The 280,275-nt window shown below is 38.5% G+C and overlaps 2 long non-coding RNA genes across 2 annotated transcripts; one reads left to right on the top strand and one right to left on the bottom strand.

Moving 5' to 3' along the window:
• Positions 1–63,718: 63,718 nt before the first annotated feature.
• Positions 63,719–178,614, bottom strand: LOC146760145 (uncharacterized). The gene is made up of 3 exons (XR_014948148.1): positions 178,544–178,614; positions 100,109–100,187; positions 63,719–63,807 (listed from the first exon to the last, which is right to left on the bottom strand). It is a non-coding gene; the product is annotated as an uncharacterized LOC146760145 (long non-coding RNA).
• A 7,838-nt stretch (positions 178,615–186,452) lies between these two features.
• Positions 186,453–187,699, top strand: LOC107316320 (uncharacterized). The gene is made up of 3 exons (XR_001556288.3): positions 186,453–186,601; positions 186,859–186,907; positions 187,573–187,699. It is a non-coding gene; the product is annotated as an uncharacterized LOC107316320 (long non-coding RNA).
• Positions 187,700–280,275: the final 92,576 nt, after the last annotated feature.

The raw sequence follows: 280,275 nt of genomic DNA, 5'->3' as shown, positions 1-280,275 counted from the left end.
AAACAAATTGATGGAAACAAGGCGTATGGTACCCTTATGCGTCAACTTCCTGAAGATCCATATTGGTGACTATACAGTGTGTATATTAAAGAAACAGAACATAATGGGTTATAAAGGCAGGTAGTAAATTAGCTTTCTCACAAACGAGATCACACAGAAAGCTTAGCGTAGTCATATAATAAAGTCAGATCTGTGCTGCTCAGGACCGTCTAACAAAAAGGGAAATAAATAGTGATAGATAAGATTGATGGTTTCAGAGTAAAAGTTCACAACATCTTCTCAAGCCTCTATCACAGACTTGTGGTTAAGCTCATTTCTGTTCCTGTGATCCTAAATCATTATAAACTGTCGGCATTCAATGAGAAACTGCTGGTATCATGAAGGGATTTGTGCTATCTGATGGGAAAGAATCCATTGATTTTTCAACCTGCTACAACAGCTGTCTCAAAATTGAAGGAATTCCTTAATGCTAAAATGCCACAGATGACCAGTAATGATTCAATGAACCATACTTCACACATTCACTAACGGCCCAAAGCCTAAGATACTGAGGAACAAAACAAGTCAGTGATTTAATTGAGAGTAACGATTGCATTTTTAGTATGTTAAAGTACTTTGCTAGAGAAGAGAACAGACATAGAAGGATATGGCAGTATCATGGGATCCTTAATTTCACTAGCAAAATGAGACGTTTTTGAACACTAGGGGTCTTCACAACTAAAGAAACTGGATCAGAAGCTTTCAGAAGATGATCCCATTCACAGAGTTGCTGAAGCTAGAATGATGAATCTAGAGCTAAGGGAATAACTTGGTACTTGGTAGTACTGAAAGATCTTTATCCTTCTTATGAGCTTCGAGAAAAGCATGAAAACCCAGTATCTTCTCTAGGGGTTTATAAGAAAATAACCGGAGCCCATCAGAAACAATTCAAATCTCTTGGATTTACATGGTTTGACTGCCAAAAGCTTACAAATATTACTTGACACTGGCAAATCTAAAGATATCTTGGCCTCTTATTGCAGTATGATTTTTGCTTCACAGCCAGATGAAATTAAGAGCTAGAGGAAAGCAACAGACCAGAAAAGGAAAGCCTAATGTTCTGAAAATGACTGGTATAAAAGGACAAAACAGGCAGCTCAGACAAGGATGGGTAGTAATGCATTACACTACGGTATCTGCTACTTTTGTCAGCTCTCTACTTGCATGGTGACACCTGTCCTAGTACCACATTTGTAATTTTACTGCCATTCCAGGTGAAGGTGGAATGAAAGTACTCATACCCTTTTGGATATAGTGGCACTATGTTTTCCAGCCCTCCAGAGGGGGGTTGTTATTCGTTAATGATTAGATTAGAGGACTCTCTGTGCTGTTCCAAATACTGCATGTTAACACAGAATCATAGATCCTTGCTGATAACATTGTCTGTCCATCCAATAAAGGACAGAGATTCTCCTTAGCCCTCTTCTTGCTGTTAATATATTTGTAATAATATTCTGGTGCTGAGTAATGAGAATAGTCTCTTTAGTAAGTGCATCTACTTGGGTAACCTAATAGTATTTGGTTGCTTAAAAACCTTGCAAGTAAAATCATTATTGCTCACATAAATTATTACTCTGTCTTATGCATAACTGATGTTACCACTAAGTTACCCAGTGTCTCCTTTAAAACACGGGCTCTTTTATTATATAGTACTGATGTCTGATAAAGTAAACAGTGTCAGTGGGGGTTAAACGATGTGTGAGAAGGCCACACAACCTGACGCACACTAACAGCAAAGCAAAGGCAGCAATAGGAGAGACATACAAGATGGAGTGCTTCCTGAAAGCAATAAAATTATAAGACAATATGGTAGATCAATCATAATGCACACATAATTTGCTTAGTTTTCACAACAAAGCAAACTCAACCTTAAGAAAATATTTGGACTTCAAATACTTCACACACACACACAAAACAAACAAACAAACAAACAAACAAACAAAAAAAGCAACATGAAAGATGGCAGACATCAGCTAAAGGAACCAGCTCTTTTGTACTTAAGAAGTATATGAAAAATTTCGTTCTCTTATGCTGCTGGGAGCATTCAAAAATGTATTTATAACTCTTGGCATCCCTACCTCCTGCTGATGTAAATGGGTACAATTCCACTGCATCAATGAAAGTCTGCTCTTGCTTTGTACAGACACATTTTTGAATGCTACCAACAAGAAAATGATCTCAATTTGCTTTATTGTAGTGTTTGCTGGTCACAAATATTAGGAGGCAAACCAAGATGATAAACAAGCTCTGTATGTCTGGGTGAGCTTCTCCAGCTCTTCAAGCGTCTCCTCTTGACATATTACTTCTCTTCATACACTTGCCTCTGATCTGCCTTTCATACTGCCCTCAGTATCTGTTTCTATCCCATATATTAAGGCTTCACCTAAAGCCCACTGAAGTGAAATATAAAACCTCATTCCAGGCAACGTACTTTAGGTCAGGCCTGCAAGGACTAGTCACTGTGGATACTGAACAGGTTTGTGAGCTGCTGAGTGCCTTGAACTCTCAGTACCATCAACAAGCCTCACAGGACCAAGCACAAACCCAAGAAGTGGTACCAGAACTAACGGGAGTCCAAGATATCTGGCAAATTTTGGGTTTCAGAAGTTTTGGCACCCTTATCTTTCAGGCTGAGAAGATACTGCACTGAAATTTGGAGGCTCTAACAGAATATTTCACAGAAGCTTTTTAGGCTCATCTCAAATTTTAATTTGAGTTATCCTAATAGGATTTTTCTTCAACCCTCCTGGGGTCTGCTAAGCAAAAAGAGGAAAAAAAAGATAAAAAGTTCATTCAGGTTCGTGTTCTTTTGTGACTGCTCCTACTGTGCACAATAAACTGACATGCTGCTTTTAATTAGCATTTAGTTAAATGCTCTTTTTTTGTGTGTGCAGAAACTATGCAGCGACTCCAGTGAACACAGAGGTGCTAATCTAAGGGCAAGCATGAGTGTGGGAGGGAGTTTGGGTGGAATTACTTGAAAAGAAACCATATAGATTAGATTCTGAATTTAACAGAGCACCAGTTCTGAGACTGAATCTGATTTAAAACTATGCATGACAACAAGGAAACCTCAACAGAGAAGTAATTATTATTCATAATTCATCTTAGGTAACAAACTTCAAACCACTGTGCAATGGAACATAATGCGGTTCTACCTAGTAAAGGACAACCCAGATGTGAGCACAGTCAATTCTGAATAATGACAAATAATATCTTCCATGGTAAATGTGCTACATCTGCATAGATGACAGAGATTTCAACCAGACAATTTTTGTAGTTATTGTTCCTACCATTTCCACTTGCCCTCATTTCTGCCTGATTGAGATCCATCTGATTACAGTTGCTATGCTTTATTTCAACAAGAATACAGGTCCAAGCTTTGGAAAATCGGGCTGTGTGGTTTCAAAACAGCAACCTCCCACTATCTCTACTCCTTCCCCCATCACTACTCAGTGCCAGAAATCTTACTAAAACATCATCAATCTGATTCCAGACTGATGATGAGCCAATCATCAGTCTGGAATGACAAGAATTTTCTATTCTCTTTCCTGAGTGAGGGTTTTAACACAATATTGATGGCCATCCTCATTTGTCCCACTTGTTATGCCTGGTCAGTCTCCTTCAGATAGGAGACCAAAACCAACAGAGAGTTGAATTAATTAGAAAACACTGGAATATACCCTACACTCTTATTTTTATTATCACAGAATATTCAAACACGGAGAGTTTGTTATCTCTGAAAAAATGTTTAGGAAGTTTTTAAATACAGAAACAAAACATTTATGCTTTTCAACTCCAAATGGACACCAGGAAATTTCTACCATTATTTCATTATTAACTCTCCAGCAGAAACTCCAGTCATGGTCCAGAAGCCACAGCTATGTGCCCTTTGGCTTCACACACTCAAGTCAGAACAAGAAGGACCTGCTTTGAAAGCTTAACTGTCAAATTAGCTGCGATCTTGTATTGACCTACATTCAAGTTACTGCTGCAAGCCCAGAAGAGTAGCTTGATTCTGGTACATAGCCTGAGATGCTGTCTATGTATTTGGGCATCTCTTTGCTCAGTGAAGAAATAAAATTATAGAGACACAAAATGTCTCCCACTGGAACACAACACAGCTACAGAGAGGGAGCTGCTACCTACAGAGCTCTTGGGAGAAGAGAAAAAACTGTCTGGCAGTGGGGCTGTGTAGGTGCTGGTGAACCCTGCCTTGACACTTCCACACTGACATTGTTAACCTCCTCTCAAGGCACTGCACTGAGACCCTGGTAATACTGAATCTCTTAAGGATAGATTGTCTTATGTGAGGAAGTATGAACAATATTTTTTTCTTTTAACATGCCTTGTAAAATTTTGTCATTTTTGAGTACAGAAAGGTTGTTGGAATGTCACTTGGTATTACCAGGCTATCACAGGATATCACTTGGTTATCATTAGCTTATTCAAGCTATTTCATAAAGGAAACATTAATGCAAAATGGACAAGAAAAAGACCCACTGTTGCAGAACAGTAAAAATTACACTTTGTGTTACTAATCCTGTGAATGCTTGGCAGATAATAAACAGATGATATATTGATCTCTAAAATCACACGCATATTATGAGCATAATTCTCACTCTAATGCAGAGTTGTAGAATTTTACAGGCTCATCAGCTTGCAAGCTTTCACCTGGAACATAAAAACAATTGCTAAAAGCACAATAAATTCTACAGCTAGCCATCTGCTTACCCTCCTGACCTTTCAAATCTTATAAAAACCCAAGTTCATAATTTTTTAACTCCATGAGCACTTTTGGGTCCAGAAGATTACTTCATCTTTTCCATGCAATAAAAAAGATCCACTCTATTCAATAATAGTTTATTGCAATAGCCCCCTTCGCCATTTTTTTAGTTCTTTGAATGGGCTCCCAGTGCTATCACTAGACCTAATGGAACTGAGAAGAACTGCCATTTGTTTTGCCTTGTTGGAAACATTTATTATGACTCATGCCCCTGTACTGGGTCACCTACCAGTCCCTACTAGAAACTGAATCCAGCAACTGCTTTGGAAGGAGGTTAAGTAGCACCATTATCTGTTTCCTGCATTATTCTCTGTTATTGTAAATCTATTTTGTTTGGTTTGCTGAAGGTAACAAAGGTGAAGGTTTCAGATTTCTTTGCACTGAACTAATTTATATTCTCCTGAAATCAGTATTTCTTTTGCACCTAGACAATTAGGAATATAAAACTTATCTGTATGAAGTTTTAATGCAGTGAAGGATTATGTAGTACACCATGGCCAAAAACCCATTCATTATGTGTCACATTTCTGAAAAGCAGGTTAACAAGTTAATACAAACAAATAAGCTATGGCAGAAATATTTCCTTGACCTGATTTAATATGAGTGAGAAGAAAAAAAAATGTGTAATATATTTACAAAAGAAAATTTTGAAGGACTTGCAGATCTCAGAGGATGGAAGTGTATCTCAGAGACCACAACGGACAGAAAGACAATAGAAAACCAAGGAACATCTTAGAAACAAGCAGAGAGCAAAAGCCAACTCAAAGCAAGAGTGGCAGATCAATATTCACTGTATAAGATACATCAGAAGAAAGAACCCTGTCAGGGTAAAACAGATTAGCTGTATAATGATTCACCTGTGGGGAAAGTAATATTCCATACCATCTTCCTCCAAAATCTTTAGCAACCTCAGGTAAGGATTACTTTATCTTGCCTGACATTTACACAAAAACAAACACCAGCAGTCTCTCATAGTGCAGTGGTGAAAGCCTTGGTTGAGATACACTCAGTCAGAGGATGCAATTTTAATCTTTTCTCCAAAAGTGATCCCCTATGTTTGTTTTAGTTTCTTTTCCTGGTACTATGTGTAACAGCATTACGCATGGTGCTTATGGAGGTTAACAAATACAAGCAAGGTGAACACTTTTAATTTCTATTCACTTAAAATGGATTCTACAGTTTCCTCATCAACAAAAGATTTTACATTTATCCTCATCACCAAATAAGTACAAAAGTATGTAGTTCTGATTTGATTTTAAGGGCAATAAAAATGACTCTGATTCACCTTACATATTCTCTTCTGCCCCCAAATCACCTGGATTCTGACTATTTTCTCCAGATTCCCGATAAAATAAATCTATGCAGCACACCTATATAGTTGCTTACTTTAATAACTCTTGAACTTCATGGTCACTTTTTAAAAGGCACAGCTTTGAGAGGTGTGAAACTCCTGCAAATATCATGAGAACAGTAGATTATTGAAAAGAAATCCAAATTGCTGTCTCAGCTGAGGGAAAGATCTTTCCCCATTCTCAGAGATAACAACCAGCAAATCAGCACACATGTGCTCTGAACGAGCCGCAGCAATTTGTCCAGCTAAATAAACTGGGGATGCTAGGAGGAGATAGGCTTCCTGCAAGAAGGAGATTGTCAAGCAATAATGAGAGAACTGGAGGAAACTGGTTAAAATTGGCTGTGGGAAGCAATTAGGGGGACATAAAGCACTACTATGTAGGAAGAATGATTTTTAAAACCAGGTTCTGCTCACAAAATAATTTGTTTCTTAACTAAATAAATCAGTAAATATAGTACATTTGTTCATCTTTTTTGATTTGTGAGCTGTCTTTGAAAATAGTCTGAAATAAAAGGTGTGAGTTGTGTTTCAGAGAAACAATAAGAGAATATCTGTCTTCGTATCACACTAATGTGCAGGAAGGGTTGAGTAAGCATCTGCTCATGGGAGCCATGTAGTTAGCATCTGTATCAGGAGAAAGAGCTCTCATCGAATTATAATACTTGACATATTCAATGAATGTAGCCTGCTGTTCAGCCTGACAAGAAAAAGAAATTTTTTGCTAACATATCTGTCAGTTGCACTAGGTTGGCAGAGCACTAAATACAAACCATTCTGTGACTAGGTGTGCAAGCTGCCAGAAGCCCTGCCAACACTAGAGAGGATTGGCACTGGCAGCAGAGGGGAAGAGCACTGAAGAGAACGACTCTTAATACTTCAGAAGAAGAAAGAATGGGTTAAATTAACATCATTTCCTATTCTCGTTACAGTCAGCAAAACAAAAGATGAACCGATGCAATGTTGTTTCTTCTCATTACAGTCTCTGTCACAAAGCTGAGGTACCAGGCTGCAGCTTACAGCCATCTCGGCACAATGCGCTGTCAGTTCTTGTGGTCCTTTCATTTTTTATTATTGTAATTGGCAATTTCACTACTTCCTCACAGCAAACGCGGTTGAAAACGGTATTAGTTTACACATTTCACATGGCACCTGGCCAAGTCAGCAACAACAAGATTACAGAAATACTTGAGTATGTATTGGTCAGGCCAGGCACAAATATGTTATGCAGCAAACACACTGTGTTTGAGCTGCCCCACTCTTCCCTTGTTGCCCAAGAGCACAACTTTCCTGCAGCTGGAGATGCAATAAGTTAGCATCAGCTGCGATCAGGCCTCTTCAGGAACATCCGTGTTATAAAAATGCCACTTTACTAGAGTAAAATTGCAATGTAGAAGGAAGAAAGCCTGATCAAAGCCATCTCATAACCTGCAAATCAGAACACACAGCTTCGTGCAACCGCCAAGAGTTCTCCAACATGACTAAGTCATAGCAGAATAGCACAAAGTATGTATCATTTCTAACTGCTTCTCTCCATTAGCAAATTGCAAGCATCTACTTCAAGACAGATCCAAATCTGAGAGAAGCCCCCCAGAGCAGCACAGGAAACCTCCGAACAGATCATCATGGACCATGTATTACGGTCTTCTTTGTAATACAGTTGGAAAGCACAAGTAGTCCTGGAAATTAATAAGTATCTTAAATATCAGCAGTGGTTGCCATAGCAAGTGTAATAATCAGAAGTAGCAAGCAGGTCACTGTGCTCTTGATCTGATCATTACCGACAACAATTTCATCCAGTAATCTTGAAAGACATGGAAAATTGTGTCCTTAAAGAACTGTCGTTAAAAATTTAGCAAGGAGGTTTTTGAAACTGAGAAGAATGGATACTAATGGTGCAGTAATTAAGTAAATCAGACACAATGAGAGCTAAAGGGAAAATGACATGCTTAAATGGGTAGAAAAGGAAACAAGTTTCAAATTATGATCACCCACATTTTTAATTGTTCCGCTTTGCATTTATTCACCTGTGGGGAATGGATAGTGACGTGAAATGTATTTAATGGCATGATGAGAAACTGATCTACATCACTTCTTCCTTCACAGTAAATATGACTCCAAAATTATTTCAAGCACTTTTTTTTTTTTTTTTTTTTTTTTTTTTTTCAATAAAGAAGATTCTTTATTCAACATGCTAAACACAGAAAAACAGACTGCATATTCTATTATCTTTCTAGTGGGAAAAATCCTGAGCTGTGACCAAACTAAGTCTGCCTAACTGGGGTCATGATTTGGACAGTGATAGAATGGGCAGCTGAGTAGACAATTATCTCACTGACACAGCGGTAGTGGTTCATTAGCACCACAGCCTACAATGGGATGAGCTGTGTTTAGCAAGAGAATACATGTTCAGTGTTTGATGGGCTCCATTGTAACTACTGTCAGCATGCCTTACTCACTCACTCTTCCTCATAGGCAGAGTGCCTTTTGTTCCCAGAGACAAACTGTATCTTTACGGATATGTTAAGCAAAGGAAACATGCTCTCACAGAAAGCACGGATGCTACAACAACATGGCTCAAAATAGGATTTCAGTTGCCTCTTGTGTTCAATCCTTCGTGTTTAAGGTGTGTGTTCAGACATCAAGCAAACCTGAAAGAAACGTGCTCCACTTGTGCCTTCATTCATTTGGCGAGATGCTTTTCAGCCTTGATAGTTCAACTCCCACTTGAATCACTCCTGTTCCTCTGCATTGCTATCAGGTTTCTTCAGCAGAAAGGTATTTTAAACACAGAGAGACACAGAATCAAAACTGCTACTCAAAGAGAACATAGTTGATTAAATGTAATGAAAAAGTAGCCTGTCATGTTGAGAATAAATGCACTATTATAGCCTTATACTCAAATCAAAATAACAAGTGTCTTAACATACTTATGTGTTTACTCCATGATGGCTTAACTATATTTTCTACCTGCTTAGGTTTAGTCTTCAATAACTTACAAGTTACACACTGGAATTTTTCCTGTAATGCAGTCACTGTATATAGCAAAATCCTGAAGATAAAATTCAACTTCAGTCTGACTTAAAGAAATTCTGTCCTTAAGGGAGAGGGGAAAATGAGAAGAATGGAACAGAAGAAATCTGAATGATCTTTTTCATTTGATCTGATCTTTGTCATAATTGAGAAACTCAGAGAAAATCAATACAAGTTGTTACTATACCATAACATAGATTTAGAAGAAAAAAAGGGGAAAAAAAGCCAAGCAAAGCCACATATGTAATTTAATCTTCAATATACAAACTACTTAACAGTCTCCAAAGTCTACAGGGTAAAGTTAACTTCTTGTACAATGCCCTGTGTGATCTGTGTTTGTAATCCCTAAGCAAGGTTCAAAGCTGAAGGTTCGATTCTGTGCGATGCATGTGCCCTCCAGAAAGACCAACACATTGCAAAAATAATTCCAGTGAGACCTCTCCATGATTAAATACACCAGAAGATCTCCTTATCTCCTTCTTTCGTTCTGTAATTGTAAAAGAAGACCAAATCCACTAGGAGATGGGCTGAGTTTCTCATGATTCTATAGACAGTCTTTGAGGTATATGTCCAGTCATACTACATACACACCAAAACATCTTCCACACAAACACAGCTCAGGACATGTGAATGTCACCCAGAAAGTTGACGTGCTTGTGGAGGTTTCTGAATTTTCACTACTTTCAGTTTATGAAAGGATTAATAAAAAAGAGAGCAATGATAGGGTAGACTGCTAGAGCGATGAGTACAACAGAGATGAGTTAGTGTTTGTGGACCTAACAGTAGATGAGTACAGAATAGTAGGACAATACTAATAACGCTCATGGAATATCTCCACATCACTTATAATGGCATTTATCCCAAAGGGCAGCAGCAAACTTACTTCACATAAAGAGCCCATGATCAGCAATCTGTTTCACTGCACGAATTGATATCTCGCTTCTCCTTCTCTATTAACATTTCAAATGGTGCTTGCTCTCTAACACAAGAAATGTTAAAAACCAAAGGGAACTCTCAAATTTAAGGTCATGGCTAGGAAAAGATCAAGATGTGTTAATGACATAATTACGAGAGAAAATGGAGTACTACTGTCTCCTTGCCAAAACACTAAGCACTACTTGTGCATGTCTGTGCATACAGTAACTCAGCTCCCTGAAGAAAACAGTCTGATGTTCCTCTGGATGTATGAAATGTCAGTATAGAGACAAACATTCTCCTTTTCATTAATATATCTGTCCCGCATGGATTTTTCATGCACTCTCTTGGAAATTCAAATGCAAATAAGAAATAACAAATAAATACCTTAAGATACTTGGACTTTTTTGTTGTGTACTGTTCTTAACTTGGCTGGATGGTCACACTCAGAGTTGCAGCCAATGGCACAATGTCCACGCGGAGACCAGTGACCAGAGTGATGCTCCTAAGGGATCACTGTGGGGACTGGTGTTATTTAACACCTCTGTAGATGACTAGGAGAGCGGAGTCAAGTGCACCCTCATCAAGTTTGCATGTGACAACAATCTACGTGGTGCAGTTAACATGCTAGAGTAGGTAGCAGAGCTTCTTCACCGGAGTCATAGACCAGGAGCTCCAACTGATGCTCCATGGGCAGATACCACACTCCCACCACATCCCACCGCTTGCCTACGCTACCTTTGGTGAACATACATGGGACGCACCTGGAGGAAATTTTATGATGTTCCACTCTTGCCACCATTGTTTCCAATGCATCAAGACTGATATTCATCTCTGTATGCAGTTTCCTGGTAGCAATTCAGCAGTTTGTGTGGATGAGCAGATGGATATGCTCTTCATTTAGTGATTTGACACCTGTGCATGCCCATCCAAGGATGTGGCTCATCTTTCACATTACTGTGGACACTGCTGAAATGCACCACCTACTACATCACTGTACTCACATCCACTTTTTGCCTCCATAAATGTTCAGCAAGTGTCAATGAATGTCAATGTGTGCCATTTTTCCATGTGCAGGAACTCAGTTCCATATTTATGGTTCATACATGCTTCCATGATAGACACCATTTAGTCAGACTACACTGCCCATAGAATATGACTGCATCTGTCAGTCTGCATCAGAATGTGTTCACTTGTGATTTTATAAATATTTAATTCAAAGGTAATATCCTAAGGTTCCATTTAGTATCTACTCAAGTTAGTACTGTGTGAGTTTTTGCTTTGTGAAAGAGCTGTCAAAGAGAACAAGAGACTTCTAATTTGCTTCAAATCTTGGATCAGTCAGTCCTTATTCAAAGGCTGTGGAATAAAAAAAAATGTGCTCTTTGTAGATGATACAGTGACCAAGTTAGATTTTAAAACAAAACAAAACAAAACAAAAAAGCAGCAGAGAAAAGCAGTGTGAATTAGCAGCAGTCTCATCACTTCCTACAGCAAACGTTCTACAGAGCACTAGTTGAATATCTTAAGACAATGCACTAAAACTCACATTTGCTCATATAGTCAGATTTATTTAGTAATATTCTTACATATTACCCTTGAAGGCCTCTCACTGCTGTAATGGTTTGGGTTCTTCTGGCTTGCCTGAGGAACTCAGAGCAGTTCTTTTTCAGCGCATGCTGCGAGACACAGAAACTACACCCTTGATTTCTCTTTGTCTAGAGAAGCTCTTTCAGATTACACAGACCTGCCGAAGAAACTGTTTGATCACCAATTTGCATTTGCAGTCAGGTTAATTACCACCAAAATGCTCGGACCCTTTTTGTTGCTATAGGGAACAAGAACAAATATTCAATCTCTTCTTTTTAAAAATAAATACAGATCACATTGGAGTGTGTTGTATTACTTGGCCTCTAGTTCAGTGTTATTATTTCGGACTGGAAATCAGAACATCGAGGGAAAGAGATTAACTGAGGGTATATAATGTAGTTTGGAAGGACAAAACCACCTGTCCCATATCTGCAGACTCAAGTCACAGGACAGACATGCCTTATAATATTTGTGATGCTCAGACAGTAATTCTTTGGGGTACACGATCAAAAGTAACACTGCATCACAGCTTTAATAATGGATGTCTTAAGGCTTTCTACAGCCTGAAACAATGCCAACACTTTCCCAGAACAGTCCACTCTACAACTTCATTTTAGCTGGCAGAAAACATTGAGCACACCTCGATGGCTGTGTGACTAAGCTCCATGTTCACTGGGATGTTCTCCCTTTTCAGATTTCTTTTGGGCTGGATATTTCACTGTTAGTGGTTTGTCAAAATTCAGATCCTGCAGCTATAAGAAAGTCCCACAGGGAAACAAACATCTTCCCATGAGGTTTCTATGAGAAACTTTTTAAGAATAACCAAGACAAGAAGAGTTTGTCATCAACACCAAGCTGGAGACTGATCTCAAGAATTTAAGCTTGCAATTTCTGATTCAAGACATTGTTGTTAGAGGAATTATTTCATTTTCTCTCCTTTGACATTTGAATTTTACTATCCCAGTGCTACATGTGCCTTGGAAATGGATGGCAGTGATCCACTTACAACAAATTTTAAAGCCAAAGAAAACAAGGTGTTAGATCTTTACAAAACGATAATCTCTGGACTATAATGATGCACAGAGCTGCAGCACAATTTGATTAATGTTCAAAATCTTAATGGACTGTTCTAACAGGAATTAGACCGGTATTGCTCATCCTGCATATATCTGCAAGTGCTACAGCACTGGTTTCACTTCCCTGTTCTTTGGAAAACATTCCCTCCCTCCCGATGGAGACTACTTGGAACATTGGACATACTTCTGTCTTCATTTTTGCTCCCCAATTCCCACAGAAAGTCCTCAAGTAATTTATACACATATATATTTAGGTCCTCTGGGACAAAGGAGGGCAGGCAGCCTTTTCTGTCACCATCAAATTAAGATGTTAATTAGTTTTTATCACTTCTTACTATCAGGACACCAACAGGTTAATTAAGGGAAAAATCTCAAACAGAAAGGATGGTTTGTTCTGTGTGTCCTGTTTCCCAGATGTGCCCACTAATACTGCCAGCTTTTACAGAGAACGTGTCAAGACAGTGAGGATGGCCAGTAACTGGTTTTCACTGTGCTGAGAGCAGGGGAAAGAAATATTACGGGTAGAAAAGTCTCTCTTCAACGACAGATGACCCAATTTGTTCCCCCCCAGTAGCTGTAGTAATTTAGTACAGCTTTGCAAATCTGTGTCATTGCTGCTACGAATTGGTTACTTTAAATGGATCCTCACTTTTCTTCACATGAGGCATTGCAAATTGACTGAAAGTAATTCTAGGTCAGGTATGCCAATTTTTGGTTTAAAGTTACAATTATTTTTTCCAGCCTCTACCTATTTTCACATTGCCTTTGTTTGGTTTAAAGAGAGTCAACATATATGATAATTCATATGGGAAGGGGTGTGATACAGCATTCTGAGAGCAGATAAACAATCCAGGTCAGATTCCTATTAAATACTCTACAAATACTTTTACTGCAATTCTCTGGATCTCAGCTTCTGCATTTGTAGAACCTGGGTAGCCTTTCTACAGTCTGACTTTTCTATGAGCCACACTTTTTTCAGATGGAAAAACTGAATATTATTTCACTTTATTCAGCACTAAGAAACTGTAAACAACATCACTGCCCATTCTTGGCTAAGTGCCTAAATTAAACAGGTCTCTGAATATATCTATATGTAGTACAGAACTATTTAAAAGCAATATGCCGAGTGTGATGATGATAAGACCCTTTTTCATTTCATTGTTTTTAAGCTCCAGATATTCCCAGTGAATATTTTGCTTAGCATAAGGTGTTGCCAATACGAGCCCTTCTGTTTACAACAAATAACCATCTAGCTTCACAAAGAAACTACTATTTTCCTAAGAAAGATTGTGAACTCTTCCTTTAGATGCTAAAATTCTAGGGGAAGTACTTATGAAGGCAGTGCTTATTTCCACACACCGGTGAATAATAACAAGTGAACAACTGACACAGTACAGGTTTTTTGCTGGTGCTAATTTTGCAGGTGCCATCACTTTTGGAAAGGATCAATTATTATCTACACAGCTGCACATAGAATTATCTCATGTTTATTTTCCATCATCTGTGTAGCAGATATTATAAGGAAAATTGCCAAGCTTGTATCTTGCTGTATCAGAAAGGACAGTAAAAGTTAAGAATTACCAGAAGTAACCACAAAATGCTGGTTAAAGAGTAACTAGTGATACCTTCTGTGTTGATAGCAGAGAATGTGTTCTGAAGCTCCAGAAGAACTTCACTTTCCAAAAGTGGACCTTCAGTCACTGTTCATAAGCTTTGGATTTTCAGATGTCAGCTTGGTAAGCACTGAGGATGCTCATACAGCACATGAAGCATGCTGAAAATAGCCAAGTGCACATTGGAGATAGCCAAGATTTCTTCCTACAGTGCAGTCACGTTAGGGAATGAAATACTTATTTGCATTTTTACCCAATAAAATCCCATATAAATATAGGTGCTGATAATGTAACATTATTTATGGATAACAGCTGTCATATTTCCCAGCTGTTTCCTTGTTGCCTGCTGTAACATATGTTAATTTAAACTCTCACCAAATGTCATGGTTTGTTTGTAGCGCTCCAGCTGCAGTTTGGCACATTTTTTCTTTAGGTTTCCATTGGCGCTGGAAACGATTACATAGGCAGCCCATAACAACACAAACAAATCTTGTGTGGCTGCTGAGCTGTTCGTTTACTCGGATAAGTGAGAATTTGCTAGAAGAAACTAAAAATGGAGATGAACCATCTTATTTATCTTCATTTCCTGAGGTATTCTGGATGCTGTTAGTAAATAAACTGCAGGGGACACTGGAGTCAAAGGAATCTTTAAGGCAAAATGCACCATGCAGAACATTTATTATTTCCTCAACAATCATAAATTAAAATAAGTTAAACTCACATTACTACATAAATCATATTCCTAACAGAACTCGAGTGAGACTCTCACTTTGCAGTGGCTATGTCAAAAATATTAACTGACTTAAGGGAGCAGGATGGGGTCTTGTGTGACTTTACAAGCAGTGAAAGGTTTTCATGTAAAATGAAGATGAGAACGAAACAGCGAAAACTAAATATCACAGTCTGTGCTCAACTTTCTCTGCAGAGCAGGAATAAAAACCCAGACAAACAAATACATAGCCAGCAATGAATTGTCAAAATTAGAAAACTGAAGGTGAGAGGGGGAAGAAAGGAAGAAAGAGAGAGAGTAGGATTGACAGGAATAGTCAGACATGTTGACTTTTCTTCTCACGGGAAACTTAGGATCAGAATAAATCCTATCCACAGGCTGAAAACCAAGGCTGATGCCAATGGAAAGCTCGGATTTACTGTACAGAAGCCTGTGCCATTTCTGCTCTGCTTGCCGCCACTTCCACAGTGGGATATTCGCATTTCTTGGAGACAAGAAAATGGCAAAACCACCTTCTGCTTTCTCTTCCCCTGTGCTGCCATCCAATTTTAGAGGCAATATGTAAATTACACTAAAGGTCAGCCCTGGCAGACAGAACGACTTTTATTTGCTTCTCAGTGTAGGATAAGGATCAATACCAAGAAATGGAACTTACCCTCATGTAAGCGTACAAATGATAAGATTATGCCAGCAAGCACAATACAAATATTGATCAATTTAAATATGTGTGTAAATGGAAGAGAAGAAAACATCAGCTGTGGTGACAAACTGACAGAGATGCTGGCAGCTAATAAAATGAATATCAAGATAGAAAACCATTCTCTTCCTTACTATTCATTTCTCCTTAAGCTCACATTGCAGGACCTCCCTGCCTTTAAATCACATATCAAACTTCCTATGGAAAAATTTCTCCATAGAAGCAATGCAATAATTTAGCAAATAATGCTTTGGATGATTATGATGTAGCTGCTCTGTAGCACAGCAGAGAAACAGAAATCCCGTGTCAATCTTATGTCAGTTATGCAAGAATTGACAAATTTTCTTTAACAAACAAGAAAACTGAAGACAGTTATTGTCTATTGTTAGAAATTGTGTCCCAGCTGTCACAAGAATGTGCCAAGTTACCATTTTCCACAGCCTGGCATTATGTATTGTAGTCCATACCTTTAGAAAGGAGAAAGCTGCTGCAGGTAGAAAAAGGTTCATTTCTATGGGGACAGAAGTTGTCCATGTGACTTTGTGCCTCTGCTACGGTCTCACAGATCTGCCCACAGGACCAGCTTTGACAAATAGCCTGTGCTATGTTTGGGATCCAAAGCAAAGTGTCTCCACTCTCTAATTTCACACTATGACTTGTTAAAATATTCAGCTTATCTAGATTTTATTTTAGTTAAAACTTGATCTTTCCTCCTGTAAGGTTGTTTGCCCTGAATAATTCAACATTTATCAATAAACAGAAGGCCAGCATCTCTCCTGTCATACAAGAGCCTTTCTACAAATGATATTGGACTGCTTTGAAGCGAAAACTTTCCTTTGGCACAGCACACTGAGACAAGAGCACTTCCCAGCAGCACTCCTCTGCCAGAAGTCGCTGCCTTAGAGAAGACTTCCAGCTTGTTGATATTCTGCCAACTGATACATTCAGTTTCACCCAGTTGAATCAGCCTTGTTCAGTCAAGGACTGTTTAACAATTTCTGTGAAAAGCTCATCTTCACTACAACTTAAATGCAACAGCTTATCTCTGATAGTGACTATATCCCTAATATTGACTTAATGCCCAAGCACAATGATAAGAGAAATTGATATTATCGAACAGTTCCACAAAATGATGGTGCCAAAAGGAAAATAAAACAGCAACAGATCCAGGGAAAACCAAGCAGTTCCAAACTGTGGCACAGAACCAGTAAAGTACAACCAAATTTCTCTTCAAGGACGATACACAAATATCCTGGAAGTGTGAAGATCTTTTCTGATACCTTAGCCTTGGCTCTTACTGTACATGTAGCAATAAGAGCAGAATGAATACAGAAGACTTTGAGTTAAATACACTGTACAGAGCTTTACTGCAGTGAAAAAGAAGATAAATACTTGGTAGCTGTTGTGAGTTTATCTCCATCACACTTCCAAAAGCACAACCCTAGGAGGCTTGATTTTAAGATGCTGCCTACATAGAATCAACAGGTGATCCTTCATCACCTTTTCCTTAGGTGACTACAAGCTGCACTTGAAACATAGTCTAAAGCTATGAACTCTCTCCACCCATGCTCAAACTGTAACATCCAAATTTCCCATTAGTTAAAGCAACTATTCAAGAAGTATTTGAAGTTTCCTCTCTTCTAGGTGTCAGGGCTTCCAAGGCAAATACATAAAAGAGGGAGATACTACTTCCCATTACATTTACATTTGTTTCAGCTTCCACGTTGAGCTTCGTATTTGTGGTTTCTAGATTCAAGTCTGAATAAAAAATATTACTGGTACAAGGACAAATAGTTGGACCTGACTGGGGTTGATAAAGAATGGCAAAAGAGAGGTTAAGAAATGAGAAACCTTAAGTAAAATAAGTAGTATAATACTAATAGCATTCATCATGAATTAGTGGACCTGGAAATATGTGGTCTCCAAGATAGAAACTGTATTAATAAGACAACTTGCTACACAGCCTGCTCTATGAAGCTAACAAGTATCTGGCACAGAACATCAGAACACTTCTGCAGAAGGTGTAAATACACACTTGTGGGTCCAAACTGTAATACATTTATCTTTCAGCTTTTTTTTCACAGGAACACCTTCTCTATGAGTGAGAAATGCTGTCTTGTTCAGAAATTCCTTTACAACTTGCCATAAACATACCGAGTTTCAGAACCTGTGCTTCAGCCCTTGTCTTGACAATATCATTTAATAAACCTGACAGCACCCAGAAGGAACTTAGCACTTTCGTTACCCTGCCTAAATGATTTGAGTTGAAAGAACTTTTAATATTCATGACTCTTGTCTGGGGGTTGGGTTGGTAACAGTTAAACAAGAAATTGCTGACAAGACATCCTCATTAATTGACCTCTCAGGAATGCAAGAAATAATGATGCACAGATACAAGATAAATGTAAAAAAGCATGGTGGAGATGCTGTGTTTTTGAGGATCACAGCCATTTCTGTGCCATTCTGTGAGGAATGAACCTGAAGCAGCTGGGCAGGCAGAGCTGATCCTGATCCCACATCAGCTGCTTGCCCACAGCCAAATCCACCACCACAGCACAATGTTAGGCAACAGCAGGACTGCTGTCTGAAATTCAATTCTACATTAAACTATAACTCAAGATTACGTTTTCCTACTAAATAGAGGCCACAACCACGTGATGATTTCTTTACAGCTCTTAGGATAGTACAGCTACTTTTTTAAAGGAGATCAGCAACTTATGTTAGCCCTGAAGTCAGAAGGAGGAGGACAACTTCATCTGGCATCCAGCAAGTTGTCATATGTGGGAGTATCACAGAATCATACAATGGCTTGGGTTGGAAGGGTCTCATGTTCCAACCCTCTGCCACGGGCAGGGCCACCAAGCTCCAAATCGGGTACCAGACCAGGCTGCTCAGGGACCCATCCAGCCTGGTCTTGAGCACCTTCAGGGATGGAACATCCACAGCCTCTCAGGGCAGCTTGTGTCAGCACCTCGTCACTCTCTCTGTGAAAATCCTTCTCCTGACATCCTTCTCTTCTTGAGTTTAGAACCATCCCCCCTTGTCCTATCAGTGTCTTTCCAAGTAAGAAGTCAATTTCTCTCCTGTTTATAATCCCCTCTTTAACACTGAAAGTCTGCAATGAGGTCTCCTTGCAGCCTTCTCCAGGCTAAAGAAACCCAGCTCCCTCAGCCTGTCTTCATAGGGGAACTGCTCCAGCTCTCTGACTGCCAGAGTAGCAGGATAAGGCAGGTAAATTCAGTTTTGAGTTCTTTACTGGTGCCTATTGGGATACAGGTGGAAATCCTAATCCACTGGCTCGTAAGCAAACACAGAATGACTTAGATCTGAGAAATAATTAAAAGGATAACATCCTCAAATGGATAAGGAAAATAATGTAAAAGCTGTTCCAGAGGTGACTCAGTCTTTTACTCTTAAAGAGAAGGATGCCTCAAATGCTTAGGCAAATATCCCGGTGCTGGCAGTAAAATTAGCTGTGCTGCTAAGAACCCTGTGCACCACTCTGCTTTCAAGTTTTTCTAGAGAAAATGTCCTCCATTTGTTTTCCAACAGCACTCCAATTAAAAAGCATAGAATAAAGGGTTAAATGCTGAAGTAGTGATTCATATTCCTGTGTAATTAACTATGCTAAAGTCTTTGGTTATTTCTAAAACACCGTCCCCCTGGTTTAGCAGCACATTATGACTATTTATTCCAATAGTCTTTTGTGCTTTTTCGTTTAACACACTGTGTAAAACAGAGAGGGTTTGAGGATGAATTATGTAGCTCTCTGCAGAAAATGCTCTTTAAAATCTCCTTCTTGGGGACACTGAACACATTTATTATCCTGCAAAATTTCAGATCCAGCATCTGTTGTCCTATGTGCTTTACTGCCTAATGATGAGTGCGCCTGTGGGATTTGTTTACAGCGTGGCATTCTGGATTGCTGTTGTTGTTGCTGATTTCACTGTGAAAGAAAACAGGAGTTTGAAAAACATTATTAATATTTGAATGGAACAACTGATGAGTTTTTGACAACTTACTGATTAATTCAGGTGGTTTCCAAATTGCCCTCCTTAAAAGAATTGCAGTATTATAAAATGATTATGGAAGAGAGGAAAAAATGAACAAAAATATACTGTATATGTATGCACATGCACACACACACACATATATATATATATATATATATATGAATATATAAACTTATACATTTTGACTGCTTTGGTAAAGGAGCTCTGGCCCACTTCCTGAAGCATCTTATCTTGCTAGCTCTCATCTAGGGAAAGACAGGAATAAATCCACAGAAGAAATAAATAGAATTACTAGTAGCTGGAATTAATATGGTACGTACAAAGTGGATGAATGCGTTTTCCTTGTACATCTAGAAAGTATCAGTGATTCCTTTGAAAATGGACAGCTAGGCACCACAAAAACCACCTGTGCCAGCATTTAGTCATATCAAAATTGAGCTTATCGGCCCATGAATCCCTTCTAAGTCCCTTCAATACTCACACAGTTTAGCAGGACTTGAGTTCTTCTCAATGACTTTTCTGATAATCATAGCAAACTTAAGTTATTCTTGAAACTACTTCCTTACTATTACTACAAAATGGCTGATCATTTGCTCAATACTCAGACTACTAATTATCTTCAAAACAAGATCAGAAAGAACAAAACCACCAGAAGAAAGAAATCAGTGTGATGGCTGTCAGAGGTACAATACACACAACCAATAGCACCATCTGGATTACCAAGCATAAAAGGCACCTAGCATCTCATCCTTACAACTTGACACTGGCAGGATGTTTGCCCAAATGCACAGCAGTTGAGATAAATCTCCTGCAGTAACATCTGTGATGTTGTCTTTAGTGAAGGCTTCACTAAAGTTGTTGATCTGCTACAGAAGCTGTACCTGAAAGTTCTGTCATTTCTATTGGGCAATCAAGCTTGCTTATTTACTTTTAAATTAAGAACCAGCTTTGCTTTTCCCTATCCTGTCCCCTCCCTGCATGGCACAAGAGGCAAGTAGGAAAGTCGCAGCATGGTCCCAGCTCTTGTACCTCTTGTACAGGGTGCAAGCCAGCCAGCTGGCAAGAGGATGGCTGTGCAGCCCCACTGGCTTCGTCTTTCATCTATCACTGGTTCTGTGTTTGCCTGGTTTGTCTAAATCATACTGGACACCTTTCAGCAGTGGTTATGCGAAGACTACCACACTAACCCCATGAAGAATATGCTAAACATTCTGGATATGGAGCTAAACATCCACAGGGAGGAAAAACCTTCAAATCACTGCAAATGAAGCCAGATTGTTGAAGGCACCCAGGGCCCTAGCACACTCAGAGGCCTCCATGGTTAACCTCTGTTCCACAGCTGCAATGATTTCGAAGAAGATGACAAGATCCTGAAATCAAACTGCTTAAAAATCCACAAAGGGAAAAAAAAAAAAAAAAAAAAAAAAAAGTTTTAAGGAGTTCTGTGGGTTACAGTTGCCAGGGAAACCACTTTGCTGCAGCCATATGGCCAGAAAATCTATCATCTTTGTTCTCTGGAGAAAAAGAGGTATTTTGGTGCAAACAAAAACTATCTCACAAACATTAAAGAGTAAAATATTCACACAAACACACTTAATCACTAATGAGAGAAGAAAACTGACTTTCCAAGCTGAGCTGCAGAGGCCTAGAAATAACTAAAATATTCAGATAGTGGATGTGAAGTCTGCTTTTATGTCAATTCTCTGAAGAGAGAAATTTCCCTTGGTATCAGAATTGCTACCGCAGGTTTAAACTCTACAGACTGAATAGATGATTCCGGCACTGGGTTTAATTCTGGACTGAGGGTACCTGTGGGCTCTCTAGCACTTGATCACACTTCAATTTGACAACAGTGCCCCACATTTAATTTTCCCTGCACAATGATATGGAGGGATCCAGAATCCCTCACAGCTCTGCAGAAAGAGGTGATGAACCTGGTCAGTGTGGTTCTTTGCTAATGAATAGAAATACATATGTTACTTGACTGAAACTCTTTCATCTGAAAGGGCTTCCCAGTGGAACTATTTCCATCTCGGTCTATGATTAGATGTTTGGAAGAACTATTAACTTCTTAGTTCTAATAGCCAAGCAATTGATTGAAAAGTCTTTGAAAATAAATCTGCAAAGTGGTGATGATACAGATAACTTAATTTTGCTCTGACTAATCGCTCTAATTTTTCAGTAATAGATCATCTGTATGTTCAAAATACTTGCTTTCCTCTTACAGCAACACAGGCACATTAATGATAAGCCCAGTAGTTTCTGCACATTATAAACAATGGCTATTGAACTGCTGCAAATGTTGTCATATAGATACTGTCAAAAAATAAGCACAATTAAAATACATACCTAGTTATAGCTCACTGCTAGTCAGTGTCTACATTGACTTCAGCAATGTTCCCAATACACAAAGAAAAAGCCTAAGGTGTAAACTGTTAAAGAGAGTATGCCATGGTACTGGCTCTATCTGCATCTTTGTTTTCTAGGCAGCAGCAAATGAATCCCTAATGTCATCAGCACAGGGACTCTGGGTTAACTGTACCAGTGACGTCACAGTGTGGTCATCCCAGCTCCAACCAAGTTCTGTGTGTGCTACTGAGTCTTGGCTTTTAGAGAAAAGCAATAGAAGAAGGTATGTGGGTACCATGACATGTAGACAAGTCTCATGACATGAGACTTGTTCTATTGACATCAGTAAGTATTTGCAGGAATTGATGTCAGGGCTTGCAACAGAAAGCAAAGCACATTTCCTTTTCTCTCACACTCAGGCCGATATTTAATCTGAGGCAGGCACCAGCCAGCTAATCACAGCACAGGAGCCTCAAGCCACCCTGCTGTGAGGCTCCGTCAGTACACCTTAGGGGGGATTCTTGGAGCTGCAGACATCAATTCATGATGGACTGCTATGCTCTGCGTGCAGGAAAGTATTATTCTTCATCTACACATTCAGACAAAAAAAGAAGGTGGCTTGAAATCAGATCCCCTCAAAAGGCAAAGAGCTTATATTTAAATTGAGAAAAAACTTTAGAATTAATGTGAACGTTCTATCTGTCTTTGAATGACTTTCTTTTGTTCCAACACATCTTTTAAATGGTTACTGGAAAGCTTCCCTCTGGGATGGTTGCACAATAGCTTTTGTCCTAGGAGCACAGCAGCCCCCAGCACCGTGTGGCAGCTCCCAGTCAGCACCAGGGTGCAGAGGTCATGAGAGTCCTCTGGTAAGAGGAACCTGGGTTCCTGTGACTCCTACTTTCTTCTCAAGGGTCTGAACAACTGGAAAGACCATTCAGGATGGTGACATAAAGAATATTTTTGCTGGATCTGAAGATTTCAGCTGGGTAACTAAGAAAGTCTTAGAGTTTCTGGTTTTCAGTACCACATGAAAAAATGCTCTGGACACACTTAATCAAGAAGGTTCTTGGTTTTGCCAAGAACCAAAATGTGTAAGTGAGAGCAAGGACCAGCCAAACAGCAGAGGCAGAATCTTCCCCAAAATTAATTAATGTCCAGTCTCAAATGTTCCCATCAGTTCACCATTCAAGGCACCAGAGTTTCCAGAGAAAGCCTTCCTGCTCACCCAGCCCAGTCTGCTAACCATGGCTTACCATTCGGTAACCAAGGCTACCAGTTTGCTAAGAGTGTGGCTGAGGAGCTACAGCTAGGACAGCTTTTACTGCCAAGCAAGAGAGCGGATTAGCACATTGTTGAAATGGCACAGGTACTGAGTTTGTTTTTGTTTGTTCAGACCTTTTCTCAGGCCTATTGCCAGCCTACCGCTCATATCCGAGGAGTGACTTGGCAGCTGTTTTGTACCTCTGGACATTTATTCTGGCTAATTTAGCAACAGATTTTCTGCTGCCTGGTGCTTTTGCAATAAGGTCCCAGTTGAGGCTTCCAACTGAGAGCGGTTTGCCTAAGTTCCTGAAACTCAGCTTTGCCATCCCATCATCTCGTTCCTTTTGATGAACATGAAGAAGATTGCTCCTAGCGATACCTGAACCTAAAATGAACCGAAAACGTATTACAACTTTTCAGTTTGCCAGGCAGCAGAGGAGAAATTCACACCAATCCCATCTCTCAGAACAGCTGTTGCGACAAGGTGATATTGCTAAGGATTCTCAAAATAGAAGCCAAGGCAAACACTCTCCCTGCAAGGGCTCTGCTGTGTTTTGCAGTCTCCAGCTGGAATCTAATTGCAATTTAAACCAGCACAAAGAAAGCCCAGCATTTCCCACTTTCAAAGTTTTTAAGGAATTGGAGGAAATTAAATTGTAAATCAGAATAACCTAGTTTTTCATAGAATCAACATTAATTCTTTATCTGTTCAGCTGAAAATGGCAATATGCTTGCTAAAATAGTAAGCTACCAAGGAGAACAATACTGTACTTCATGTATTTCTCATGAAGGTCTATTACTCAGATAAGACAGTAGATACAAGGCATATGTGAACACTAACACACACTTTTCTACAGACCCACATTATTTAAAACCACTTCTCATTTAAACTTCTATCATTTTCCTTTCCTTCAGCCAGTTATCCCAAGCAATATTCTGATAACAGATATGACTGACACAATTGCATCCATTCTTGCTGTCTAGCAGCATTCCACCCCTGTGGGTTTGCAGGTTGCTATTAAAGGTATTGCACATATAGACTCATCTCTGCAAACAGTGTCAGCTTGTTTCCCACCTGTTTATCTATTTTTAAACTGCACTAACTTAAATCGCATCCTTCTGTACTAACAGGCGACATCGACATGTTTCACTGCAGCTCCGCTCACTGTTGAGAAAAGATGCCACTTTTCCTTCTTGATTATGTACTGGGGATTACCTTCTCAGCAAGACAGAACCAAAGCAATTCATTTTCCTGTCCCAGTCCCCACCACCGAACACAAAGTAAAAGCTACTGAATGCAGGAGAAGTCTTTGGGCTGGGTAGCTCTCAGTGCATCAGGTGGCATTCCCAATGACCCTCTTTCTTTTTCTTTTTTAATTCTTCCTTCAAATGGAATATCAAATGATGCACATTTCACCTCTAAAAAGGCACTAATGCAGTAACATTTTTTGTCCTGTTTGTTTCTTTCTTCAGATAAGCATATTTATCAGTACCTTCAAAGACACTCATCAAATAATCACGAATCCGTAACACATCAGTTACTGTAAAGTCTGTTACCCCTTTAACTTTCCCAACCCACCCAAGTCTATGACCCTAGAACACAAAAAGCCTATTCCTAATATAGATATCAAACATGGCTTCATTTTTAAGTGTGTTCTTCCTTCTTTCTTTCCTTTGCTTTTTAAACATCTCCTTATACACAGGATGTACGAAGTGATGACAAGTCTTCTGTTTCCTCTGAACTCAGGCACTTCTTCCTGGTGCACATGAGGGTAGGAGATCTGTCTAACATTCAGCCATAGCAGTAAGCCATTTGAATTGGCAAGTCTTAAAAACTATTGGACAGCAAAAGCCAACTTAACTTGCTTTAACAGGGAGAATGTGAAAGTTGGATTTGCAGAAAGGAAATGTCACCGCCGACCAGCAGTGGTGAGAGATTTAATTAATCTTGCTCACAGAGGTTGTCTTGGGACAGCTGGGGGAGCACACCGCAGGCTGCGCTAGCTTAAAAGATAATGGCTTTTTTAAGTGCATACACTCTGACAGCATTCTATATCATGACAATGTGGTGTTTGGTCTTGAATCATTTTAACTCTGACAGTCTAAGTTTGAGCAATGAGACTGTTAAGAGATCTGCCCCTCAAAATGAAGTATAAATTAGAAGAGAATGAGGGCCTCAGGTACGCATTTGCATCTCCTTTGTGTAGAATTATGGACGTGAGAAGCTGTTGAAATAGAAATGTCATTATAAGCTACCGGATTCGTAATTCCTTTGAGTTCATTTCAGGCATTTTCTTTTTGTATTTTATTAAAATGAACTTAACTGAAAGAATTCAGGGATTGCAACATGCATCATTAGTGAGCTACTTCATCTCTGCGCCATTCACTTAATCTGTGCTTCGCTGCTAAAATTATACTGGGACATACGTATCATTTGTAATTGATACTGAAACATGAGAAAAGACATTAGTTTAAAATCTGTTTGCATTCTTCCCTACATAAATTAACCATTATAATCAAACCTTAGAACTTATGATGTTTTTCTGAATGTTCTAGACACAACGATAAATTGAGACAAACAAAGGAAGGAGTGAGGCAGCTCTTCGGCTACAGACCAGAAAAAGACAACTTTGTTTTGCTGCAGCTTGAGGCATTCCAAACAAGTCAGTTTCACTTGACTTCACAATAAAAACAGAACGGGTATAGTATTTACAAGATAGAACAACCAACCAAAGAGCACATAGCTTCTGATCTTACTTACCATAGGAGAGGATTTACAAATAGATGATGTCATAAACCTGAGGATGTATAACATCATCCTGACCATGCAAATCTCTTCATTTTGGTTTATACTGAATTGATCAGGAATCGGGAGAGTTCTCAATAGCTCCCATACCAGTATCATGTACTTCACTATCACACACACTAAATTCACTTTCTCATTCCTCTGCCTTTTGCAGGCTGAAATACCTACTGCGTTTCACTATGAGTCAGGTTTTGAAAATAGGTACAAAAGTCTCTATTAAAAAAATAATAGTAATAATTAAAAATAAATGGTGGGGGGTGGGGGGGAGGGGGATGTCAGAATTCTGATAGATATATCCTGTGGAACAAGTTTATTTTGACAACATTTGCTGCAAGTAACCCAACGCAATCCAGCAACATTAAATATCTCTAACAAGTTGTTCACAGAAGGCTTATTTTGTCTGCATGCGCTGAATAAATGGAATATTTAAAGGTACCTTATCTACCTCTCTTACAGAGCCAATAGAAAAAACAACAGCAAAAATGAGTACATCTTCCTTTCATTAATGAAAAGACAATTCATTCTATGTGGGGTTGTTTTGGTGTGTGTGTTTTGTTGTTTGATTTCTTTGACCACCATATACATAAAGCATGAGTTTTGACCCCTTTTCTATTATTATCGCAGTGGTTAAACCCCTCAGTCACAGCATCAGCTTTCTGGGACAGGGAAGCCCTTACTTTATGTTTAAAGCATCACCTGTAGTTCTCCTGCCAAACAAGTAACACCAAAATGCAAAGAAGCAAGAGCAGCAAGTTGTGTTAAACATGAGCACTACACAGACATCTTAAATTCAGTAGAGGACCAGCCTAGTTCTGCGCTGTGACTTTCCATTTGGTTATGACACATTCTCCATTGCAGTAGATCACAACCTTTTGCTCTCTTCATGTTCTAGCGAGCGCTCAACTCATTTGTATTATTGGTTTAATATCATATCATGTCAATGCTAATAGCTTAATCAATCTGTACCTTTTCTTGTCTGGTCACACTAACTCACATTCAAATGAATTCTAGGAGTTTAATTAAAAGATCAGTTTTTAATGAAGGTTATTTTTAGCCTTCCATTTTTATACCTCCCGTAGAGTTCTTGAAACTGCCTGACCAAAAATACTACTGCAAATGGAAACCAGCAAAAACAATGATCACAGTGGAATTAGGAACACGACAAAAAGTATCTCATAAGCACTACACTATTTCCCAGTCAGCCAGGGCTGTTGACTCACTGTACGGATTCAAGAAGCAAACATAGTGGTAAGGCACTGTCATGACCCTGTATTTGTATCTGATCCTGAGGATCAGGTAGAATCCAGTGCAGGGTTAATTCCTCCTCACAGGACTGAAAAAGTGTGACAGACAGCTGCTGAGCCTTGGCTCCCCATCTCTGCCCTAAGCTTACAGAATCAAAATGCTCAGAGCAAGCACAGGTATGCTCAAGGCACATGAGAATCAGGCAGCAGCTGGCCAGAACCCAGCTTGTCACTCTGTGCCTCTTCTGGAGAGGAAGGTCTCTTATCTCTTTCTTCTTCACCTGTACTTTAAGATTATAGTTATTTCAAGCTAACTTGGAAACCACAGGAATGAAAAAAGCAACTAAACCATGCTGGAGCTTTCTGTGACAGGTACAGCCAAGATGACTGGTCATCTGAGCATTAATTACAGAAGAATATACAAAATAAAGCTGGTAAGGGCCTCTGAAGCCACATGGTCTGTTCCTCTGCCTCAAGGCAACAACACTTTGAGACAGACAGCTCCTGACAGGCATTTGTATAACAGATTTTAAGGGTTTCCTCAAAGTCTTCTGAACTGATATGTATTCAAATTACTATTCTCTAAGCTTTCAAATGAATAGCTTTCTGCAAATCTGTCTAATTTTGGAATATTAATGCTTTTCCCATACAGGCTGACAAGAAGACAGTGCGTTACCCAGGAGTGTTCCCTAAGCCCTTACATGTTCTGAAAATTGCCTCTTTTTCCTTTTCCCACTTTATGTAGTCTTATTTTACAAGAGGATCTTGTGGACATCAGAACAATCAGTACTCCTGTAAAAACATGGCTGTGCCATCACTCAGCTCATGTAGCTCCTCACCTCTGTCTTAGTTTCCATTGGGATGTACTTGTTTTCTTCAGAGCACCAGGTATGATGCTATGCTTTGGTTCAAGGAGAAAAACAACACTGATAACACACTGATGTTTATTGCTGCTGTCAAGCAGTATTGTACAGGGCCAAGGCCATTCACAGAGAATGCCTGAAGGAGCTGGGAAGGAACAGACTTAAACTGGCCAAAGGGATATTCCATACAATATGATTTCATGTAGAAGGAGTCTGTAGGGGGCGGGAGTTCATCTTATCATAGTTATTATCATTTTCCTTTTCTCTGTCTTAGTAAATTGTTTTATCTCAACTTCAAAATTGTTTTTCTTTTCTTTTAATCCTCTTCTTCAACCCTCTGGAAAGGGGGGAAATGAGTGAACAATTGTGTAGTGCAGAGCCACCTGCTGGGGTATCCCACATCCACCAAAGCAATGCATTTTCTGGCAATTTTTGGCATTGCATTTTGGCAATCAGAAATAATACGCAGTGAATTAAAAAATAAAGACAAAACAAAACAAAACAAAAACAAGCAAACAAAAAAAAAAAAACAACTGTTCAAACAAATATAACACCAGGAAACCCCAGTGCTTCTACACTCATGTACTCCTCAAGTGCACATGACAGGAAGGCTGGACGGCAGGCAAGAAAGAAAGTTTGCCCTTATTTCTGAAAGTAATGTCGCAGATCTCATTGCCAGTGCAAGCATTTAATTCACATTGCCTCTTTTCAGAGGTTGAAATAGAAGATGCTGCAGCTGAAGGCCATTTCCTAGTCAGTGTCAAACACAGCTTACTGTCTATGTGCGTGAGGATAACGAGGTTGGTTCCCATCACTTTGTGTTGCCCAGGATCTGTCATTTTAATGTGATGGAGCATGACACACATCAAGTGAAAAAGGTGCTTTGAAACGCTGAACTAGACATTCTGAGATGCCTGGAGTAAAAACGCACATCTGAGATCTTTAACAGTGGCATTAGGGTTCTGCTCTGGAAGCTGAAACCTTTGGAGCTCTTGGGAATGGTGTCTGAGCTCAGAACCTGCCCAAGGGAGGCAGAAGCACTGTGCCTGTTCAGACACAAGGTTTTTAATCTGTTCTCTCAAGATGCTGTAACTGATAGATCACAAACCATTTTATCCTGATGGACACACATCCTTATACCTGGAACTTTCCCAGAAGCATTGTCTGTGGCAAGATTTTATTATGATAATTGCAAAGTCACATTAGACTGTGTGGAGTCTGTGTAGCAATGTTAAATTAAATTTCTCGTTGGCTTCAAGGCTTGCTATCTGTAATTAGTGACTTCTGTTCTTTATTACACTGATCAGTAGTGCAGCGCTATTCATCACCGCAGTCTTAGTTAATTATCTTTGCTAATGATTTTCACTGTGAAAATAATCTACAGGTCCCATTTGTAACGATTGCTTTGTGTTAAGATTATTTGCTGGTAAGGCACCACAGCGAGCTGACAAGCTGTGGGTTGGGAGTTACTTATCCTGTAAGATGGTAGCTTTGTCGGTGCAGTCAGGAGTGAGAAAAAGCATTATAATTGTACAATTTGGCAGCGAGCTCACGACTGCTCTGCCAGAGGCACAAGAGGGTGGGAGTGCCCTGTGAGATCAGGATGAGGAGGGGAGCTGAGCTGGAAAGGCAGTAACAGCAAAAAGAAGCATTTCAGCACACTGGCAGTCTTAAGCAAACCACGCTAGAGACCACTGCTTGTCTAACCACAGCCAAAAGGGGCACTTAGAGCTAAACAGCCACAGCTGCCTGTGATGGAAAGGACGGCACACACTCTGAACTTGAAAGCAAAGAAACTCACTTAGTGTCAAGTGGATTTTGTCTCTCATGTGGGAGGTTTTGGCATGGATATTGTTTGGTGGAAATAGACACAGGAATAAGAGGAATAAAGGATAGGCTCACATTTCTGATGTGGATCAAGGTGACAGAGGGTGCATGGATAAAAGGAGAAGTTGTCTGTCAGAATCAAACAAGTTCTGTTTAATGATTGACTTTGATCACCTGAAACTCCTAATGGCTTTAAAAACCCAGGGATGAAATTTCTCCTGCAATGAAAATACCAGACTGTGAAATTAAACACCAGCAACCTGCTGCCTGCCTTCTGTGCTCAGTGTTTGCTCTGCACCTGGATACGAGCACATCCGCACAGTAATTTACAAGCCCTGCCCTCAAATAAACTAATGCAGTAAGGAAAGAGGTGAGAGGACTGCACAACTGATGTCATTTGTCTCAGAAAGACTTTACAGGAGATACAAAGTCAATATTATTACAGGGGCAATCAGAAGTCATACACCTTTTGCCAGAAAAACACTGAAGGAATCTGCTGGTGTGGGGAAAGAATAAAGCTTGGAGACAGATGCTTTTCAGAAGGAAGGTGTCTCTTGTGGCTTCACTTGGCAAATGCAAAACCAGCTGTGAAAACACACAGGTAAGAGCAAGAACAGGCTTGATGCTGGAGCAGAACAGCTGCAGCTCCACAGCCTCTGTCAGACATGGCTCCTGTCACAGAGCTCTGCTCAGGTAGCGCTGGCTGCAGGCAGCAGCGTGGGGCAGCACAGACTTGCTCAGCAGTGGCAAGGATCCTATGGACTGTAAAATTTGTATTTGGCAGAAATCCCCAGGGCAGGAGCTCTCAGCTTTAAGCAGAGAAAAAGCCATTTTCTTATGAAATGGAGCTGGGCAGGATGCAAAACACAAAAGCATGCTTTAGAGTTAGAAGCTCCCAGAGCAAGAAGCTCTTGCTAAACATCAACGTTAAAAACCTTTAAACCAACCTTTTAAAGTTAGGGCACCAGAACAAACCTTTCTTATCTCTGCTGAGCCTTAATGCATACATTCATTTGTTTTTGTCTCCCATTGAAGCTGCTTTCATTCACAACACGTCACAGGTAACATACCAACTACAGCAAATAAATCCCATCCGTTCTGAAGTGCCACAGCCTGAGTAGCCCTACACAATAAAAAGCACAGTGCACACAGGAAACAAGAAAGCTGCACTGTCGGTGAGCTTTTGCTAGAACAAATCATGGAATTCCTGCAATTCACTATTTTCTTTATCATAGAGAAAAGTATGGGAAAGCCTACCCAAGATCAGTGCTGTCACTGCACAGAGGGGCCCATGTACCTGCAGCAAACTCCTCAGGACAAGTGGTAGGGAACGTCCCTTTCATGCAGGAACTTCAGTAGGGAGATTGCTTGATCCACAGGTTACAGCCTGAAACAGGCAATGATTTCCTCATCCTAAATCTGCCCGAAACCCAAACCGTCAGTTTGGCTCAGGTAGTCAATTTTCTCCTTTGAAAAGTGCTCCAAAATAAATATGTTTATAGTTCTATATGTTTTCTCTGTACAATTCCTGGGAGTCAAGTGAAGTGTGATGTTGATTTCAATCTGCTTTGCATAAAATACACAAAACAGACCTTTGCATTTCCAACCCTGGAAATAGCACTGAGTGAAAACTGTTTTGCAGCAGAGGCTCAGGGACTACATCTCCCTGGTAACTGGTTTATTGTGTCTTTCTGATGGCAGCAAGCTGTCAAGCTTCATTCTCCCCTCTGTGCCAGAGAGGAGCTGCAGTGTTTCCTCTCCCTCTCTGAGAGCTCCGGGCTGTGCTACCCCAGCAGTGTCTGCTCTGGAGTCCCTCAGATGGATTAATTTCTGCTTTCTCATTAAGAAAGCTGTGCCACATCAACATCACCAGATTCACAGGAGATCCACTTCAACTCAGCTAGTCAGGACAGATAGCAGCTTCACACTTTCTTTTAATAATGCCAGACTTGCAGGAGGTATTAGTCCACATTAGTCCCCGGTGTGTAAAAGCAGCAACCATTTCTCAAGCTCTGTGCTTAAGTTACCTGCTTTTTTCCCCTTACCACAAGCACTCACAGAAGCTCCTGTACAGCTTCCATATATCCCACGTGTGCCAGTATCACCTTCCAGCACAACTCGTTTTTATGTCTCCATTGCCCAACTGTTTGCAACTAAGCATCGCCCTCTCTACCAGCCTCCTGTGAACTTGTGATTAAGTTAAAGGTAAACTTAGACTTCATGCTGCTGCAATAAGAGGCCTTTAAAATAATCCTAATGGACAAGAACAACAACTTCCTATGCGGTGTGTCTTAGATAATGCTTGTGAGGAGTTTTTAAATATATATAAATCAGGAATAAGAGGACCCGAGAGAAGAGCAGGTGTCTTGCAGAGAGGGAAAAAGAGCTATGTTAGACTGTAACTGTAGCTCCTCCAGTTCTGAATTTGGTTCTTGACTTAAGTATGAATGTTTTCCATGCATTTCATTTGTGGGGTGGCTTGATATGTAAGCCTTGCTTGTTCTCTGAGGAGAGAGGAGGGAGGAGATGACTGGTAGAAAACAGAAAATTTCTTGTCCTTCAGAGTTTGCTAGGAATAAGTTTAACACATGGTTCTGCAAGTCAAACGTTCTACAGAACACAATCAACTTGGTAGGAAAAAGCACTGAATAAGGAAACTAGGAGAGATACTCTTGCAGTACTCACTAATGTTGGCCAGCTGAGCCTTTCTAAAGGCCTTTCCCAAATACGTTAAGCTGCAACATTAAGGAGCGTGAAAGACAGACAGCTCAACAATGCACCTAATAATATTCAAGTAGCACAACAGTTACATTCTAATAGCTAGTCCTATATCTTTGATTCCACTGGATTATAGTTGTACCGACACATTGAGCAGAAGTCGAATGAATCTTAGTATAATTTCAAATGTTTCTCCACTCTGATTTCTCAAAATGAAGAATTGCCTCCTAGTTCAAGGGCCAGAAGTTCAGAAGGAAGAATTATAGATTTCACATGAAGTTTAAGCCTTTCTGAACACCCTTATCATTAACGATCCTTTTAATCTCATCTCTCATTGTCAAAAACCACGGAGCATAGTTAAGCTGCTCTATTTCCATTAAAAAAAAAACAGTGTAGCGCTTCCAACTAGTAATCAAGTTAGAATTCAATGGTTATGCTGCTTGAACCCTTTTTAATATGAGAAAGATTATGACAACTTTGTTAATTTCATCTGTTTTGTTACTTATTTTGGATTTAATCGATGAAGGATTTAACTACTCTCTACACTACATTACACAGAGCTCGCACATCTGCTAAAGAGCACAGGAGTTGCCAAAAGACATGAAGGGAAAATAGTGCTTAAAATGTTCCCGTTATTTACAGCTTACTTAGTTATCAATAAATGGCAGCTGTGTATAAATACATGAGATGTGAGCATTTCCAAAGACAACTGGTGGCTTCCATTACTGATAAGTGAAACGAAAGGGATTCTCTGTAAGATAGCCAAGATAAATTGGTCAAGAAAGTTATTAGCTTTCCCTCTCCTACTAAGTGATGGAAGGAGGCTGCCATTGACAATACAGCAGATGAAAACCTATGAAAGGTGACAAGGTGGAAAAAACAGCAAGCAGGCAGCAGACAATCTATTTACTGCAGGGGGTCTGGTGACTGTAGCAGTGTCACACATCAAATCACTGAATACAGTCAGCATCCACCTACCTGCAGGGAGATGATAACCTTCTTCCCCTCCACCCCCCTCCTTTCCTATCCTTGTCTCTTAAGGTGAATAATTTTGAGCTGGATCTTGCACATGAGATTAAAAAAAGACAACAGAATGCAGTTCGTAATTAAGCAGAACCAAGGCAATTAACTGATTTCTCTTTGGTCATTGCACTCCACTTTGAAGCTTCAAAGAGATTTAGCATGGCTCCAAGAAGGAAGGCTCACTCTCTGCCCACAGGAGCCTCAGAGCCCACAGAAGAGCTCATGGGTGGCTCTTGATGCAGGAGCCCACCTGTCTCTGCTTTCTCTTCTGAAAAACACAGGAAAGATATTGCTAGTAAAATGGAAACTGGGCAATGAGAAAAGATGGGAATAAAAAAATAAATATTAAGGGTATCTGCTATTAAGATGAACTCTGCCTGAGAAGTTTTAGGTGCTCTTAAACTTTTTGGCCAAGAAATATTGTATATTTACACAAATAAAAAAGAGGAGCATTTCAACTACCCAGCTTCAAAGGGGCAGGAACCTCACAGAAAGGAGCAAACAAGTCTCCTCCCACACTTAAAACTCTCACAAGCTGGAATTAGAGCAAACTTCTGTACATGAAAAAACCCACTCACAGTGCCAAGCTGGCTTCCAGCTCTGCTGCTGCAAGCCTGCACAGCTCTGCTGAAGTGAGAGCAGTGCTGACAGCTCCCACCAGCTGGAGAGCTGTCCCAGGCATTCTCACCATAGGAAGAACACGGCGTCCCACACTTTAAATAGTTTACTCTCTGCAGAATTTCATTGGACTCAAGCAGTTCCGCATCACATCTTGTCTCTCTGAAGCTGAGCTGGTGATGGCAATTATTTTCCCCATCTTCTTCTGATACCGTAAACTCCCAGTTACAGCCTCATTGCAAGATTGGCTGCTGAGCGAGGAAGGCTTTATTCAGACTACAAAAGCGTCCTTATTTGAGCAAGGATGTGGTGAGTTAAATCACCAAATCTAGAGCACATTGGTACAGTGAACATTTTAATAAAGCAATCAAGATTTTAGAATGAAAGCCTCATTCAGAGTTTCCTATTCAAGAGTAGGGTTGTTTTTTTTGTTTACTTCCCCCCCATCCTGCCATGACGAAGGGCTGACAAAGGACTGAGCTCCCATAATGGCCAAACACCTGTGATCAATGTCTGTGCAAAGGGGTCTGGGGGAGGGCAGTGCACAGAAGCTCATGGCACTGCCCAGCAGCTTTCTCAGGTGGCATAAACAGAACAGATTAGAGCTTGCTTTTGTTTTGTGCTGCCTGCTTGCTTCTCGAATGTTACCTTCAGCCTTTGAAAGGTTTAAGATAAGCATTTATGAGGAGTGTAATTCTTGTTACTGAAAGTGGTTTAATGTGCACAGGAAAAAAAAAATAGTCTTTGTAGTGATAAGGTAATAGCATATTTGAAGTTACATTACAAATTATTAGCAGCCCATTAGTTATTTTCTCTTCAGAAAACCTCCAGTGTGAAATCCTTAAGACATTAATCCTTATTATTGTTACATACATTACACACATACAAGGGCTCTGCTTTAGTCAACCTTATTGTTCTAATTCCTGCTATGCTTGTACCAGATCAGCTGAATTTTGTCCTGCCAGGTCACCTTCCTTTGCTCTGAATTAATATCTAACAGGAAGTAATGTAGACAAACAAGCACGTTGTCATCATATATTGGTATTTAATAGTATATGGACTGGTGCTAGCATTTCATATTCATCTACTGTCAATTGTAGCAGGGTTCTGAAAGAGGAGCAGTGTTTCCATATCCTAAAAACAACAACAGAGATCCTCAAAACTTGGAAAGGAAAACGTACATACTAATTGAGTTAAAAATTCATATCCCTTATATTAAGCAGAGGTAGTCATAGGCACGGCTGGACTATTTTACTCCTAACCTTAACTTTCGTAAGTCTTTATGCAAAGACAAATCAGAAGACTATTTGGGAAGTAAATAAGAAAACACTGAACATTCCCAGTGGGTGCTGTGTGTATCTAATCCTAAATTCTGCTGTTGCAACTAAGACAAATTACAGCAATTCTCAGCAACGTCACTAAACAAGAGCTCATACCATCTTCCCCACGCACAGATAGAAGAGGTGCTGGGCACACATCACCTACCTATGGTGATGCTCCAGTCTCACAAACTAATCTAAAAAACCATCATGCTTCCTATTGAAACTAAATACTACTTCACTCTGCTATTTGGGGTAGGCTGTTTTTGCTAGAAAATTAAGAGGTTAAATAGGCCTATAAGTAATCTGGCCAGAAAAAGCATTACTTTACTCAAAGCTTTTAATTTCAATAAATCTAAATGTGTTAACATACAGGAAAATATTTCCGTGTCACAACAATATGAAACGACCCCTGCAGTTCTCTGGTTTTAAAAGCACCCATACCAATAAACTTACTTTAAAGTTTAACAGAAGTCTGTCACATCGTTAGATGTGATCATTAGATGCAACAGTAATAGACCCAAATTAATGTAAAGCTTGCGATAGAACTACACAATCATTTCTACTACAGGCTTTGATGAAAAGGAAGAGATGCCTGTCAAGTACTCCTGTGTGGAAACAATTTCCTTCAATTTTTTTAGACTTATTCTTAGATAAACTGAAGTGATAAGTGACTGAGTAGAAGTATTTTCCTATACAATATTTTCCAAATGCACTTCACTGATGACACGCATTTGAGACATTTTTTTACTGTGTTTCTCTGAAGCTATTGATTATAATGGCATGAAACTTCACTTCAAGATCTGTAATTAAGATACGCAGAACATGATACACCGGATCTCTTGGTAGAGAGATGGACTGCTCTGACTGCTCTGCAAAAAGCAAAGGCAACCCAACATTTCTTTGTGACCCATTGCTGCTGATAGCTAAAGGAGTGGTAAACATAACAGGTGACTAATAGATTGTATAAATAGTCTGAGCTTGGCTTCAGGATAGCAAAGCTCTTTGAGTATACTGAAATGCATTAACTCACACAATTCAAATTACAATTAGAAAATGAAATCCTTTCTACAATACTTTTGCAATTTGATGGTTTTAGTAAGACTACATAAAATAGGAGAGAAAATGTGGAAGAGGAAGCCAAATAATTCCCCTCACACAATAAAATTGGAAGCAATAACGCAGTTTATGAGACATTTTCATAGTCTGGTTAGCAAGTTTCTCTGCTCTCCTAGAAGATTTGAGTCTCCTCAGTAGATAAATAAAAGGACAAATTCATTCAGCTGAATTCATCAGGCTAACACTGCCAGGAACATTAAATGAAGTCCTTTAATGAAGTCCTACAAAAGAATTCAGAAGAGCACCTCCAGTAAGAAAAACACAGATGTGTCTGGCTAACAAAGTATTTAGGTAATTCTAATATATTTACTTCAGTGCTCTCATATCAACATCTAAGAAATGGTATATAATGATCCAGGTTTTCAGAGATTAAAGAAAAGCAAATGCAAGAGTTACTAAATAAAAGGAGGACAACACGTTGCTATGAGTCACTTAGCAAAAGCTCTTTGGTATGATTCGAATGGATATCACACGCTTTACCTGCTTTGAGTGAAGAGCCACATTTCTGAGAACTTAGCAAGAAATCCAAAGGCTTTACCAGTGAAGATACCAATGCACTGCAGGTTGTTTGAGAACAAACTGCCCCCCCTCGGACTCATTGCTGGATACAGTGCAAATAGTTGTGGATATAATAAAAAATAACTTCACTCAAAGCACTAGTTCTGTTTTATTTTCCTTTCTTTTATAATGTCTAGAATAACACAGCGAGGATGTTTGAAAGAGCATATTGCTCCCATCTGTTTGTTCTTAAGCCAATCATCTCCTCCACTCCAGTCATTCTTCACACTTGAGGTTTTGGACCAGAGGAGAAGCAAGCTTCTCTGCCTCTTCAGAGTATTTTTCCTGTGCCCTTGAACATTTAAGAAGTCTTCAGATTAATTGGGGGTTAAGTGTCTAAGCATTCAGGGGATTTAGACAACCTTTTCAAAGCAGCTTACAACCAGCAACAGAAATAATCTATGTGCTAATTGAACACAACACAATGAGATTTTATCAGCATGCCATGCAAAAAGGCACGGACCTCTTGGGTATTTGTCTGAAATGACAGCATGAATTTGGTGCAGGTCACTTCACAGGGGCTTTGTCACTGTTTGCTGTTACCCAACTCTTCCAAGCCCGCTGTAACTTGGTGCACAGCGTGAGGCTGTCACTTCCCTGCACCTGCTCTTGGGCAGCAACAAGAATTCACCTCTAGTTCTTTCCTTCACTGAAGTTACACACTTGTATTTACAACAACATTTCCTCCACTCCCTTTGGAAGCACAGTATAAACCAAGATACATAAACATTAGGTTCACTTACACTAACGTTATTTATCACAGAATTTTTCTTCAAGTTACATAGGTGGCAAGAACTATGTCCAGCTCTTTTTACACCACCTTCCTTGCATGTGTTCTCCATCATAACAGACTTCTAACATCGAAAAATTCCCAGCAATGCTCTGTTTAGCAGTACCCCAATGCAGTACACTCCCACGCTTATTAGCAAGAGCTGTGGAGCCCACAGGGCTGAGCCAGCCAGAACTGTGCCCAGCAACAGCCTATATTGCTGTATGACAGCAGCAGCTAACAGGACATGCTCTATAGTGTGGTCTGCAAAACTCCACTCACTGATACTGAGCCTGCCAGGGTCACAGGAATGGGCAGGGTGCAGGTATAACTGTAATATGTACATGTTCACCTGTATATAGGTGACTATATAGGTATATAGGTAACTAAAGCAGAGCCCTTGTATGTGTGTAATGTATATAACATGTACAGTTACACCTGTATATAGGTGTAACTGCTACGCCACAACAGCCGCAGTGCAGATGGCTTCAGTGCAAATAGCTAACCATCTCTTCCAGTAACAAAGGTTGAATTTACTCCTCAGTCAACAAAGGTTGTGGATAATGATGCTGGGTTTTTTCATCAAGGTTACCTAAGTCACAGTTACCTCCTCAGCATCAATATCAGATCAATACAGTTTGCATATGAAAACAGGAAGTGGCTCAATTCACTCAAAGCTACCGAGAGCAAAAAGAGACATGCCTTTCCTGTGGGCTGAGAAGCAGCAACACTCTGACTCCATGATAAGCACTTTCTACCAGCTGTGCTCCTTCAGCACATCACAACGTAACACATTCTGAAGTAGGTGATGCTGAAAGACATTCTATTCAGAGACTGAAAATATCTTCATATCCAATAAGCTCAGCAAGATTATAAAAATGTGCCATGTTTTTTCATCAAATTAGAAACCATATTACATAGTCTTGAGAAATTTGACTCTTACTCTCATAGTAGACCAGCAGTTAAGCAACTGCAAGACTCTTGCCTTCAGCTGCACAGAATGGATAGTGCATCAGCTCCAGCCCCGAGAGCTGACACAGGCAGGGTGGGATTCCTGGGACCAAACACAGCTGATGGTGAAGTACAGCGGAACACACACGCTTCCCAAAGAAACTACTGAGTGTCCCCAAAAGCCAGTTAGCTGTACACAAGCAGGGTCAACACACTGCAGCCTGTCTCCTTCCAAACCTCTACACATTTCTGTATCATTGTGTAATTCATGTATTTTCACACACAGCTGCATCTTCTCTATAAAAATGCCTCACAGCCTACCTCTAACATGCTGCCATGTACGTTGATCTGGCGATGCTTCCTTGCTCACCTATTTCCTTTTGTCGACCATTGATTTCTTTAAATTGCTATGACAATAAACTCAGCAGCCTGTGAGAGATCCACCCACTGCATTGTTATCTGCACATTTTCTTCCAAGTATGTCTAACAGGGAGATGTGTTTATTACAGTCTTACTCGTTATTATATATTGTTGCCTGTGTGATTGTGCTGCTTCCCTCTGTTAAAAAATTTACGAACACAGCAGTAACATTAGCAACCCTTACCCTGCTAGATAAAGAGAAATTACAGTAAGAGATAACACATAGGAGGTGGTCTTTGCTACACAATGAAGAAGCTCATCTTATTCAGTAAACATAATTTAGGTAGATATTAGAAATATAATGCAGCTGTTGAGACAAAATGTATATATGGCACATAATTTATTCCCCCAGATTCCGTGTGCTTTGTCAGATATTTAACTTTAGGTTTCAAAATGTGTGACATTTATTTACCTCTGCACACTGGATCAGTGCCACTCCTAATGTGAAATTTTAACTTAGTGGAGTGATGGGGCTATCTCTCAATGAGACCTAGCAAATATTACTTCCCAACAAGCACAATTCTTACTAGTATGTAGAACACCTGTGTCAGAGTTCATCTTGCAGAACATGCTTGTAGCCCAAGATTCTTAAGAGTACAGAAATACTCAGCTTGCTTGCAAATAAGTTGGAAACATGATTCACACCCACTGAATTACTGCAATCTCTGCTTCGTTGATGTAAGAAAAATCTTTTAGCACTTTAAAGAGATTAAAAGATCATAATAAAGAACAGAAAACTCATTAGCATTTAGCAGTCCCTGTACCTGAAGGCTTTTGGAAAGACGAGGATAACCCAGCACCATTCTTTGATTGATAGAATGTATTCCTTTTGAACTCTTCATACTCCATTTTATACCTCAGACATTTTGCAGCCTGACACTTCCAAATTCATTCAAAGAAAGATTCTGATCTAGATTTTAAAAGACCCCAAGTCTTGTTGTTATGCATCTTTATCATTGTTCAGTTGCTTCTGATTTTTTCAGCACCTTTATGCCCTAAAACACATTTTAAATTTAATCATGTTCTTCACAAATAATTCAGAGATGCAAAATACCTATGACTGCAAGCTAAAAAGCCTCAGAGAATTAATGCAGATGTGCAGAATTAATTAATAAAATAAATGCTGCTGACCCTAGCATAGAAACTATAGCGATTAGGAGAGTTCAAAAGCTGCTGCCTCAAGTCAGTGGGAGTTTTGATACCCGCCTCCATGACAGCAGGGGTGAGCAGCTTTGAAAAATGGCTTCAAGTAATCCCTTATTGATAGTCAAATGTAAGAACCTAAGAGCCACATAAGCTAACACCAGCAGGATTCAGCTAGAGTTTTAAATACCTGGTACACACATAAAATCTGAACATGCCATTGTTTCATAGAGTTGTGTGAAGCTGATATTCTCAGTAAAGACTGATATGAAATAATGCAACACTTGATGCTCTATCACTTTTATACTTGTAGAAACATGTCTACTAATAGGACTGTCAATACTTGTGTTGCGATAACATATCAAGTACAACTTCCACAAGCATCATTAGAGACAAGCATTGTTGTACAATGAAAAACAATCCACATAGGAGAAGAAAAATCAGCACACTGCCGGATCCTACAAGTGCCTGTAGAGCATATTTGCAAGCTGGGAATGCAAGAGGCTCGATGGAAACTCTCTGGTTCATAGCGATATGACATCCAAGCACATCTGGAGAAGACCTGCTGAGGCTGAGCAGCTCTGTCACTGCCTCAGGTGGTTTCTCCTTATGAAGGCTATGGATGTGTCAAATTCAAACAGATGTATACACATATATGGGTAAATTAACTTCTCTGTTGAATTTAAAAAGTGGTGGACCTGGATTCTTCATCACATTAAACATTCGTATCAATTTCAACTTCTGAAGACTGCATTCTAAGCTTAAGTAGAAGTGATGAGCATCACACAGGAATTGAAATTTATATGACATATATAAAGCAGAAAATCTAGAGTAGCTGATATTAATAGTCCTCCTGGCCTTAAATTCAGTGATATTGCTAAACTCACATAATGAACACTCACGTAACATATACTCTATTATTAGGTTTGAGACTTCATTCTCAGATGCACTTGGAAAGCTTTCCTTAGTGCCCGTTAGTGGGCATGTCAGTCACCATCACGTTCATGAAAGGACTGCATACCAAGGTGACATTTTGCAACACCTTGGCACAGGGTCCTGTACTTGGTAAGCAGATGGAATTACTTTTAATTCTAAGTATAGAAGTCCCCATCAACTCTCATCTTCAGGATTTATTCCCAGAACAGTTTTGTACACCACTGGTTGTTTTCAACCTCTTCAAGAAGCTTTTATCATTGGGAATTGCTCTATGTCTTAGTACTGAACCAGTACCAGCCAGGAGACTGTCTTCAACAATATTTCCCTTCCCAGCAGTGCACCAAAGCAGCATTTGCAGAAGCAGAACAGGCTGAAGGAGTCCTTTATCTGTGGATTAAGTCAGCTCCAGCTCCAGCATTGCTTTTGTCCATAAATCTCTCCTGCAATTTATTCAGGAGCAATAGGACCCAAAACAGGGATTTCACCCTCACACTACCCGATCCCTCCAGAGGTTCCCTCAAAGCACAACAGTCCCATCTTCGTCCCTCCTCACATCTTGGTCAGCAGTTTACAAGTTCCAGTACCTTCATATTTTGATGATATTGCTGTTTCTGGTACATCAGTACTTCAAAAGCTGAAAAACCTTTGTTGTGGCACTCATCATTTGCACTCCCAGCAGCAGTGCACACTGCGCTTGTTTGGCCTGGCTCCACAATCAAGAACACTGCCCTTGAGTGTTTAGGAAGAGCCTAAGGCAGGATTATGGACTTCTTAGTACTGACAGGTTTGGTACAAGAGTTAGACTTTCCACATGTAGTTTGCTTCCCCTCCATAAGCAGCAGCTTCAATCACTTATTCTAGTGCTAAAGTCTAAAAATGATTTAATACTAGTTTACTGCAGCACCCACGTCTGACTTCACCATAGCAAGACTCCATGAGTTTGTTTTGAACACACACAAGATCACTGCAGAAATGCTATTTGTGGTTTTCACACTGGCACAGACTTCAGCTTAATGCAATCAGACAAGATGCTAGCACTTGGTCTATAATGCTCTAGCAGCGTGGCAGAGAGGAAATAAAAACTCTGCCATTCTTACTGATAACCAAACCCCCTAAGAAGAGTTAATGAAAAGATATCCAGCATATGGGGAAGAAGGGGATTTGCTCTCTAGAATGGGGAGGCACAGAAGATGAAAGCAATTATCTGTGAAAATACTAATTTATCCTGATAGCAGCTCTTAATAACAGCACAGTTTTAATCTTAATGTCACTTCTGCTGCATTACTTTCTCTTCATTGCATAAAAAGGTTAATCGTTAAAATTACACTTAGGAATAGAAAATAAAGGCAATATCTGGCTTCTGATACTGTTTAACCAGCAACATAATCTGGTACGGTTTCATTAAGCAAAAAAGAGGAGAATCCAGGGAGCAATGCACAGAGAAGACTGAACATGGAAGAAAAAAATTGCAGTAAGTGGGTCAAATCATGCAGTTAACAATGAAAAGTGAAAACACACATCACAATATGTCAAACACAGTACTAACTTCTGTGGTATTAAAGGAGGAGTTGTTTCATACCATTATTTCCTATTTCTTTTAGTGTAACACCAACATCAGTAAACTTTGCTTCTCTTGGTTTTATTAAAGCTCTCAAAGAAAATCTACGGGGAAAACAAGATATATGAAAAAAATCAAATAGTTGTATCAAGTCTGATTCTCTTTCTTTCGGCATTGGTGAAGAACATAAGATTCTCATTGAGTTCTCCTAATGCCAAGTGGTTTAAAGAAGGGAAAAAAATCAGCCCTTTCTGATTCACCCTGTGAAATAAATGGAGGTTTTATTTGATAGAACTTTATTCCTCGGTTCCCAACTTGACCATTATCTGCCTCCGCTTTCCTCCTCATTACTTTGCTGCTTCCATCCTGAGCTGCCTTCACTGTATTTTTTATTTTTTTTTTGTATCAGTTTTCTTTCAGATATGGTTCCTTCTATTTCAGTATTCCGGGATTAATTCCTGGTCCCATTTTACATGGCCGCAGGCTCCAAATTGAGATAGATGGCCCCCCTCACTACCCAGACAGGCTGCATGCTCCTACTCTCCCACCTGAGCTCTGTAGATTTTTCATAAAGACTGTTTTCTTCCTTCTGTGAGGATCCTTCAGCTCCTCTGTCCCCACCCTGTATTTATCACCTTTGTTTCAGAAAGCTCTCAAAGAAAAAACCACCCACAGCACTGTAAGCATTTCCGTTTTCTTCTTCTGCCTCCCACAGCCTCCTCTCACTTTAATCATTAATATAGTTTCAGACCACTTATCTTGATGACAAGCTTTAAGAAATTCATGCACGGTCAAAAAACACCACAGGAAGATATTCTTGTTTCTATAAATACTTGTTATCATTATTCATTCATATTCTCCAAATTCTTTCATCAAAACAAGCTTCTCCCTTTATCATCCGCCAACCTTAAGAAGCTAAGCCCCCTGGGAGCTCATCTATTCTGTGAACTGCTGTATGAGATGCTCCTTAGATTCTCTATTTCCACACATACACACACAAAAGGAAAAAAAAGTTGCTGCAGCTTTACTAGTGCAAAATCATGAACCCTTGTGAGCGTTGTCAGACAATGGAAGCGGAGAAATAATCAACTTCCTTGTTAAGATATTCAAGATGCAACATTTGGGCAGCTTTGTTTACAAGATTCTTTCTCTGCCTCTCAGCAAACTCATGTATCACACACATCTTAAGCGATGGCCCTTTTATTTGGCTAGCTATTATCTCCTCAACCCTTACTTTTGCCTCAAAAGAGGCTTCGTTAGAAGGTACACTTAAGTACACACTTGCAGAAAATGGATAGAACCAGCAAGCACACAAATACTATAAACATGCACTTAAGACATCTTTCTTTGCAAGCAGAAAATTAATCTGAATTTCAAGTGTAGAAGAGATAATTAGCTTAAGAAAACATATGCTTTCATTATTAAATTTAGCCACGGGACTTGCCAGCAGCATCACCTGAGTGATTTATATGCAGACAAGAGAATAAATAAACAAGAAAGAGAGACAGCACATATTAAGGATTCAAACTTAATAACCCACTTAACCCACTACTGGGTTCCACCAACAGAGCCCACCATAATACAAGCCCCTCAACCCTCCTGGTAGCTCTCCTTCTCCAGAGCCCACTCTGGCAGTAACGAGCAGTGAATTACCAAAACATTCATCCCATATGGGCCCTAAACCATCAACTTCAACTCTACATCTACTTGTAATAATTGGCCCTTCTTGAGATGGGATAAAGTCACAGACGTGAGAACTGAAGCAGCAGCATGAAGCAGTCTGAGAATTGCTGTGACATAAGAACTTTGTGAGACTCACAGGAAGCCCTGAGGTACAATGCTTAAATGTAATCAGTGTTGCACTCTTCTCAGTCCTCAGGGAGACTCCAGGGAGCACAGTTTTGGCAGAAAACCTACCCAGTTCCCTGTAAAAACAACAGCAACAACCCCCAGACAGACAAGAAATCCCACTCTTAGAACATAATACAGCACTTTCATGTCTTCTTCAGTATTATCCCACAAATACTGGAAACTACAAAGGGACTAATTCATTAAACAGCAGGGTTGAACTCAAACCCAAGATTTCATAAAATAATCGTGTAAAAATACCTTCAGAAGACAACAACAACAACACGTTACACAGAAAAAAGAATGAAGGAAAGCAACTTAACTGAGCTTTCGCTAGCTCCAGGTTCCTCTATGAAACTGGGGGAGAGCTCAGACATTTGCTGCTCAGGTGCAGTCTGAGCAGCCCCACAGCTGAAGGACCTGGGGAACGTTTTGTTCCCTGGCAGCAACTGTGGTCAAGTCTGATTGCACGAAGAGGCAGGACTCACTTGTTGCCTACAACTGGGGAATCAGCACAGGAATGGTTAAAGGGGTAACCTGCTCATATTTGGTTGGGAAGAGGATGGAGCAGTGAGGCGACAGTCCCATGATCAGATACAGCCTGTGGGTCATATTCTCCCCTCTCCCTGCTGATGATTAACTACATTCTAGCTATTAAATGTGCAAAAACATAAACAGCTATTAACACCAGGATGAGGGCAAGAGAGCTGGAAACGATCTTCATCGTCCTATTTCTCTCTCTGTAAAGGTCTGTAAACGTATCACAGCTGCTTCTCAGTTTTGTGCCTTTTGTTCTAGATTAGCACTGAGGGAAATGGGTGCCGTATATAAGCTTCTATTAGTTGCTCTCAGACTATGCACAGTGAGCAGCTGCCCTCAACAGTTGGTACCAGCAATTCACTTCTGACAGAGGTGTTTGTAACTACTTTCAAATGCTCTCAGGAAGGCAGCAACTGTTTGAAGGGTCTCACCAGGTACCTGAGGGTGATGATGACCACGTTCCACAGCTGAGATGTTGTGAGCCTTTGCAAATTAGAGTTCTTCACTAGCACTGCGTGACTAGTTACATTTGGGCCTTAGTTTAGAGGAGAGTAGGCATTCTGGAAGTGTTGGACTCTAATGAAGAGCACTAATTCAGCCTGGCAATATATCCCTGGGGTATAAAACATATTTGCATTTGTATTTTATGAATAGATAAATTAAGGTTCAGCTTGCACAGAGGGTAAGAATGGTAGAGACTGGAACAATAATACAGTACCAATACATTTCTTGTATGATTTGACTTCTTTTTACTTGACCAAATTGTATCTTTATAAAATATGACTGCATCTGCATGCTAAGATAGATAAGACATATCTTGAAGTCCTTCTTTTTTTTTTCCTCTTTGCTTTTCAAGTGTTGTTCATTTTTTCTTCCTTTGCTCTGCTTTTCTTTTTAGCTTTCAAAAGTAAAACAGGTGCTTTTTCCTACTGACCCTAAACTCATTGTCAGCTGCCCTGCTGAATGGAAAGCTATTTTTCCTCTGCATTTTGCTGGTTGTTTAAATGTCTGTCCAAAGGTTTATTGCAGAAATTAAGTCTTAAATGAGCTGAAAATGCTCAGCTCTCCCTAACCCGTGCCAGTTTCTGCTGACTAAGAGAACCCAGTATCTAGACCTGAGGATGTTTATTCAGCACCACAGATCTACACAAAAGCTCTTTATTCTTCTTAAGTTGACCAAGTACTGAAATAATGCTCAGTCTCAAATTAACAGACCTGCTCTGCAGACAAGGTTTTACTTTGCTTGCAGAAATGAACTGTTCTCTGCTTCCAAAGAACTAATTATAACAGCACCTGGCGGCATGGCTGCAGATAGGGGCCTGTCAGCATTTTCTCCAGACTCTCTTATGTAGAAGTTTATAGCTCGGCCATTTAAATTTGCTTCAGCCTAAAACTTAATATAAAATTTCTAGTGGCAGGCACTTCTACCAGATATGATTTGAGTGACCAGATTCGTTTATTCTAGACAACTTGTAACAAATTCAGTCTATGAAACAGTGCTACAAAAATACAGAAGTGGGCTGCAGCTGATTATTTTCTTCTTTGTATCTTTAACAAATAAGTACTGATCACAAATGTGTTTGAAAATAACTCATTTTCACACGTGCTTTTGCCTACATACACTTTTAAACCTTTACGAGTGGAAATGATTAGGAGGAACATCTTATTCATAATGATGTGAGTGCATTTAACAGTACACGTTTATAAATACATACATTAAATAAAATCACATACAAAAATCCAGCAAACAGACTCATTCTAAAACCCAGCTATACAATTATTTTGCTCGTACACAGCATGACAAACCACGCAGCAGATCTGGCATTTGGCTGCTGGGTCAGGCAAGTCCAAACAAATTTGTCAAACTGGAGATTGGAATTATAGCAGAATTACCTGCTATTTATTTTTCCAAGTCGTATACCTTACTACCTTTGTTTATGCAATTCCTGGTTGCCTTGAAAACACACAGTTAATATTTCATGTAATTCTACTTCAATGCACTGATTTAATTGCTTACCAGAGCTTTCCTAATGTCTCACTAGGAAAAGAAAAAGAAAAAAAGAAAAAAAAAAAAAAGAGGAGAAATAACACTTTAGAGATTAAAACTTAAGAATTTCCATGTACGTTGTTATGTTTCTCTGGCAATCACTATCAGTCTAACTCTAGCATCCAGCTATATGTAAACTGAAAATAACTCTCCATTACCAAACTATGAAAGAGAAATGCCAGAATTTGATAAGCTGATCTCTCTTAGACAAAAACATAGACTTAAATTTTTAGCCTTCCCCAGATGTATGCATTAGAATTAGCGGAGGCCCTTATGACATTTTTATGGCAGTCAGTCATTTCAGAAGGACTTGGGAGAAGTAAAGGGACAAATAGTGTCATTAGGTGACCACTAAATGCTGACCACTGCCCCCCACGGGTGTTGAGGTACTCCATGAGCTTGGCACTGTGCAATGAGAGCAGTGGCGAACATCCAAGTAATTGAATACATCTAAATTAACCTGATGATTTTCATTAAAGAGCATATGTTAATCTGACTGATGAAATAGGAAATACATACAGAAGAGGTTAGCTCTGAACATGAAAGCACCCAGAGCCTTATTGTTTCCTAAGAGCAGTTAAATGAATTAAGCACTTCTCTATGAAGTATATCAATGGAAGAGTTTATGTTAAGTTCTAGTGCTTCCAGATTATGAACAAAAAATATTCTGCATCGCCAGAAACATAAATACAATAGTCCGATATCCAAGTTACACTTGTTACTACAAGTTTTATGTGCTTCCCAAGTTTAGAAGCCTCTGAATATGGAAAAGGTGAGCAGTTCAGGAGGGGAGGAGAGCTCGCAATGCAGTTTGCAGAGCAGTGCTCCCAGTATTAGCTACAACTCCTCACCTGCTGTTCCCTGGCATGAGGATGAGCTGTGCCCAGTGTGCCAGCAGTGCTCCCAGCCTGGTACCACAGTGACTACAATGCAATGGCACCAGTGCAGTGACCTAGAGACCTTCTACCACGTTTCAGGTCAACCTGATTGACTTTGCCCAGGGCTAGCTGAGGAAGCTGATGTGACCTGTCTGCTATTGTCTAGAGACAGCCATAGGGACTGCAACTCTGGAAAGAGTGTGGTGAGGACCATACAGGATGAATACACACTTGACATTTACGACTGCCTAAGACTGATTCTAAGATGATATTACATTAGCTTTAATACCCTCTGCTATCCCGGTAACTAACTTAACTAACTCAGTATTCCCATTATGTGTTTTTTAATTATTAATTCATTAGGGCAGAGGTTAGAGCGCTGGAAGATGGAGTGAAGTCTTCAGCTAAATTGTGACAGGAGCATCACAAGAGCTGCAGCTGTGTGCATGATGAAATTCTTTTGCTTTTGCCCTGAGGCACAGTCAATTATTTCTCACTAGGAAGACTTTTCTGCAAACCCTGTGGATAAGATTTATTGGATTTGGACCAGTGGTTGCTAAGCCCTTGGTCAAGAATCCATCTATCGCACTGCTACAGCATGTATGCTCTACAGCCTGGCTCTCCTCTTTCTCATCCCCTCTCAGGTCTTGCTCCTTCCCACTGACAGCTCTTATCTCCCAGCTAAACTCTGTCCCCAGCATCTGTGCATTTATTCCTGTGTAATACAATGTATTCGTTTGAAATTATATTTCTAACAGTATTCTTCTCTCAAATTAATGAAGGACTCACATCCGTGTGCCAAGTGCACACTGCTGATTCCTCTCATGCACTACCATGACTGAATGAACCAGCTTGATCCAGGAAAGCCTTTGCATGGGTGCATGATGATAAGGATGAATGTTTATTTTTACAGCAAGTCATCTAGGTCTGAAATTAATATTCCTTAACCCTAAATAGAAATGATAGAAAATCCTGTTTCATAGGGTAATAAACATGAAAAAAAACACACTACTTGTGGAACAGAGTAAAAAGCACTGCCAGAAAGCTGACTGTGATGGAATCACAGGTGTTTCAGATTAGTTGCTATGGCTGATCCCTGGGAGAAGACTACAAGCGGTGTTTGCCAGGCTGTGAAAGACAGAACTGGTTTTCTTTTTGTTGTCTCAAAGCTTGCTTCATGAGGCCTTCCTGATGATGAGACTCTGACTGACAACTGAGAAGTATCCTGAAGGACGGATGGTGGGTGTCATTGTGCCATAGTGTTTCTGCTTACGACCGCAAAGATAAGCAGAAATGGGAAGAGCAGTCTTTCTCAGGGGTGCTGCTCGAAGGAGTGGACCACTGCAGAAGGCGATAACGCTTGTGTCCGGCAACGGAGACCCCCCTCTTCCTTCCTTGCTGGCCCATCTGTGGCCAGGAATGTCACAAAAGCTGGTTGTAAATCATCTTTCGAGAAGTGTTTGCCTGTTTGTTTGGAAGTTCGGTACTTCCCCAAGAAAATGCTGAGCTGTAAGAAAAAGGAGAAATTCCCACCGAAATGGGGGATAAAAGACCCTCGCTAAACTGGGGACTTTGGAGACAAACTCCCAAAGACACCTTTGACGGAGAATTCCCTGAGGGGAAAACTTTGTCGGAAGAACCCCCGGGACCGGCTTGCTGCGGAGCTCCCTGGCTGTCTCCCATCCCCCGCGGTGATCAGACGAGTTCCTGAGATCAACGGATTGTGTACCTCGCTGGACCCACGGTGGTGACTATATCTCTTTTGCTATCTGCAAAGACTCCTTGCTTATATTTCCTACTTTCCCTATCGCCTACCTTCCCTTCCCCATCTCCCTAAAAAAACACCTAGGTCTTTAATAAACTGGTTGGACCAACATTTGAACCGTTGCTTCTTAATCTCACGCCGGGTATACACATATCAAAGAACCTTGCCTCCCTCCTGTAAATTGGAGCGAGACACAGGCTCACTACATGTGATACGCCACTGTGATATGTGCTCCAGAGTTTTCCTTGCATTTAATTTTCCTTGCATCACAGCCTAGTCCTTCACTTCTAAAGAAGTGCCCATTCCTTTCTTTTGGCACTCAAAGGCCAGTGAGGGGACTCAGAAGTATCAGAAAGGAGCATGACATGTGTGCCCCAGTGGCACAGTGGTAGGAATGCCGCCTTGCAACACTGGGGCCCAGGTTTGAATCCCCCTGTGGCGCAAGTGGTAGAAGTGCCGCTCTGCTACACAGAGGCTCGAATCCCAGGGGTTGGACTCGATGATCTCTAAGGTCCCTTCCAACCCTCATGAGACTATGATTCTATGACTATGATTCTATGATGACAGCACAGACTCACTACCTTTGGGCTCTGTTCTTTGTCAATCACCTGTGCAACATTCAGACTTTCAGCATTTTAATTTTTAAATACCACTAATTATTAAATACCATGTAGTGCTTTATAAATCCTATTTACTAAATACTAAAGAACCTTGAAGAATAGCTGCTGCTCTCTGTTATTTTCCAGGAGTGTAGCAGTCGAGCCCCACTCCCATCCCAATCACTCCAGGCTCCCAGCTCCCAGCCTGCCTAATACAGGAGAGATGTTTTATGCAGCATGTCAGTGTGAATTTGGGCTGCTCAGAAAGCAGTCGGGCCCTCCAAGCACTAACACACAGTAATTAGTAACTAGATCGATCTCACATGTGAAATTATGTTCCCAAATAATGTCCTGACCCATTACATTCACTTCTTAATGAGCTATTAGAAAAGTATATGAAAACCTTCAGGTGCAAATTCCAAATGAAAGCATTTAATAGAAAAAGATATATACCCAGAAATTATCGTCTATTAATAATAAAGAGAATTAAGTAGTGGAAATTCTTTAAAATTTAAGCCTGAGAACAAAGTAAAGTGACTTTACATTTAGCAAACTGAGCCAGAAGTACACGCATTAATAACCTATCTGGGTGCTGGACAGGACAGGCAGAAATGCAGCACAAGAACAGGGCCATGGCTGGCCTCAGGGGGTGCATGGTATCAGGATGGAGTTGTGTGGGCAAGAGTCCTGCAGGAGCTGCTGCTGCCATCCTTGTATCCTCGTATCCCCTGCAGGGGGTTATCACTAAATTAAGGGGTTGCAGAGGAGATGCCAGGGAGCTGAATGGAGGCCGCTGTGAGTAGTGTGAGATCGTGTGTCACAGAATCACAGAATGGCAGGGATTGGAAAGGACCTTGAGAGATCATCAAGTCCAGTTCCCCTGCAGGAGCAGGAACACCTAGATTAGGTCACAATCTATGTAAGTATTGTGGGAAATGTGTCAAAAGGTGTTTTTATAAATACATAATACATGTCCGATGCTTCAAAAATAATGTCACCTATTTATTTCCATGGTAACTACAATAGGTACAATAGATAGGGGCACAATAACACTATCTGAATGAGAAAATTGTCTGCAAAACACCGCTCTTCAACATAATCACCACCATTAACTATGCATTTTTTTGCCAGAGATGAAAATAAGACAAGAGAGCAAATAAGACAAGGAAATAATTCATGGTCAAGTATACACAGGTCATAGAATCACAAGGTTGAAAAGACCTACAAGATCATCCAGTCCAACCATCCTCCTATCACCATTACTACCCATTAAGCTACAAACCGCATCTCCTAGCACCACCAGGGATTGTGACTCCACCACCTCCCTGGACAGGCCAGTGTCAGTACTAGCATGCAAACACATCTACATACACACATATGATATGAAAGTTAAACCACAAGTATTCTAGAACTAGTTTTCTCTCTTGTTGATGCATTTGTGTTTGTTGAGCATCAACACTATGTATTTTTAGGAAAACTGATACAATTTCTTATGTGGGAAGTTAAAAATAATAAACATCTTGTTTGCCCTGGTGGCGCAAGTGGTAGGAATGCCGCTCTGCTACACAGGAGGCTCGAATCCCGGGGGGTTGGACTCAATGATCTCTAACGTCCCTTCCAACCCGCACGAGACTATGATACTATGATACTATGATACTAATTGTTCTAGTTTCTAGGTTCTTTTACCAGTTTCTTACTTCTATTTCATCTGAAACACCATCTACAGTGATTGCAATTTTAGCAAAAAGCCTTTTCAGACTAAAAACCCACAAACATTTTAAAACACTCAACATCTCTTGAGGACATTACTCCCTGCCACCATGTAAGTGTGTTATGAAAACCTATTCTGAGGTTCATATAAACATCTACAGGTTTTGGGATGAGCTCACAGCAGTCCAGACAGATAGAAAAGGAAGAAAGCCCTGTTGCCTTTATTTGTAGGGAATGTTAAGCAGTAAAAAAACTGAGAACCAAAAATTGAGTACTCTAACTCCCTTTAAGACACTAGAGTAGATATCTTTCCCTACCACAGAGCAAGAGGAGCTAAAGCTCTGAGCTTCAGCTTCACAGTGATTCTTCCAAGAGTCACAAATTCCATGCTGGATAAAGGTTGCCTGAGATTTTAATTAACATAGTACATTTGCCTCCAACAAACGTGTTTACTATCTTGAGAGACTTTTGTTTCTTAGAGATACTATTTATTTCAGCGGCCTGTTACATCTTACACTACGGGTAATTCCTTTCTTTGAGCCTGTACTCTTCAATGAGCCACGTTGATCAAATTCATGAGAGGATCTTGAAACTAAGGCCAAGCCTTTTCAGCTGTATAAATTGTGTTTTTCTCCCTGTCAGAATTGCAAAACAGTGACTGTTCCAAAAAGAATGCTTGAAGCAAGGGCAAAAAAAGTTCAACTGTATCTATAATCTAATTTAAATGTTGTGATGAATACCCTTGTCTTTTCATAGCCAGCTGTGTGAAACTTGTCCGTGTTATACATTTTTAAAGCTATCGGTTGCATAGATCTTTTATCTCCAGGAGAATTAATCACATCCGTGAATGAATGCATATAGCTAGAGAAAAATCAGTCCTAACGAGCTTGGAGAACTGGACTTGTTAGGCTTTGTGGAAGAAAGCCAACCTGGCAAACAAATTCTGTCCTAAATAAAAATAATAATAAAGACCTTGTCGTGCCTGAGTATATAGGGAATTAATCAGAGGCAGAACTAAACGTAAAAGTCAATGGTAGGGAGAAGATTAGGTAACAAATTAGTGCAAAAATTGTGCTTTGAACCAATCTTGTAAGAAGCTGCATGCCATTAGGCAATTCCTATTGTCTTAGCAAGCATCAACATGAATAAAGCTGTTATTTAGTTTAAAATATAACTATTGGTTAGTGAAACCATTTGTTAATTTTGAACGGCTGCATTTTATTCTACCTGGAAGAGGAATGTAAGTGAAAAATAGTGCAAGAGAATTTCATGGAATGTTTGATAGGAAAGCTTTACTTCATTACATTTCTGCACCTCCAGTGTTAGGAATGTAGCCAATAGTGCCACTGAGTGCTTTTGGCCTGACCCCTGCTTCATTTGCTGAGCATCTCGTATGATATTACTGCAACTCTAAGATACTTAAGAAGCTGCCCCCACCAAAACATCAATTTCCAGAGACCACCTTAGGGGATAACCAGTCTCAGCATTTTTGGATTGCTTCATTCTACATAGAACACGCTACTGGGGCTCCTCATGCATCATTTAAACTCCCTTCAAACTGGCAACTCTCTGTCAACTTCTTTAATTCAGCCACATACACAGAAGTGCTAATTTTCTTCTAAATTTGCTTATAGAAACATAGATACTCTTCAAATTGCCAGCAACACTGGGAACAGGTGATTCTGGATGTTTTTTTCTATGCTATCAGCAGCAGCTTTGTCTGCTGCTTTAACAAAGGCTTTCCATCTGCACAGCAAGTTGTAGGATTTTTGCCCCCGTTACACTCAGAAAAAACACTTTTATCTCATCAGCAGTGCTATTAGAGTTGGTTCAGGCTTTTGCCTGAGCAAACTATTGAACTATCAGGCAGTCCCATTTTCCCCCTACAACAGGCGTTTTTAATCTTCTCACTGTTTTTCCCCTTTTTCAGTAAGCTTTTCATTGGGTACGCTACTGCATTTGGGATTTATGTCCATTTACTGCTCAACATCTCAGCTATTCCTTCTCCTAGGATAACATCAGAACACAGAAAGCATGCAGACTCTTTTAGATTCTAAATTTCTGTGTAGATTCAGCATCACAGAAGGCTAAACTTGATTCTTAGCATGTTGACCACTACTTTCCGTTTCCTTATAAAGCACAGAATACAGTCAGCACCTACTTGCTTGAAAGTGCTTTGTAGAGACACAAACTTCTTCCTACGCTTTGTGGGAAATGTTTAACTTCCAATTTCCCAAGGAAAGAAATGGATATGCATTAATCCTGGAAGACAGGGCATTTGCATGACTACTTATTGCCTTTGTGCTTTATTATAAACACCCTAAAAAGCATAAAATTCAGGTAACGAAGAGTTATAAATGTACTTGTTAAAAGTATGAACTTATTCTTTTGTATTCTTTTGTTCTCCTTATGTCTCCTGTGCTCTTGCTTTTTTTGCTCTCCTTACTACTCAAATGAAATAACAGCTACCTTAAAGATACTACAGCCTGACAAAAATATTTAACACCGATTAAATCCTTAAAATCACTGCTCCTCCTAATTGAACACTACGCTGAATTATGTCGGAACAAATTGGTGGCATCAGCTCACAAACCAGAAAATGCTTTCCTTCCCTGAGGATTGTAATTTTCATAAATGGGCACCTGTTGCTGAAAGACTTCTTTTTCTTTTCTTCTGAAAGTGACAGTGCATCAGGTTGTCTTGAGACTCTGTATTTAACCAGGGCTGAACAAAAAAGGAGAATGACAAGAAATGCTTTATAGTCCAACCTAGTCTAGGTATTTTTAATGCAAATGGAAGCCTTTCAGAGAAGTACTTTGTTAAATGTTTCTTTAAAGCCTTTCTTGGCGGAAGAGATGGGTCTTCACTGTTGATGTTTCATTCCTGTGGTTTTTGTTTGTCTGCTTTTATTTCTTGTTTTGTTTACTTTGGGTAACTTATCATAGGGCAGAGTGGTAAGAGTTGTGTTATTTACTGAAAGGCAAGTGCTGGTGAATTATGTGTGCAGTCACATCAAATACCTGTATTTCTGTGCTGATTCTTTGTCTTTAATAGTTGATGTGAGTACTCTTTAATTAGCAATGTGTAATTTCTCTTTGCAAAATAAACTTACTCAAATCTACAAGCTCTACAAGTAGCTCTTCCACCTGTCTACTAAGCTTTCACGACAAGCGAAATTATGAAATTTCATGACAAGTAAGTTTCTGATGCCAGAAACAGAAGGAGAAAGTGTCCTAAGTTCATGGGTTGTAATACATCAAGGCTTCATACTACAGATGGGGTTGATAGATGACTCTCTCAAGTCTCACTCAAAGATGCTCCCCTTGTAGATGTTCAAAAGAAAACTCTGGAAAGACCCCTTTTAATTTCAGAGGTTTTCAAGAGAAAGTAGTGCTCAAAAGAAAACGCTTGAGAACAAAAACTATTTCTTACATCTTGAGAGGACAGTAAATTGCCAGAGACCAAACTGTATAATGCAGTAAGATACTCTGACAAGAGCTTGAAGTACTCCAGATACTGTGGCATGTTTTCTATCATGAATTTAATGCCAATTGGATGAAACAGGAGAAGAGATTCTCACAGTTTGGACCAAAATGGAGGGCCAGAAGCACACAGAAGTGCTGGGAAGGAAAAGATGTCTTGCTTTCCAAACACAAAGAGTCAGGGCAATTCAGGTTGCATTTCTTCCCTTGGTAGGTTGATACCCTACTAGCCAAGGCCCTAGCAGTGCAGGATATTACATTTTTATCCTGAATAATTGTCTGACATTTTACACCACCCCCCACCTCCCCTTTTTTTTTTTTAAATCCCCATCCCAGAAGAAGTTTGTCCACCCAGGCATGTGTACTGATGGAAGGAGACCCTTGGTTCTACAGAGAATATGTAAGGACAGTGTCAGCTGTGTACTGGCAATGATTTCCCATTTGAGATTGTCATTACCCTGGCCACCTTAGAGTAGTTTACACCTGCTCTACTTACCAGGCAAGGGGAAGGCTTTCAAGGTTAAACTGCTTTAGACAACTTTCAAAACAACTAGGTTCTCCTTTACAATAATTTTAGTTACTAGCCAGTCAACTAATTCTCTTCCTCCTTAAAAACTAATGCATTGCTAACAGCAGATCTAGCTGTAGAAGATAGCTAGATTTGTGCCGTAACACAAATGAAGCTAAAGTAAACTTGCAGGAGATACAAAAGTGCTGATAGTAGATGAAGGAACAAAAAGTCACAATATTTACAAATATCTTCTCATTAAAAAACAACATATGTTTTTCTATCCTTTTAATAGCCATCTCAAATAACACTACTGAGTGTAGAATGAAAATGATTTTTATATACATATATGAAAGAAAAGCACACACCATATGGCTTTCTTTATGTTTAGAAGATGGAAGGACTGGGGGATTAAAACTGCACCCTTTGTAAGAATAGACAAAGTCCAAGACCATCTCTTGAGCCTGACTGTGTCCAAGCTCATGGGGCCAGATGACATACATCCCAGGGTCCTGAAGAAACTGGCTGAAGTAGTTGCTAAGATGCTCTCCATCATATTTCAAAAATCCTAGGTTTCAGGTGAAACCCTGCATGACTGGAAAAAAGGAAATATCACTCCCACATTCAAGAAAGGAAGAAAGGAGAGCCCAGGGAACTATGGGCTGGGAGAAGAACTCATTGATAGCAGCCCTTCTGAGTGGGATGTGAGCCAGCAGGGTGCACACTTTGACCCTTAAAGGCCAGCAGCACCCTGGGCTGCATCAGAAGAGCTGTAGCCAGCAGGGTTGTCTCGCTCCAATTTACAGGAGGGAGGCAAGGTTCTTTTGTGTATATACCCGGCGTGAGATTAAGAAGCAACGGTTCAAATGTTGGTCCAACCAGTTTATTAAAGACCTAGGTGTTTTTTTTAGGGAGATGGGGAAGGGAAGGTAGGCGATAGGGAAAGTAGGAAATGTAAGCAAGGAGTCTTTGCAGATAGCAAAAGAGACATAGTCACCACCGTGGATCCAGCGAGGTACACAGCAGTTAATCTCAGGAACTCGTCTGATCACCGCGGGAGATGGGAGACAGCCAGGGAGCTCCGCAGCAAGCCGGTCCCGGGGGTTCTTCCGACGAGGTTTTCCCCTCAGGGAATTCTCCGTCGAAGGTGTCTTTGGGAGTTTGTCTCCCAAGTCCCCAGTTTAGCGAGGGCCTTTTATCCCCCGTTTCGGTGGGAATTTTCCTCTTCGAAGTCTGAGAATTGCAGCTCAGCATTTTTGGGGGAAATACCAAACTTCCAAACAAACAGGCAAACACTTCTCGAAAGATGATTTACAACCAGCTTTTGTGACATTCCTGGCCACAGATAAGCCAGCAAGGAGGGGAGGGGGGCTCTGTTGCCAGACACAAGCATTATCGCCTTCTGCAGTGGTCAGCTCCTTCAAGCAGCACCCCTGAAGAAGACTGCTTGTCCTGCTTCTGCTTATCTTTGCAATCATAAGCAGAGGTACTGTGGCACAACAACACCCACCATTCACCCTCCTAGATAGTTAGCAGTCGCCAGTCAGAGTCTTATCATCAGAAAGGCCTCACGAAGCAAGCTTTGAGACAATAAAAGAAAACCAGTTCTGTCTTTCACAAGGGTGAAGGAGGTAATTACCCCCCTCTACTCAGGCTTTGTGAGATCCGATCTGGAGTACTATATCCAAGCCGGGGGCCCCAAGTACAAGGATGCAGAGCTGTTGGAGTGAGTCCAGAAGAGGGTCTTGAAGATGATCAAAAGGCTTGGAGCACCTTTCCTATACAGAATGGTTGAAGCAGTTGGGCTTGATGAGCTTGGAGAAGAGAAGGTTCTGAGAAGACCTCACAGCAGCCTCCCAGTATCTGAAGGGATCTACAAGCAGGAGGGGGACTGACTTGTTAAAGTCTGACAGTGACAGGACAAGGGGAAATAGCCTTAAACTAAAAGAAGGGAGATTTAAGTTCAACGTTAGGAAGAATTTTTTTTTACACAGAGGCAGTGAGGCACTGAAACAGGTTGCTAAAGAGGTTGTGGATATTGCATCTCTGGAGGCATTCAAGGCCAGGTTGGATGGCAGCCTGATCTAGTGACTGGCAGCTCTGCCCACAGCAAGGGTATTGGAACTACATAATCTTTCAGGATCCCTCCAACTTAAGCCATTTTATGATTTTATTATATAATACCATGAACTTAATTCCTTACAAAAACAAAACAAAACAAAAAACAAAAACAAAAAAAAAAAACAGTAAAAGAACTTCTTGTCAGAAGATTACATAAGAAGCTAAAGAGATTAAATTACAGCAAATAATTTATGATCATGATTAGTCACATACAGTATTATTTTAATATTAGAGATATTTATAAAATAACAGGAAGGCATTCCTGCCCTCCTCTTTGCTTTCTTTTCAATAAATAGGATAATAATGTAGGTTAAAAACTCAAGATGTTCAGACAGTTAGTTGAAAACAGTGGACAGTAAGTAGTCTGTAACAATATCCTAGAGATGCGGGGAATAAACATAAAGATGTCAATAAATATATGGGAACTCTTTAAATAGCATACTATTTTTTTCATTGCTTTTTACTTCTGAATTATTTTTAGTGGATTTCTTTTTTTAAAATCTCAAACCTATTTTCTGCCTGCTTTTTCTGAAATCAGAACAGTTATGAATATTTCCTGTTTGTTCCACAGGAGTCGACAGACACATCTGAATTGCTTCATGCAAATGAGCGTCTTAGAAGCACGTATCTTGCCCTGTGCTAAATTCTTATTAAGAAATTATACACAAGTACCATTTCTTGTTTTTGCTTCTCCCACATACCATGACAAATGTTTTTGATTATTGCTAGACTGGGCTTTGCTGCAACTGTTCAACAATTGCAGTATCAGTCATTTTACTATCAGCCTTTATACCTTATCAGTTAAAAACTATTTTGTCCCCATGGTGTAATTTCCTGGAGCTTCTTTGCTGGGGTTTTAAAGAACTAAATTAATGAGTTCTGCAAGTTGAAAGAAAATACTATCTCCGCAATTCCATTTATTTGATGAATTCAACTAAATACAATTCTGCAATTTGATTCGACTAAATGGTTTCTGACAAGATGCTGGAATTACAAGGAAAGAGGCACTTAACATGCTCTTCTACCTTCTATCCAGTGTTTGTAAGGTAATGGTACCCATTGGGTTTATTTTCTTATTCTATATTAATTTTAATAATTCCAACATGCCCACAAACATAACGTCATTCTCCCTGTAAGCTTTTCACTGCTACTAGGCCTTGGAAATGAAGTAGACCTCATACGTCCACCTCAAGAAAGGGTATTCAGATATCAAGTAGTGAAGTACTTATATGAAGAGTACATATGTTTTTCTTAGCCTTGTGGTTCTCCACATTAGTTCTTACCTAATAACATTAGGTCATTCGGTAACTCTGAGTACTCTGCCCACCTGACGCAAGATTATTCTGGCTAAGCCAACAACTGCGCATACAGCCCGAACACAGAGCACAGGGCAGACTTTCATCCTAATACCTGCAGGGAATGATACCAAAGCGTATGCCTAAACAAAGCCACTTGGCTTAACTGCACTACTAAGTGATGAATCTGTCAGTGTTGTACATTTTCCTGCCATTTCACATTTCGGAGATTTTTTTTTTTCCAGCAATGGAAGCCATCTTCCTGTAAAACTCTCCCTTTTTCCTTCCCACAGTTGGTGTGCAGTACATCATTCCTGAAGGACAGAGAATCTCTGGGAGAGCTACTGCTTTCCAGATGCGACCCTCAGAAGGAAGCTCATCTCTGATAAATCGTTCTTTTGTTCTTTTTTTCCATGATATGATATTCAGTTCTCATTGTGGGCCCGCAAGTTGAGCTAGCTCACCCCAGGCAGTTTTGGATACATTTATACAAATGATCAGAGCCATGAAGTCATTTAATTAAAAAGCTTTTGAGAATAATCCAGCATAATGAAAATGCTACTCTTCATATAATATGGAGATCGCTATGTGCTTAAGCAATTATTTTGCTTCAGACTTTGCAGGTGATTTTTAAGAAACTCTTGCTGGCACATTTCGATAAAGGTTTTATTTGGAGATTTCCAGAATATTTTTTTTTGCCTTCATGAATATTAGAGATGTCCCGCCTACTTTCACATGGATGAATCACAAGTAGGTGAAGGTAAAAGCCTGAAAAGAAGCACATTGCCATTTTATTTGGCACATGTGCAGAAAAATGTTGAAATAGATAATTGTGCAAAGTTAGTGTAAGACAAGGAACCTTTCTGTCTTGGAAGAGGCACTGTGACACCCATGAAAGAGCAAGTTGAGGGCTCCACATTTGCAACAAATGACACAGACCTGTTCAGAAGGTTCCTGACAGACCTTCCCATTCCCTGGTGCTTTCAGCTTGCAACCCATCATTATGCACTGATTCCTGTTTCCTTTTTTGCCATCCTCCAGTTCTTTCCTCAGCTGAAATTCACTCAACACCTTCCCATAGGTCACCCTTCATTTTTCATATGAGCACATAAAGCCTTCTCAGCTATGTAATTTAGTCCCTTCACAGTGACTTAGATCCGTGCAAAGACTGACTCAGTGCCATGCTTAGCATTCTCACTAGCACTGACATTGCTGTGCTGTCTTTCTACTATCCGAGGGAAAAAGAGAAAATGCCATGTACTCACTTGTGTACTGCATATCATGGACAGTGGAGCCAGAAATACCCAAAGTTTCAGATCAGATAGAAAAATAGAAGACACCCAATTTTCATCTTTCCATTGCTATCACTTGGCTTCATGCTTTGCCGCACAAACCCTTCAAGGTCTCAGTCTCTCACCTTCCTGATGCTATTCTTGCTCTTTCATCTTTCCCTGGAGAAAACAGCAAATCTCCAGAGTAAAATAAGATGTCTCCAAGACTTAATTCACTGTAGCATACATGTCAGATCTCTCCTTGAAGAGAACTACTAATGAACCGGTAAGATATTTCACCTTTTAAGTCCCACAGGGCTGCAAGTAACTAGATTTACCAGAAGTCATCAGTCCCTCTCATTAAGTCATAGCTATCACAAAAGAAACGTGCCACAGGCCAGTATCAGGAGACAAGAGCTGTGTTAGTACTCAATATAGCTAGGAATAAAAACAACAATTTACACAAAAAACCCCACATCTATAGTTTCTTATATATGAGGCCTTAGGGTACTTTGTCTTCTTTATGACAACTGAAACTATAATGCCAGGAAATTGCAGCCTCTTTGATTTTCACCACATGTACATTATACCACTGACATTAGGGGCTATGAATAAATAGTAAAGAATAAAGTTATGAATACACAATTTAAATTACATCAGCAGAATAGCATCTCACCAGTCGCCAGAATCTTCTAGGTGTTACTTAGTTTGATTTCTCCCACTGATTTTATCCAAAACATGAAGTATGGGATCTCCTACCATAAAATGGCAGCTATGTTTTTTTCATTCCATTCTACACTGTGTTTAAATCACTTGATTTAATAGTTGCTATACTAATATTTCTAATTTTCTGCAGCAAATTAGATTAGATTGAATTTGAAGCAAGTGTATTTACTTATTCTGCAATGAGACAGACCCTTAGTCATACAGAAATCTCTATCTGCCAGTGTAATATAGCCCACTAAATCATCCCTATGACAACTCTGGCTTTGTTTCTGTGGAGCAGACAGTGTTTCAGGGTTTCCTGTCAATCACAAGAGCATCTGCTTTTCCTTGTGGAGATTTCCATCCACAATTCAGAGGGTGTGTGTTCAGAGATAACAGCTGATCTAATTTCACACAGGAAAATAAATGCATTCAGATAAGGTGAGAGGGGAGTAATTGAGTTAAAATCTGTCTGGTGTGCGACAGCAGAGATCTGATATACTCTTCATACATACTGCTAAAATTGCCATTAATAACCAAGGATGAGTGAGAAATGGACTATATCTTGCTCTTCTCGGAATGGCTTTCCAAGCAACTGCAAATTACTAACAGGAGTAGGTGTGGTACAGGTAACAGGTACACCCTTCACAGAAGGTACCATACAAGAACTTCAGTGAGGTCCAATAAATTGTCCAAGTGAAAAAGATGCTGTGGGTACTGTATTTGTTTTACTACAAGTAGGGTGCAGATAGAAGTTGTTTTGAGCTACATTTTTCTCACTGACAGCAACACAGCTAGGTGAGGAGCATGTTAGGTTTCTTTTGAACTGTTCCCAAGATCCCTAAGATCTCGATAAGCAGTTTACACTTTTTTGCATTAGTTATTGAAATCTTCCTAACTCTGTGTGCTTTACTTCTCTATTCTATTCAGATGATTGCTCACAAAATTCTGCAGTCCATACCATTGTGCTACACCTGATTTATTTCTGTTATCAGCTCCATTTCCCGAAGGATAGCAGAGGGGCTGGCCAGTCTGTATTGTACTGTACCAGTGACTTCATTTCTATCATAATGGAGTCTGAGCTCCATAACTTTTGTAACTACACTCAACACATCCGTTTGGTCTCTTTTCTCCTGGTGGAAAGTCAGCACAGCACAGTGTACAACCCCTCTAAAAAAGCCAGCCCCAAAGAAGAGGACTTGCTGGGCCAGCAGTAAAACTGAGCAGTGCAAGATTATCATCTGAGATTGTTTCTGTTTTACCTGGTACAGGGACATCACATGTGAGACAGCACAAAACACAGCTGCAGCAAGGGCAGGGCCACTGCACATGACATTCCTGAATGTGTAGCTATGAGATTCTGCTGGATAGTTATCTGTAATGGAAGGATTAACCACTACTCAGAGAACTAAGTCTCACCAAGCTTCGCAGAGCCAATCCACTCTCACCTATGTTCTCAGTGCCAGCAAGGATGCATTGACAATTTCTTCAATATCCACCCCTGGCAAAACCCTTGTTCCTAATGCCTCAGAACATCTTTTTACATGTTTCTGCAAGGTGCACATGCTGCAGTGCAATTTACTGTAACTTTAAGCAAGTTAACTTACACTCACCTTCTTCGCAGGAAAAATGAATTCCTCCATAATTTCAAATGACGTGAGTAGGAAGCTTTCAGTATTACTGTTGTTTGCTTATAACTAGCACATACCTATGGGAAGCAAACAAATATACAAGGTGTAAGACATCCCAAAACTGAACATTTTGGAAAGCTGTAAAAAAGTTTGAGGAAAAGTGCACTACATACTTAACATGCTCTTTTGCCCTGCTCAAGGCACCCACTGATTCCTTTTAGGGACACTTAAAAGAAATGATACTGGGCCAGATGGGACAGGATGGTCACTTGTCTGTTGGGTGAAGCATTGATCTGCTCTTCATCACAGTAAGGATGAACTCTTTCCTTCTGCTTTACAGGCCCCATTGAAATAATTTGTCAGAGGTCATACCCTGAGATGAAGTCGAGCTGAGAATAGATACAAAGTTTTGAACTTGAGTTCTGTACCTAATGACAGACTTCTTTTACCAAAATATCTCACATTTGAGACTTGGAAGAAGTTCTCCATTGTATTTGTTACACAAAACATTCCTGCCCATTCAGTTTACGTTACTTTTTGAAGTTAAAATTATTACTACCTTCAAGTGTAGCTTTATCAGCCTATCCCTTTTGTTAAACTATATGAGAATCCACAAAGGATGACAGAAATATTAATATATGCTAGGAATATTTAAATATACCTGCAGGTCTAACAATAGGTGCATTTGCATTACCATATTTTTTCTAACAGATTTTTTTTTTTTAATCACCAAACCCTTCACTCAGCAGAGTATGAATTAATGCAGATTCTCTCTCTCTCTATATATATACTAGCCCTAAAAGCCTCAAACAAATACATTTGGACCACATCAGCACAGGCTTTCTTCACCTATCTCCACATCCCTCCTGACATGCTTCAGTACACAGTAGACACTCTATGAAATCCACTGCTGATGTTTTTTGTAGCCTTAAAGTCGTCATTCTTTGTCACGTACCTTTCCAAGTTTTATATTGTGCATTTCTCATTAATATGTATGAACAATAAGATGTGCAGAAATATTTCTAGCTCGTCTGACATTACTACTACACATTTATGGTATTTAGATTTTCTTTCTTTTTTTTAAATGAAATCACACACACTTATTACTCTTAACTAAAGAAATTGAAACATTTTAGAAAAAAAACTTTAGGCTCTGTTCTTCTACAAGTGAATCATTTGTTTGTACTGACAATGCCATCAGACACGTTTGGTAATCTATCAGGTAATACTGCGGATGAGCTGCCTCTATTTACTCCATAACTAGATAGCATTAGCAATACTGAAGTGAGTTAAGGTTACATAAAGCCCTCCTGGATTTTATATCCTCTACTCTTTGCCAGGCTCTCACAGAACATTAAATTATATTTTCCAAAGGCTCCTCACTATTCTACCTTGTTGTTACTACTCGTGCATTCTGTGATGCACCCACAGGCACCAGGTGATTTTTAATTCTTTCTTTCACAGCTTATCTGCTCAGAAGTCATTACAAAGCCTTTTAACACTGCCTCTTTACTGCACTACCCATCCCTTCAACCAGCCCCTGTAGTAATCTAGCAGTCAGTCATGACCCCCTTAGAGTACTCCATGAAGTAGGAAAGAAAGAAATGAACCCAGGTTCCAGGGATGTCAAACTTATCTCTGTCATTAACGTGGTTTTTTGACCTCTTGGCCCCCCATGTTGGCTGATACAGGCCTGGATCCTTGCTGCTTTCTCTGCTAACATGCTTCTTGTTCCTTGTCTTTTGTACTTCCTCTGCTATATTTATACTTTTTCGACCTTAGTTCCTTATCAGGTTTTTACACAGCTTTAGCTCCTATCTTTGTACCTTTTCTATTCTGTTCCCATTTTTAATTTTCTCTAAGCTGCTCTCTTCTCTTATAAATCACCTTGTTAAGCTCTTTACCAAGCTGTGTAAATCCTCCCTGAGTCCTCCTTTCTCTCACATAGACCCCTATCCAAACATTAGCTCCTAGTCTGCGATGGTTCCCAGCAGCGTGCGCTACATCTTTGTACATAAGCTGGAGAGGTGGGATTTACAAAGTATAGGCATGGAGTTTATTGTGCCCAACTGTGGCATGACTAGGCAGGCTGCCTTTATCCCTCTGAGGAATTATGTTCTTAGACTATGGAAGCTCAGCTGCATTGAAAAACATGTTCCTTATTGTAAAGTAGACAAAATAAACCTGCCTCCCTCCTACCTCTATTTGAGTGAAGCAAGCAACAGGAACAACTCAAATGCAGGAGGATTTTAATTCTATATCTATAGCCAGTTTTAAGCTGAGAATATAGAACGTGAATACCTACAGCATCACATCTCAGGCATTTTTTGTGTGGGGAGTGAGGCTTCAAATGGGAGGCAAGTGCAGCTCTGGCATTTCCAGTGCTTTGATGGGAAAGGCAAGAGCCAAACATATTCCCAAGAGGGGCTGAGAAGGGTAGGACTTGTTTGCTTACTCCTTCTGCACTGCTGGCACCGTTTTCACCTGTGCTCTGAAATCTCTGGTATTATGCTAAGTTACCTCCTACTCAAACCTCTCTGTGAACTTGGATGAGTTAGCTATGATAACTACACTAATATAAAAGTGATATACTGAGCAGATCAACCGATGTGTATTTTTTATCTTTAATTACCTGATGTTTCCCTTGGTACTTTCTCCTGTTAGGAAGATTTCAGTTTAAAATAAAAGCAGATGTCAGCCTGATAGGAGAGAAGCCAAAAGAATTTATAAAATCTCAGGCATCCTGCTGAACGGATTCCAAGGCTACTCAGCTCCTGCAATCTGCATCACTATCAGCTCACTTAGAAAATCAGCAGGTAACTTCTCACCATTTTTGACAAGCCTCAGTTTTGGAAAACAACTTGGCTTCTAATAGATGAGAAGTTATTCTGACAAAATCTGGAACCTCCCCACAAATTTAGAGCAAGAACAGAACACGTTCCCGTGCTATTTTCCTTCCTTAGTTACACTCGATGTATTGGGTCTTCTCCCTCCTCTGGGTCACGTTGCCTACTCAAGTACAATCAATCACCACAGCCTACTTGTTTAACCTTTCTCAGTCTTTAACCTTCATAAAATTGAGATTATTAATTTTAATTTACAGTCCTTAATCTTAAGTATTGCACTAGTGCAGTTCAACACACTGGTAAAAACTTAAAATAGACAGAGGAACTAGAAGAAAGGACTACTTGTGAAACCTGAACATAGAAGGGGAATAAAATCTACATCAGCACACACCATGTCTTTTCCTGGGTTGGTTTTTATCCACTTGTGTTTTAATTTCATGATAAGAATACAGCTCTTGGATTAGAAAGGACAGATGTTCTAAAACTAGTAATATTTGTAACCCCTTCCTTAGATTGCTTTGTTCTCTTCTTTTTTTATTTGCACACATTTGGGCAATAAAACTCCTGTGTATTACTTTTTTGCCCATTGCACTGTAAGTACTTCAGCAATGGAGAAAGTAAATGCTTGTGTTTCTTTACTGACTTACAGAAAAAAAAAGCAAGGAGATGTAAAAGAAAATCTAACAATTGCTCTGGGCTGTGAGAGGCTGGCAGGCTGCTCCTACACTGGCCCCCATATTGCTTTGGGCAGACAAGTGCTGCATGCTCACAGAGATACAGGTACCCAGGGTGCATACATACGAGGCCATAGGACAGAGGTCTGGTGTGGCACTATTCCTGTTCCTGCTGTTATGGACCACACTCTGTGGGATAAATTTCTGTCACATTCCAACTGAGAAAAAACATAAGAACAAAGGCCTCAAACACCACCACGATGACAAAAGAAAAACCCAGTTATTCTACTCTCTCTCCCATCTGTTGTTTCTTTTGCTTTTCCCTAACACTGACGCTAGCAGACACAGCAGGATGGAAAGAAATTAATCTTCACACATAAAGCACGCTTTCTCAGAGTAAAATCCGTGACTTGAAAACCAACTTGACTTGAAAAAACTCAACCCCGTGTACCCAAAAGGTTTTCAGAGATGTCCGATATATTTTTCAGACATTTACTAACCTGCCATATCTTCCTCCCCGTCTTTCTTACCAAAGGCAGCAAAGTTCCTATGGATGGGGCTAGGTGAGAAGAAACCTCTTGGATAAGGGCTCCGTAGACAACCAGGTGCCTGTGCTAAGCACGACTGCCTACACAACTGGCTTCCAGACCACATAATCTGCATCATAAACTTCTCACAAGATCAGCATTTATTAGTAATTAGTAGCATTCCTACTAATAGGAATCAGGTTAATTCTACTATTTTTAAAATGTTGATCATTTTTGTTTCAAGCAGTTTGGTTTTCATTCCATATCAGTAGTCTCCCTAAGCTTAGGCATCTGTATTTTTAATTATCAGTATTATTACGTGATGATTTTATCTTATTTTTTCCACTATTCATGTGGAGTCTTCTGAGCTGATTACAATATATGCAAAAACATTATGATCTTCTGTTTTACTGATAGTGATCACTCAGTAGTTTTTCCAGAATATTTGCCAGGACTGTTTGCACAGTATGTGTTCTGCTCTAATAAGTGTGGAACTACTTGGATAATTTCAGTTGAATTTGGCAAAGAGACATCATTTTCAAGCGTATCAAATTCCTATTAGTTTAATGAAAATAGAGTAGCCATAACCTATTAGTACCATTACTAAAGAAAAGATATCTGAGTGAATTAATTCAAGTCAGAGAGATGTGTAATGCTATAATGTGATGAAAAGTACAGCAACCGTAGTAGTGTGGCATAAACCCAGACTGCAGCAAACGAGAACGCAGCAGCCACAGAAACAAAGGAAGAAAAAGCACTTACTTTTGGAAAACCTCAGGTAGGCAGAAGTCTCTAGTAAGAGCCCCTCACCTCCACTGCCAACCCCTAAATGAGGTCTGGGAAGGAGTCCTGACTTCACCCCTTGCAGTTACTCAGATGCACTGCATGCACCTGAGCTTCCCCTGCCTTCCCACCAGGTGCTCAATCACTCCTTCAGGCTGTGACTTAGCGTTTCTGTTACAGAGATGTTACAGAAGCTCTGCCTCTTCAGAAAAAAATATAATACAGATCTGTAGGAAATCAAGATATTCACTGAACTACTCATTTTCCTCATCAACATGGTTAGGAACTGTTATTTTTGTGTGTCTTATCACATTGCAAGTCCTTTCTGCTACGTAGGATATAAAATGCATCAGTTAGCAAAAAAAAAAAGAATTCTTGTCCTCCAGACATCCCAGCATCAACCCCTTGACAATATGATATCTGCACAAGGGTGTTTACATCTACAAAAAGAGATGATTTCATCTTCTTTCATATATTTGCCTTGAGACAGTTTTTACTCTTAACAGCAGCTAAAGCTCACAATTAGCTGCAGCCACACAGTCGCTGCTGCAGCTGAGTTCAGACTCCATCTAAGCCATAGACTCCATCTATACTGCCAAGCACTGAATAAACTTTTAGACACCAGGGTGCCATTTGTCCTCCCATGGACAGCAAAGAAAGCAGTTCCTGAACGCTGAGTATCTGGAGCAAGTACTTGTGCTCTCACAGGTCCTTAATATTTGCCATTTGGTCTGCCTTCTCTAGTGCAATTAACTGTCATAGATGCATTACAAACAGTGACGAACACCACCTAATCCATTTTTTAATTGACATTTCCCAATTATTTTTATTTCCACGTATAGGAAGTCTTTTATTCAGCTGCCTCCGAACTTGCATTCTATTACCAGCAGCTATTAGTAGGCATATGCTGAGGAGCAGTTGGTAGCTGTTGGGTTGCATGTTCAGTATTGCTTTGGATCTTACATGTACGATTTTTTCTTGGACTGCCTGACTGTCAGCCAGTGCTGCCTTGGCAGTTAGCTGGGTTTGAATGGCCAGGGACTGCCTAATTGGTATCTAGCTGAGAGCAAATGCCATCATTAAAAATAGAGCCGTTCTTGTATAACTCAGCTTATATTTTTACTACTGTGGAATGCCTGAAAAGCAGTGTGTTAAAATATATAGCTGAGATAACAAAAAGTTGAACCTGTTTATTGTTTACTCACTTCTCATTTCAGGTGAGAGAAATTCTTTTGCATTCATGGCACACCTTTAGATTTCGAAAACAATGATTCAAATTTAGGTTAGGTTAGGTCAATCATGTATTATTATCTAATAATTTTTCATGTGTAGAAAGACAAATACCACCCTGATGTAGTTACAATTGCCAAATGCTAGATCAAACACTAGAGCAGATTGCCCAGGGCTCCATCCATCCTGGCCTTGAATATCTCCAGGGATGGGACGTCCACAACCTCCTTTGGCAACCTTTTTCAGCATCTGACTACTCTCTCAGTGAAAAAATTCTCCTCAACATCTAATCTAAATCTTCCCCCACCTTGAGTTTAAAGCCTTTCCCCCTGGCCATATCACTGTCTACTAATGTGAAAAGTTGGTTGCCCTCATGTTTATAATCTCCCTTGGAAGTCTGTAATGAGGCCTCCCCTGAGCTGAACAAGCCCAGCTCCTTCAGCCTGTTTTCATAGTAGAGGTGCTTCAGCCCTCTGATCATCTTTGCAATCATCCTCTGGATCCACTCCTTATCATTCCTCCACCCAGACATATAGCTACTGACCACAACCCTCTGGCTGTGATCTTCCAATTAGTTCCTTATCTACTGAGTAGTCCAGCCTTCAAAGCCATATCTCTCCAATTTAGAGATCATGATGTGGTGAAGGACCATGTAAAAGAAGGCCTTGCAGAAATCCAGTTAGATGACATCAGTTGCTCTTCCCTTTGCCCATGAATGCCAGCATTCCATCATAGAATGCCAGCAGATTGGTCAGGTGCAACCTGCTCCTGGTGAAGCCATGCTGTCTGTCTGTCTTGTTTTTATGATTTTTGATTGGTGTTCCTTACCATAACATCATGTAGTGTACTGAGAGTTAAAAAGTTAATGCCACAGTTCTATGAGCTGTCAATATTACCAGTCTGTTGGTCTCAGAAGATTAGAATGAACTATAACTGCCAGAAGACTTCACTCATCCATTTCCATTTTCCTTTTGGAGGGAACAATAAAACTGACTTGGAGTCACAAGACTGCCCTCCTTGCTCCCTGGCTGTTTAGCCTACAGCATTAGAGAAAGAACTCTCAGTTTTGGAAACTCTCTCTCTCATTTGATTTCTTAGCTTCAGTTCCAATGATACCATGTTACATTGTACTATCTCACATTCTGCTATTATATTTAGTACACTAAGATTTGCCTTTATCTTGTTGCTGCTGTTTTCCTCATCTAGGCCCATCTCCCAACTTTTTCCCTTCTCCTGCACCACCTTCCCAGGGCATGGGTCCATGGATCATTTCACCCCTTGTCAAGGAACTAGGCCGAGCCAGGCTGACCCATTACACTGTCTTGGATCACTTGCTTGTCCCTCATGCACTTAAACATTTCTTCCAGAAGGATCTGTTTCATGATCTTCCTAGGCACAGAGGTGAGGCTCACTGGCCTTTAAAATATTACTTATGCAGCATGTGAAGTCTACACACTACAAGCACAGAGCATTTTTCTGCCTTAGGAGCTAAAAACAAAATGCAACTGGAAAAATACCAGGGTAGCAAAGTTAGTGCTGTGTAGTGCAGGTGGGAAATTGGAAGAAATCTGGAGAGTTTGGCTGGTGGCAAGTGAAAGGCTGTTCTAAGTACAGGAAGAAGCACTGAGAAAATTGCCAAATCATGTTCAGGGCAAGGAGATGAAGAAAACAATTATAAAAGCGACCTGAAAAAAAGAAAAAAGGGAATGTGGAAGAAAAGCCCAGAAATGCAGAGACTGTGAATTTGATCAGGATTCTGAGGGCAAGAGAACAAAGATGTTTATTTGAAAAACCCCTGTATGGTATCAAGTGTTGAAGTTTTTGCTGGTTTTTCCACACAGATTGAAACATCTCGGTAGAAACAGAGGATGTAAGTTTCTTCTTTGTGCTCCCACTTTAGTGGGTAGAAGAGCAATCGTACCAGGAATAAAGCTGTAGGAGAATATTATATAAGAACAGAAGTACAACTCTGAAATATTGCCTATTCTCCACTTATTGCTTCTGACTGGGATTTGCTCTAGTGTTAGATCAACAATAGACACTTGTTTGCTAGGATGTTTCGGGTATGGAAACAAAGAATAAATAATTAAATAAAACAATATTTTACTGATGTCTTCTACTTGCCATTTAAACTTCTTATTGTCATTTTCTGTTACACCTGTTTAGTTCACTATGCCATCTACAAAAAGAGACATTAATTTTATGAGCCTACCCAAATGAAAACTGTGAGGTGTCTGCATAATGCAGCATAAAGCTTTTAGGATAGATGCTAAAATACAGATGCAGTATGCAGCTTACAAACCTACTTTGTTCTCCTGTAGTTATTTTCCAATTTGCGTGTACATAAAGCAGAGTCTTTAAGCATCTCTGAAATGAAAAACTTGGGAGACAGTAAAAGTTGTAAAAAATGTTTGTGGTTTAGAGCATTGCCTAGGCACAGATGTACCGCATGTCATTAGGAATAGGTTACAATAAGCAGCAAACATTTCAACTTTTCCAAATAAAAACATCATGGCTAATGGTATGCAAATAACAACAATGCTGAGGAACTTTCGGCACCATGAAGAGCTTCTGCTTGCAAATGGAAACATCTGTGACACAAAACTGACAAGATTGTGATTAGTAGTATTGCTTGCATTGTTGTGCATTAGAAGGTAGCAGAAAGAGAAAGAATAAACAAAAACATAAAACAACAAACTAGAATGATGTTTACAAACAGATATTTGGAGGTTTTTCTGTTCAGTTGGACTGTATCTGGCTCACAAAGACACAAGATGCTGTCAATGGATTTCTTGGACTAGCCTAAATCAGGGTAATGTTTTTCTTTAAAGGGTTTTCTCTCTGTTTTATGCCTCTGGCATTCATTCTGACTTGGGCCATAGCTTGAAACATCATCAAAACATACAAGGTCAAGTATACAAAAGACTTTTTTAAGGAAGTTTGGGAATGTATCAGAAAGATATTTTAGGACATTCAGGTAGCTTTTATTTTTACTTTTAATCTCTGTTGACATGAAAAAGTGCAGAGACAGAGATTGAAGCCAGCCATATTTTAAACTCAGAATAATTCACACTGTCCCCTACATTTTGTGAGAAGGCTCAAATCGATTCTTGTTTTACCTTGCTGTATATTTTAATCTCAGACCGATTCCCTTCTACAGTTTGTTGTGCTGTACTTCTTTTTATCGGCATATGTGAGAGGAAAATGGATGAAAAATATTCAGCAAAGACTTGAAAGTACTTTTGACTGAAATATCCATTCCCCAGAATAATTCTCATCCTCCTGATGAGGAAGCAAAGATAAAAAAGGTACTTTTATGATATATTTTAGTCTCAGAGCTGCTTTGTCAAGTTTAGATTATAGGTTTGTATCTTCTCTATTAGACAAAGATATGCTTTGTGCTTAGGAGCTTTGTGAATCCTAATTTCACTTTGTGCCTCAAAGCAAGAGGCTGAATTCAGTCTGGACCATCAGCTGAAATAGGTACCAATGAAACTGTTCTCAATTCATTTGACTAATTTACTTTTTTAGGAACTTTTTAGTTCCTATAGTTTACAATAAAAAGATCCAGACTTTGTCTCTGTGTTGCATGAGGTTTGCTTTATTACCTTTCCTTTTATATTGAGAAAACTAGTGGATTTCTTCATTATTCACTGCATCATTTTGGTTTGATATTAAGAATTCTCAGAACAACTAAAAAGAAGCAAAAGAATATGCAAGTTGTTTTTTTTTTAACTGTTGAACAGTGAATGTATAAACAATTCATAATGCTTCTAAATTTATCTTCTCTTTTGAGTATTATATACAGTAACTTCAGTCCAGTTAGTCCATTTTTGATAATCTGAGAAAAGTGGAAGCATGGATATAAATAACTAGTTTTTATTTTTTATAATTGATGAAAAACAATTTGGGAAGCCAGAGCACGAATTGTGTATCTAGAATAACATCCTATAGAGAAAGTGTGAGACATAAACTGACGTTAAATAGTGAATTAAAAAAAAAGCCTACTTCTAGCATCATGGCACATTATGCTGGACTTAACATGAAGTGACGAATGAAGATCTGTCTTTCTGACCCCAATGGCAACTGTCCTACTGTTCTTGGTCAAGTCAGCATTTTTCTAACTGTTCATTCTAGACCAAGATTATTTGTATAATTAAGTTAAAACTGCAACTGGATATCTGCACTCCACTTTTATTATTATAAAGAAAAAAGAAAATCCATGTCTAGATGCTCTACTAAGAAACAAAATAATATACCCAACTCTGGAAGGAGGTGAAATAAAGTGCGCAAAAAGAAATAATCATTTACCTTCTGGCTATTTGACTGGAAAATAATAACTCTACGCTTGTTAATCATATAATTTGTTGTTATTAATGACTGATTTACATTGTTCTTGCACTTCACAGACATGATTGATTGATATTTTTTGTCATTTACATGACTGGAGCCATCCGTGTGGATTGTTGATATAACAAGATGTTATGCCTCTTGTGTTTTAGTGCATTTTTGTTCTATTGAACAAAAATATTTGAAATGGCACAAGAGTTTAAAGGTAGTTTCACTATTTGCCCTTTTTAAAGAACTGTTAAGGGTTGTTACAAACTTAACTTCGGTCAGATATCTTTTTGTATTAGATTATGAAACAGATAAATAATACTCACCTAATGTTAGTCCCAGCCTTTAGCTGGAGTTTAACTATCCTACTGATTTGTATACAATTAATTTTCATTTCTTGTAAGAAATCACAAAGCATACTTTTAATTGTGAAAAATATCTAGGCTCTACCAATGCCAGTGAACCACCTGCTGGTGAAAGCAGAAACAAACAGCGAATGCCCAAGTAGGAGATGACCACAAGAAAGATAAAGGTCTTCAGATTCTTCAGCTGAATGGGCGTCATTCAGCCCCCCAGTGTCTGCCATGTCAGCCCGTCAGTGACCCTTACAGATCTTTCTACTGGTTTATGTGAGGGCACTTTGCTAGTTGAATATTTGGCAAACTCTAAAGGGCACGACCATTCAAATCACTGGTAAAAACCATTAGTTGATGGACACTAGATAGTGGAGTGTTTACAGATGAAAGTTGAATTAATTGACCAAATATGACTAAAGCGATTACATTTAAGGTATTTCTGGTATTCCTAACTTGTTTTTTTTTTTCATTCCACAGTCACCTTGAATTTCATAGAATCATAGAATCACCAAGGCTGGAAAAGAACTAAAAGATCATCCAGTCCAACCATTCACCTATTACCAATAGCTCCCACTAAACCATGTCCCTCAGCACAACATACAGTTGTTCCTTGCTTTTATTTTGAGGATAACCTTAGCTTATTCTGCCTACCATGTAAACGTAATGTATAAAAATGTCCTGATGCTGAATATCATATTTCTGTCTGCTTTGAACTATCAATTTCATGGCAAAAAGTAAAGTAAAATTTATAATTCTGTTTCATCTTTTTCAAGCAAACAGTTAAAACAATGTAATAACTATTCTAAATCTTAAGTAAGAGAAGGGAGAACATGCAACCACTAAAGCGACATATAGACACTTGCACACATGCATGCAAGTGCACACACACGTACACACTCAGTTTTCATATAAACCAGTCTTACTTAATGGCATACTATAGTGGCTAATTTCTTCTAAGTGAATTAACATTAAAAATGCATCAAGTGCCATATAACACAATGATAAAAAGAGGACTCTATTAAGAACTACCAAAAAAAATCTACATAAATGAGCAAACAGTAATTAAACATTAGGTTTATCAACTTTCACATATGTACGTATATGCATTCGTGTATTTGTGCATGCATGTATATATACATGCAAACAGATTTACAACCACTTTTATCCTGATTGCACTATGCACTCTGATTCTGGTGCATGTATTTCTGAATTCCACAGAAACAGGTAGTTGTGTGTTTTCAGTATCTTTCTGTGTATTTTACTAAGCTTTGGGATGCAAAATTGAATTAGCAATGAAAGAGTTACTGTGAGGAACGATGGGAATGCTGCAGTGCAATGATTTTGGTGTCGTGCTTATCATTCTCCTAGGGAGACACTCAATTACTGAATTTGCAGAACAACCAGCAAATAGCATGTAGTGAATAAACATTAACTTTTTTTTTTTTTTCAATTCACAAATGTTACAGTGTGCTTTGTTGAAAGAGCTTATAATAGAAACATGTTCCACTGATGTTGAAATTACATTTCTCAAACTGACTATATTAAACCCTTTCCTGGAGAAGAGTTGTACAAATGCAACATGATTAAAGCCATGATAAACATGAAAGAGAACTGGAGGGGACATATACACTATTTATGTAAAAGCATTAGACCCAAAAAAAGAGAAAAAAAGAAAAAAAGAAAAAAAAAAGAAAATGTGCTTTAATTTACAACTCTGTTTCTTGTTTTTTAAATGTGAGAAACCATATACCTGTTTGGCACACAGTATTTGAGTCCTTACTTGGCTCTCTAACTGTAGTAATACATCTTCTGATATTTTCCTTCTCAAGCACTGTCTGAAGAAGGTAAATATTACTGTTCCCAAGGGTATGTTATTTAATATTAAAGATCACATTGAATTCTACAGCTAAAAAAGGCTGTAGCCTTTAGTACCACAGACTACAAACATATACCTTTGCACACCTGAAATCCATGCTACCTAGTAATACCCTTTCTATCCTTTCCTTTGTTCCCTGTATGATCATCTATACTTCCATGAAATGAGTAACACAAATCAGAAACAAACTGCACTACTTTACGCTTTGGGGACAATCATGAGCAACAGCAGCTCTGCTGTGACCTCAGCCTTTAGCCTCAGCTGGCACATGATCCAGGCCCCGACGTTTCAGATGGGCACATACTAAGTTTTCCATAGGGAAAGAGATTATGCCCCTGTTCCTGCTCTCCTGACAGTAACTTTTGCTCTGCTTCCCAAGCATCCCTGATAGTTAGCTACTGCCTGTATCCCTGATACACTTAGTTAGGCACCCAGAGCCTGAGCTGTAGTAAACCAGCTGATTTGCTTTTACAACTTTGTTCTATCTGTATGAGTTGATTGGTTCCAGCACCACACAGGCCCAAAGACTGATGGCCCTGAGAGACTCAGGATATGATTTCTCATTTAGACCAGGCAGACAAACTCACCTCTAGTTTTTCAAGTTCAGCCTGAGTGACCAAGGGGAGTAAAGGGTGAAAGGAGTCAATTTGGAGAAGGGGACATTGTCCCTCTAATTGCTATCAGGTCTTCTGCTCCCAGAGACAGAAAAAAATGTAGTCTGTGCAGATGGTCCAATTCACAGTATAAAGTAACAGGTGAAATTATCATATGTTTGTGTTGTATAATAGTCTTAAAAATGCTGGGCAGCCTCCTTCACTCTCAAATGATTTTAGAATCTGTAACGTAATCTATCACCTCCTACTTTTGTAGGATAAGAAATGTACCAAACAGACGCAGAACAACAGCATCAGAACTACCTAAAATCATATTTCTATGATGCTCTTATCTAGCAGCACTTTCACACAAATGCAGTGTAGACATTAAAACGTCATGTAACAATATAAACTGGAGGTTATTTTTTTAACTAGCTTTGATATTTTCCAAATATGTTCTAAATTAACCTTTTTTTCCTGGTAGTGTTTATAGCTGATGATCACATTGAGTAAAACCCTTTCATGGCATTGCATGGGCAGCAATGACTGCATGATCTTCACTGGTTTTGATGCTCTAGCTGTCCAGTGCCCAAATGACAAGCGACCACTTAGAAATCAGTGAAAATGAGGTGAAAACCCAACCATTTACACCCTGAGAATGCTGTGTCCTTGTAGACCAAATGCATCCATTACAAGGGGTCATTTGAAATGCACAGTGAAAACCACTCAAGTGTAGCTCACTAATGCTGTAGTTCTTTTTGATCAGGCTGTGAACAGGCAATGATCGCAGCCCCTTCTGGCCTTTGATCTTATAAAATAGATTAATTGCATGGCAGAAGATTATAAAAATCTGAATTAGATCACATATATGCACATGTTATAAGAATCCTGAACTTAAGGATTCTCCTTTATTTAGAAGGCATTACATAAAACATATGAGTGAAGCAAGCACTCTTTTTAACTGTAAATGTTGGATGCAGTATAAGAGAAACAGGACAGCAAGGAAACCATAATTATATTGTCTTCCTAGTCAAAATCCAAGCTCACAACTTTGGATGAAAATTAGACTATGCAAAATATTTTCTATGGAAAAGTAGAGAAGATTTTACATAGTTTTATTTTGGTTGGTAAAATAAGAGGAAAAGATGCTCCAGGATTTCTTTACTATTTCTAGAATAACATAAAGGATATACAGCATTGCTTCAGGGCTAGATAATGGCTTCAGGTGTTTTGACCTTCCCAGACCTTAGACTGTGTGAACACATTGCAATTTTGCTACCACAGTTTATTGTCAGCAGCACAGACTCCCCAGGACAAGTGTAATTAAGGTGTGCAGCACTGCCTAAAGAAATTCATTCACCCTCATATAAGAGACATCAGCTTTTACAGCTTACTGAGGACAGGAGTAATAACCACCAGCTGGTTTCAGCCTTGATAAACTCCTGAATGCTGCCCATTAATGCAGGTAGCCTTTCACAGACTGGGCATGACAGTCCAATGAGAACCAAGAAATATTCTTGGAAATATTTTTCCAGGCACATCTTATGCACTGCATACTCTTACTACCATTTCACAAGTCTGTGAGTGGAATTCATAGCACATGCCCATCTGAATGACAGCAAAGGATACACAGTCCAGATACTGATGGCAACCTGTGGATTAACACACTGGTAATTTCAAGATCTGTCTCCAGATGCACTAAGCCAGAAAACTGAAAATTCTGCAAAGCAAGTATGACTCAGGCATGAAATAAGAAGCCACTCCAATGGTTTGTGGCTCTCAACTATATAAGAACTTAGAGGCCCCAATTATTCAGTACATGCTGCATCAGGACATGGCTTAAGGAGCTGCTGTCCTCCCCACTCCTCCTCACACCCACTTGGGCTTTTTTCAGACTGCTAGAAAAGCTTCTGTATATCCATTGGAACTGTTCCTACTAAATATAAACTTTCCAACACTGTCCTTTGAGCACAAGTATCCCTTGATCTACATCACAGCACCCCTCTTTGCAAGGACCACATGAGAGAAAAGGAGCAACCTCAGGCTTCACCAAAGTGAGATACACATAAAACATCTGCCACTGCCAGACCCCCTTGTACAGACTTAGGAGACGACGCCCGGGCTCGGGACATATGATCAGAGTACAGTGTAATACACATCCCTCATCTTTTAAGCAAACCACGACCTGGCTCAAAAGCAAGGTCAGCACCAAAGCACCCCAACACCAAAGAGAACTTTGTAGCAGATTTAATAGGCCCCGGGGAGGCTCAGAGGCACGTAGCCACGCCTAAAACACAACAAATGAACCCTCAAAGGTGTCAGTGAAAGAGGTAAAGTAGCTCTTGGGGAATTAACATTTCTATAGCGAATGGAACTGACTACGCTCCCTCGCTTCCTACAAGGCAGTTGCCAGAACAGTGATTTATTGGTTTGTTGTGTGAGATTTGAAACAGCGAGCACAAGAGACCAGGTCTTTTTCCATAAGAATTGTTCTGATAACAATCCTTCGTGAGCTGAGTGGTTAGTATAGGACTTGGAAACACAACAGCCTTTCAAACAACTCAGACGTAAGATAACTGATTTTCTTCCTGACAGTGTTCTGGAAACATAAACACAAGAGTCATTTTTCTGATGTACTGCCAAGCCAAATGCCGGCTTAGAAAAGTTCAGAAGAAGTATGGATGACTTTTGCAAGCTCTTCACTATATAACTTGTTATTAGGTAAGTATCAAAGAGGACCATGCAGCAAGAGGGCTGATTATGAGTTAAGGAGAAAAGCAAGATTTTATAGAGAGAGTTTAGAAGAAAAAGTGATTGAATGTCTTGCAGTGAATAATGAAAAAAGGAGCTTCAGAGAAATGGGGGCAAAAATTAAAAAGTGACTTGTGGCACCAAGTCAGGGAAAGGAACAAAATGAGACTGGAAGGAAAGTCCTCGATGACTGGATAGGCTATTTGTGCTGATGCTGCTGGCTTTTTATTATTATTATTTATTTATTTCTATTTTAACTACAACAATAAACCTTAGTCCTCATTAGAGATAGAAAAGTTCTTTTATTTTATAAACGCTATGTTTTCTAGAGGTAGAAAGTTGCAGAGGGTAAGCTAAAGAAATAATTCCTTCACAGCACAGGTAACTACAATGGGTGAGATGCTGCATGTTTTCATCTCTTTGATTGCAAGACTGTATCTGAGTGACAGTGCACTTTCTTCTAAAGCTAACACCTTTTAAGACACAATCCTGAGCTTTGATCATATGTTGGAAAGTGTTTGCACTGAGACCTCTTTAAGTGGATAAAAAGAGAAGTTGTAAAGAAGAGAATATCAAGTTCTCCTTAGGAGCTTTTCATTTGAAGTTGTCATGGACATCAAAGATGTTGATGAATCAGTCCTTCAAACACCTTTTCCTTTCAAAGGATGTGATTTATGTAGAAAGCAGAAATATGCACAAGATATATATATAATTTTTATTTTTTCCAGAGAGCTCATTTATTTAGTATGGCCACCAGGACACAATGTCTTCAGGATGTTGTTCAGAAAGGCATACCAGTCCTCTTTAGTGCTTAGAATGAATGAAGTTTCATTGGATTACAGAACTACCTCCAATTGGGTTTTGTTAGATCAGTTGCTCAGAAATATATTTCCAAAAATCTTGAAATATTGTCAAAGTCATGGAATCCCAGTGCTGAGCAATTACCTGCATTTCTGAGGGGCAGCTTCACCCTGAAATCTCTCTAGAGATTAAATCTCTAGACCTGAAAATTCTTACCACACACATCCTTCTTTTAAGAGGGAAATAAGATTTATTTGATGATTTCTGTGACCTTTCAGTACTGAGGAACTCCCAGTGTGTTGTTAGTTCATGTTAAACTTCACAGGAAGCTGAATTTTGACTTCTAGACTATAATTCTAGAAAGTGCCAAGAGAGGTGCAGATGTTACAACTGTCTATTAACTTGCCTATGTTACTGAAATCTGTATTTTTCTCCTTGCTATTACTATTTGAATGCTGCCAATACTGTTAGTCCTTCTTTCCTGAACTACTATCCCTTTAAATGGATGACGAGAAAGTCAAAGTAAAAACATTTTTGAACAGGAAAAGAAGAACAAGAAAAGAAGGGATGCTGTTTGTTCCAAGGAGCTCTATAACTTCTTTTGATTTACTCAACAGCTTCTTTATTCAATAAAGTTCTGTGCCCATAGACCCATACAGAAGTGAAATATTTATTATAGAGCAAGAAGTGCAATTAAGAGTGATACACAGCAATGAAAAGTACCGTCAGTAAAAGGTTATGGTCTGAATGAGGTGCAGATGGACAGTGCTGGAGCTACTTACAGACACATTCTCCTATAAGTTTTAACATACTACCTCATCCAGCATTTTATTAAATGCTCAGTTTAAGGCTCTGACTAAAACACTGCATGCTTGATATCCTTGCATTTAGTTGCAGTGAATGTTTTGTTTGCAGTATGTATTTGCACACTAGAAGAAAAAAAGAAAAGCAGCCCACAAAGCAAATTTGTTTACGTGGAGCATTTCAGACACATTGAAGCCTACAAATCCTAGACACCAAAACCATAACCCATTTTGTATGTTGTACCAGGGAACTAACTGCCATCAGCCACAAGCACAAGGACATTCTGCACGTTCTTGCTGCGAGGTGAGATTCCTTCTTCTGTTGCCAAGACAACTCAATAGATGCTAATGGTGTGCGTTTATTTGGCAGCCCCGCTCTAAACCACACTGTGGAAATTAACAGGGGGGCCTTCAGGCATTCATAAAACATTTAAAATTTTTATTTTTGCCATTTATTAAAGCAGGCATAATATACACATACCTATAAAATGAGCAGTACTGTCCATGGAAAATTAATGGTACTGTAAAAGAAAGAAACGGATAGTAATAAAAAAAATAAGTATATAGATCAAGTGAAGGACAGAGTCTGGACCAGACCATCTCAGGAAGGCAAGAAAGTGTTTTGACTTCATGCTTTTTCTTTGGACTCTTAATAGTTGGGATACTTAACTACATCATGAAACAAGGTTATCCCTCATCAAACAATATCCTGAAATTATTCAGCGACTGAACAGAGGATGGAAATTCGATGCTGATAGCAATTATAGACACTTTCAAAATCAGAACTGGCAGCACTACGTGTCCAGCACCCTAAGCAGCCCAGTCTCACAAATGCTTCTGAGATTTAACATGCTGAAGTTCACTTTGCATGTCAAGCCAGAGGAAATGGCAACATCATGTCCTTAGTAATGGATTGGAGAAGCAAGTTCCTACAAAGATAAAGGAAGTCATGTTGTGGAGGCAAGGATTATGTCCCACATGGACTGGTAATGTCAGTACCTCATCCCGTTCTTACTCTAACCCTGAAATGCATTGCACAGCGTAGCATGAAATCAAATATAACACAGGTTTTTTTTTGGAAAGGTGGTCTAGATTAAGTTGTTTTTGGCTAGCAAGGTTTGTGAATGAATTAGAGAATGTATGTTTCTAACTACATTTCTTTTAAAACAAACATTCAGCTACTGACAGATTGGGATGCTGGAAACATCTGAAGAGCTCTGCCCATAGCCCATATGTGTTTCTTATTGTTACTGTTCCATTTCCTGTAGCTAGGTAACAGAAACACTTCAGCTTAGCAAGTTAGCCCTTGAGCACTTCCTTATGCAGAGAAAAGGTAGGAAAAAAGAAAACGAATTAATAGATGGCAGCACCGAAGAGAAACAAGTATGACTTCTCTTCACTGGTGAAGGCAGCCTGTTAAGTAAGTCACAACACATTAGGCCTTATGAAGCTATTAAAACTCACTTCCTTGTGTTGTGGGACAGCTGTGGAGGGCTGCTTGGGTAAGTCCTTACCTGAGATATTCAAAGGCAACAAGTGAATTCAGCTGTTTGTGTAGTCTTTGAATGGCACAGGAAAATGCAACTAGATCTGCAGTTTGACCTTGAGAAATGAAATGCTTTGAAGTACTGAATTTGTTTTACATCAGCTTAGTAAAACAATATGCTGGACTTTACTTTGGTATCATCTGGAGCTCTTCAATCTTGCCACATTTTCAGGGAACATTTATTTTCAAATTTACTGGGGTGGGGAGGGGATGCACAGAGATAAACATAACAAAAAGAAAACCAACCAAGCAACCAACCTACAAAAAAACTCCTATTCCAAACACATCTAGAAAGCAACAGAATGCAGCACTGTGTTTCTGACACTGACATTAATAGAAGAAATAATAACGTGATTATCGTCAATAAAAACAGAGATGGGCTTTACCCCTTTCATCTGTCAGTGAGAATCAGAAGGATTCCATCATATTTGTTCTTGAGCTTGTGAATGTTTTTCAGAAATCCAGATCCAAGAGTTTCCAGGTAGCTCTCAATTTTGTGCTAGCAGGGAAGACTGTCCTAATAAAAGTGTAAATGATTGTGAGATTTTAGTGGGAAGTGTTTGAATGTGTGGCCACTTTTTATATGCAGTACCTTTCAGCTGTACTCTAATAAAAGCATAGGAATATGTGGGAAGGAAATCTCTGCATGTTGGTACTTTGGTATTTCACATTTATATACTGCAAAGATAATGAACATTCTCTATTTAGTTCCAAGAACAAACTCAGCAACTTTAAATACACCAACAAATATCTACATTATCAACACTAATAGACATAAGGAAAATATTATTTGACATCTATTATCTTTAAACAGCTGTGAAATACTCCACATGTTGCTTAACTGCTTGTCCCCTTCTTGCTCTTGTACTTCATAGCTACCACTACTGCTAATACTTTGTTGTAGGCTGAATTATTATCCTTAATTAAGAAATTCATTAAGTAATCAAAGGATAAATACAGATTTACCCCTGGAATCAGGTAAAGAAACATACACAGGAATTAAGCAATGAACCAGTCCTCTAGAAAATGTATTTTCTATTTCCCTTAAACAAAACTGAAGTGCTGAAGAAGGCTGTAATGGACAATTAAAATGCTGTGTTTTTAATAGTCTCTTCTTTCTGTTCTGCACTAGTTTTCATAATTCATTTTCTCTTATACCCCAGTGGTTCTCAAGCAGAACTTTCTAAAGATGGAAGACTAATATATTACTAGATTAATATATCATTTTAATGTAATTTCTTGTACATACGTGCTCACAAGCATTAACAAGCAGCAAAACCAAACTGGTAATAAGTCCTTAAGATCCTCCTCAGAGAACAGAGGTCAGACTGTAAACTGAATTTCTAATGGGCTTATTGCTACAGCATTCAGAAGTTCCAGTTTCATATTCATCACTGCATAGAATCACCACTGTAAGCACAGGGGTGGGGGAAGGGAGCTGAGAAATCAGCCTTGCAAAGACCAGTTGTCATCCATGTAGTAGCTGGCAAGAAGTTATTTAAATGGCAATTAGAATCACACAGTCAACCATCTCAGCATCTACAAGTTAAGCTTATGGGCCACCCAAACATGGATTTTGCCTTTGCTGAAATGAAGGTCAGAGAGCTGCTGTCCTTCTATAATAACCTAATTTCCATCACATCCCTACTCCAGCAGCACATCCAAGTAGGTGTTCTTTTCCTTCCCTTCATGAGAGATAGAGAGGGAGGAGAAGAGGCAGTGGCTGAGTGACAGAAATGGGAATTCTGACCTGCTGTTTGTTAAGAAAAAAATGCTGCACTCATTGTCTTGCAGCTTCTCTTGCTTTTGTGGATAGTAAAAAGAAAGGAAGAAAGGAAGGGAGAAAGGAAGGGAAGGAGGAAAGAAAGGGAGAAAGGAGGAAAAGAGGAGAGGAAGAAAGAAAGAGAGAGAAAGAAAGAAATGAAGAGAGAGAGAAAGAAAAGGATGGAATGAAAGAAGAAAAAGAAAGAAGGAAAGAAAGGAAGAAAGGAAGAAACAGAGAAAGGAATAAGTGTTTCTCTGAGCATTTCTATTTTCTTCTACATTAGCAGGTCGTCTGCACATGTGTTGAATAGAGAATATCAAGGTTTGTGGCTTTCTACACAAAATGAGACTGTTTGATTTGTGCTTGGCTACTTGTCTTCAAAAAACATTTTCACAAGGATCAGAAAATGAAGTATCTTTTCATTATAATGGACCAACACACCTAACACAGCCAATGCATGAGTGTGATATACTTTGTATATTACATGTTATTTATTAATATGTGTTATTATATATGCTTTACTACTGTTATATATGTTATATATATTTATATATAGAGAGAAATAAAATAGCTTTAAATTGAAAGTTCCCTCTTCCTGATGCATTTTTCCCCCTTATTTCATCATGGATACCTTCTCCTTTGGCTCTCATTTTGTATCTTACTGGGCAAACTACTGTGCATCCTGGAAGCCCTCTGTGTTATATCACTTGCACTGGCGGTGATCCTAAAGGTCCCACATGGTACTGAAAACACAGCAATGAATGTGGAATGTGCCTATTAAACACACAGCCTTGGGTTGCCCTAATTTGCTCCAACACTTTATTGGCTGCAGCAGCCGGGTGTCATCAGACCATAGCCCTGTGTGTCCTTGCAGCCAGAATAGGAAGGAGAAGAAAGGGGCTGGAGAGGAAACCTCATGGGCCTCATTCAGACCCAGGAATATGGTACAGACATTTTTTTATCTCTCAAGAAGGAATAATTAAAAAAAAAAAAAAAAAAAAAAAAGAAAACAGAACAAAAAGAGAGAGGACCAACAAGAGCTGACTGTGCTGTTAAATTTGCCCTGAACTCCACATCCTCAGAAAGAAACAGTCTCAAAACGTATGCTGCATTCAATGCATTCTAAGTGAGTGACTGTGAGATCATTTTACATCATCTTGGTTGGAGAGGAAGGGTGAGCTGAACACAGAGGCACATGAAAATCACTGGAATACCTTTCTATTAAGACCCCACTCTGAAAAGTCAAAGAGTTGCTGACAGAAAAATCTACCGGTTTCTGTGGTTTCACCTGAGCAAGATGACAATTTTAACCCCCCTAGACTGGGGCTGGCAGTGCCAGGCAACCTCACAGCAGTTTGCTCATCAGTGCTGGCCCCAGAGGGGAAGTCAAGACTCCAGAAGGTTCCACTGTCTCAGATGTGCTATTTGCTGCTGGCGGGTGGCTGGGTGATGTCTGTGCATGCAGTATGCACAGCTATGACTGAGCTACAGTCGCCTACTGCCAGTTTCAACATTGTACAGCCAATGAAGCCACACTGCATGTTAACACGGGTTTAAAGTACCAAGAAGATATTATTTCCCTCTGAGTCAGTAAGGAGTGGAAGCATTCGATCCAACAATATACAACTAAAAACAACAATACCCTTCCTCTCACACTGTGAGCTACACATCGTTACAGGTTTCGTTAATGTCAGATACATATTAGTGTGCATACTGTTGCAGAAGCACCTGTGCCATTCAGGTATTCTGTATTCTATTTCTATTTATTTCTTTGGTAACTCAAGGAAAATAAATCCTCTCTTTACAGGTGGATATGTTAACTGAGATGCCTGGTTCAAACTCATTATTACTCTAGAAATCTTTCCTATGTAGCAATATAATAGGATATTGACTGTATATGAATTGAGGGAAAGAAAAAAGGCCAGTTATGACCTAATCATTGAACTTTGCTGAATCAAGTTTTGATCAATAATGTAGTGATTTACAGCAGTGAGCAGAAACCTTTTCCCTCTTTTTCTCTCCTACACCTTTTGCCGGTCTTTCTTTTTTCTTTGTCTCTTATCTCTCAGGATTTCAAAGGACCCACATTATGGTCCTATGCAATGAAATGGAGGCAGCGAAATTGTGAAAGGTTACCAAATTGTAACTTTTCTATAAAATGAGTTATTGTGTTGCTGTGAAAAGACTTTTTAGTTATTGCAAGTAGCGGAGAATTGTAAGTGAACTTTGGAGCGCTCGCCCTCTTATTATCAAACTAGCAGCAAACTCTATCTTTTCATCTGTTGCCGTCTGCCTTAGCTGACACCTTTCATGTCCCTGTCAAGCTGTATGACTCAGCTCCAGGCACCCTCCAGAAAAGCTCAGCTATATATTTTTAGTTTATTGGATTCTGAAAAATGTGATTTCTATTTGGTAGCAGCAAATACAATGGAAGGGATTATGTTACATACCATTTTACGTGCAACCATGTGCTTTGTTATTATAGATATTAACAGGAGCATTAATACCTAAAAATATCGTACTGCAATACAAGAAGGAGGAATCTTAGAGCTGATGTACTTCATCACAATTGAAAAAGATCCTGTATCCTGTATGTTATAAACTGTGCGACTGCGTACAAGTCATTATGGTTTCTAGTTAAGAAAGCCCTGGAGAATATGTTTCATCTTAGAAATACATCCTTGTTTATTCAAAAGGAGTAACATGGATTTAAGATTAAAATAGTGCCAAATAACGTCTTTATCCTTTCTGCCCAGGACAGGAACTCTTTCCTTACTTAATCACACAGTTTATATTATCAATACATATTATCAGATTTGTGGGGTTGGCTTATTCTTATTTTTATTATTATTATCTTTTTCTTTTCATTGGAGACAGGGAACTCTGAATAATTCCCTCATCTGTCTTTCCACTATGGTCTGTAATCTAGCTGATTAAAGTCTATAATGTGTTAGTATGTAATGGAAATGTCATCTAATGTGAAGCAGCCTGGTGCCACTATAATGCCAGTAATAAACAGCAACAGCTCATAATACAATCTAATTGTTTTTTTCCTTCTACAAATAAAGTCAGTGGCAAGGTCCTAAATTAAGGTTTGAAAAGGGAGAAAAAATACATCATGGTTCATACATTTTCGTAATTACTCTCATGATGAACTGCAAATGTCCTAATTTATGTGATTACCTGATCAAGTGAAATGTATCTCTTTTAAAACTGTGATCTGCAATTACTGGAGACAAAACTGCAATGCATTCACTATGCAGGCATCAGCTTGCCATGAAAAAGATTTCTTTAATGCATTTTAGTCTGAACCTCTTACTTAATCATTTTTCACAGAGTTAATAGCTGCTAGAATAAAAGAGGAGAAATGGAAAGGATTCTTTCACAGAAAATGCACCATAGCACCTTTGTATTTTTAACTAATAGTGTGTACTTATAAATAATTGAAGGCAGTAGTCCACTTCGCAACCAATTGAGCTGTTCACATCACATAGGTGTGACTAGGAATAGATTTATGTACAAACACATGTGAAATCATCCTGGATTTTGTAGGTCTCTTTCTCCTATTTGTGTAAAATGGCTTCCAAATTCCAAGTGCAGGAATGAGTTGCACGGAGGGGCAGGAAGAGAAGCCTGCAATATTTTGATGCTCTGTTGTTGGTTAGGAACCCATTTTTTAATGTAGACTTTCTAAAACGTTGTGCCAACCCCATGGTGGAAGTGGCATTTTGTCAATGAACACTGGGCTCTCTACCTGAGAGGAGTTAAAGCAATTAGTGCACTTTAAGCCAAAGCCAGACACTCTGACAAGTCGTGTCTTGCCACTTTCCTGGGCTGCTGTGAATACACAAATACAGAGCTGTGTTCAAGCATTTGTTTGGTGGAGCTGAGACTGGGACACAACTCGAGGGTTGAAATGGCATGAAAGCACAGATATCACATGTGAAATACCTCAGTTAAAAATATGACATGGCTGTTTTGAACACAAAATATTACAATTGAAGGAACTGAAAGTGGAGAGGGAAGGGAATACCATAACTGAAAAGTATGAACCTATATCTCTTGTGTGGATGAAGGCAGCAGGAGAGGCAGTCAGATCCTTTGGGGATATACCTATTCTAACACTAGATGCCTGCAGCGCAGTCACCCTGGGAATTTTTTATACTTAATGACATTTCTACAGTGTGATTCATATGACCTGATTTATAGAGTCCCATTAAGGACATTATCATATCAGGACCTAGACGGCCTGTTTCTCTCCACTTTGGATGAAGTCTGGATCACTTTTGAAGATTAGAAAGTGCAAGATAGATGAGTGAGGTGGGTTGAGAAGCTGTGCTAAATGGCACAGCTTAGAGGTTGTGATCAGTAGCATTAAATCCAGTTGGAGAACTGTAGCTAGGGGTGTTCCCCCAGGGTTGGTACTGGGTCTGGTCTTGCTTAATATCTTTATCACGATCTGGACTAAGGGATAGAGTTCAGCCTCAGCAAGTTTGCTGATGATAAAAAGCTGGGAGGAGTGGCTGACACAACAGAAGGCTGTGCTGCCATTCACTGGGAGCTGGGAAGAGAGGAATCTCATGAGATTCGAAAAAAGCAAGTGTAGTGTCCTGCACCTGGTGAGAAATAATCACAAGCATCAGTACAGGTGGGGGGCTGACCTGCTGCAGAGTTCTGCAGAGAAGGACCTGGGTGTCCTGATGGGAAACAGTAGGCCATGAGCCAGCAGCGCACCCTTGTGGCCAACAAGGTTAAAATGGTACCCTGGGGTGCATTAAAAGTGTTGCCAGCTGATGAAGCAAATCGATCTTCACTTTCTACTCTGCCGTGGTGAAGCCATATTTGAAATACTGTTGTCAGTTCTGGGCTCATCAGTTCAAAAAATACAGGTTTCTCCTAGGACGAATCCAGCAAAGGGCAGACAAAGATGATTAAGGGCATAGAGCCTCTCTTGTATGAGGAAAGGCTGAAAGACCTGGGTCTGTTCAGACTGGAGAAAAGAAGGCCAAGAGGGGAATCTTCTGTTTATAAGAATCTAAAGTGCAGAGGGAATTGGATGAGGCCAGACTCTTTTCAGTAGTGTGCAGTAATGAGACAAGGAACAATGGCCAAAAACTGGAATATATGAAGTTCCACATAAATATGCAGAAGATCTTCTTTATTGTCTGAGTGACAGAGACTGGAACAAGCAGAAAAGAGAGGCTGTGGAGTTTCCCTCCTTGGAAATATTCAAGAACCATCTGGACATCTACCTGTGAGACCTACCATAGGGAATCTCCTGTAATAGCAGGGAGATTGGACTCTATGATCTTTAGAGATCCCTTCCAATCCCTGCAATTCTGTGAGATTCTGTGACTGTTTCAGTATAAGGTCTGTAGATGTGTTTGTTCAGATGCAATGAGTCTCTCTGTGCTTATCACTTTTTCCTAGATTACAAGAGAAAACAAACCACAAGAAGGACCTCCACAGAGCATAACATTACCACGTTAGAGCATAATAATTTACAGAGGTCTATATAGGTTTCTCAAAAGCATTTACTGATGAGGTCAACATTACTGTCTTTCTGCTGAAGGCCTCACACTATGATAAATTCACCTCTGCATTATTTGTTTTGCATTTTATGCCATGATGTACATAACCAGCTGAGCATTTAGTCCCTAATGTTTCATCCTGACACCAGAATGCAGGTGGGAAAGCGGTGCCTGTCAGGAGGGCTTCCATGAACAGCTGGACTGGCTTTACTTTTACTTTCTGGAGGAAGGAAGCGCTCCACCTCATCAGCCAGCCCCTAGGGAGGCTGGGCACAAGTCATTCTCCTGGCTTCCTCACACTCCTTCACCTGTGCTCTGGGCACTGTCAAATGAATATTAAAACCCAATCCTTGTTTTGTGCAAAGTAGTTTGAGAGCTCAGCACTGGAAGTACAAGGAAAACCTGACCATTACTGTAAAAATCTCACTGCTGGTAAAACTCCACACTGAACTCAAAGGCTAATACATCATTGGTCCCAAACAACAATCAAATAGTAACTTGTTAAATTAACTTATATTCTCCCCTTACAGAAGTCTCACTTCTCCAGAAGAAAATCTGACACAATACTCTCACCAGAGAAAGTGAGAGCAATGCTTCTTCATCGCTTTGATGTAAGGCATACTATGCCAGCAATAAGATGCCTTACAAATATTTTCTCCTCTGAAACCAGTGTTACAGTGTGATGCCTCTAATTTAGCATCCTCAAACTTCTGGAAGGCAGGAGGCAATTTGTTGAAAAGAATGATCAAAAAATGTTCAATACTTCAAATACGACAAAGTTGAGACCCAGAAAAAGCTAACTCCCACCATCTTAGTCACTGCAGGTCGGTCTCATAACTCACGAAGTACACAGAGAGAGAAGAATTTTGGGTTGAAAGCACACACAGCTCTACACAACAGAAGAAAAAATAAGTATTGGCAAACACTAGGTAAACATCTAAGACATCTTCTCAGGAAATAATATTGCCCTCAGTCTACAACACTATAAAGTAAATTAAATACACCATCTTGAATGTTTGTTGTTATATACCTCCATACATAATCCTGATATCATTTTACCTCAGATATTCTTTAAATAATTGCAATTGTGGAGAAGACATAACTATGCTAGCCGTGTGCAATACAACCTGAGACTTGACATAGATTACATATTCCCAATGGAGAACATTGCAATTGATTTACACAAGTGTAACCTATCATTATAAGTCAAGAACTCTTAGAAACAGGAGAGTTCTGAATTGAAATGTCAATTTTTCCTTTAAAAGTAGAAATTAGCCATTCTTTTTTTTTCTTTTTTTTCCCCCTATATATTAACTAGATTGATTTACACATACTTATATTAAATAATTGGCTCTAATGAAGACGGTTGCTTGGTAGAATAGTTGTTAACTCATTTTACTATTGCTTTAGGCAACGTGGGCTCAGTTACCATCATTTTAAAAAAGCTGCATTTTTTAAGACAAGGAACTGGAATATATTATTTTACCTGCAATGATTCTATTTATAGAGAGCAATATCAAGTGGTCTATGTTTAAAAATATACATAGCTCATTCATATGAGGGGAAGAAGGGACATACAACTACTACACTTATTTAAGTCTTTAAGAGTCTTGTGTTCAGTTTGCTACTCTGCTGCTGACTTTTGTTTTACTATTATTGTTTCCTACAAAAGGGATTGGTGCTCAAAGTGTGACAGATGTATGACTTAAGAATTGAAACATTGAATTAATTGACATTAATTGGGAGGTCCAGTAATATTAAAAGGAATGATGAGAAAATAACTAACTGTTCCTCAGAATTAGATTGAATTTCAAATATTCTGTTTAGGTTCTACTATCAGAGCCACTGCTTTTCATAAATTAGTATTGCACATCGAATCTTATTTTAAAAAAGCAATATAGTAATTAATTTTTGTGTATGTGATGCTAATTCTATTTACTACACCGGATTTATACTTTGTAAAAAGCTGTGTAGCTTTCCTAAGCGTAACATTACTAAGAAATCTTCAGCGTGTTCAAATTTTGGATATCAGAAGAGCTATTTAGTTTTAAAAATCACCTCATAAATGTTCATCTTCTTCTTCTTTGAAGGCTGAATACTCAGAAGGTTGATTTTGCTTTTCCAAGCACATTATTATGAGATATAGTAAATCATAATTAGAATTCTAGTCTTATATGTTATTAAAATAGTACTGCTTAAACTGTTCTGGCAAATGCCATTGCTGTTGTCTTAGGTCTTGAATGGGCAGTATCTCAGTTTAATGGGCTCCTCATAAACCGATGAGGAATTTAAAATTTAAAATGACATTTCCCATGTCATTTTAAGATTCTGGTCCAAAGAAGGCAAAGCCTGTTTCTTTTATAATAAGACTTACAAAGCTTAAATAGAACAAGACTCATTTTTGCAGAAATTAATCACTAGATTTGGGGGAGAAAAAAAAACTATTGTTGGAGAAGACAAAGTAAATTCACAATTGTCATGAATTCGTAGCACTTTTACATGCACCTAGACTAAGATGTGAGAAGCTGGGAGCCTAACCATTGGGATATACAGCTTATGCACATACCTGTACAGGAAAGCTAGTCGGAGACTGTCTCCATTCTGAAGGCCCTGACTGGAGCATTTGTTCTCTTCATTTCTCAGACACAAGAATCCTACAGATATGTGGAATATTTGAAGAAATCTATATGGCCCTGGGGTAATTTTCTTTACTCTGTTTTTCAGTAAGACACAGTATTCTAATTCAATTAGATTATTTTAAATACCCTACCAGTTTAGTTTGTTTTTCAAAGAGTTTTGGTAATAAAGAGAGATTTATTCTGAAGCAGACATTCATTTTCACTTGGCTGCTGTTCAGAAACATAATTGTTTATATAAAATATATTTTTTTCAAGTTTTTCCCTGTAAATTTTTTAAGGATTCCTCTCACAATATGCAGAGACAAAGAAAGCAAAAGATGCTGGCAGCTATTGGCCTATAGAGGTTAATCTCTTTTAAATGAAATGCGAGGCCAGACTTTTCTTGTTAACTATAAAATATTATTCCCAAAGGTTTTCTTGTTTTCAGTCACAAATAACAGGTTTTCACCTACTTGAGCATATGTATGCTGCAGATGCCTATTCTGAGGTAATGCTGTACATACCTATCATTGCACTGCATGCAGCGATGTATTGTTGTACCCATCATTCTTTTAGAGCAGATAAAGCTTCAAGCAGATCCCTAAGAAAGATCTTGTATTACAAGGTCCAAAGGGTTTTTCTGTACATTTCTTAGGATTATCTCCTGCTTTTGTGTAATGCTCTTACCAGTTTGATGTTACCAAATAATCCTAAGACCCATGTTGGGATTCATTTGCTTATTTAATTATGCATCAGTTTTGAGGAAATATGCTTGGATTTTTATAGGGAGACCATTATATACCACACGTTCTTTTTTTCTTCCTTTGAGATACTGAATGTCTTAGAGATAAGATGTGAGCATACTGCAAGTCAAAACAACAATTTAAACATTGATCCAGTGCAAATTTCAAGTAAGTCAGACAGCATGAGATAGAGAAACTGACATTATTGCAGTTAGGCAGTGGGCATGCAAGCACTTTATCTCTAGGGAGACAACCAAAATGCAGCCCAGAAGAGTTTATTTGCGTTTTGACCTACTCATGCTTATATTTACATACATTCCTATGCAGTACACACTACCCTGCTGCAAATTCTTTACACTGTTTATATTTGCTTCTTGTTCACTCATAATATATGAAATAATTCTCACCACTCCAAGAAGGAATCTGCACAGATAGTCTCTCCAAATGTGAATATGCATGGCTGAATAATCTGGCAGGTAAGAAGTCCCTCCTACTTGCTACCTGAGTATAGAATCAAGCATGGATCCCAAAGAAGGTTCCTCATGGTGGCACAAACACAAAGTTATGGGCTTACAGACATCTTCTGCACAGAAGCCTATAAAACCCTGCCAGTATGTAATAAGAATTGCATAGCCCCAAAAGTATCCAACATCATATTCACCACTATGAAGATGTAGGTCCTACATGCCATTGGTACATACTGTCTTTTAAAACTTATTTTGCATTTTGACCTGTTTTGGTAATTATATTTCATTATGAATATTCCAGCTTTGATTGATAGCTGGAGCTGACACTGTTAATTACGATTTTGACACCATTTCCTTTGAAGCCAATGACAAAAATCCTATTGACTTAAAATAGTATAGGATAAAGCTTTGTAGAACAAGCTTTTATTGTACTCATATAAAATAAATTGTGCATACCTAGACACTCCTGAAAGATGATGAGCATCCATTGAAGACACGTGAAGTCAAAGACATCTTGCATTTCCCTACAGAGTCTTCATTTTAAACTTTTTCAATATTGTATATTGAACAGTTACCTCGTTTCCTAATGCATCCATCTGTCATTTGAAATGAGATGATTGTCAAGTGGAATGAAACAATTTTATAGAAATATGTTCATTTTCTATTACTGTGCATATCAAAATGTCATGGGAATGTTGCTAATGGCTTCCGTGGGTCGCAAAGTTCATTCCAGAAAAATGACAGATTTATGGAAAGTGGGATTTCCCCCATACCTCATGGTTCATAGAACACTAATAAAGTATTCGTAACAGCTTGCTTCCTGTATGTACATACTTCCTTTTCAGCAGAAGAAAAGAAGTTATAAACAGTGGCCCTTCTGTGACATGGATAAGGAAGAACATAAGCTGGACAGTTAATTCTCCCATGTCACAAATGAAAAAGCTAAACATGCAAGACTCACGCATACAACACACTTCCCATCAACAAAATTGGTGGGGTATACTCAATGGGACTTGTGTGAACAATACATTAATAGGCACTTTGAAGTGTGTAAACAGTGGGGCTGGATGTTGCAATGATACGTGATTTTTCCACATCAGAACAGGCACCCACAGATCGTGCCAACCTTTTGCCCCTGTTATGGTTCATTTTCCCTTCGGATGTGAGGTTAAGCCTGTTTGTGGGCATGCTATAGTATAGTGATACTCAGAGACAGGTATAAACAGGAGATTTCTAAGTTGCAGGAGGAAAGAATAAGTATCTAAAACAGATTTATTCATGAAAGCATGTCTTAAAGTACCCTAAAGTACAGAGAGAAGAATCATTTATGTGAAAATTGACTCATTTAGTTTGCATATATAAATGGTATTACGTATAACTGAATCGTGAGTCCTGAAGTGAGCTGTCAGCCACTTATAATAGTAACTTCCAACATTTCCACCCTAGAATTAATACAGTATCAGGATCTACACAGCTTATCTTATATGAGATCATAAATCTTTAAAAATTACATGGACTTGGGCAGGGTAATTTATTGTTTTAACCACAGTATTTTAGAAGTATCAAAATAGATTTGGATTTGTTCTGCTACAGTCGGCAGACTTCAGATACCTACTGGAGCTCTTCACCCATTAAGTTTAGGGTCCCAGATAAATCATGCTGGAAATTAGCCCTAGAGGTAGGCGCACTTTCAAGAGGCTAGACAGCTGAGATGCAACAGCAAGCAGATAATCCGTTTTCCGTGTACTGAGTTTAGCATGGTAGCTTAGAAACTTCACATTTTATCCACTATATACAACTACATTTTTTTCTCTCCAGTTTTCTTCCTGGCACTGATACAACACAGGCCTTGTACAAGGGCAATCATAGCTTTGGCATCTCACACATATAAGAACAGAACATCTACTCTCACTACAGCCTACATTTCTCTCTGGCAAATAGGCACAGAACCAGATGTAAGGAGTAGATAGTTGTTACCTTCTACCAGGTGGAAATGATTAAGGAAATAATCATGATTTACACTGTCCAAGTTATGGCCCTACTCTTCCCAGATGAGTTAAATTAGTACAGATACAGTCTGATTAAATCACATCCCTTGTTTCTTAATTTTCTTCTGGTGTATCTGGTTGAGCAGGCTTCTTCCAGAAGATTTACATTTCCATTTAGAGTATCACACCAGCCTTGCAGATCAAAGTGGACATTTATCAGAGGTCTTTTCAATGAATAGTTATGTTATAATGGGATTCTCAAAAACTAATTTAGAATACACCAGCTTACACTGCTTTTGTTTTCATATCAAGTTCTTTTTAAATAAATGTCTCATAGTGCAAAGAAAATGAATAATGAATTTGCATTAAAAGATTTTTTTTTTTTTTTTTAATTTATTCTTTTAAATGCATGGAGAAGTACAATCATTTAATGGGTTATATAAGGGGACTGGACAAATAAAAAGGTCTTTTCTGTCTATAAAAATCATAGAATCATACAATTGTTTGAGTTGGAAGGGACCTTTAAAGGTCACCTAATCCAACCTGCTTGCAATGAACAAGGACATCACAGCTGAATCTTACTGCTTAGAGCCCTGTCCAACCTGACCTTGAATGTTCCAGTGCCTTGCTATCCTTATGGCAAAAAACTTCTTTCTTATATCCACTTTAAATCTCTCCTCTCTTAGTTTGAAACCATTTCCCCTTGTCTATTACAACAGACCCTGTTAAAGAGTGTATCTTCTTCTGATATCCCTCTTTCAGATACTGAAAGGCCATTGTTGGGTCTCCCTGGAGCCTTCTCTCAAGGCTGAACAGCCCCAGCTCTCTCAGCATGTCCTTATAAGAGGTGTTCCATCTCTTGAATCAAAACATTCAGCATTAACAAATTACTGAGAAATTATATGTATGTGTTACTGAAATGGTAGCTGCCTATTACTGACAAATGATTGTATCATATAGTTGCTGATGGAAATTTAAGAACAAAAACTTATGATAAAATAATAGCTAGATCTACTTAGATTGTTGTCCTGGAAAATGTAATTGTATTTGTAAGTCAGTTTAATTTTCACAGTGCTTAAGCCCATGTCTACAACAACAAAAAAGATGAGGAATATATGCATGGAAGGAGGTGGAATTACTTTAGGGGGGTATATAAACAATTTCTTAAGGTCTAGATCAATGTATATTAATGGAATGGTTACCAATTTACAAACAATAACAACAAATTCTATACAACTCTGGTTTGGGGAATTCTTCATTAGTTAGAAGTTTATGCAGCACAAATAATGTAGGTGTTTAATACTGTGAATGAAAAATAAGTAAGATAAAAAGCTACAACCACGATTCACTATCTGAATCATTAGCTTGCTCCTTAAGTAGGACAGAAGCTCACCAGAACTTTGCATGAAGTATGGGTCTACTTCTTATGTAAAGAAGTAGTAAACTTCTTAGTAAATACAATAATTCTCCAGTAATAAGAATAATCTACTGTCAGTGTGATCAGAGTAGCTCTAAAACAAACTGAGATGGATGCTTCAGGATAAGAGGAGTGTATAATTAAGTTGTGGAGCTTTAACATATTAATTACAAGGTAATCATAATGGTTTACCAATTCTGTAGCTGGAGGCTTCCAGAGAAAATATGCTACTATTATTGTTATTACCTACAAGTTTAAAGTACTTCTGTAACCACTGGTGTAGAGTCTTAAGTTTTTTCTATTTGTTTCATGTCACAAAATGGAGAAAGATTTTTCACAAATAAACGATATAGCTTTTTCACAGTAGAAAGACTAGACAGCAAGTTAGAAACAGTTAAGAAAGAAAGGCGCCGCTAACTTTAAGATTGATTTTTACCACTCACTATTGTACCACTGGTTCACCCTTCTGATGTCTGTAGGTCCTGTGAACTATCTGGCAGCTGTCGGGTTATTTTTGACAATGACCTACTCCAAGGCAGGTTTTTTAAAGATGATGTTTCTGGTAGACCATATTTTACAGCTGAATGAAATCTCTGAGAATTTGACATGATGTGTATAGATCACCCAGTGTTATTTCTTATGATACTGACTGTCCATAAAGGATAGGAACACCATACACCTTTGGGAAGGGTTATCTGTTTGCCTTTCATTAGGTAAGATACCAGCCCAAAGTACAGGCAACAGCAGTGTCAACTAGTAATGTAAGTTTCAGTGTTGCAGGTTGATTTTATGTTATGCATGCCATCAGTGTATACCACTCACATGTTAAAGATGATTTTCTTACTTGTTCACTTAAAACATAGTGATCACATTCCAGGCATTCAGACAATGGGTGATCTCTACTTTGCAGTTTAATCTTCTATCACTGTTCTTTCCAGATGGGGAAAGACATGTTAAAGAGCAACTACTACACTTTTGAAGTTAACAGGTACTTTCCTGTTTTTAATAGGAAAAAATATTTTTCCTTGGAATAAATATTGCCCCTTTTAATGATTTTTAAGGGTTTTCAATAATATCCACAGTGTTCATTTCCTTTTTTTTTTGTGAGGTCTTGTGTAAAAATCTAATCTCATGTTACTATAATATGCTGCTTGACACTAAGGCAAGATTTGATATGGCTACACATCACAGCTTTTCACCATGAGACTAAAAGGGATTTGAACTTTCAGTAAGTTCAATGAATTCAAGAGAGTCACCGTAATCCTACAGAAATATCACACATAATCATTTTTTAAATCCTACAGAATTCAATAGAGAAGTTCAGAATTTCTATACAACCTGATCACTTTATTATCCCACTGGGGAAATTTACTTGAATGGTAATTTATATCATCACATTTCTCAACTTGAGTCTGAGCAATGCTCAGAGATACTGAGAATTTGTGGTCAGTTGTTTCAAAATAAAGTCTCAGGTTAGTCAGACTCAAAAGCTGTCTAAGGTGTCAGGAAGACCCTGTGGGGTGCACCTCATCTGAAGAAGTTATCACTACAAAGCTTGGTTTTACAGCCAGGTAGTAAGTAGTGAAACAGTACTGAGATAATCTGAAGTTCATCTTGGCCTTTAGCAGAAGTTCAGATCTTTGTTCACAACATATCACACAGTAGATCTGGAAGTAATCTTATCACAAATAAATTACCACTATCAAAAAGATCTCTGCTAAAAGATATAGGCACATCATTAACTTTCTTTCCAATACAACGACAAGTTTCAAAGGGTAATAATGCTTGATGAGGACTACCTATACCATATCTGACAAATACTGCCTTAGATCAAGTTCCTTGCCTGTGGAATGTATGGCACAGAATAATCTTGCTAAGTATGTTCATACCTTTATATCAGTGTTCTCAAATAATTAAGTAATTCTTTCCTTAACAGATTTAATTTTTCAGTGGACTATTTTCCATTTTAAGCTCTATGAAATTACACAGGGGAATGATTTAGATAGTTTGGGCAGGAGGAACAGAGAACAAACCTAGAAAATTAAGAATTTTCAGAGTAACAGTGGAATCGAGATCTTTTAAGAACCTCAGTAACTTGTTTTAAGAAAAACAACCAACAGTGTGTGAGTTCTTGGGGTTTTGACAACAGTTATATCCACAAGATCATCTTTGTTTAATGCAGTTGTGCTACTAGGGCTCAACACCGGGTATATTTCTGTTGGCAGACTTATAAAGTATGTGTTCCTCTGTTGCTTAAAAAGTGTATTGCTTGCCTACGAGGAATTAGAAGATTTGATTCACATCCATTCTCAGCACACGAGAGTACCAAGCTTTCAGAAGAAGCTGCTGGAATTACTTTTAAACATTCCCGTATTTAGATTAATTTCTCATCACATGCCTATGTTGTCAGTATAAATTTTCCCACACCTTTGTATTTCACATATAGATAAATAAACAATTCGATGTTTACTTATATCTGAATCAAAGGTATTATTATAATACTTATAGCTGTTACACCTTTTGCAATACAGTTATGGAATAAATCGAGGTCTTCCACAATGACTGATAAAATTATACTCCATGATTTTATGAAGCATTAAACAGGTCTGTCTTTCAGAGGGACAGTTCACTTTTGAGAGCCAGAGCTATATGCAAGAATATTAAATTAAGCATCCAAAGAAACATTCATAATTATTACTCTTAAAAAAATAAAATCTTGACTCACATGTGACTGCAGGGTGGACCACTGACGTCACAGCTGACAATGCTCTATAAATATGAAGTTGCTGAGCCTCTTGGAAAGTCTGCAAGGAAAGAAGCAGAGACATTTTGTAAATTCTACTGTGCAATTCTACTGTGTACATATTCATGTACAATTTCGAATTGATAACGACACACATTTTGCATCTAGTTAGTCAAAAGCCAGAGGGGAAAATACATCATCAAGGATGAATTTCCCAAGTGTTTCACTTCTGCAGCATTGGTGGTACTTCTACAGATTCAAATGGGATTACTGTGTAGTTTTTCCAAATGCAGCAGCAGCACTAATGCTGGGTTTTCAACACGAACCAAAGCAGTAAATGTATATTTCTACAATATTCACACAAACAAAACTTTATCTGTAATTCATTTTTAATTAGAAAGCATTGGATGATAAACTGGCTTTTCTTCATGTGTCCAGGCTTATATTCACTAAGCTTTATGGATTTACTATTCCCTAAGAGCACTACCTAACACTGAAATAACGTCTGAGGTGTGCAAGTAATCAGAGCTTCTGTTTCCAAACCTTATGAGCTGGCATAAAACACTGTGCTAATATTCAGCCGTTGTATTTATTATACATGACAAGAGATAATAAGGTATTATTAATACATAATAAGAATCATATATTAGGAATGTAATGAAGACGCAGTGTCTGACTTTAAAATCACTCATAGCAGTGCACCATTTTACTCTGCAAAATTTTCCTAAGAGTTCAAAAGGAATAGAACCAACACTTCCCAAATATTTTGTTGTGTAACTCTGCTCATAATGTTGCCAGTTTTTCTCATCAGTCTCAGCATTATTTTCTATTGAACTCCTAAGGATACATGAGATATCACAAACCCATCTTAGCGTTTAACAAAAAGGATAGTTTTGCAAAAAGGATGATCAAATGTAGGACTGTATAAGCAGCACAGGAGGTCTGAAAGCCAAAAGGTGAATTCAGAGCTACATGGTGTGTAAATCAATCAACCACACGGCTGCCTGATTCATGCAATTTCTGTTCTTGGAAATGTTAGTGCTACGGATGAATTAGAATATTCTGTTTCCTCACTTCTTATTCCTTGAGCAGATTTTTCAATATTTTCTTTCATTAACCTTTAATTAAGATTTTTAAGACCCTGTAATTCATTGGAGCAGCTCCAGCTTCTAGTATCAGGTAAATATTAATATTATCCGTCATCGTCACATCGTCACACTCAATATTCTTTTCTATTTCTATTGTATGTTCATGTTGAAACAGCAAACAACCAAAAATGTTATATTTAATTAACAACCTATTTTGCCTGCAGTAGTTCAGACTAAGTACTGAGGATTTACCAAGTCTACTATCTTGAAGTGTTACTGGAAAGGAAGATGCTACTTGAAATAATGCTAGTAACAAAAATCCTGCAGTGGACTAGATTTTGCCAATAGAAACATATTTATATATATATATATATATATATATACACACACACACACACACATATATATATGTATATATGTATATGTATATAAGTGTGTGTGTATATATTTATACATATAACTATAACTATATATATATGTAACTACTGCATATGAATAAACACAATTATTGCCATATGACTTACATTAAGAATAACAGTGTCTCAGACTATAAAGCATCTTTGTTGCAAGAAAATCCAAATACCTAGTAAATGTAACAAACTAAAGACATGAGCTATGGCAAACACTGCCCACAAATGCCCCATCACAGCGACTGGGCTCAAATACTATCACTGCCTTACAGTCCTGTTCCAGCGCCGACTGTGTTTTCCTTTGGCATGTTAGTTATCCGTCAGAAACTTTGGGCAAACAATTGTTCCTTAGGGAGCAAATAAGAGAAGAATGCATGGCTTTGGTGTACTGCCTTTTCTTAAACATGGATTCATTTTGGTAAGTACATCATCTGTACTGATGACAGTGAGGTCATGTATTGTGACTTCAAAGCATTTTGCAGATGTCAATGAATTAAACTTCTGAGATATCTGAGTGATAGACAAGTTTTTATCTTCAAACAGATGGAGAGCCCATGCAGACAAGGAACCACAGAGTTTTACAAGGAAGAACAAAAACAAGAAATTCAACTTGCTTCACTCTGAAGGTATTTTAACTCTTGCACATAACCACATACTAACTCTTGCCCCCCAGCTTTGTTTTTCTGGACCATATCATGAGATTTCAGGAGTGGAAGAAAATAAGCACAAGGGTCTCTGACAACTTCAGACCTGCGCTGACATTAGCACAAGAGAAAAGGAGGCTGAGAGATGGGAGCTGGACTGTCTGATCTAGCTGCCAGTGTTTAGATTTGCCATGGCTGCAGTGTCAAACCAAGCACTTGTTCAGTGGCAAGTCATGCATTTCATATTCAGACTAAGAAATTGTAAAATAACTACTTTCACACCATAGCAAAATTTGCACCCAAATATTAAATGAGGACAGAAACCTCAAATAATTTTTAAAAAAAACAACAAAAAACAACCTCCCCTTCCCCTCACCCCCCCACCCCCCCCCAAAAAAAAAAGAAAAATCATAGAACAAACAGCCCATAAGCACACAGCTGCCTTAAACCTTATCCCTTTTCCTCACTAACTCTGTTATACAAGAACAGAAATACCTACAAGTGTGGTTTTGTGCACTGAAAACATCTGTAGGTGCTTTAAAAAGAGTAACTGCCTTAATTTATGTTGTATGCAGAACTTCAGGTGAAGGCAAGAGAAAAAGCACCATAATGATGCATTTTTTTTCTTTTGATAGCAGAAAGGCAGCTTCCTCCTAGCATGGACAGCAGCAGCAGCTCTCTTAGAACAGTTTGGCACTGGTGGGAAGTGAAGGGGAAAAGCAACAGAGCACATGCAAAGCACCACCATGCATGGCAAAGCCATACCTATGGCAAAGAATCCCACGCTTTTTTGGTTATTAGACCAAATAGATGTAGCTTCCCCTCGACCCATTGCCTAAGATGCTGAAGAACAATAGTTAAACATAAAAGCTTACAGCAAAGCCAACAAAGCTGGTGCTAAAATGCCTGAGATACTGCAGAGCAACATGGAACAAGCTACAACAGGTCTGCAGAGGGTTGTAGGAGCTTCTTGCAAAACAAAGGTCTCACCCTTCTAAACTTACAATATTCACCTTTTTGGTTTTTTTCCTAAACAGTTTTAAAATGAGCGAGACAGTCTGTTAAAATAATTAAAAAAGGGCAATGAAGTATCGTAAGTTCAACTTTTCCTCTATTTTTGATGGACTTATTAATCCAGCACAGAAAATAAAATCAAGTAGCCTAAGACACACATCAATTATTAGGCTGCACTAAGCTTCAAATGATTATTTTTCATTTTGTTTATTAAAGACTGTGGCAGAAACATTTTGAATAAGAGCAACTCTAACGTTCCTGAAAGACATTTTCTTGTAGAATTGGGTAACATACAAAAAGTGTGGTAGCTCATTTCCCTAATTCTACCTTTGTGTATTTGTGTGTGTGTGCGTAAATTTCAGTAGAGTCTATGCACTGAGAGACAGACATCTCCAGCACCCGCTTTTCCCTTTATTTGTGGAAATAGATGCCTGAGGACAACTTCTGTCAAGAAGAATAAACCTCACCATCCAGGGAAAAGTGGACAAGCACACCATTAAAACTGGAATCTTCCACTAGGAAAGAAATCTGAGTTTATCCACAATTTTTACAACAGACTATATGCCTATAAATGAACATCTGGCTAATAATACCTTGTCTCATCTCCACTTCTTCAAAGAAGAACTTCTCTTTGTTGAAAAGGATAAAAAACAGTGTTCTATAATAGCTGCAGCTTAAGCTACCCATGAGAAAGAGTTCAAGTCACTGCAACTTAAACATAGGTTTCATTTCTTAGCACTTGCACATTCAGGGGTTCCTATTCCTGCAAGCAGCAGTAGGCTGCACCAACTCACCCCAGACTTGGTTATGAAGGCACTGGCTGCAGTTTAGAAACAGGGACCCAGTGATATACAGCCTTAGGTCTGCTTGAATTTTGCTCATAGATCTCAAAAGGTTTTGAAAAAGATCCTCTTTTATGCACAATGAGTAATAACCTCCTGTACTGCTGAAATGAACCAGAAGTACCTAATATACATCTAGGCAGGGTGTCTGGCTTTTAAGCTGGTATCAGCATTAATTAGTCTTGTCCATTTGGAAGGACAGATAGTATCGTAGCCGAGATTCGTAAATCTCTCTCTGCTCATGCCTTGGCGCATTTTGTGTTTCTCTGGCTTTGTGTCTAGACCTTGCAAGCAGAGAACCCAGCTGGCTGAGCATTACTCAGCTAATGTCATTCTGGGCTCTGGGGACTGCGTTTTATCTTGAAGCACATATGAAAAAGCAGACAACGTGAGCTAGCCTATGCTTATCAAGCTTGTCATAGCAAGAGGAAATTCTGTTGAAGGGAGACATGGAAATTTAGCATGCAGATGACAGACAAAAGCGACACTAGATTCCTAGTGTTATATGCCCAGTGATGTCTCTCTCACTCTGACAGATTCCCATTTGTTGTGCTGCTTGTTGCCCTTTTGACAGTAATTTGTTGCTTCATGTCAGCCATTCTCAGGCCTTCTGCTGACAGGCACAGGAGGAACAGGGTGCAGAATACTTTCCATAGCATATCCAGGCTCTGTGGACTTCCAGAGGAAGAAGGAGTAGCAAGAAATTAACCTGGCTTTTCTCTTTAGAAAACAGTGCTTGAATCACATAGAGAGAAAAAAACAATTGTTTTTTTTTTATATAGGTTCACATAGACACACACGCACAGCCATATAGAACCAAGACAGATATGCTTGCAAGGTTCAGGTTGAGTTGAAGAGCAAACTGTTTTAATGAATATTTTGATCAAGCTTGCCAAATTGATTTAGAGTGTGAGTGCAGTCTGGGAATTTTGCTCATTAGTACTGAACTTCATGATAGAGGAACATAGAGTGGTGAGCTCATTAGTATCAGCCTGCCTGTGTCTGAAGGCGTACATGATGACAGGATGACACAAGTGACAAGAGACAGGGGCTGTGGTGCTGCATGTTAAAAATATCCCTCGCAGTGCTGCTCTGAAATATTAATTTTACTAACATGGTTCTTACGATGAGTTATGTTGAATTAATAGAAGAATTAGGTGATTTGAATGAATTTCCCTAAAAGGAAACATGCCTGCTCTGTCAGTAAGAAGTGGAACAGCTAGTAGCTTTTACCTTGCATTGGTGACTTGGCTTCAAAGAGAAGATTGCCACAGAGATGTTATGTGGGCAAATCCCACCACAGTTTCCCTCTACTGAGCAGAAAGATGCCCGCATTGTCAGACAGGATTTAGATGGAACAAGTTGGCACTTTTAGAAAGACATTGTAGCAAAGAAGTAAATCCCAGCCAGTGCAAGAGCAGGAGGGAGCCTGCTGAGCTGCAGTGCTGGGTGCCGACAGCTCACTTGGTCTTTCCCTGAACACAGCTAAGATGCAGACCTGGCTACAAGAGAGCTGGAGTGGTGGCTGCAGAGCAACCTGCAGAGCTGCCTGAGGCTGAGAGCACCTTCTAACTCTTCCAGACCCTACAACTTTAAGTACTGGAGTTTACGTCCTCCATAAAAGCACTTTATGCTCCTATTGTAATGTGGCAACTTCTGGTGATACGTTAAAATGCCTACTCTTTCTAAATCCTGATAAATTCCTGGCCTCAGTGCAACCTTATGACAACAAGTTCCACAGGTTAATTACGTGCTTTGTAAAATTATCTTAATACATTTTAAATTTTTGCTTTTTAATACCCTTTTGTTCTTCTGTTGTAGGAGATTTTATATAGAAACATTGCTCTACAATATGTAATTTATTTATATATACATATATGTGTGTGTGTGTATGTGTGTATATATACACACACAAGCACTCTTTCTTGGCACACTTGAAATAGCAACAAATTTAGCAGATTCCATCATGTCTGGAATATTTTAAACATTACTTTCTTAAACTCACTGGCTCTGTCCTGTAATTGACATGAGTAGGTCAGAAGAAAAGCTCATTTTAGTAATATCTTTTCTCTTTCTAGGTTGCTCTTTGCTACACCCTAACCATTTGTCTTCTTTCTTCCATGGCCTATTGTACACACAGTGATAATGAGGATTATTATTATCATCATCATCATCATCATCATCATTATTATTATTATTATTATTATTATTATTATTATTATTATTTGCCTTGGATGGTCATTTTGAATTTAGAATTCCAAGCGTGGCTTTAGAGAAGGTATGGAAAAATGATTCTGCCAAGGTTAATGAAGTGTAATGTAAACATCTGATCCCACCACTACAAAATCATTAGACAGAGCTCTGAAGACCTGGCTGCTATTTCTGACATTTCAGTTACCATGTAGAGAACAGAAAAGCTCTAAGGTTTCTTTTTTCTTCTTGTGATCCAGCTAGAAGGGAACATGCTTTCACCTAAGGTGCTCTGTTGGGCTTCTGGTGAATTTTAGTGAAATCTGGAGAAGTAAAACAAGTCATGCTTGTGTTCACAACACAGAAAAATCTCTCCCTATTAAATCTCTCCCCTTAATGAGGCCTTTGTATAAACTGCAGGTAATTGCAAGCTTAAAACAGCTAGTCAAGATTAAAAATCTTTTAAGTTAAACATGCTCTTGCTTGGTTTTGCAAAGATTTTTTCCCCCATAAGATTATCTTTTTCAGAACGTGACCACATTCCATAAAAGCAACCAGCCATTTCAGAGAAGTTTCAGTGTTTGTTCCAAGAGACAAGAATTGTATTCTTAAATACAGCTCCAGTGTCTTGTGGGATTTGCATTCTCCTTATTTATGCAGCTGGAACCTGTGATACAGCCATAAATCTCAGGCAGCAGCTGGGCAGAAGGAGGGCTACCTTGAGGAATTATTTTGGAGGGAAGCAGCCTGCGTGGTCAGGGAACACGCCTGTTGGTCTCAGCACAACAGGAGATAAGCAAGCGCATTTATCAACTGGCTGTCACCGAAAGGAAGCTTTTGGTCAAATTCAACTGATTTGTTTGGTAGCTAGTGAGCACACACCTGAATGAAAAATTTCCTGCTCTTCCTAAAAGGCTATTTTTATACTCTTTATCTAATCCAAATCACTAATTGCTATTGTACGTTCGGTGGCTATTAGTCTGACTGCATTTCCCCCCCCTTTTTGTCTCCAAGTCTTTCCGTTCTCTTAACATTTCCTTTAAGGAGCACTGCTAGCAGTGGCTACAATTTCTGGTTATAATGATGGGGTTTGAACAAGGTGTTTTACAGTGGAACCTGAGTTGCAGATATTAAGAATTATATTAATGGCAAATGAACAAATATGTAAATGGTAAAGCAGAAAAATGAAACATGTCACCACCCATAAATTAAATCTTTAAACAAGAGATAATATTGCTACATTTGTAGATGCTACAGAAAACTTTGTTCTGTTTGCACACCTGGAATTGTTATTCTCTCTGAGGTGAAGGAAATGAACGTTTTTAAAAAGATAAATATTTGTTAATTTCTGTTATCAAAAAATAAAAAGGATGACAAAAATGTGGAGTTGAGAAAAAACACGACAAAGAAAGTCTACACCGTCTATCTGATAGCACCAGTGCATTTATCAGTCACATCTTGCAACAGGGCCTGCTGGTTAAGTGCTAGAATGGAACCTGGACTTCAGTCAGCTAAGTCAATTAGTGATACAACCTTATTAACACAGACCTACTTCTGCTTTCCATTTTCTTGGGAGTAAAATTAATTGTATAAATTTTTTTCAGTATCTCTTGGATCTGAGAAGTTGTCTTGCCCTGCGCAAGAAGAGCAAACACTGCTTTGGGTTAGGACAGTGTGAAATGCAGTTTCTAAAGCTGGACAGCTGCATTAACAGAACATGAACTCCTCACTGTCAAAATCCACAGCATGTGCTGGAACAAATCCCCACCAAATCAAAACAAAACAACAAAGATAATTCTGAGTAAAAAATGACAGTAGAAACTGAAGAACCAAACACCATTCTGAGCACAGGGTGATCTTCCAAACACTCACTGCAAATTATTGATATTATCATTTTTTATATTGATTAGCTGCAAACCTAAGTCCATCTTAGTGCTATTAGTCTACCTATGTATGATCCAAGTATTTGCTGACGTGAAACCCTCTTACTGCTCTTTTTTGCCTTCAAAGCCTAATAGGAAAGTTTTACCCAAACCCCTTAGTCATCACTTTGATGCAGTGGGTTTTGCCTGCCTTTCAAAGTCCTAGACACAGCGTGCCACAGATGTGTGGGTGTAGGTTTTAAGAACGTGCCTGTACTTCTGCAGATCCCGAGCAGTGCCATCAGGTGTGGAGCTGGCAAAAGTCAGGATGAGTCCCTGTATTTTGTTAGAGGTGTGGTGCTACATTGCTAATGCTGCACAGTTTTGCTGCTCCAAATTTTTGTCATTGTTCTGGTGCAGCACCACTGTGACAGATGGCTTTTCCTTCCTAGATGGGTTTTGTGTGTGTGTGTGCTATTAACTTTGCCTTAGACCTGTTTTAAGAGTGCTGTAAAAAGTTATGTGCTACTGTTTTCAATGATGAAATATCATTTATGTATTATTAATTGAAGCAAAACAATTTGCAATTTTTTTTCCAGTCAAGTCAGTAATTATGTTGTAAACAACCAAATTACCTTCACGAATAACTTAAACTTAACTGTATATACTTTCATGATCAAAGTTATTTTCATCTGATTTTATTCTGTGTGATTTTAGACACTTGCTTTCAAATAGAACCAGGTAGACACCAATAATTAACTTTGAGGCAGAATCCAAAGCACTCATTAACTTTGATTTATAACTAAAACTATCTGGCTTTAAGAACTTGATACATAGATGAATGCCTCTTTAGTGGAGTACTCTGTTTCTTCCTTGTGAGAATGAGGTTTACTGCATGAAGCTTTCCCGATATACAGCACACTGTAATGGTATCAGCTACTTCAGATGTAGTATGCACTCTTTCATCTGTCAGCTGACTAACCCATGCTTGATCAATAAGCTTTATGTTTAATCAGGGTAAAAGAGATACCTTGATGAAGCGCAATTATTTTAATTGCAATGGAAAAACAAAGAACTAAAATATAAGGCAAAATTAATGTTTAAACTTCTGTCTGTTCTAGAACGAAAAGATTTAATACAACTAAACTAAGTTTGATCCCAGAGATCTGTCCTTTCCCTCCACAGTAACTTTTCTTGTGAGGACAGATCCAGTGAATGCTTGTATCTATGCCAACATTGTTAACTTTGAAAATACTTGTTTTTGAAGTTCTTGTAGGGTTTCTGTTGAACAAAATAAATGCCAAACAGCTTGTGCACCAACCGTGCAGTCTTTTTGTTCTTTCTGTATCCTTAAACAGTTTTTGTCAGGAGTAGATCATTTGACAGTGACACTAACATGAAAATAATTTGGAATGCTGACATTCCCCCCCTCCCAAGCTCCCTTCAGTTGTCAGAAACAAAGTAGCAAATACAGTCTTCAGCCTTCAGGTTGCAAACTGTGATTATTGTATAGCTGAATTTCTATATAAAGTTTACATCTATTGTAGATTGGGATGTACTGGAGCTTCTGTCAGACAGCCATTCCAAACATATTAAGCTGCTAGCTCATACATTGCCTGTAAGCAGTAATCAACTTATTGATTATTAATAATAATAATTAGTCAATAAGTAAAAGCATGGCCACTTCCTTGTGTTTAGCAGGAGCAAGGTTACAGTACTGTTTTTAGCATCTGATGCTTTGAAAACCCTCAATATGAGACAGAAACATGCAAAAATTATCAAGACCACAGAAACTTTCTTCCGAGGGCCAATATTTGCTCCTTTCCTCCTGTTCCCACTGTGCCTGTAGAGGACTAGATCCTCAGGTCGCATCTGCAGCTCTATTTGTTGCCACCAAGAAAAGCCATAACCAACAGGACCTTCCTTTACTGTTTCAGTATGAGAGGAAAAACTCTGGGAACTGCATTTTTGACATGGTCAAAAAAGTCAGGTAAGACACCATTTTGAGACTTTCCAGCACACAGATTAGGCCATCAGGTCACACATTTTAGCAATTCAGTTGTCATTTCCTTTGAGAAAATCTCTTATTTTAAAATCGCTGCTCTCAGAAATACAAAAACAAAGCAGAAATACAAGGGAATCTGTCTCAAGAAATCCATGCCACGGTGTAAAACTGAGTAGGTGAGAAATATCATCAGTTTTCTTTGACACGATCCCACCCAATTTTTTTAGATTTATCATCTGCTAATGAGAAGACTGCACCTGATACTGAGTCACAAGCAGGCTGCACAAAGCAGAGGTGGACTTGCAAATAAAGCTGAGGGAGGCACCATCATGCTGGCACTTACCCAGCTTCTGTGCCACAGGATCTTGGTTTGATCTCACAATGTAACAGCAGTTAGGAAAAACAGACAGGATTCGGGTACAATTGTGTGATGGTTACGTTCATTTGTATTGCAGCTGTAGGTACACCCCTGATCAACACTACTCCTAGAAAGACTGCAACTTCTATTAGAAAACATTTGTAAGGGACCATTTCTCCTGATGCTCAGGAGAAGTTGGCTGCAGAACCATTTTCAAGCCAGCTGTGCACCTTGAGCATCCTCACAGCAGTCGAGAACTGACTTAGTACAAAGACAGACTGATGGAGAGCACTTCTGTTTCAGTTGTCAAGTGACATCTGGTACCCTCAGAAAACCAGTTAAAGTGAGTTCCACTGCAGATGCCTCCATATAAATGCGGTTATCAGAAAAAAAAGATAATAAGCATTGTACACATTAGCCGTTCACAGGAAAAGGAACTCATAATTATTAGCCCTCAGCTTTTCCCTGCATGCACACAACATGGCAACACAGTATCAAGCACAGTCTGAGGCAGGAGAATTGTCAATCAGCACCTTTTGGAGCAGTATAATCATGATAATCTCTATAGAGGTTTCAGTCTGTGCTTTGTTTGTTAGAGGTAGGAAGCATAAATGTGTCAAAAATCAGCAGATGGGGGCTCAGTTATTTGGTTAAGTCCTCTGTAGTGCCTGATCGCCAGCTGGCAACCAGGAGTACTGTCTCCTGAAGGTGACTCTCAAACCATGATGCAACAAGCAGGTGACTCTCTTGTTTGTTTTCGCTTTTTCAACACTGCACTAACTATCATGGAAATCCAAACTCAGAACCTGTGATGGTCTCAAGCACTGGGTGGGACATTCCTCTAATTGCTGGGAAAGGTGTATATGCAAGTAATTAAACATTAAACACCATCTGTTCAGAGCTCAGCAAGGCTGAATCAGCATCACTCTCATGAAACTGGGTATTCATTCTAAGACAAGCCTGGTATTATTGTGCAAAAATATTCCCTTCCTTCCTTTTTCCTTGGCCACTCTTATCCGTGCTCTTAAAACAAACACTTACTATGAATTGCAAGCGACTCTGGCAGAGGTTAAACTAGGTGGAAATCCACATCTCAAAGAGCATGGCAGAGATATCTCACGGTCTGATACCTGCCTGAGCACTACACACCTAAAGTCTGAAACAGCCCCAGAATTGCCTCTCCCCAAGAAGTGCAAAGTGTTTACTTTGTGTTTCTTTGATATGTTAATGTTGAATTCAAAGGAGCTCAAGCTTACAACAAATTTTATTGACAGCTTAAATCGATGAGCATGGAAAGATCCCAAGAAACAGCTTATTTCCCTGCAGTTATGTCACACAAGTATTACACAACTGTAACTCTTTTAAACAGCAATTTACTCAAAGAGTGTGCTGAAATTTATTGTAATCACTTCTTCCTTTTGTTTCTATAAAGTTGTTCAATACAGCATCTGTATATGCATTTACTAATAGCTTTGTCTACTGATCTTTGTGTTTTTAGCATGCTAGTATTCTAAGATACACAAAAGATTCATTGTTGACTATACATAAAACCTAAGTCAATGCTACTTTCTTAAAGAGATCCTATTGTAAAATATGCTTTGAAATCCATTTTTCATCCATCAGTTTCCCTTGCAGTTTACAGTAAGGTTTTACAATTACATTGTAACAACCAACTCCTTTGGTTTGCTTTGTTGTTTTTTGTTTTTTCTCTTCTCCATATTGGTTACCCTCTCCAAAAAAATGATTCCTATTTTTTTTGTTTTTCCTATGAAGATACAATCTTTCACACTTTCCTAACTATAAATGAGTAACTAAATACTACAGGTTGGGTGAGAAGCTGAAAAGTATTTCACAAACAAATAGTTTTTTCTCCATCCAGAATGAGAGCAGCCATTTGAGGTCTGGCTTTTCTGCTGAACAAAATCATAGAAGCTAAAGAAACTAGAGAAATAAATGAAAACCCAACACAAATTAAGATTTAGAAAAAGCCAATAGGCATCATTTTTAAGCCACTGCTTTTCAAGGGCAGATGAAGAAATGATGAAGAAAAAGGTGCTTGATGGGGTGACTGGACAGTGAAAAAGATCTTTGGGGTGCCCTTGGGGCTATGCAAGGCACCCGGTTGTGCCAGCTCCTGCCACGGCACTGGAGACTGCAGGATTGCGGTTTACCTTGGCCACAAATGAGCAGCACAGAGTCTCAAATAGAAAGGCCTGCTGGAAGGGAGGTAACAGGCATACAGGCTTGAGGTAAATAGGGCTGTTGGGAAGGTTAGAATTAAAAGAAAATCATTACTAACAGAAATGGAGTGTGACTGGAGAGAAAACAAATTGCTCTGGGTACTGGGAAACTCTGCCTGTGGTGACCTAAGGGTAAAACCTGTAGTGTACTTAATGATGTGCTTACTGGCTGGCACAGAGCCTGCTTTGAATATGAGCTGAGAAATACAGTGCAGCCTGCCTGAGCTAATTGGGGGATGGAGGAGCCAGGCTTTATCAAACAAGGAGCTGCTCCTCACTGCAAAGGGTCAGGAGACATTGAGATGTCTCCTGTCTCTGCTTCTCCCTGCGTCTGTGTCGAGTGTTGTGTGCTACTCTGAGTAAAAGTATGAGAGTTAATGACATACTTTTTCTTTTAATTTCAAGATTCTACAACGTGTTACCTCTCTTTCAGAGCATTTAATTATGTCTATCACCCAGTAAAGGAAAAAAAAAAAAAAAAAATGAAAAAAAAAAAAGGATTAATTGGGATTATTAGGAAAGTTATTAAATTCTAAGACATGTTTCTGAATACGTGACTGTAGTTCCCATTTGGTAAGCTTGACTTGTCAGATGACAGGAAACAAGAGCTCACCAAATTCTATTACAATGGAATATTTATTGCTGAATTAATTATCAGCCATTTGAGACTGGAGATTCAGAAAACTCTGAGTATCACTGATAATGCCTTGAAGCACAAGAAAGTTGTGCTTATCAGGGTACTATCCCTCATCAGGGATTTTCACCTATGTGCCAAAAAAATACAGTGAGGGTGAGGTGGAAATGCAGTTCGAACCATATATATGCAAGCACTGCTGAATATGCTTCTTTTATGAGAGTTACCACTTACTGTTTGTGATGCCTGACATAGGGATTTCTTTAAACGACAATGGAGTTATATTGTGCTCATTCTTGTTATGGCATGTGATCTCCAGCTGCCATTGGAGAAGCCCTGGGCAGTGCAGGGCACTCACACTGTGCTGGAGCCAAGCTGCCACATAACTCCAGGCTCATTGCCAAGCACCGGATCTGATGGATGGCTGTTACTGCAGGGTCTGAACAATATCAGCTATATAAATAAAATGATTGATAAAAGTATTTTTAATCTTTGTAGATACTTTAAGACAAAATTAAGATTATAATGTCATTTCCTCTTGCATAGATCCTATTTCTACTAAAGTCAATAAATTATATTATCATATAGAGACACCTTTTGCAACCTCATTTACAAAGCAACTGAGCACTGGTATTAACATGCAGAGCCCACTGACAATTGTGGAAACATTTCCCTTCAGAATGCTGAAACATTCATTTGTACATGTGCCTTTTCCTGTCAATTTCTCCCCTAAGAACTTAAAAATTAACGCTCTATTCTGATCTCCAAGAATACAAATTTGTTATGTCCTATTGTACACACATCTATAATGGGACACAAATGAAAACTGAAATCCTCTTCTATGAGCAAACGTTCTGTGTGCTGCATGCTAGCACCTGAGCTAGAACCTCCTACACTGAAACAGATCTATCAGAATGTGAAGCACAGACTCAGTGCAATGAAGCCACTCCCACCAGATTGAGCTGCTGTGGCTTTTTTTACCCCGAACCACAGCTCTGTTTGCTGTACATGGATTTTAGCATGACTCAGTGACTCCTTCTTCATGAGGAGCACTATAGCTATTGCATTCCAGAAGCATTTCAGCACACTGGAGAACAAGACTGAGAGAAACTTCACTCATGACACTAGTCACTGCTTCTAAATTTGTCTCCTTACTCCATTGCATCCTTTTGTTTTTATAACAACTGCTACATTTAATCTCACAAAATGTAAAATAAAGGAGTTTTAGTTTCATCAATTGCTCCTGACTGACTTAGACAAGTAGTCTATTATATAGTGAACAATTAAATAGGATACTAATTTCCTGCAGGCTGTTCCAAATGTATTGGCATTTGAATGACAAATATTCACTAGAATAGGTATTCATAACAATTTTGGATATATGTTAGTAGATACTGAATAAAACCAAAGGTTCATAAGAACCATAGTTCTGTCTCAGGTGATGCCAAAGAACACATATGGAAAGAGTATAGGAAAGAAGTACATGATGGCAGGAACTCAATCTAGAGATGGAATTGAGACCGTTGTGCTGTTAGTTAAAAGATAAACAGCACAAAACTGTGCTTCAACAATACCTCACAGCAGTGAGTCACACAGTTATATCATGCTTCAGGATATAAAAAAAAAGTACTGCCTTCCTATTACTTTCAGTTTGTGATTTAGTATTTCAGGTAGCTTATAGTTCTGCGCTAAAGTTACAAAAATAATAAATACCAGCAAGTCTAAAGCAAGAAATCAATACAGAGAACTACAGATACTAAAAGAGATCAGCAGATGGTTTGGGCGCTTTGTCTGGTCAAACTGTATCTCAGAACTATGACAGAGAATGGATAAACAGCAAAATTCATGGTTGAAACTTCTCCCTCAACTATGCAACCACTGCACAGGTTGGTGATGTTCCTGTCTTTTGAAAGGAGACAGTGTGTTGCCACCATGTTGAAGTTTCTGTAACCGAGATACAACCTGGAAGCGAATGACCAAGACAAAAGCATTCAAGTGCCTCAAGGGCTACTCAGAAGTAGAAAAGCAAAGTGTGATTAACCAGGAAAAGAGAGAGAGAGAAAAATAACCCGGATATCTTCATGCACAGGCACATACGCTGCTATTTCTCAAGGTGGAATGATTTGATAAAAATTATGACCTTTTTTCCTCTTCCCTATTTTATTTCTCAGTACTAAAAATATTGCAACTGCCTGAGGCGTAAGTCAGAGCAAACCTCCATTATCACTCCAGAGACTTGGCACTTTGCTCATTAGGCTCCTTAGGATCTAACTGAGTGACCTTGTTTGGTGGGAAGGCACAGATGGAGTCTGTCAGTAAATCTTGTTAATGTAACAAGTATTCCTACTGTTAGATGAGTTTTGCACCTCGTAGAAGCATTTCAATACTAAGTAAACAACCACCACTTCCTCCTACCAATGTCAGCCCCTTTATTTTGTGCCACCAGGTACTTCAGCGTTTGTTTTTGCTGTGAAACACCGATAAAAGAACATCTTGCTGTGTGTGTAGGATGATCCTTCTCTCAAAGGCAGTCATGCACCTTGCTTTTAAGGAAAATGATGTTTGCTTGTAAATTTGGAAGTGTTACCTGCTAAACACAACAGCTTTCTTCTGCTGTGAATCTTCCCTGAGGTTAACAAATATCTTTATGACAGGAATGCAGATTTTTCCGAGTTGCACTCACTCAGATGTACAATATAACAAGCATGGCTAACATATATAAGTTAATAAGTGGTTTATTTATGAAAACAATTAATTTGGTTTAGGATTTTAGGACCCAGACACCATTTTGAGCTTGAGAAAATGAAGAGATATCAAAAACCTTGAGAAAGTCAAGGTCAGAAAAATGACAGCACCTTAACTCAATGAATCCCCGTGGGTAAAAGTCAAGTGATACAACATTCAAACCTACATTCAGCCTAGCTGAAATATTTCCTTAAAATTCAGTAGCGTGAAAAGCAGCTACAACCCTGAACACCATGATACGCTTCATGCTGAATAAGCAGCCATATCTCCCAAGTGTTTCTGCATTGTTAATGTGAAGCAGCAAAGCTAGAGTGCTTGCAGTGGAGGCCACCATTTTTCATTTGTATCCTTAGGTTTGTTTACTAAGTCTCACAGTCTCAAAGAGATTGTGAAGGCACAGCCTGAAAACAACAGCTTTGTGTATTTTTAACTTGTATTTGGTGCTGGCTTGCAGGTGGAAGAATACAGCTTACAAACAGGGTGTCTCTGTGACACCAACTGATGGCTTTGCTTGCTTAGAAAGAAAAGAAAGAACGCAAGGAGAAGAAACAACATGCCTTTCCACCCCTTGTCCTCCCCTCAAAGCCAATAAGGTTCTGCATTAGGAAAGCATCACCATCCACAAGCTTACCCAGGGTTGATCTATAGTGTGTGTGTATTTGTATGTAATTATGTCATTTATGTTTATTTATTTTTCCCATGTATACTGCTAAGTTATTGTTCTTTCTGAAGTTCAAATCACCTTTTTATTAGCTCAAAGTTCTCTTTACTACTTGCTACTGTAGGGATTAGAAAAAGAAATTAAATTTAGGATAGCAAATATCATCACAGGCTGAAGAATATAACCTCCCTGCAAGCTTAATTAAAGTAGAAAAGATGGTCTGATAGCAGATAATAACACTGTTAACTAGACACCAAAGGTAGGAATAGGCCTGCAGAAAAGGACAGACTATCATTATTAAAATCTTCATGCTGCATGGGAACAGACATCCAGATCCAGACAGCACAAGAATGGAAAAGGCTTCTCAGGATCTGACAGGATAGAAATTAGTAGAGCATGTTAGACAAATGCACGGGCTGGAGGAAGCAATGCCGGGCAGAAATATGTTGGAAACATTTGTTTTGAAGCACAGCTCTGGAAAACTGTTCTCAACATCTTTGTTATCGGTAAGGTTTGAATAGCAGCAGCTTATCTCTTTTTTGGCTTCACAGTTTTAGACAAGAAGTGAAATTATGAGCCACGACTCCAGAGACAAGCATCTCCTTCCTGTAGAGAGTTTAAAAAGTCACACTATTTCCGCTGACATGTTTCTCCATACGTAACAGGAGATTATTTCCTTCCTTCCCTCGTTTTGTTACTATTGTTCTGACCTGGCAAAAATCCCATTTGAAGCTATATTTATTTCTTACATGCCATGGAACATCTGCTTTTGGATGTTGCAATACAAGATTATTTAGTATTCTAGAAGACTGGCCTCCAAAGCGCAGAGCTTGAGACATGATAGCTCTGCAAAGAGCAAATTCTGCAAAGAGAATGGCCAGAAGGAAATTCTGAAGAAAGCATTTTAACTTGACACTTTCAGGGAGCTCTAATTAGGGCTTGCATAACATGTGAAGACCTTTCAAAGACGAAGTTTTTACCTGTGGGAATTTTGCATGCTGCCATTGTAAAATGGAAATAACGCAGTTCTAATAAATGGGCTTTATTATTTCTAAGACAGATAGGTCAAGATTGCCAAACTCTTCCTTTCACTTGTTCCCGTTCACTCAAGCTATTTGCTTGTTACAGTGACTCTGCATTGTAGTGATCAGTGTATTCCAGGTACCCTGTCCTACATGACTATTACCGTATGCACCCACGGTAATGAAATGGCAAACCTTAGCAATTCTCTCTTGTAATGGTTTGTTCTTATAGTTAATTGACATAGCCATGCAAGCAGAGCCTTAGATTGCTTCTGCATCACTGCGGACACACTTGTAGAGAAAATGTTCAGGTCCTCGGAAAATACACCACTCACTTTGACAGAGAGGCACTGCAATGAAAGCCTGAGGCAGCTCAAAGAAGTGGAGCCTGAAATTCAGATTGCCCTTATTTTATCAAAGCAAAATTACCTTTTTCCCCAGGTACTTCCTATGACAATTCCTTTGCTATCCAGCTGTCACCAATGCCTCCCCCTAACCTTCCAGGTTTTTTGGTTAACTGTTGACTCTTTCCATATTCGAATGCAGCTCGCCCTTACACAACTTGTCTATTTCTACCATTGTGTTATTCTATTTTTATTGGAACTGATGAATTTATAAATGAAAATATATTCAACAATGGGTAAATTAATCTGACACTGAAAGTTTTGAGGTAAAGACTATCTTATTCTCCCTGTGTTGATTTTCTACATCGATTTATTAACACCAAACAGCAACAGACTAAGCATGCCATGCACCAGAAATACCCTGGATGAATATTTCACTTTGCAATGCTAAATGAAATGACACAAATAAAGCAAGCCAGAATTCCAGAATAGCTTAGCTGCTGATTGACTTACTTGCTGTTGATCTGCTGAAAGAACCGTGCTACCTTTAGTAGGTGGTATTATAACTGCTCCACTTCACATCATTTTCCTTTGTTTGTTTTCATGGCTCAAATAACCTTAGTAAGATGCTTTCAAATCATTAAAAACATTGCAAAAAGGAAAATATTACAGAAATGAGAATAGTTGCCGTGCCTCCACTAATTTCTAAGTCTTTCCCTTCCCTCTCCCCCCTTCCTCTATACCACTGTCACTACTCTTAGAGCAAGTCCCACAAGCAAATTCTATGAGTTATTATTCTGGCAAGTGTCTGACTTCACTTAAACTCGTGCAAATACAGAGTAACACACCATAGAAATCTATGTATAAAAACTTCCCTTTAAACTATTCTTTCATGTAAAGGCTCAACAGCTGTATTTTTCCCATTTAAAAAGCAAAAAAAAAAATCTCATTAGTAAAAACAAATAAACAAAAAACCACTAATGTGTGGTGGTCTAACTGAGACTGGATTTAGGATCCCTTCGTAATTCATGGTTTCTGGAAGTATCTAAATCAAGTACCTAAATCAAGTGTGCTCCTCACTCTCTGTAATGTATGTGTCTCCTGTACGCGTTTATGTGTACATAAACACATAAAATGATCTGTGGCTTAAGTAGGAAAGAATTACAGCAGAGTAGGCTCACTAAAGGACTCTGTTCACAATGAGACTCTAATTATCTCAAAGAGAACAAGCATCTTTTTCTTAACAGGTTATTCAAAATATTCTTAACAGCAATCTGGAGCCTAGCAGCAACTGGCATCAGCTCCTGTGTCCTTGGTATATGTCATGGCATGGATTGATGCTCCAATCAATTCAGAGCAATTTCCAATCAAGAAAAACAATTGCACATTGGTTTATTTTGATCCATTTTCAGGTAGGATTTCTATAGCCTGCTATGGATTTGCAGCTCCTGAATTGCAGTCTAATTGCATGACCCCTCTAGATTAACACTCAAGCAGTGTCAGAGATATACACAGACACTGAGAGCGAAGCAAGAATTGTACAAGAAAATGAAGTCAGCATACTGAGATACAGGTGTCACAGCCTTGTTTACAAAATCTCTATTGTTTGCATGCCCACACACTCTTAACTTACTGTAAGACATTCAGAAAAATGTATAGAACTACTTATTCAAGATTTCACATCCATTCTTTAGACCAGGGAAGAAAAAAAACGAGGAAAATAAGCCAGTATGGTATGGTAGAAAAACCCTGAAAAAATTCCTGATTAAAAGTACACAAACACCTTTTAGCAATGCTGGCCTACTAGGTAGGAACACAAGTTCTGAGGGAGCCAAGATGGCCTTTCAGTCTTCTAGGTGTTTTAAGTCTGGCTCTCATTTTGTGCTTAGGAACATTTTATCTTTAGAACAGTCACTTGTTTTTTATTGCTAGAACCTCAATTTCTGTTGAAACATAAGGGAATAAAGGAGTTACAGCAATGCATGGCAACAGTTTACGTTGAGGCAGCTAAGAGAAGGAAGTGAAAGATACTGTTCCTCTGCAAAGGTGTAGGGCTAAGATAGGTAGGCTAAAGCCATCTCCTGTGTCAAAATTTTCTATAAAACTGGAGATCACCACCCTAATCTCACAGAGAGCTACTTCAAGATGCAGATTAAAAGAGGTCATCCAGTTTCATATTAGGACAAAAACAAACTCAGATCCAGCCAAACAGATCTGTCAGATAAGCCTCCTTGCATCTGTGACGAGACCACAAATCGTGCAATTAATTCTGATAGCTGTCATGGTCATAAATATTCCTCACCTATGATTTAGCCAATAACACTTGACCAGTCTAATTTTCTACTGATTGTTTGAAATCCCAAACTTTGGAATCAGTTACTAAAAGTCCTGGGTAAATTTGAATCCACTGTTAAGAACAAGAGAATCCACAGAACACTGTAACTCTCTGGAAATCTTTCTTCCTGCATTTTAGGGCAGCTGGAAGTTTATCTTTGCAAACTTTAAGAGTCACTTATGCATGTCTTGCCACTGGACATCACAACTATAGAGGAAACAGTAGACAACTATTTGCCAGTTCTCAGTGAAAAGCCAGAATAGTTGTCTTTCAAGGGCCCTCATTAAATATACTGAAAGAGAAACATTAATTAATTAATCTTAACAGCCAGCTCTTGAGTCCATAGGCCTAACTACAGGCTGGCTCAGTAACCTAACAATGACAACAAGCTCTTGCTGTTTTGTGGCATCCTGGCCAGAAACAAAGGTGATGGGCTCCAAAGCAGCAACCAGCAATTGGCAACAACAAATCCAGATTATTTTACAGTGATAAAAGTAGAATGTTGCCTTAGTCTGATCAGTCTGTCCAAAGTTTCATGAACAGTTTCATAAAGAAAATAGGAAGTGCAGGTCAGGATTGTCCGACCTCAGGCTCTACAAGAGTTGACGGAATTCAAGGACAGAATTCAATGGCTTTGTGCTTATAGCTCTCCAGGAAGGAACAGAATTACCTCCTGGACTACTGCAGTATTCCAAAATAAACGTGAGAAAATCATTTTGGTAATGTTCATGCCAATGTAAGCTTCTCTTTATTCATACAGCAGATTTGCCATATTTATGCTACTGTGAAGCTGTGGCTCTTGCTTGCAAAACACACAGCTATATAACTCAAATTGTAAGAGGGCAAATGTATAGCACAGGGCATTTGTAAACTCGGGACTGAGCAACACAACTATTTTCACTTTAAATCACAGTAAGCCAACTTCTAGTAAGGAATCTGCCAAGAATGCCAAGTGAAAGCCCAGTAATGACAGCAGTAGTGATTAAATTAGCATTTTTATACTCATTTTTACATTCTATTTCTGTAGCCAACAGACAGGCAAAACTTGCTTAATCTCACTAAATCCTCATACATTTATACAGCTTTTTTCTTTTGTTCTCACATCATTGGCTGTACAGAGAAAAAATAATTTCCTTTTGTAGTTTCACTGTTCTAGTTCTTGGATTGATGGGTGGATTTGATATATTTCCACTTGATCTGCATGTGTTTCTTGGACAAATTAATAACAGTGCAATGTCACACATCACTTCTACTCTTCCAGAGCTATTCTCCCACACTGTAAACTGTGAATGAAGAGGTTCTAATTCTTGCTAGGTGCTTTTTGATTAGTTTATAGAATATTTATTACAAAGTACCGTAACCTGCCAAAGCACAAGGCCATCACTTAAACTCTCCTTACACCTGTGTCATTTCAGAATGTTTGTTACATGAAGAAAATATTGTGACAACACTTCTAAGCAAAAATATTTAACTGAAAGGTAGGGGGATATTATCTGATTATTTACTTCCAAGAAAACACTTCATTAATGAAGTTTGTGATGAATCAGTTATTTAAGCAAAATCTAGGCAAAATCACTGTTAACCTTATTTCAGACTCAGAAGTTAACCCATTTGACCTTAGGAGTTCTAGTTTTCTTGCTAAATAAACAAACTCCTTAAAATTTCATTTGTTTACACTGAAAATTTAAATATCCATAACATTCCCCCCCCCCCCACACACACACACTCAGACTACTAAGCCTAAGTATTAGATTGGAAAATGCACAATCCTTCCTTGATTAAATTAACTTGGATTCTGATGTCAATGCCTGTGACTAGAAATGCCAACGGGAATTGTGAAAGTGAGCACAGTGGAAGCCAAGGGTTGAACTGCACACCTACCTTCATGACACTCTTGCATTTCATTTTAGAATTACTTCCCCTTTATTACCTCTCCCACAGTTTTCGAAAACCCTGTCATAAGGATGATGCCTACTTGAGAATACACTTAAAAGCTCAATACAGCTTTTCCTTTTATAAGTAAAACTGTTTCTACCATGTATGTGTTACTAACTGGAGTACATCCCGATGCATTCTTTTTACAAAGTCATTGGTATGAAACAAATTCAAGGAAACTCTAGTAAAGCTACTATGACAGGTTAGGTGAATTCCCATCAAATTATATTTATTTTTCCTTATATTTGGCTTCTAGGCAATAATACTCTTTAAAAATACTCAGTAAAACATCAAGTACCCCAAATAAGCAGCTGACCTTTAGACTTCATTAATCATTAGCAAGCACACCTTGACTGGATAGTAGTCTGTTTTTTTGTCATGTGTTACTGTAACAAGGAATTGTAGAAAATACACTGGAAAGATTGCCATGTCTACACCCTATAATTTTTCAAGTCATAGTCAATTAAGCCATTTGTTTCCAAAGAGTTGCTGTCATTGAGTCATGCAAGAAGGCCTGTAAGAAGGCTTGCAGCAGTAACAAAATGTCTCCTTTGAAAAGACTGTTTGGATACTTGGCCATTCACTTTGAAAAAAACTTTTTAATGTACATGTGTTAATATATCCATTTTAAGGAATATCTAAACTTAATTATCGTCACCTGACTGTCCAACAAGTATCTATGTACTAAAGACACACACACACACATATAAACATGCAATAAGAGTTAAGAAAATGATTCTGCATCGTCCTTTCCAACTTCTCAAAAGAACGGCACTTATTTCCTTATGACAAACCTTTCTACTTGATCAGAAAGATCCTCTCATGTCCCAGGGTAGTTCACACAATTAGAACAAGAAGGTGAAACTCGGACCGTTTGTAGGGGATAAGTATGGACCGATGGAATGAATCTGTAAAACACATGTCAGTGCTTGTTACTATCATTACTTCTAATCTTGGTGTAATATAGATCACAATTCTTCAAAATATTCATCATAAGTCACATTTTAAGTATGCGAGCCAACCCTTCTTACTTAAAAATGTATGTTTATTGCTTCTGTAGCTGCTAAGATTCAAGCACATACTTGAAATGCTTTGCTAAGTGAGATTACTGTGAGAAACAGCATATTCTAGGGCTCTTGCTTCAAGTATTTCCACTTCTGATTGTACTTCCACTCTTCCCTGAAGAAGACATTATTATTCAGAACTAAATCTCCCCAGAGCTTTCTTGGAGGTCTTTTTATGATGAAAAGTTTTTAGAAAGGCAGATATATGCTGTGCCAGAGGATCCTGATCGGTTGTTGCAGAGGCATCAATGTCATTAAGTGAAGTGAAAAACAAGAACCACTTTCTGAGATGCAGCAAGAAAAGACCATTTTCTTGGTATCTGGGCATAATTAGATTTCAGAGTAACAAAGTTATTCATATAAAAAGTACTAGAATATTATAACTGGAAACTAAGCACCCTTACTCATATGAAATTTCCTGAGCACAACTGAAATTTAAAAGGAATTCTGAACTAGCCCTGTGGAAAATGACATCTTCCTTGCTACTGAATGCTTCTGGTCACCTTGCTGGTGTAAGAAACAAAAACAATTGTGACATCTGCAGCACAACTGACACAGTTTAAACACCCTGACTTAATTCTTATGTGAGAGAGCCCATTTCCTTGGCTTGCAAATACTTGAACAGTTTTTACAAATAGAAATGCATCCCTTCTACTTCCTTCCAGATCTGCAGCTAAAACTGTTGGACTTGCTTATAAACTTTTATTTCTGTTCCCATTGTTTGCAGTGTGGAATAATGAGGAAATATTTCCTAGCAGCATAGAAAGAGCTGACAGAGATTTTTTTCCTCAAAGTTGACCTTGTTCCTCTAAATAATCTGTTCCACAGTCACCTTGGGGACTGGCTTGGTGCCCCTTTCAGTCTCCAGTATTCCTGCCTCCTGTTGCCAACTGCAATCTCAGATGAAAGGCTGCAGCAGAAGTAGCAAAAGACAGTCCCAACTGCAGTCTGAATGCTAGGGCAAACAGTTTGTGCAGGATTTTACACTAAAGAGACAAAGTGCAGAGAGTGGAAGACAGATTTGATGTGATTATAGGAAGCAACATGGCTAAGCAACCACTCACTTCTCATGGGTGTGCGTTCTTGTATTCCTAATTAGATGAAAGTACAGTACTGAAATCTGTAATACAAACGCCATAACAGAAGTACTTCCACCTCATTATGTTCCAAGGAGCTTCGACACTAGCTTTATACTTTTCCCTATCTACGTTCAGATTCAACTTGCAAGCAAAAGCTTTTGATGCCTGCTCTGGGAGCATTGCATAGAAGCCCTGGAGTGAAGAATCTGTTCAAAATCATACCTTAGACAGGTCAAAAGAAACACGTTCCTTGCCCTCAATGCATGTCTTAAAGAAGATGCAATTTGACACCTTCACATTTCAGAAGCTTACTTGGGATCTTAAGTTAGGAGAAGTAGAGCCAGCCCTGGATGCTGCTGCTGGTAAAAACAATCTGTCTGTCTGTACATACCAAAAAGATACACAATATTTATGTCTAGTGACAGAGAGCCCACAGAAGTCCTTCTATCAATTGTGTTTGACTAGAGCTGAAGAAGAGCACTTCGTGGTGATACAGAAGGCATTTACAGCACACAAGACATCAGCTGCATAACACAGAACCTTGCTTTTAGCCCTTTGCTCTCCACAAAGAACTGGTTTTAATCAGTCACCTTGGACCTGAACAGACCAGCTGTAAAAGGCTACATCCCTAGCCATGTCACATATGAACCTAACACCCTCACTCAGCAGAGAGATGATCTACAGCACTCAAAGAAAACGTGCAATTCCAGTAATTCCACTCCTTCTCTACAAACGTGCTTCAATTTAAATGCCCATGAAGTTCAGTCCCAGCATAGCCAATAAGTACTCTGTGACCCCAGTGTTTCCCTCCAGCTTTCACAGATAAAGCTCCATCTGACTGTCTGGCATTTTGCACAGCCATACTTAGATTGTCAAGTACATAGAAGTCAGGCTTCTGTTGTTGAAGCTGAGCATGTTTTTCTTTTGTATAATCAAATCCCTCAAGGAAAAAAAAGTTGATTTCTAAGCATGAAGTTATGCTAGACACGGTAGCTATTACAGAAGATTACTCACTACTGATTAAACAGTAAACTTCCTTTTATGTTCTAATTTAATCCATTGTTCCTTACCAATTATGCAGCTCCAGCTCTTAAGTCTGCTATTACTTTTTTTTTTCCTTTTTTTTTTAAACGTTATACTACAGCCTGAAATATACCTCTCTACCTACAAATAGAGTGCAAACGCTTTCATTATCATCATCAGAAGATTTACTTATGAATTGAGAAACTATTCTGACTGTGACACAAGGTTAAAAAAAAAATCTAGTAATGATCTTGCCACAGGACAAGCTGATGGGTGGGAAGCATGTATATATCTAGTCTAAATCATATCCCTGTCTTAATGAATGAAGACATATGCATGCAACTCACTACTATTCTAAGACCTAATTTGTTTCCATGGTGCTTGTAAAATGCACCTATTGTGCTGCATCCAACATCCAGTATGCAACTCTATACTAATATTCTTACAGAAGACACTCACTTATTTTAATATTCCTCCTATAGAAATTAGCGCCAAGATATTTTTGAGATGTAAAACAAACAAACTGAAGAAAAGGCCATGAAGATAATGAATGAGAGTGGTACAGAAAGGGTATGCTGGTAGCAATTATGATTCTTCTCATCAATAAAAATAAACCAGTCCTATATCTACCATCCTCCTTGGTATTCTTCCTTTGCCTGTTTGTTTTTTTCCCCTTGGATAGTGGTTTCAGTTTGCTCAGAACAGAAGCTAACTGTAAATTGATAAGCTTTTAATTGCATGAACAGTACAAACACATTAATATGGATTCGGGTTATCCATTTAATTTTGGGGTTGTAAAATATATATATATATGTAATATATATATATTTTTAAATGGACACCCTTTAAAGGCAAGGGATACAGCTGAGCACAGTCACATCAAGCTTAGAGCTCTCCAGAACTGCTACCTGCTGGACAGGTAGTTCATATAATGTAGAGCAGCTCACAGCCTGTCTGTTAATCATGTCTGATTTTCAGCACCTCAGCTTCTTTTCAGCCTGCCTCCAGGGATTGCTTTGGTGTTTTGCATTGTTTTTTATTCTTCACAAAGGGATGTTTTTGAAGATGGCCATTAACCCAGAACCTGGTTTCAAATTACTGTTCTTCTAAGAATAATTAGAACATATCATTATGCAAGTTGCTAATGGAGAATAAAACTGTTCAAAAACACAGAGAGACACTGAAACTACTATCAACAGGGTATTGGCTACCATAGGTAAGTGAGAGTCACTGCAAATCAGCATAAACGAAAACACCATGAGTAAGCTGCTTGTACAGGAGAGAGAGAAATTAGTATTCAAAACTATAAGGCATCAGTTAATCAGACTGAAACATGGAATGTTAGTTATCAGCAATTCAAGGGAGAGAAACGGTGATGGAGCAAAAGATCTGGTTCACAGCCAGGAGCAATTCTGGAGACTATGATGCTAAGGAGACATAAGAAGAGGATATGATGTTTCATATCAAGAGACACAGAATAGGATCTTAGAGCAGGAAAAGTCGCTGATCACACGCTGCTTACTTGTAACTTTTGACAGGTTTTGGCGTTGTCCAAAAGGATCTGGGGACCTGTCACACCTATAAGCAGAAATGCCTGGAAGCGAGAAACAAGGAAAACTGTGTTCTACTTTCAACTCTCAGATGTGAGGATTGCTTGCAAAGTGGGAAATGAGGCACTAAGGTGTCTGGACAGACTATCAAGGAAGGAGATTCACACAAACGATGAGCTATTAACACATCGAGTTTCACATATGTTAGAATGTCCTTCTTTAGCTCAACTCCTTAGTGGCTTCACAATGAATGACAACGGTGAAGGTCACACACAGCGCAATTGAGCAGCACAGGAGGTACTATGGAATTAAGAAAAAAAAAGTAAAGAGATGCTATAGCCCTGGAAGAAAAAGAGACCTGCCCCCTGCTCCTTTGCGACTCCAGATACTAAGCAAGGGAGACATAACCTTGTTAGGGAGATGTCCTTATGCTTAGGGGTTAGAACTACACATGACAGAAAGGAACAGCAAGATAGTCTAGCAACATGAAAAGCTTTTTATGGATGGCAACAGTGTATTGCACACAAAATAGAAGAGCATAAGCACTTCAGCCAATACTTTGTCCTCTGTATTAATTGCAACTCAGCCTGCCCTCAAAGGGGAGACTTTTTAAAGGTCACTCGCATTGTCATGCAATTCGCCACAGCTCTTTGGGTTGCTCTCACAGCTCTCTTCTTCAACAGCTTCCTGAACACTTAATAATCCCGACTCTTGACATTTACAAATGTTTTGCTTCAGAAACATCCTAAAACCACCACACTAATCTCCATTTACTCACCTCAGTGCTCACTTACTCTCCAGATTAGCCACTTTTTTGTCTTATTTTTCCCCCCCTTTTCTTTAAGCTTCCCTCCATCTAACAGAAAAGCAAACAAGTTACTCACGACAAACTCACCCTTTTTCCTAATTTTCAAGTCTCACACAATGCTGGATAATACTTTTAAAAGATATATTTACATTTTCTGCTGTCATTGAATTACACCCCAAATCTGCCTTTCACATGCTTCTCCACCCTGTACTTCTCTTTAAGACTTTTCCTCAGGGATTTTAGAAATCTGCATGCTTTCTTTTCATGTCTACATTATTTTCCACCATATCTCAGACACATTCCACAGTTTCTCCTCCTATGAGCACTAGAAGTGAGAAAAGAGAAAAGGAAGAGGCCAGTGCAGCTCTTGCAGTCTTCTCCCACCCACTTTCCCTGGAAAAAAGAAAATATAATGAAATGGTTGCTTATCTCTAAAAATACTCATCTCTGTGGAGAATCCTTGGGATACACCACGAGAGCTATTTTATCTACTCTGAGGTCCTGGAAGTTGTATCTTTCTCCCGCTGAAGATGCACAGTAATTTTGGGTCCATTTCATTTACCAGCAATGTGACCAGTGACTGAAGCTGGCAGAGTTCAGGCACTCTTCTAGGATTCAGACAGTGTGGATCAAGACAAGTACAGAACTTGCTAGGAAAGCCTTACACAATCTCTTAGCTAAGATTCAACTCTAAGGTCAGACTTAGGTTTCTGGTTTTAATCAATAAATCCTCATGACTCGCTTCACTGCTCATTCAACTCTGAAAACACCAGGTTCTAACACATGTACTAATTAAGATAAATCCAACTGTGTTGCTTCTGATGGTATAACATTATACTAGCCTACACACATGTTTGGCTCTTTGAACACATACCCACGTGCATATAAACACACAGGTAGTCTACACAGGTATACTAAATGTACTCAGAAGCACTATTTTTATAGTCTGCTTTTCCCAGCAATATCTGGTTGAAGTAAAACAGTAAGGTGTGCTACAGTCAACTGAGAGAGTACAGGGGAAACAGCATTTCATGTTGAGGAAAGATTTGTTCCCATTTTGTTCCTGTTTATTTTGCTTCTCGTGTGAGTTAATATTACTTGGCAGCTTACCTTGACCCTGCCTGAAAACAAGTGAAACTTGTGGAAATGAAAACAAGCAGCAAAAAAAATCCTTCAAAATCTTAAACACTTCTGGCTATTAGTGCTGTGTTGGCTGAGCCAAGTACTTTTTAGTACTTACTTGCCTGCACTTTAGACATATTTCCATATTCGTGTGTCAAAGATATTACTAAGAACAACAATTCACTGGCTGTGAACATTTAGCAGAAACCTAACTTTTCAGAAGCACTACAAGTACGCTCAGAGTTTTGTTCACACCAGCAGGAGCTGGCAGCACAGAAATGACATTGAAAACTGCTGGCTAAAGAGGAAAAGCATAAACCACATACCTATGCTTCTTGGTTAAAACAACATCAGTGATTAAATCTGCACATCTTCCATTTTAACTAGATTTTAAATTTACAATACAAAGGACAAATGAACACAGTTAACGTGTTTCATACTGAGGTCCCTGTCTACTTGGACATGCACACTGGGAAAGAGTGATATTTCTGATGTTCATTTTGCAGCTGCTGTGAAAAGCATGAGGAAGGAAATGTTCTTGCCATACAGACAGCTTAGGAAAAACAGGAATGTCACTATTTATAGGAAATCTCTCAGAGAACAGATGTATGCCCTTCTGTAGCTCCCTTGTTTTCGCTATAATGCAGTTGGTTGCCAGGTTGAATATTCCATTGCCAATGAGGCTGAAACAGAAACTCCTTCCACTAACCTATCTGCCTAAACATCAGCGCCACCTTACTGAAAACTCACCCTCCCAGAGCCAAGAAACACCCTCATGGTATACCACAAACTTGGGAATATAACTTTGTATTGAATGTATATTAATAAACTAAATCTGTATCAATACCCAGCTCTTTAAGATACAGAAAAACGGAGGTGTTTTGGACAAACAACTGCTGCAGTCATTCCCCCATTGCTTTATCGGATTTAATCACCCAGAATTAACTATTACAAATTGCTAAGAGCTAAGCAGGGAAGCTCCTAGGCTTCTGCAGAACAGTTAGTAGCTGACAGAACTGTAGCTCTTCAGCTCTTTGTAGCATAGCTGAACCCTCTCGAACCAGCTGTTACTACTTCTTTCACAAACAGCCATGAAATAAAGCCAAACAACAGCTCGAGTGTGCCAGCAAGTGTGCTTGCAGCCACTCATCTTGCTAGGTCACTGATCTTGGTCAGTCACAACAGGATGGTGCTGCAGCTGGAACACTAAGACTTGGCAGCCTGCAGTCCTTTTCCTCCAGCTCTTTCCTCCTTCTTTCCTCCCACAACAAAACACAAGCATCAAGAGGATATCTCTGATGCCACCCTGCTGCCTGCCTGGCATTCCCAAGGATTCCTGGCCTACACCATCTCAGCCCGGGCACCAACTGCTGGCCAAAGGCAGCCGCTTTGGCTCTGATACTTAGATCTGTAGCTAAGCAGCATAAAAGATACAAACTGTAGAAAATTCACCCTCTCAAAATCAGATAATAAGTATATTTCCAGCTGCCTTGTATTGACTTAAATTTAGTGGATATTTATATCAATCTCACAACTTTCATCCTTCTGTCTTAAAGATACAGATAAGATCCTATTATCTAATGAGGCATGAAGATCACAACCACTGTGTCTGCACAACTTCAATTACAGCATTCCCAATACAAATAGATTTAGAGCCCAGAAACCTTCTAGGATGCTCCTTATCTTCATTAATTCATTTTATGGAGGTGCACAGGCAGTGTGACAATGGAAAACCACATCAAGTTTAGAAATGACACAGCTGAAAAGTTTAAGAAAGAAAACCCCAGCATCACTTTACATTTAACTACGAAGCACGTGCTGGAAGTATATAAGGAAATAAAGCTCCACAAAACAGCATAGTTCTGCATCTATGCCCCTACTGCCTACAGAAATCAGCAAGAGACACATTATCATCTAAGAAAACAGAAACACGGCAAAGACAAGTCAGTAAGGGGTACATCGTCACCCAGGGAAACCAAAACAAAACATGAATTACTCATTTTCCCCAGCAGCAAGATAATTAAAAAAACCCTTGCTACTGCTAGAGAGGAAGTCTGCTCTCTTGCTGCTATGCGGACAGGCCACTGCCTGTTTCTGGCCATCAGAGACTCCTGAAGTCTTCCATTCCTACTAAGTTCATTTCAAAACCTCTAAGTAAGCACAACAAGAAGCCATATCATTCTGCCTGCATTTCCCCTTCCCCACCAAATGCTTTCAAGAGAAAGAAATTGAAAAGCTTGGCATGCCCTCCTTAAATAAGGTTGAAAACCACAGAAACTGCCTCAAATCATAATTCTTCTCCTTGCATAGTAACTATCACAGCAGCTTTCCTTCAAGTAATACGGAAAGCAAACAACACAAGCTGTGGTTGCTGCTTTTTAGGACTCACTGGTGATGCAGCAGACACCCAAAGAGCTGTGTTTCTAAATGCAGCACCCGCTGCTGAACCTGAATTTCCAAGCCGCAGTATTGAAAGATCATCTGAACAGGTATGTACCACTGATAGCTACACACGAGTAAAACCACAGAGAAACAGGTAGCAGGTAATCATAACTGAAAACTCTGTAGACATACATCTGCAGCACTTCGGTGGAATAGGAGCTCTCCAAAATGCAAAATAATTGTTATCATTTTAGCTTTTTTCCTATTGTAAGTTGTTAAAAAAACAATTTGAAGTCCATTCTAACTTATCTCGGTTTTTATATTGCCACATTAGACCCCAAACCCAGTGTTTAGGCAGACATTGCAGGAAATGCTTTCTTGGCAGCCAAAGCAGCATTCAAAATAATTAATTTCCTTCTTCATTTGCATGATCTTTTACATGGCCAAGTGCAAACTCAATCAAAACAAATATTTCTCTCCCCTTTTTAATGGAAAGAAAGGAGAAAAGAAACAATCTCTTGCACGCATACAAAGCAAAGTTGAAATCTGCTTTTAAAACTTAGAAGTAAAAAAATTTCTCTACCTGACAAAAAAATAAATAGCCAACATTGGAACAGTTTACAGGGGCCCAGATTCAGAACACAAGGGGTATATAAAGATGCCCACTGCTGTACTGCTGAGGGTCACATTGCCACCTGGCATCCCTGTTTGTGCAGTGTCTGAGTGACTGAAACACAGCCCAGGTGGATTTGTCAGTGTAGTTTCTGCATTTGGACACTTAAGCTTTTGCTGTATTTGGGCTTACAAACAACTATTGAGATCCAATCCCAGGAGGATATGCATAACACGTGCTGAACAGAAAGCATTACTTAGTACCCAACACTAAGCATCACTACAACTCAAGAAACAAGTGAGCTCAAACAAAAATATTCTTAATCCTTGGAAAGGTAAGTCCTTGGGATCAAAGTGAAAGACAGTGCAGTGACACAGACAAACCTGCTCACTAGTTTTCCACACCATGTTTAGCCCTAGATCTCCTCTTCTTGCCAGCACTTATCCCCCCCTTTCATTCCATCCTTGAGTTTACAAAACCAAGAAGTACCTAATCTATACTTGGATCTGCATTTCTGAGCTTTTCCGAGTGTGCATCCCTCCATCCAAATGGCGGCATTCAGAGGATACCCTGCTCTGTAAGAGCTGCCTGGGCACAGCGCAGATGGAGCTCACAGATTTATCTATGCCAGAGCTCTGCAGATTGCTGTTGGCTGCCTAAGTCTGGTGGGACCTCACAAGAAGCAGAATCACTGTCCTGCTAAATCAATATTATGATGAGCTACAATTGGAAAGATTAACAAGGTGTAAGAGTGATGCTGAAGCATAACAGCAAAGAGACCAGAACAGATAGGAAATTATCACAAAAGAAAAGTAAAAGTACTCACCCACCTCCAAAGATCCAGCCTTGTAAAAAAGACTTCACAAGGGGAGAAAGTTCAAATAAATACCCCACTCTAGTGGCTGTCAGTCCTTCAATAAGGTCTAAGAGAGCAGCTGGACTTCCAGTCACACAACTAATTGCCTTCACCTGTGTTCCTGGGGCTGACCAGAGTCCTTTCCCCAGGTGCTCAATCAGTTGTTCAGTCCATGACTCAACAGTTCCCATACATGAGGCCTAACCGTTAGTTGGTAACAGTCCTCAGAAAGCTCATAGAAACATGGTTATTGAGCAGAATACTGAATAACTGAGCAGAATCATACCATTTTGCTATTTGAATCAGCTCATCTGTCATTTGAATCACAAATCTGTCTAACAGACACAGTGCATGACAGCATTTGCTCAAAGTAGAGTACACTTATCAGCAATTCCAGTTAAAAAACAAATTGATGATAAGTTTTGGGTCTGTACTGTTCCAGTGCATTTTGTAGCTATTTACCTCCATTTGATACATGCACCAAACAGTGATGAGGGTGAGGACCTTTTTGTGCAGGTGACAACCTTCCACACTGAGCCAGCTTCAGCCCTTGTCTGTTAACAGAGGGGGCTATTGTCTATTAAGAGGCAAAGATGAACATATGCATGCATGCATGTATGCCTACGTGCATCTGTGAGCATATGGAACAAACTAAGATAAACATTTATATTATGTCTGAATACTCTGCATCTAAGACCCTATTCTCAGCCAGGGTAAGGTAGCACTATAAAACTGAAGTAAAGCAGAGTGTACACATTTTACAAGAACATGTCTTCTTTTCTTAGTTTTGTACATGGGGGAAACCATAACATTTATCATGTTCAATTCCTGGGTGTTGTACTGCACCTCTTCGTGTCACACAATGCAGAAACATGCCAATGGTTGTGGTATAACAGCCCTAATCTTTACACTGTCTTGAATGGTTATTGTACTGTGGATGTAATAACTGGACCATGTGCTTGCGGTCACAGAAAGTTGCTTGTGCTCCCATATGAGAATACTTTGTTCTCCCAGTTTTGCTGTTGTTTGCTTGCTTATTTTTCCTGAGTATCTGTCATCAAGCTAGTTCAAGTGTGTGTGATACTGTATCTCCTTTGTGTGTTCCTAAGATGCACATATGCTTTTTTCAGCTCATATAAAACACTAAGTCCAGCTAAGCAGTTAAAGGGCAAGTTTGCAGACCAAAGGCATGGCTCGGTCTGGATATACCTGTATATGCATAAGCATATGACCAATGCAATGAATCCAATTTGAACATTTTTCCAGGGATAAATTCTCATTTGAGTGCTTTGCTCACGGTGATTTCTTTTCCACTGAAGCAGCCTATATTTCTCATACAAAAGCTTTTATTCCATTGCCTATTTGCCTAGCAGTAATAAAAACTAATACTGAGATCACTTGAGCTGCTACTTAGAGTGTTATGAAAAGCTGAAGTCTAACAATGCTCATAAAGAAATGTTACTTGGAAAGATGACGTGTGATTAATATGCTACCTTGATCCACCTGCTCAGCTCTCCTGTGAACCCTGAACTCTGACAGTCTACTGACTCATCATCCCAAGAAATTATAGTACAGGTTAGGAAGCATACAGGGACCAGTCCTAATTTAATACAATCTGTGATGTGTTCTTTTCTGAGGGAATTTCAGCACAGGAGATCACATGGGTCTCTATGGCAACCAAACCCACGAGGTTTATCCCATGAGGAGCCCTGGTCCGCTGTAGTTTGAGCCTGCTGCAGCACCCACTCCTACAGAAGGAATGAGGCTGTTTCTGCATAAAACACTGAGAAGAAAAAAAAAAACAAAACCCAGAGCCAAAGCAATTCATGTTACATTGCTGTGCAGCTGCATTCTTCAACTCACTTTAAAAAATCATGTTCTCTCTATGTTTGATAAATTCTTCTTTTCTTGCTTGAGTCAACCTTTTTTTTTAAAAAAAAAAAATGGAGTGATTAATTTGTTAAAAAACAAACATAAGTTACCTTTTATGCTTCTGTAAGCAGAGAAAAATCACATGTTATGCATCTGATCAGAGGCAGCTGGGAAGACAGTGATTTGAAGCACTCCATGGCTCTGGCCTCCAAAAAGCCATATCTGAAAGCTTGGCAGAAGGCCTACAACATGTTCATAGACGCTGATGTCTACTCAAGTCTCGAGTCTTGCAAAAGGAGATGAAATCTTTCTTTTTGCCATTTATACCTTCCAAAGGGAAAAGATGCAACCATCTAAACGGTAATGTACTAAGTGGGTGCTTTTTAAAGGAGTCTTAGTGGTTATCCTTGTGCAAGTTCATTCCTTTTTTATTTTAAGAAAATTTGAGGTTATTCTAAAAGGAATTAGGGCATTAAAATGTTCTGCAAGTGCCACTATGCAGAGCTATCATTTCTACAGACATTTCATCAACTGTTTTCTCATGTGTCTCAGCTTGTGGACACATTGCACATTGTTACAAAGGTGAGAGTGCCAGTGTGGCTTTCTCCAAAGAGCACTGTTACCCTTCTTGTCAGCTCCAAGAACATATGGGCCTTGGAGTGGCTGCATATGTCTGAATAGGAACGTGCATCTCCACTGTGGCAGCTATAAGGATATCCGATAGATTTTGTTCTCAGTTGCTGGAAAATCTGTGTACACAAACAGAAGCTCAGAGTGGTGAGCTAATTTCAACTTCTGCTATGATGCTGCTGGCGGTCTTTCATAAAAATCTTATTTTTAATTTCCAAAGTGATGGATTTTTCTGCTCTAAGTCCCACTGCTATTTACACGCAATATGCTCCTGTGACTGCATTTGGGACCCCAGAATCCTGTCAGCAGCTGACTTGCCGCAGTTCTAACAGCTCACCTGTTGGCATTCAGAAAACCAAAGCCACATACCTGCTGCATAAACTCCTGCCTTGGCTCTGTCATGCCCTGTGCCTTGTAGGATTTCTGCTGATAGCCTCGAGAAGACTGTGAGAATGATGGCAGGAAGAAAAAAATAGATTTCCTGGCACCAGTCCCTAACTAATGCACAGCATTCTTTTGTACACTTATTTGCAATTTGAGAAATGTAGGTATTGGAAAGAAGAAATAGAGCTGCTGGATAAGTCTGCTTTCATTATAAAATGCATTGTACTGTTCTAAAAAGGGTCCCTTGGACAGCCTCAGAATTGATTGCTCATTACTGCTTTCCTGTGGTGGGCACAACTGAAGGATCTGTCCAAAAATGGATATTTCCAATCCTTGGAAATCTGTTCAGACATGAGTACTGTCTGTATCTCAGATATATCCTATCAAACCTTTCCCTAAATCCTTGTCTCAATTCTGGGGAAACCACATCACTTTAAAAGAGGATCTACAGGAATTTCAAAGAGGAAATGTTCAGACTAAAATATGGTATTCTGCTTCTAATAACAGTGCGTTTGACTATTTAGCTAGAAAAGTGAAATGAAATACAGTAAAATAAATTTGAAACAAACAAACAAACAACCCACATTGTGCCGGTTCCAAATATTCTAATTATCTGTGTTGTATGATGTGTCTCAAATTCAAGAGGATCTAATTGGTAGAGGGGATGGCACATAAACAGAATCACTTTCACCTGTTTGTACAGATACTTTTTCTGAATCTAAGGAAACTACTGGAGAAGAACAGCGTTCCCAGACAGTGCTCCACTCTGCTGGGATCCTGCTTTTCTTGCAACAGCTGATGGAACTGAAAGAAAGCCTCCAACAGCTCTCAGGGGAAGTCACTTGCATAACAACACTTTTCTTAAAATATTATTTCCAGCACAGCTGACTCACTCTTAGAATCTCTTTGCTCCTCCCTATTCTTTTAAATAATGTAAATCAAAATCACTAGAACAGCTATCAGACCATCAGCATGAACAGAATATGTATTTACCTAATTCAAAGACAACTTTAAACACAGCCAATATCATAGATTTTACCTACAGATTCAGAGGCGCACACACCCCAGTAAATATTTAAGATCAGAAAAAACAAATCAGAAGTCTATCTGATCTATCTGTTTCTGACTTCTCTGTGGTAACAGAGCTTCTTACAACCATATAATTTTAAAGCAACTACTGTCAGTGATGAAGAGAAAGGTAGATTGAACCTACAAAATAATGCTATTAATTGTACACATAGTCTTTGAAATTAATGTAAGTTGACATATATATCTGGGTAAGTATCTTTAGATCAGGGAAATCTATGCCAAAGGAAAGTTATTTTTTACATAAATAACTTGAAGGCAGGTAACGTGAGAGAAATTCTTGTCATACCACGGTCCTGGCTAAGTGGCATAATGAAAAACCAGGATAGATGTTTGGTAGCTACAGGATACACATGAAATAATCAGACATGATTGTTATAAGAGTTCACAAAGAAAATGAACTTGAGAAGGAATTGAATAAGCTGACGAAAACTCCAGAAATACAAGACCAAGCTATGAAGAAAAATATTTATATGAATTAATAATTATTGTGGGTTCTGTTGATTTATCATAATTGGTGTATTTACAGTGACAGCTTCTTCTTAGCATGACAAAACAAACCCACATTTTATATACTCAGGATCTACCTCATATTTAGGTGTAGGCTTTCAAAAGGTACAGTCTGCATATTATTTTTTATTTTCCCTGAATGCTTTAATCTCCTTCTCTATTTCTAGCAATGTTAGCCAGGTTATTTCTTCTCTCCTAGCTGGAAATTGTGAAGTTGCAGTGAATTACATTGTCAAGTAAAACTGTAAATTGTTGTAGAAAGGTACAACCTCTTTTCTTCCTACTTATCACACAAGAGATGCCCTTACAACTATTTGTTTCTTTAATGCTTTTATATACATTATTGCCAGGCTGACTGACAGTAACAAAGACAAAACAACAAAGAAAAGATAAATAACAAGGAATAGAAAATAAAGGAGATAGTACAAAAAGCACCGGGAGCTCCAGCAGACCACAGACAAACAGGGACAGATGATGCATTTGATAACTTGCATCTGAATGAGCTCCAAAGGATTCTTCCTTGTTGATCATACTTGCATTTGTCTACATGATTGGAGTAATTTGCATAACTGGAAGGTAATTTCCTGCTAAAAGCTGTGATAAAATGCTTTGATTGCCTTGTGTGTATCTCAATGCCTGTGCTAGTCTGCAAAAGTCATAAGTGTGATAATGAAGTAACATTTTGAAGTCCATATACAAGCAATGAATAAATAAAATGTTTGAAAGAGAAGAGTGCTCCTTTTCAACAGTTATCATCTTTAAGAATTCCTGATGAATTTGACTCGTCCAAGAGTCCCTAACCATAAAATATTGAAGACACAATGAAGTCAAACTTCTTAAATTATACGAATCCATCTTTTGAATAAGTTATACAACCAAAGCCTTGACCAACAATGATTATTAAATATTCCACGACTAATTTGTTAAGTGGTACTTTTTTATTACAAAAGATGAACATGGAGAACTTTTGCACAGAGACCCCCCCAGATGACTGAAGAAGAAATTCATCTTGCTGATACCAGATGGATTTTTGCAGTGGGTGGAGAAGACTGCAAGTTCCTGGGAGCTTTCTTACCACCTTCATTCAGGCTTTTATGGAAGTCACTGAATATATGATTTTATAGTATATCATTTTCATTCATTTTCATCAGATTTACCCCCTCTCTTAACTGCTGTGTTTTGACATTACTAAGCTTGAATCTATTATAAGTCTAACTTCTGTGAAGAGTCAACTGCTTTGTGTGAATCCAATGAAAAGATGAAAAGAAGAAACGGAAACATTATGTTTCAGATGGGCAAAGTAAATTCCCATTTGCAACAGCAGAAGCTGTCTGGTATTCAGTTCCATTATTATTTTTTATTTTTTTTAAATGTCAGTTATTGAAATCTTTGTATGGCTTAATTTCACAAACGTAGACACCACTTCTGACAATGACTGGACTCAATGATGGGATGCAATGCCTTCTACAGGTCGAAATCACATCAGTTCATCATCTTTCTAAGAAATCATTCCTGAATCAAACTATCAATCTTTGTACTGGCAGCTTGAGGATGGCTTCCCAAAAACCAGCAAGAAAAGCTGCAGTCCCTATTAGTCACCTCCTCTTTATCAATAGTTTATTCAAAGATATCACAGAATAAAGGCACGGGAATGAAACTACTTACACCTCCCAGATACAAAGGAGCAATAATTCAGTAGGATTGATACTAAAAGCTTAAGGAAATTTCAAGTGAGTCTGCCACATATTCTGTTCTACTGTGGATAAATAGCGGCTATTAGTTGCACATCAGAAGACTCTTAATAGACAGCAAGCACTTCTTGGGTGCTTAAAAACACAGAGACTAAATGCCACATCTAGAGATCCAGCTGAGCAAATCATCACAATGAAATAAACCAATGCTGTCTCAGGAGTTTGAAATGAAATCTGGATTCATTGAAATACAAGTTAATAGTGCAGTTGAAACTAAAGGGCCTAGGGTATCTCAATTTTGTTTGCAATTTCTCTCTCTTCCATGGTGAAAAACTCAGAACTCTTTCAGCTACACTAGCTTTGCTGCTGTCATGCTTGCTGTATTATCGTGCATTAACTGTTTGGTAGTGCAAAAATGAATGTCCCTTTTCTTTTTAATGTGACTTCAGTGAATTCTGTTTCTTGTAAGATGAGTATATTTGAATGCAGGATCAATCACACTTCCTGGATTTAATTTTGTGTATGTAGGCTTACATTAAACTTTGAACCAAAGTCCCGTAATTGAAATCTTTCTAAAAGCTTGTGCAATGTTTTAAATCAAGATCTCACGGTCTGATTCTAATTCTAGGCTTCCAGGTTTACTTCAATTTAAGAATAGATTTATTTTTTTTTAAAGCAAATTTTCAAAAATGGTTTAAATTCCTATAAAAAATGTATTGGAGAGGTGAACCAAATACTGCCAAAAATAGTTCAAGCTGTTATATTTTTCTTCAATCAGAGCCAAATCAAGTACATAAGTAAGTGGTGCCAGTTGAAAGAAGAGTTTAATTACATAAAAGTGTGGTCCACAGACTTGCTTCATTTTTGCCCCTCTGGTTTTCTACTCCAAGTTCTTCCAATTCTACCTGTTCTTTAATTTTTTTCCATGATACAAATGATATTTATTTAAATATAGATGTATGAACAATGAGTATTACAGAATAACTTTCCAGTACTAAATGAAACTGATGTGCTGAACAGTTAGTACGACTGATAACTATTTCAATAAAGATTAAAATCTCTTCTTATCCTGACCATTATCTTGATCAGCAGAAGTAAAAAATGATGAAATTATTTTGTCACAAGCTCATCTGAACGTCATTTGAAGCCCCCAATTACAACGTTAAGAAAAAAAGACTACAATCCTTTCTGAAGCTGAATATCTCAGCCTTGCTGAAATCTGAAAACTCAGTTTTCTTGCAAAGACTTATTTGCATGATAATGAAAGTTAGCTGTATTATTGCTTTCATGTAATAATACACTTAATGGTAACATGGAAGTATTTTAAAAATGTTGGGTTACTGTAAGGTAACAGCAACATTGATATGAACTGAAATTCTTGGATGTAAAGGCAATTTGACTGTGGGTATTTTCTCATTTTAAGAGGACAAGAAGTGTAGTAAAGATCTGTCAACTGAAGGAAAACTGAATAATAAAATACAAACTAATTGTTACCTCTGATTGGAGTCTTACCTTTCACCTCAAGTATTCACATACTTCTGCTTACGGAAAATACTCAGAACAAAAGGTTACCTGAATTTTTGAAAACAAGCTCCAGCACATGACATAAATATCTATTAGTGGTGTGTTGATAAGTCATAATCACAGCTATGTATAAATATGTGCTTCCTCTGTCTCGCCTGAACAACTGGCATAGCAAAATATGTAAGAAAAATATGCTTCGTGGTATTCTGCAATCCCAAAGCCATTGCAGAGCTACAGACTTAGTTGTCACGTTAAGTGCTTTATTCCCTCTTTAATGAGTGGCTGGGTAGCAGGGTTTGTGAAGGGATAGTAACTCACACAAACTCCTTTTTCTCCCAAAGAGGACAGACAGACAATTCCAATAAGTCACAACCTCTTCAAATTCCACACAGGAAGAATGACTGCCCTGTTGCAGTCATCACTCACACTGCAGTGTACTAAGTCTGCTAGGGTAAAACATGAAAGAAGGCAAAAAGAAAATATTTCAGTATTAATGTTATCACTTTGAGCAGCAATACATTAATATGTATAATTAACAAAATTTCTTGATATTAGAAAGTGAACTTTTTTATGCTTTAGCTTTTAGCACATATCTTTCAGGTGCAAGATTCAACAGCATTACTCTTCATTTGGAGAACAGATGGAAATCCAGTATTTACTGTTGTGGTCAAAGCTTGAAAGCCACAGGAACTGCTTCTCATCACACCTTGACACTAGTCCTTTTTATCTCCAAGCATGAAGTCAGAAGAACACAGAGAGTTATGAATGAGAGAGGAGGAGTAATGAGAAAGGAAGTCTGATAAAACTCTCAGGACTTGAGAAATATTCATGGAGAGTCAATGTGAGGACAAGCCAAGAATCTTACACTACTTTTTCTAAAGCTGCACACCTGACCTTATTTTGTTTAACTGATTTTTCACATAGAAAGTTACTCAAGCGCACCGTACTTCACAAACATGCACAAATCCACTGGAATCAAAATAAATTGTTAACTTCATAAAATACACAAAAAACGGAGTCACAGTAAATACACAGGACCGCTGCCACACAGTGATGCATTCATACTGTGTGCAGTGCAATGAGGTATCAGGCTGTACATATAGAGTTTTTCTGCATTACATTCTTTTGAAGCCTCTTACTCAATTGCTACATTCTCCTGGAAAGTACAGGAAATACATCCAGCATACTTTGAGGACATCCAAAGAAAGTAAGCCATTAATTCGATATTTCACTTAATTTTTTGTAAGTGAAATTCTATGCTGTAACTCACACGAGGATGCAGAGTAAATGCTGGAGAGCAAAAAGGAAAGGCTGCCCTGTTCATTCCTTGAGAAGTATTGAATATGACTTTTCACTGAAGTCGCCCTGCATTTTCTTCTAGAAAGACAGTCCAGCTGGCCATATTTGATACACACTTAAGTAAGTATCTGTTACTTTTTACTTTTCTTACTAAAGCCAGATCAAATGCAGTCTACTGGGCTTAAGGTTGGCAGCCTAAGATATGGTCAATATTGCTTAGAGGGAAAAGTAACCACAAGAGTATGTTGAATAAAGCGCGTTTCTCTATAGAGCAGATGCTGAACGAGACTCCAGATGCTGATCTAGGGAGAGCTGCAAACTCGGTTGTGTTGGTATTCTATCACTAATCCAAGTTACAATTACATAGCAGTATTTCATGGTTCACTAATTATATTAATGAAAACTGAAACTATTATCAAATGTAAGGGTTTATAGTGCTAGACACTATCTTGGCATACAAGTAATGGAAAGATGTCCCTGTTTCAAAGGTCATTAACTCCTTCAAATAACTGAATGCTGCATTAATACTTGTTTTGTACAAAGCTTTTAAGAAAAACACTCATCTGAATTGCATTGGATCACATCAAAGATCAGTCACGTTAGGTAGAGTGTTAATATAGTACAGGCTCACTGTTTTCAAGCACAACTGCTGTGTTACACGCCACGCTTTTTACATGACTGCTGTTCGGGCTGCTTTAGGATGAATTTAGTGTATTTCGGCCCTGACGCAGCAAAATGCATCAGGTTGCACAGAATTTAAGTATGCAAACAATCCTCATCAACTTCAGGAGGCTTTCTAACTTGCTGAAAATTAAACACACACTTCAATCTTGAGCTGTTTGGAAGTCAGCTGCTGTAGAATGAGCTTGTTATTATGGCTATTACAATGCACAGAACGGTTTTAAAGCGGCCAATATACTCTAAGCTGGCCAATTCTCTTTTATGAGTGAAATCAAATCAAATGCATTAAAAGAAAAGGAATACTTGGGAATTATTGTGAAGAGGAAGCTCCCATTTTCTTTTTAATTTACTGATGTTCTTTATCTTCATATTATTACAATCTTAAAAACTGTTCCTCAGTTACCATTGTTAACTGGGCAAACCTATCACTATTTGTTAGATTTCTCCACTTTGCTCTGCATTTGTATGCTTTTCACTTTTGCTTTTCTATTTCTTTGCATTTGGTGTAGAGAGCTTTACACACATAGCACTCTTTTCTAATTCCCTTAGGTCTGACAGGTTTTGGTTGGACAAAACAAATAACCCATGCATGCTTACAGCTTCCTAGAACTCTCTCCTTGGGCTGAAGCACTTCCTTCCCCTTCACTTGTTTTTACTGCTTGTTCACAGTACTATTTCATGATGAAGAAACCTACTACGTAAGCTACAGGTAGGAAGACTGAGTACATGAGGTGGTGTTTGAGTTCTTTAATGAAACAAATGCCACCTGTCAAAAAATTCAGTTCTTCCTCTGAAATCTGCCATAAAAAATAAATAAATAAATAAAATCAAAACATGTCAGTAAAGTAAGAGTGGATATGCTGCAGTTCTGCTGCAAATGGTTCCCTCCTTGATCCAGTTAATGATCAACTACAAATTATACCAATTATAACTGTCTGGATGTAAGTGGCGTCAAGGTCACGGCCCAGCTTTCAAAAATGGGAAAGATGGACATCTCTGATGAGTCTGTGAGAAAGCATCCAGACTGACCTCTGCAATTTCAGGAAGTGATAAATAGCTCACATATGTCCTAAGGCCAAAAAACAAACCAGTAAGAGGTTAAGATTTGAGTCTGATATTACCAACAGCCACACAGAAGACTGAATAAGTGGAAGAGGCTGTTGTTTACAGATTTTCTGGGAAAAGAAATGGCAAAGAAAGACTAATATTATTCAGGTCTATCTAAAGGACTGCAACTAGGACAAAGGGCTAAGAGGAAAAAAAGGAAAAATAAAAGAAGGCAGTTAGAAAGGTTTACTAACAGCCAAATCCATTGATTTGTAAACATGCTGCTACAGGAACCTTTTCAGGGATGTAAAAGAGGATTAGAAAAAAGGATTGGGATTCTAAGGTATGATGCAGAGGCATGTTAGCAGGACAGACAGCGAGATCAATAAGCTTTCATTTCTGTGATTCTGAATGAGACAGTCTCCATTTTCTCTTGCACTCAAACACTCTGAAACACAGGGAGAGATACTATGGGAAGTTCAGCTTATTTTGAGTGAATTTCACAGAGTTCAGTGTACATTAAAGTATTCCAGTAGTCATCTAGATAACGAGATGATAGCTGCTGCATGATACGCTCTATGTGAAGTATTGACTCTTTTAAGCCAAAGTCCAGGTTTCTGCACTTTTTTTTTCCCAATGGCATCAAACATATAATATCTCATCAGCCTCTTTAGGAACGCTGATCTGAGAAAGGTACTTCAGTGCAGATCAGAGTACACTCTAATCCTCTGTATAAATTATGGCTTCCAATTATCTAGCTGGATTCCTTTGCAAGGTCCAGCAACCTCTCTGAAAGCGAACCTGCAGCCATAACAGTTCACCTCAGGCTGCCAGGTCACTACTTAAGTGAAAGAATGGGATAGAGATGAGTCACTATTCTGCAAATGCTGTCAGCAACTGGACATGCAAAAAGTGCTTCTTTTGTCACTGAAAATCCTGTAGCATTTGTGAAACAAAGGTCGACTACTGCCTAAGTTCTGACTAAATTCTATTGAAGGTGATGGCCTCTTAGCTAACTCAAAATGCAAGACATTTTGCTTTGATATGGTCTCGCTGAATTTTGGTTCATTTCAGTAGGAAAAGAAATCCCTGCAAGTGAAAGTATATTGTATTATTTCATTTGGTTTCTTGTTAGATTATTATGATTATTTATTATTTTACACAGCACAATACAATTGAAAGGCTCCTGGAACAAACCCCAGCACAGCTCTGAGTTAGAATTATATATAAAGACCTAGATCCAGCTACTGAATTCCATTACATTTTCTCATATTTCAGGAAAATGCATGTTCGTTTTCCCAGGTTCTTTTTCTATCATCCTCCAAAAACTTGGTTCCAACTTGTTTTCTCTCCTTCCCCACCCCATACCAGTAGGCATTTGTTGAACCTGATTTTAACTGCATTGAATAGTACTTCTGCTTGGAGAAAAATGGTGGAGAAGACAGAAAACTCCTGAAAAGCATAAGGTCTTACAATTAAGTACACTGAGAATTAACGATAACCCAAACCCCATTTTAATAAATGTACCAAGAGTGAAAAACAGAGGAATGGTACATGCCCCAAATATTGCTCTCAGCCAGTTTTGTACTGTGTGAATGGCACTGCACTAGACACAATATAGAGCAAACCTGAGGCTATTACAAATCTCATCAGTGGCCAGGTTTTAGATGCTTTGAGATGAATGAAAAGCAAAGGATTAATTCTGGTTGTCTTCAGTGACAATAGAGGCTCCGATTGGAGTATTACATCATGAAGCAAGGCACACGTTCCTGTCGAGGTCCTAGTCCCAAAATTGGGACCGCTCCCAGAACATCATATTCCTGCCTTGCTTACACTGTATTTATATGCTGAGAGAAGCTGCATACATTCACTGCCTCTACTTCAATTCTTGTCTTTTCACCATTACCAGTATGGATTATAAAACTTTTTATTAAAAAGCTCTTACTGACCTTTCTACACAGCAATTATACTTAAATAAGAAAAGTGATATACAGTCATTATTGCTCTTCAGTTCTGGCAGTCCTTTTCTCAACTACTTCATTTTATATCGCATAGTTAAAAGCTCTTTGCTACCCTAATGGATGCCGAACTTTGCTAAGGAACAGAAATGTGGGTTTCTACAGACTAACTTCCAATTCTGCTGAAGAATTTACTGTAGTAATACTTTCAACAGTTAATAGGTGAGACATTCATAACTAGCATTGAAAAATAGAAACCATATTCTTGTATTCAAGGTCCAGCCCTTGTTCTTGTCATGCTGGCACCCAGCTTGCTACGTGCGTGTATAGACTCAGTCCAACCATAAGAATTGAAAAGTCTAAAATACATCAATGCAACCCTGGAATTTATTCAGGTTCTTTGCACCTTTTCAAGTTTCATTAAATCTAACAGATTTCACAAGTGTCATTACAAGGACTTAGGAATATTCAGAACCATGTAATGATACTTTAAAGGGAGTGTAAGTGTATGGAAAGAACAATATGAAGTAACTGTACGGAACGGGATAATGCTTATTCTTAACAGGTAAATGTAATCAAAGGGAACATTCTCACTTGAGAGTTTTAACACATCCTCTGCTAGTGATTATTAGCTGAACTTCATTAAAACCAGTGGAGTTCTGTTGATTTACACTTCCTAGGACTCTTTGATTAGTTTTCTGTGTATCTGAGAAAGAAAAGTAGACCTGGAACCAGTGTGAGAGTAACTTTTACGTTAATATGTTAATACATGGGAGGTACAAAATGTAGCAAAGTGGTAATAAATAAACGTATGCTGAGCTGCATGTTTTATACAGGAATATCAGAAAGGGAATAAATCTATGCCTTCACAATGACATTGACAGACTGAAAAAAGAATCACGCAAATTTCTGCTGTATCTTAAAGACAGATTTGTGACAACTCTAAGAGTTTTCAGGTACTGCATTCTAATCTTTCAGTAAGAACATTAATTTTGCTGACTTTGCAGTTGTATGTGACTCTACTAGCAACAAAACAAAGCTAAAGTAAAGCACATTGATCTGCCTGCAAACGATACAGCACACTCAACAGTCAACTGAGCTACAGGGCGACCTTTGTACAATTCATGCAGAAACAGACAGTGACCATTTGATTTATCTGTATCACTCTCAATAATTCTTCAAAAAGACATAGAAAATCTAAGAACAGAGACAAAAAATGGGAGATTTATCTGATCTTTTATTCTCCTTTAAAGCGTCATTTCTTTTTATACTTCAAACCTACCACACTCCCAAGGAGCTCGGGAAGGGGAGAAGGAATGGGATCTACTCTTTCAGCTAATTCTGAATGCACTCCAGTGTTTCTGCTAATAACGCAAGAAAGTCAAATCATTATTTTTAAGATGGCATCGTTTAGTTGGTCAGATTAATGGTACTAAGATAGACAGAGATGACGAAGGAATAAACTCTACAAAAATAGTACTAAAGAGTGATTTAAGCCCTTATGTAAACTGACCTTGAGATAGACTCTTGCTGGATGCTGTGCTTTAAGTCACTGTCTAGATTTTACCTTTGCTCCAGTCATTTAATAGCAGTAATACAGAACTTCCAGAGAAATCTAATTTCTTTATCATTTAACATATGACAATGTTTTAACTTGGCTTATGGAGCTGGGTGCACTACCTTTACAAGGGCTTACAAGCATAAGGGTAGATCTGCATATAGAACTCTGAGATTGTAAGGAATAAAATGTAAAACCAAATGACAAAATAAACATCTCTGTAGGAACTTCAGTAATACCCGATTTTCAGCTCTAAGGATACAAAGGAATAAAGAACTGTTGTACTTTTTCCAGCTCATATTTCTACCCTGCCACATCCTTACCCAATTTAGTGTCAAACCAAAGAGAAACAAATCTTCATCTTATAATTGAAAATAACTTAATGCTTGTTTGACCACAATCCTTTCCATTCACATCCACCATTAAGGAGAATGCTGCAGGCTGTATGGATGCTTTCAGAAGTTACCACCTGGGTCCAGATGTTACCTCAAAATCATTAAGTACATACTGAGTTTATAAATCCCTCATTCCAAAATTCTACTAGTTGATTTGGCAAACCTTGTATTTGACACTGAACACTTACAAAAGATGCTAGGTTTTCACTGTTTTTTTTTGTGCATGGTGGATCCCGACCCATAGAGATCATTTAACTATGAATTGATTCTTATTTTAAATTATTTTAGTCCTTTTGTGTATTAAACTGCCTGTGACCTAACTGCAGTTTTCATTTCTACTTACAGAAAAAGTAAACTGTTGGTCTAAATACTATGAGTCATCTGGGAGCTGTTCTCTTTGACCATTTACTGCTAGTTAGTTGTGCTGTCACATTAGTTGACTAGGTTTTATTAAAAGTGAAATAGGATCAACTCCTTAGTTTTACCATATCTGAAGCTTACCAAGTGACAGTGTGATATTTGTTGCCATTTGAGCACTCTGGGTATTTCAGGATTAAAACCTAATAATTTTTCTTATCAGAGACATTTAATTTATTTGTGATAATCCATCTTTATTGCAAACCTGCACACAGCCCTAGAGCAGATAAAGAACTCCCTGATTTTTCAAACAACACAAAGGAAACGATGGCCAAGGTCACTGAGACTTGCAACAGCTATAACAGAATTGAGTTTGGATGGTCTAGACTACAGAAGGTGAAGAAACATGGGATTAGCATTGTTAGGAAAACTGGACAGAAATTTCTGCTTTACTGTTGGTACTATAACAACTACAATATGATTGAGCAGGAATAGTGTCTGGAACAGTGCTTGAAGCAGATAACTTTGCTTTCCCCCATGCTTTAGTTTAATGTTTGGAAATACATTCAATAATACTGTCATATGAACTGTCACTATCTTCATCCCAGCCAAAAAACAATATCCCAATGGAATTTCAGAACAAAGTGAAGACAGAAGTACCCCCAAGAACAGCTGCCAACTAGGTACATCAGACAACACCGGTGACAGAAATATCATCTGAGACACTAAGCAAGGATGTGGATCAAAAGGCAGATGCAGAAGAGAGTTGTGAGAAGTGATCAGCAGCATAGAGTTTTTTAGCTACTAAGATAAAAAATTCTTGAGAATGACCAATGTATAAAACTAAGTAGGAAAAATGATATATAGACTGATGCAGCTAAGAAAAAGCACAATCTGCTCTTCATACCATGCCAAGCAAGGTAAACAAGTGCAGACCAGACTTCAGGTGTCTGCTTTTGCTTGTAAGGAGACCTGAGCAGCAGAAACAAAGAGAGAAACATTTTCATCATAGGAAGTTTCAAATTACAGGTTAACCCTGACTGGATTCATGCTGCCAAAGGTTAATTTGGGGAGGAATACGTAGCTGAGTTCCTGACTCTCAACCTTACTCTTGATGGTATTTACAATATGACACTGCTAACCTTACCACACTCAGAGTCGTGACTTCAAGGAAAAAGAAATAAAATTCAGTGGTCCTACTTTTTAATGCGTCCTGAGAACACTTGGAAGATGGAAAACAAAGAAATTTAACAATCAATAGAAAAACAGTGAATATCTCTAGTGTTTCATAGAACAGCAAACACATATGCCTGTATGATACGCTGCTTCTTTGTGCTCGTGTCCTTGTCATCCAGTACAAAAGCAAAGTGAAAAATAAGAGCTGCCCACAGCAGAGAAACAGAATGACAGAATTAACAAGGAAGCCATGTAGCATTTTGCTTAGGCTTGGCTGATTTCCTGTAAGCCCTAGCAATGGAGCTTTAGTCACAGCAACCTTCTGACAGATTTTTCTATAAAATTTTTGAAGAGGAATCTTTCAAGAACTGCTCCAACTCCTGTCATACAAATTTCTTTTCGCTGGACTGAATGAAAAGTTTCCCAGTTTCTATTGCTAGTTTTGCTCCAGGCCGGGTGATAGCCCAGGAGCCAAGTTTAACACCCAGGTTCTGTCCCACAGCCTTTGCTGAGCACAGCCTGCAGGGATGGGTAATCAGTACAAGCACAACACACTATGAAGCAGGGCCAGAGTCCTTGCAGCCCAGGAAGGGACAGCAGCAGTTATGGCTAGAGACTGTGCTTCTGGGCTGGCCCCTAATAACGAGTTGCTATTACACACAACATAAATTTGTTCAGGTATTTCAGCCATGATCTTTTCATCTTGAAAAGAATGCTGTACTCTGGGAAATGGCAAGGTTTCTCAAGGACATAAGGAAGCAGCTAACTTAGCTGAATGAAGAAATTCAGGGGAATCGTAATCTGGATCATTAACTGTTTCTAACACATCAGCAATGTTTCACCGATGGGCTTGGGTTTTCCATTATGAGAGTATCCTCCCCTCATCCCCTCCAGGATGTGAATCCAGTTTTATTAGAGCATGAAAAACACGCACTCTTCTGCAGTGATGTTGCTGAGAGGAATAATACAAGGTGGCTCTGATGATATATACTCTCAATTGCACTAATAACACCTCTTTTTTTTCCCCCCCAGCTCACCCTGTTGTGGCTGATGGGAGTGTTTCTACTACTGCTGTGAGGCATCACTGTGATTATTACTGTTCCCTCAGTGTCTTTTATACTCTGGGATCCAATCCAGAAATACATTCTGTTTCAGGAGATTTACGTGGCCAGATTGCACAAAGAAAAATGATAGCGTGAACAGCAGCCCTATTTTTTATAAAGACATTTTTACAAGCAGGTCTAAGACTTTGTGGCAGAAATACCCTTCCTTGTCACATGTAGTCCATTAACTCTGGATATAACCCCACATCTGAACTTCCTTACCCCTAAATTCAAAAAGTTCAAATTTGGTTAATGTTTCAGTTACCTATTAGTTACTGATAAATTGAAGATCAGTAGAACTTGTACAATAAAAAATAGTTCAAATTATACAACTATGGGCCTGCTTAAGTTCTCCATCTCAGCTGACATAAAGGCCAGCAACCTCTTATGTATATATGGTATTTGCTATTGCATCGTTAACACATTTTCCTGTGAAGTCACAATTTAGTTATTAATGTGCACATTGTAGCAAGTATCTTAGCAAGCAACCCATAATATTTCATTTTAAAATTCTACAAACATTTTAAAGATATTTCCAAATGCTCCCTGTCAGCCCTTGTGATGCCATATTTTGATAACCTTACACAACCATAAGGCATTCACATATATATCATTCCACACCTGGCTCCCATCAGTCTATATTTTAACCACAACCGACTGTTTTTGTAATTAAGAAATATCTCATTACTTACAAAATAACAAAAGGTTTTCCATCCCTCACACATGTGGATTGGTATGAGATTTTTTTTAATAAGATTTCTTAGCAACAGGTTGCCACAGTACACCATTTTGGCCTTGAGAAACAAAAAAACATCAATCTTTTTTCACCTGAATCTGAAAGAAACTACAGGATTGCCTTTGCCAGAACCATGATCTATGTTATAGTCAGTGTGCCATACTCATCTGAATAAACACACTTGTTAACTGTTTACTTCTCATAAATATTATATTAGAAGCGTTATGCTCCAAATTCCCATTTAGAGTCAACTGGTTTAAACTAAATTGTCTGCATCACTCCTCATTGATGTAGGATTTATGTCTGTCACCAAATGGATTACTACAAAACCAGTGCTATAACAAGTCTGTTAGTATTTCACAAGTTTGCACAACAGAATAGCAATGTGGTCTATTTTATACTATTTATTTCACTTGATACACCAGCCTTATTTTAATAACATAACTTGTTTTCCAAGGAAACACTAGACACCCTTAGTGCAAAGGGTTACGTACTGAAAGACAAAGCTGTTTAATTTCATCAATTATTTCCAAAAAGTATCATGGAGAATTTTTTTGGATTACAGCCTAAGCTGGCAAGAATTGTTTAAAGGTGAAAATAATTGATGAATGAAATGAACTTACTTTGTTTGAAAATAAATTGACCAGGTGTGTTCTTCTGGGGGCCCAGAGGTTTGGCTTGCAGGGCAGGAGGGCTCCATTCCACCACAGACACCACATCAGTGCGGTGGTCTCACTTGAATTTCCATGACCCTGTGTAACACAAGGAGGTTTCCAAGATATGCTGAAAGCACTCCTAGAGGCAGAAGATGATCTCCAGGCAGCTGTTCCAATCACTTACTTATTTATCTTTAAAGGTGAAGCTGGGTAAAAAGTAAGATCTGCTCCGAGAATTTTCCTATTGAGTTTAACTATCAGCAGGCAGAACAATCTTGAAAAATCACATGGAGGCCTCTAGCACACCATTAACATGCATCCAGTTAGCTCAGGTTTGTAAGTGATCTAGGAATGTACAGTAATTAACATTGTATTCATACTCTTGGGACCTGTTATTGCTAATAAATGACACAGTCTGAGAACTTGTACTTGGATACAAGACTGGCGCTAAATACTTATAATGAATAACTCCTATGACTCACAGTGTGACTACAGACACATGCAGAATCAAACTGAAGTCTAGTTAAAGAAATCTCTCCCTTCAAGCCTCAACAAAAAGAGCATGTATTAACCAATAATTATCCCCCTTCCCTTCTTGGAAAGTTATTCAAACAAAAGCTAATGTGGTTAATAACGTAATTTCTAATGAATGATATGTTTCAGGTGTGCCAGATTCTTACCAGAAATCCAGACAAGTTTGCATTCACATCACATTTTGAATAATTTCTTTAATCGGGTCTGCTACAATTTCCAGCACATCATTCAGAAAGCAATGGGGATGCAAAAACATATAGGATGTCTTTTAAGAGAGCCCTAGAGAAGCGTTCTACAAAGGGTGGATCTGTGAAGCAGCGTAGTGCAAATTTATTGCTGTAATACCAGACTACTTGTCAATCTACCAGCTCTAAGATGCCTAGGGAACTGTTTTTGAAATGACAGTTCCACATAAGAGTTAACGAAAGAGAGGTACATATCTCCTCAGTATGTTGGCTAAAGGACAAAACAAACAGCAACAAAAAGCAAAAACAAAGAATCGTCTACTTAAAGACCAGTTGTCTATATCCCAAATAAGGCAATTAGAAAATGGAGGTTATTTAAAGAGATTTGGACATTCCCCCCCAGCCCCCCTAATGAGTACCTATCTTCTGTAATGTTTAGTCCTGTATTTTATCCAGTGACTGGACATATTCAGTACAAAGCAGTCTATTGAGTACAGCGTAACCTAGAACTTGGTCTTACTAGGAGATTGCTAGGCACTAGAGCCATGGCCTCTCTTAAGCCCTCTAAGAACTTTCGGAACAAAAGTCTGGAGTTTCACCCCAACTCCAAGCAGCACAGCCTCCTCCCCAGTATGGAAGCAGCTGGAGGTTAAAAGTCCAGCTACAAGCCAAGAATTGACCATGATTGCCCTCAGAAACAAATGGCAGTTACATTCTCCAAGTTCTGGGGAACTTCTTGGCCACTGAGTTCTTGTCCAAGAATACAGCAGAAGCAATGCCTACTCCTGCTGTATTTTGGAAGAGAACAGCTGCAGCCTTCCATTTTCTAGGGCACTTCCCACCTTTGTTCTCAAAAGTCTCTACTCCCATATTCCTGTAATGACTGGTTTAAAATTTAATAGTAGCTCAAAACTCAGATTCAAAACACTGTGTTGCTTAAGGCTCTAGTTACATTTGATCCTTAACAGAGCAGGCTCTGAAGGCATAAAAATAATACGTGAATATTAAAAATTACTGTCCCTAAGACAAATTAGGAAGTCCCATTGCCAAAAGTCTGAGACAATTGTAACTCCTGAACAGGATGAAGAAACAACTAGTCTCAAAGAATTCACAACTAGTAACATATACATCTAATTTGAGGCCTAAATCTATGACACTGAATGACAAAACTCACTGAAGACACAAAAGGTAGAAGGGTATGAGAAGCATCATCTTGTGATGATGACTGATAAATGGTACTGGCTATTTCAGGATGATCTACTTAATGGAGTAGACCAATAGGAAATAAATGAAGATGGAAGCCTAAGGGTAAGAATAAGTGATATCAAGAAAATGGAGATGAAGTGTAAAAAGAGAGCTTCACATGATAGTATAGCATTAGACTGCAAATATTGAACGATCATCAGTTAACCCCTAATTATTCCATTACGTACATTATCAGTTATGCATTAGTTACTGTTAGTGTCATAGATTTTTTTCATCTGACCTATAATTTGTTCCACCAAGATGACTATTTGAAACTAACATATAAATTGCAATTTAAAGTGGAAGAGCTAAATCAACAGGTGCCTCAAGACTTCCATAACAATTTCTCTGCTCTCAAGGTGACATTTAAAGTACTGAAGAGGCTTTATTTTTATTTTTTTTTTCCTATAGTTTGATTTTTAACTATTTCGAGTAATCTCTCAATTTTTTTGATGCAAATTGAATGTAGAAAGACACCAGTATCATTCTGTATGTAAAACTACTGAATTTATTGGTACCAACAATCACACACAACTCTTCAGTCTAAAAGTTAGCAGTCAGCTTCGACATGTGACTCTCATACATGTTTGAAAGCCCAAATAAACTCTAAACACCAGTCCAATTTACTAATTTTACAAACCTTTAAGCCTCCACCATTTTCTGACTAAAAGAATTCCAAATAAATATTCACGGACTTTATTCACGGACATGAGAATACAAGTATTAATTTAATTTCATGTTTCCTGACTGTAAAGTGGAATATATTTTGTTAGGAAATGAGAACACCTGTAAAAACACAAACTTGTTCCTAGCCTTTGAAAGATGGGAGAAACTGAAATGCTTTTGATAGCAGGAAATAGTTTTAGTTTAACTGTTCACATTTCCAAAATGTATTATTTAAAATGGTTTTCTTGTGTCAGATTGTGTTTAGTTACCTTCCATGCAGGGCTAGTGAGGCAATTAAAAAAAAAAACCAAACAAAAAACAAGCCTATTTATTCCCAGGGTTCACTGCGTCTTATTAATGATTAATGAACTAAAACAAAAAAGGACAGGTTATTATTAATGGAAATTATTTTCTGTATGTCTTCATGCAACTCCAATAGGTTAATTTAAAAAAGAAATTAAATACTTTCATATGTATCTGATTTGATTAGACATGCACAGCTGCTCATTTTATCAAGCATATATGCTCACTTGAGTACACGAAAATGTGTACGCCTATATGTATATAGCAGCTTATATATTATTTGTGGAAGAGAATATATTGTTTCAATTAATGTACCTTGAAAGATGATCCTATTTATGCGCATGTTCCAAGTCCAAAGAGAACACACAATCAAGGTAGAACAAATGAAAAACATAACACAGCTTCCACTATTCCTGTTGCTGAACCTTAGGAGCTATGCAAGCTAGAGTTAAAACCACTTTGGGAAAAAGAATGGAGACAGGAGAGGGTAGGATTGCGCAGTTCAGGCTACAGGGAAGTATTCCAATCTAGGAAAAAAACTTTTCCAGGCTCTTCTGCTCCCTAAATTTTTACATTTAATTGTTACTGGATAACTTGAAAGAACACATGTAGACTAAATCAAACTTTGGCATGTTTTTAGTATATTAGCTACAAATAATAGTTATTGGTGTACAAAGGAGAAGACAAAACCAAAGAGCCAAAAGAGAGTTCTCTTATGTTCCTACACAGCAGAGCACAGCAAGATTTTGTTCCTCTCATATTACATATGTATCCCTAGCATATAAAACAAACAGCAGCTTCTGAATCTGTGCTTTGAGCAGGAAAACAGATTCAGAAGATTTAATGCTCTGAAAAACTTGTAAGAGGAATGCTAAACAGGGCTCAGTGTTCATCTCTGATTTGCTGAGATCCCGATGGGCAAGCTGTAGGCAGTGTAGTACCCTGCAACATGTGCAAGTCTATCAAAGACAAAGTAGAAGAAAAGGCTGACCCTTTTTATGGAATCAAAAGGAAGAAAAGTCAATAGGAAGTTCTCACATTCTCTCGAAAGGACAAGTTTTTTACCATTTGAATCTTACAAATTGTTTTTTTTTCTTTTTTTTTTCTTTTCTTCCTTTCTTTTTTTTAAAAAACAAAAAACAAAAAACAAAAACAAAAAAAAAAACCAAAACACTTTAAAAGGAACTGAATATTTTCTTGAGGGAGGGTTAAAAAGTCCTGAGTGTTTGGATGGAACTTTCTATGTGGGTTGATTTCAAATGCAGTTTTGCCACTCTCTATTAACACACTCACACTCTCCCTCTCCCCCTCTGTCTCTCTCTCTCTCTATATATATATATATAAATAAACAAACCTCTCCAATAAGTTTAACTGTATTTTATCAGCATAGTTCAATCTTAAAAAAAGATCAGCGAATGCCTTAGTTAGTTAGGGGTATATGGTAGTAGCCCTTTAACAGATATTGAAAGCTTTTTTGGTTTATGTGGCAGTTTTAATTAGATTGGAATCAGGCTGCCTTCTATTTTGAATTTGTAGTACTCAAGTACTACACTGAAAATTCAGTACACTGAATTTGCAGTGTAAGAATATCTTATTTTCTAAGCATGGCTTCTAGTTGTGATGATAATACAAATAAGAGCAATGCCAACAATACTGAAAAACTGCTTCATGTTAACTACTTTAATAGTCTTGTGGTAATAATTGTCAGTTAGTAAAAGACTTGTGAATGTAATACAAGTCTCAAGTCTTAAGATGATGCAAGAAGAACAAGTTGACACAATACTTGACATAAGAGCTTCTCAAATCAATAAACTCATACTAATCTGCTACACACTCGTGGGTGGGTATAAGACGGATAGAAAAATTCTTTCTGTATGCACAAAACATGTAGGGGGAACCAACATTATCAAGATACCTTCTGTACTTTGATTGAACTATTTCTCTAATCTAGTCTCAGATGACCCATACAATTATGAATATAATCATAAATGTTCAGGAACAAAACACTAATCTGAACCTTACAGGCTGTGTGAATGCATTTATGCCAGCACACCCATGTGTAGCAGCAACTAGCTTCATAGCTTAGCTTCTTCCTTCTTCCTAAGAGCACAAACCAGAAACAAGGGGCTTTGATTTAATGTAAAGCAATTTTACACAGAAAGCTTCGCTTCTAAGACTTCACGTTGTGCTGCTGTCAAAAAAGGCACAAGAAGATCTGAAAATCCTGAACAAAAGGCAGGATGCTAAGCAGCTGGGTAATCTATCACTTTCAAAAACTCTTCTTGTTAGGCTCAATTGTGGATGTAGTCCTTTTGATGTATGACCTCTATGACAGAAGTCTTGCAAAAAAGTCTGACACAGCAGAGGGGAGTCATGGCTAATGAATTTCAATCCAATTTCTGAGTCAACAAATTTGTTCTTACCTAAGTTCCAACTCTGACCTAAGGATGCAACTGCAGTATTGCCCTTCCCTATCATTCCATTATACCATCCACAGCCTGGAACTGTGTTGTTAGTTTACCCCTAGCTACTCTCCAAACCTAATATAGTACTATGCTGCTGACAGGCTTGCTATGGATCTGCATTCAATAAACAGGCAGCAGACACCTTATTTGAACCTTGTTAGAAATGTTAGAAGCCTGTTAGAAATGTCAAGATTTCTTAAATGTGGAAAAGAAAACAATCAAGCAATAGCTTCATCTTGTGCTCTAGATTACCTTTCTCACCTTACTAATGTACAAAATGCTGTATTAGATTTATATAAAAGGCAGTTCTAGACAAGAGACTGCACTGTATTCATAAAGAAGAACAACTGTTAGAGGGGAGCATGTGGCAGAACTAGCTGCAGCTTGACCATAGAAGACAGCTAATTATCACACTGAAATACTAGTCAGAGGTTTTTAGCCTTCAAGGTATTTAGACAAAAGAAATGCAGGCATCAGTAAAAAGCTACTACAGTAGGAAATCAGCAGTTGAAAAGAAAATGCAGAGGCAACCCTAACTGAGAACTCTGATGGTTTGGCATACTTCAGTTGGCTCCATTTACATCTCTCTGGAAAGGAGGAGTTAAATAGACACCGATCCTTTACATCAATCAGAACCAACTAAAACAGCCAGGGCGAGCCCATACAGTCTCAGCTCTATAACCACATAAGGCAGTTCCTGTGCACAGAAAGTGATCTTATGAGAAGAAGATTAACACAGAAGTTTTTAAAATTGGTAGTAATTTTAAAGTTGGAACAACTTGAGTGTTCATATTTATGTCTACTGAAATTATGCACTAGATTTCTACAGTTCACAGTAGAAAATAAAGCAATATCAGTCTAGACAGTGTTAAGTGACAATATATATAATTATCTTAAAAATCTGAGAAATTTAAATTTGATCTTTCATTGTTTAAAAAGATTGTGTGGAATTCATAACATCTGTTGTTACTATAATTCAGTACAATACAGATTCATAATATACTTTAAAGATCTCACAGCTCTCATCGTGATACTGGAGAAGTCAATAAAGAGTTCCTAATCAGAGCCAGGTTCCTCACAGTTGCACAATGAATACAGTCGTATTCAAAGAGAAAAATTAAATAGCAGATTAGCAGGGGAATTAATCTCATTTTGCAGTTATTTATCCTATGTAGGATTCAGGATGACAACATCAATGAACCATCCATTACCCAAAGAAGAGGTGTGTATCAGAAGCATAACATAAAGAACAATCTGATATGAAACTTATTAAAACAATGGAATGATCAACAAATAATTCAGCAAGTTCACATACAAGTAACACACCTGAAGATCACAGATCTTATCTCATTGAGGCATGCAATAATCAAAATGACCATTAATGACAACAGGAATCATTGACGAAAACCTTCTCATTCATTTATTTGATGCTAAAGCCTATTTTTGTTACAAGCTGTTTGATTTTTTCCTGTACTATAACCATCTCTGTAAATCTACAAATTAAGAAAAGCTAATCCTTACAAATCCAAGAAATCAATTCTTTACATTAAAAATACATTCCATATTTGTTTCATTGCAAATAAACTGGAAAAAAAACCAGCTTCCAAAATGGTGAGCAAGGCCATATGAGGATGTTGATATGTGTATGTACAGAATACTGAGAGGTTCTACCAGCCAGAAAATTATGCCAAATTTTCTAATATTGTTCCCTCTTATGCAAGATAACTGAAAGAATTGTTCGAGAAATTTTTACAGGAGGTCGATTTATTGCAAACCACAGAGTTCCAAGAAAACAACGATACATGGAAATATTGCCAAGTTGTGAGAAACTTTAGGAACCAAGCACAACTCCCAGTTTGTAGGTCAAATTTAGATATGCATATACTAATGAATTAGATCCTAAAACATACAGACAAAAAAATAACAAGATTACTTCATAGAAATAAAGAAGGCAGGTATAAAACCTCAGTCATCTGATGCTTCCACACTTGAAGACACAAAAATAATTCATGCTTAATTAAGTAATATACTTACCTTTCTTCTACACCATGAATTTTCCATTACTGTAGAACACTTCAGCTGCAGTCTGTGATAGTGTTTGCCTCTCAGTACAAACACAGGCAGTACTTTATCCTAACACCAAAGCTCCAGAACACTGTGATAAGCCCTATACTCAGGTAACCAAGTGTTATACTGACATAAAGCATTGAGTTATCTTAAAGATACATTTTTAATCATTTCATCCTCATCCCCTCTCTATTTTTACTCAGAGACCTTCTCTTTTCAGTAACTTTTTTTGTAGGTATGCTAAGAAAGAGAACTGCTTGTACAGAAGCCTCCACAGCAGAACTCTGTGTGTGAATTCTGTGGCCTTTTGAACACTCACTAATTGCATGACTAAACTTGATACTTTCCTTCATAGGCAGATGGCAGACAATTGCTTAAAGGCTATTTGAAAATTCTGGTGGAGGGCTTGCAACTCGATTAGGAAAGAAGCTCCCCATACTTTCCCTATGATCAATAAAAATACCACACCTAATTGGCAGTCTTTCCCCCTTCAAAATAAGCTTTGAAGCAGTTGAAGGAAAAAAAATACAGAGGCAAATGAATCTTTACTTAAAAGGTGTAAGATGGAAGGGGAAATGCTGAGCCTACAGTCAAACTTGCTACTCAGAATAAAGTGATAGCTGGGACCTGTCCTCTTCAAAATCTTTACTGATGACTTGGATGAGGGCATTGAGTGCACCCTCAGTAAGTTTGCGGATGACACCAAATTGGCAGGGAGTGTTGATCTTCCTGAGGGTAGAGAGGCCCTGCAGAGGGATCTGGATAGGCTGGAGAGCTGGGCCAAAGCCAACAGGATGAGGTTCAACAGGACCAAATGCCGGGTTCTGCACTTTGGCCACAACAACCCTGGGCAGCGCTATAGGCTTGGGGAGGAGTGTCTAGAGGACTGTGTTGAGGAAACAGACCTGGGGGTACTGATTGATGCTCGGCTGAACATGAGCCGACAGTGCCCGGGTGGCCCAGAAGGCCAATGGCATCCCGGCTTGCATCAAAAACAGTGTTACTAGCAGGAACAGGGAGGTAATTGTCCCCCTGTACATGGCATTGGTGCGGCCACACCTTGAGTACTGTGTTCAGTTTTGGGTCCCTCACCGCAAGAAAGACATTGAGGCCCTGGAACGTGTTCAGAGGAGGGCTACAAAGCTGGTGAGGGGTCTGGAGCACAGGCCATATGAGGAGTGGCTGAGGGAGCTGGGATTGTTCAGCCTGGAGAAGAGGAGGCTCAGGGGAGACCTTATAACTTCCTGAAGGGGGGTTGTAGTGAGCTGGGGGTTGGCCTCTTCTCTCATGTAATCAGTGATAGAACTAGAGGGAATGGTTTTAAGCTGTGTCAGGGGAGATTCAGGCTGGACATTAGGAAGTATTACTTTTCGGAAAGAGTAGTCATGCATTGGAATGCACTGCCCAGGGAGGTGGTGGAATCACCGACCACGGGAGTGTTCAAGAAACGCTTGGATGTGGTGCTGAGGAATATGATTTAGCCTGGAAGTATTGGTAATGGCTGGACTAGATGATCTTCTAGGTCTTTTCCAACCTTGATAATTCTGTGATTCTGTGACTATACATGGGTGGAAGCAAATACTTGCAGTTAAACTAGACACAGCATTGTAAAGTGAGTCAAATGAGGAGGGGGGGGGGGGGGAAGGGACAGTTCCTATTTAGTTATAGTGTCACAAATTTAAGATAAAAATTTAAGTAATCAGAAGTTCTAATATAAGTTGAATCTGTACTGTAAAGACAAGGCATTAATTCCAGAAGGAACACACACAACACACCGATGTGTATGCACTTACATGTGTACATATATTTATATACACCTACACGAAGACATAAAACTTTTAAGGAGTAAAGTCCTCTAAAAGGAATTAAGTATTTTTATTCATGACATAAACAAGATCCAGGAGGACCAAGTCTGGGGAAGCAGCTCAGGAATAGGATGAGGTGTTCTTTGGGCAAATTAACTTCAGATTAAATCCAGCCAAGGAAAGCATGGAAAGATGCATAAGGCATACTAATGTACCATTCCTGTAGAATTCCTGTAGAATTCTTCTCTTGTGAGGAACAAAGTGCATTCTGTCTTCTAATATATTCTAGTATAACTCAATAATCTCTCACCTTAAGCAATATGGCTTTACACATTTGCTTTAGGAATTCATTATTCATAAGTAGCAGCATAACTCAAAATTCCATGTCCCTAAATCTAAACTAGGTGTCTCAGCTACAATGACTCAGACTGCAGTAATAGTCAGAGTTACATGTAGGATACCCTAGAACAACAAAGATACATTTATGTTGTAATTAAATTAAAACTAGAATTATCTCATCTATATGGTATGAAAACACACTACGTTTTCAAGAAATATCATTGTCCTGCCAAAAAAAAAATATATATATTGTACAAATTAAGAGAAGGCACAGTCTTTCACAGGAAAAGACACAGGAAACATCACTTGACCCACAGTGGCATAAGCATTCTTAATCCATTTTAAAGTGTGAATGGTGTGACACTGCAACTCATAAGGCAGGCCTCTAGTGATAGCACTGAGTAAAGTACTACTTATCATGTGAGGACAGAAAAACTTACACTGCAACTATTACTTTGAAGAGCAGTGAGATCAGCACATTATTTTGTTGCGGCAGAAATTAAAGTTTGGGTATGCATGATGCAGTCCATAATTAGAAAAACAAATTTTAAAACAAGCCTGAATCTGCTTAAGCCAAAATAAAAACAGAAAGCTGCTCTTTGTTTTACCTTTAAAATTACATGTTACTATCCTTTTCCAGATGTACTTGAGGACGATATGTAGCTAATGGTCAGACAGCATTCATTTCACTTGTAGATTTGTATCCTACATTCCCTCATCAAAATTCTGAAGGGAACAAAAGGTAACACAATGTAACTTTATGATCTGGACACAACTAAACCCTAGACAATTTGCAGTGAGCATGAATTCATGAAGGACAGAAACTAAAGGTCTGCTAGTCCTTGCGGTTTTACTACATCAGCAAGGGATCCATTCTGAAAGTGAATTAATGCTGATTGTTGATTGGATTAACTGCTAACTCATCTCATCTTCTGTACTGAAGAGAGAATTTATTTATAGGGAAATTAAAAGTCTCTTTTTGCTATTGGTACGGAGCCACATGAAAGGGTCTCGTACAGACAGAACTAGGAAGTTTATCCCACACTGAGGTTGTGAAGGTGGGCCCATGCTCACAGCCAGGATGAGCCCTCCTGCATTGCTACAGCAAAGGCTCTTTGCTACTGACTGCAGCTGCCTGAGCCCAGAGCCATCAAATCATGCAGGGCAATTTCTTCTCTTCCTTGCTTCTTCTAGGGGTCCTACATAAAACCCCCAAAAAACAAACCATCCTTTTAAGGAACTGAGACTTGTTCAAAACAAGAAAAAAACCCAAACAGGAATACTAAATCATGTGAAGTGACTGCCTCTAGGAGTGCTATTTTCATGACACATGAGATACAAGATTTGGCCAGCCTCTATCATAGCAGCAATACTGTTAGTTTACATCCAGTCATGTTTTTAATTACTAGTGCTCAAGATACATTCAATCCCGTTGTGAAGAGGAAGAATAAACCCACCATAATCCCATTATCATCACCAAATGTCATCACTCAAGAAGGGTCAGAGAGGATAATGAATTACTCTGAATTGCTCTATGTGGAGGCAGATTCTTAAAGAGACCAGACACAACAGATTTGTTCAAAATACACTTTTCAATGCATGGTGTGTGGCAGGCAATGGGGCGTTAAGTCAATAGTTAAAAAGCAAACCTACCAAATTAAGAGGCCCAGTGATTATAGAGGCAGCAGAAAGCAAAGAAATGCAAAACAACTGTGGGCTACACTGTAAGTAAAAGACGACATTGAAATTCTTACCATCACCTCAGAAAAACTTGCATCAGTAAAGGCAAAGCAATAGGTAGAGAGTGCCAGAGTAGCATAGACAGTGTACTCAAATGCAGAAAGTGTGCTTATATTTAATAAGCACAGCAGGTGAACAATTGAATTTGAAAGGGAAATTAAATCGGCTGACCTAAGTGCAGACACATTTATTGTCTAGCTCTGAGCTTTCTATCCCATGATTACTGCAAAGCTCTTTTGTAAACCAATATGAAGGAACACATTACTGTGATTGTACATCAGCTAAGCATGGTAGCCACAGTAGGAAATAGAAAAAACATTTTAAAAAGTCAAATTCAATCAGCTTTTACCTCCAAGCTTTCATATTCTTTTTTTCTTTTAATCTCCCTTCCTGTGTGATTCCTGCTTTGAGCCTACCATTGTCTGCATTAATGTTGTCCCTTGATGCCTGATAACACAATAAGGTAGAAAAAATTAGCAATGACTAAGAGAAAGACAGAATTCATATTCTAGCCCTCTCTAAGCTAAGCCAGAAATAATCTTGCAGTTGGAACCACACACAGCTGATTAGTCTCACACAGCAAGATCAACTCAGAAGGAAATACAAAGAATAAAAATCTTCACGAGAATGCTACAACTCTATTGATTAGAGAGGAAAACAGCTTCACTGGTTGAAATCATCTCTGTAATGCTGAACATGAGCTGTAGCCAAGGAATACAAGCTTCTTCTACCTATTGAACAAACTCCAGAATCCACAGAATCACAGAATAGCCCAGGTTGGAAAGAACCTCAAGGATCATAAAGCTCCAAGCCCCCTGCCTGGCAGAGCCACCAAACTTCCATGTTTACTAGCAAATAAAGCCAAGCAAATAAAAAAAAATAATAATTACAGTAGGAAATACTTATAAAAAAATCTTGTGGAATTATTAGTTAGCAGTTTCATCTTCTCTTCTGAACAAATTATTCGCAATATTCAGCTACTGAACCTCACAAAGTTCTCCTGCCTCCAAGACAACTATTAAACACCTCCTTGAGAAGCATCCCAGACATCAGCCCATGTTTCAAAATAGTATGCAAATCATGGAAACCACAAGTAAAATAAAACAGATTATCTAACTGAGGAACAGAGGATATGAAAGCAGGACAAAAGGTGTCACAGGTAATTATAAAGATGCATCTGGTCCCTAGTTACTTTTGACAAAGCCGTTTTTGTGATTTATGGCAGGTGCTTGTTTATAAACCTATTTCAGCACAGGCACACTGAAGCACATTCATCATTCTGCCTGGTCTTCAATATTGGATAAATGTCATTTAAACAGAACCTGAATCCAGACTTCTGCTACCTTGACATAAAAATCACAATCTTCTATTTGCCTACATATATTTATTTATTTCTATTGACCTACGGAACAGAGTTATGCTTGACAGAGGTTCAGCTCTTACCCCACAGTTCATTTAGCAGGGAAAGCAAATGAAAGCGCTACATTCAGGAAAAAGAAGAAAAAGACACTGGTAAGCAGTACCTCCTCTTTAAGACTGATATCTATTTATTTTTCCTACCCTGCTTTTGTGACTTGTGGAAACGAAGGGTAAAAATCTCACCAATTACAACAGCAAGAACTTAGAAAACCCACTGGAATCAGCTACAGAACGTCCTCACCTGGGGGTTGTGACCACTGAATAAAATAACAATCCACATGGCAAACTAATCAAGAGGAAATGAGCTGAACTGATGGTTAAAGACATAATTTTGTATGCTTATGACTCACACATCAAAAGTTTCTGAAAGGAAGCTTCTCTTTCTGTGCATTTTCTGATCTGTGAAGACTGACACAGTCCAAGAGTTCTCTCTTCACATAGCAAAAAAAATCCCTGACCTGCGAAATTGCTCCATTAATATGGCATAAAGTTGTGCAGCAAGTTCATATCATGTCCCTCTTCCACCATTTCACTCGTCTTCATTTTTATCTTCGCTGAGTATTTCTTTGAAACAAACCAACCAACCAAAGCAGCACAGTAGAAAAAAAAAAATGCACACACACGTTTATATATATGTATATTTTATGTACATATATATTGTTTAAATAAATGCCTTAAACTGATTTTGTTAGGCAAGATCAATCGTCATAATGATGCAATGCACTTTTATAATTTGCACTGTCAACAAACAGCTGGACATAGAAGTTTAATGATACAGAAACTGTGCACAAAATGCAGGATAAACTGAGGTTGTATTTCAGTGCATTTAACTCTCAGTGCAAGTAACTGCCCTACTCTTAACCACTGAACTCTTAACTAAAACGTATTACAGTGAACAAGATGCAAAGTAATACTATTAGAAAAGAACAAGCAAAAAATATTTTGAGTGACAATTTAATCTTCAAAAATATTTCATTGTCAAAGCCAGACCATGCCAATAGCCATGATCAAATGGAACATGCTGCAATATTCTTTATATGAGGGTACTAGTTGCTTTAAGTACAACGTTCTCTAACTACAGATATTCTTTACAGAACCAAAGCTTATTCCAGTTACTGTTTATTAAGAGGAAGCATCAAAATCCCATATATGTTAGACAGGGAATTAACCATACTAACTAATGACTAGCTATAGAACTACATGGACTGATGCTAACAGCTTGTTTGTGAGACTACATATCTACAGAAAAAAACAAAGCAAATATAAAAAGGCTATGTGTCACTCACATATCTCCATGTACCAGCCTAATACAGAACACTAGCTAAGAGCATAGAGCTTAATATAAAAACATAATGGCCACAGTTCCTGAAACTAGGCTGCTGAATGCAAACTAAGTGGAATGCTGTTCACTTGTAAATAAAAGGTGGTCGTGTTACAACTTAATGTAGTAGTAACGAAGTAAATTAGAACATATTTTCATCACAAATGCAATCACATTTTTAAACTGTAATCTAATGACAACCTACATGTTTCTTCGTAATTTTCAATGTATTTAAAACTAAATCATCTGCTGGTGATTTATGTATGTTCAGTATCTGAAATTTATACTAAATGAACATACTCCTGGAGAACACAAGGCATATTTTAGCACAGCACCACTAAAAAGAGAAATACAGAAGACACCAAACGGGCCCCTTCCCCATCTCAGCACAAGTTTAACTAGGTCAGTATTACACCACGCAGACATTTGTTCTGTCCATCTGTAAAGACCTCTAGTGTTGGTGTGAAGCGGCCTTGAGCCAAAATTAGAGTGTTCTGGTCAGGCTGCCTTGCCTTCTCAATGAAGCAAACATACATGTGAAAGCTTCCAAATACTGCATCAGGGTTATTTACGTTGTTACAGGTGTTGCCTGCAGTAATTTAATCCTTCAAACAAAGGACCCTTAAAGCAAAAGGCTTGAAACAAATCTCTCAAACACCATCTTTTTTTTTTCAAGGTAGGTACCTCTATAAAGGTTTATTTTTGATCCAACATCCTAGACCCTTCCTGCACTGACAACACCATCTGTCAATAAAAAGAGCACTATACAACTTTAGACTTCCTTCTTTACCCTATTCCTAGGGGCAGGAATCATACATGTTTCTACCCACCCACTCCCCCCAATGACTGCCATCCCACACATGCTCTAAACATCTGAAACACTCAAAGATGAAGTTCACTGTGCTCACCTGACGTAGCAACAGTTAACTATTGTTTTTTTGTTCATTCCCTCACCAAGATTGAGAGGTCCTCTGTTTCCCTCTACCCTGTCTTCTTCTGTTCAGAATACTGTCTAGTAAAGGTTGATAAGAAAAAAAAACCAGTTTCTTAACATCATCTGTGAACAGCTTTCATTCAGAGGAGACTCCACACATTGCAAGTATGAGTTGGCCACTATATACACCGCAAGGGAGAGTTTCCACACTTCACTATACTGCTATACACCCTTGCAAGTGCCAAATACACCAGCCAAGTTTTATCAACTGATTTTACATACTGAGATGCTTTTGCCTTTAATGGAAGTCTAGGAAGAGACTGTCTGATTTCTATGTTACAAACTAAAATGGAACACCCTCTATAACATTTTAAATAAAGAACAGTAGCAGGATGACCCACTTTCCAACATATATGAAATAAGTCACAGAACTATACAGTTAGGAGTCCTACCAGAAAATTCCAGTATGCAAGTAATTCGGTTCTTCGTTAAGAGTTTTAAATCCTGTTATATTTACTATGTTCTCCAGAAATATATATATATAAATGTAGAGAGTTTCTTCATGATTGGAAATAACTCTCTGTTTCCAAACAGAATGCCTCACTACAAAGGCTACATGTAACTACCAAAGTAACTGCCTGTAAATGTCACTTTAATTGTAATTAGTCATTTAAAGGACATTTATTCTGCTTATTTCACTAGATTTTTCCCCCCCCCTTTTCAGGTCTTGCTGTATCAAATAGTTCTTCAGGGATTTCAGTTTCTAGGTTACAGAGCAAGCAATCCTCATTCCTTAAGGTCTCATACATGTTTTTAAACATAACCTCTTTCTAAATAACACATTTTTCACTTGCTGTTGCAGAAAGAACCTTCTTTCTTTCATCTTTTGCAATGAAAACCAATTCAAAAGGAAATTCTCTTATCTGTTAGTCTTATTGGTGGCCAGAATCCAAGGTTAAACAAATCTTTCAGCTTCCATCTCTGAAATTATTTTAGTTGTTTTTCAACAGATATATTTACCCACATCACCTTTCATTTTTATTTTTATTTATTTTTTTAATTAATTTATGGACACATTCACAAGAAAGTAACAGAGAAGGCTTGCCTTCGATAAAGGAATTCATTATAAAACAGTAATACAGTACAAAATATAAATTCTAAGCTCAGCTTCCTACTTTATCTTGTTTAAGATTTGAAATAAGCACAGAGAACTACAGGGTCACCTGACTGATACTTACTTTACTAGATATTCCACCTACGAATATAGCTCTCCACGGGGAAACGAAAAACTGAAGTAGAGTGCAGCACCATAACTTTGATGTTTGCAATATAGTGTGTGCTGTGTGCTATTCAGAATCCTCAGCAACACACAAATATTGTACAACAAGTAAAACCACCCCAGATCTCATTTTAGCCAGAATTCTCTTTGATGTACAAATCAGTTGATAGCAGACTATAAAGGAATTTTAAGAAATTGGTTATTTATTTAATTCATTCAATAAAAAATGTGACCATTCTCACAAAGTTGACAAAAGAACACATTTCTGAGTTACAACTTGCACAGCATTATAACATGAAAATTGAAATAGCCTGGAGCAACAGATAAAAGTAATGTTGCTTACAAAGCAGGGTTTTGTTTCCTGTTAAACTTGGTAAAAACAATATTTATTGCACTTTCTTTTGTCTTTCCCTCCCTTCTCACTTCGTACATGGAAAATATCCTGTATCTTAGAAATAAAGTATATTTAGTATCCTCCATGTAGTCAGAAGGGATGAAGGTAGGAATTTTATCAAATAAAGCAGCACACTTATGCTAAACAAGCCTTCTATTGATTTAAATATCACTGACTTAATGAACAGTGTCTCTTCTTTGTTTCGAGAGTTCTCAGCTGTGTATGCTTCCCATTGATCCCAACCTTGGGCTTTTCAGCTCAGTGGGGAAGACTGTAACCATCACCACAAACAGCAGGTAACTGGCCTCACTGCTACAGTGATGGACACGAAAGGACATGATGTGGATTGCCCTGCTGTTGCTTAATTGAATTCTAACTGATAGGAGGTGCTTTAACACAGATACAGCCTGGATATACCACAGGGAAACAGCCGTGCAAAGATGCATCATTCTGTGAACAGTGTGCTTGTAAGATATTTGCCAATGATCATTTTTCATGTTTTCGACTTTCAGAAGACCAAAGAAGGAACAGGAGAAGCCTTGGGTGAAACAAGAACCATGTTGTAAGGGAACAGATCCAAGGCAATCTGCCCTGGAAGTGTCTGGTCCTTTTTGTTTTTCAACTTAGCACTGCTAAAATCCCAAACAAACGGGCTAGACACAGTACATCTACAAGAGTTGAGGGAAAAAAAATAAATAAAAGAAATATATATATATATATATTCTATATATGTATATATAGAATCAGTCTTAAACATCTCTGGTAAACAGCAAAAACGGAAATGGAAAGCTACCTACTGAAAATCAAGTCTTTCTGAAGTATTACCATTGACTTAAGCAACCAGACTCCAGACAAATGTAAAAATGGGAAACAAAAAGCTTGTAGATCTGACATTTCCCTTCCAGTGCTTGAGTCCATGAGACCAGCATGCTCAGGAACCAAAAATCGGAACCAAAACCTTTCCCCTATTCATGGGACAAACTAACTTACAGAGGAACTCTCACAGATAAAAGGAAACAAATAGTCCAGAACAAAAGCAAATTTGCTGAAAGGAAAGCAGCTTGCTACAACATATGGACAAAAGTTGCTGTCAGAGCAATAATTAATCTCTGTAACAACCTCTCCCTGTGGGAATGGGAGCTCAAAAGCACCTATATGACTCACACCTTTGCTTGTTATGCATTGTAGGTCAACAGCTCAAGTCTCTTCCCCTCTTGCTCTGATTTCTAAATTTATTTTTTTATTTATTTATTTATTTATTTTTTTTACTACTTATGACATCCTACACTGCACTTATTTTGGTTATGAGCCTTAAGCAGTAATGCTATTTCCACTTAAAAAAGCTTAGTACACATTTCAGCTTTTAAAGATGGAGGCTCTGTCTTTTTTTTTTGACACTCTCCACTAGAGATGCAAACTCTCCTGCCTGTTGTATTCCTGATTTAATAGTCTGCTCTCTGACAGTGGTCCAAAAGGACTTCTATTAAGCAAATGGACCAAAGTATCAACAACTTTCTGAACTAATGATTTAGTCATCAAAACAATGGGAATCATAAAAGAAAGTGTTTCCCATCGTATAGTGTCCATAGATCATCAGACACATGAAACAGAAACATAGAAGACAACTGCAGACAACTCCAACTTCAAACATCTACAAGAAATTTGATCATATTTGGAAGGATTAGGAAGAGTTGAGAAAAAACCTTATTTGTTGATATAATGAAAACTGCTAAGGAATAACATGACTCAGAATACTTTTATTAGAGAAGAAAAAGACCAAGTGGTGATGAGGACATTACTATTGAGCATTTGTTTTTCATAGTGAGAAGGACACGAGTTTCTGTTTATGTATCTCAAGACACAGATTGCTCTTAATAAAACTGAAATCCACATGCTGATACTTAGAGAAAGCTTCTTGACTTGTTTCCTTTTGAGATATTTCAAATGTAAACTCAGATTAACCATGAATTTCTTCCATTTCTCTGTGTTAGATGGAAGAAAGATGAAAAAGAATAACTGAACCAGACCAGGCTCAATATTAATCCTTGTAATAAAATTTGTATTTCTGTTCACCTTCGTTACCCATGTTTCCAAGAATTTTACATACGTTGATGATGATGTTAAAGAGGATAATTCTTTTAAACACACACACACACAAAAAAATGGAAAGTGGATGATCAGTATTTAGGAAACAACTCATGGAAGAATGCCTTGACATTGGCTGATAACTTAATTCTAGTGTTTAGCAGATAATCATCAATGAAGCTGTGGAGAATTAGCTTTTTTTTTTTTTTGCAAGAAGGAACTACATGCATGGAATTTTTTTAACTATAATTTAGATATAAAAATAAAACATTAATAGAAAATATAACTATTAGTAAGTCAGCTGCCATGCAAATTATTTTACAGATAAATCACAAACTTTCTAATCCACTGACACAATTTTACCTATGTCTAGTATAGATGTCAGAATAAACAACAGGCATTTATTTTCATTAAACTTGTTTCCCTACAACCTTATATCTGTATGTGTGTATATATATATATATAGAAACAGATCACATGATGCTAAACTGCCAAGGCATGATTGAATAACTATTTGCACAATTTATCTTCTTACAGATGCAAATGAATCTCTTAATATTGCTAAGAACCAGCAAAAAGAGCAACCATGTTTGTGAAGAAGTAAATAATACTGCAAGCTCTAGTATGTAAACCGGAGTAAACCTGTCCAGTATACAGCCTATGAGAAGATACTCCCATGGTTCAACATACACTAGCTTTCACTGAATGTTCAGACACAAATCACTGCATCACATACATGTGTACTGCAGGCAAGGGGGAAAAAAATCCCTCATTGGCAGGATCTCAAGCAGAAGAAATAAGCACCTGAATAAAAGCACAACAATATTACAATCCATTTGAACATCAGGCTGAATTAACTTGTCAAATTTCAGAATAGAGTCTACAACACCAGCTCCTTTTACACCTCAGCTATATTTGCTGCACAATTATCCCTATCGCTCTAACTTTGAATCAATGAGGGCTGTTCCAAAAGTAATGTCTACTATTTTATTCTGTTGGCCCATAGTATGAGAGGCAGATGCAGTGGAATAGCAGAAGTAGAGCCTTCTCACCAGTACTCCATTATGTGACAGATGGCAACAGAGGGGCAGTCTGACACAGTGGCATTAGACATTGAAGTGTAGATGAAGCAAAGGTTGAATTGAGGGTTTTTTTTGTTTGTTTGTTTTGTTTTTTTCCACATGGACACTCATCAATGCTTGCTGAACAAATGACCAAGTGGTGGATGTGATGCATTTCAGCAGTGGCAACAGTGGTTACCTCCACCAGTGCAAATACTTAACTAGCACAGCATACAGGCCCCTGTTCATTGTGGTGAAAATGCAGAGCTAACAGTGAAAATAGTTCAGCTACACTGAAAAACAGTGTTTTGTTGCTAACAATTTGCTCTATCAAACAATGTAATTGAGCTCTTTGTATAAGGTGTATGTTCCATGGAAATAAGAGGCAATTTTAGCGTGATCTACAGAAACGACCGTAGGGGAGACGCAAAAGAGAAAGGAAAAGCTGGCTGACAGATCTAAATGAAAGAACTGTACCTAGACACCTAACAGTACTATAGTGTATGCTTAAACATGCAAGTTAGCGTGGAAAACCGTCTATATTTATAAACCACAGCTTATACACAGGCATATTTAAGCTCAACGCATTAGCAAGATTTCTAGCAAACTTGCATGAAATTAACAGACTGTGAAAACACTGAGCCACATTACCCTGTGTGCTTCCTTAACAATAAGTTGTTTGAAAATACAGCAAGCCTTCTACATGGAAATTTATCCTGAAAAGCTTTAACAAATGTGACTCCATGGCATCTTAAAGAGCCTATTAAGAGGAGAAGTAGATCAGAGAAAGCTTTCGTGCCAAACAGCCTGTGTGACAGGCAACAATCTCACGCACATGTTCTGAATACTCATTTAGCATTATCAACAGCTTCAGAAGGAAAGGCAAGAAAGGCAGCAGGGTGAAATCTACTTTATCCAAGCAGCCCCTTCACCAGAAATGCACAAAAACCTTGCCTCAAGTCAAACCATTGATGGAAAATAATAGCAGCAAGAGAGGTACAGGTTGGGATTTTTAACAAATGCAGTTCACGCGTGTACACATTTCACATGGTACTAATACTCCGTGTAACACAAGAAATAATTTCAAACTAGCTGAATACATCACCACCTCTGAAAGTAATCAAAATTACAGAGAAAGAAAAAAAAAAAAAAAAAAAGAACTATTCTTGGGCTGTTATAAAGCCCTCTAATTGTTACATTTAAATTGCTCGGTTTCATTTACATTGAGGGAATACAATAGAATTAAGGGCTTCACCATTTACTGTACTTGAGTGAATACCATTTATGTAATCAGTGTAGGATTGCCATTAGCAGAGCTTTCAGTAAGAAAACATAGTGATTAAGTCATTAAATTTTGTCTAGGAAGAGTGAATATTCCCATCGATAAAAGGAACCTTGATGAGATTTCAAACAATTACAATCATCAAGTGTTTTTATGAATAAAAAGGATTCCTAAGGCAAAGAACATGCAAAAATAGTTTTTGTAGCTTTTTGTTTGTTTTTAAAGATGACGGAAACTATTTTTAACCTATTGAATTTCACTTCCTCCCTGGTCCATCAACATCAATTGCATCCACTCTGTGTCACCGGATCTCAGCCCAGCCCCCTCAGTATTTCACATTCCGGTTAACAATCTGGACTCACACAGCCTATTTCCTCTTCCACTCTGCATGTTTTCCTCATAAGGATAACCTGTTCCAATAAGTGATTCCCTAATTGCCCTTTGGAAAGTCACTTCTAATTTCCATGGCTACGTTTCCCAGAGCAGCCAATAATAACCAACTTGCATTCTGGATTGGTTTCCTTGTTTATTTCTAAGTTTGGTTGATCAAAACCAAGGCCACTAAATAAATCCATCAAAACGTCAATATCTTCCAAAACATCTTGGACATTTTGGGTTGTTCCTTTTTTTCGGTGGTATTGAAACTGTTATTACATAGAGAAAAACTGCAAGTTGCTCAACAGTATCAACTTGTCCACTGCCTTGCCACTACTAAGGCATCACTTCAAGATAAGGTTGTAATTTCACAGCATGGTCCCAGCTTTAAGATCACCCACGTTCTCCTGACAAGCTATAAAGTAACACAGAGCTGATAATTCCACAGGATCTATTTTATAATGCATTACTGTATAAGACTGGCATTACAGATTTAAATTCAAATTCAACACAGCAACTTTTGTTCAAATCAAGATTAGAAGAAAAGAATCAATCAAACCAAAGGATAAAATAATGATAAGTACAGATTTGGTCTTCATCTTTAATAAATGACAATGACGACATTAACAAACTTATCCTATGAACACCTTCCTAATGTAACAGCCTCATTTGTTGAACCTGAAGCTGCACAGCTGCAGTGGTTGCTGGTCAGTCAGTCCAGATAATAAAACCTTGTTTAAACCACCCCTGAAGAAAACTAAGTTGTTTCCAAGTTTGCCAATGAAAGCACTCAGCTCATAATGATGTACTATATTATAAACTGCTCATTCTCTTCATTTTTTGTTAATGTAACATTATTTATGATACACATATTAACACAAAAGACATAAATTTCCCTTGAGGCACACCTTGGTTTCTTTGCAAAGCCTTCATAATTTCACTGACATGAAACACAGGTTATCAGAGAAATACTGACATAAGCCTTTCACTAGTGGCATAAGAATGCTGCTGTAACTGTCAAAGTGCTCTTTAGTGTTCTTAATAAATTCATAACATGTGCAGTTCAAGACATACATCTTGGAACAGCAGCACTGCCGATTGTTTCACCTCTGAGAGGAATACTATTGGTATTACACGAAATGGAAACCAAACCCATTTTAAAACTAACGCTTAGAAAAATTTTATAGAAAGGAGGTGAAGAAAATATTTAATTGATGACTTAATTTTTCTTTCCAGGAAAGCCAATGAAAACTCACACCTTCTTCATAAGAATGGTTTTCCTATTACTACAAATCAAGTCTGACCAGCTTTCTCTGGCTTATTAGAAATTAACTAAGGAAATTATGAATCTTTGTTTCATGTTTTCATGGTCTTATACAGCATTTTCTTTTTTTAAACAACCAGAAAAGTGCCAATATTTTGTGGTAATAAACTTTCATGATATCCACATGACTTTTTACTATGTTCAAAATACAAGGAGATGATTTCTACATTTCAGCCACATTATAGACTCGCAACACGCAAGGTCTACTTCTACAACATGCTTCCAAAGCTTCTTTTCTTACTACTTTTCTGAGGACACTGACAGCCAATTTAGGCTCTCCACCTACTGAATTAAGAAACATGCTGACAGGCTGGGTGATACCTCTTGGAGCTCATGAATCATTTCCAGCAGGAATTTCTCAGTTAATTCCTTAAGTTCTAAGTTAGTTACCAAACACGGTTTGCTCACATGTTGATTTGTTTAGGGCTAGTTTTTCACCACTGTTGGCTCAGTAGTAGTTTCAACCTGGTGCTTCTACACACTCCTCTAACACACCCCACGTTATATCAGTGCATGCTGACTTCATGACTTCTGAACCCACCCTCATCCAGCTGAAGGACTTGAAGATTTAAATAGAGATAATTCTCATATCCAAGCACTGAGACTTCAACACACATTTTCTGTGCCTACCTGCTTTTGAGAATGACACGGCTGAGTTCACTGAGTGTTGGGGGAAAAAAGAAGCCCTGTCTTGTAACTCTGACCAATGCAGTCAGCTTGAGAGCTGGAAAAGCCCAGACTCTTAGATCAGCCTGAGCAATGAACATTCCTCCTAACAGGATAGTTCTTAGGGAAGAAAAGAAAGAGAAAGAAAAGCTTTGAACTAATCAACTGATTACATAGGGTTTGCAGCACTCATTTAGGCATAGATATACTATTTTTTCCTATCATCTATTTATACATATTATAATAACTAAAAAACATAACACTGCAGTAGCAAAAAAACTGATTCATAACCAACATAAGGAAGAAAACTTCAGACAAAAAATAAGTTGAATTAAATATTTAATTAATTTACCTTAATCTTTCTGATCTACACACTTATGCTGTACAAGACAGATAATCACAGAACCGTAGAGGTTGTTGAGTCCAGCCCCTCTGCCAAAGCAGGTTCCCTACACCAGGTCACACAGGAAGGCATTCAGGCAGGTTAGTAATACTTTAAATATTCTTACTATGACCATAGCAAAAAAAAAAAACCCAAATTGTGACAACTGAAAATAAAGCCTGTATATATAAAAAAAACAAACAAACAAAAAAAAAACAAACAAAAAAAAACCAAGATGGCACTCATAGATCTTCCCTCAAAATATGCCTGTGCATATAAAACACAGCAGTTAATGCTGCTTTATATGATTCCTGAGATACCGCACAGCTATGGAAACAGGGCTTGCAAATGATGCTTTTAGGGCTCAGTAAGCTGGCACAGAACAGCTTCTGGTAGTTTAGAGGACAGTAAGACAAATATTATCATTTTCTACACATTTGTGATAAAGACACCTTGAAAGTTAATCCAAAATAACAAGAGATACCAATTTCAAGTGCATTCATTAAGCGGTATTAAATCTTGATATTGACATTCAAACAATTAGGCATATGGACATGATACTGCAGTTTAGCAAGCTGAGCCATAGTACTGAATTCTCCGTATTCATTGTGCACTAATGTCAGGCTAGATGTACTAACATAAATCTCCTCTGTAAATACACTTAATGACACACTTGCTGTGTAGTAAGAGCATATGCATGAACATACATCTCAGATCAGCACCCACCTAGAAAATAATTAGTAAATGTCTAGTTAAGAATATTGATTATAAATAACAATTATTTAACACCAACTGTTACATTTGACTCTTTGTCTCAAGACCATGCAACCATATTTAGCCTCCAGAAGATACATCATGTTGAAGATTCCAAGGATATAACTTCATATTCCTCATCCTAAAGTTTCATTCCACTATTCCAGCAATAGTCTCTCAAACTTCAGTAAAGGCGTAAAGGCACATAGATGAAAGTGCCAAACCCTCTCACCAACTCCACTTCCCAGCAGCCCTATTTTGATGCTCCTTGGGTCTAGTGGTCTCATAACCAGAGTCTTCGGGCAAATGTGTGGAATTACTTACTGCCCAATTCAGTTTATTTTAGACTAATTTTCAATGGCTTATCATTACATGACACTGCTCCTTACAAAAGAAAGCTACCATGTAACGTGATGGTTGAACATAAGAAAACCAGGGAAATGAATGGGAAACACCAGCAGCATCACAGAATTACTGAAAGGCTTTTTGAACTGCTTTTGTTTGGTCGTCAGTGATTTCCCTTCATACGTAAACGAAGAAGAGCTTCACATACTTTGTAACTTCCACACTTAGGGAAATCTGTTTGTCAGAATCAGTTGTATAAAAAAATAGGTTTAGTTACAGTAGATTCAAATGAAGCTTAAAAACAGCCAGTGATTTGCTTGTCTGAACATTGAGATCATTTCTCCATAAGGCTAAAATTAAAACTGCAGGAAGTCAGAGCAAAAAGTGAACATCAAAACGCAAGTACCTTTGCAAAAAGCACAGAGATGAAATACATAGTTAGAATAGAGCTTGGTCTGTTGCAGATAAGAAACCTGAAATCCACTGGAAATAAGCAGTAGAGTACATACAGACACAAAAGAAATTAAAATGAAATATCACAAGAGGAAAAAGAAGGGAGCCCACAAGGATAGACAATACAGTACAGAAGAAAGGTCACAGCATACTACAAAAGCAAAGGTGCAAGATCAAGTGTTAAAAACAACACAGACAGCAAAAACACGCGCTGTTCCCTTCTACAGAGCAGGCCCCTGCTCTTAAGTGCTATTTGGAGAAATATCAGCTATAGCAGCTTTAACCTCTGAAGACACACAATAACAAAGAAGGCAAACACTTGGGCATGAAAACCTTGTCTAACAATGACTTAAAACTGGGAAGGGTAGGTCACTGCAAATTTTGACAACACTGAACACCAAAACAGACTGCTTTGTTCAGTCGCATTTGTCAATATTTGCAAGTATGTAGATCAGTGCTAATATAGATTTACTGGTAAAAAGTCAAACCTCCAATAATAACAACAGAAACAGCAGTTCTGGTATAAAATAAATGGAAAAGCGAGCTCACGTCTGCTTCTGCCTGCCATCAGAGTGACCAGTTTAAACTTTGCTTTTTATTGCTCGTCTCTACTGCCGCCACTTCCTTGTGTACAAAGCAAATGCCTGGCCCTGAACCTGGGAGTATCCATCACCTCTCAATAAGCTGAACCAACATCACTCCACTTGTCAGCCCACACCAGGTCAAAACCTAGGCAAACTGTAACCCTGAACAAACAGCAGTTTCTCTGTAGTCACAAAGCAACCTCAGGATGAATAACCCTCTGAGTATGAATGCCTAAGAATTATGAATTAAGAACCAGTCCAATAAATATTTTCAAGGTACTCAGGAAAAAATAACCTTATTGTTATACCAAATATATATATAAACACCATATATATACAATATATATCCTAATAATATAGCCCAAAGTATCTTCACAACTGGTATCAATCTTTAAGTCTCCATTAAAATTACTGAAGAAACTATGGCTTCTATTACTGGAATCAGATACAGTTAACATACTTGTCACATACTATATCCTCCTACGTACCATTCCAGCAAAAATATTCAGCTCAGATTTTACATATAAACATTAAAATACCCTATCTGCAATTATAAAAACAGAAAGTAACAGTGTAAATTAAACAAAATAGAATATGAATAGCTTCAAAAGAGCAAAACTCTTTTAACAAAACATGTGATTAATATATGTCACATTTACAAATATAATAAGCAGAAAATGCAGAGAAAACATATGGCAGTCTCTCCTTTGATAGATGAGAACAAAGAAAAGAGTTAAGCCTAAGCCTCTTTTTCTCCTACTCTTATCTTTTCTCATCCAAGGTAAGACATGACTTGTTTGCCTTTAATTAACACAACACCCAATGAAAAATCTTCTGGACAAGAAGAGAGCAAAAGGCAAAGACAGCAAAACTGTCAAAGCAGTAAGAAAGCCATGCAAAGGCTGCAGGAGCCATGACTCACCCTGAGGAGATGGCCACCATCTCAGGTGCTCCAAGCAAGAACACGACACTGCTTGTGGCAGGAAATGACCTGAAGCAACATAAATAGCAACAAGCAAACAAATTAATGAGAGCAGAGATAAGACAAACTTTGTTCTAATTCTTCTCATGCTATAGGTAAACTTAAGTATTTTGTTAAAACAAACCGATGCTATAAACACCTTTGCTATTACCAGGTAGGGCAATGTACAGGCTTTCCTCATGCAAAGGGGACAACACTCTTTCTTCCCAGTTCCTTTTCAGCAGTTTCTAACCTTCAAAAGACCTTAAGGTAGAATTTTAAGGCAGAGGAGAAAAGTCCTGTCAGAACTCAGCACTGACCTGCCGCTCCCTCACAGAGGGTGCCTCAAGAAGTCAGACTGCAGCTACCCCGCACCACCTCAGCAGGGCCAAAAGAAAATGGCGGCCAGGCCCAGTCAACAGGCATCTCCACATGGACAGGCCAAGGCTAGGCTGGGACTGATACCTGAAGATAAGGCCCTGAGACTGGGGGAGATCAGGGACACACAATAACCTCTCACAGCCCTGAGGCATGTTCTGTTTAGCTGCAGGTCACCCACTTGGGTGCATGCCAAACAGAAAAAAAACAGAAATGTAAATAAAGGTCTTGATATCATAACAGCATCAAGAACAGCACATATGGTGGCAGACCTACCTGCAAGGCCGGGGCAGAGCTTGCTCTTCTAGATGCTGTTTTAGAAGCATTGCATTTGTTTACATCATGGACAGGGGAAAATGAAGAATGCTCTTGTTGGAGAGGTTAGAATTCAATGAGCAATAAAGGAGGTTGCAGCTGAGGGCAATTTTTGGCAACACAAATACAATGCAAATAGCCTCTAAAGTTACAACGTTTCAACTGAACGTGTGCCATCCAATGGCAGAAGTGGAAGGCAAGGATTTATCTGGCCCAAGAAACTGAGGAGATAAATAATTGTTCAGTCACCCCAGGACTACTGCAGAAATAAAGTGGGTGTTCCCGGTTCCTCTGCCACCCTGGTGAGGTCTAATGCCCACCCAGCCCTTTGCCAATCCAAAGGAGAAACTTCCAGAACCTTATTTATTTTTTTTCCCTGAAAACACTTAATTGTAAAACCATAAGCGTTCCATTCTCTTGATAGAGAAAAGCATGATTTGTTAGAAGCTGCCTTCCATTTCATAAGAGGAACAGATGTTTTATTTTAATTAAAGCTCATCTTTTTGTACAAGGTGACTCCTAGAACACACATATACTCCAAATAAACAAGTCTACTGTACTGCTTTCATATGAATATCGATGATCCAGAGTTTTCATGTAAATCTAGCTTATACTCAAAGAATGAGTTTAAAAACAAACATAAAATCTACATTTCAGCTCATGTGGCTTTTCATTCTGTTGCTTACTCTCCCAGCTAAGCCCTAAATAATTACTTTTACTTAGTACATCTTGAATATTTATTGAAACTTCCTTCCTATAATACAAAAAATAAAGCACAGACATCTGAGATTAGTAACCAAACGAGCCCAATGTCAAGTTGATTAAAACCTGCTTAGCAGCAGTGTACTGCATTGTCACATTCATATAAGCAATTTTGCAGAGTTAGAACTATCCAATTACTTTTCAAAATATATTAGTGAAGCACTGTAAACAGTTCAATGTGCATTTAAACAACACACAGTAAAATCTGCGTACAGTTAAGTAAATCCCCAAGTTGAGCTCTGATTCTCTCCTAGCAATAGTAATGCCAAAGTCAGCTTGAGGTCAAGTCCAAGCAGGGACAGTGGGACATTTGCAAATGGAAACCCCGTGGGTCACATTAATGAAAAGACTTGGGAAGCTGCAGTGCAAGACAGAAACAGCAAAGGTCACCTTGCAGGAAAACCCTTCTCTTTTGCTACACAGGAGAATCTAGCAACTAAAACAAGGTGCACATTCTAAAGAATGTAATTCCTTGGGGCTCTTGGGATGAATGTGATTCAATGGGAATATCTGCTCTAACAAAACCAAAATTAAAATGACCCTTAAGTTTCATGTATTAGTGGCAAACTAGAAAGACTAGTTAGGCAAGTAATAATTGTAACACCAGATTAAGTTGAACAATCTCACTGATGACAAAACAGTAACAAAGATAACACTAATAAGAGATCTACTAGGAAAAGGTGTCTGATGGGTTTACCAGAACTGCCAGTAGCATTCTACAAACCTACACATTTCCAGAGATGTGGCATGCTGAGGTACCTTCCCCCAGCTCTGGACAGGACTGATTATGGGAAATTTGCTACAGCCAGCGTTAGTCTGTTCATTATGAACTACATATCAGAAAAAGCACGAGCTTGACTGTGAATGTGTGAATAAGTCATTATCTAGATCAAAAGAGAGCTGTGCTTGACTACTTACAAACATCATTAACTTGTTTTCTTCTAGATTTATTATGATCTGCCACTTCATTTTAGCAAGGAATAGCATAACAAAAAGTAGTGGCTAGCTCGCTTTTTTCCTCCTTCCATTTTCAGCTTGAAGCTGCCACACATGGCTGACAGTTTTCAAATGAAGTACCTATCATGTTTAAGTCAGAGTAACAACCAAATCAGAAACAAACTTGCTTTCGTGATAACCAGAATAAGGAAGCTACCAATTTTTAACAAGAGGCTTTATCTGAAAGAAATAACACACAGGTCTTTTCAAAAGTATGCTCTTTTAAACCTTCTTTCCCCTTGAAGATTGCTGTAAACCTGAATTTTATCCATCTGAAACCACCTATATTCTAAGAGACAATAAACACAAGTTAAACCATATATATTCAGGTAATCCTTTTTTATATGCCTGAACACATTGATATAAACATCAAGACAACAAGAATTTATGATTTTGCTCAGAAAAAAAAAATAAATATGCAACTGAATTAAATTGAAGATGATATAGTAATGAACCTTAACAAAGCATGGTGAAAACAAACAAGCAAAACCAAAAACCTCCGTTCTGAAATGAACACATATGAATTAAATACATGAAACATGTGAGTCCAGAGCAGAGCAACAAAACTGACCAGCATTTCTACTTTGGAGATTACTAGTGAATGTATAAAGCTGTTATTGAGTGGTAATTTAAGAGTTATGAAGGTGTGTAACTTAAATAAAGTCCTTGTAGTGCATAAGAAGTCAAAGAAGTACTTAAAGTAGCTGAAAATAATCATAATAGGAAAGAAATTTAATAAAAAATGGTAGAGATGCCATCAAAATACACCAGAGAATGGTCTCATCTGTGCAACATTCTTCTAGTCAAAGGAAGGAGAGCAAAAAGAAAGCACCACAGCAATGAAGTTTATCAGAGTGGGCATGAAATTAAAGTATAATGAAAAATTCCCTGTGAAGTATAATTATCAAGCACACCCATACATAAATTATATTGCTGAATACTTAGCTGTGTTGTTACTTGAGTACTGTTAGCAACGGGTATGTAATAATGCCTGTTGTTGCAGCGCCGTTTCTGAAATCATTTTCACGAGTTTTTCTGTGAATAATAACAATAAATGTTTGCATTTTGCAATCTAACTTAAAAACAATTAAAAAAATCCTTTATTCAGAGGCACAGTATCTCTTCTGGAAAGGATATGCTCTGATTTATAGTCTAGAACATCTTACTCTCTCAAAAATGTTTAATTCCTCAACTGCAAAGTAAAGGAAGAAAGGCTAAGTAAAAGAGACAGAGATCCGCCATATCTTTTAGTGAAACAGAAATTATAATCACTTCCACACTGGCATTCTGTTACCAGCAATTGTTTAAGTACAACTTATTTATGGTGATTCAGATCAACAGAGTTTCGGATAATTGGTTTTAGCTTACTGATCTGCACTACAGAATTACCTCCTAAAATCTTTGGCTTTCTATTTCTGCATTGATAGATGTAGTATTATGCACTCTGTAACCTAACATGTAAGAAAAAAAAAAATACCACCAAGATGCACTATACAGAAAAGTAGTTCAGATGGAATTATTTTACAGGTAACTGCTTATTACGTGTCCTCATTAACACTAAACCTTAATAGAATATTTATGGAACCATGTAATAAAAAATAAAATAATTGAATTTGAAGTTATGGGGCACTTAGAGTGTTCTCAAGTAAACAAGAATACAGGCAATGATAAAGATTAAATGAGTTGCTTTTTGCTACATTAAGAAGTAATCACCTCTGAACTGGCTACATCCACTTAAGAACGCTTTTATCTTGATAACTGTAAATTGCCAATAATTGCACTAATATCACCATTTACTGCCAAGAATTCAGTGGCAAATGGCTTATTCAGAGCCTCACACACTGCACCCTTCAAACTTCCTTCAGTTTGTACTAGAATTGAGAAGTTTGTACTAGAATGAAAGGGGGGAAATACTTATAACAGTAATAATAAAATGTAAGCTGTGGTGGACAGACACACCGAGATTGTTCTAGAAACGATGACATGAGATAAGAAAGATGAAATCCAAAGAAAGTGAGCTATCATTTAGAATTTAAATTAAAACTTAACCCACATTATGATTACTTTTTCTTAATTACAGATAAAATGGAGATTACATGTTAATGACTCATCATTATAGCATAAGGTTTTAAATAGGTCTCAAACATCAAGAAACAAGAACTCCAATACAGTTCTTCTCTCTACAAGAAAAGGGATTGATCACATTTTCAATTGGGTGAGATAACAATGGCATAAATACATAAAAGGCATCTCTCCCCTATAGAAAAAAAGACAGACTGTTCAAAACCAAAGTTTGATGTCTTCCCAAGAATATCTTCACAAGTCACTTCTGTTAGGAAGTAGAGATGCTGAGTATTAATGTTTCTACGTGATAAGTTCAGTTTTCTGTGCAATTAGATATGAACACATTATCAAGAGCACATCCTGAAGAGGCATACTTGCCAATGTACAGCGCATTAGGATTAAGGATAAGAATGTTCAAAACACCAGTTTGTTTTGAAACGAACAATGAAAATAAATCTTCCTTTTTATTGTTATTTTAGCATGTGAAGTGAGTGACAGAGCATGTGCTTTGCAGTTCAGTGTTCACCTGCAGAATAACGACCTCTGTTATCATCAGCTGCATCACTGGATCATAATAACTGATGATGTCTAACACCCATTTCTTACCCACTACCAAAATAGCAATTGCAGCCATTTCCTCACTGGAAACAGTGATCTCTCTTTTATTTAGCATTAGAATTATTAGCTCTTCTAAAGAATTTTAACATGGATTTATCAATACAAATGCTGTTTATATAGTACTGTTAATGATCCATTTTTTCTTAATCTGATTCTAGAGCTTCCTCAGGGTACGAAGGTTTTTCTACCTTTTTAAATGAATATCATATCTTTAGTAACGGACACATAGAAAACTTAAGCAGGCTCTCTCCCGAAGCAATATTACTCAATTCATTTTGTCTTTCAAGACAAGATTCATTTATAGAAAATAATTATGCTCAGGAAAGGGAAGTAATAATGCAATAATGTACCTATATAATACAAACAAATTTAAAGTGAAGCCTGATTTAAGCGTTTGCTGAAATGCTGAGATAAAAGAAAAATGATACGTGAACATGTTAAATCATATCATTTACTAATTTGCTAAAAATAACCTGGGGAGCGTTTGAAGATATTTCTTGACATAGCTGTTGCGTATAGATACAATTGGTATTATGCATGTAACCCTGTGTTAACTTGAAAATGATGAACTGATATTCCAAGTGTGAAAATCCAGCTCCTGGTCAAAAAACACAAACCAACCCGAAAAAACTAACAAAAAAACCCCAAAACAACAACAAAAATAAAACAAAAAACCAGCATCAACATGAAAGGAAGAACACTACTGTAAAACAGAGAAGCATGTGAGAAAAGTTACACAGCAGTGACATGGATTTCACTGAAGGTCTACAGCTTGAATATCTGCATGCAGGTGAGAAAAGTGAAGCAGGAAGATGTTGCTTGAACTTCCATAATTTGAGATCCTCCTGATGCAAATTTGATTTCACTAATTGAAATAACCATTGAAAGCATGAAAGGTCTGCTATTGAGTAGAGACTAAGAGGACTTATGTGAGAAGACTCAATACATATCTTCGGTGATGTGTTTAATTATTTTTAGATATAATCATAAGCCATAACTATTGATCAAGTCTAACTATGACTGTGCCAGTAATAAACGTAACTAAATTAAAATCAAAACAATCTACTTTATAGCATGGAGGTTAATAACAACTGAGTTAGTATCTCTAATCAATTGCTACTAATAGCCACTTAAAAAGAACAATCAGAATAGCTCTGTTCATACTTGGGACTCCTTTCTACTAATTTATTATAGATGCTATTATTTAACGTATAATGCTTAATATTGCCCTCAAAGGAATGAGCCAATGTCCATAACATTTCATAAAGAAACAACACACGTTAAATAAAAAACACTCACCAATGTTGAAGATTAGCACTAAAATCCACAAAACAGCCACCTCCAGAAAAAAAGATCCTGCCTCACTGGTAGTTCTGAGTTCTGGAAGAGGTGGAACCAAGCACCACTTGTATTACTTTCACCTGTGCTCCCACAGCTGACTCATTGCTTGCCACAGGTGGTTAATCAGAGGTTCAGGCTGTGATCAACAGTTTCCCATACAGTCACAAGTTACCTAGAAGGACAACCTACTTGAGTAAGTTTTTTTGTAAGTAAAGGAGAAAAGCAACTGAAGTTAAGGAATTAGGTCTTTCAATTTTATTGTTGGTCAGGGAGAAAAATACCTGACACTTCCAAGAACATTCCCAGTGGATTCAATTCCCATGCATTACACTCTTATGTCTCTAGCTGTCTTTTTAACAGAAAAGAGAAATATTCTGGTGACATAAACATGTTTATTTGACAGCAAGTGAAACAGTCCCATGGCTCTTTGAATAATGATCTCCTCATGCATATACTCTAAATATGCAGAAGTACAACTGAGATCCAAGTCTTTTCTCTTACTTTACATTTCGCCATTTGGGATGTTCTCACTCACAACAGAAATACCCCTTTGCTGCTCTGATTCTCAACATTTTTTCTTCCAAATAAGAATATGCACGGCAATAGATGGAAAGATTGTCCATTACTCCTAACATCAGAAGTACGGTGCTTTTTTACAGCATCCGGGGCTCTGATGTGAAGGCCCCTTGCTGATTTGCCATGGCAGCACAGACTAGAAACACAAACTGAATGCACTGTCGCTGCATGGGGAGGGATGTGTAGAGAGTGAAGGAAGCAAGTGGAAAGCAGCATCTGGCTTCAGCCTGATGGTCACTTTCATGAAAGCCACACAGTGGAAATAAACAGGAGTTATTTTGTGTATAGCAAACTCATCCATCCAGTCCTAAGAGAAGAACAATCATTTACAGCTGTGTCTGCTTTTTAAACATTAATGAATTGTTATTTCTGGACCCCCCTGATCTTTCAGTGATTAAAGAGCTGATCCTGCTGCTCAGTTGATCCTAAGACAGCTACTAAGCTCCTACTTTGAAAGACTAAGTCGACATTGCTTAGTAGGATTGCCAAACAAGCAATGTTTGTCAAATAGCCATGATATGAATGCAGTGTAGGAAGCACTAATTACAATAACTCTAAGCTGACAATTACACAGTTAAGATCATTTCAGGATCTCTTCTCTATGTAAATAGAGAGCATTTCACTCTCATTTCTACAAAACTTCATTATTTGGAAAGAAAGAACATATTCCTGAAGTATCTTCCCCATTGCCATGAAGATTATTGCTTTTCAGAAGAAGAAAATCTGTTATTTTATCTGTATTTGTAAGGGAAACTGTGGATCGCAGCCCAAACCTCTGATTAACCATCTGAAGCAAACGATGAATCAGCTGCAGGAGCACAGATGAAGTAATTCAGCTGTGCTCCCTGATGGGGTGGAGCTTGCCTCCACCTCTCCTAGATCCCATGTAAGGGCTGACCACCACCAAACTAGCATCTATTTCTGCAGTTCGCTCCTTTGTGTTGGTTTTTTTGATGAGCCTCAACATTGGTAAGTATCCATCTCACCTGAAAGCCTCAACGTTGGTGAGTCTTTCCTTAGATATTTTCTGACTATTTACTCTGTAATTATATCTATACACTTGTATTATTCCAACTATATTATATCTAATAACAATAAGGGAAAATGCTTTTTTTCCTCAAATAGACAAATGAGCATGTTCTATGCTGAAGTTCTTAACTTATAAGTTAGTTGATGAATGAGGAAGCTAAAACTAAACAGAAGCAAATATACATTTTATGTTTCAGGTCAAGCACTTCAGTACTGGAAAGGAAACAACCCAATGCTCCAAACTGAGTATGTATGTATAATCCTAAGGCACTTTATCATCTAGCAGATATTGCAGTTTGGGTGAGGTCTGTAATTAATGAACCAAACACTTACAGTCTACCAGAGTATTTTATTAGGAAACAAACAGCTAGAACTTTGCAATGAACAAACTTGAAGTAGAAGAGAGAGAAGGAAGACAGGTTAAAAGAATAACCTTATTAATAATGTTTTGGAAAAAATAGCCATAGGAGAAATGAAGGCACTGAATGATAGCAGAGTTCGTTAGTACTTTCTGCATAGTGTATGTGATAGGACAAAACATACACATAGGAAATGAACCCTGTAGTGAAACAAACTTCAGGGAGAGGAGGCATCTCACTGGATACTACAGCTCAACTGTGGAAGGCAGAGCTTTCCCTCTCCAGTGATCTCTGTCTGCCTTGACAGCAGGATGCATGTTGGAGGAAACTGTTGCAAACACTGAATGAAACAGTGATAAAATCAGAATATTAACTATCGGCAGCTATCATCTTCATTTGAATAAAGGAATTTAAACAAAATTATCAGGGTTTTTTAAATTCTCCCGAAGAGTATTTGTGTGTTTGTACGTTAATGGTGTTGCATTTAATGCAGCCTAGCCTTCCCTTCCTTGCTGCTATCATTTTAATTCTTTCTTTTTTTTCCTCCTGCAGAGATGTTTCTGGCAGAAGTATCCATACTATTTCCTGGTGTTGAGTGTCTATAGTTATGAGTACTGTATGCAAGAATAATTTAAAAAAGAATAATAATAATAATAAAAAAAAAAACAGTAAAAAAAAACTTGGAGTTTATTTATCCTTCAGTGCATGTAAGAGGGATTGACATTTTACCCTAAGACTGTGACATATGCAGCAGAGAGCACGGGTCTCCAGGTTTGAAAGACTGCTGGTGCAGTTGGCTTTATGCTGTGAGCAATGGGTTTATCCTGATAGTGAGGCGACTTGCTGCCCTACCATTGGCACTTCATTAGAAGTTTGAACTTCCATTTGTTTAGTTTATTGGCCACTTCCCTCTGTGGGATGTCCTCAAGTTCTTTTCAAGTCACAGGCTCAGGTCTGTTCAAGTAATTAGAGCTCACAGAATTAAGGCTTGAGTTAAACCAGAGCACCTTAATGTAACTTGGATTTAGAGTCACATTTCATTTGGTAAACTATTCTTTAAAAATCTTGTCAAATGATTATAGCTGCATTTAAGCCACAAGTTACTGGATTAGAGCTTTCTCTCAAAAACAGTGTAAGAAAATAACCTTCAATATGTGGGAATCAAATGTTGTTTCTGCATTTAGAACAAGATAAGAATATTTTAATTCAAGATCTCATTCTATAAGTGAAGCAATCTCTAGTTATTAGGTAGAAGTCATAAGTACAAAGTCTGCAGCTCTTGTCTGTCCAGCTGTCTGAGACAGAACTACTGACTTTTGGTACTGGACAAATAAGACCTGAGTAATAAAGGATCCAAAGAGGAGAAGTTAAAAAAAACTAACAATATACCTGTATAAACTAGCAACAATGTATGTTCAACTGTTTTGTTGTACACATTGTAAAAATATACAAGTTGTGACATACCTAAGAATGTGCCTAAAGAGATACCTGGAAGGACTGAAATCACTTCTTTGTTTAGCAAAGGCCTCTGGGACAGAATGGAAGAAGCTTTGAAAGGAACCAACTTATCAATATGATAAGAGCACCAAGACATCTTGGAAACAAAAACAGCAGGATGGCGACTGACAGGCACAAGACAGCACGTGAAATAACAAATTTCAGAATGTAATTAACAAACGCAAACCTTGGGTAAAATTGTAAACAGCAATACCCAACCAAAGGGGGAAAGGGAGGGGAAAACATAGGGGAGACAAGGTATCAAAACTGTAACATCATGTCCTTAGGTGTTCTGCTATGAGGACACCAGCCATTGCAATCGCGAATAAAACTGCTTTTATCAGAGATACCATCCTAACCAAAAATTGAGGATATTTCCAACAAATATTGATACCATGGCATATTACTGTGTGTATTACATACATTTGTTTACTTACTGTCTAGGATATTCTGGGTATTGTTAAGATGTGTTGCAAATGCTACCTCTAATTTGAAAGCACCTCAGCCTAATGTGAATAAAGAGGGAGATATTTGTTCCTTGAGAGTCCTTTAGTAGCTCTTCCTGTTCAGCAAGTTGTTCTCTAACTATATTCTTTGTTTTAAATGGAGTAAAACAAAAACCCCACTGTTGGGAGAAGACAGCAAGTACTAGTCTAATGCACTTGCAGATCCTCATTATTTCCAAGTTGAAGCCACAATAATATTTAGTTGCTACTGACAACTTAGGGAAAAACTTGCAAAGATGAGCTTTGTACTTTGGGCTCTCAATCTGTTAACAATATTCTTAGAGGAAAATCTGCCAATCAGAGAAAAGGCTAAAAGAAATCTTAATTTTGTGGGGAGGATTTTTTTCAGTTACATCAGACAACAATGAAGTTTTTCATTCATATGTCACTAGAAAGCATTTAATTTCAGGAGCATTAAGTAACATTCTGTGTGTTATGCCTTAGGTGTGAGGAAGACAATGAAATGATGCTGCAGTTTATGATGTGGAGGTCAAAAGATCTGGACTAATGACATTTTGTAACTACCTGTGCAGCTCAGCATAATTATTGTTTTTAATGTCTTTTGGAAACCTACACTTTAATTTTAGATTTTGCAGCGGTTTTACTGATAAAATTCCAACTGAGTTAACACTGGAATTGTATCATCAGGATCTTCATTATAGAGATGTTGTAATTATAGCTTCATCTATTATTGTTGTTCACAGCATTGAAAAACCTGTCCCTCTAACATCTGATACACGTTAGTAATTATATATTTTCTTCTATTCATAATTTCAGAAATAAAAATATGATACACACTGAAAAAGAATGGAGACTCTGAGGAACAGTTGCAGACTTACTGCTCTTTTGTCATCAGCTTCTTTCTCTGTTACTGTAGCTAAGCCCACGGATGCATCACAGAGGTACCCCAAGCACCACACCAAGTAAAACTAAACTGAATTGAATCTATCAGCTTCCTGCTAAACTTTCAGAATCAAATATGATCCCACAAATCTGAGGCAGCTTTCTATACTTTCAGAAATACTTTTGTGCTATTCCAAATGTTATAGTTTCTCACAAATATATTACTTTAATTACTAAAAATGTAGCCCGATTTAATACATCGTCATGTATCAAAAGGGAGGCTCGCTTTCAAGCACTCACTGGATTATATTGTATTTTAGTTTTATCCATATCTAAATGAATATTTCTGTATAAACAGTAAGAATAACAGATCTAATGCTTATTCCTTAAGTTCTGCTTACAGAGAAAAATACCAAACCGCTCCTTAATGATAAGTCTTGTATTTAATATTGTTCATAAAAACATACAGCTACACCCACAGGTCTTCCTACTCATGGGATAACTTCCAATGTTGTTACGCACTTTCATGAAAGACTATATAAAAAATATGAGTCATTTCCTTTGTTTTTTCATGGATGTTGGCGATAGGACTTTGCACAGTTTATCCATTAAAGCGAGCTTGAAGATATTCTGGATTTTTCTGCTGTTAGATTTTAGGGCATTTTTTCAGGCACAAAACATGCCTGAAATTAGACTTCTTCAGTTTAACTGCCCCATAGAAGAAAGCAAAGTAGAAACAGTAGTTCAATTCTGGACTTTTCCTAATAATAGGAATGATGTACAGCAATCACAGAGGAATTCCAAATCAGAAGTTCCGTCCTATATTAATAACTTCGAAAGTTAAATCCTAATGCAAGTCTGGTTAGATTCAAAGCAAAATGATAATAAAAAAACATAAATATACTGAGTTCCTCTACTGATGAACTTCCTTCTCAATTCAGACATGCTACTTCTGAGTGCAAATGATGAGGTCCCTAAACAGGTCACTGACTCTCAGCTGACCAAATCCTTTCTTCATGATTTACCTGGGGGTTGGCTGGATCTTTAAAAACTTTGTGTGAGACAGCTGACTCGTGTAAGCACAGCATCTTGCTCTGAGAACTGGAGTGGAGGTGTCACAGCAGTTGCTGCTGCCTATGGAAAGAGCTCATGCCAGACAAGGCAGGAGTGTGAACAGTGCTTCGTGTGTAGGTTTTCACATGGGTCTAAATACTGCAGTATACAGCTCAATATAAACAGCATAAGAACAGGTAAAAGCCTTCTGCATCAGTCTTCCACAAAGTGGCAGGCTGGCACGCAGCTCAGATCCCAAACTAGGCAGCTGTTTGGGGCAGATTAAGACACAGCGTTTGATTAGATGGTAAAACAGGACTCCTAAATTTATTCTGGCATGCACAACTACAGCTCTGGTTAGGGGGCTGGTTGTGAGCACCAGCTGCCTCTTAGTTCAGGCTGACTCAGCATCCTCACACATAAAACTGGAGAGCTGGAGGTGAGGACAAAGTTTACTATCCAGAAGGTTTAACATAATCTTAATAGCAACTAGCTATCACTGGCTATAGCACCCTGAAGGTGAAAATGCTCCTGTATTTAACTGAGATTGTGTGAAATGCCTGCATTCTAATCCTCTATATAGGGTTGCACAAAAGGTAGAATATCACCTCTGAAAACTCCTAAATTGTGTATCTTTTTCTTGTGGTGTTTTGGTTTTGTTTTTTCTCCAAAGCTATTTTTTTCCCCTTGCTTTTGTTACATTTTCTTTTGGCTGTTAGCCTCCCATTACCATTTTTACATAAGCTTATGGGGGAAAAGTTGGGATGAATTTTGTTACAGGGTTCCATTTATATTTGAAACATTTCTTTCCAAGCTCTGAAATGCACAAAAATGTTAACTTTGCAGCTTTTAAAGATAACTCAAGGGCAGCAGAACAGGGAGGACCTCAAGGAAGTAATTCACACGGGGGAGGGCATTCATCTTAATAGTGCTTAATCAGGAAAACCAGGACGAGCTAAGATTATTCTGCTTTACAAGGTCTTTTTTTGATCTGGTTCACCGGGGGAGGGTAATTTAATTTTAAAGGATCAGAGGTTTGGTGAGATAAGTACACTCCTAGGTGTTTAATAGAAGAAAAATCCGTGTGGAAGGAAATTTACTCCTCAGTTTATTCAAAATGTCTGCAGAGTCATCAGGGAAATGTCTGAGTTGGACTCCATTTGTTCTGAAACAAGAGGGACCACCGAAACAAGGAGGCCAGTGACAAGGCCAGGTGATGCCATTGAATGATCTAAGAGTCCAGAATGGCTTTGTTTGGCTTAAGTGCTGGTGCTTTCTGGGACAGACTAGATTCAGACACACTTGCCCACCTCTGGGGTTCAGTAGTTGCCTGGGACTCTGAGGATAGAGGGCTGAAAGTCAGGGGAAGGGATTTCATGCACTGAATTATAATCTGGCACTGCACCGTGCTCAGAGCTGTGGAACAAGATGTTTCCCTTGGACAGAGGATCTGTGACAACTGCAGCTTAATGCTACAGTGGGGACTGATCACCAGATTGGCCGGCCTGATAAAAATCAGGCTAATTCCCCCAGATTGCTCTATATTAAGCAGTGAGTGCTGCCATTTCTGTACTGCTGAAATCTTTCCCTACCACGTTTTTGTTCATATGTAAGTTCTGAACATAGCAGCAGAGCTTGAACCTTCCCACCAATATTCCATCTCCTGTTGCATCTGTGTGACAGCAGAGGAGCAGTCTGACTACGACATCTGACATCAAGCAAAGGTGTGTCACTGAATTCCTCCATGTGGAAAGAAATGGAACCTGCTGACACTCATTGATGGAAACCAAAGAGTGCACTGTAAGCAAAGTGAGTTTGTTTCAACAGTGGCAACAGTGACATGAGAAACAAACCATGTTCTGGACAGTGACACAGAATTTTACAAGAACAGCATGTAAATTCTTGTTTATTGCTGGCAATAAATACATAACTAATTGTGGTGGACACATTGAAAAATAGTGTTTTGTAGCTGAGAACTTGCTCTATCTAATAGTGTTGTTGTGCACTCTTTATCTGTTGTAGTTTCCATGGAAATAATAAGGAGGCATTCCCTTGATTCCCTACAGATACAGCAGTGCCTTATAGTAGACATGGCCCATGAAAAGGTCCAAGTGCTAAACCATAGCAGAACAGGGCAGAGCATGATGAAATCAGTACTTCAAAGAGTTCCAAAATGGATAACAAGGACAGTTGCCAAAGCCGCCGTGTCTATTTTTTATAGACTTCTTTTCCCAGATCCTCAGCTATGTCACCTCAGCTGTTGCATATAAGAACTGTCTGCACGAACCCACTCTCTGCTCCAATTTAGGATGAGAAAACGGGTCTGATCCATATATCATTTACCTGGGAATAGGGAAATCAGAAGAGTGCTGCTTGTTTTTAGAATTGGAGGTTTTCTGAAAAGATAGTAACTTTTATAATCTCAGCATGGAATTGCAGATAACTCTGTGTGAACTTAGAACCTGCATCAGTGTTGAAAATAGCATTAAGCTGTTCAGAGTAAGGTGGAGATCCAACTTTAAAACCAAACATTCTGTAGTTTATGGGTATATGTCAAAACATTTTCACAGCTCTTAAAGAAGACATAAAGCTATCTTTAAAAGTAGGCATCTAATTAAAACGCTTTGAAAGAAACCCTAGCAAAATATTATATTGATTCATAAAAATGAAAACTGTCAAATTTTAAACTGCTTTCATTAAAGATTTGATGCTGACACAGAGGCAGGCATTTTGGTTTCTTCCCTCCTAGTTTTACTTCAGCTCTGTTATCTTTAGTCAGCTCTAATCAAGGCAACATAAAAAAAGAGTACAAAAGCTGAGATGAGAAGCTAAAGAGTGAGAAAATCTGAGACAAAATTAACAGGAAAATTTCTTCCTTTCTTAGAGACCTTTCCCCTCAAATATCTTCAGATCTGTGAAATGACAGCTGAAGTTTTGATTTCCGTTACATTTTTGCTTTTGATACTGACATTTAGAGCCAACATGGGATGTATTCACACGAACCAGAACAATTCTTCCTCCTGCCACACCTCGAGGGGTCACAGAGCGCTGCTTTCTTGCAAACTGAGGACACCCGAGCTATTTATTTATATCCCTGAGTAAGTTTTGAAAGGATGCAGTCCAAAACACACAACATAAGAAGTTTTATAAAAGAACTAAGAACATAATATGATGTCTTCCTGCATCCAACTGTGAAATGTTCAATACAGACAACTCGAACAGCTGTGTCAAAAGAGGAACTTCCTTTTTTCCATGTATGAGTCCAAGAATGTTTTCTAAGTACATTGTTTTTCATCACTGAGAATAATTAAAAATAAATAAATAAAAAAAGAAATTAGGTCTTCATCTACAGCTGTATTTGCACTTGCAGGAAAGTTAGCAAGCATTACATTTCTATTTCCTAGCAATAACCAAACCAAACATAAGTAATGAATACATTTTATGGCATTGCCGTTGTCGCATTTGCCTTGGGAGCATTAGAATGTCTGTATGAATTTTGTAGTCACATCTTCATGTGAAGAAGTAATTTACGGTCTAGAGAAGTACATAAAAATTTTTATTAAGTTTGGGAACTGGTTTAATCTTCACTAAAAAAATGGTTAACATTTAGCAGAGCTTAATCACCCTATGGATACAAATACGCATGTGTCGCTGATGTGGAAGAGGATGATTTGGAGTTTCACTTTCAGCATAAAACATATATGCTTTTCTTTCAATGTAGTACAGAGAATGCGATATCTATGAGAAAGAAGCAATGTTTAAATACATGATTTGGGAATGTAAACGTGAAAATATTCCATTCATTTTTCTGGAAAGAAATTCAAGATATTTCATTTTCTTTAGTCTAACTGTTAGTCATTTTTACATTTGCTGGCAACAGTATGCAAAGAAAACGCCTTTTTTAGAGGCTATTCTGTGCTCTGATTTCCTTACTCCTACCACTTTGGTCAAATGACGCAAAAGGGATTTTGCTCAGCTTTAGCTATAAACTCTAAGAAGAGTTTTTGCTGTCTAAAGATAATTAAAGCCTTCCAAAGTGAGTATTATTACTTTGTTCTATTCCCTCCATGTTATATCCCGTATAATTCACTTCATAATTCTTACTTAGGTCAGCTATCATGGGATGGAATCCCACCTCCTTGCTGTATATAATCCCTGTTTACTAGGACTCTCAGGAACAGAAAGCAAAACATGAAATGTTACTCTCAAATCCATCAACTCAGTCAATAAAATGTTTGTTTATCTGAATATTCAGATAGACAAATACATTAAAACAATCTGTATCTTCTCAGATCAACACTTGTAAAATATCAATTTCTTCCCTGTACAACCTTCTTCCTTAGGCTGAGTTCACACACTTCTTCCTGATAATGTGTATGAAGTTCCCACTGCTGCTGCATAATCAATAGGTCACACACCACACAGCCAATGCAACAGTTATCTCTAAGAAACATATCAAAACACATTTACTACAGCACCGCTCAGGCCGGTGACCCCTTCTTTCTTCCCTCCATCTCTCCAGCACACTGAAACACACCGTCACAAAGCACTGGAGCATCCTCCCCCACTCCTAAATCCAGAGAGGTCTGCAGTTGTTCCAGCTGCTGGGAAAGGGGGAGTAGGAGGGAGGAATGAGTGAGAATGAAAGGACACCATCAACACTAAGCTGCTACTGAGACATTAGTAATAGAAATTGTTCCTGCAAGATCCAAAATGGAGTGCTGTCAGACAAAAAATACACAAATTAAATCACCTGTGGCTGCCATGTGATGTTTTCAACCCCTCTGCAGATAAAAAGCAGTAAATGCAAATGTCTGTATTATTCCTTAATTGTAGCCAGCACAGGCTTCTTCACCCTGTGTGTACTTTACCTCTTGTGGAAAAACTGGGATGTGTACCTTTGTGTGCATTGGGCTGCCTTCCATTGGGCTGGCTGTGAGGCTACAGAATGAACAACCTCATGACTGCTTCCCCACTGCGAGGCTCTGCACCTGTCACCAAAACACCACTGGGAACAGAAACACAGCAAGGAGTCCAGGCAAGGCAACAAATTAACCAAATTAACACCATGAGGTCATGCTGATGTTTTTTCTCCAAAAATGTCACTCTTTTAAGTGCTATTATTTTTCCTAAAGTCAGCTTTGGTATCTCCAATTAGACTCTGCGGAAGACTTTGGGGCTTAGCAGCAGTGCTCCTCTAATAACCAGTTTTCTTCAGTTTCATTTCACTGGTTGGGGAAATATCAAATCACTCAGCTTGTGTTTCAGTTATTTTAGGAATACAACTGTGACTTTCTTCCTCTGGCTAACTTCCAAAATATTCACTGTTGTAGTAAATGTTGAAGTTAGTGGGCCAATAAAGTCAGATGTTAAATGAAGCTTGAGGGCTTTCTTGTCACCACGGTGAATTATTATTTTAAAACATGTTTCATTATCTCCATCATTTCCTGTGGAGCATGCTGAGAAAGAAAACGAGGATCTGTAGTAATGACCTATCACTGTTTTTTGTTTTCCTTATTGTCTGTTGCGGGCAAACATAACTCCTGACCGTGACATTTCTTGAGAGAGAACGGATCCTACTCTCTGAACATCCATGGTGATAAGACCCGGAGGATGGAAAGATTTCTTCTTCCCCGTGGCTATAATAGAAAGAAATAACGGGAGAAATCTACACTAATGACATTTGCAAAAATAACATCTTAGAGATGTACAAGATGATTTTATTTTCTCTCATTTGTTTTAGCCACAAAAAGAGAGCAGTTCAAGCAACACCAGCAAATGCTACACAGATAACAGAAATTTGATATATAGAGTCAGCCCTGCGTTCTTATTGCTGTGCTTGGCGGGCAGGGAAGGGATTTCTTTTTCCCATGCCTGCTGTTGTTGAAGATTTGCTTAATCCTGTCACCAGTTCAAGGGGGGAATGCCTTCAAACAGCAGCAGGCCCAACCATCAGCGTGGACACCAGGGAGTCAGGTTTAGTTCAAACTTTTCAAGAGGCAGATGGCTCCTGCACTCTCTGCCTTTTGTTATGTGTGTGGCATAAATCTAACTTCTTACTAATGTCTTTTACAACTAAACTTCTTACTAATGACTTTTAAAGCTATTTTATGATTGTTTTTTTTTTCTTTTCCCTAACAATAAAATAGTCAAAAAAGGTCTTAATTACATTTCTCTTTTTGAGCCAGAAGAATTTTGTGTGCTAATTTCTTTAGCCACCTTATGAAATCCCAGTGTTAAATATAACAGCTTGCATCACTTTTAGAAAGTAAACTAGAGCACTAAATGCTTCCAAGTGTGCCATCTTAAGTGAGATCTAATGGTTAAAAGTGCCTGGGAAAACCTGTGAAAGGGCACTTCAGATGACCCTACCTATTTATTTCTAGTTAATACTCGTATCTCTAGTTATAAAAAGACACAAGAAATTGGGTAATCCCACTGTGTTATAATACCTGTTCACAAATTCAACACCATGAATTTCATGGCAAAATATTTATGATTCACATCATTTATAGGACCATAGGAGCTCCAAAACAATGACTGCAATGTAGCACAGCTCAGGGGTTTAGGACTGATGAGCTTTACCAGATAAAAGAAAACAGACAGCAGAAATCAAGTTATGTTACTGGTTAATCAGTGTTCAGTGTTAATCAGAAAGCAGAGGCTATAATGCAAATTACAACAGTGTGGATCATATGAAGTGATGCATGTATAAATACATCATATCTGTATATAAAACATTTTAGCATTTGCGTCTTTGTCTCTGATGGTTCCATAAGGATCTATTAATTCATAGCTAATTGACTGACAGCCTTGTGCCTTAAGGTTTGTGCCCACTGGTACAGTAGCTATGAATTATAAAAATGAGCCATATCAGATTAGATCTGACAACCAAGACATAAATCAGAGGGTTTTTGGGTTTTTTTTGCCCATAGCCACATCCATGGCATATATAGATTTCAGTTTTATTTGGGTATGGCAAACATGCCCAAACATTAACTCTCACGCTGTGGTGAACTCCTATAGGCTAGTAAAAGGCTTACTCACATAGCTGAAACAGCTTTTACTGGTGATGCTCTGGCTTATTCCCTGTACGAAAAGCAGAAGACAAAATGATATAGAAGTAAAAAAACAAATCATAATGAAGCTATGACTGGATCCAAAAAAGTGAAGGAGCAGAGGAACCGTGCACTGCCCTTGCTGAGATGGGATCGGTCACAAGTGAAAGCACAAGATGCAGGGTAACTTCCATCCTCACGCTGCCAGGTAGAAGGCAGAGACAAAAGGATAGAATAGAAGCAAGCCCACACTACTAATAGACAGAAATAGCAAGAGGAAATGCAGACGGTTTGAGGATTGCTGTTTCCATAGATTCCTATATTAAGGTGTATCCTTAAAGAGTTAAACTATTGCTGACTGTATCAACACACAGCACATCTACAGGAATAAAAATTGCTCTTCTGATAACAGCATGAACTCATGCAGAGGCTGTCATGGAAGCTCTTCCCAAGTAACTAACTGTACAGTTTTAAGGGCCCTTCCAACACAACTACAAATCCACAGATTCCCACGGAGTCAGAAGAGAGGAGGTTGGGATAAAAAGTAAACAAAGAAGAGACTGAAGGAGTTAAGAGGGAACCGAGCAACTGAGTGTAAAAAGGAAAACAGAAAGACAACACTTCAATAGCAAGAACAGAATCTATTTCCAACTTATTCTATAGCTTTTGTTTCCGACCTGGATTCACATCTACAGTATATAGATAAAGCTTATCTTGCTTCCAGTGTCCCCGAAGAATACACTGTTCATTGCAAAGGGAAGATGCGATAACTCATTTGGAGTCCTGCTCTTGAAGTCATGTCATAAGAAAGCACATTTGCCACCTCCATTGCTCTTAATCTTGACAAAAGGATTCAACTAACTCTACAATTAACTCGATAAGCTCTGCAGAGAAGTTCACAGGGTACTGGAAAGATTTCTAACACGGAGAAACAAAAAGTAATCCTAGTATGAACAGAATGATCTGTGAGCATCTGAACCTAGTTTTCATACAGCCCTCTAGAAGCAGACAGAGCACATACATAACATTAAGGCACACCAACTTCCCAAAATGGATACGCCCAACACTGCTTTCTGAAATAGCTTTACCTCTACAGTGGCTTTTCTCAGTCAGATTGTTGGAGAGAATATCCCATTCCCACGCCTTGCTCAAAAGAGAAGGTCTCAACCACCATGCTGTGCATGTCTGTGGGCTCACTGCTTTTAGAGCTCCAGCAGGGCACCCAAGGTGCAGACAGCCTGGCTGGCAGATGTGCCATTATCTGGGTATCTCACACATTAGCTTGTTCCACTGCAATCAAGGTACTGAAAAGTCTGTGAAAAGGTAGCTAATGTCTTCTTTTATTTACCAGACAAGCAAGACAAACCTTTTGGCACACATCACTTAAAATCCGCCTAAGTTACTCTGCAGAGTCTATCTAATGCCCTTGTGCTGCAGCCTTGAGAAATTATCAAAGGAAAATTAATATACCACTGAAAGATTCCAAATAGTCAAGGGCCTGTGTACCAGAGACACAAAGCAATGTCTTTAAAACAGGGGTGCCTTGAGTTTAGGATTAGATAAGAAAGAACACAAACTAACGCAACCTGGTGCAATCTTATGACAATTACTAAATATGTATCACGGTTCAAATGTTCTCCAAAACATAACAGAGAACAGCAAGTTGCTTGTTTACAGACGGGGATCTAAAACGTTTTTAGAAAAAGAGGGAAAACTTACTTCCCTTGCTAGCTCATCTAAGGGCACAACACTCAGTTAGTGGCTCTTTTCTGTAAACCTTTGTTGCTGGTTATTCAGAACTACTACTACTTGAGTACCATCGATCCCAGGACCCAGGACAATACAACATCAGTAAGGCAAAATACTTTGCTTGCAGCCAGACTTAATCTTTCCTTCCTTACAAAAGAAGGCAGGCACAAAGATTCAGATACTTTGTTTCCCCATTTACATTTCTCTATTCTATATTATTTTATTGCTGCTCTTATTTATCAACTGTTCCATAGTTTTCCTACACAGGATGCTGCATGGTACCTGATATACAGTATATAAGAGAAAATATGCAATTAAACTGCTGTAGTAACCTGATCTCATTGCTGCTTTGACACAACCAAGAAGGAACATTTGTTGTAGTTGACTAGGAACACCTGTCCTACCCTGACATCCTAATGCTGCTTTTTATTTGTTGTTCCAAATATTTGTAAAAATATATGTTAGTGTGCATAGGTTAAACAGAAAATAAATTCTTTCCTCCACTGCTTACAAGGTAATATTTAAACTGCAAAGAATGACAGGTATAATTTTGAGGGAAACACACTGAGAAACACAAAGCCTTCTTTGTCTGCACTTCCATTTCTTCCATATCATAATGAAAAAGCACCAAAGTCTTTTGCCTTCAAAGTAAACAATTAAACACATGCAACTGTAGTCTGTAGGTGGCTTAATCATACAATAACAACCTCTTGATGTGTCTGAACTCCTGAAATCATCATCTTTTCACCTATTCAGAATATAATTTCTTGCATATTTATAGTGCTCTTGGGCAAGCATTTCCTCGTGTACCTTTCCTCTGGAAAAGGCTGCCCAAAATCTATATTTAGCCATCACAAACAAGCTAATCTTACTCTTCCTAGCATAAACATAGAAGGCTGTCAGCTCCCAAGAATGGGTTGGTTTTTTTTGTCTCAATGTTTTTTCAAGTGATAAAGCAAAACTGTGGCGTCTTATCTAGCACTGAACTAACAGAGTGTTAACCACGTGGGGAAAAGACTTTAAACATTCTTTAATGTTTTTTTTTTTAAAAAAAAGGTCATGAAATGCAGTATAATAACTGTGCCTGGGGTTAATTCATGTTTTCACAACTACGGGCAGCAGGGTGACTTGATAGTTTGTCTTTACATCCCAGTCATGAGAACAAATCTGGTGTTTTGGTTTGAAAACAAACTGTGAGAGGGCAACTAAACCACTCAGGCAAAACGCAGTAATGAGTATTTCAAGTGCCCAATTAGTATTTCTGCCTCTGAAATTATCAAAAAACATCTCGTGCAGCTTTCCTATATTTACTATTAGAACAGAAGAATTTAGGAACAAATAGATTCTCAGCTGATGTAAACTGTTGCAAATCTCTTAAGATAAAATAATTGGGGTGAGTACAGGTGCATTAGACATATGATAGATACCACGCTCATAAAACTCCCTTTCTGACTATGCTTTGGCCCATGCCTGAGGCGATCATTAACACCTATTCTGTTTTAAGAAATGCACTCTTTTTGTGACAGCAATGCTTGGAAATAAATGATTGAATATGACTTTTCCTTTCTGACAGAGGATTCAACTAATGCCTAAACTCTGGCTAAAGGACCTGGTAAGGTCTCAGATTCTTGGAAATGGAGAGGGTATCCAGCTTGCAGAGTAACAATGAAGTCCTGTGAAAGCTTACAGCTTTCCTTCAGTGCTCTGGCTACAGTTTCTTTTCCCCACACATCCCCTTTTCATCTCTTGCACTGTTAAAACTAAAACACAGAAACACCACAAGAAACTGGGTACTCAGCTGAGAACAGGTACAGATCTCTGTTGCAGTCAAAGACCAGCTGGGGAGCTGCCTCTAGGCTCTACGGAGAAGTTAAAAAACAGCATATTTGGAGGCTGAATTATCTGACGTTTTGCATTACAAGACAGTGAACTGGGGCTGATAATGAAACACAATCATTGCTTCCACTCTGGAGCCCTACAAGGACCCATGCAATCCTGCCTACTGCCATTTGCTTACCCTTCTCTGAGCTGCTCAGTTTCCTCACAGGTGTCAAACAAGAAGTGCTCACTATCACACAGTGTCAGTAATATAAATGCATTTCCAAATGTGTAATGGAAAAGGCTTTTCCAGTTGTCAGCGTGACATAGGCGGCGATGGAAATAGCTGTATTTATCAACCTGCTTGGTACAGATTTTTGGGTATAAATTTAGAGGCAAAAAAAAAAAAGGGGGACAACAGTAGTCTGCAATAAGCAACGCCAGTCATGAAATGGCAACATTTTAATGCACATTTACAAGAAATGATGACTCTTCCTCCCCTAAGTTTTCCATTTCTTTGATATATTTATTTTTTTGAGAAAATCTCAACTTCAAAACCATGTAATCCATTTAAATACATCTACAAAGAACTACAACATGATAATTTATGTGGAACATAAAGCAATACAGTAGTCCTAACAGGAACTTCTCCCTACTTTTCCTGTCATCTGTTCTGTCAAACTGGAAGACAGTAATCTTAAAAAATCTGTGAAAGTAAATACTTGTTCCACTCAAAGCATAATAAGCCCATAGGATCATAAGGAATGAGTGTCCTCAAGGCCAAAAATCAACACAGTTCTTGAAAAGAGAGCAGCTATTTACATCACTATAAAGGGCATCTAGAAGTGCTTTTAAAAAGTTCTCACAGTCAAATATTCGAAAGGACTTAACACATTCTATCTCAAGGTACAGCAACTACAAACAGAATTATAAGAAGCAGAAATAAATAGTTACTGTGAAAGTAATTACCCTAGTTTTTTCTTATATCTTCAAATGAAGCAACCAATACTGGTCACTGGCAGAAAAATGTATTAAATCAGATCGATTTCTGTTCTCCTTTAGTACAACCACATCTTTATTTTATCCCTTTTAGCTCTATCAGTATCTTGGCTTTATCCCCAAACCCATCTTTCTTGCAACAGCCGAACTTGACATTCCTGTTGCTCCTTGTCAAAGAATGTCTCAACTTTGCTGGGTAGAACACTAATGAACTAAGAGTTTAAAGAAAAATGCATTAAAGCAATAAATCAGATATTAAGGATTACAAATACTGTGGTAGTTTAGCATATTTTCCTTTGTCTGATTTGTCATATGATTAATGGCTTGTGTGGATTCTGAATTTGTTGGTGTGCTGCTTTCTAGCAAGTCAAATTTTATCCTTCATAGCCCAGCATTTCTGGCAAAAGCGTTTGTACAGCAGCATGATAAATTGGACTGAGGCACTGAGTTTATTGTTGCTGCATTATTTTTCATCCTCAGCCTGTTGCTCTTCTGGGCCATGTGAATGCACTGGCAGAAGGAAGACATCACACAAGAGTGGCAATGCTCTTGAAGAGGCGAGGAAAGAAAGGATTGTACTTTTCTCTAGCAGCTTTTTGTGGAACATCAGCTAAGGTATTACCTGCATGCCTTGGTCTTGTTTAATGAGATGTTAGCTTCGCTTGACATTTATTTGTACCCAGCTGAGGGACAGCCACTGTGGGAGCCACAGAGCTGCAGCCCTGGGGCTGCGTGTGCTGCCACCAGCAGGTTACATGGCAAGGAAAATGCATTTTGCTTTCACTTGTACACGAGCTGAACTGATCCTACCAAAAAGAGCCTGAAACCTCTGGTGAAAACAACATCACTCTTCCACAGGTTTAATCCCTGGATTGAGTTTCCCAGTATGAGATTTGAAAACAAAGTTACAAACAAAATACAATAAAAATATCCCACTTGAGCTCAGACTAAGCAATCAGTGCTCTCACTCGAGCACCTGCACACAGCATTACATGTTGGGGTTAGAACAATCAGACCTCAAACTATTACAAATTCCTTCAGTCCTGGATTCCCTTGGGACTCCTTAGATACAAGGCCTTTATGGGGTTGAGTACAGTAGCAGAAATAGACAAAACATCTCATACAACACAATAATATTTTAATTTTCATCTTTCAAAAGGCCAGGAAAGCTGAGTGGCACTAAACTACATTGCTAAAAATGCACTGCCCAACAGCACAGAACACTTCCCCAGCTGCTTTACTGGGAATTCTTCTCCTATAGGTCTGCGCTATTCAGTCCAGGATTTCTACTGGGAGAGATGCATTTGGCTTATTTTTTAGGCCAAACATCAAGATTCATCAGAAACGGTGGAATCTAAAAAAGGATTTTTCCTCTAACAATGCATAAATGCTTTTATTTACACTAATTCTACTAAAATATTTAATTGCCATCCTGTCTCATCATCAAATGACCTTCTAGCGGGGAGCCACATCAGGGTGGGAAAAGCTCCATGATCAATACAGAACACAAGCTGGTTCCTAGTCAGGCCAAGGGAGATAGGACTTACAACTAATTACATCAGAGGGAGAAGTTTTCTCCCTGAATCACTGCTTCCTTCAGCATGGGGTCACAATGTTAGGATCAGCACAACTGTCCAAAGGCCACCAGACAGGCTGCCAACCTAAAGCACACTTCTGTGTTGGTTCCATTGTTTTTCACCACCTTTTCCCCAGGGCACCCTGGGGTCAGGCAGTCTCAGCATAGCTGGCTGAGGTGCTGGAACACCATCCTTGCCCAAATGCACCTGTGCACAGCCCATCACAGCAGGGGAAGGACATCTGATAACATATTGAGGCATGTGAGACTACACGCTGTTACATGAACATACATTGATAAAGCGCTCAGTAATCTGAGAACGAAAAGAAAATTAAAAGAGGTTCCCTATTAAAACTTGTTGTGCAGTTTGTGAGATCTCTGTCTATATTTATGCAGACAAACTTGTACAAAGTACTGCACAGGCAGAGGTTGTAAAAAGATCCCATGAAGAACAAAGCCAGCACATGAATTTTGTACTCAGATTTCTGTGGCTACTGCTGTATAAATCAGCTGTTAGAACATACATTCAAATGCATTTGCTAATGAGCTATTTTTTCTCCCAAAGCTGCTTTGCTTGAGGCTGGTACATCTTTCAGACAGAGGCAAATGAGGTGATTTGGTCTCACAAAAAAGTTTCTTTGAATCCCAAATGCCAAGTAAGTAGATCTGCTCTCCTGCTGCTTCTGGAACATAAAAGGCCATAAACCCTCAGTTTAAAAGTATCCTTCTCTTTTCAGTTGTTACAGAAGCTACTTGAATAAGCAGAAGACCAAGGGAAAAACAGAATTCACGTATGATCTTTTGTCATCTACAGTATCACCCTAGAGACAGTGTGGTCATTTCATTAATAGGATATTATAGATTTCTTTTAAAAGAAAAAAGTGCTCATAGTTGCTGCAATAAGTGTGTGGAAGAAGTAATACATTTGCCTAATCTACACTCAGTTTACCTCTCTGTGACAACAGCATGCAATACATGTAAGGAGAACGGGAAGCGTCAGGAGGCCCCATAGGCTGCAGTACACGGTTACAGCTATAAAGCCAGCCTGCCCACCTCTGGTGATGGGCAGAATTTGGCCTCTCCTTCCTCTTAAAATTCATGTACGAATGAATACTCTTTCTTCAGCTTATTTCAAAGATGGTCAAATTTCATGTTTAAAACATGGCTAAATTATTTGGTGATAAGCAAACATTCAAGTGAGTATCTGAGTAGCACCTTAAAAACAAAACTTTAAGAGCTTACATAGTACATAGAAAGGAACATCCAGCACTTGGATCATCCCTTAACTAGCAATATTTTATGGCATTCTGTATTTTGTATTAGATACTAAGAATTTGCATTGCCATCAAGGATATGCGTAGGCTGTCTACATAATGTTCTTCTCTATGCAGGTACTCCCTTTACACAATAAATTAAGTTGATACATTTCTCCATTTTCACACATGACAGGCACAAAGCTTTTAAGTACCAAAAAGGTTTGATTTTTGTGTACGTGTTTACCCTCTAACGTCTTAATACAGAAGAAATATGAATTCAAGAATAACATTGAAGTATCACTAATCTAGTGCTTACATAAGCAACATTTCATAAATTGATGTTGTCATAAATAGTTTAGTATTTCTTTCACTTCTTAAGAACTCTGAAATCTTCCAGTGCTGTTTCATAACAAACAGCTCAACAGCAAGATAGCAGAGCGCCACAGCAAGCAGTAATTAAAGTACATCATCTCCATCACAAGAAAAACAGTAATTGTGAAGATGCAGATCATGCATTTTGTAATTTTTAAAGCAAAAGGACCCTTACAACTAAAATGATTGCCAAAAGAAAAGCAAACTATAGTGTAAAGATGTGCCTGGAAGGCTGGTGATGTGATGGAGAAACCCCATCCTCCACCAGCTGCATCAACCCACTGCTCTCACCCATATGGTTGGTTAGCCACAGATGAAGCCTGCAGAAACAGTCCACTGGCAGCTATCCTTTACAGGGTGAGCCTTGAGATTAAAACAAACAAGCAAACAGGCCTTTGAGAGGTTTATTCAGCTTCACTTAAAACTCTAAAGCTAACAGAAAAAAAATATAGTCATGGTATTTTTTTATTTTAAAAAGTGTTACCTATTTTCTAGTAATATTTCCCATCTATAATCTATTATTACAGCTCCTTATATGTTTGTTATTATTTTTATGCACCTGCTACATGTTTTGCAGACCAAAAGAAGGAAAAACAGCCTTTCCCAATACCTATGAGTTTATACACGGTTGAAACTTTACACAAGACCATTTCTCACTCATTCCTGTTCCTGTAGTTAAGAACTCAGAGCTGATATACAGGTTCAGGACTTTTCCAAACTATCACTATGATTTTGAGTTGTTCTATTGGCAGTATTTGCATATGTATGCAGATGTAAGTGCTTTTTATACTTCCTTGTTCCTTTTTATGACTTTCTCACTACCAGACTGCATGCAATTGCCCTGTTGTACACCAAACACTTAATCTTGATAGATATCAATTTAATTTTGTGTTATACACACAGAGGATATCCATCATGGTTTCTCCATACAAATTGCATCTAAACTGCATGTAGATGGAAGATAAATCATTCATGCATGAAGTCAAGGGTGAATAGCTGCACAATACTTGGCAATTTTTTTTCTTGCTTGCTGAAAATTGAAAGAACTATATCTTTATGTTCATCCCCCCACACACAAGTGTTTTGGCACAAGCCTACAACGAAGCATTTCCTGTAGCATCAACTAAAATTAGTGTAATAGAACATGAAACAGTAACTTTCAAGGGCAACACCACGCTAAAAGAAAAGCAAAAGTAACTGCTCTAGAACAAAAGCCATTTCCAGGTAGAAGCAGCTGGACTGCTACCAAAATGCAGGTGGCTGCAAGCTGCAGGAACAAGAGGCCAGACTCTGTCCTGTATAACCACAGCGACGCTTTGTGTGTAGCTACCTGGTAGGGCTGCAAAGCAGCACAGTGATGCTTTGTCCACTATAAATGCTTTTACCTTTAAAAGCCCCGATGCTCCATCATTACAGTCAGAAAACATGGTTTAACATGAATCGTCACATTCAAATGCAAACACAGCAAACAAACATGTAAAGAAAGCGACATGGCCAACATGAAAACAAAAATTGCTATGCTATTAAAGAATACACCGCTAAAACACACCCTGGCTCCTCGCAGCCACCCCTTCAAATGGCCTTAATTGCCTCCATGAGCATGAAGATAAACACTGATGGTTATTCAAATCTGCACAGAAGGTACAAAAAAAAACTAACAACAACAAAAAAAAAAGATTACTCCAAGGCATAAAATAGTTCTAGAATTCTTAAGCTCTGTAACTAATCTAATAAACAAGGAAACAAACTTTCTCCTCCCATTCTTTTTCCATGTTCAAGATCCAACAAGGAGATCACTTTAGCAAGTGTATTCTACATAATAAGCCTCATTCTCCTTTCATCATTCACCTCTATTAAAAGAAAAAGAAAGAAAACCCCAGATCTTTACATGTACACAGGTTTCACAATGTCATCTCACTACTGCGGGACCACACCAGTATGCTTGACAGCTGTTAGATCAAGACTTAACGCTGAGCAGCTTGATGTAATGACCTAGCACTTAGGATTAGAGATGTGATCTAGTTTTACTACAGCTTGCATTCTTCCCTCCATGTCACTTTTAAAAAAGGCAATTTCAAACATAAAGGTTTAAAAATTAAATAACACAATTGGTTTAGGCTTTGAAAATGAAAGGGTTAACATGTGCTTTACAACTATTCTCACTGTTAAAGGTGCTTCTTTGCTTAATGAATAAAAAACATAATGCTAAGGTACTTTGTGCTAAAAACACTGTATGAATCTGCCTATACTTTATTAATAGTTTCATTAAAAAAGCCAAAAGTCTTCCATTTTAGAAGCACTGTGTGACACTACACTAAGCCTGCATCCTGTAAAAGCATACACTGTGCATGACTTAAGCGCTCCTTTTTTGTTTCTAAAGCCATCAACAATTATTAAAGTCTACGAGAATAAATGTCCTTATTAGCATGAAGATTAGAATATCTTAGGTGCAGAAAAATGTCAGCTGCTTGTCAGAAGTCATTTTAAGAATGCTCTCTTGACCCACTCCCAGTTTAAAAGTCTGTTCTTGTTGGACTAGATGGATAATGAGTGCAGCATGAAAACAGCCAGTAAATGAGCAATACAAGAAATTTGTCTTACTAATTCAAAGAGCACAAGCTAAAATTGTAGTACATTAGCTAAGTATCCTAAGTGCTATAAAATGTCATGAGAAATAAATAACTTCATCTAGGACTGTCTTTCTCAGGGATGTGGAATGCAACACTGCAAGAATAAGAGCAAGAAAGAAAAGAGTGAAGATACATGAACTAAGTCCACTTTATTTCTAGGTAAGAAGCCTACGTAAGATACTAATCTGATTTGATTTCTTTTAAGCTTTACTGAGTACTCAAATAGACATAATCATAATGACTCTTTGATCCAAACAGACTCAGAAATATCAGTTTCATACCAAACGATCCTCCGTAACAGAATTCTTTCAGGCTTCCTTCCACATAGCCCTGAGGACCCAACCTCTCATTAACAGCACCAAGGGACATTTTATCTTTATTTGTTTTGTTTTTAAACTTCAGGAAAACACAGAAGGTAGGAAGATAAAATATTAAGCAATAACTTAACTTCTGTAATAGCACTTATACTAATGAGGGCAGATTGTTGGCACACTCATTAAATATTGTAGGGTCGCAAGTGTTAGCTTAGCCAAAGGCAGCTATTAGATTTATGCATATATTACTCGTCTATATGACCACTGGAATCATTTTTCTGTTATGAACTAAAAACATACGCATGCCTTCTAGAACAGCAAATAAAAACATCAGTTCAATTCTGTTCTCATTATTTGCATGTTTAGTTCTTCAAATATCTGTCCAGAAAGAAGCACGGCTGATATTGTACAAAATAAATGGTGCCACATCTACCTCTTCAAGTGTTAAAAAACAAGAGAAGAACACTTAAAATAACATCAGAATTTGATTTATTAAGGAGATATGATTCTGGCGATGCCTGTTCTCAGGTCACAATCACTGCAAGAAGATACTGCCGCCAGGAATCCATGCTGATACTATTATCTTTAAAGTAATCATCCATTTCACATATTTTAAACCTGGGATGCTCATTGTTCTCTGACAGAGATTACAAGGGAGCCTTATCACTCTAGCCTTAGAGATAACCCTTAAGCCTCATCTTTTCAGACTCCCAATACTCTTTGATTTTATGTTTTTGACACTTCATTTTTTGAAATTGGTCTGGAATTATTTCCCAGGTGTTTACTGGACTGTGAAATCCAAAAAGCAGATACGAATTTCATGTGTATTCATACTGGCACCATGCATAACAAAGGAGCATTCCACTCAGTCCCAGAGTAATGTTTATGTTGAATGATGTTATGTTTATTTTTAAGCTGCCAGCAAACCTGTAAAATCAGTCATTCACACAGCTGTACAGCTTCACTGCCTTGCCTCCTTTCCCACTTCCCATTCATCTTTTTTGAGGCTGATAAACACATCATACACATAGATACGATCTGATGCCATGTGAAAACAAAACAGGATTCAGCTCAAACAGAGAATAACATACAAAAAAGTACGGAAAATAAAAAGTCAATTAAAAAGTCCCCTTTATCTTTAGGCACATTCTGCAAAAGCCAAAAGAAAAAAAATGACAAAGTCAAACTCACATCTGGCAGCTCTGACAAAGCTGCCCAGAATACAGAAGCTTTTTGATCAAGTATTGTCCTATAACTTATTTATCTAGAAGTTCTGAGTATGCTTAGAGAGATTTTGTGGGGTGAGGAGACATCAGTTCTGCCACCCTTTCAGTAAAATGTTTTCATCCATTTTTGGAGCCCTGAGATCTGCCATCATGAACATCAGGAAGAACATGTGGAGAGGAAAAAAGTTTTCTCACCACAGCAGCTATTTCTGCTCTCTTGTAGAGTACTGATGTTTAGGGACAGGAATGACCCAATAGTGTTCAAGTGACTTGGTCTAACTCTATGAGCTCTTAAATACTTTGCACACTTGGATTTGCATTCTGGTGATGTTTTAACACTAAGTTTTCCTTTCTGTCTTTTCTTACACTCTAGCAACTCTGTTTAACAAAGCGATTCACTCCTCCAGAAGTGCACACAGTAAAACACTGCTGTTCACTCGTGACCAGAAAGCCTAGAACACCACCAGCTCCATAGTCCAGTTTGCAAGGTCTCTCAGTGGCCTGGAGACCAAATCTTATTTCAGATTTAGCTCTGTAACTAGGAAATAAAACATCAGTTTTACAATTTTTTCCATATTTCTATAGTCTGGTCTTCCAGAAAGCTTAACTGTGTTCTGTGTTCTTTGGCAATATCTGTAGGACAGAGTGCGTAAAGGAAATTTTCCTGTAACTGAGTGAAAAGAAAGTGATACTTACAGAACTAAAACTGCCCCCTAATACTTGATGTTTCAAATTATTTTCAAGCTTTCTTCTTTTATTTTTTCAGCTCATTCTTGCAGTGCTGATCAGGGTACTGTCTCCATCACTAAAACACAGAGTTGAGTCCAGCTGTTAAACCGCCCAAGATATTACCTACAAGGTTGTAGCAGCCATGTTGTTGCAGCTATTATCTCAGTCACCTACCAAGCCATTTCTTTGCTCTGGTATCTATTCTAGAGTACACCTGTGGCTGCAGTTCTGTTTGGACACAGGAACCCAAGGTTTACCTGAGGTGTCAAGACATTGCTGCTGGCAAAATGCAGCTGCAGATCCTATGAGAGAGTGACCATCAGCACATGCTTTCAGCAGTCTCTGAGCTCAGTTATCTCCATTACCCCAGCAAAAGAGCAGAGAGGACAAGTATATTTAAAAAAACACAACAATCATATGATGGCTGAATATACTGTCCCCCTTTAAGACTCTAGTGACTTGTAACCTACTCTAGGCAACCTGCAGGGGAGTTAGACTAGATTATCTCTAGAGGTCCATTCCAATCCCTATGAATCTGCAGCTTTTGATCATAAGGGGAAGGAGAAAACCACCATCATGTCGGCATAGCTGGAGCCCTGAAGCACTAACCAGAGAAAGGCGAGCAGAGATGGCTTCACACAGTGCTACTGCTAAAGAAAAAAGCAACTGAACACTACTACGTTGGAGAACAATTGAAAGAATAGTTTACATATGCTAAGTAATCCAAAAGTAAAAATATTACCTATTATGCTATGGTTAAGCAGCGTGAAAGACAGATAGCTTAAACATCAGGATTATATAAAGGACTGGGTATGTAGTTTCCAGAGAGCAGAAAACAACAACCCAAATGCCTGGAGAGGAGTTAATTGCCCCCTACTCCTTTATGAGCTGTCCTTCAACACTAAGGCATTTATCATGACTCTATATTAACTCATCTGAAAAAGCCAACTAACTTTAAGAGCATTTATCTTGGCATCACCTTGCTCCACTGCATCAAACTTATGGTCGAGACTGTGTAAAAGCTGTAGTAGTAATTTAAAAAGGTAACAAAAATAAACTAAATTTGAGTACTTTGTGCTGATGTACAGACAACTGTATATACCCCTTTCAAAAATGAACATGTACGTCTCTGTTACACATGTTGGTATTTCACTTAAAGAAACAGGGTTCTTCCCCTATATTTGGGAATTGGGAAAATGTTAAGGACTGGAAGGGGATTTAGCACTGCTATAATTTGAGTATCCTCCAAAGTTTCTGCAGCTATTCTAGTCTATAAATACAGGGTTACTCCCATACGCGTATATATGAAAATATCAAGATCAAAGGTCCCAAGTAAGTACAGTTTTGTACCTGCGTATCCTTAGCCATACCAGAAACGCTGCCTAAGTAGTACTCCAAGAGCTGGATACTGCCAGTTTTGACAAGGAGAAATCACTACAAACAAGTACTGCCTCCTTCTGCTGAAAGCATTACGTAAATAACTCTATCACATTTTCAATGACACAGGCACTATTATCCATCCTGAATTTTCTCTGTGGCAACACCTTAACACTCTTTGAAACTACCCAAAAAAATCAGAATCCTACCCCTCTGGCACTACATCTAGTAAAGCTTGATTTAACAGTTGCATGTGCTACCTGCGTTGAAGGTGCTTTCCCTCTCCAGAATCATTACCTAGGATGCTCCTGTTCGGAAAACACTATCTCTGGACACATCCCACAGAGCACATTCAACACAAGCCAACAGTCAAAGCCTCTCTACAGTACTGCTTCCCATGAGTTGCTTTGCACTGCTCACACTACACCAGCTTGAGGAGCTCCAACTGCAGAGTTCTGGGACTGCATGGTGCGGGTTAAGTGTCTCATTGGGTACACTGTGTACTACAAATCCAGTTAACAGCACAGCTACTATTTCTTAATGTGATGACAATAGGCTGAGGTCTTAAACTTTTAGAAGATGTGCTTGGATTTTCTTCGGCTGCATTTAAAACATTTATTTTCAGCTCATCTCACACCAACACTTATTTGTTTGGGTAAACATCGTTCCAAACTCTTCACTCAAGAATAATACGAAAATCACACCACACTTGCTAAAAACACTAAGTCTCTATCACTAGCACATTACATGTACGTAATGAGGAAACGTAAAACTGTCAAACACTAATAGAGCAAGAATTGCATTATATTGCAGAACATAAGGAAAAGCCCCAAAAATCCCAAGGAAATAAGAAATTAAGAAATGAAAAACCAATGATAACTAAATCACTCAGACCACGATTAAGCAGAAATGCATGAAAAACAAATTAAAATGTAATTACTCATTTATTAAACGCATTCGGTATCCTAACACCACAGTAAACATATAGAAATTATCCTAACAGTTTAGGTGAATTTCAGTGCTTTATTTTTAAGTAACTGTTAATTAAAAATAGTCACTGAATCAGTTCTAAAGCAAAAACAAATAAAGTGCTGTCTAAATTTTCCATTAAAGAGTTGTCAGAAAGACAAACATAGTACATGTCCTTTTAGATAATACGGATAGCTTTGAAGTAATTACTAGGCCATTTTGCAAAGGCGAGTGCTTTACATTTAGAGAACACATTACATTCAGTCATGCCAGAACAATAATTGCAGGTGATTTTGCAGTTGTTTCATTTCTCAGACCACGACGGCACTTAATGCAATCATTTACCTAATTACATAACATGGTTGTAATAAAGCGTACAGACAGCTCAGCAAGGACAGCTGAGAACATAGTAGAAACATGTGCGTGTATACAGTTATAATGTTACTGAAAAATATAGGATCTTAAGTTATTTTGAAGTTAACTACATTCTAACAATAATCATCAACTTGAAAAAGTCTTAAGTGTCACCAGCCCTTGTAGGACCATAAGATTTTACCTTTTTTAAAGTGTAATCTTTTCCTGCATTCATTTCTTGCCTCTTTTTTCCTCTATTCTCAATTGGATTTTCCCACACTGACTCTGACTTAGGGACTGAAACCTAAGCAGCTAGTATCTAAATCCTCAGACAGAGCCAAAACAGATGGCTGAACTCCACCAAGACCTAGGAAGCATCTCAACACTGTGCACAAGAGGGCTACAGAGGTTCAGTTTGGAGAGTTTTGAACTGTGTAGCCATTTCCATCTACTATCTGACAAATGCTAATTCTCAGCTTTGGTGAAAAAGGAGATGTTAGACTGGGCAACATGCCATTGTAATGTGTCTGTATTGCTTCCACTCCCTTTGCTAGCTTGTTTATTACAAGTTATTCATCCTTTCAACAGCCCTGTGACAACAGGCAAAAACAACATCTCTGTATTGGAGAACATTTCTCTCTCTATTGGAGAATGTTTATCTTCTCTTATAAGGAAAAAAGCCTACATGTTGCAGGACAAGCACTAGAGTATTCTTCTGACTCCGTTTAGGTGTTTGCTTTCTAACACCAGCAACCAGGTTCTTTTGGGTTAAGCAAGACTTTAGACTCAAGATTTCAGTGTATCACAATGATCATCTTTTTGGATGCTTACCCACCATCCTCCCTTAAAAATTAGCACGCATTACACTAGCAAGGGCTCAGAAGCTATCACTCTGTACGCTACTAAGTTCTTTGGGTGGGTTAATAAGATTATAGACAGTGAACAGAGATCATGTGGGTGTTTCATGCATCCAAAGAGTTAAGAGTTAAATAGAAGAACATCAAGAACTAAGAGTAAGAAAGGCTTGTTTTTTCAGTAGGTGAAAGCCAAAACAAAAATGAACTTGTTTGTGGTTAACACAGCTTCCTTCCCTCACAGGGCTATTCAGTTTGCAATAAGAAATGACAAGATGTTGTCAACCAATAGGTGACTTACACTGCATGAAAAATATGGCTACTGGTTGGGAATGTGAGATAACTCACATTCAAATAAGACAAATTCCTGTTCAGGCAGTGAGCTCTTGGATCTGCTCAAAAGTAAGTACTGTGGGCAAAAATGGTTTGAAAGCAAAAATAGAACACACATTTGGAACTCAACACAACTGACTTGTTCTGTAAACATATCGTTTCTTTCAAGAACTATTTAATCCCAAATCAAACTCTCATTTTGGATGTCTGACAACAGCACGTTAAAAACTCCTGTAGAGGGTAAGCACTGCATGGCTTTTCATTCTGAAAATACACCGAGCTGCAACATTTAAAACTTCATCTGTAAAAGAGAATGACCAGCTGTGGAGAAGCATCTGAAACTTAGTGTAACAGCATTCAGTCAGTAAAAAACAAAACTCCCACCTCTCTACAATCTATGGCGTTAACTAAAATCAAGCAAGAAAGGATACTTCTAATTAAAAATAAGTTCTGAGTGATCATGATAAATGAGAAATAAAGTGAGATCAAACATTTTATCAAGATAATTGTTCGCAAAAAATATAAAGCTTCACATGAAAATGGTGCTTTTCAATTCGATGCTATAAAGGAAACTGTATCAAACATTTCTGATGAAGATAATAAGTTCTGTGAAATAAATCAACTATTCATCTACACACAGAAATAACAGAGGAAGCATCTATTTACTCCTAACTTTATCTAAAATAGATAAGAAATAGTTTCTTGTGTTATCAGGGCCTTTCTAACTAGACCCTTTCTCCAGCTCTCTCTAATCAAATTTTCTCTAAGATGTGAACAATCAGTTGGCAACTGCTTCTGTTCCTAATGAGGTGCAACTGAGATCTTTACCAGGAAATAGCAGAACATTTTACACTTAAGCCAAAACATTGATTTAGATTGTTGGCTTATCAGAGGCAGAAAAATATGCTTACAATTAAGTACACATGTATGCACAGAGTAAGGAACCTGACAATAGTCTCATTTTGGGGTGAATAAACAAGCATGCGATCATCTTTTCATTTCAACAATATTTGCGGAAACACAGTGGAAACACAGTAACTAATAATAGAGTATAATAATAGAGTACAGAGTATTCATTGTTATTTTGGAGAAACTAAGTTTTATCTAGAACAGTAGGCTACAAGCATTTGCGCAATAGTCAGGCAGATCATGTTCTCCCTTTTCCAGCTAGAAAGAAACCTGGAAACAAAAATGGGTAAAATGAATAGAAGCCACACTCCTGAACAGCCCACACACACATGGAACTCTCCCAGAAAGGCCACAGCAGTACAGTACTTCCTCCTCCTTCATATTTATGTTTTGTCTACAAACTCAATGTTTTAGTTTTTAAAACTAGTGTGTACGTTCAGAACTTCTTTAATAACTAGATCCCCAATCAAAGAGATTTCTAAGGAAAGCTGTCTTATAAAATTTAACTCATTCTAAGCTGTATTTGAGCACAGAAATATAAACACATGAGCAGAACAGAGCACTGCTACATCTCTGAGGGTAGAAGTTCGTGGACTAACCCAAAAATACTTTTTCTTCAGTGTTCAGAGATGAGCTCTTGGGTGACTGTAAAAGGCAGCAGGGAAATGAGCTGCCCCCAGTGCAGATGATCCAGCAGTTAGGATCTGCTACTGCCTCAGAGGGGATATCCTCACTCTTCTGTAGGAGTGAAAAGCAAATTAACACCAAGCAGTTGCAGTGACTTTGCTCCTCCCTTCCCCTGCTTCTGTCAGGTCTACCATTGAAGCATGGCTGTAGAGAATGATCTTATGTTCTTCCGCAGGCTATACTGACTTTTTTTTTTTCCCCCTAAACTTTCTTTAAAAATGCACTTGTAATCAAGGCTGCAATAAACCTATAAGCATGAAATACAGTTTGATACTGTTGTTTTCGCCAGTTTTTAGGTTCCTATTTCTGGCTCTTAAAAATAAAACGCTACAGCAATACTTTACAGAACTTACTAAGAAACAAGTTTGTGTCGTTCAAATTATAGGTCCATCTGGCTGCAACATTACTACCCCAGGACAATGAATTCAATACAAATATCATAGGGGAAGAGTCAAAGAAACACGGTCAATTACTGTTGTTCAGAGGGAAGCAGACCATCTGTTCTTCTCAAGGCCATAATGCAGCATCATTTGCTTGTGGCAACATATGGACAAAATGTACTAAGAACTACTCAACTCTTAATCACCTTACGCTATATATATGTACAGTCAAACAATGTGTATCACACACACTTCCACACAGAAAAGCTGAAATATCAAATCATGGATTCTCACATAGGCAGAACATTGCCTGATGACAAGGTTGAGTTAAAGAACAAGTATTACATGTGGTCTCGGCTTGTTCTCTCAGTCTACAAAAACATGCAGTACTTCAGAAGACCCAAGTGTGCCTTCTCATGCATTTAGAAGCTTTTCACTTGGTTCTCAGGCATTCCAATAGCCTACAAAAAATGAAATCCATCATGATTCTTGAGGCTGTTCAAATTGTTTCAGTTAATATTTCTAGTTTGGTTTGTTGTTTTTCTGCATACATCATGTCTTGACTCACATGTTTTCCCCCACACCTGAAGGCAAGCATCTCAATTCTAATTTTGCCTATGTGCTCAGGAAAAAGAAATCCAAAAACTAATACAAACTCCAGCGGATGTCACGTTTATACAAGTTTATACATTGTATACAAGTACACAAGTTTATACAAGAAAAAACTTGACAAGAAATTGAAGAAGCCATTTCTGCAGTTCAGCTAGAATATAACAGGTTGCTTAATTGCCAGTATGGAATTTCCTTTACATAAAAGAAAATCTCTCTTACACAAAACCCACTTCTTATTTCTAATAGGCTCTAGGCATGGTAGAATAGTAACTTCAATTGTTTCTGACTCAGTACACTCCAAACAGGATGATCTTGTTTCACATGGTAAAATATCACTTAAGACTCTTTCTCATCTCTGAATAACATGCCAGAGTTACTTTTGAATGGTATAGGAGATGATCAAATCCTTATTTTTGGAAGAGACTAGATTCTACTCTCAAAAAGTACATTTCTGTTCAGGATTTCCCTGCAAGTGAAAGCATGGCATTTAGCAACTGAAGACCAAAGAAAGCAGTCCACTTGATGAGGACTAATAAAACACTAAAAAATGGATTCCAGATATTTTCTGAATAGTACCAATGTGGAAAGGAGTGCTTCAGTTGTTGCTATGATTTGTTAAGGTATGACTTCAATTTAATATTCAACTAAAACAAAGTATTGGAATCAAAGATGAATTTTACAAAAGAAAAGACAGATTACAAAACAAGATAGAAGAACACAAAGCATTGTGCGTAACTCAAGCACATTGGAAGCCCAAGTCAAACTTCCCAGCCACACACTGAAGATAACTAAAAACCAGCCCTTCTGCAATCTTCTCTCAACCCAACGCACCAATGCTCCTCACCTTCAGCATGCTGAGGCACACTGACATCACAGCCATGCAGAAACCTCTGAGAAGGGGGACCTGCAAAAGCACTGCAACTACCTGGCAACCATCAATGTAATAAAGAGCCAACAGGTATGAAGGAAAGAGGCCACGCCACTGGGTTGAATTTCCTTGCCAGGCAGCTGTCTTGGTGGACAAGGACCAGAAGCAGTTAGTATGTATCCTGATTTCAAGGTTTTTGGCACAGCCTCAGACAGGGTTCCCATAAACAAGCATAAGATGTGACACAGCTCTAAGCACATGAAAAAGATACAGCTCCGGACCCAGCTCCCTTCCAACATCTTCTTTACTGCCTCCAATGATGACTGCAAGCACAGCAACCCAAATTAAACACCTCAAAAAGCTGGGAAGGGTTGCAAGAAATCTCAAGCACAAGCCTGGGATACAAACTGGCTTTAAAAAGAAACTGGAAAAGGCTTAAAAAACAAAGCAAACAAACATAGTGTACTGCAAGTATATTCTCTCAGAAAACAAGACCCTGTGCACAACTGTAAAATACAGAATAAAATTAATGACCAAGATTGATTAAGATTACTGTTGATTACAAGCTTTGAAGTAACCTGAGGACTAAGTCTATCTGATTAAGTCACATAGACAGCCACATCCATTTTCCTGTGACCAGTTTCAGTGCAGATTTCTGGGTGAGTTCAGAGGATTAAAAAGGATAACTTTAAAAACATAGTTTGAAGAAGACGTGAAGTAGTATTCTGTCAAACAGGAGAGGTTTAATGTTATACAGCCCTCTGAGACAAGAAGAGCTGCTGAGAGAAGGACTGCAATCAATTGTGTTCAAATTGCACTGGAAGAAAGGACTAATTAGCTCTATTTTGACAAAAAGACTAATGTAAACTGTTAAAATTCTGCCAAATGGGAAGGACTTAAAACATCCCTGCAGCTACCTATAGAGACTTGCGGAATTCCCTTCATCAGACTTCTTCAAAGTACTTCACATCTATCAGAAGTATCTGGACACATTTGACACACGCGCACCCCTCAGAAATAAGAGGTGGATTAGGTGATCCTTTGAAATCCCTCCTGGCTGTTTCTTGCAGTGATTTCTTCGAAGTCCAGCACAGACTTCAGTCCTGTGACAGATTTTTTTTTTTTTTTGTGGAAGGCACTAGCAGTACTACTGTAGCAGTGTAATATGCTAATAGAACTAGCTTCATTAATTCGTGTTCTGCACCTGCAGGGCTGTTTAGCTTACTCAAACGATCTGCAAAATGACAGTTTTGATATAAATGAATCCAGGTGATACGAGAAAGAAACAATTAGCAAATAATACAACAAGTTCATGGGTGTTTTTAAGCCTACTGCAACTACATGAGCATAATTACAAAGCATGGAAGATTATTTTCCTCCAGGATGTCACAGCTCAATCTGGAAACCTCTTTTACCATTACTAGGTATTCTGTCTCAAAAACAAATGGATTAATATCAAGGAAAGCCCTACACAGCCACTCTAGGGAACGCTCAATGGGGATGCACAGATTAAATTGTAAGCATTGAGAGGAAAACAAACAAGGTAATGGGCTTGCATTTTTGCAATTGGTATAAAACTACTCAAAAACAAGGTATGCAAGCTGCAGCTTCAGAACAGAGCAGAGGAGAAAAAAGAATGGACTAATGAAACATAATGCTGAAAAACAGTCCTTTCAGAACAGCCTGATTTCATGGATGAGTATAGATGAAGCAGCTTATTGAATGAACCAATTTGAAAGCACTGCTCCACCTGCACTGAGAAGCACTGCACTTCTGTACTAGGGCCTTTTGGGACTACGGTAACAAAGGAAACCAGTGGGATACTGCTACTTTGTAAGCTCCCAAACAAATGGGAGGTGGTTCAGTCTGCACACACTGCAATCTCCAGTTTCAGCTGCAAAGTCCAGCCTACACCACTTAAATCTGCACCAGCATGATACCAAGTAGGTACCTTGAGAGTTTCTGAGAGGGGACTACATGTAATGGAAACAATAATCTTCCCTTCCTGAAAAAGGGAGTAAGGGGAACATGTACCAAACAACCACCAAAGGTTGTGTAAGAACCCCCAGCAATGCCAGACAAATGCAGATAGCACAGACACATCCAAAAGGGGGCTCGAGTATCATGATAGCTTTATCTCGTGAATATACTAATAGCAGGCATTTTGTCTGTATTCAATAGGTAGACTACAGGGGAATATATAAACACAGTGAAGGAATTTGCGTTATTGTGCTTGACTGCAGGAAGCTTCCACTGGCACCAAGACCCGAATAAAAAGCAGCATCACTCCTGAGTGTGTGGGAATTGGCTCATTGCACACCAGGTAACAAATCAGCTTTATGGACAACAAGCAAGTAGGGTGATGCGCTAGGAACATAACCATTATATGAAAGAGTGACTGCTGCACATCTGTCTGCCGCATTGCACACCAGCTTAGGTATGTAGGAGGGAAGGAGGAATTAAACTGGACAGTGAGGGCTGCAGGGGGCTCCAAGAGACCAGCTCCCATCTTTGTGTTGAGCAGAGAATCTAGTTTGGGCACCCCAATGGAGCTTTGCCCTAAGGAAGGAATGCACAGCTCATTACCAAAGCATCCTCCGGGTGCAGACAACTCCCTGAGCTGCCTCCAGGTACGCAGCAGTGATCCAGCTCTGCCCTAACAAGCCTGGGGCTTCTAAGATAAAAAGGAAGAAAAAAAATAAACAATCCACATCGCTTGGTAACATTTACTAGGCTTTTGGGGTAATTTCCTTTCATCTTAGAAAGCAAAAAACAAACGGTGCAATAAAATTCTACAGGCTATTTTTATACTCAGTGGCAACCTCTAACCACACAGTTATTCCAATGTAAAAAATAGCACTGTTCTGGTCAGAAATTGGTGGACACCAATTTGTTTCCTTTCTGATCAGGAAAACAGAAGCTAGGCGGCGCCCTAGTTATACACACTGCAAGATGCAGCAAATCCAGGCTATGTTATGCATCCTGAAGACAACAGATGAGTCTTATGAATAAGATTTACACACCTCCTCAACCTATTGCCTGCTATATTTTCAAGTGGGAAGCAGATTGCCATATCTTCAGATTGAGCTACTCAATCAATACACCAGAAATACATGTATAAGGTTATCATCCTCTGTACAGCTAATGTAATCTCAAATGAACTCTCTTGGCTAGGATGGGTTACTCAACAGGGAGGGAAATATCACTGACATGACATCTTACACCTAACTCTTGGTAAAAGTAAATAACAACAGGCTTTTACAAAGATCTTCTCCTCTTCCTCATCTTACCAATTCTTTTTCTTTCCCTGCCACATTTAATGGCACGTCAGGACCAGATTAAATTTACATTTACAAGCCCAGGGGGCTCTCTCAGAAAAAGAAAACAAAACGAGTGCTTGATAACCCTGCCTGCTTGTTGAATGCCAGGCTAACTGCGAAATACATTAGCCAGATGTCACGGTGCATGCTCCCCACCAGACCCAGACAGCATTCTGAGATATGAGGCATGGTTCCATACAAGTCATTCCTCAAGCATTTAAACAGTTAAGCAGAACTGGCTGATTTGCTGGAGTGCAAGTTTTTATGCAAGTACACGTGTTAACCTTCCAGCTATCATAAAAGTTTTAATACTCCCAGTACAGGATGGACATCTGTGGGGACACAGTAGATGTTATTTCTTATTAAAAAAAAATTGTTAAATGAACAGAAGTGATTTCTACTTGTAGATATGATCTTAAATTACTCAAACTTCCCCTAGCAATTAGAGAAAAACATCTCTAATATTTTTCAACAAATTCCATTAGAAAAATCTTAAAATGATTCCTGCCATGATACAGATGGAGATTATTTCTCTGACTACCTGTGTAAAAGGGGAGACAGCCAAATAATCTGGAAGCTGTATAGTCAAACATAAGGGCTTCCTACAAGTCAGTCAATACATAAAAAGCACCTGTTTCACAAGGCAGGTGTAAGACCCTCAATAATTTTGTACACAGCAAGACCTGCCATGTGCCAGCCTTGATAACTCAAGTCGTTAAACACTGACTAGTTTTGCACCCACGCTGAATCCAAATCAAGATACTTCACATCAAGGGAAGGGGAAAAAAAATAGCTAACAGGACAGGGTTCGCAGGGGAAATGCAAGTCACCTCCACATAAATATAAAAAGAAACAGTCTGTCTTTAATAAGTATATGATCTGTTATAATCTCTTATTTTAAAATAAAAGGGGCACTCTACACTTATGTTAAGTGTTAGAATCTAAGAAATCAAATGTTAACATTATCCTGCTGAGTATGTTGATTGCTCTGAAAGTAATGCCTCCTATTTATTTGCATGCAAGCAACAACAGATCTGAAGAGCACAACAATTATTTTTGATAGTAGAAACTCTTAGCTACAAAATACTGTTTTCCAGCATAGGCAGCACCATTAGCTCTGTATTTTCAACTGTGATGAACAAGGATTTGCACACTGCACTCATAGAAACCTACATCAGCAGAGGTGCCCCACTGTTGCAATGCATCACTCACTCTTGACTGTGCTCACATGCACTTCTGGTTTCCAGAAACATTCAGCAAGCATCAATGATGAGTTATTTTTGTAGTACTCTTGAGATATTTGGGATTGCCTAGAGAAGCTGATCTGATTCTGTGATACCTCACCCATTATCAGGCTTTCAGATTTTTGAGCTATAATTATGCTAAGCATCAAACGGACAGCCCATATCAATAAACCCAAAACCTTGTAAGGTCCTGCTTGGACACAGCTTCTGGAAATGCAAGAACATCACTGAAGACAAAACACACCTTGAGCCACATTTCTCTGCTGTAGAAGCAAATCCTAATTTCCCACGTAAATTATGGCAGAAAATTCCAATAGTCCATAAAACAATGATTTTCTGTAAGCATCCTTAGAGCTACCAGTCAACTGGGTTATGATTTCAAGTGTGTTCCAGAGGCAGAGCAGACAAGCTCAGTCAGACAGGTGACTAAAAATTAATAGCTACATTGAATTATTAAGACCAACAGGACATGCATTTGATCAGAAAAGCTGATGTGCCAGACACGGGTAAAATAACAACATAAACTGAAGTCTCATTCAGTTCAGAAAGATAAAGGTGAATACAGGGCACTGCACCAAAGCACCTTCCCTCACCTGGCTGCAAGCAGTCAAGCTTTAACATACCTACCACAGCACTGCTGACTCCTAGTGGTGGCCCTCAGCTTTTGCTCAATGCTTACTGTAAACTTTTCTCCTGCATTTACTTTTGGAAACAATAATCCACTTACAAATTTTCACTCTTTCAAGATGCTCGCCTGTCATTTTGCCTTTCTTTGTTGCAATTGTTAAAAACAAATTCAAGGGTAAAACATCCAACAAGAAAGAAGGAAGGAGGCATTATGTTCTATTTAACAAAACAAATCTAACCCAGTTATTTAACTAAAGAAGATTTCACTGCACACGTTTGGTACCTCCAATTAGCAACCTGATGCAACACATTCAGCTTTAAAGCCAAGACTGCAGCTCAACAGATACAGGAAAGGTATTTTTAAACGGAACCTGGGTGGGATCCCAACCACACATAACTGTAATTGGGCCCCCCCCATCCATCAGCTATTCCAAAGCCTCCATCCTCTCCCAGCAGACTCGCAACACGTCTTTCCCACAGCCACCTCACTATCACAATGCTGGCTCACACAAGGATTTTAGCTCACACTGCTTTGCTTTTAGGTGCCATGGTGTAGCTGCATGCAAGTGCTGCTATCTTCCAGCTCATTTGGCTAAATCCAAATCACTCATGACCTATAATGGTCTAAACCACCACCACTCCATAAGGAATACATAAATCTCCAATTCTGTTTTAAGCAACAAACTTGAGAGCCTTAGCACTGGTAGTTATTTAGAGAACATGTCAGGGAATTCATATAAGCAAAACATCTAAGATGTTATCTTATGAGCTTCTCCTGAGGAGCACTGAAGCAAGATTTCTGGAAGAGACTGCTACCTGAATGTAATTGGGTGCAACGGGTAGATACCACACTAAAGTGGGGATAAGGCTTAAGGAAGGAAAGAGATTGAAGAGGTTTTCCCTACCTTTTTTCACTGAAAACAAAACATCACCACCACCAAAAAACAAAAGCTCAAAACAAATCACACTCAAGATTCACATTCTTGATCCACATCAGAGCATCTTAGTCAGCAAACACAGCTATGACATTAAATCAGTATTGCTCTGTTACATTTGGCAGATCTGTAGTGATCAGTAGCAGCTTAATAGTTAACAAAAAGACAATTAATTCAGGTTATCTGTGACTTAACTGGAGTGCTACAGATGTTCACACAGTGATTACGTGCTTTTTATTCTTGTCAGGAACAAATCACTAGATGACATACATTGCTAAGAAGTTGATCCAATTTGCATTAATAGATATTGCAATAGCATGCATTTATTGTGTACTTAGTAGTACAGAAAATACAGAAAATAGCATTGTGTACATGTAACCAAGTCCCACAAGCAGATATTTAGGTCAAAACTGTTTCCTTTGCTCTTATCAGTGACAAGGAAACAACAAAAAAAGAAAAACAAAACACCAGCCCAGCAAACTTGGACTATGAATTGATTCTCTGACCTTGCAAGGTGCAATAATTACAGTAGGTGTTCTATTTTTGCTTCGTTTGATTGCTTTTTTTGGTGTGCTTCAAGCAGGTGTTGGAAACAGTGATGACAATAGTAGGAGATACATTAACAGTGGATCAATTTGCTTCTGAGAAGCAATGAAATAGAATTTGCACAACTGCCCAGAGCAACACAGAAAAACTTTATTTTAATACTCTGTCATCTGAAGGCAAGATTTTCTTAGCAAGTCTTGGTTTCTCTAGCATGAGTTTAGATCATAGGAAGAGTGGCAGGAACATGCTGCTTTACAACAACCCAACCTCTATACAAGGGCTGAACCTCAGATGAAAATTTCTCAAGATCATCATCAGAAGTGGTTTCCATACAAAGGTTAATTTTAATAATAACCTGAGTGACTGACTTAATACATGCATCAGAGAGCTAACAAAAGACTTGGCACAAGTTGAACAAAAGAAAGTTCTTGTTTAATCTTGTTGAAGCAAAGCTATGTGTGCTTACAAGGCTATAAACACCAGCGATCTGGAAAATTCACTGTAAAGTTTAAATAGGGTAGGAATGTGATTGGGAAAAGTGTCTTCCCCAAAACAGATGGCAAAATAATATATTCTATACAGTTAGCACATTCTAAGGCTCTCTGGGAATTAGTTCAAACAAACTTGGAAAACAAGAACGTAAGCGCAGCCAGGGAGATGAGGTACAGAGCTGCCCTAATTTGGGAAGAAAGATTGATTGGATAAGAGATCTGGGTCAGTGTTACCTACTGCAAAGACCTGAAAAAGTGAAAGAAATTTAAAACCCACGGAGAACTTTGCTAACCCATATCTATAGCATACATACAGCTGCAGGAGGTAGTGGCACTTGCTTTATCAGGATTCGTGTCTAACAGGGCAAATGAAGTCAGAATTCTGCTCTCTATGTTATCTTCTCTTCCTCTAAGGTGAGGAGAGGTTAAAAGTTTGAGTGAAAGTACAAGTATTTATAATCAATTTAGAGGCCTCCTGCAACACTAAGATGCACAATAGGCCTGCCATAAACATTTCTTCCGTACATGTTTATATAGCAAATGAAAAGTTGCTTCAAAGCTTCTCTACTACACGTGGAACAAAACCCAATTTTCCTCTATAAAGATTATATGCATAAGAACTATCAAATCACAAAGCAGTCCAGGTCAGAATGGAGACAAAAACCATCAGGTCCAATATGATGAAAGGAACAAAGAACATGAATGAGATAATCTAGCATCTTCTCCAATCACACCTCAAGAGCCTTCAGCATCTTGGCAATAACTCATTCAATACCTCAATTTCTCCAGTGGTATCTCCTTTGTATCGGGCACTGGTCTGTTAGAATCTGGGTGGAAGAACTTCTGTACCACACAAGTACTGACATGTAAGTAACCCAGCTTCCAGCTTTTTTTAACATACAGGGGGATGACCTGCAGAGCTCTTGTCAGGCAAAGTAATCAACCCTGAATGTACTGCTGTTCAGCAGATCCAAGTTCTGAATGACAATGTGCATATCTTCTAAATCTGCAACTTGGATTGATAGGAGAAGAAGAAAGCATGTACAAAACTTTGATTTCTAATTTCCCCTTTACAAACTGAATTTGGAATGATTGGCAAATTCTGATGTTTGTTATTTAAGCTCAATACGTACTAGTTCTCTTTGTAGTTACTTGTCAGTTACCGCAGTAAATACTCTTTTAACTTGCAGCATCTCCCTGTTGGGAGCACAATTTTGCTTTTCCTTCTTCAGAAAGCACAACAGTGATCAAACAGGAATCTGAGAACATCCCACTCAGCAGATTCAGTTTCATCTTCATCTCCTCCAGACCCAGAGATACAAAAAAAGTACCATTTTGGAGGTGGGAACTTGGCCTTATTACCAAAATTTGTCCCAACTAGATCCATTTTAAACATTTTGCCTTAGGCTCAAAATCCTTTTATTCAACCAATAAAACATATCACTTAAATCAACTACACAGCACAACAGAAATGTTCCTTCACTTGCAAAACTATGTTATAGCTTTAGCCAATGAAACTTCTACCTAATTCATCAGCTAGTTAAGATATTCTTCTCTGGAAGAAAATGCAGCTATTCTGCACCAGCACCACATTTACAGGCTTTCTTCTTCCTAAAATACTATGTCATAAGTTAGAAGTTATTTTTCCCTTTTTTCCCCCTCTGTCCTCCACTGAGAAATGTTGCACAATTGCTTGCATTACTCTGTGATTTGTCCCCTAGTCAAAATTAAGTTGTCATGGAGTAGTGGATTTGACTTAGCAGTTCAGCTCTGGGCAGCAAAGCAGCTCCAGCAAGCTTAACCTACTATTAAACATCTGTTGCCAGTGGCCAGGAAGTGTTATTCTCCTAAAGATAAACATGAGGTGTTTTTCCTCCTAACAAATTGCTCAGCAATTCTTCCCCCACAGGAAGTCTCAAAGAAAAAAATCTCAATTCATGCAAGAGATGAAATTTTGTTTCATGTTTCTTTGGAAGACGATATATACCCTGTTCCTGTCGGAGGAAAGCATTAAATGATTTGTATTATCAACAACCTAGGAACTGCAAGCTCTTGGAAGACGTGTACAATTGATTGCTTATCCTGTATGACAGATTAGGGCCTACAACATCACATATAACAGCCAAATCCATTGTTCTCCACTACCCACTGGCAAGCTTTACTATTCCCCTGAAGATTCTGAGAAAAACCTAGCATAAAAACAAATGAAAACTAATCAAGATAAGGTTTCAGTAGCTTAGAACTACCAGAAGAAGAGTGCATCTGTATCCTTATTTCCATGGAAGCATGCAACTCTCTCCCCAATATCCACATGGTCTATTTACGTCTGAGAACGTCCAACAGAGAAACACAGAATGAAACTGGTACTTAGCTCATGGTAAAAGACACCCACTATAACTCAAGGATTTTCCTTAAGAGCTCCAAAAGCCAATGAAATATTTCCTCTTAGTCTGTATGGAATGTCTACTACTGCTTCCTCTCGAAGTACTTCAAAAACTAAACAGATCCAGATAGCAGCACAAACCACAGCAAGCTGCTTGGGTATATATAGCAATCCTAAAATGGCTTGCAGATAGCTGTAGATTCACAGAAAGCATATGACTGAACTATCCCCAGATGGCCAATAACATGAGATAAAAATTAAAGATTTCTCAGCACCTCCACCCGTCCCAGCTCATTCCATCTTCTTGGACCCCATTTAGCTTTGCAAGTTCAAGTAACATGTGGCAGCACATTATCTGCATTTGAGATGAGATCTGCTCAGCAGGTCTTTTTCAGGTCTGCTTTACTTTCCCTGAGATGGTGAAAGGTAGATTGATTTGCGCTGATACTTTGGCCAGTCCCCGGTTTCCCATTTGCTTCTTCACAGATTTTATGAAGGACACAAACCGAGTGCCTGCCAGACTTTTATGACTTCATCTGTTACACTTCATCTGTAACGTTTGCCGCGTGCCTTCCCCAGTTTGAGCTTGTTTACTGCAGTGTCAGTTGCTGCCAGAAGAGGTGAAGGTTATTTTATGGCTACACAGACAACTGCCTCACTCCTGGTACTGCCTGTAACATCCCCTGAATGGCCACGCAAATACCTTCCAGGGGCTTCTGATGACTTCCCATGCTGTTAGCACTCTACCATCTGCTACCCTGATAGCTCTGTCACAAGGCACAGGTCTTTTGGTGACATGCAGTGACAAAGTCCTTTGTCATGCTGGATATTTCCATCGTCTGCCTGCAAGGCCATTATTTTTCACATTCTGGAACCTTTCAGAGGGTGCAATACAGAAAATAGCTGTTGCATCTACAGCTTGTGCATTATCCACTGTAATATCATATCCAACATGCAGGGAAAAAAAAGTCAAGATCAGGAACAACACATCTGTCAGGGAAGTCAAGACAGTCAGAGGAGTTTTCCAGCTGTTTTTTAAGCCAGCATCCCTAGTGCTCCTTGAAAATGATTACCAACCTATTTCTCCCCAAACTACTATAATGGTCACACTCCTCTTGTCTCACACTGCTCAGTTCTGACACAAATGGGAATAACCATTTGCAAATTGAAACATTTTAAGCTCAAATTAGCATGACTATGTGTGATGCTACAACATAAAAGTATTTGATAAATATAGCAAATAAATTCTGATGTAATTAGATTCTCTAAGATCCCAAGAAGTTTAAAAGACCAAGCTTGTCCAAAACTTAAATCTTATAGGTCATACCATAGGAAGAAATATTCACTGAGCACTTACAATCAAGCTTCCGCAGTAAAAGTTCAGGTAAAATAATGGCTAAGTATATGCACAAAGTGTTTTCATATGCACTACCCTCCTTTCCATGAGTATTGTGCTATTTCCCTATTCCACTGCTCAGGTGCACATTTATCACGCCTCATGTGGTTCTCAACTGCTTTATTACATGACTGTAATAAAGACATACAGCAAATCAGAAAATTTGACTACGTTTGAACACATAATAGCCACTAAACAAAATAGCATCTTGAAGATTTCACCAATTGCTTTGGGGGAAAAAAAATCACCTAAAGCATATGAGACAACACCTTTGCTTGTGAGCATAATGATATGAGCAGCTTTCGGATGACATTCACCGTTTATATAACACTTGTGAATTTCATGAGACAACTTTATAATTAGAATGGCTCTTTCAGCAATACTCTGATACCCATTAAAACACAACCATTTTCAGTGTTTTTCAAAGCTCTGCAATAAGTCCCAACACACCTTTGAAAGAAATCCCTGCATATTCTTTCCTACGCATCCCATGTCTGAGCAATAAGATATTATCTTGTTACATTAGCTCTTGAAGGAGTTTCATCTCTTTCCATTCATATGACAATGACAAAGAGGGAATGATTTCCACTTCCTCTTGATAAGTGCCGTGTTACAGGAATCCATTCCCAAGAGCTAACTAGGTAGAACCGTGTGATTTTTAAAAGCTTTTTTTGTCTAAATGGAAAAAAGTAATAAGCCCACAGCTAAACCAAGAGCAGAAAATATTTTCAATAAAGCACTTCCATTTTTACGTTTGACAAAGGGCTTTTTGAGTCATTTTACCTGTTTCCAAAGTATGTAGAATGCAAACTTAAATCTCAAAATGTAAATAAAAACATGACTACTCCATCATATAGAATAAACTCAGTGTTACTGCACATTGGAATAGACGCGAGTATTTATTCTTTTTTAAGTGTCTTTCTCCCATTTGGAAAACAAATGTTTCAGGATCAAACACAGAAGAAATTTGAGTCAAGTTTAGAACAAACCACAATCAAATACTTTTCCATCAGGGCTAAACAAGAAAAAAACGTATCAAACTTTTCTCAAGAATAATAGACTAAGACACAGACTGAGAGTAGCAGCTTGTCAGGTAAGACCCTCGTCAGGAAATGAAGTTCTAACTAACACTTGATCCATGCAGCAAAAAGAAGATGGATATTACTTTAAAAGAAGGAATGCAAAAATGAAAAATAGAAAAAGAGCACCTTTAAAATTAACCCTCAATCTCACTAGCACTATCACCCACCACCCGCTCTAACAGCAAACCCAAAGAACACAGAGCTTCGCTGTCACACATTATTGATAATGCTACAAAAGCAAAAGCAACCACAGCAACTGCTCAAGCATGAGGAAAGATAAGGACAGTAGTGTGCCCACTTGTGAAGGAAACAGAAGGGAAACCGAACACCTGCAGTCTCAGGAGTTTAACACATGATAATTTCACAAGGTTGGCTTTGATGGTGTGCAGGTTAGTCTATTGTCAGCTATAACTAACCGCCTGCCATCTTCAACAAGAATCACTTAGCATTATCTGTCCCTATAAGAACAGTAATTTGTGAAAGCTATAAAAGTTTTGTAGTTTTATTGTTACCTTCTCTCTCTCTATGGAATGAGATTTTAGCTTTTGTTATGAAGTCATTATTGCTATGAAAAAGATATACAACACCTTCTCTTCTCAAAATAATTGGTAGCACAGTAACTGTCATTGTTGCAGATGGTAGAAATGAGTGACAGACAAATTGGATTTGCACCTGGAAACTCTTGAGCATAGTAGAGCTGCTCCTTACAACAAGAATGGAAAGCCTAGCACAAAAAACACAGCTGTACATGTGCACACTGCATAAAGCTCAGTGTCAAGGGTCTTGACACTTCAAAACATAAGGATTGTGTGTGTCAACAAATCTGACATCAGTAGTTTTCCCCCTGAGAGTGTCAGAGAGTTGAAGATGAAAGGTTTGTTATTTATTGGAAAATATGAATTCTGGTATTGACTCCAAGTCAAAGATTCCCCATGTCATTATGTAAAAACAACAGACCAGGACACCATCTCATATCCTGGCCTACAAAACAGAAACCAGTTGACCATGGCAGTAGCCTGTAAGTATACTTCATTTTAAGTATGCAATACACAATTACTGTGCAATCACTAACGGCTCAAACACACAAACAAGTTTGTCCAATAGAGCACTTGTGAGTATCAAACACTGCTTGAAAATATAGTCTGGAAACCTGTAAAACAAATTCCATTATTTTCACCCTGTTTCTGACTTCTGAGGGGCTTCTCTTTAGCATCATGGGAAATCTCTTAAGGTTTTGATATATTTCCTTTCCTGCCCACTTGAGTATTTGTCAGCTACTTTCAGAGAAGTCATGACTAAACTGGATCAAGCATTTAGGCATTTTAACTATACTCTAAAGCCTGGAGAAAACTTAAGTAAAAACAAAAACAAAACACAAAGACACTCCACGCAATCATTCCAGTCTACATTATCTGGATTACTAACATCATTTCCTCAGGTGATACACCATGCTGCTTTCACAGTTAGGAAATAATTCAGAACAAAAAAGCTCACTGAAATTATACTACCTTGCTTTGAAGTTTTAGCTTGGAAAGAAGAGTTCTTGCAGTTACTAATAAGTCCTTAAGCTCATGCATAAACATTTAGTTAATTCCTGGAGCCAGATGTAAAGACAGGACAGCTTGCAGCTGGGAATTGTGAAAGCTTTTTTATTTCTTTTTTATTTATTTATTTTATTTTCCACTCATTCAATGTTTCCTCAGATCATACCCCAAACTGACTTGTTATGCTCTACCACAGTGCGTTTACAGCTGTTAAATTCATTACTTACATTCGGTGCAGTTTCATTATAGCAGCAACAATTTAACACCCCATAGTGGTAATTCTTAATAGAAAATTGAATTCAACGTTTACTTTGGTTCACACTATGAAAACTGACTGTACATACACCAACAAAATCTTTTTGAATAACAGGTTTACACTGAGATGGCTTTTTTTCCTGCAGATGCTAAAAGAGGTCGAGTAGAACAGAGGATGGAGGAAGGAAAGTCCTACTGTGCAGTTATTGAATGCAATAGGCAAAGAACGGTCCAAGGGCAACCGTACAAACAACAGGAGTGATTAAGGTAACATGGAACCACAGTAAAAAGGCTGAAACAACTCCTGATTGATTACTTTGGAGATGAGATTGATCACTTCAGAAAGGAGATTTAAGAGAGCTCTGTTGATAATACACCAAGTAATGAGCACCATGTGAAGAAAGAGCTGTGGGGTTTTCTCCTGCTTGACACACTGTGTAAAGAACAGGGAGATGAGTGATGGCACAGGACTGAAATGCATTGCAAGCACCCTATCACAATGAGGGGCCCAGATACTCCATAGCTCCTGGCTGCAGCACAGGGTAAGCTACCTGATAGAGGCTGAGGTACCGCCTGAAGGTCAGAGCATCCATGTGCTGCAGGCATTCTGATGCCTTCCTCAAAGATTTGTGCACACTGGAAGCAACCTTTTGGAGACAAGATATTGTACTTGCTGACAAGAAGTTTGATTCAGTATGATCATTCCAATCTACTGACACAGATAAAAGCAGTAAGAATATATGAATCCCCTCTATGAGACTAAAGAAATATAGTAGCCCTTAAACACAGCACTGCACAGAGTGATACACCTACCCAGCAAGGCAGTCTGTAAACTCTCTCCAGACTTGATGTCACTCAATTGTTCTGGGGGCAGGGGGGTAGCCACATATTATTTCACAGCATCATTACTTAGACCTGTGCCTGCAGGGCAATAGCAGGGGCTTCAGGACTTATCTCCAACACTGCCTTATCTTACACAAGGCCACAGAGCTGCATTAATACCACTGGTTCCCAGAACTCTGAAGGTTAGTCTAAGGACTGCAGGCCATCCATGGATATTAACAGGTAAAAGCAATGCTATTAATAGCATGTTTACCAGAAACACTTTAAACATTGCAGCCTTCGTGAAGCTTTCATTTTTTACTTCTCCCTCCCCCCCTACCCCACAAAGGATAATTATTTTATAGAACTCAAGAGAACCAAGTCAAAAAGGTTGTTAGGCTGCTTGTGAGAGTAACCATCCCTGGATTTTGTTCTGAGAATTTGATTAAGGACAGCAACTAGAACTACAGGAATAACACATTTCCCTATACTGGTGAGATTCAGATTATTTGGGACAGAAAAATAGTTCCCTCAGCTGGCCTCCTGCTAAATGAAACCAAGCAATACTTGTCAGAGCTTTGTTTTTGACAAAAAAGACTATATCCTAGGGCTTAGGGTGGAAACAGTAGGAAACACTTATGCAAAAGCAGGAGGTTACCCAAACTAGTAAGAGACACAGTGGCATACAGGCCCCTCAGCTCAAAAGGATGGATCACCCTGCTTCTCTACTAGGTGCAGGGAGACAGCGAGATTTGTCCCTCAGCACTGCTGTTGTGAGTTGTCAAAGAGTATTGCAGGCACCAGGATATAAACACAGACATGAAAAGAAGAGAATGGCTTCCTTCCTCTGCAAATCCATACTGGATACCTGCCATGTTGTTTCTATCTCTGCAACTTCAGATTTGACTGAATCAAGTTTTTTTTCCACACCATTTCAACTAAATAACCATTCCATATTATCCAAGTTAGTTCCTTTAAAAACAAATGAAAGAAAAATAAAACAACAAGAGCAACAGATCTAGAAACCAAAGACAGTGTTTACAGATCTCAAGACCAGTCAGCAGGTTTACGGCAAGCATCCAGTCCAGTTCCTATCTGACAAAGCTGAGGCATATGTACACTCAGTATAAAACAACTGAGTGATGACATGGTTATGCTTTGCCCAAACATGAATCCTGATCAATATCACTACTACAGAACAGCAGCTGAGGTTTTAAGAAAAGCAAAATAAAGGGCAATTTTAAGCATTTGGAGGAGCCTTATTCTGTACTTAGCTCTGTGTAAATGCAAGGAACACATGCAAAACTTGGCTGATTCCTACAGAACAAATGGCTTGTTCAGGGATGTAGAAGAGTAAGCGATGTGAAGATGTGAATAGATGGGCAGCATACCTCTCCTTTCAGTGCAAGGAAGCCCACGTGAACAATGCACAGCAAAGAAGTTTGTAGCTGTGATAGATTGGAGATAGAAGATAGAAAAGCAAGGCGAATCACTCTCCCAGTACTGCCAGGTTTTCACATAGACCCACAGAGTTATTAAGGCTGGAAAAAAAAAGTCAGAGGTGAGGAAGAATCTAGGTATCGACTCCACTCACATCCTGCCTGTTATTGTGTTTGAGGCTCTTAAAGACAAGGCACAAGATGATATTAACTTCAGGTGACTCAACCAGCATCCTAAGTGCCTGTCTACATAACAACCATTCTGCCTGATGTGGGCAGCAGTTCAAGCAAATAGCGGTGAAGTGATTCTGTATCTGCAAATACAAAGACTTGATGCTATTATCTCCAAAGTGCTTACTTCCCTTTGCCCATCACAGTGTAAAACATAACAAAAGCCATTTCGCCCTCAAGAAACAAACTTTAAAAATCTGAATTTGTCACAGACAATTTATTTGGAACAGCTGTAAGAAAAGCTATGTGGGATAGATGGTAAATGATCTTGCTAAGTGCCTCTGGAAAAGTACTGGAAGAAGCTTGCGTCTGAGCAAAACAATATTCTCATCAGGTGCAACTTCACTTCCCAAAAAGTCAAGCTGAAAGCTTATCGGATTGGCAAAGGATTACCTTACTTACAGCCATGTAAGTAATTTAGTGACACTGTGTTGAAATAAGATAAGACTGGGAGTAATTAGATACTTATTTAACAGACAAAACAGCAGAATACTGTGCGATCGCAGACCTTCCACCATCTGCTGCAGGCCCTTTAAAGGTTGTCTGGATCACCTGAAGTGCACTTGTGCCTGGTAAGCTTAATTAAGAGCTCAGTGTAGTTGCACAAAGAAGCAAGTTACTAATCCTCGAGTCAAAAACAGGCAAATACATACAAGGTTAGTTTAATGCTTCACAAAGCTATTACCAACCAAGGATTTTACCTTGCAATGATATCGCAAAATAGGGCTTGTTAGGACATATCAGCTCCGTATCCAAGTATTATGAAAAAAAGCAAGCCAGCACTACAAGATAACTTAGTATTTCTGTAGCTCTTTATTTTCATTAAGAGAAAATAACGTTGATTATTTTTAACAGTATCTCCTGTCAAACCTAGATTGACTGACATCATGCCAACAAAAGCACATCCCAGGTCTGTGTTTCAGAGTGTTTTGTTAATTCATTTGCTTCCGACCTCTGACAGCCCTTGCTTACAACCCCAAGAGCAGAGTGCAAACCCTCCAACCAAAGAATGAAATTACCCCTTACCATCTCGACACCTTTGTAGTAAAACAGCCTCCTCCCACGTGCAAAAGTACCATCAGTCTTAGTAAGGAGAGTTCAATACTTGCGTTCAAAACAGTAGTTAACCATTCCCCCATGCCCAACCCTGAAGAAAAACATCTACCCCCTCAGCAGCAGAACAACTACACCTGCATAGGGCAACACAGGGCAGCTTCACTCCTACCATAGCAGAGCTGATGAGGCCATATGTGAAATCTCATTGCACGAACCTGCACTGGACCTCAGCCCTTGAAAGTAAACATAGTGAATTTATCTTTTTTCAAGGGTGTCCTCATCCTGCAGCACAGTACTGGGGGGAGCACAATCCTGTACTGTTGGCTGCACAGAGCACAACTCCTGTTGGTGACTATTTGGGGCAATTTGAAAACCCTGATCTTTCAGTAGCACATCTACCCCAACACACAAAGAATACCATCATCTAACATGACCTGACACTTCCTCCTTTATTATCATTTATGATCCCAGAAGCACTGCCAAGTAAAAATAGGTTTCGGTTCTCTAAATTCCCCCTCCGCAACGCCCTAATGCCTACACAAATTGTTCGCTAGTGTTTCCAATGAATGTAGAGCTCAAGCCCTCATACACTGCCTAAAATATTCATGTGTGACCTTGTGTTATCTCTTCAATTACTAACAGAAGCAAGAAAAAACCTGTATCCAGATGAAACAAAGAAATAAAGAACAGCATTCCTAAAAGCAATCCCTTTTCCATAAGCTTTTCAATGTTGGCTTGAAATAACACTTGCTTGAAGTCCAGAGTTTCTTCCTCCTTCAAAATTCATTGAATTTATGATAATTTAAAGAACTTAAGTTGTTCAAAGTCACAGAGTTGTGATATTGAACTAGAAAACATTCTAAAAATGAAAAAATAAGAAAAGGAATTAATGATGTATTTAACAGAAAGCAATCGTCTGTATGCTTTAAAATATCTAACAGTTAAGATCTTTCTTGGCTTGTAAGTAAACATTTGGGCTTGACACTGGCATATCTGGTATTACAGTGAGAGAAAGAATAGGGGAGAAATTAAGAAAAAAAACATCTTTCTATTGAAGATAAATGATTTGTGTCTGAAAGCAAAGGCCAAATCTAAATAAAAGGAGGGAAAAACCTCACTATGACATAGAGGTGCAAAAGCTGACTGCAACAACTGTCACACATCACAGATCTTAAAGTAAGAACTTTTTGGCTCCCCAGTACAGAACTGCCTACATCATCTTGCTCTGATAACCACTGCATCTCACTTAAGTACTGCTATGACTAATCATGGTAACAATAAAAACATAGTGCAGAGTTTTTTTTCAGGCATAGACTGCCCCAGGACAGGCACACCAGCATGCTCTACTATCTACACTTGGAGCCCAAGCCCAGCAACATGGGACATACTAAATTTGATATACTGTTGGAAACCCAGAGTTTTATTCTGTACTACAAAAGGTTTCACAGCTACAAGACACACTACAAAGATTGCTCCAAAAGTAATGCCTTGTCTTTTATTATGTTGGCCCATGACCTTAGGGGCAGATCTAAGCCTGTTTTATAATTTACTGCAGTGCAAAGCTAAAGTAACCTCTCCAGGTATTAACAGCCCTAATTGCTGCTAATAAAATTATATCTCATGCTCATTGCATTAAATTGATATGAACTTACCTACAAATCTACTCTGTTTTAAGAGACTCTAGTGAGAGCTTTCACAGACAAGCATGTTGTGGACTTTGGTACCGCATATGGTTTTAGGTACTTATGGATATTTAATTGAAATACTCAGGTTAATAAAATAAATCCCCAAGGATTTTTACTTCTGACAGCACAGGACAAGCTAAGCATCTGAGAAATGCATGTCCAAGTCATTTTAGCCTGCTTTCAGAGCCAGATATTTCTCTGTGCAGCCTGTCTTCACGTTAAGACGTTTCAAATGATAAAGAAACAGCAATGATTGAGTCATGTTTTTATCATCGAGGACTCAAGCTGCAAATGCGGAGCAATGATGAAATAAGACCAAATCTTTGGTCAAAATAAACTGAGGGATCTTAAGGGACAGAAATAATTACTGGCACTAGATTATATACAGGAAATACACGAGGAAAGACCTGGAAAAATTCTTTTGAAAGAAATACTAATGACATATTACAACTGACATACATGAGCATATATGCTTTTGACTTCACCCCGCAAAAAGAGGAATATTTCATGTTATTAGCTACTTGCAGCAAATTACCAATGTTCTTGTGCTCTGGGTGCATTACCATGGAAGGGCCTAAACTTCTGGTGTTCCCTGGCAAGAGCAAAGCTTGATGCAGTGCTCAAGGCAAACAACCAAAGGTGAAAGCAGACATAAGCAGAAGTACCTTGCGGCTGTTTGTTGACCAGACCAGAATCTCTTCCCCTTTGTTGAATAGTTTTAAATGTACATATCATGACACACATAAAACAATGCCAGCAAAAAACAACACCATGAACCAGAGCTAACCTGAACATTCTGGTAGCTATGACAGACAGAAAAAGCTGTCTACAACATGTCTGACAAGTGACAAATAAGCATTCACAGCGCATTATGGAATTACACCCCACCCTTCTATTCAGAGGCACTTATCCAGTCCTTCCCTGGTGCTTATAGTATGTAAAAGGTGATAAGGTCTACAGAAGTTTATTTCTGTTTTCCTATTTAAGTACAGCTTTTCAAGAAAGATTCATCAAGTAGTTAGAAAAAGACTTCAGCTTAGCAAATTGTGCCCCTGCTATTTTATAAAGCTGGAATACAGCCTTTCAGAAGGCTCTTATGTGCTGCAAAAGGAAAGCAGCTCCTTTCCATAAAGCAAGAATTTTCATCACCCAAGCGACATCATGAAGATGTTCAAAACAAATAACCAATGGCACTAAATAAATTAGTTGTAATAGTGAAGAACAACAGCCCACCCCCCCCCCCCCCCCAAAAAAAAAAAAAACAAACAACAAAAACCTAATTAAAGCTGCATTGAGAGAGTCCTCCAAGCTCTCCCCACAAAGTCAAAGCAATATATCAGTACAGATGAGATGACATTACAGCCCCTCTGCCGCAGGAACAGATCGGCTGTTCATGAGCCGAAGCTGCTAACAAGACAGCGGCAGTGCCACAGAAGTGCCGAGACAATGAAAGGAAGACAGCAGCTAATTCCAAGTCTAGCCAAGCTTGAAAGAGATGTTTCTCCCCTCCCTATAAGAAGTTATGGATAGAAGGATTAATGAAAGCGCTTTGAATTGTTCAGGCATCTCTTTCTCCGCTCCCTTCAGTTTTATTGCACTCATCACAGCTCATTCCTTTCACCCTTGCAAGCTCATGTTGCCGCAGACAGCAATGAAGGAATAGACCAGCGCCTCTGTGAAACTGAAAACACCACTAAGATGCTACAGGTCAAAGGAATTAGAGAATCTCTTTTCTTTGGCTATTTTAAGGATAATGAAATGCCATCATAACGTAAGATAACAGTTCCTCCTATTAATTGCACGACTGCTCATCCCATGTATATTTACAGAAGGTCACACACATCTCAACTGATCACTTGCATTTTGATGTGAGACAAAGAATTACAGTTATCCCTTGACAACACCTGGAAACAAAACCGTGCTGGCTCATTCTGCAGAAAAGGAGGCAACTTTCTGAAGGCAGGCTCACTCTGCTTTATACTGTCACTGAAAGCCTATAACACGTACCAGGAGGATCAGATTGGAAGGAAAGGTGGTCTGTCGTGCACAGTTTAGTTTGCTTTAAGTACTTAATGAAACAGTTAGCAAAAGTTCACCTTGTTTTTATCATACTATCTACATGATTAAAATCCTCCACTAATCAGGACAAACCTGCACAAAACATGTACTGCAAACCTGACTCAATTTCTTCTACATCAAATAAATGAGGGTGGAAGGCTGTAACTAATTTATTTGTCTTGCTATTTATAGTGTAATATGTCTATTAAATTACCATCCTCTGACACAAAGGAGAAATTCATCATATGGCTGCTTCCTGAATTATTTTAGCATCTATTTGCTGATGATCCCAACAATATTTGCCTACAAAGAACAACTGCAACAAACACTTAGCCTTTTTTTCCCCTGTTCTTATTAGCTGCAATTAAAATATACCTCCAAAAAAGTCTCTCAAACAAATAGAGCAATTTATCATTGGTGCATGTTTAGAAACACCGATTCAGAAACGCTTGTTCGAGCGGGCAATGTGAAGTCATGGAAAACTGCAAACTAAAAAGCAAAAATAAGGTGAACCATTAGGTCAGCCTCAACAAAGACTCAATTGGAATGATATGTGGAGCTCACATGCTTCACACTTGGACTGTTTGGAAAACAACACCGCCTGCTGGCACGTGTTTCCTTTTCAACTCTGCTGTCCATAAACCGCCAAAACAGAGCAAGTCCCACAGAGTTCTTGACAGCATTATGAGCACAGTACATGAAGCATTGCTCATTATCAAGATTACAAGCAAGCAGCATTTCTCCTTGGAGCAGAGGGAGATGCCAACACAGCCCCATCCTGCTGCTTCCATTGTTAAGGGACACCCTTCTCCCTCCTACCAGCACACCTAGCAGTGCCCAGAGGTGGTAAGCAGGGTCTTTCCCCCATGGCTTTCTTCCCGCTCCCAAGCATTTGCACCATTTACCCTCTCATGGAGCTGCCACGTTAGGAGAGATGAGGCCAAGGATCAGAACAAAGAAGTCCAGGCAGAAGTTTTTCCCTGTTGAAGTCCTGCACTGCACAGAATGAGGACACAGTAGAAAAAAGTAGGAAAGCAATCAGATTACACCAGAGTCATATTGAGAACACAAGAGTTCCCTTTAAAAGATACTCAATACGACTGTCAAGAAATTGGAGACATCTGAAACAAAATAGAATTAAAATAAAGTATGTTATGAAAATGGTGATATTTTATGAATACAAAACAGAGCTACTTTCAGCTGCTTAACCCTACACACAATCTTTCATTGACAGAACTGAATATAAATTGGATCTTTTGGTTTCTTAAAAGCACATTAATAAAGAGGAAACACAAAACCAGGAAATGAGTTTGCCTAACTTTCAATGTTCTCCAGTTTAATAAGTCATATATTGGTAAGTATTTCAACTCACAATTACACTGACATGGCTTTGTGGTCAACTAGGTGGTACAGCTGCATGGATTCACCATCTTCTCAATGTAAGCTCGTAACAAAAGCAGAAGATGACTAAGATAGGTTGAGACCCACTCACCTCATTGCTAGCACTTGAGGAAACCTTCATGAGACACTTCCCACTGGTTTCTGAAGCCAACATGTAGCATTCAATACCACTACCACTATAAATCTTTCTTACAGTTTATTGTGCAAGATATCAGCTCCAGTAAATGCCAGTTGTATTTTACGATACAAGAAGGAAAAAAAGTCTGTAATGATCTGCCTAATGATAACATCTCATGAGAAATTTTATATTACAACAATAAAGCGCCTGTTTGTTTTAATCTTTTATTGCTCTCTGAGGCCTCATTGACACCGTATTGCACAGAATTCACACACAGCCTATGAAGGTTTCATATCTATTGGCTCCATATTATTATTTAATAGATTTTACTTTTAAAAGTACTTTGCAGATTGGATTTTTCCTTTATTTTTTTTCCTTTTTCCCACGACACTGTGCAGCAGCACTAAAAACCCCAGGCAACAGAAGACAGACATTTTTACACTAAAATATCAAGGGAATGAAGTTCCAAGCAGCAGCAGCCATTATCTACAGATAAGATGCTTTTCAGTCTTGGCTAAGGCAGGCAGTGGAAGTGGTTACTTGTACCTCAGTTTGAAATGATCAAAGCAAAGAAAAAGGATTAGACGTCAAAACACTTGAAGCACATCCCTTTGATCAGGATCAAAAAATCAAGGCAGAACTCTAAATATAATGTGCTACAAAATTTCAGTGGCCCTTTGAAGAGGAAAAACCCTAAATTCATGGACATGTAATACTGTTGCTATGAATGGAATAACACAGTTGATGTCTAATTGTCTTTTCTTAAACTAGAGAAACAGCCATCCTTATGATTTTCAGCTGCTGCACTGAAAGCTTAAACACTGGTTTTTTAGTGGGTCCATAAACAAGGTTCTTCTCACAATCCTTTGGTGCTGGGACTGGCTCCTTACTTCTAAACTCCACATCTAACACAAAGAGATTCAGTGACACTGAGCACGTATGAAAACACTGCTTTCCTTGACTTTTATCCATTGTCTAAAGCAGATATTACTCCACATCAAACCCTCCCATATTCTAAAACCACATTAGAACCGTGTCTTCTCTTCTTTAAGTGCACATAGGACCGAGACCACTTAGGCAATCACATTGAAGAACCAAGACAGTGAAATTGTACAGTAACATAAGTTTGCCATGAGTTATTTAGCTATAGCCAAAAAGCATACAAAACAAAGTGACAGAAGAAAACTAATAATCCCTACCACTTACATTTTGTCAAATGGAGGGGAAGAACTTAAAATACAAAAGGAAGAATTAGAGAGGTTCCTTAAGGCCACTCACCACACAATAATTCTGCTACACAAATCCTTACAAGACTGGAATTGCTACTCAGGTCCGGAGTGTACAAGTCACAATGAGGTGAATGAGGTTCCACAAGGTCTAAAGGTATCCATACCCCCCCACTGCTTCCTGAACTAAGAAGGAAGAAATACAAAGAATGCAGTTCTCAACAAACTGAGACACAAGGTCACTTCTGATGAAGTCTAATCTAAGCATCACATTTTCACAGAAATTCTCAAGATAGCCATAAAAATAACTTTGCAGCACAAACAGATTTAGATAAACACGAATGGAAAGGCTGCACACAGAATAAAGGATGTGGAGTGCTTTTAGTCCTGTATCAACCCTGTGACAGAACAAACTTACCAAGAAAAATTACAAGTTCAAGTAGTCAATGGTAACAGCGCAGTAACTTAGGTTCAAAGCCTGGATCGAAGTGTGTTAAACAAAACAAACCCACCTCTTCTTTACAGTTCATACAGACTTCCAAGTAATGTCACTCAGACTATGAGAAAAGCAGAGAGATAAAAGGCAGAACTTTTATGTGATATGACGGTACTGGCTAGAAAATCAGAGAGCAGGCCAAGAGCCGAGACACAGGCAATGACAAACCAAATAACACTGCTACAATTAAAAGCAAACAGTGTGAAAGAACATTACAGCACATCTGAATCCAAAATTACACATAATCAGCAATACAATAACTTTTATTACTATTTGGTCATTCCTGTGCTTAGGAACCTGTTTGCTTGCTTGTTTCGGTTATGAGAGATGAAAACAATTGCTGTTTTCTGCATGCAGAGAGTATGAATTTCGTGCTCATGTCACCAACTTGCTTTTTGACTAATAAGATAGAATGCAGCTGACTGCTGTGCAAGTTAATTTACAGTCAAATTAATACACCTCTCATATCAAGATACAGTGTCCAAAATTAAGTGCACCTTAACACACATCACTTTCACTTCTTAGTGAGAGATGTTTTCAGTTCACACCATGGCAATATAAAGTTCTGTTAATTTTGGTATTTCTTGTAATTAAAGAAAGCAAGTCCACTCACATGCTGACAAAAACATAAGCCACCGAGAAGCTCCATCCTGAGCTGACAAAGCCGAATCACAACTAACATATCCATGTGCAGTTAGCAAAGCACTCTGCAACTGCTCTGCTTGTAAACCTTCAGAAATATGCACATCTTTACATTAAGATGTATCCTAGTTATTTATCACCACACCAACAAAAGAAAACAGAAGAAAATTTAATGCAGAATATTTTCTTACTATCTCCTATTTTGTAGTATAGATGGTAAGGTATATAGGCAATTATACAGGGTTTAAGTTCCATATAACATAAATACACCATAGCAAACATCTGGTATATAAGATAGAGCAGATTACTGTATTGAAGCTGTAAGCAGTATGCTTAGCTCTCTAGAAGTTAATAGCTCAAAAATATAGCAGTGATCTGGGAAATCACAATGATAGACATTCATTCAGGTCTTAAATAATGATGCTACAAAATAAGCACCCTGGGACAGAAGAGCTGTTTTCAACAGTCTGCAATTATTAGACATCAAAGGTTCAGTCAAAATTAGCCTCTAATATAATCCTAATTCATCTAAGGCGAAGTACTATGTATCGCATTCACACATAAGTACAATTAGCCATTTGGCAACTTCTAGATACAGCTTCCTTCTCGTAGAGAGTAAAGTTTCAAGCTTATGAAAGCAGCAATTTGCTCCCTGTCTACCAGGAATAGCTCTTTGCTGGGTGCAAAAAAAGAACTTTGCCATACAACAGAGACTTAGTCAATGAAGTCAGCAGATAAGGAAATGACTACGTTCTGCCTTGTTACTTCCCATAATTATATAAATTTAATCCTCCAAGTTTGCTTTAGTCATAGCATTTTGCTTTAGAATGTCAAAATGGGCTTTTGATCTAAACTGCATCAATTCCTTCCCTTTCATTTCCCAGCACTCTAACTGCTTTTCTCATCAACTACCAAATAACCAGAAGAAACAGTTATCAGCAGTGAGATCAGGTCACACTCACAGACTGTGCTAAACCTCATTAAATGATCATAAACTACCAGCTGCAGCCCACCTTCATTCTAGTCTGTCCCCAGCACATCAAGCCTTCCCCCATATACCTCACAGCCTGGGTTGGGCTGCTTGTGTTACCATTGCCCTCCACAACTGTCAGTCCTGAACTGTTGCTGCTTTAAGACCCACGCTACATAATGTGGAAAACTCTGGACTCTTGCACAGATCCTGAGCACCCTACTTGTGAGAACAGGGCAGCATGATATACCTAAACACAGGGAGTCATTACTGGACTGAAGTGATGAGGCTGCTCACGGCTAAGCCTGAGCAGTAAGGGGATTCTGCATTTAGAGGTTTGGTACTTGGTTTTAATTGTGGAAACCCTCCATGTTCTTAAATAAGGAGCACAACTGAACTACAAAACAAACAAACAAAAAAAACACAAAATTAATCCCGAGTCAGAATTACATAACAACTAATGAGTATTCACTTAAAGTTTAAAACTAAAAGAACCAAAAAATAGCATCAGCTTAAGTTGTAAAAAGAAACCATAGGGGAATAATTTATGGGATGATACAGACCAGAACTAGAAATGCTATTTAAAACTCAAAGTCGCAAAAACATATGCAGTCAATAGCATAAAACCAAAATACTTGAGTATTTTCATATAGGATTAACACTAGCATCCACATCCAAGTCTACTTGAGTTTAGCACAAAATCACAAGCACAATGAAATTAAACAAGACCAAATTAAGGCAGCGGCCTGAAGAGCAAGGTTTCAAGATCTTTACCATTTTCTTCAATATAGTGCTTTGATCTTACAGTAAGAAGTTTTTTGCTTTATGAAAATTTATTACTCCTTTCTTCTAATTTTAACTGAACATGCATAAATGACGTTAGAATGTTAATGAAGTAATTGGAAAGCTGAAAAAAGAGCAGATCTCTCAATCTGCAAATAAGAATAATTTTACTATTTGAGCCATGGACAAGATTTCTGGGAAATACATCACCTTATGTAATCACCCCAAAAGGCAAAAGTAAGGCAATAAAACAGATTTCAATGCTAGCTACTTCTAGTCTATGTTATACTATTAAAAAAAACCAAACAAGATGTTTAAGGATAAAATCCACTTGTGGTACCATGACAAGATACATATGGTTAAAATCTAACTTGAGACATGAAATTTAACACATTGCTAGTTTAGTTCAGGATTTTTTCAGTGCAAAAACATGCTTTAAATTGTTTTCTGATGGTGCCAAGTGTTCCATTATGATGCAAAGCTGATAAAAAGGCTAGAACAGCTCAAGTTGAGAGAAGGCCACTTCAGGATGTTCCAGCTGATTGATATCTTAGTTCAGTAACAAAATTGAGCTGGAAGCTCAGTAATCTCCCTGAATATGAACCTAAGCAAGGGCTGGAATGAAGATATGACACCTGCCTGGAAGGCTCAGGTTTGGAGAGGCAAAGAGGTAGGCTCAGGGCAGTAATAGCTCCAAAAAAAATCAATGATAAGCAAACTATGTTTTTGCTTTGTGCTAGTGAACAAACAAATACGACAATGTGAAATAGTTGGGAACAGTCATGATATGAAACAACCCTCAAAACTCTCCCACCACCTCCCTGAAAAAGAAATTAACTAATGCTAAAAACATGGAACATTACTCATCAGTTTCAGACAACTTGTATCGAAACCTGAATTACTCGCTAAAGCATTAGAAATAGATGGCAACAGCAACACAAGTACCATTCATTTCCTTCCACATCAGGTTATTATTTAGCTGAGACTACACCCTTTTGACTGCAAGTTGATGACAACCATGAGCCACAAACACCTGCATACATATTTAACGTTTGGTTTATAATTCAGGATGATGAAAATTAAGAGCACAACATGTCAGCAGCTAATAGACTTACCTAATCTACCTTTTTAGACACAACTCCTTTATTGAAATAATCAAGTCTGCCAAATTCTATGTTTAGGCTGCTCTACTGATTATACATGTAGCTTCCTGGAAAGGTAAAAGCTTAAGCTAGGTAGGAGTATAGCATCCAACATTATCAGATTCACGTACAGGACCAGGTTTTAGTATTAAAGAAAAGAAAAAAATAAGCATAAAAAGCAAAAGAAATGCATTGCCACAATTGATGTTGCTGTAACAAGTGACCCAAATCAAAACGGTCTGACCTTGAATCACCATAATGCAACAAAAACAACCACCAAGAAATCTACTGTTTTATCTCTTCTGTTTCATCCTCCACCCCTGCAAGGTTACATCTTCCCAGAGCTGTCAGGGTTCCGCTTCACTAACAGAATTTTATTTTAGCAGAGGTTCTAACAAACAAGAGTTGATTTCTCCAGGAATGCCCTTTACAGAACAAAATCTGTTTCAATACAGATTTTTAAAATTAAATGGAACACCAAGTTTTATAAACCAAAAAATATGGCAACCTCAGACAACAAGCAAGTGGCATCTCAGCATGCATCCAGGAATGACTAATACAGAATTAACTGACATCATCAAGCCTACACCTTCATGCAAAGATGCATCCTCGCTGTGGTTATGTGACAAAAGCAGCAGAGACCTCTAACACGAACACTTCTGTGATTGCTTTCCCAAAGTGAAAGACAGGGCCTAAGTCACCTCTACTCTTGGCTAACTGAACAAATATTTGCACTATTCCAAAGGGAGAAAACCCTACTGTTACTCAGAGAATAGCCATTCATTGCCTCCAGTGTGTTGTATGCACTTTGATCTGACAAGTGCTGCATAGGTGGGTCCTCTTGAGCCCATGGTCTATGCTCTAAAATTCCCAAATTGCCACCTTTTTTTATGAGATTTTATGGCAAAATAGAGAAGTTTTCGTAAAAATTAAGGCCTTCTGTAAATTGCTGTGTAGAAAACTGCTCTAAGGACTTGCAGCCCAGAAACGAACATAAAAATTAAGCCACTACACTCCTCCAACTACACATTAAAACTGAAGCACCATTTAAACATCTGGGACTGCTAAAAGGAAAGCTACTGCCCATCCCATTCAAGTTCTTCAGAGCTAGGGATGGCTTATCAACACAATATAGATGATAAAACAATTCAGACAAAACATTATTCAAAATGGTTTCAAATAGTGTTATCTTAAGGCAGGACATGGCTTTTTCCTTTTATTTTTTTCCAAGGAAAGAATTTCCTTAACAGAAGACACTGAGCTGCCCCCCATGATAAATCACTGACTGATGGTCAACTCTCTAAAGGAAAGTAATCAGTAAAATGCTAACCACACAAGTTCAGAAAACAAAACAGAGGTTATTCCACTTCCTGGAAATCTTCAGCTATGGCCATATCCTGCCTTCCCTCCTACAAAATCCAATAGCACAAGGCTGTGTGATGTGTGGACACACATCTATCCACAAAACCAGATAAAATAAAAGGATGCTCATTTTCCAGCACAGAAGGAAAACCCACACCTGGAGGCTTTGATAACAGCTCAAACTCTATGCACTCAGCTAGGAAAACAACAAATAGAGCACAAGGCAAAACTCAGTGCTCCAGGGGGAAACCTACCTCGTTGGCTGGCTCTTCTATAGAATTGCTGCTAGAGCTCCCGAAGTAATACATAAGTACTAACTTCATCAATATCTTGCCAACAATCAGGAACTCCCACTGTCTCCCCAGTACCAGGCTGAAGCCCTGTCCCCGGAAGCCATCCAAGATCAGGCTGGACACTGATGGAGCTGTAACGTGTCCCTGCTACTTGTAGGGCAGTTGGACTACATGGCTTTAAGGGTCCTTTTCAACTCAAACGAGGCTATGATTCTAACTAGAAAACAGCCTCATTTTGCAGCACTTAAAGGTTCTCGGTAAGAAAGATGTAAAAGAATAGAAAATGACTGGCTGATGTTTTCTTTCTCTTAAGTGCTCCGCGGGCAATAGCCCACAACAAAGACAAACTGCCTAAATTACCACCTCTTCAACACCTTTTCGAAACCACGTAATTAAAAAATAATGAGGGACAGCTAAGGGAGGTGCTCCCACCCCCCTCCTAATTTAGTACTAGTTTACTGACTGGATGCAGGTGCCACGACTGGGGGGCGAGGCGCTGGGTGTCTTAGCAAACTTCAACGTCCCACTTGCACGGACACCCGGTAATGGTTACCTGGTGCTCAGATATTGCCAAGTACGGCCTTGGAGAAAATCCCAGTTGACACATTTAATGATAATGCCTCTCCTAAACTGCTGATTGCTATCCCTCACAAAAAAACCTCATTCCAAACTCCAAAAAAATAAAGCTTCAGCCTTGCAATTCTATTCTGTTGGGGTTTTTTTTCTCCTTAATCCCAGTGCTCATCTCTAGAAGTAAAGTCAGACTTTTCTAATGCAATGTTCTGGTCACAGTTGGTGCAGGTGATGGAACTGAGTAAATCTGAGGATTAATTGAGGATTTACTGTTAATCTGCAGATCATTTTAACAAAGATGCATAGGTTGAATCTCACATTTAAACCGGCAGGAACTTCATGTTTACCTGCCTCTGTGGGTCAGACACACATCTTGATGATCTTGGTTGCAGCCTTCATGAAAGCCTCTTAAAAACACCCTGGCTCCCACTCCCAAGAGAAAGGTTGAAGCTCAATGATGCCTAGAGCTAAAAAGAAAAGCCCATTCTACTCTAAGTTGGTGGATATTATCCCGGAGTTCAGCTTCCAGATGGAAGAATCAGTAACTCAGATGCAGTTAGCAAGGTATTAGGCACCAAAACACATCTGAAGGAATGTGCTACTTGAGCAGTTTGGAACAGAGACTGGGACAGCAGCAGATGCCCCACACTCCACCTGCAACATCATCAGAATTAAAAAGAAAACAAACAACAAAACTCCATCTATGTTTCAACTGAATTATAACTTGTGTTTTGATAGACTTTGATTTATGAACATTTTGTTTGCTTGGAAATTAAATTTTGTGTTTTCAAGTCTGAGGCCTTAGCTTCAGAAACAATAGGATTACTGTGGCAAAACCTATTACTCATATTCAAATCAGCTTGCATATACATGAAAATTATCAACTACTGTAAAAACCATTTATGAAAAATTAATTACACCAAAAAGCAACACAAAGTGAGAAGCCAATCAGGCAGATTCTTTCTCTATTTCTTTACTTACTTAAAAAAGTTCATTTAGGCTGGTGACTACTTCCCATTTCATACTGTTATGGTTTGACACTTGTCTTCAGTTACTAACTTTTGATCAGAGAAAAGCTTTAAGCCTTCCCAAAACATAAGCTTGGCTCACTGGGAGATAAAGATCATTTAAAGACATATAAAATGGTTCTACTATCTTTTGGTACTTATTTCTTTGCTGCAATTCAGCTGAGCCACAAACCCTGAGCTCTCCTTTGCCTGTGCAACACCAGGTCATCTTGAGGTAAGGCCCTTGCACATGTGGCTTACAGAGCAGAAGACTACACATGGTGAAGCTGTCAGAGAATTAGGTATTAAGACAGCATCCCATAAATATTGCTTCATAAGACAGCATACTTGGTGTTGCAAGAACAATCTGCAATTATCTCACCAAATGAGATAGGAAAGCCAATAGCAGTTCTGTTTTGAAGCATTTCAATCCCTTGAACAGGTGAAAAAAAAATTTTCTCTGTGCTCCCCTACGCACAAAAGTTCACCTTAAGCACATAAAAACAACTGCTTTCCCTCACCCACTAATGTTCTTCTGGCACAGACATTTGTTGCTTCACCATGTCAGCGCTGGAATAGTTCTTGTGCCACATGCCCCCTTCCTCCTTTTCACTAACGAGATTCTGCTGTGCGACAGATCTTGTCAGAAGCTAATTAAAACAAATGCTTGGAAATAATTCCTCCAGAATAACCTTTGGCCCCAAGATGGCTCATTCACGTGAGGCAGGTCCCCTTGCAAAGCCTTGGAGAAAAGTTAGCTTTCAGAACAATGTCTTAACTCAATAATGATGCCATGTGCTCAGCTGACCACATTGGGTAGCTTCTGATTGATTTCTTTCCCTTTTCAATCCTTTTCTGTCACCATCGGCTAATTAAAAGTGCAGTAATGTGATATAATCTGTTTCCCAGTTGGTGCAGCAGTTGGCTATCTAACAGAAATAATTGATTGTAAACTGCCAAACCTCAGACATTTAGAATTGCATCGTCTCCTCTCAACCATGTATAACAGGCAAAATTTGTCTCTTGATACAACAAATGACCCACAAAACAAAATTAATTCAGCCTTTGCTACTATGGAAAAATCAATCTGAGTAGAAATAGATAAGTTCTAAAATATAATAAAGGCCTGGAGGAAACATGAATAAAAACAAACATCCTTGATTCCACAAAGTCAGCAGTACAGTACCATGCAACTCCGTATCTTTTCCCACTGGTGCGATTAAAGCAGTGATAGGAACGTTGCTTCTTCATAGTATAGCATTCCTATAGATCTAGCATTAGCTTTTTTGTTTTTCTTTCTCAATATAGGTCAAACCCTTGAGAAAGTATGTGGCTTCCAGTGCCTAGTGACCTGCACAATACATTCAGTCAAAGAAAGACAGTCATATACTTGTTTTCATGGGACACTTCCATGCTCTAAAGGATAGAATATTCACCCTTTGCTATCCTTAACACAGAACAATACCTCCTTACAGGACGCAAACAAAAGCCTGAGTTAGAAAGCTCTGACTATCTCACAAGGACAGCAAATATATTGAACTGGTACTGCAGTCACAGACAACACACTAAATCTTTTGCCAGAGCCATTTGCTGCCTTGTAAAAAGTTCAGTTCTTCATTTTCCATCCTGACAATGAGCTTAAGCCTCTGCTTTTCCTCTAAGTTTATAAATGAGGCAAAACTAAATCAAGCATGGAAGTATTTTATGAATCAGGTTTGAACAGTTCTTGGAAAACCATCTGCTCATATAATCACCTCAACACACATCCCAAAACAGTCAATTTTTGTTAATAAAGATAGGGTTTCCACCTCTGAAAAGAAACAAGCTAGAAAACGTATCACTGTTCCTATGGATAATGTCCATAGTAGATGTTTCTCTTTTGACCCTTTTTCTTCAAAATATTATCTTCTACATACACAGGCTTACTAGAAAAAAAGAACAAATCACAAAAACCAGCATCTTAAAAATAAAGTTAAATGAGAAGCAAGGCGTTCCTCTCTAAGGAAACCCCAGGTCCTGCCGCTGCGCAGCACAGAACAGTAGCCTCAAGCCTTCGCTTGTTGAAGTACAACACGCAACATGTAAGGACAGAGTCCCTACATGGCAGCTTCTAACTCTGCTTAGCAATACCCTAAAACCAGCTGACTTTTTTCCTTGCAGTTCTCATAACAGGAGGGTCAAATCACACCAAGGAGCACTGCTGTCTGTGTTTGTGCAAACAGTAGGTCCTGTACGCTGTGTTTGCTGTCCTTGATCTTTGTCAGAAGTAAACAGTTAACTTATCTGTACTACTTGTGGCCCCTGACTTCATTCTGCCCCTTTATAAGCACACACATGCAAATACTAAACCATATATATGATTTGGGTATTTGTATACAATACCTACACATTTAATTTATATTAACAAAGTGTGTTTAAATGTTCAAATCAAGTGTACTCATGTATTTGTATGCAAGTATATATTAATACCCCAAAGAGATATTTCTGTATATCACATATGTAAGTGTAATGTGTGTTCACACAAACACGGTACATTCCCAGACCACTGCTACTGAAAACTCAGGATCTTATGCCTAACACTTGTCTATTTATACCTCCCACTCTTGCCTTCTATGAGCGTTCTCTAAATATGTGTATGATTGAGGTAAAACTAAAAAAATACAAGCAGTATTTCAAGTTGAAACAGGTTTTAGAATTGAAATGGTTTAGACACTAAGGGACTCAAATGTCAGAGATAAACAGCATTGAAAGACATAATAAGCAGACATGAATGTCCAACTTGACTTTTACAAATAATAAAATCTGGGTAAGCAAAGCTTGTGGATGGTTGTGAGATGTTTATTTAAGATGTGAGTGTGAACATCTTATACTACATGCAAGACAAGAAAATATTTAAGGCTTATTGTAAATATCCAAGTAATCTTCATGAGATTTCCCCAAAAGTTGTCTTATCTCTCCAGATATTTTCATGAAATCTCAAGTTCCATCTTAAAGTAACTGCAAAACCCTGGAGACTTCAAAGTCACATCTGCCAATTTCCTATTTTTACCATCAGGCACTTACTCAAGATACAAATTTCATTTGGCTACTTTTTTTCTCTTATGATGTATGCTTTCCTATCAGATATTATTTTCTAGTCACAGGAATAGAAGAGCCCCAACATCATCCATTACAGTTTCTGAAGGACTCTGCTCCCAGGTAGGGAAAGTAAGCTAAAGCTCAGGAAACATTTGGGACAGAGCTGGTCATTTAGCTCTGCCTATGGGGTCCCACAGAGCCACAGCCTCAGCAACTCTCCAGAGCTTGAGGGAGCCATCTAATCTATGGATATCAGGCAGAGAAGAAAAAACACTATGGAAGGCCTCCAAGAGTCCCCATAGACCAAGACAAAGGGCACACAGCAGGTCTGGTATAGCAGCCATTGCTGTGATTTGCCAACAAAGCAAACAGGACCAAGGATCAAAGCTGATAGAGATGGGGTGCACACCTGTGAAATCTATCATGTTTGTAGCAAATTGAGTACAGGTAAAAAACTCCCCAGATGGAAAAAACAAAAAACAAAAAAAAAACCCCACAAAACAATGCTCTGAACACCACAAATTCCAGCATGAATTAAGTAATCTATCACGCATCCTCATCCTATCAGACTGACTAACTCCAATGAGTGCAGGTTCAAAACAGCTGCCTTTAATTAGGTCATCACAGGTCTCATCTTAATGACAGCCTTTGGCAAGAATCACCCATCATTTCATCCTGGCATTCTCAGCACTTCCCACTTCAGACCACAGAGGGCTCAGCAGTGCATGCAAAGAGAATGCTTTCAGGAGCCATTTGAAACCAGGGAGCATAGCAATTGGAGTTGCACAGAGTTCCTGGAGAGCAAAAGGAGCACAGACAGGTGCAAGCAGAAACATGAGGACATACAGGTCATCGAAGTAAAACAAAAACAGTAACACTCATCAATAGATCAACCTTTTTATATGTAGGTTATAATGGCTTTATATCACCTAGTTTATTTGGTTCTGTGCAAATACAAAATTACTGAACCATTTAGGTTGGAAAAGACTGGTAAGACAAAGTACAACCATCAGTTCACACTGAAAGTTCACCACTAAACTAAGCCCCTTCTTGCCATATCTGCATCTCTTAAACAACTACAGTGTCACCATCCCGTTCCAATGCTAACCTACTCTTTTAGTAAAGAAATTCTTGATACCCAGTCTTAACATCCCATGGGGGGAAAATAATAAACAGCTGTTGCCTCATATGCTATCAGTTGTCACCCTTGTCAAGAGATAGACATCCTCCTTATTACAACCTCCTAACAGGTAGAGAACCAACAAGGCCTCCTCTCAGACTCCTCCACATTAAGCAGCCTCAGTTCCATCAGTTGCTCCTCACTGGATGTTTTTGGTTAAAGAACCATGGAGTGCAATCATGAGCTAAAAAGAACTACTCTGTTTTTCTTAACAGAGGTACACTGCTTTCTAGCCCACAAAAATCACTTCCAGGTCCCTCTCGGAGAAGTTCCCTAGGGTCAGTTTTCCCACATGATCGCTCAAGTTTTAGTCTCCATCAGGAAAAAAAAAAATAAGAAAAGGTTTCCCATTTCATAGTACTAAAGACTGATTAATGTTTTAAAGAAACCAAAACGTAGAATTCTATCAAAAACCAACAAGTGTAAATGAGCCTTAACTGTCACATGTCCCTCTCATTGTACCTATTTCCAACACAGTCTAAATTACATTCCTGAGTCAAGCCAAATGACATTGAGGAATTAATTACTGAGGCATTCAAAGTGACTATACAAAGATATCCTGAAGGACTGCTATGGATTAATCATGACATCTCAAGGTGCTACCCTTAATAGGATTTCCAAAGACTTTATCTATGAGTAAATTCTGAGCTCATGAATATCACACACGAATCCAGATAGATTTTCCTATTACAGCACTAACTGCAAAGACTCACCTGGCTTTACATGGTTAGTGGGTACAAATGTCTGCTGGTAATTGTAAAGACCAATAATTTATCCAATAAGCAGAGAATTTTTTTTTCCCCCTCTAAGTTGAAACTACACCTGCTGGACATTTGTATTTAAATATTTATGATTGACAGAACTATGATATATTGCTTTAGAAAATCAGTCTTACTAACATTGGTTATAATGTTCTTCTACAACAACACATCAGTACATAGCTACTCAATATAATTTGCATAAATATTGAGTTTACAAGTAATCTATGGAAATTAGTCAAGCAACGTGACAGAAAAGAAGAAATACTCTCAGTTTTGTTTTGGGTTCTTAATAATAAAGCATACTGTACTGCATAGTACCTCTACAGCATAGTAAAACCATGTTGTCCCATAAAGGCATTATAGAGAAACAGACTACTATAAAGAGGCACAACATGCCTAAATAATGTCCATTAACAGACAACTGACTGACCACAATACCTTCCTTATGCTGCTGTCCCTACTCTTCATTTTAGATCCCAATGTGCATTTCCATACCAAATAACAAATTCAAATATATATGAATGCCTTTATACCATTCCCACGTAAATATGAGAGTGACAGTGACCTGTCAAAACCCTTCAGGTTTCTCACACAGCTTCATTTACTCAGCAAATGACATTTGGCCTCATTTAAACAAAACATTTACTGATGGTTTATGCTAATTATATGGTTTGAGCCAAGAACCAAAGCATTGATTCACAACTCTAATTTACATCTCAGAAAACTGTTGGATCAGAACCATGTTTGCTCATACTAAGGCAATATGAAACCATTCCTGGCTAATGATTGAAATATATCTATTTTTAGCTTCAAAATCTATTTTGTTGTGAAAAATAGACAAAACAACCACCTTTTGTTTCCACTGATATATTAGCCTCTGTCAATTCCAAGTTCCGACTGCCAGACCTAAGAGTCCATTTCCACAAGCCACTGGCTACAAATATTTTCATGTTATTGCTTGTCCCTTGGAAGAAAATTCATAATTAAACTCAAGGAAAGATAAGACCTATTAAGCTCACATGATAACTAGAGGTGCAGAATGTCATGTTTGTGGATTTTTGCAGACTGCACTTGATATTTGGCAACTGTTTCTCCATGTGGGTGTTCTGTTTTGTCTGGCCTTTCTCTGAGTTTCATTGATTAGGTGGGTGCAGAAGCATAACTTCTTTGTCACTTCACTGGAAGCTGTCTGGATGGCCACAAAGTGTATCATAAATCAATTCTGCTCAGAGGACTGCTTGCAACAAAGTCAATAACAGAGCAGGAAAGCACACATGCTATCAGAGGAGCCAGAAAGAAATAGGAAAGAAGAATCACAACACCTGTATCTCAACTAAAGAAAAAAAAAAAAAACAGCTAAAGAACTTTAGCCAAGTTTTGTCAAATACACAATGCAAAACCACATTGATTTCTTCCATGGCATCTCTGTAATGCTCATCCTTTAAACATAACATCATCACACGGATACATACAAAAGCAAGGGTCTTGTGTGAGCAGCCAACAGAAGAAAAGGGTAGCTCAAATTTCAAAGCTTATTTTCTTATCTCACCCTAGGGCAGAAACTCCCCAAACTTGTAGGATTTGTAACTGAGTTTAATACCCGTACAAAACCCTCTATTTCTCTTTCCTAACTGTTACCCTCTTGTTTTTCCCCACTAAATATTCCCTCATTAACAAAAAAACAAAATAATTCTTATAATACTGGTGGATCTATTCAAGCTAAAGTAAAATTATAGTTGTTTGGGGCCTACTTCACAAAATATCACAACATAGTCCAGTGATAAATCTGTCACTGCCACTGATCTGTTGGACTGTGCAATTCTTAGTTTCCTGATCCTGGCAAGCCACACAGGCACCTGTTAAACCTAAGCAGACACACAGATAAGGATAAAAACAATAGAGGTCTGTACAACAGGATGACATTATAAAAAAGTCACTGCAAATTGTTATTTGTCTCTAAACATCTACAGCAAAACAAGACACATCCAAAGTACTCAATGCTTCAGAGGAACTCTTGATTTAAACACCAATAATCTCCCTTCAGTTTAGAGACTGTGCTGAAATCATTAGCATAATTTGCCAATCTGTGAAACTGCTAACAAAAATCCTCTGGGGTCAACACAGATTTGAATGTTCTTAGTTTGTTTTCACTATGAATATTAATACTCTGTGTTTCCCAGTTCCAAGTAGCCTATTTTTGATTGTGTTCTCTAATCGAAACGTTTTTCAAAGGAAACTGGTTGCTTTTCTCCTGTCCTTTTGTTCAAAACTTGAAGGATTTGTAGGCAATTCCTCTGAGAGTCATTAGCCTTAACTTAAGGCAACTATTAAAGTTAATTAAAAGTTTAGTTCATTGATAGATAAAATACAGCTCCACACTTAGTTTGGAAACTAATGAGCAGGACTAGATACCACCTAATAAGCAGAGACTGTGCTAGAAAAACATAACACAACTTTCCATTGCTGCTGTCAGAAATGGTACATTTCAGGTTATGTTTTGATCTCTCTCTTTGCTTATTAGCTGTTACCTCTGCTTAGCCATTTCCACACCTCCCTGCTTGATTATAGAGTCCAAGCATACCTTCCAAAAGCAGCTACAAAACAACAGGAGCTCCTATCATTAACAGCAGTTTTCAGGAAGAAGAGAAAAGGTGACGAGGCCCATGAAGGTGTGACCTTCCCGTTACACAGCAGCTGAAGAAAGACAATTTGCTTTTTACTCTCTGTGGACTTCTCATCTCCCACGTGGCCTGGAGAGAACTGAATGTTATGCCTAACAAGCAGAGCTCTTTGCTGATTTTTATTTTTTTTTTTTTGGTCTGTGCTATTCTAACAATTCTGCCTTCCTGAACTAACTCAGGAATCTGATGGCAGTTCCAGGGTTAGCCTCACCACCAGCTTACACACAATAGTCTCCACCCCTGCTTTGACTTCCAGGGAAAATAAGAAAGGAAAGAGATACAGGCTGCTGCTTTTTAAACAGAAGCATCTCTTCCCTGAGAGCAGCTCACTTCTTAAGAACAGACACATGAAATCTATGAACAGTGTCTTATTTCCCCCTGCACCAAAAGCCTTAGAAATTGTTCTTTCCAGCCTGTCTCAGCTGAGCAGTACTTAGCAATATCTGTGCTTCTCCCAATGCATTTTATTTCTGCTTATGTGTGATGAAGGGAGCATGAATTTTGAATGCAGCAATTATCATTCACTAGATAGATTTAAATGCCCTAAGTGCTACTTAAACTCACCAAGGAAAACAGCTGGTTTTTTTTCATGCTAGTTGGAAAAAGCCATTGAAAATGGAGTAAAAATGAGTTTGGGAGAATTATTTCTCTTAGATTACTGTTGGGGTTCACATCTCACTTCTTTAGTTACTACAACTCAAACTAAAATAGCTTAAAAAATATACAGACATCTTTGGCTTGTACTGTTAAACTTAGGAATGGACATTCCACATAATAACCTACTTTTGCTGCTGACCATAGATGAAGTCACACAGAAAAACACATCTATTACAAAGATCCCCAGCTCTGCTATAAAGATGCAGCTCAAAACACAGCCTGAGTTATCAGGAGATTCTACTAAACTGCAGTATTGAATTTGTTTCTGGAATTTTGCAGCCCTTTCTGAATGTATAATTAGTAAGGAAATTTCATGCTAGAGCAGGTTTTCCTCATCCACCTGTCCTTAAATACCTGCTAAGATATGAAAGACACTTTAAACAGAAGCTTTGAATATAAGAACATTCATCTCACTAAGGCCAGGATAACTTAGATATCTTTATGAATAGCATTAAAAAGTGACAAGTCTCACAGAACTTGCATAACTTATCCAATAAATAAATTGGAAGACATTTCAATTGAGGAAAAGAAAAATCAACAACTTAACAAACCTTTCCTTGTAAAGCAATAAGAAAACAATGTGGTGCCAACAAGACACATGATCCTCTGCTGCATCTGCACATCATCACTGACACTAGAGACTACCAGGCCTTCAAGCAGATGTCCAAAGTCACTTGAACATAAAAGGCGAACCTCAACCAAATACCAACTTAAATGTGTGCTCAAAAGATTGTCTTCCCTCCAAAATGATTCACAAAGCATGCATTGGTGTTAGCATTTAAGAACAGTAAACCTTTTATCAAAGAGAGGTAAAAAAAAAAAAGCCAACCACAATTAACAATAGAGGAAAGCTTCAAACTAATTAATGAAAACAGATCACAGTTAGTCAACATCCAATAGCTTCTGGTTTACCAAAGTATTCACCTTGAGACAGTCAACATGTGTATTACATGTGGGTACTCAATAGGCTGTCTCCCTCATAGTTTAACTAACTATGCAAACAATTAACAGAGACCAAAAGCAAAAGACCTGAACACTTTCTGCGCAGCTCACATGACTGCTGTGTTTTTTCAGCAGTGATGCTTTCATGAGGTTGCTCCACAAACTGTGAAGAGAACCTTACAGATGTCTATTGGTACCCACTCTTATAATGCTTATTTATTGATAGATGAAAAGTTCCTAAGGCAATGGAAGCAAAACAACCTGTAATCACCCATACTAAAGCACAGAAGCTTCAGATTTCTATTAACCAATGGCTACAGTATCCCAGACATTTCCTGGAAACCAATGAAGTACAAATTAAAGATAGGAATCTGTGCTGCTCACTAAGATAATATCTCTACAGCCATCTCCTCTGAAAACGGAACATCTATTAAACTAATCACTGGAAACAGCAGTATCAACTTCTGTCTTAAACACCCTTATGGAATCCAAAACCTCTTTTTTCTGCCTTCCCAATACCTTTGTTGGCTTCCCAAGTGAAGGAGCGGGGTGTGAGAAATGAAAGCTTCCCCAGACATTGTTAGTACCCAGAAAGTGAGTGGGAACTCTTCCAAATCTCCCCTTACTTGACGGTGCTTTGCTTTTCCTTATTCCCCATCCCCAGTCAACCATCACGAGCCATCTACTACCTGCAGATGAAACTAGATGAGAGAATTCCCAGGTAACTGGCCGGGAAGCTGCTGCATACTTAAAAATAAATATCATGGGTTAATGCTAATCTGAAAGCACTACTAGCAACGGAATAGGTTTGCACTACCCATCCAGAACAATGTGAAACAACATTGTAGGAATTAAATACTGAAAATACATTATCTGGATGCAGACACCACTCCAGAAAATATTTGAGTAAAAAAAGAGACTGTTCTTACAGAAAGACTGAGCAAACTGAAACATTACTGTAATTTCTTTGTACTACCAAAGGCTCCAGGTGCAGTCTGTTTCCAGTCAGATCAGCAGATATAAAGCCAACATTGAAACATTACTTTGCACCAGTGGTTTTCAATTTTGAGTTTCATTTCAGAGACCTATATTATTTTTCCTGGATAGCTATATACAGTAAATGTAAGTCTCCTGACAGTCAGTTTTAGTGGACCTTCTAGTCAATTTAGCCCTTGGGATATGGGCATCACAGGTGAAAAGTCCTGCCCTCGTGCCCTTTAGAAAAATTCGTTTGGTAAAGCTTGTCACTTTAAGGAATAGACCGCCTACCTCAGCTCTAAGAGCGCCTTCAGATTTCATTACGCTTCTTATATTTAAATCTCTGCTTGGACTGGGTAGGCCTAGCCACAAATTAAGACTCCACCCATACAGTACCAAGGGGCTGGGAAAGCTAGGACAAGAGTACACTAACAGGCCTCAAAGTAAAGAAGAGGTACATACAAGTTTAGCTGCATCTGCCTGCCTCCTGTGGCACCAAAGGCTGATACAGGTACTATGCGAGGGAAAATGGAAGGAAGTTTCTGAAGTCACTGGGGCACATTATTTTCTTTCCTCTTCTCCCTCCATAGCCCACACAGAACTCTAAGACAACATAGTTCCTCCTCTAAATCACCTTCTCAAAGTAACCTCAGCTGCTCAGTACTACAGTTAAGGGCCTACTGTGTTTGCTAATAATTAAGGTGGACAGCCTCTAAATACACCTTTGGTTAGTAACACAAGTAAACCAACACAGAGTTAGGCTGATCTTGAGGCACTAGGTGCTGCTTAGGGCTGCTCAACTCTCATCATGCACTCTAAAGTGAAGTAGTCAACATATGATAGAATTAAACTAAAGCAACAGGCAAATGTGCTAGTAATTAACTTTCCTTTCTCTAAGAAAATTTGTGATGAAATTCACAATGGAAATCCAAGGGAAATAATGAATGCAAACTCATCCAGTGATGGAATTTCCCAGCCTGAAGGTAACTGCGCTCTCCTTGTTTCTGATGGGTTCAAAGCTGCTGCTGACTTATAAAAGTGTCAGTGGCTCTATTTAAGCAGAGTCCAAATAGGCTCTGGAAATAACACTCTCCTAGTAAAACTCTGATGTATACCCATTTACATTTGAATTCTTTTTACGGCCAGAGAAGAACTGTGTTTATTTAATGTTACAGTTCATTAACCATCATTCATTTCTTTCTACAAATAAGCTGAATTTCATTGCTGGCTGGTTTTAGTTCTGGTGAGCAGTATAATGGTGCATGATGTGAGAAAGTCAGGGACGATAAGAACAGAACTACCCTTCTAGGGACATCAGTATCAAAAAGAACATGCATAAAAGCATGGCACATTTAATACTAAACTTTGCAGGCTACTTGGTTCACGTTCAGAGCCAGTCAACCATAAAAGCACTCAAAGATTAATGCTTCGTGACAATTCTCACACAAACAATGTGTTCTTTCTGTTCCTGTAGCTAAGCAACAACAATGCAAAAAAAACAACAACAGAAAAAACTAGGAGCTATCATTCAGCTTATTAATTTATTTAGGAATAAACTAATATTTTATTAGCATGCACAGACCTTGTGGCTGACTTGCCTACTCATGCTGTCATTTTGCTGGGGAAAACTGATATTCACCCAGTTGACATTTACCACCATAGCAGGAAGCACCCACATCAGCCGCCAGCAGTCACACAACACAGCTCTAGGCTGCTCCACTGCATAAGCACATCAGCCCATCCATGCAGCTACCACTAACTTACTGGCATATGCTCCATTTCTGACTACTAGGTTGAGCACTATTGATAAAGAAAGAGATTTTAAGTAACAGCAGACAATAAAACAAGCACAGGTTATTGCTGATCTCTCTGCTAAGAAGTGGAAGCCTTCCACTTACAATGTTTCCCTGACACAAATTCAAATACACCTGCTCCAAGATTAAAGCAATAGAAAGGTGGGACGGGAAGAAAACAGCAAAGGAACTAGTGCAAATAGGATGGTACTCCATGGGAAAAAATAGAGGTGCTCACTCATCTCTGAAGATCCAGGCTCACAACACAGTCTCCACATGGGAAGCATGTCCAACCAGAGACCCTTCCTGAGAAGCAGTCAGCCCTTAAATGGGGTCTAAGAGAGATGCAGCCAGGCTCCACCCCTTAAGATCACACACCTGAATTACTCTCACTGTGGTCCCCAGACCAAGCTGGTTCTTACCCAAGGTGCTCTCATGTCTCAACCATTAAAAAATTCTGTGGTACTCCTGAGCATGGTCAAAGTGTTAAGTCATATAGCGTGCACTGCATCATTCACTGTAATAGTGGATTCTTAAACATTCTCTTTAAAAAAAGTAAATCAAGTGATGCCCAACTTATACTAAAAAAACAAACATGTAGTCATGAAATCAAATCATAGGTTCTGAGAAAAAGCCTAAAGCGTAGCTAGAGAGATAACTTGGTTCACTAGCTCCTTGCTGAGTTATTTCAACAAAGCTCTCATATACTTGCTTGTAATTCTATGCATCTGCACCACTGAACCAGAAATGAAAGACCTTGAGAAGGCTTCTTTGTTTCCAAATTTCTGGCTTTGTACTTGCTCTCTCTTTCACACTATGATAAACTGAGTATTTTGGCTGATTTCTGCATGAGGGCACTCTTTAAAGGAAATAGTTTTCCTTCTTCAATTTCCAGAGGTACACTACAAGTGCTGGTACCATCATTACCATGAAGTAACCATGACATCACTGGCACAAAACACAGAGCAATGACAGTGTTTGAGAAATGGGGAAAAAACAACAACAACAAAAAAAAAAAGACAGAAGAAAACACCATGAAAAAAGTAAAAATAGAAAAAGAAAACCAACTGCATGTCCAGAACAATAGAAAAACTTACATTTCTTGAGTTTAGGGAGCAGAAATTTAAACCTCAGAGCCTGACTGCCATTTGTACATTTTAGCCCAGGTCACTTGAACATGGCTTGGTGCTGGCATGATTTGCCGTCATGCTTCAGAGTAGAGAGAAGTACTCGACACATCTCAGGAAACACTGTTCAGCAGACTAGCCCTGGCCACCTGCTCAACCCTCAAACGTTCACACTTGTTTTAACCATATGTGACAAAGGATATCAACACACATTTACCAGAAGACTAAAGTAATAAAAAAGAACAAGGTGTCAGTTTGAATAGGAAATGTGCTGGAACAATACACCAAAATGGGTTGAAACTAACTCTACTTTTTATTTTGTCCTTGAAGCATGACTCTCTCGCTCTGGTATCGTTTACAAGTTCAACAGCTCCCTGAGCTGAGTAGTAATACGGGCATGCAGCAAAACCTTCCCCAATCCTGGTACCCTGGGACAAGCCATGATCTGCTCCCAGGCCTGCTCCTTCCCCACCTGGTATCCTTGCTGCCCTCACACAGGGCACACTCACCACTTAAGAACTCCTAGAAACTTCTTGCACATTAGATATCCCAAACACCAGGCTCCCACCTTGCTGCCTGTTATTCATCAGAAGTTGTCTTAGAGATCAAGCACACTCCTTGCACACCAACAAGAAACAACTTGCCTTTTAGCACTGCATCTTAAAGGGAGGCAGCTTCCTTTGTGCAGACCCAGAGATATTATTTATCTGCTGTGTAATTTTGTTCTTTATAGACATGATTTGTTTCCTGCTACTCTCATATTTCTAACTCAGGCTAGAAAAAAAAAAAAAGTAGAAATAGTGCAATTCCTAATCAGACAAGAATCCCATTTTACCTGCTTGTCACTGCAGGGTATTTAGAGCATATTATAATGCAGAAGTACTTAAGGCCTCAATAATATTAATATTTTCAAAAATCCAGACACCTGATGATTTCTAAGTATCTTCCATTTTAGTTGATTCATTTTCTCTTAAATCTATTGTTCTTAGTTAGACTACCATACCTTTAGAGAAAGGCAAAACCAAATGCTTTCAGTGATATATATGTTTTTTTCCTGTTGTTAATTTAAAAGTGAAAATCTTTCATACATAATACACCTCATACTCTCAAAGAAATAAAATTAATAAGTAAGCTGAAGATTTTCAGCAGCACTGCCTTAGCTGTTTATTCATTCCCCAGAATGAGTAACCAGCACTTCCATAAAGCAGACCTTCCTAACCTGCATGCCTAGAAACAGATAAGCATTATGGTCCTTCCTTTTCCTGCCTTTCAGCATTCTTTTTACTTTCAAGGTAAAACATTACACTTAATTAAAGGCATCTTTAGGCATTCAGCATTTCTAGAAGAGATTAAAGTGAACACAATATGTGTGTTTAATATAGCACTATATAATATAGCCTCCGTATTTTGATACCTTACCAAAGACATAGAAGAACACTTCTAAAAATCACCAGTACCGTCAGCGATCTTGTTCTTATAAAGACTTAAAATAAAAATCAGCACATGGCAAAATCCTGCCAAGTCCTTGGATTTGTGTTAGAGGAGGGTACCCCCCGCTGCATTGGATAGCAAAGGCCACAAGCAATCCCCAAAACCGTCTTAACACCAGAACAATAGAAAACTCCAGGAGATGGTACAGGCTGAGGCTCAGCAATTTCTTAGTTTTCAATTCTAAGTACAGAAATCAGCCTGAGGCCAACTGCACTGCACTCCAGCTGATACCAGACCAGCAATGGCTTCATTTATTTCTTTTTGGAGAAGTAAAATTCACTTGCAGAGAGTATCCAGGTGAGTTAAAACCTCTTCTTTCTGGGTGAGAGTGTAATCTGTGCCCACCCCATACAACTAAATCATTTAATGGCTATGCAAACAGCCTCCTTCCTAGTTGGCACAAACAGGGCAGAGTCAGCAATAATACCAACATCTGTAGCTTCAAATGAAACTTGTGGGAAGCTGAAAAACAGCAACCTTTTTCTTTAAAAAAAAAAACAACAAAACACTGATGCAAATGAATAAGCTCTTGCAGTTACATGTCATTATACCCATTGTTTCCTTCTACCTGCCCAATTGCTCACATGGATGCTTGCTAATTAGCTTTGGTGTTTTGAGTTAGTTTTAATCAAACCCAAGTAAACTGGGTTAACAAATACCTATTTATTAGATTCCTAAGTAAGCTTGTTTGATTTTGGAACTTAGAAGCCACACAGCTCAGTGAGAGAACAAAGTATAACATCAAGAAAATGGAAAATGATCAAGAAAAGGGAAAAATCATCAGCCAGCTGAAGGAAGACAAAGGACTGTAAGCTGCCCATTTGGCACAGAGAGAGATAGCTGTGTCAGGATGGATGCTGTCAGTTCTCTCACTATGACTCCTTCCTTGCCTTCTTATTCCAAGAAATTAAGGAGATGTTTATAAGCAAACAAATGCTATTCTTCAATTTCATTTTCATCCTCACATCACACTTCACTGTGATTTAAGTATGTTTCTCACAACTGCATCCAGGTACTTCGCTATAAGTAGTGAGCATGAGTACAAGAAAAAGGAAGTGGTGTTTTCACAAACATGAGGTTTTTAGGCTCTGCGTATAAAAAAACACAGTTTGCTGTCTCTCAGTTCTCAATGCCAATCCCCAGAACTTGCTTCAGAGACACTAAAACAATAAGCCAAACTTGGAAACTGCATGTACAAGCTACAGCCACAGTCCAGCTGCTGCTTTTACTTGAAAAATTGCCTAATTACTTACTTGCAACTGTGGAAATTCTAGCATGGTCCCAGGCCTTTCTGGCATTCATCTGTCACACTGCCACCCAGAATTCTAATCCACATCGCTTCAGCATCTCAGCAAAGACTTGTCGGGCAGAGCTCTCGTTCTGATGGATGATACTACTGACAGCTGCCAGAAAACACAGCTAAATTGCTCAAGAGATACCTTGAAGGCGTATGCAGCCATACATATTACCTAAAAAGAACCAATATATATCTTCTTCTTCATCAGTTTGTACTTGTACGCTTTATTCTTTAATCCCAACCTCCTAAATCCAATTTCCCTGGAGTTACTTAGACATCACTGCTATGATTAATAAAAACAGAACTGAAATTGACAATGGCTAGATTAAAATGCCAAGCTCAACCAACAGAAACTAGAAAATGGTATAGATCTATAGACAGAAATACACCAAGGGTGTCGTCACTCTTCTTCATAATGCTATTATTTCATTACCATGCATCTACTGACAGAATTACACGCCTTCTAGATCTAACTACTGTAACAAGCCCACGTTACTTAATTTTTCTTTAAACTGTCAATTAATTTGGATGTCTTAATTTCTTTTTTCTTCCCCTTTTCATTCTCTTCTTCCATATTAGCCCATACAAACTACATAGTTTGTAGTGATACCAATACATCCTTAATTTTTCAAGCAGATCCAGCTTGTGCAAAGCTCAAATAGATCGACATATCTGTCTGTGAAAAGGGTTCCATACAGAGACTGCTTGTCAATAGCAAGATCCGCTGAGTACAGCTTCCAGTTTCACATGGATTGTTTTTTTGTTTTTTTATTATTTAATCAGAATCAGACCAACTAACTATCATTAGATAGTTAACCTTCAAGCTCAACATATGCTCTGAGGAAGCAACAGTTCAGAAATCCTAGATGAAAACAATGAGGTTTTGGTTTTTTTTTTAAATTAAGTAGAAACATAGCAGTGAAGTACCTAAGGTCAAACGAGGAGGTCTGAAGAGAGCACACTCTCCCATATCCTCGCCTGGTGCCTGCTTCTGACCAACAAGATCTCTAATAAGCAGTGTAGATAACCACGTCACTTATGTCAATGATATTTACCTACTTAAAGCTGTGACCACAGTTGAAGAGTCACATTGAGGTTCCCTTGGAAATTCCAGGTTGTTATTTTATCATTAGCATAGTATACATACATAGAGAAATCGGCTGCCTCAGCAATAGATTTAATTCAGCAGCTGAGTCTTGGCAGTCAGAGCGTGTTTAAAATACTGCAAAGCTGTTTATTTAGTCCCTGTTAATTTTAGCACTGAAGAAGCTGACCACACATTTGTTTCACAGTACTGCTATTTTCTGAGCCGGTCTTGCTCTTTCTTGTTGATAACCATATTTGCTGTCAATTTTTAAGTTGCTATCCCCACAGATCTATGAATAAACAACAATAATCTGCATTCAGTGCAGTAAAAGTGTAAATTAACAAAACAAAATATAGATTAATTGATGTTGTCTCCTAACATTCCTAACATATGGAGGTGTCAGAAAAAGCAGAACTATCTCAACTTAACTGCACTGTTCCACTTAGAAGTAGACAGAACTACATATTCATATACATACATTACATTTACTAGCATAAGCAACAGAGTCTAAAACAAAAGCAACATTTAAACAGAATTCCCAAAGAAAACATACCAAAAATGTATTCTCCAAACAGAATTCCTTTGCAAGGTATTTAAAGAAACACAAATGATTCAGTGTATAATGAAAGTGCCGATACGTTGCAATTTTCTTGACAACCTCAGCTCTGTAATTTCACATGTGAAAGTACACATTCACTGTGCATACAGTTCTGCTTGCAGCCTTCAACTGCCATAGAAACTTTTATAATAGCCACACACCTCACAGGCCTTACACTTCCTAAGAGAGCCAGTTTAACACTGCAGACAAAGCTCATGTGGTTGAACAAGTGGTTATGCTGCTTTGGAGCAGCTATTATGAGTTAAACATTATGAGCTATGTCCTATTCAAGGTCCCTACTCAACTTCCACAAGATGGTACAGGATCTGAGCAGGCTGAGACCAAACATGTTAAGTATGTGCTACCTGATGTTGTTTTGGGGGAAAACAAAATGAAAATGAGTACTTGAAATCAAAATCAGATAAAGGAGTTGGCCTTCCTGATTGTATAAACACCTGGAGGAAGCACACAAGAAAGCAACATGCAGGAAGGCAGCACACTTAAAGAAAGGAAGCAAGAACAAGTTCAAGGAGAAAGCAACTGAAATATCTCAATACTAACATAAGAAGTTGCAGGGCAAATGAGATAAAGCAAATGTAAAGAAACATCTAGTAAAGGAGAAGATGAAATTGCAGTTAGGGATTTTCACTACTGGAATTAAAGGCATGCAGTGGTGAGGAAAGAGAAGAATTGCTGTTTAAATCTGGCATGCAGCTCAGCACCACCAAGGTGCTCTCTCATTCACCAACAGCATCAGGGAGAGAAATGGAAAAGTAGAAGTGAGAACACAAGGCAAAATAGAGAGACTTTAATAGTAAAGCAAATACTACACAAAGAAGATGGAGCTCATTCATAGCCTCCAACATCAGGAAGGTGTGCAGCCAGCTCCAGGAAAATAGACCTCATCTTAACTAACAAATAGTAAGGAAAGCAAATGCCATCCATTCTTTATGTCCTTAACCCACCTCTCCGCAGGTTGTTATTTGTGAGGACGACACTCAGCGCTACAAGATAACCCCACAGTAAGCTGTCCTAGTAAGTGTGTGCTGAAAAAATAAAGCTTGCACAGAGCTGAGGCCTCTCATACTTTCTGCACTGTGCAAGCACTAATCTGCAACAACTGTAAGCATCAACACACTACCAGTACCTTTTATCACTAACCCAAGACATAGCACCACACAAACCTCTGAAGAAAATAAAGCCTAGAGCAAACCAAAACCAGGACAGGAATAAAGGTAACAGAGTTGGGATGGTGTTAGATGACAACTTAGTTATTCCATAATTGTACTACAGATATAACTAACCTAGTTTAGGACATCCTCTATTAGGGTGGAACAGTTAAAAGTGGCAACATAATCAAACACTCACTTGCATTTTTGTCAGGGAAAATTCAAGCTTGAGCTTCTGACAACAAATTACAATCCAGCGATTCTTGAAAAATTAATAGAAATTAAATATTTTCAAGTGATGGAACAGCAATTTTGAAAAAAAAAAGTTACAATTCTTTTGTTACCAAAGCAATAAAAACAAATAGATAACTGTTGAGAAGCAGACTTGATTGCTTAGCAAAATTGATGTATTTCACATAATCTTTTCATTCAACACTTATAAATATTAGAAGATGCACACAATATTTTCCAAAAGCTTATTTTAATAATTGCTGCTTGAATTTGGTTCTTTGAATATCAAGTTTTAGGCTCCTAGTTTGCTTTAGCTTGGTTTTAATGATTTCTCTATGGAAGGCCAAAAAATAATATTGGATTTTTATATCCTGTACACAGTAACATAAAGTATTCATACATTCATTGAGTGTATTTCCACAGTGAAACAAGGGGTACTGATGTTTATGCTAGCATGTACCACTTTGTTCAAGAATAACCAAGATGGGAAGATGCCTCACTAGTTATGAAGTGACATAAATTAAGGTATTTCTTACTGTGGTATCTAATTATTCTCCCTAAATGAAATGGTAGATCCAAAAACTAAATTAAGAAAAACAAAATCATTTTTAACAATACATTCAGTGAAAAATCGAATACCACTCTATGCAGCTGGGCATAAACCTGGATTCTACACAAACCATTCCACAAATGAAAGAATAAGCAGCACTGGAAGAAGCATTGCAGAATGATGTGTTTGATCATTAGCTTTTGCCAGTTAAGACGGAGGCAAAGTATGTAAAAACACTGACAGCAAAAACGCTTTCAAGTTTAAAACGCCTGAAAATTGAGCAACAACTGATGTCCCAGAACCCTCCTCTACCATGTAATTTAATTGACTTAAATAGTAAGCAGAAGGCATTTTAGTCATCATATGATTATACAGTTTTTCATATTCAACTACAGTGGTGTGGAATGAACTTGTGACCAACACTGTAATGGCAATACTCATTACAATTTACTGTTATTAAAATTATTTTCACTTTTTGTTGTAATCCTCTTTAAGAATCCTACTGATACAACAATTTTATGACCAAATGCAATAAATCGTGTCACATCACATGACTAAGAGAAGAAGTTTGTTTCCAGAATTAATTCCTCAGGAGCTTGAAGCTCAAACCTACATCCTGTGTCAAAAGGAAAAAGAAACAATTAACTAGCAAATAAAAGTAAAAAAAAAAAAACCTAGGGTAAGCAATTAATCTTTACAAACCTTTGAATACAAGACCAAGTGAATACACGGTGTTTTTGAGGTTCAGTGACAAAACCCAGTGAGGTCCACAGAGGACTAGTGATTAATTTTATGTAAGTTGAGCAGATGGACACACTTGCTAAGACTTCACTCCAAAGCTCTGCAGGAAAGACAATTAAATGCACCAAACAGTGATCTAATTATACATTTCACAGATAGGACCCTGCATAAAGAAACATTTACATTCTTCAACACAATATGATGAAACTAAAATTAACGTCCTTGGCCAGCGAGTCTGACAATTCAAGCACAAAACAAAGTTTAAGTAGCTTAAAAGAGACTAATTTCCTCCAGTATCAGCTACTCCCACCTGTGGATTGAAGCCCCTGTAGGAAGTTCAGAACCAGGTTATACTACATTTAGCATCACTGGGCGGAGACACTTGAGGTACTTAAAGAGGAAGACAACAAGCTTTCTCAGTGTGGTGCTGGATTTGATCTAATCACAAAATGACAAGAACAAGTCAGAGTACCTTAGCCTGAGCATGCACAGCTTCCAGCACCCATGAACTTCACGTGGTGACAGACACCTGCACAAAGCCTGTTTGTGTACTCGTGTCATGACTTCAGAGATGAGATAGACTACTAAACAGCTTCCTTGAAATGAAGATACTGAATTCTGTGTTTCAGTAACTAGTTCAGCCTCCTGCTCCGTAGCCAGATCATCTGTTCTCAAATATTCTCTCACAAAAGTTTGTCAAAAACCTTAAGAACCAGCAACAAGGGTTTAATCTGCATGCTTTGATATGAAGGCCAAGTTTCAGCAATATTATTAAGTAAATATCTGGAAAGCCTAAAGGATTTTAAGTTACAAACACTAAGGCTGAGGTTATTACCTGCAGAAGGCTGCTATAACAATAGTGATATATTCTGAAACACTTCACACAGGAGCTTGTAAGATAATTAGCGAAATTTGAGATCCAACTGTCATTCATAAATTACAACCTTAAACTGAACAAAGACATCTGAAGCACAGGACAAGAATTTAGTGCAGGTAAAACCAAACTGAAATCACAGTTGCAGACCTAAGACTAAAAAGCAAGGGAAACAAGTTGATGTTAGTTCATAGGAAGCACAAACTGTAATTCCTAACAGCTACTATTTAAGTGATCTTCCCATATTCAGTTAGAAACTCTTCTGCTAGAACGTGCATGATGACACTGATTTGGATCACTTCTATCCTCAAATACAGAAATAACTGTGACTAACAATGAGCAAAACAACTACTCGAAGCTTTAGCCTTCAAGATAAGGCAACCTCTAGTTTCACCTTCAGGAAGAAATGCTAAAGTTGTGCTAAAGTTGTATTCAACTCAGTGATTAAACTTGAATGAAGTTCTTCAGTACTCACTAATCAAAATAACTCAGAACACTCTGATTAATAGATAATTATGTCAAAAAGACAATGGAATCTTACAACTCCCAGGAAATCAACACTAAATTAACTTAGGCAATTACAAAAAACTTAAATCATACATCTTCTACTTCTGATGTTAATGAAACAAATGGTCTGCGCACAGCAGAGCTCTGAACGTACAAGAACAAAGTTCACAATAGATAAATGCATAACAAAAAAGCATCCATGTACAGGACTAACATAGGAAAGGTTTCATTACATAAAGGAACTCCTGAAAGTCAATGATACATAAGAGTTTATTTAGTACAAAGACCACTACCACAAATCCATCATCTTTACCCTGTGCTATAACACCCATCTGACACAGCTATAGTATATGTAGAATGACACAGAACAGGGTATTTCCAAATACCTCAATACTCCAGCCCTACTTCAGATACAGATTCTGAAGTTGCAGGTATTTCTGGAGAACTCTTAAACTGGATTCAGATCTGGCTTTGTTTACACAAAATTAAGTAAGTCGTGAATTTCTGTTAATTTTGACATGTTTTAAGCAGCCTTACAAACAAGTAGTAAATTTTCTTTTAAATTGGAGATCTATTTCAATTGATTTATTCTGTACATAGAATTACACACATCTGTAATAGTAGCACTGTGTGTGCCCCAGTGGCGCAACAACACTATTGTGTGCCCTGCTGGCGCAAGTGGTAGGAATGCCACCTTGCAACACCAGGGCCCAGGGTTCAAATCCCCCCTGTGGTGCAAGTGGTAGAAGTGCCGCTCTGCAGCACAGAGGCTCGAATCCTGGGAGTTAGACTCGACGATCTCTAAGGTCCCTTCCAACCCGCATGAGACTATTACTATTACACTGCATGTCACCTAGAAAAACTGTTCAATACCAAGCTATTTGGATCTGTACATAAAACAAAAGAAAAAAGTGTGTTACGTAGGCTGGTGGACAAATGCTATGGGGTGGAAGTTTGCTAAAATCTTGCTAACCAACCTACATACATTATTCTTCACATAAGTAGCTACTGAATTTCACCTGTGGAAATGGCAACAACTTTACCTAAAGGTAACCATGATCTGACCCTTCTGTATTGCACGAGGCTATTACAACGCAGTGTCAACACCAAGACAGAATACAATACACAACAGCCAACAATTTCCTCCACTCCTGGGTTTGGCAATACCTGAAACTAAAGAGCTCCCTGTATAACTAGAAGCTGTGTTAATACTCCAAGTTCCTTGTGGACCCAAGCCTTCATAAACAGATAACTTGGAGGAATTGGAGTTTAATTAGGCTTTATAACTCTCTTTAAAACAGGGTGGATTTTCTTCTGCAGCAAGACCCTCACACAAACACCTTCGCAACACCACTAACCATTTTAGCTCCAAGATAAATTCACTTGTGATTTCAGCAAGCAAAATAATTATTTCTTTTTCTATTCTTCCTCAAATTGTTACTCTCATCAATTGGGCTTTGCACTGCACAGTAGATTGAAAGAAAACACATCAACACTGGCCAATGTGTATTATCTCCTCAGTTGTTAAACAACTTGCACAGTCAGCAACTCCAAGATCCTGATTTGAGACTAATTAACATCACAAGATGTTAATTACCATTACCCATAAAACCTCATTCACAATCAGAATGTAAGACCAGTCTGATCATTTTAATTAAAAGATTACTTAATAATTTTACATAGTGAATGTGATAACAAATGCACAACAAAAGTTTATACCTTGGTTAAAATAATTCTGAAACATCAGATCTAATCCACAGGTATTGTGTGTAAGGTGCTTTATAACTTGCTCAGTTAGGTAGTTAGGAAACAGATACCTACGATCTCTAAGAGGAATACTAGCAACTGCACAGAAAGTGCTAAGGAAGAAATGACAGATGGTGAAGCTTGGTTGTCTGAAAAGAAAATTAATCAAAACTGGGTTGTAATAATGAAGGAGTTAATCACTCCTCACACACTCAGCTTTATCCATGCTGCAGTTACAATGTCGCATGTGTTTACCAACTCCTTCCTATGTTACTCAACCAAATGCACCAGTTTCAGATCCTACTGCTATATTCCATGCCATGGAACTCATACCTGAATGTCCCAGCAAACAGAGAAAAATAGATGGTGCTGCAGCTTTTTATTAAATCCCTTCAAATCCTCTGCACACTTTTAGTCACATATGTAGATCTCAATAAACTCTAAGTCGATCGCACAACAGCACTGTACAGCTGCTTATCTGCTGTAACTAACAACTAGTTAACTGTTTGAGGGAATATGCTATACCCTTACATTGTACACACACAGTAGGATTTTACACAAGGTAGTTAATACTGGAAGAATGTGAAAAATGATGATCCATAAAACTACAAAGAAAACATTTGTAATTAATTGTCTGTACCTATTCAATGAATTCTTTGTTACACATAGATAACAAGGAAAAGTTAGCTACAAATATAGAAGCGACTGACAATGAGATACTGCAGAACTGCCATTGTTATCCCACAAAATTTGCCAATTTTTTTTTGGTTCTTGAAGAACAAAGGTGAATTGCAAGCAACAACTGCTTCCCTAACTGGACTGATTCCTAAACCTTTCCATGAAGAAGAAAAACAGTAGGTTATCTCTCACAATTCTAAAAGCCAGTCCCTGCCACAAACCTGAGGAAGCTCATATGCCATATAATGGCCACAAGATAAAAAGATTGACACTGGCCCAGCCTTTCTGGCTACTTACCTTTCATCCTCCCATACAAATACTAATAGAATGACAAAGCATTATTGTTCTTTATAATTGAAATCCACAGCTTAATTGCACAAGTGGGGCATTCATGTCCAGGTTGTAACCCTAAAGCTGGAAGTAGTCGTTCAATTATTAAATCAAGTTTCCACTCCTAAAGATAAAAAATCCTTCCTACAAAGAAATAAGGCTTTATGTACAAATAAAATATTGAAAAAAGACATTTTAAGCTTAACAACCGGTAACTTAATTTTAATCAAGTTTTTGAAAGGGGTTAAACAGAGCATTTAACAACCAAGACATGAGCCTCTTATCCAGCTTCAAGAGAAAAATGGACAAAGAACTGGACAGAATCTCACTCTCTCCACAGTGACAAACAATGGCCTGCTTGTTCTGCAGCCAGTGTATTTTTTCTTCCCATATTCCTCTAACCCATTTGCAGGGAACAGCAGGCTTACCAACCATGCCATTTGGAATGTTATGTCATTATTGGCAAAATTAAAACATTGTATAAAGCACAAAAGCAACTAGAAAATAGATTTTCACACTCAACTGATTGTTGACAATTTATGGTTTAAGCAAGAACTACTCTTACTTGAATTTTACCTAAATGAGTTCTGTTTTATAGTGACCATTCATTCTTGCAACTTCCACGTAATTTGTTATGCTTGAAATTCATCTAACAACCCTGTCCTTTCCGTAGTGCACTGTTGCCCTACATAACACAACAAAACCTTATTTGAGAGAATAAGTTCTCACTGTGAGAACAGTGCTTCCAGTTGTCACTGACACACAGTTGGAATCAATTATCACTAACTAATAAAAGCATAAAGCAGTAAGACAAACTAAAAAAAAAAATAAATACAATCCCATATTTGAAAGAAAATTTTGGACTGCAGGAGATAAAAATGAGGTTTGCTGGAGACTGAAATACCAGTTTTGACCAAATGGAAGAAACCTGGATAACAACGTGAACAGAAGCAACTTTAAAACCTAAAGTACATTAGGGAAGACAAAGATAGATACCTCCAATTAATTGCTAATATAAAACTAAGAAGCAGTGGCACTGATTCTTTTCACGGGGAAATGGAGAACTCAAAAGTTATGTTTTTAAAAGCAAGTCTGGCAAACAGTTCCAGCATCCTCACTTCTAACACCAAATTTGTGTTGTTTGAGGTACTTAAGCACTATAAACACCAAATCGTTTTCGTCATGGATAATCCCACTCCTTTCAATGGGCCTTGATGGCACCTTTGTTTTAAACATTTGCATTGCTAATAGCCCTAATTATTTAGTTAAGACATTCACGGTGGACACAGTTTGGAAAAAGAAAAGCATATAATCAACCTTAACTTAACAGGGGCAATACTTCAGGAGCCAGCTATGGGGAACACATGGTCAGTCAGTTAAGCACACAGTTATGTCCTCTTTCGCTTTTGATGGTCACGACAGAAAACAGTAGCCCAGAGCCTGAAAGGAGCAGCAGGTACAGCTGGAACCGTGCTTGCCCAGTGGATAGCCCAAACACAGTTGCTTGGGTAGGCTGCTCCTTAAAGCAAGCATTTAGAGGGGACGAAAGGCAAATCGTGGAGCAGGAGGAATGTTGGCCAAGGTAGACTTCAAATAAACTAGACTGACTCAAGCTACAAATGATGCTGAATTCAAGTCATGCTTTACCATTATTGGCTGCTAATACCACTAATCTTGGGTTAAGCAAGTCCTAACAACCGACAAACAAACGTTTTTCTCCCACTTCGCAATTAAGCAAGTTGCACTGGTTCTTACCAATAATAATCTTCATTAATAACACAGCATGTTCAAAAATAGTTACCTAACCAAATAAACGCATAAAAGTTAAATTACATACACATTAAAGTAACAATAAAAAACATGCAGAATGTAATTCTCTGAAACCAGTTTTGACTGCATTTAGCAATAGGAATAGAGGATGCAGTTTGTAGTAAAAAAAGATAAATAGAAAAGAGGGAAAAAAGTTAACTTCCATTGGAAAGGAAGGAAACAAAGCATGAAAATGTACCTTTTGGAAGTAAACAGTAAGATGTTTTGAAGGATAACTCATGTTATTTTCACTTGAGATGCACATAATAAACATACATGACCTGCTGTGAAGAACATGATAACACAGCTTTCAGTGTTTGACAGAATGGAGCTGCCTATAAATGAATAATTGGTTTCCAATACCATGGATTATGGAATTGGGTTAAAGTCAACATACAGAGACATAACTAAAAAGTTCCTACAGTACACAGAAACATTTTAAGAACAAAGGCATACTTGAAAAGAGACAAAAATAAATCCAGGAACTGAAACTGAATGAAAGAAAATACGAAACGTTGCATGCATGAAATGACAGATGTTACAGTGAAACAGATACAAATCTTTGGTAACACACCCAGGTTAGCTGCAACCTAACAACAATTCACTTACTTACACTTCTGGACTCTGCCAAAAAGCTATCCTTTCTTTAAACTAAGCAAGAATAAGCTGTATTTGGATTTACTCTCAGAATAGTTCTGCTAGATGCAGATCACTTTCTTGTTCCTTTTGTGGATAAGCATCAACAGAATGGGAAAAATGGAAGATTTTAGTTAAGAAGAAACATACTAAAAAGCAGTTGCCAGTAACCCAGCATCAGTGTAATCACCCAACAGCGAACACGTGGTTGCAGGAAGACCACTCTTCTCTGTCCTATTTAATGGATAAGGATGCTTATCAGGCTAAGAGGTTCATTCACATGAGACATACCATCAATGGTGACGGACCGTGTGGCAGTTAAAGGGTTCTGCACAATGAATGAAAGATCCTCCATAAAATTATACTCCAGGAACTATAGATATTCCACTGAATACAGTTATGAGTATAATCCTGGGCACATAAAATGAGTTATTTATAGCCCATTTGAAACATTTCTATTCTCTCACACATTTCTTGTGTCTTGATTTTCATTAACAGCACCATCCACCCACTCCAGGCATTTCTAGAGTGATCCAAAACAGCTCACAAAAGGACAAACATGCCTTTGAATTCATGAAATTTTGGATCACCATTTTCCTGTTCATCTCATGTCCTTCAAACCAATGTTAGTATTTGGCTCTTCCTGAAAATAATATAGACCTACCTTTGTCCTTTCACCTAAAACATAGCTCTTTTGACCTCACCCTCAAGGAAGAACTGCTGATCTTCCTTAAAGAGAAACAACATGTGTTTTACAGATGAGTATGACTGCACAGACAAAGAAGCATTCAGTTTTAGGCAAGAAGTAACAAATTACTGCACCACAATTGATATTATTATTATTGTTGTGCACTCTCGTACCAGCTGCCACCATGGTCTAGCCCATGAAAGAATTATGCTTGCCAACTCCCTTTCACAAGATGCAACACAAGAATAACTGATCTTTGACTGCACAGAATGGAAACACTCGTTTTCAGATCCAACTGCTTGCACCCTACCTTCCTAGGTTACCCTCTGTAAAGTAGGAGCCTTATGACCTACAAACTTGATTTTCTGAGAATTAAGATTTACAATAGCAACAAACGAAGCTTATGACAAGTTCAGAAACAGCACAGCTGTGCAAGCACTTTTCTGCATCCCTTAATAGCCCCACACCAGGTCACTGAGACCATACCCTAAAGCTTCAGTATCATCTTACTTCATTTGCATTTTATCCAATTTCCTGCCTTCATTCTTGGTACTGATCACCAAAATTGCTTTGCAAAACATTTTGACACCTGCTGCAAGGGTGGGGAGAACACAGGCAGGTAAGCAGCTACCACAGTACTGATATCACAGAGGCTGACAGTGAAATATCATGCAAACAGCAGCAGGAACCCTCAGGTCTGCAGTGTAGAACCCCAGACCAACAGGTGGCTTTCTAACAGACTTATTTTTCCACCCAGGGTTTTGGGCTGTGCTTGTTTGTCATCCCACATTATTTACATACAGCCAGACTGATGCACAGTGAAGAATTTAAGTTCAGATCAGCCTGCTGGAAAAGTTAAAACTTGTGGTCGGTGTCATCTTCCTGAGGGTAAAAGAGGAATTGAGTAAATGAAAAGCGATGCAAGCGTTTTAATAGCATTTAATGTGTAATTGGATATTTTTGGAGTAAACAGCTGTTAAATAGCACTGACAAAAAACCTGTCAAAAGATGAATACATTGTCTGGTAAAGAACTGTGTGGGCCAATATTTCAATTGCTCTAGCATAGCCACACACAGCAAGTCTGAGTAATTCCTGAGCCTAGTCTTTTAAATAGACCTGGGCTAGCTTCCAGACAAGAGCAAATCTGTCCTCTTGAGTTACGTGGCTAAAGACATCAGTGCAAAGCTGTGACTGTTGCTCCTTCTGTGGTTTCCCATTCTTTTAAATGCTGACATCTGAAGTTAGAGCATTGCTTTTGTTAACACTGCTATAATACCCTAGATGCTGCCAGTCTAGTTAATCTATTGTTTTTTAAACCTACTGCACAAGAGCTAGGAGATATGGTTTACTGGTTTTTAGTAGCTTGGACAGTTGGACTAGATGATCTTATAGGCCCTTCCCAACTTTATGATTCTACGATAAGAGCTTTCATCACCATTACAGGTTAGGATTCCCATTATCCAAAACTTCATTTGCATGGGATAAGACTCTACAAACTTAAGTTAAAATTCATACAATTTATTTACTCAAAATTGAACAGATTTTTGTAATCTTCTGATTAAATGAAATACTTGATACGTACATTTAATAAAGATGGGGAAAAAAAGGGGAGAAAAACATAAAGTAAGAAAACCTATTAATTCTAAATTTTGTTAGAGACACTGTGACACTGTGTACACAGGCTTAGCTGCAAGCACAAAATCATCCTTCTAGTTTATACTCAGCAGGCCCACAATCATCACATACCTAATGCAAACAATCCAATAGATTCAAGCTTTAAAACTATGTAGAAGATGCAACCACAAAATGAAAAAAAAAAAAAAATAAAAATACATTCAGTGTCTTTCAGAAGAGTTTACACTGAAGCTTATTACACAACTTAGCTGTATTGAAACCAAATGTTCTTCCCCCCTCAATGTTATCAATTGCAAAGCAACCTCACTTATTAATGTGCATAAGTAAGGTTTAAACAAGTCAATAACACAAATGTCAAAAAGCTGATGTAAAAATGAGAGCAGAAATATTACTTTAATAAAACACTAGCCATTGTATGCATCCTTCAAAAACATTGCAAGACCTAAGTGGTTTAGGTTCTGCTCTTCTGAGTGCTTTAAATGTCCACCTGCCACAGACACACAATAGACTTAGTATACCTAAAGAAGTCTCACTACATTCAAATATAGCCTTTATCATATTGAGCTAAAAATATATTGCAGCAGCATAACAGTTAAGCAGCATTCAGCTGAGATGAAAAAAATGATTTTTCTTCCCCTTAATTTCTAAGATCAGAATTAATCCCCGCATTTGATACTGACAGAAATTATTTTGGGGATTAAACTTGCTCCAAGCCTTTGTTCATAGAAAACGTGCCATGCGATACAGAGATGACTCTAAGCATTAACATAAGCTAATAAAAAGACAGAGATAATAAGGACCCAATCAGTAGAAACAAAATTTCAAAGGTAAAATATTCCCTCTGCCTGCAAAATTTCTCTCCTTTTCTCTCTCCTTTTCCCTTGTACCCTTTTCGCTCTACTTTCAGATTTAAACTCATTTCTTTGCTACGATATTTTATGGAGTCGATGAAAACCTGATAACCTCCCTTCGCTAAGGAGGCAGAAGAACTAATTGCTTTTTGTTCACTATCTTGGCTGATGGGTGAGAAGCTAAAACCCAATTTATCCAGTAATTGCTACGTTCATGAAAAACAGCATCAAAGCCTTGATGCGTTTTACTGTTGTCTCTTGGGAAGGCTCATGTCTAATTCTTATGCTGATATGGCTCATAATATAGTCCTCTGACTCTTCTATTTGCTCGTGCAATTACAAGGTTTCTTATTCCATTGTGCATATTCCTCTGAACTAAGATTAGCTTAACTGAGCTTCCTTTGAAAACTTGCCTACCCATCAAATGCATCAGCCCTAATGCATTCTGTAGCCACGCGAAATCAATGAACAGCACAATTTTCTGCTTCCTGCAATGATCAATGGGATTCACCTAATGGGTGGAAAATATTTAATCATGACAGCCCAGCATCGAGCAGGCATAAATCTTCCCTGCATTATAACCTCTCCATTACAAATTTGCAGGTATCAAATAATATTTATGTAGCAATACAATTAGAACTTCACACTCCAGCAGTGATAGGTTGAGATCCCAGAGGCTTGTTTCTTAGACAGTGTACTGGCTCCCATATTCTACATGCAAAACCCTCTCACTCCAAGAATTATGACTTCTGTCCAAACTATACCTCCTCCAGATCAGAAATGACACAAGAACATATAACTTCAGGCAAACACACAAGAAAATTAGAACACTTAAGTGAATAAATAATCTGCGAAGAAACGAGCAGTTCTTATCTGACAAAACCTGCTTTCACACAACTGCATTGACCCATGGAAAACATTCTCTTCCCAGATCCATCCTCCGAAGTCCCACATGGGCAGAGAAGCTACAAGCACTGACTACTGACAGCATAACTTGAGGCTCTCTTCCTGCTTAAACAAGTGCTCAATCACTAAGCCATTTG

This window comes from Coturnix japonica, chromosome 7 (genome assembly GCF_054131305.1).
Source record: "Coturnix japonica strain WE chromosome 7, WE-NBRP24, whole genome shotgun sequence".
NCBI lineage: Eukaryota > Metazoa > Chordata > Aves > Galliformes > Phasianidae > Coturnix > Coturnix japonica.
Note: the sequence above shows the minus strand (reverse complement) of the source record. Positions and strands in the feature narration are given on the sequence as shown.